Raw genomic sequence first — 288,358 nt, 5'->3', positions numbered from 1 at the left:
AAGAGCAGGGGGTGCCCTGTATTTCCTGGTAGATGGTGGTCGCTGGAGTCCTGGCTGGGATAGAGACATCCTTTGGAGACCTTGGGTGATGTGGAGTAAAGGGTCTGGTGAGGGGCAGGGCTGGGGGTTGTTTGCCTCTCTGCTGTGTCCTTCACCCTAATCTGTACACTCATGTTTGAGTTTGCCGTCCCAACTGCATGACGTAAGTGTGCACCAAGTAATCTTCATCCAGTTCGATTTGGATGCACACCATCAGGTCTAAAACGCTCCTGACAGTCCCAAAAGATATCAAAGTTATCAATGAACTTAATCCCATGGGCGATGCATGCATTTGAGAACCATGTATTCAGGCCAAGAAGTCTGCTGAAAAGTTCAATCCCTTTACCCACAGTAGGAATGGGGCCTGAAATGGAGACACGGTGTGCTCCATAGTGACAAAGTCTCTCCAACAGCAGAGAAGAGTCTTTCTTCAGGATCTCAGAGTCAGTCTTCCTTCTCAGAATATCTAAAGACCCGTGTGGATAATGATCCTCATGCCATCTGGATGTGTAGACAGAATGGTCGGCAAGATATCTATCAGTTCCCTGACTAATGTATCAGAAAAAGTTATATTTTCTGTCTTTGCCATTTTGACATCCTGTGTTACAGAGTCCCCAATAAGGATGGTATCTGTTCCATTTTGTGTGGTGTTGATTGCTTCTGTTGTCCTCACCTTGGTTGTGGCATTTGGGTTTCTCCTAATGTTCTGGTTAGCCCTTGGCTGAGTTTTGGGGCCATTTCTCTGGTTTTTATTGTTTTTTTGTATCACCTTCATCATCACATATTGTGTTTGGAATCAATGGATCGTGTCTATTATGCAATGGTACTTCAGGTGGTGGAGTGAGTGCTGGAGGTTTAGGTTTCATGCTGGGTTTACCTCTGCGATGGACAACATGAGACCAGGTCCTGGCTGGGGTTGATGACTTTGGTTTGGCACCAACACTGTTCCAGTAAGAGATATCTATCAGGAACTTGGAAAAGGTAGGACCCAGATGCAGTTCTCTTTAGCGCAAAATCAAAAGGTTTATTCCAAACAAAACATGAACAGGGAGCAAAGGCAAAAAACTAAGCGCGGCAGAGCCGGATCAAAAATACTTAACGATGAGAACAAAAATCAGAACTATGGAATACGAAGACTATGGTAACAAACTGTGGCTATGAGGCAGGCAATCAAACTTCTCTCTCTCTGTGGCATGAAGGGTTGGTGAGGATTCTGCAGTGAATGAAAGTAAACCAGGAAGCTAAATACTATGAAGGGAGTGATCAGTGACATGAGGTGCAGCTGTGAACAATGAGACAGGTGATGTGAGTGAACTGAACGTGACAGGGAAAAACATGGCTAGAACAAAACATGATTAAACATAAACTGTGACATGACAAACTATTGCAGAGCAGACTGTGACAATATCAGTCGGATCGGCCGGTTTGGGAGCTTCACCAGATATTTCAGTGTCATTTGGACACATCCAGGGAAGTGTGTCAGCCAGGTCTGCAGCGTGAAGCTCCACATCAGCTGTTACCCCGTGTAAAAAATCTGAGTTAGTCCTTTGGCACATGAAGGCTCCACAGCCTGCAAAGGAGCTATAATAGAGTCCTTCGCACGAATGTCTTGCAGCGTTTCAATCCTCTTCTCGAGCTGTGTTATCCTCACAGAGAGTCGCTCACACTCTGTGCAGCTCACTGATAATGCAGGGTTAGGAGACACTGTTCTGTCCGATTCTCTTTGCAAACAGGAGGGCTAATACCATTTAGAAATATACACTTAAAAGAAAAAGAATAAAAGAATAATATCATATCCAAGACTAGGGCTGCAACAGATAAAAAACTCACGGTTCGGATCGTTTCGCGGATCAGAGTCACGGAACGGATCATTTTTCGGATCAGCAAAAAAAAAGACAAGACAAATAAACATAAATTTGGTCTTTTTGTTTATTAACACTTTTAGATTATTAAATTAAAATATATAAAATCATCTTAATGTGCACAAGGCATAATATCTTCTTTTTAACATAATTAATGAAAAACATAAAAAGGCATATTTCCTTCCTTTAACCTAATTTGGCCTCATGTCTGCACCTATAAACACACCCATAGCGTTTGTGATGGTCGGATTGTGCAACAAGGGGCTGCATAATTGCTGCGGTGATATGCGGTTGTTGAGCAGCCTTCGTTTTCACTCGTTTCAGTGAAACACCGGGGTGATGTTGCTTCAAATGCGTGGCCATGCTTGATGTGTTTCCTGTCATTTCCTACACACCGTCACGCTTTTATCCTCTGACCTCTTTTCCCCATACAGGGGACTTAAATGACGCGGGGCGTTCAAGCTCCGTTCCTCCGCTCGCCATGACCACGCTGTGAGTAAACTGAACTTTTTTTTTTTTCACGTGCGTGCCGAACCGAAGATATTGATCCGAACGGATCACGGATCAATGATGATCCGTTGCACCATGGTGCAAAGCAGTAAACAGCAGGAGGAAGCAGAGACGCATCTGCACTCCTTATTTGACATTAATTCATGCAAATTTTCTGAAAAGGGGTATGAAGAAGCAAAACTTATTTATTCATATCCCTTCTCCCTCTAATTGCCCTTACAGTAACCTTCCTGTTTGATTTCTATGCTTTTATCCAAAATTCACAAAAAAATTAATTAAATAAATAAAGTGTTCTAAATAACAAGTCATTTGAATCGAGCTCTTCAACTATTTCAGGAAAAGAATAAAGTGTTAGAACCCTCACAAGGTTTAACTGTGGGACGTTGGCTCGAGTGTTGGAATAATGACTCTAAAGGCCCTCACTGACACCAGTTTCTTGTTTCTTTTCTTTTTTTTTCTGTCTTGACCATCTTCTTTCTGACAGAATTCCATCTGACGGGCTGCTATTAATCTAAATTTCTACATTGATGTTGCATGTTAACAACACCAAAATCATTTTTAAATCCGAGCACTTGTAAGAACATATTCAGCTGTTCTCTTGATGAAATTAGCACTCCAGTTTTTTGTTTTTTTTTGTATGTAATTTCTACGCATTTTAAGCTTTGTGTCCTCTTACATTATTAACACTATATGTAAAATGGTGAGTTTAGGGTCAAAGAATAAGATATGGTGACATCCCTGAACAGGATGGCACATAATGACGCACATGAAACAATAGATGCAGACCTGTAATGTGTTGATTCACTTCTCCTGTCATAGCTATGCTATAATCGTAAGATCAGGCTAACAATTTGTGTGTAATTTCATTGCATTTCAAACTTTCCACATCAGGTCACACCATGTTCAGTGCGGATGTGGGGAGGTAAAATAGTAAGAAAAAGGGGGAAAACTAGGATTCTTTCATCTTTATCTTAGCCAACCCTCAGCACGTAAATTAACTGATTGATCTCTGTTGTTGGTCCCGCCAGATAGCGAATTGATATTCTTTATTGGGAAGTCTCCCTATGACCGACTTCTTTGGATGTTGTTTTAGGCTGCATTTGGTGAACCAGCTCTTTTGTATCCACTGTAGTTTTTAAATTGATGAAAAGCAAAGTTTGTCTTTGGTTATAAATTAATAATAATAATAATAATAATAATAATAATAATGGTAAAAGTAAAATAAGATTGAAACACAGGACAACACAGTAGTAAATCAACGATGTGAAAATGATCGTTAGCAGCAGAATATTTAATATTTTGTGGCTAATTTAGACCTTTTGCCCCCTTTTAGTTACATGATAGAAAGTTTCTCTTTTTAATATCACCTTTACTGCAGCTGCATGAGACACCTGAGCTACGTATAGATGTCTGGTTTTCACTGTCTGCAGACTGCTGATTCTACAGAGGGGCATGTGTTGCCTGTTGTCATTGTCCTCATCCATCACCAAGATTTTTTCTGCCAAATTTATTTGTTTTTTTCTTTTGTCCGTAGCTATTCCTGAATAGAACCGAATGTGTGCCGGTAGTCTGTTTAAGATTAATACATAGTTGTCTTTGATAATCCATGGAGGGAGATGAGGTTAAAGAATCTGACCAGCACCTTCAGATTAAGTTGATTTAAGAACTACAAATCACTAGCATATAAGGTCAGGAAGATTTTCATGTTCAACATCTTTTACAAATCAAGCTTAAGAATAATGTCAGCAGTGGTCTTAAGTTAAATTCAGGTAAAATGTAAGAGCAGAAAGGAGTTTGGTGGGCATGAAGTGTACAATTTACACTTCATTTATAAGGTCTTTATGCAGAACAAAAGCATGGAGCTTTAATTTCAGCTTAATCAAATCTTTCGTGAGGCATAAACTATCAAACAAAAAAACACAAAACGGGGCTGAGGCAGTAACCAAGATGCTATAAACAATTCGGGAAAGATTAGATTTTGATAATTTGTATTATATTTAATCCTGAGTCCTCAGGAGATCAGGATGTTTCCTTTACACATACACTGTGCCTCTCTGACTAAACTGCTATTTCATGCAGGTGATGGTGATCATTTTCCAGCTGTGGAAAAATTCTGAAGGTTATTAAAAGCTGATTTTAATTGAATCATCTTATCACAGAGAAACATCTGTCTGGATACTTCTGATCACTTTGTGGGTAACTCGGTGTTCAGGTGTTGATTAAGTTTTGTTTGCTTTAGGAACATGTTTCACTGTTAGAAAACTTTATTTTGACCGCAGTTTATTCCTTTGCATGTTGCATTAGGAGGTTTTTACATTTTCTGTACAGTCTGCAGTCCTGAAAACTGAGCTGTTTGTCTTCGGCTGTGTTTGATTACCTTGATTAATAATAAATTGCAATGAAGATCACATTGAATAAAGCTAATTAAATGTTGAGTAAGTTATAAGGATCAGTAACAAGGCTCCTGAAATGTTCTTTACACTGGTCAACTGAAGGTAGATAAATCTTTTAGCAGCAAAGTAACAAAGTATGAGGAGCAACAACAGCCAGCTTATTGAGTTATTCTTGCCCGGTGCTGATGCAGATATACAGCTGGTGTGAGATTACATTAACAGCCCCCTGTGCATATGAACCTGATTCAGGGGTTTTCTTGAATAATCTTTCTTGACATTTTTGCATAATTACTTAGATTTCTGTAACAAACAGGGTGAAATGATCACATTATTCTGTCAGATCAGTGAGTTTTATTTTATTATGTTCCTTATCTCATATGAACTAATATCTCATAATTAGCTGGATGTTAAAAAATTCAAGTGAAAAATAAAAGTAGGCGTACTCTCAGTGTTTTATTAAACTGAATGTTTCTATATCGTTTGGTTTATTTGCTCGAGACCATTTCCCTCTTGTGGTTGTCTTGTCTCTTAGACCATGGGATGCCTGCAGTGTTTCACAGCAGGGCAGCTGGAGGTGTGCACGCCACCAACACACACACAGTCATGCACACACTGCTCTGTGATGTTGAGGCTGATAAACACACACGATGCAGAGAAAGGAAAGTGGAAGTGTAAAAACAGAACTCTGTGACCTTAACTGACAGCTTACCTTCACATCGCTAATCAAATCTGTAAGTAGCTATAATTGTTTATTGAATCAGTTCTTTTGTCAACGTCCAATTGTGGTAAAACAGAACCTCCCACTTCTGTGCAACGGGTTCAGAACAGTTAAAAATACATATATGTTCATTGTTAAGGCTATTTACTTAGTGCTGACTAATCCTGAGATATCCTCAGAATTGTTAAATGGAAGTCTGTGGACTTAGTATTGACACCTGTTTTTTTTTTTTTTTAAACAACAATTCTTCACACTTACTCTACACCCATCCTACGATTAGAAACAGATTTATTGAATCTGTTTACTTGTGAACTAAGACAAAGACCCTGGCTGTTCCCCACACAGTTTGGTGCATTCTTGTGACCCCCGGCAGTTCAGCCTCACGGTATGAGTTGGTCAGTCTGATATAACCAGATGTAAACCTAAACTAGGTGTCTGTTCTGTTACTGAACCAATGACAAAGCAGGATCGTTGACATGCTTATATTCATTATTAACTGTCTGCTCTCCCCCATCCCTCACAGTATACTGCATTCATGCGGCCCCTGGCCGTTTACCTTCACAGTATAAGTTGGCCAGTCAGATGCTGCCACAAGTAAACCCTAACAGAATGCCCTGTCTCTTACTGAAACAGTAACAAAGCATGATTGTCGAGACACGAGTGGTCATTATTAATTATCCGTTACCCCCACCCCACCCAAACCCAAATCTTGCAGTGCTGACAACTCCTAGGGTCGAACAGTACCCCCCACATCTAATTATTTTCTCATCTTTACCTTACAGGGACCGGTCTTTGAAGCTGTCAAAAAGGAGGACTTTCTAAAACTTAACCTTTCCTCTTAACCCTAACCCTTTCTCTTGTTTAAACATTAAACTAATATATTTCTCACAACCTCCTGACCTTAGCTGTAATCACCCTTAACCCTACCCATAACCTTCCCCTTCCTTAGATGTCAAAGGCCACCCGACCAGATGTGAGCAACCGGAAGTAGGTCAAAGGTCACCTGTCAAATTACTTTGATCCATTGATAAGAGGTCAAAGGCCACCCGACCAGATGTTCACGTGGGCAATGACAGTGAGACCTGGAGGGGTGTGATTGGGAGGAACGGCCCCCCCGATCTGAATCAGAGTGGTGTTATGTTGTTGGACTTCTGTGCTGGTCATGGACTGTCCATAACGAACACCATGTTCAGACATAAGGGTGTCCATATGTGCACTTGGCACCAGGACACCCTTGGCCGCAGTTCGATGATCGACTTTGTGGTTGTATCATCGGACTTGCGGCCGTATGTCCTGGACACTCGGGTGAAGAGAGGGGCGGAGCTGTCAACTGATCACCACCTGGTGGTGAGTTGGCTCCGCTGGTGGGGGAGGATGCCGATCAGACCTGGCAGGCCCAAACGTATTGTGAGGGTCTGCTGGGAGCGTTTGTCAGAATCCCCCGTCAGAAGGAGCTTTAACTCCCACCTCCGGCAGAGCTTCAACCATATCCCGGGGGAGGTGGGGGACATTGAGTCCGAATGGGCCATGTTCCGTGACTCCATTGCCGAGGCAGCTGATCGGAGTTGTGGCCGTAAGGTGGTCGGTGCCTGTCGTGGCGGCAACCCTCGAACCTGCTGGTGGACACCAGTGGTGAGGGAAGCCGTCAAGCTGAAGAAGGAGTCCTATCGGGCCTTTTTGGCCAGTGGGACCCTGGAAGCAGCTGATAGGTACCGACAGGCCAGACGGGCTGCGGCTTCGGCGGTTGCTGAGGCAAAAACTCGGGCCTGGGAGGAGTTCGGTGAGACCATGGAGAACGATTTCCGGACGGCCTCGAAGAGATTCTGGTCCACCATCCGGCGTCTCAGGGGGGGGAAGCGGCTCACAGTCAACACTGTTTACAGTGGGGACGGGGCTTTGCTGACCTCAACTAGGGATGTTGTGAGTCGGTGGGGGGAGTACTTCGAGGAACTCCTCAATCCTACCAACACGTGCTCGGAAGAGGCAGAGTCGGAGAGCTCGGAGACGGGGCCTCCCATTTCTGGGGCTGAGGTTGCCGAGGTGGTCAAAAAGCTCCTCGGTGGCAAGGCCCCGGGGGTGGATGAGGTCCGTCCTGAGTTTCTCAAGGCTCTGGATGTTGTAGGGCTGTCTTGGCTGACACGCCTCTGCAGCATCGCGTGGACATCGGGGACAGTGCCTCTGGACTGGCAGATTGGGGTGGTGGTCCCCCTCTTTAAAAAGGGGGACCGGAGGGTGTGTTCCAACTATAGGGGTATCACACTCCTCAGCCTCCCTGGTAAGGTCTATTCGGGGGTACTGGAGAGGAGGATCCGTCGGATAATCGAGCCTCGGATTCAGGAGATGCAGTGTGGCTTTCGTCCTGGCCGTGGAACAGTGGACCAGCTCTATACCCTCGGCAGGATCCTGGAGGGTGCATGGGAGTTCGCCCAACCAGTCTACATGTGTTTTGTGGACTTGGAGAAAGCGTTCGACCGTGTCCCTCGTGGAGTCCTGTGGGGGGTGCTCCGGGAATATGGAGTGCCGGACCCCTTGATAGGGTCCGTTCGGTCTCTGTATGACCGGTGCCAGAGTTTGGTCCGCATTGCCGGCAGTAAGTCGGATACGTTTCCGGTGAGAGTTGGACTCCGTCAGGGCTGCCCTTTGTCACCGATTCTGTTCCTAACTTTTATGGACAGAATTTCTAGGCGCAGCCAGGGCGTTGAGGGTGTCCGATTTGGCGACCTCAGAATCGGGTCTCTGCTTTTTGCAGATGATGTGGTTCTGTTAGCGTCGTCAGGCCGTGACCTTCAGCTCTCACTGGAGCGATTCGCAGCCGAGTGTGAAGCGGCTGGGATGAGAATCAGCACCTCCAAATCCGAGACTATGGTTCTCAGCCGGAAAAGGGTGGAATGCTCTCTCCGGGTCGGGAATGAGATCCTTCCCCAAGTGGAGGAGTTCAAGTATCTCGGGGTCTTGTTCACGAGTGAGGGACGAATGGAGCGGGAGATTGACGGGCGGATCGGTGCGGCGTCTGCAGTGTTGCGGGCTCTGCACCGACCCGTCGTTGTGAAGAGGGAGCTGAGCCAGAAGGCGAAGCTCTCTACTTACTGGTCAATCTACGTTCCCATCCTCACCTATGGTCACGAGTTGTGGGTAGTGACCGAAAGAACAAGATCGCGAATACAAGCGGCCGAAATGGGTTTCCTCCGCAGGGTGTCTGGGCTCTCCCTTAGAGATAGGGTGAGAAGCTCAGTCATCCGGGAGGGGCTCGGAGTAGAACCGCTGCTCCTCCGCATTGAGAGGAGTCAGATGAGGTGGCTCGGGCATCTGGTTAGGATGCCCCCTGGGCGCCTCCCTGGGGAGGTGTTCCGGGCACGTCCCACTGGGAGGAGACCCCGGGGAAGACCCAGGACACGCTGGAGAGACTATGTCTCTCGGCTGGCCTGGGAACGCCTCGGGGTCCCCCCGGAAGAGCTGGAGGAAGTGGCCGGGGACAGAGACGTCTGGGTTTCTCTGCTCAAGCTGCTGCCCCCGCGACCCGACCCCTGGATAAGCGGCAGATGATGGATGGATGGAAGTGTATAATACTTTCTCTTCTGTGTTAAAACTTCCGAGTGATTTTAATGGTACTTAATAATTTGCCTGTGCTAATTGAATTTCAGATCTTCCAATACACCTCCTGTCAAAACAGAGCCACAAATACACCAAAGACCAGAGGGAGTTTGCCATCACTCTCCACTTGCATGGTCCGAAGGCGTACATCTATCTAAGAGAGACTCTTCATATCAACCTCCCACATCCACATACATTGCAAAGGTATTGTTCGTATTATTTGAAACCTTTTTTCCATGTTAGCTGTGCATATTATTTTATCCTGTTATGACTGAACAGAGTGAAAGGTGGACATACCTACACCTAGCATTATTAACATCTGCCAATACTGCTTTCAGTGATTATTGATCTTGAAAAAATCCTGATCACGGCAGCCATATTAAATGACTACTTTTCTTTCTTACCAAGGTGGATGAGCTCTGTGGATGCCAAGCCTGGCCTGAACATGATGATGCTGGACATGTTGAAGGGAAGACAAGAGGAAGACCCAGCTAAATATGGTTGTGTGTGTCTCATGATGGATGCCATGGCCATTTAAAATCATATCCACTACAACCCCCATACCCAGAAAATGTCTGGATTTGGATATGGGGGATGGTTTGAATGAGACAGATGTTGCCACTGAGGCTCTTGTTTTTATGGTGGTAGGCCTACAAAGCCATTGGAAGGCCCCAATTGCCTACTACCTGACCAAGTGCCTATCGCCAGAGACTCAGGAGGTTCTGCTCTTATGCCACTCTTATGCCGCATAAGTGCGGCATAAGAGTGGCATGTGTCACAATGGATGGGTATGTCTCCAAGGTCCGCATGTGCAACCTGCTTGGGTGCCAGCTAAAGGGTAACCCTGTTGTGCCCTTAAAAACATTCTTTCCACATCCAGTAACTAGTGAGAGGGTGTTTGTGACGATGGATGCTTGCCATATGTTGAAGTTGGCACGGAATATGCTGCAGGCTTACAGGCCATTAACCAGCACCAGTGGCCAGTTCAACTGGAGATACATCATTCATCTGAATGATGTCCAAGCAAAAGATGGATTACATGCTGCTAACAGGGTAACAGAGAAGCATGTGAATTTTGATTCACAGAAGATGAAGGTGTCCCTGGCTGACACTGAGTCGCTCTGTGACAGTGGCTGTGCATGCACTGAGGGACCTTGGCTATTCACAGTTCCAACACTGTGAAGCAACAGCTGATTTCATGGAGGTGATGCTAATATAATAATACTACTAACATTCACACAAACTAGGACGGCAAGATTGTTGCCAAAATGTCTATCACAACCTTTCTCCCTAAGAATGGAGATCGATGAGTGAATCATTTTTATATTTTAGAAATTAGGCTAATGACTCATAGGAACATGTTATTGTTTATGGTGATGATTATTGAGCTTTCTGTTAATGCAGACATTTGCTTTTAGATAATTGACAGGCTCTTTGATATAATGAACAGCCGCAATCCCCATGCCAAAGGGTTCAAAGCTCCCCAGGGTTCTTTGAATTGGGCAGAGAGTGTAGAGTTCTTGGTGAGAGGCAGGGACTACTTGATGAGTTTGGTGATGAAAGATGGCAACACCCCTTCACCGATCAAAGAGGTTTTAGGAAATTGTGAAGCTTTCGTTTGCATGAAGAGTTCATAAGTTTATGACATCAAGTTCATATGATGTTCTGTTCTAGGCTGGACAATAAATTCAAATGTAATGTTGATCAAATATTGATATAGAGAGAATATTGAAGGGATGACTATTGGAGCTTTACAAAATATTGATATATTATGGATATATTGCCCAGTCCTATTCTATTCTCTTTTTCATAAGTTCCTATGATGCTTTGTCCTCTGGTTCCAATGTTTTTGCAGTCTCCTGTTTTGTTTCTGTTGGACTTCTATCTTCAGTGTTTTTCATTCGTTAGAAGTGTTATAATGGTATGTATAGCAGGGTCGATGTTATCAAGCTTTCCCATATCTGTTTCAATATTGTTTCTCTTTGCACTAACATCTTTAAATTAAGGAAATCTATGGAAGCGAATCGTAACCATAATTCAAACTAAAATGCATCTGCAGAAGTGCTTTTTCATTTTAAGAATGTGGCTGCATTATTTGACTCATAAATTAAATTAGTAATCAATCATTCTATTTGCATTTTAATTTTATTCAAGAGTGCTCAATCGTTCACTTAATTTAAATGAAAAAGAAGTAGACATTTGAGATTTAATTTTCAAAATATTCCTCAGCGAACAGATACCAAAATTCAATTTGAAAATTAAAATGCATTTTCAGAAATGCTTTTTCATTTTAAGAATGTAGCTGCATTATTGAACTCATAAATAGAATTAGTAATCAATCCTTCCATTTGCATTTTCTTCTTCAAGACTGCACATTATTGCTTTTTGGTTTTCATGGTCTGCCCACAAAGTGCTGCCCATGATTCGAAAAGGAAAAAGCATTCTGAGCGGCACAGCAGAGTGACGTCAGCTCTTCTTCAGCTCCCTGCTGACTGGGCTACCCATCTTGTTCGGTAGGGGGCGGTGTGCACATCTGCATTGCATTACATTGCAAATGTGCTGAGAAATTGATTGAATTGCCGGGTCTTTAGAGGACGCATCACAGATCATGGCGCTCCCTCAAATTGTGCAAACACTGTTAGAATTAGCTTAGCAGGTAGAATCTAATAATATATCTGAGTCTGATGCCTGTGGCCGAGTAGAACAAGTCAGAGAGCTTGGCTGCATACTCTGCCGTCACAGATTTACATATTAATGAGGCTGCCATAGTAAACCTCTGTTCAGTCCTGGAACAGCTGGATGTTGTGGAGCCTCAAATGGGACGAGGACGACCAACCATCAACATCCGTTCAGTCCATTGAAAGCTATTTATTAAATGGTTTAAAAATAAAGGAAATAGCGGAGCTGTTCGGTGTAGGCCACCAGACAATCAGTCGGATTGATGTAGCAGACTCATTACTACTATTATTTGTAAAGGGACCGTGTTCACAACTAAACTTAATTGTTGCCATTTCATGCTTTGAGCCAAAGTTCTAACCTGATCATTGTTGATTGACTGTCACTAAAAATAACTTTTATAACGTAGATCAGCGGCTCCCAAAGTAAACGATCAGCGGCTCCCTTCTATGTCCCAACCGGGTTGATGCACCCTCAATCTCTCAGACATTAAGAAACCGGGCGGGCGGTTACGTCCGCTCTTCATTCATGGAACAGGATTTTTTTCTGGGGGGGCACATTCAAGAAACACAGTTTGGAATTGACAACCACCATTTTGTGCTGATGTCACTAGTTGTGTCTGTCTTCCACAAACTGAGGCTGCACCACATTGCCAAACTGAACACCCTTAAGTTGCCGAGTGGCAACACACGGAAAAAGCTGTGCAAGACTATTATTTTCCAAGGTTTTTAACTTAGACTGACTGCAATTGTATAGCTGTATAGATGTAAGTGTGTATATATGTTTGTCAATGCCCCCGTGTAGATATAAGTGTGTATATATTATCATCAATGCCCCCATGTTCATTAATGCCCTTCTTATAGATATTCATATGAATATATGTTCATCAATGAACCCCCCCTTTATATATGTGTGTATCAATGTGAATATAAAAATGATGAATCAAAATCAGTTGAATGTAAATGTTAGTGCTCTTTATTCAGAAAACCTTCATCTACATTTCAGGATCTGGTTATAATAGACACAGATTACATGTCAGTTATAAATATTTCAATATTCATCACCACAGTAACAGTGTTACACACATTAGTAGCTGTAAACACACATAAAAACATTAGAAAAATACATATATTGGTTTGGTGCTTACCTATAGCCTAAAAATAAGGAATAAACATTTATAATCATCAATTAGTTACATATGTTGTTTCTGGTACGTACTTGTTTCCCAAGTATGTTGGTGTGTCTGTGTGAATAAGAGGCAATCACTTTTTGGCCCGATTCTTTCATTGGAAGTATTTATTAGTGGTCACATGTAAAGTATGGCAGCGCTGAACTCGGAGTGACAGAGTTCTCGCAGGAAGTCTGTCAGCTTGAGTCCCGATATACGCAAATATTTCATATACTGGCCAGTTATAAGTGACTAAAACAGGTCAACCACCTTTGGTTCGTGTTCGTAATGTTCTTTGGATGAGATAAACGACATGTGTGTGAGTGTTGTTTTAGGCGTGTATCTAATGTACCAGACCTATCTGACACGATAGAGAAGCTTTATCTGACCCAGTCATTTAGTCCCGTTATGGTATTTTAAAGTCTTGGACCATTTAAGGTCATCTATAACATAGTATGAGCAGAGTGGAAAAGTACAAAATATGAACATGGCTTAGTTACAAAATACAGAATATGAATACATAATGTCTAAGAACAAAGCCAATTCAAGTTCCAATCCAAGTTCAGTCCATTTCCTTTTAGTAGTTTATGGGCAGATCTGCCACATCCAATATGGCGGACGCGCTGACGTACCGCAGCAACGGACCAACTCACTCAATGAGGTGTCTACGTATATATGTCTATGACCGGATGTATGTCAAAGGTCACCTGTCAAATTAGTTTGATCGAAGGGTGCCTTTTTATTCTCTCCTGTGTGTTCTTCCCTCTAGTACAGCACTGCACATGCTGGTAAAAAGCTAGGAGTACTGATTTTAGTTCAGCCTGGATGAAGTCACCTGCTATGATATGAGCACCATCAGGATGACAACACTGCTGCTTGTTTATGATATTCAGCAGGAGTGTGAGAGCTGTGCTAACATTTCTGTTGGGTGGTAAATAAACATGTGTCCACATATATATATATATATATATATGTGTATTGGCAGCTGTAGCGCTCTTGTGCAGACATGTGTACACTGGACACATAAAACATACAAAAATGCACAATAAGGGAAAGCCTGGAGCCACTATCATTTGCGCTGCCACTGAATGCACTTTCTGCTATACATGCACCTGTGTGAAGGACACGAGTTGAAATAATGTGTTGTACCTGTTTAGGTTTACTCCATTCCCCACCACGTTAGTGTTTTCTTCTGGAATTTGGATGTCACTGTCAGCCACTCGTGGTTCATGCCCTTCCTCAGTTGATCCTGTGGCTACACACATGCTCCAGATACTATCCTACACACACATACACACAAGCACACACACAAAAAAGTTAAAAATTTTAAGGGATCTCTGCTCTAGGAGGTAGAAAGCAAGCTTTATGAGCATGGACCACAAAAAATTGGTCTAATGATAATATCTACATTTATTATTTTTGTCTACCTGTTTAATATTTTGAGACTGTATTATATGATTGAGCTTTTGATTCTCAGTCTGTCAAGTGTCAATGTTTTTCTTGAAGGCATATGTAAATGAAATGAAAGAACAGAAAAAATACTTTATTCATCCCTCAGTGGGGAAAATTGAAATTTGTCAAGTCGCTCAAAAAATTATTAAAAAAATTATAAATATTTCCAGTGATTGTATATTTAGACAACAACAACATTACTACTACTACTAATAATAGTAATAATAATAATAGTAATAATAATCAATGACTAGATAAATAAATTTTGAGAAGAACATGTCAGCAGTCACTGTTAAAAAGCCTTATGGCTGTGGGGACAAAGGACCTCCTGAACCTCTCAGTCCTGCAGCGCAGTGAGATGAGCCTCTCACTGCAGCTGCTCATCTGACCTGCCAGGATGCTGAGACAGAAAGAATAACAGAATACAGTTTCCTCCTCATCCGTTGCTCCACCACAGCACTAAGAGGGTCTAGCCTTCTGCCTACAACAGAACTGGCCTTTTTTACCAGTTTGTCCAGGTGCCTTAAGTCTTTGTCTGTAGTACAACTACCCCAGCAGACAGCAGCATAGAACAGTGCTCTCTTAATGATAGTGTGATAAAACATACATGCACACACACACTAACAGAATACTCAAGCCAATGATGATTCCTACAATAGAAGGTGGAAAAAGATCACTTTACACTGCCAAAACGTTTTGAGGGGAATTCGGACAAAGCAGGCTGCTTGGGAGAAGCTTGTTTTTCTCCTAGTTCATCTGTATTATCTCCTTGTCTTGCAGTACAATGGATTGGAGCTGCTTGAGAGCTGATCGAAGTTGGCTGAGAGCCAGCTGCTGCTGCTGCCTCTGTTACCCTGTCATCATGAGTGCTCGTTGTTGCAGTAGTTGAGCTGTTTTTCTCACTACCTGTATCCGTTGGAGCATCAGGACGTTTTAGAACCTCTTTATATCCACATTGTTTTATTTTCATAGTTAGTAGGTTTGTAGGTATATCACATTATGACGAGGCGAGCAGAATGGCTGCAGGAGAGATATATGAATGAAAGACGATAGTCACACCACTTGAGGGCCAAAAATTAATTTACATTTTACATTTTCAATGGTCAAATGAATTCTGATATATTTACTGTCACTGTGTGTGTGTTTTATGTCACATAAATATTTATTTATCTATTTTATATGGTTGGGAATGCCCTCCCTGCCCTCCCGCAAACTACAACAGAACTGGCCTTTTTCACCAGTTTGTCCAGGCGCCTACAGTTTTTGTCTGTAGTGCAACTCCCCCAGCAGACAACAGCATAGAACTGTGCACTCTCAGTGATAGTGTGATAAAACATGCACATCATGTCACTGCAGACATTCAATTAAATTCAATTAAATTAGATTTATATACAGGGTGTGTGGAGGTGTGGCTGAGTCTATAATTTTTTAAGGCTATTAACAGTATATTTTGATTTTCTAGGTAATGAAAGCAGATATCCTAAAATCCTTCTGTATTTTTTTTCATCTGGTGTGGAAACAAAATGAAAAAAGAATTTTGCACCTGGCTTTATCATATGTTCAGATCTATCTACTGGAAATATATGCAAATTTGCGCTTATTTAATGAGATAATGCCTAATTTGCATAATCAAACATACAAATTTAAAAAACTTGTAATACATTTTTTCTTCATACTTGTATAAGTAATCAACAGAGGAAGTTTTATGGTGATATCTATTATTTTAAAATGTTACCCTATTCACCTGTAGTGTCTCGCCTTAATTACAGCAACCTTAAAAGTCTGAGGTACATATCCTGTCAACAAAGACCGATCGATCAAATCCAATATGGAAGTGTCAGTTAAGGGGAAAACCTCCTTGAACAGTCTGGTTGGGATTGGGTCTAAAATACAAGTTGATGGTTTAGAAGAGACTATTGCTGTTGTTAGCTCAGAGAGATCAACTGGGCAGAAGCTGTCTAAATACAAATCAGGTTCTAAAGATACTTCTAAAGCTGCTCTACTTGATGATACATCAGTGATAATAGTGGGAAGGATTCCATTAATCTTCTCTCTGATAGAAACAATTTTATTGATAAAGAATCTCATGAAATCATCACTGCTGAGAGTTAAAGGAATACATGGCTCAACAGAGCTCGGACTCTTTGTCAGCCTGGCAACAGTGCTGAAAAGAAACCTGGGATTATTCTTATTCTCTTCTATCAATGATGAATAATAAGCAGTTCTAGCTTTACGAAGTGCTTTCTTATACGTTATTAAATTATCTTTCCAGACTAATTGAGACTCTTCTAAATTAGAGGAAAGCCACTGTCTCTCCAGCTTTATTGCAGTCTGCTTTAAAGCAGCTGTGAATTATACCAAGGAGCCAACCTCTTCTGACTGATTACCTTCCTTTTCAGAGGGGCAACATTGTCCAGTGTTGTACGCATTGAAGCTATAGTGCTGTCAACAAGAGAGTCAAGTTCTACTGAAGTAAAATTTAGGTAGCCGTCCTCTGTCATATCAGCACATGGCAGTGAAGAAAAGGATGATGAAATCAACTCTTTAAATCTGGTTACAGCATTCTCTGACAGACACCTTCTATATGTAGAATTCTTCTCAGAAACCGTGTAGTCAAGTAATGTAAATTCAAAAGTTATTAAAAATGGTCAGACAAGACAGGGTTATGAGGTAACACTGTTAACTGTTCACTCTCAATGCCATAAGTCAGCACAAGGTCAAGGGTATGATTAAGGCAGTGAGTAGGTCTGTGAACACTTTGAGAAAATCCAATAGAGTCTAATATAGAATTAAAGTTAATATTTAGGCTGTCATTTTCAACATCTACATGAATATTAAAGTCACCCACTACAATGACTTTATCTGTACTCAGCACTAACTGGGATAAAAACTGAGAATTCAGACAGAAACTCAGAATAAGGGCCAGGTGGACGATACACAACAACAAACACAAGAGGTTTTTGTGATTTCCACTTTGGGAAAAACTGAGAATCAGAGATTCAAAAGAGCTCAAACTAATCTTGGGTCTAGGACTGATTAGTAACCCTGATCTGAAGATAGCTGCCACTCCTCCTCCTCTACCTGTGGTTGGAGGAACATTTAAATAGTCAGAGGGAGTTGATTCATTAATGCTAACATGATCCTCCTGCTGCAGCCAGGTTTCTGTAAGACAAAATATATCAATATGATGATCACAGATCAAATCATTCACTAACAGAGACTTCAAAGGGAGAGATCTAATATTCAGAAAACCACATTTAATAGTTTCATGTTTTTGTTCAGTTAAAGTTTTTGTTTTAAATTTTTTTTGCACAAGAGGATTTGCTCCTTTTGTGTTTTTTGATTGGGGGGGGGGGGGGGCAGCATCAGGTGGGAAGCCGCAGAGAAGTGTGTAAGACTACAACTCTGCATCCTGGTCTCAACCCTGGGTTGTCATGTTTTTGGATGACTAATAAATTCGTCCATATTTCTAGAAATGAGAGCCGCTCCTCCCAAAGTGGGATGGATGCCGTCTCTCCTCATCAGACCAGGTCCAGAAAGATTGCCAATTATCTATGTAGCCCACGTTGTTTGCTGGACACCATCTAGACAACCAGCGATTGAATGAGGACATGCGGCTAAACATGTCATCACTGGTCAGATTTGGCAGGGGTCCAGAGAAAACTACGGAGTCCGACATTGTTTTGGCAAACAAGTATGTGATAGAGTTAACTATGCAAGATGTGTAAATTATAGGGAGAAATAAGGTGATTATTTGAAGGACCTGAGCCATCTCAGGAAGAAGAGACTGGTCTGGCCCGTCCTGTACACTGTTTCTATGTTGGCAGACCACTCCAGTTTATTGTCCAGCACCACCCCCAGGTATTTGCAGGTCTGAACAGTCTCTATCTCCCCTCCATCAATGCAGACTGACTGATATGGAGTTTTAGATCTCCTGAAGTCCACCACCATCTTTTTGGTCTTGGTAGTGTTCAGGAGCAAACAGTTATTTTTGGTCCTGCCATAGAAGGACTCCACAAGGTCCCTGTACTCCTTCTCCTGTCCACCGTGCACACATGTCACAACAGCTGTATCATCAGAATACTTCTGCATGTGGCAGGACTCTGAGTTGTACCTGAAGTCTGATGTGTACAGACTGAAAAGAAAAGGAGCCAAAACAGTACCCTGCGGAGCCCCAGTACTGCATTCCAGTGTTCCAGAAACACACCTCCCCATCCTGACATACTGTGGTCTGGCAGTCAGATAGTCTATAATCCAGGATTTCAGGGAGGGGGTCACATCCATAGTTAGAAGCTTATCTTTCAGTGGGAGGCCATATGGTGTTGAAGGCACTGGAGAAGTCAAAGAACATGATTCTCAAATATAAACCAGGCACATCCAGGTTCACACCCGGCGAACAAGAAGTCTCTCAAAGGTCTTCATGATATGAGATGTCAAAGCCTGTCTGTAGTCATTCAGCTCCACCGGTTATGAGACAAGAAGTTTTCCACAGCACCGGGACTTTTTCCATCTGAAGGCTCATATTGAAGAGCCTCTGAAGAAGGACTGCTAGTTGACAGCACAGTCCCTCAGAAGCCTTAGACAGACTCCATCTGGGCCTGCTGCCCTCCCTGACTGAAGTCTCCTGAGCTCAGCTCCAACCTCCTTAATAGTTAGACAAAGAGGTTGTAACTGAGGGTTGACGACAGGAGTGATGTTGCTATCAGTTATAGAGATGGGGGTAGGGGTGCAGCTGGACAGAGGAGGGGCTAGTGTTGGGTTGCTGCAGAGGTGGAGGTGCAGCTGAAGTGAGGAGGCCAAGTGGTGGGAGCAGCGACAGATGTGAAGATGCAGCTGGGCTCAGGAGGCCTGGATGCGGTAGCTGCCACAGATGTGGAGGTGCAGCTGGGCTCAGGATGCCTGGTGGTGGAAGCTGCCTCAGAGGTGGAGGTACAGCTGGACAGAAGAAGCCTGTTGGTGAGAGGTGCTGCAGAGGTGAAGGTGCAGTCAGGCGAAGGAGGAGGCTTGGTGATGCGAGTTGCCATTGAGATGGAAGTACAGCTGGGCAGTGGAAGCAGTATAGAGGAAGCAGCTGTAGGGGTGGAAAAAGCCACACTATGAAACCTGTTGTAATATTGGTTGAAAGTATTGGCTCTGTCATCATCACCTTCCACAGACTGAAAGTTCTTCAGTAATGGTCCTCATGCCCCTCCACACCTCCTTGGTGTTATTGTTCTCCAGCTGTCTCTTACTTTTTCTTGTACTCCACCTAAGCTCGACGTAGTATTTTTTTGCGCTCCTGTTGTACATTCCTCCATCCTACTCCAATCTACTCCATCCCCATTCTGGAACGCCATCTTTTTCTGGTTCAGGAGGTCTTTGATGTCACTGGTTATCCATGGTTTATTATTAGGATAGCACCTTACAGTCCTCACTGGAATCACAGTGTCCCTACAGAAGGTAATGTAGTCAGTGGTGGTGCTGACCCTCCATGTCCATTTCTTCTTCCTCCAGCAGTACAGCCCAGTCTGTGACATCAAAGCAGTCTCTCAATGCATCACTCGCCTCTGGTGACCACTTCCTGAAAGATCTGGTAGTAACAGGAAGTCTTTGTACACAAGGTCTGTATGTGGGTTGTAGATAGACCATGCTGTGATCAGATCTACCAGTGGTGGAAGAGACACTGCCCTGTGAGCCTCCTTCACATTAGCATAAAACAGATCTAATGTCTTTTCTCCACATGTTGGACAGTCCACATACTATACAAAGCCAGTCAGGCAGGAGGACAGAGAGACGTGGTTGAAATCCCCTATTCTCATGAACTGGAAAGGGAAGAACAATCTATGTATTAACCAGTTGAGAAATTTTCTTTTAGATTAGATTAGCATGGAAACAATGTCTGCCACCTCAAAACATCAATTGAATTTCATTGAATTTCATTCTCTGTGGTCCCCGCTGATTAGCTTTATCACATAGTGGTGGAGGTGGGATGCTGTCCCGTCACTCGAGGCGGTTGGGTGTGTGCTGGGGGGGACTGTGTGGCTTCGGGCCTCCGGTGGTCTCTCGGGTCATGGGGACCGGGTTGATCATTGCTGGGGGGGACTGTGTGTCGGGCTTGGAGGGGAGTTTTGCGGGCTTGCGGGTGGGGCTGTCTTGCGATGTGGGGCAGGGTCCCTTAGGGGCCTTAGGGTGGTGGTTGCTGGCCAACTGTGGCCAGACCGCTCTGGCTTGGATGGTGGTGGTGGGCCTGGGCCCTAGTGTCTGGGTGCTGCCTGTGCCTGGGGGGTCTGGGTTGCCCTGGGCACGCCACAGTATGGGTGGGCTGGTGCAGGTCCTGGTGCCAGGCTGGTTGCTCTGAATGGGCCTGGGTGATGGTGGGTCTCAGGCCCGGGCTGCTGCGACTGGTGTGACTGCATGGTTTGTTTGTTTGTTTGGCTGGGTTTTTTGTTTGTTGTTTGTTTTTTGTAGAGGTCCTCTGGGGTGAGGAGGGGTGGGGCAGATGGGTGCCTTCTGGGGGTACAGTAGCTCCCCGAATATGGTCGCTGCAGGCCCCGAGCCTGGTGGACATCAGGCCCTCCTGCCCTGTGGCGGGTCCCAGATAACAGGGGTGCCTTTTGCAGCCAGTCTCTGGCTGCCCTCTCTATATCCCCATACCCCTCTCCCTTCTGATTCCTGTACACAGCACACACTCACACATGCAGGGTTTTGGGGGCGTGTGTGTTCTGTGGGGTGTAGTGGATGGGGCCACGTAGATGGTCCCCTTGGCTGCACTCTGCAGTTCCCCGCCCCTGTTTTAATTATTAATTAATTACACACAAATTAGGTTTTGGGGGGTGGTTGCACTGAGTGGCATCTGGTGGGCGGGGCTGTAGGTGGGTATGTAGGCTGCCCAGAGGGCCGCGCTCCCAGTTCTACAAGGTTGGCTGCCCCTCAATTTTAATTATGTTTATGTTTATGTATTTATCAGACGCTTTTATCCAAAGCGACTTACAAATGAAGATATAACAGCTATATAAAAAGCTAACAATAAGCTACATAGAAGGAACCCACTAGTCAGACTGGGTTCTGTGCTCTGTGGGGGCTGCTGGTGGCCTGGGTCTTGTGGCTCTCTCTGCCTGCTTCTGATTGCTGGGGGGGGGGGCTGTGGATTGTGGCTCTGTACACTTATACACTCATAATTAAGCAGGGTTATCATGTAGGTCCTGTGCCATGCGTATTGCATGCACACACACACACACATTCATTAGTCCAGTAGCAGCTCGCTAAGCAGCTGATGTGTTATCCTGTGGTTTCAGGTCATCTGTATTCACAGTTGTGTTGTATGCGATTGCCCCAACTTGTGCTTGTTTTTGTTTGTCTGTTTGTTTTTTCTCTGCTTGTCTGCTTTCAGGTGCTCCTGGTGGCGCTAAGGCTGGATTCCCCACAGAGGTCTTGGATTGTCGTCTGTTTTGTTTTTACAGGTGTAGCAGCTGGTTGTCTGGCTTTTCTTTCTATTTTTGTTCTGTTTCCTCTTCTTTAGTCTTCTTCTCTCTTCTTCTTTCCCTGACCCCTGATGTTATATATTGTAAAGAAAAATAAATAAAATGGGCAGTTGATGGGCATCAAGGGGAGCTTTACATTTATAAAACTTCCCTTGGCAAAGCAAATCTGTTTGGCATCAAAGGTATTCAGACTACAATTTTGCTGCCATAATGCTGGACAGGACAAGGGAAAAAAATCCCTATGATTGCATTGAATGCCTCAGGATGCTGGGTCTGTATCCTGGCAACGACGTTATGGATGACATCACACACCATTGTAGGTGCTACCCTCGGTGGAATGTAAACAACGATGATGACTGTATTTGGGAACTCTCTGGGTGCATAGAAGGCACGGAAACCAACTGACAGCAGTTCAATGTCTGGACAACATATCCTCTCCTTAACGGTCACATTGCAGGGGTTAACCCATCTCTGATTAAAAACAGGAAAATACCTCCTCCTTTCCGCTTAACGCTCGTACTCCGGTCACGATCCACTCGTACGGCTGTGAAGCCGGGTATGTCCACACATGAGTCTGGTGTGTTGTCGTTCAGCCAGGACTCAGACAGACAGATCAAACTGCTCTCCTTATACAGCTGTTGGTTCCACACAAGAGCCTCTAGCTCATCACACTTGTTTGGTAGCGAGTTAGCATTTCCCATAATCACAGAGGGCAGATAAGACTTGTACCTCCACCTCCTGTTGTCCCTCTTTGCCTTTCGTTTTGCTCCATCTCTGCATCCGCTGTACAGCTTTTTTTTAGCTCAGTTGGAATTGGATGTTTAATTCTGTGTCTAATCCTTGACAGTGCCACTAAAAATGACATATAATTATATAAACAATGAAAAAACAAAATTGCGAGCTACACAGACTTTTTGCCGATGAGGCCGGCACATAGCAACCTAGAAAGGTATCATTATTATCGACCTATATCCAATCTCCCTTTTTTGTCTAAAGTTCTTGAAAAAATAGTTGCAGCTCAACTTTGTGATCATTTCCATAGAAATAATCTGTTTGAAGAGTTTCAGTCAGGATTCAGAGTGCATCATAGCACAGAAACAGCACTGGTGAAAGTTACCAATGATCTCCTCTTAGCCTCTGATAGCGGACTTGTTTCTGTGCTTGTCCTGTTGGATCTCAGTGCTGCATTTGATACGATCGATCACAGCATTCTGTTACAGAGACTTGAACATGTTATTGGGATTAAAGGAACTGCATTAGGCTGGTTTAAGTCATATTTATCTGATAGATTCCAGTTTGTTCTTGTAAATGAAGAATCTTCCTCACACATTGGAGTAAGTCATGGAGTTCCTCAGGGTTCTGTGCCTGGACCAATTATTTTTGCTTTATACATGCTTCCATTAGATAACATTATTAGACAGCATGGCATAAATTTCCATTGTTATGCTGATGATACTCAGCTGTACTTATCTATGAAACCAGATGAAACCAATAGGTTGGTCATACTACAAGCCTGTCTTAAAGACATAAAAACCTGGATGACTTCAGGGAGAAATAGTGTAGTTATATAGTTCATCAAGATGGTATTTCCTTGGCTTCTGGTTCTACAGTGAGGAACCCTGGAGTTATTTTTGACCAGAATTCATCATTTAAAGCTGGTTTCTAGCCTTCTTTCACCTTCGTAATATTGTTAAAATCAGGAACATCCTGTCTCAGGGTGATGCAGAGAAACTAGTTCATGCATTTGTTACTTCAAGATTGGACTACTGTAATTCCTTATTATTGGGCTGTCCCACATATTCTCTGAAAAGCCTCCAGCTGATCCAAAATGCTGCAGCCAGAGTTCTGATGAGAACTAACAGGAGAGATCATGTTTCTCCAGTTTTAGCTTCTCTTCATTGGCTCCCTGTTAAATTCAGAATATAATTTAAGATTCTTCTTCTCACTTATAAAGTTCTTAATGACCGAGCTCCATCATATCTTAAAGATCTCATTGTAAAATATTTTCCTAACAGAGCACTTTGCTCCCAAACTGCAGGTTTACTTGTTGTTCCCAGAGTTTCTAAAAGTAGAATGGGAGGCAGAGCCTTCAGTTATCAGGCCCCTCTCTTGTGGAATAAGCTGCCAGTAAATGTCCGGGAAGCAGACACCCTTTCCACTTTTAAGATTAGGCTGAAAACTTTCCTTTCTGATAAAGCTTATAGTTAGGGATGGCTCAGGTAATCCTGAAACATCCCATAGTTAAGCTGCTATAGGCTTAGACTGCTGGGGGACCTCATCTGTTACACCTTTCCTCACTTTGCTCTCTTTTTCCCCCTGTTTAATTTCTCAAATTATATTATGTACATGTGACATTATTGTGGTCATTAACTTGTGTTTCAATCTGTTGGTTTTCTTAGCTAAGATATTGTTTTTTGAATGGACTCTATGTGAATGAATTTGATTATTTTGAAATTAATTAATTTGATTTCATGGAATTATGATTACAATGAATTGAATTCCAATTGGCTTGAATTGGACTATATTATTTGAGTGCCTTGAGATGACAATTGTTGTAATTTGGTGCTATATAAATAAAACTGAACTGAATTGAATTGAATTGAATCCCCACCCAAAAAACTCCCCACACATTCACCATGGAGTAGAAGTTTACTGTTGAGAACAGTACCGTGAACAAACTACAACTCTGCTTTGATGAAGACATTCAGTTCACAAAACACTCTCGTAGTCTCATCAGAAAACAGCATTGCAGCCAAATCCAGTTTTCTGCTGAGATTCCAGAGGTCTGTTTCACAAAGCAGGTTTAGTGAAAACTATGAGTTTATTTACCCTGAAATGAGGGAAACTCTTAGTTTTCCCTTTCACAAAGGGAGGTAATTCAAACCAGAGAAAGAGGGGTAACTCTAGCCTGTTTCAGAGAGAGGTAACTTAAGCTCTCGGTCAGTTACCGTAGTAACAGACTCTATGAACCTAACCTGGTCGGGACCAGGTTTTTCTCAATAAACCTTGAGTTTCTCTCTGTCTCCGCCCTCTTTCAGCCACACATAACATTTGATTCCCTCATTCGTTCAGTCGGGAGGCGAGTTTTGGCGTAGCCCAGTTCTTCTAGAAGTTCTGGAAGTCCGTCAGACACAGCAGGAGGCGACTTTTTTCACAAACATGTCCTTTTGACAACGATCCCCTGGGTGAAGGTGCAGCATTACTGCGCAGAGAATTAAATATTCGTCGGGAGATGGTTATCAGACCATCATAGATGTTTTAGCATTTCCAGACAATTATCTTTTTTGAGCGGTACCATGCTCTCACATCCTAGCAGATATTGTGTGTTGCACCGCGTTTCTTTGCAAATGGAAGTTTTTTGTACAATGTTGGAGATGCAGAGCACTTGAGCATGGAAACTGTATGCAGGGCGGTCAGAGACAGCATATGCAATAATCACTTTAGAGTTTAAGTCACCATCTTCACCACCACCACAGTAGTCAAATAAAGAGATAATACAAATTTAATTTAGTCTTCTTTATTTCCTACAAATACAAGAGCTAGTTAGTTAATGTTCCAATAGTTAACATAATTCACCTGGGACCATGCACTCAGTTATGTTTTACCGTATTTATGTTTTACCATATTTCAATCTTATGTTTCAGTATTTCAATTTCCAGATCTGTCTTCCTTATGTGGTGGTCCAAGTAGAGCATTTACTTGTCTTTTTTAAAAAAAAAAATCAGTTTAAATAGGCTTAATTATTTAACAGAACATGATACAGATGAAGACAGTTATGTGTGTGAAAACAGCATTATGTTGGGATAAAACAAATAGCCACTTAATATTAACTTTACAGTGTAAAACATGATCAAAATGAGGCGCCTCCATGCTGAGGTCTGACCTGTTTCAACAATGTTTTTATATTTCATCTTAAGCTGCTGCCAAGTGCGCTTCTCCCCCGCCGGATTGCACCTAAATGAAATGAATGAATAGGCCACCATTCAAGCAGTTTTCCCTGTAATATTATTGTGATTGTAAAGGACTACATTTAAACTTCCGCACTGACCCGAGCAGCAACGTTCTCCCACGCCGTCTCCCTCTGTTGCAGCTGCAGCGTGTTGCACTTCTTTCTAAAAATGTGTTGAAACTCGCCGTATGAGCACATTAATGTTTCCAATTAGGTTGGTGAAAAACGTAGCTCTCCTCTTCCTTGTTGCCATGGTGACTCATCAAATCGGGGCTCCGTTGATGCTGGCTTTTTATAATTGTGGCGCACGCCCTTAACTCAAGGTGAAACTACTCAGAGTTGACTAAACTAAGTCAAATCAGCGTTTCTGGAACCGGAAACTCAGAGTTTTCTATGTCAGAGTAGATCAACTCAGAGTTCAGGATTAGACTCAGAGTTTGATGAACCTGCTTTGTGAAACGGACCCCAGGAGTGTTTTGTGAATTGAAGATCTTCACCCATTCACACATCAGCACAGGATGAGTAGATATTGAATAAGTTTTCACTCTACAGTATAGTGAACTATCCTTTTAAGAGGTTTATTACGATATGTACACATTTCTTTCAGGAATTTTAATTTCACTGCATTGTTGTTAATCAACAAATATAGAACATTAGTAGGGTTATAAGTTTAACATCATGTACATTTCTTTCATGCCCAAAGAAACTCGTTTGACTAACAGCTCGCTCAGGCAAGGCTGACGAACCTAAGGTTTAGTTAAGGCCACTTAACTAAACTTGCCAGAATAACAGATCAAACTTACCCAAACCATATTTGTTAGTCTGCCCCCTCTCCCAACAATCATCACCTCTAGTTTGGTTGTTTCCCTCTCACTTGTCAACCAAACTCAGCGCACTAATGGTCGGCTGTATTTCAATCATCGCTCATCGCATTAAACCGCAACCACTTCATCTAAACTGTATCTGGAATGAAAAAAAAGTTTGCTTACATACCTCAATGTGCTTTCTCAGGTTGGATGGGGAGTTCTTTAAATGCAGAAAAGTAGTTTGTTCCGCCGTGAACACAGAAGACATTTAAACTGATACAAACTATTTTTCATTTCCAAATTCTCAAACATCAAGCTGAGATATGGCCAAGGGTGCGTTGATCTTTCTGCTTGAGTTTCTCCTACATTGCCGAGCTCTGTTTGAACGAAACAGAACGAGGATGATGTATTTCCAAATCCATCCCAGGTGTGAGCGGCGACTTTGATTGGTTCCCTTCTTGTGAGGAGCACAGTGTGTGGCCAATTGCATTTTAGGAAAGAAAAACAGCGGATTACAAAGCCTAAAAGGAACAAGTAACGACAAGCTTCCTAGAAATATAGTGATGTCAAAAGTACAAATGTAGTAGAGTGAAAGTTTTCCAAAAAACCAAACACTCAAGTAAAGTACGGGTACTCAAAAAATTTACTTAAGTACAGTACTCAAGCAAATGTACTCTGTTACTGTCCATCACTGGTTGCAACCCCTTGCAGGGTTTACTTGATTGTGTGTGAGGGCTGTTTCCATTTAAAAAATGACAGAGTTTAAGTTTGGTCCGGGAGGGAGCGCACTCTTTGCATTTCAGGTTTTGGCTATTTTAGTTCCCACACTACCTCTCTTTGTCTTTCTGTGTTGGGTAGGTCCTTTAGCTTCTGTAATTTGACTTCATTCATTAAAAGTTTATCATTGTTACTCTTGGAAAACTGTTTATGTTACTCTACTCCCCTTTTCCTCCAGCAAGCTAGACTTGTAAAAATGACAAAGATGCGCCACATGGGTGAAAGAATGAAAACCTAAAGAGTAACCACAGTATTCCATACATTTTTGAGTATATTTACCAAACAGAGATGTTCTACTATAATTATCATTGTGATGGTTCATTGTGCTGCTCACTCATGCTTGAAAATGCAGTGTTTCTCAAAGTTTTTTCTCTTGTTTATGTGTCGTCATAGCTTCCTAGCGGGCAACTGTAGTTGTGTGCATCCACGAATCCCCATCATGCCTTTCCCTACCCCCTCGGCAAACCTTTAGGAATTCAACTAATCAGAGCCAGATTCTTTCTTTCTCAGGAGGAGGCTTCCCCATGTAAGTATTTGGAGCTGTGAAGTGTGAAAAGCTGATCTAGAGATTCCCAAAATGAAGAAATAAATAAATGAAAATGATCGTGCCATGTCCACTTTAAGATTCCACTCCTCAGACAAGACTAATGCTAATAATGTCATAATTGCAGTTGAAGATGGTGAATTATTTACATACAAAATTCAGAATAATGAACAAATATAAGAACTGATACCTTTTAGGATTTCTAAGATAAAATCATGAGGCAGATATGAATACAGCAGGAGACAGGGATGCAGTCAGCTCATATCATAAGGAGAATGAAGATGACTAGAACACGGAAAATCATGCAATAATGATCACGATTCTCTCAAATGATTGAGGCCTAAACACAACTAAATATATTTTGAGCTGAAATCTAATAAATGGGGCTTTATATATAATCTAAGTCAGTCTGACGTCCCCTTTCGTTATCTACAGAACAGTTGGCATTCACGAGCAGACTGAAGGATGCAAAAATGAACAATTAGGAAGTGGAAGAGGCAGCAACAGTGCAAGACTGCAGTGACTGAACACAGGTACGTAGTAAACATGTTAGTGCCATTCTTCTGAACCTGCCTATGGACGGCAATGGAGAAATAACAGTAGATAACAGTAGATCAATCACTTGAGAATGAGAAGCAGAATGCTTATTGGATTAGAGAAACTAACTGAAGCCACTTACATTTTTTATTCAACTGTTTGTCAAATGTTCTCATCAGATGGATTCCACTAGCTGATATATTTTGTCAAAAAAAATGAGTGGGGTGATTGTACATATTTTGTGATAATCTTGCATGATGATGAGGACAAGGAGTCAATGCGTTTGACCTGAAAATGCATCTTAATCATTGCCAGAATTATTGACTTTATCTTGCAGTATCTGGGAAGGAGCTGAAATGCAGTAGCAATATGCAGGATAGATAAGATATAATAGGATCTAAGGATTAGGAAAAGGAGGAGGTATCTGGAGAGCACACGCAATGGTAATAGATATATGCAAAATATTGCATAGTATCTTTCACTCAGTTGTGTATGGGTAAGAGATGAGTGACTAAATTGTACTCTTCCTGACATTAATGGAATGTGCTCTGAAGCCAAGCTGTAGAAAGAGCCCAGGAAAACAACTCCGTCTTTGTCTCAATGTTTCAGATTCAGGCCAGACACAGCTCACAACACACCAACACAGGGCATGTGATTATCATTTCATTGAGATTAAATTCTCCCCCCAGCATATATAGCACAGGTTTAGTATCAATTTAAAGATTGTTATTTAAAACAAGATATATTCCTTTCTTCATAAATGAAAATAGCTCATTAGTTTGATGTGTGGGTTTATTTTTAGGTAAATTAAGAGTCTGACAATAAAATATGTAAAACAGAGGAATGTTTAGTCAGTCACCAGAAAGGAGTGATTCCGCCATTCCTGGGAGGGTGCAGGGGTCACGTGTGCTTGAATATGTGTTGAGTATGTTAGATGAAAGGTAAGATGAATATGGAAACTTAGTTTTAGTATATGAATCTTAGTTTTCTCAGATCACCCTCTGTTGACTGTGTGATCCAAGAATAAAAATTTTAAAAAAGTGAACAAATAGGAAATTAAACATAAGTTTGTCAAAATTTTAATTAGATTAAGAGATAGAAAATCTAAAGGTTTATGTTAAAAATATAAGATATGTAAAATTATGCTGTGGAATGCACTCTGACTGGCCTACCTTAATGCTGAAGGACCTCCTTATACTCCTTTTATTTTCCCTGAGTGTGGAGGTGTGATACTGGGTATCTGTGTCACTGCCTCCTCCATTCTGTGTAGATAATTGCGGGGTCACCCTCCATTGTCTGTTATGTGTATCTCCATACTCTGTGTGATCCTTGACAGTCACCTCCCCCCGCCAGCTTTGACTCCGTGGCCTGCACACATCTAACACTATCCCAGCATGTCTGTCCTGGGAACAGTCATCATCAGTCTTAGAATGACACAGGATCAGGGACCTGGACAATCAGAAAGTAAATTTCAGTCATTAAATGACATTAAAAGCAAGTTCTGAATTAGCAAGCCACAAAAGCAATTTAAGTGAATTCCATACAGCAGAAAGGTAAACCTCATAAAGAGAGATGCGTCTTGTTGCTGCCAATAAAAAAGTGAGTGACCCATGTGTTGCAAGCTTCCTTTAAAGTTCTATCTCTAAGCCTTTGACTGGTAGCTATACCTGGAAAACATAGCCAGCTTCTTGGAGCAGTGTTTGTGGCTGCTCCTGCTGCTTTCCCCCTTGCCCCTGCGTCTTCTCTCCATCCTCCTAGCAGCTGCTGTGCTGGCTTTCCTCCTCTGGTGGGAGGATCTCTGAGGCATGGCTGTCAGAGTGTGTTTTTGTGTGTGTGCTGGAAGCTCAGAAATCGACACACTTCTCCCAGCCGGTCCAAAGCTTAATGGAGAGGAGGGAAGCTCTGGAGGGAAATGAGAAAATTCAGTTAGGACAGCCTTACTGCATCCATGTCGGTAAGTGTTATGAGAAACTGCAGAGGCAATTGTGGAAGCTAGTGGAGATGAAAGCCCTTTTCTTTTCTGTAACATGCCGTGTTCAGGCAGTCTGTATCTAGTTCCAGATGGGAGACATCTGTCGGTCTGCAGTCCTCTTTATTTACAGTATATTTACAGTTACAGTTTATTTATAGTATCTGCTCCACCTCCTGTATGTCCGTCCCCTTATATGTTCCCTACTCAACAGGTGCACATCTGCTCTCACTACATCTCCCCCCTTTAGTTAACTGTCAGACTCTCAAAAGAACTTATTTTGTTTTACCATATTTGTTAATAAACATGAACAGTAAACATAGGAAACCTGAGCACTAACTATTCAAGTAACCAGCATTACTTTTCCTTTCCTCTGTTTTTTTTTTCAGTAACGCACATTCACACCTATAAACATACGTCCTGGTTAACATCTGGCATAACATAAAATTTTGTTTGTTTGTTTTTCTATCTAGGGGTCGGGGTTGACTACTCGGGTCCCCAAGCTGTGCAGGGTTTATTCTGCCCTGTGAAACAACCCACAGCTTTCTATCTAGTTTACAAATCAATTCTGTATGGTGGTCTTATGGTCCGGCCTAATCTAGTCTCTCTGGCAGTCTCTGGAACGACCCTCATGCGAGATCGGTTTCTCCTGAGGCTTCCTGACGGCAGGTCTATGTTGTAAGACCTGGGTGTCTGAGCTGGACCACTGACAGTCCCTGTTCCCTTTGTGTTTTTCACCCAGACCCTTTGTCCTGGTCTGAGATCTTGTCTCGCCTTTGTGCTGTGTCGTTTGTTGAACCACGAGGTCTGTTTTTCTTTCAAGTCTTGACCCTTCTGTCTGAAAGCCTGGAGGTCAGGCCATGCTGGCTCTAGCTTCTCTTGGCTGACAGGCAGAGGCGTCCTGATGTTGCAGCCCATCAGCATCTGTGCAGGGGATTAGCCGTGTGACAAGGGAGTGGCTCTGTAAGCCACGAGAGACTTGTGTGGATAGTCTTCATCTTTCCTGTCACCTGAGCTGTGGTGGTGGATGTAAGGTTAGCTACTTCAGTATAGTGTGAATAATAGTCAACAACCACAAGGTACATGGCATTGTCCCACTGGAAAAGATCCGCTGCCACACGCTGCCATGGCCTGTCAGGCAACGGAGTCATCAGCAGCGGCTCTGGTGCACTGTGAGCTTCACGTGCACAGGTTGCACAGTTTTTCACTCTTTCTTTGATTTGTTTGGTCAGACCTAGCCACCATATGGACTGCTGCGCTCTGGCCACACACTTTGTTATACCTTGGTGACCTTCGTGTATTTTGTTGAGCATTTCATCTAGCATTGAGATAGGTATGACGAATCTTTCGCATTTCATCAGTAGTCAACCAGCAGGTCTTGGTGATTCTGCCAGTATGGCTGCAGTTGAGGCGGAAGAGCTTTTCTGCTCAGGGGCCAACCTGATTGCACCATGTTTTTCAGCCTTTTGCAGATATCATCTGTGTCCTGTGCTGTTCTGATCTGCACCAACCTCTGCTCTGACGCTGGCAAGTGCTCCATTATCAAGTTGAGGGACACACACACATCCTGTTCCAGCTGCATGTCCTCTGGTGTAGGTGGAGCTTGAATCAGTGCCCTGGACAGTGCATCTGCTGTGATCAATTTCTTTCCAGGCACGTGTTCAATCTTGTACATGAAGCGAAGTAGTCGCAGTCTAAATCTCAGAATGGCAGGGAGATGAGAGGCTTGTGGTCAGTTTGTATCAAAAAGTCTATCCCTATCAGGTAAGACTGAAAACGCTCACACGCCCAGGTAAGCGCGAGTGCCTCCTTTTCTGTCTGGGCGTACCTGCGCTCAGTGTCCGTCATGCTGCGTGATATAAAGGCGACTGGCCTCCATTCTCCAGACAGCTGCTTCTGAGCCACTCCTCCCAGCCCAAAGGAGGAAGCATCTGCTGCAACTGTTGTCTCTTTGTGCAGGCCGTACTGTGCCAGCACTATTGGTGAGCTCAGTTCTTTACGCAGCTCGTCGAACGCTTTCTGCTGCCCCACACCCACTCAGTGTCTGTCTTGAGCAGGTCTCGTAGCGGTTGTGTGAGCTCTGCTATGCGTGGAGAGAACTTTCCCACGTAGTTGACCATGCCCACAAAACCTTTTTACATCAGCAGCATCTTTGGTTGTCGGCATCTCTGTGATTGCCTTAATTTGGCCGGGTCTGTCTCAATGCTGCTTGAACTGACGATGTGACCCAGGAACATGACCTTGTCGACTGCAAACTGGCACTTGTAATTATTGAGCGTTAGGCCCTTTTCCTGGAGCCACACCAACACTCTGTGCAGTCTGTGGTCATGTTGTTCACGCGTTGATCCAAAGACAAGAATGTCGTCAGTATGACATACAGTCCCTTCTAGCCCTGTCAGCATCTGTGTTAGCCGCTTTTGCAAGTGTTCGGGTGCTGACGAAATCCCGAATGGCAGTCCTTTGTAACAGCATCGCCCGAAAGGGGTGATAAATGTGGTCAGCGGGACTGATTGTGGATCTAGGGGTATCTGCCAGAATCCGGCCGTGGCATCCAGCTTTGTAAAGACGGTTGCCCCTGCAAGCTTGGCCAGGGTTTCATAGACTGCCGGCAATATATGTCTTTCTCTGCAGATATACTCATTCAGTCATATCGGAGCAGATCCTGATCTTTCCTTTGGGGTTTGGTGCCACAACCATCCCTGCACACCAATCTGTAGCCTCTTCGATGGGCATGATCACCCCCATCTTCACCATTCTCTGAAGCTCCTCTTTAACCTTGTCACTTAACGGTAGCGGCACACGTCGTGGAAGTGACAATGCGTAGGGCTTGGCGTCTTCCTTCAACTTAATTCTGTACTCCTCTTTTAGGCAGCCCAGTCCTGTGAAAACCTTGGGGTACTGTTTTTTCATGTCTGCCTCTCGCTCTCTTACACTGTCAACTGGAAGCAGTAGCTTCAGGTCTGAGATAGCTGGCAAACCCAGCAGAGGAGTAACCAGCTTTTGTACCACATACACTGGTTGTGTTGTTGTTCTGTCTTTATATTCTATGATCCAGTTGACCTCTCACATTTAAAGGTTCATTGCTGGGGCCACACAATGGAATTGTTGCTTTGGTGAGTGGTCCTTGCCATTCTTTTGAGTAGACAGTACCTGGGGTGACTGTTGCGTCCGCCCCTGTATCCAACTTGAAGGTAATATCTTGACCATTCACTTTCAATGTCTTTTTCCATGTTTCAGGTTTCTTTCCTGTGGACAACGCTCCCAGAAAAAGAGCGTCCTCTTCCTCTGCCTCGAGAACTGCACCTACTCTGCCTGATCTACAAACAGCTGCAAAATGTCCTCTCTTCCGACATTTTCTGCATTCTGCATCCCGTGCAGCACAGTTGTTCAGGGAGTGTGCTGGTCCTTTTCCGCATCGTCCACAGTTTTTCTGTCCTGTCTGGAAATTTTTTTGTTCCCTTCCGTTGGTTGTTTTCCTTGTCTGGTACTCTTTGTGTGACTTTTTCTTGAATTTCAGTAAGTTCACATTTGCCTCTCTTTGTTCTGTACTTTTTGTTTCTCTCGCTACATGTTGCTGTTTTTTAATTTATTCATGTTGTCTTATTGTGGTAACTGCTTTTTCAAGTGTTAATTCACTGTCCATTTGCAGTCTTTCAGACAGGCCGTGATGCCTTATCCCTGCTCCCTACCACCAACCTGGCTCTGATCATTTCCTTCTGCAGAGGGCCGTATTGACAGTGCTCCACTCGTTTATAAACTGCAGAGATGAAGGCTTCAGCCGATTCACCTGGTTCTTGGCTTCTCTTATTGAAACGAGCTCTTTCATAAATTACATTATATTTGCATATGAAGTATGTATCAAAGGCTTCCTTTACTGCCTTGTACTTCGTTAAATCTGCATCACTTAAGCCTAGTGTGCCCAAAATATCGTCGGGTTTATCGCCCATAGCATAAACTAATGAGTTCACTTGATATTCTTCTTCCTTACTGGCCAGTCCGGCTGCCACCCGGAACCTGTCAAACCGCTGAATCCAGTTTGGCCAATTAGCAAAGTCCGAGAAGTCAAAGTTTTCTGGCGGGCTTATGGAGAAAAGTGAATCCATTGATCTGTCTCTTTATTGTTAAGTAGTTATAACTGGTTGCATGAACTGCCATGAAATTGTGTTGGGGAGAAAGTGTTTGTTCAAACTCAAAGTTGTGTTCCACATGGATCAATGGGTTCCATCTATTTGGGACAGCTACTGTTTACTAGAAATGAACCATTTCAAGTTGACTTTGAGTCTTGAAGCTCTTCCATGTATAGTAAAGCAGGTAGTTTATTGGTTTGTATCTATAATGATAGATACAGGGGAGACAGAGCCTTCTCAGTCGCCAACCCCCCTTCTCTGGAACTCTCTCCCAAAATACATCAGAGACTGCACCAATCTGTCCACTTTCAAAACTTCACTAAAAACCCACCTTTTCAAACCTGCTTTTATATAAATAACTCTGTACGCCCTATCATCTCCTCTTGCATATTTTAATCCTGCTATTGTCTTTTAACCTGATTTTAATATTTGTGTGTAAAGCGTCTTTGCGTACCCTTTTAAAAGCGCTCTATAATGTATAAAATGTATTATTATTATTATTATAGCCTGGATTATTGTGAAATAATAATAAAAGAAATATGCAATTTTGTATGTGTGAGAATATCTTCATGTCCTCATATAAATAATCCTTTTGCCAGTATTACTAGCAGAGAATCCTGCCTAACAGAACTTGTTTGAGAGGGCAGAGCGAGCTGGTCATGCACCTGAACAATGTGTTTGCTGTTTGGACATTTCACTGTGGATTTTTCCAGACTGTAAGGGGGAGTATGAGTGCTCCCAAAGAAAGAACCTCTTCATCATATTGTAAATGGAAAATCCACTGATTTTATGATGTACATGCCAAGAGAATATGAGTCTCAGTTTTGAACTTAGAAGTGCACAGTTGATGTTAAATTCTCATTTTGTAAATGATCTCACACTCTGTGGGGAGGCTGAGCTGGTCTAGCATCTGTTGTATCAGTATGGAATAACAAGAGCTGTGAAAAGTCATGTGGTTATATCTTAGTTTATGAGTGACTGTGACTAGCAGGGTTGTGCGTGCGCTAAAGGTTACCTTGGAATAGACATCTGTAATGTTATGCACAGCTGCATGGTGGTGTGGTGGTTAGGTGGGTATAGAGAAGGGATGGAATGTTATGTAATGAGTTATTACACTGAAACTCACTTACTGTTTTAATCAGTGAGTTCAGAAACATAAATACACAATTGTCAATATAGCGACAAACTATATTTAAATTAAATGAAAAATTAAACACATACAGTGGATGAAGTTTAGCCTTTTTTCTTTTATGTTACATATTCTCTTCAGTCACCACGGCTTGACGGTATAGAAAATGGATGGATGGACTCTCTTCAGTCTTGTGACTGTAAAGTCAAATATTGAAATTCAGATGTATATGTCTTTGTACAAAATTATTTCAGCATTGGCCATGAAGTCTTACTCACCGTAGTTGATCATGCTGTTTGAGATAGCATCCACACTTTTACTGAAGGTGCAAATGGGATCAAAATGATGATTTCAGTCCAGACAGAAATACAGAGTTGAAGTTTGAACAAAACAGCAAGTCCCAAACTGAAGTATCACTCAGAGCAGGGCTTCCTCACTGCAGTTCATCTAAGCTAATGTGACTTTACCTCTTCTCTTTTTGTCCTCTGCCTCTTTCTGGAGAACATAACAGTGTGTCTCAGAAAGGCATGGCTCTCCAAAATGACTGCCCCTTTCCTGTGAGCAAATTCCAGAGAGGAGACACACTGCACTTAACTGTGGCTGACCTCGCACCTACAGTGAGATACTCGTTGTAGTCTTTTAAAAGGCTCTGAGAGTGTGTGCTCACAGTGTATGTGGGTACAGAATGTATGGTGCAGTGGATGAATAGATTCCCTGTGGCCCTCTCCAGCTTACACATTAACACAGACTCCTTTTTTGAGTGTATGTGTGAATATGAATGTAGTTTTCTGTCTGGCTCAGTGCTGTTTGAACTGCAACATTAGGTAGTTTATATAGCAACTGAATTTATTTAGGTAAAAACTGTGGGAGAGAAGCCTTTTCCTGTGAGCTCAATAAGAGGATCTTGTGTGTGGTTGAGGATACAGAGGGTCATTGATGTGGTGTGTGTATGTGTGTGTGTGTGTGTGTGTGTGTGTCTGTGTGCCTTTTGGTCCAGATGTCATTTGTGTCAATGGTCACCATACATGTTGTTATACCTCCCTCTTGTGTTGATGCTGTGTCATTGTGGTGTAGAAGGTTGCACAAGGTCCACCTGTTATGAAGTTGGTGGTAAGATTTTATTCACAGGTATGTTTAGCAATAAAAAAACAATGACGTAATAGTGGCTTATTTTTCAATGACAGAATGTGAACAAATCTGCTTGTTGAAATACTACTTAGTACTAAAATGACTTAAGTTGCTTGCCAATGGAGCTGCTGCCCGCAGAGAGACAGACAAAGGGCCGTCATGTTATAGTCATATTGCAATATGACCAAGGTCTCCCTGTCAGTTGAACCCATATTGTGCCCACTTCTGTATTGGTAGGAGACATAACACAGTGGCTGGTGAGTAAGTGTGAGTAAGGGCATTTGTCTCGTTAGTGGCTGGCATGAACCTGTTAAGGCCCGGTTGATATGTTCAGAATAATGGGAAAATGGGAGTAAGTGTCCTGAGTGGCTGGCATGGACCTGTTATAGTAGGGCAGCCATCTTGGTTCTGCCCTCATAAGCAGTATAGACATCTATACATACGCCGCATCAGACAGTGGAAGGTCATGCCCAAAGCGCCGCCATATTGGTACAGGGCCAGAAGAGGCAGCGGTGCGTGAACTTACAAAAGAAAGAGGTACTCCTCAATCTTAAAGTAGAATTATTTTTAAAATTCTGGTTTTCTTCCAGTGGACTTGCCTCAACATTTCCCTGAAGCTGAACCTCATTTTAATGTGAGTATCTGCATGTAATATTTTTCAAACACATGAGAGCATCAAGGCCCTGGTCATATTAAAACCTGTGTCGCCTATGCTCTCTGCCACTCACTGTAGACACACTGAAATACACGAGTGCACAGAAAAACCTCATAAATGAAAAGCTGAAAGACAGGCTTGAATGCTACTTGGATAAAATGGAAATACTAATTTGAATATTTTATATAGGTTCTTTAAATAAAGTCCTGAATACACCTGAACGTTTTCTGGGTTCTTTTCGTTCTATCTATGTCTGTCTGTCATGTCTGATGTTGAACAAACCTTGTGAAAATAGCTTAACAACTGAGTGATTTATGATCACTTTTATTGTGTAGAAACACCATTCCTCCATAGATGTAATGTAGGAGCCAGTGGCACTGTACCAAGATGGCCGCCCTGTAGGCACACCCCTCTAGAGAGCGGCAGCAGTCAATGTGGCGTCTATGTATATATGTCTATGATAAGCAGTATTAGAACAGGGCAGCCATCTTGGCTCTGGCCTCATAATTAGGTGCTATGGGAGACAGCAGTGTAAGAAAGACAGGAGCCAACTGACAGAACTGCCATCACTTTGTGTCCTTATGACCTTGGGGTTTAATGCTGATGCATATGTCTCAAACAAACGTTTGCTGTTCGAAAAGTATAAGGCGTATCTGAAAAATTCTTGAACCATGAGTGCCAGAGGGGACGGCAGAAGCCAGCGGTATAATTTATATGCTGCTCCTATGTACAGTTTTTTTTTATGACAGTTTTAAAATGATTCCTTCACATTGATTTGAAGAGGTGATTTGTGAGAAATCCGTGGAGCCAACAATGAGTGTGACTTTGGGTGAACGAGGACAAAAATACCTATGTTTTGAAGTAAAATTAGTCTAGATCAGGCAGATACTTTGGGCGTGAGAGGCGTTGGTTCGAGTAATTTTTTTATCAATCAAAATTGAGGAGGAGACCGAGTGAGAGGGTTAGGGGTTAGAGGAGCTTGAGAGGCGTTTATGATTCTTCCTAAAACATAAACTGACATTGTGTAAAAGCTATATAATATATCAACAAACCCTTTAGTTCAGTTAAAGTTGAGTCTTTCCAGTCACATATAAAATTTGAATGATGTCTCAGTGATGCCGTATGGCTGAGTTATGAGGCCTCAAAACAGCCATCATTTTGTGCATTTCAATGCATTTCTCCATAGGGAAAATATGCCGGTTGGACCAACCGACCAACGGTGCGGGACTAGTAATGCGCCGAAATTCGTGACAGAAACGGAAAAATAACTAGAAAAGCTGTTCCTGTGAAACAGCAATAAGAATGCTGAAAGCTGATTGGGGATAGCTGGCCATGCTAACAAAAGCTGAAAATAGTGAAAGTTTAGCAGAAGTCAAGTGAGTAATAGTTAAAATGGCTGCAGTGTAATATACAGCAGGGAGTGGAAGAGTGATGTCATCACAGTGACAGGAACATGTGCAAGCAGCTGTGGCTTAGCGAGCTGACACCAAGTCGAACCAGCAGAAATGTCTGAATATGGATACTATGACCTGTGAGAAAACTGTGAGAGCGAGGAAAATAATTTGAGCACCGTAAGAACCAGAAGGCTTAGAGGAACGCCGCAATGTAGTTTTTATGTCAATGGAGTGAAAGATTTTTAAACAACAGCGAGTTGAACATAGTTGAACCTGTCTCTGGTGTCATAGCAAACTCTCCATTGGAGTTTGTGAGAGAAATTGAAAGGTTTCTCTCGCTTCAAGGCTTATAGCTGAACTTCTGTAAATGTGAGCTCTTTAGTAGTTACATCAGCTGAAAGAGGACAATTCTTCCTACATTTTAAGGAAAAATTTATTTCTGTAAGTTAAACTGTATGATAGTTAGAGGAATTTATTTGAATATCAGAAAAAGTTTAAAAATTATCAATTCAATTCAGTTTTATTTATATAGCGCCAAATTACAACAAATGTCATCTCAAGGCACTTGAATAATATAGTCCAATTCAAGCCAATTGGAATTCAATTCATTGTAATCATAATCCAATGAAATCCAGTTAATTAATTTCAAAATAATCCAATTCATTCATATAGAGCCAATTCAAAAGCAATATCCAAGATAAGGAAACCAACAGATTGCACAGAAACTTGTCTTCAGTCCAATCTCCCGTCCTGAGCCTGAGGGACTGTGGAAAGGAACGACTCCCTTTAAGAGGAAGAAACCTCTGGCAGAACCAGAACCAGGAAGAAACCTCTGGCAGAACCAGAACCAGGAAGAAACCTCTGGCAGAACCAGACTCAGGAAGAAACCTCTGGCAGAACCAGAACCGGGAAGAAACCTCTGGCAGAACCAGACTCAGGAAGGGTGGCCATCCGCCTCGACCAGCTGGGGTTTGAGAAGACAGAAAAGAGGGAAAAGAGGGGGGAAAAACACCATAACACCATTCAAAGGATACCTGTTGGAACAGGGAAACACAAGTTAATAACCACAATAATGTCACATGTACATAAAATCATCTGAGAAATTAAACAGGGGGAAAAGAGAGCAAAGTGAGGAAAGGTGTGACAGATGAGGTCCCCCAGCAGTCTAAGCCTATAGCAGCTTAACTATGGGATGTTTCAGGATTACCTGAGCCATCCCTAACTATAAGCTTTATCAAAAAGAAAAGTTTTAAGCCTAATCTTAAAAGTGGAAAGGGTGTCTGCTTCCCGGACATTTACTGGCAGCTTATTCCACAAGAGAGGGGCCTGATAACTGAAGGCTCTGCCTCCCATTCTACTTTTAGAAACTCTGGGAACAACAAGTAAACCTGCAGTTTGGGAGCAAAGTGCTCTGTTAGGGAAATATCTTACAATGAGATCTTTAAGATATGATGGAGCTCGGTCATTAAGAGCTTTATATGTGAGGAGAAGAATCTTAAATTCTATTCTGAATTTAACAGGGAGCCAATGAAGAGAAGCTAAAACTGGAGAAACATGATCTCTCCTGTTAGTTCTCATCAGAACTCTGGCTGCAGCATTTTGGATCAGCTGGAGGCTTTTCAGAGAATATGTGGGACAGCCCAATAATAAGGAATTACAGTAGTTCAATCTTGAAGTAATAAATGCATGAACTAGTTTCTCTGCAAGAAGGCAGTCCTAGAAACCAGTTTTATATGTGCGTCAAATGATAAATTCTGGTCAAAAATAACTCCAAGGTTCCTCACTGTAGAACTAGAAGCCAAGGAAATACCATCTAGAGTAACTATATAACTAGACAATTTCTCCCTGAAGCGCTCAGGTCCAAAGAGAACAACTTCAGTTTTGTCTGAATTTAAAAGCAGACAGTTCTGAGTCATCCAGGTCTTTATGTCTTTAAGACAGGCTTGTAGTCTGACCAACCTGTTGGTTTCATCTGGTTTCCAGCTGCAACTATTTTTTCAAGAACTTTAGATTCTTCACTGGTCTCTGCATCAGTGGGAGCAAGGTTTCTGAAAACAGCCAGTAGACTCAATGCAGAGGAAATAATCAGATGTACTAAACAGCTAGCCCTTATGGTGGAGGAGGCCAGCCTATATGCTGGGTCACTGTGGAAGAAAAAATGACTTCTGAATAAAGGTTTTCATTATCGCAGTTAGTGCTTGAGAGTATTAAATAATTCAAAAGTGATTTACCTGTAGCTGCTGCTTGCTAGATTTCATTGTGTCAAGTGTATCTGTTTCTCTAAAGTGTCAATAACCTCTACTAAGTGGTATGCCATTACATGTTTCAAAGTAAACACAAGAAAATTGTGCTACAAAAAAAGATGGACCAGACTTAGTGAATAATTCCCTAAATTCAACAATTAACCTTCTAATACTGGCTCAGTACCTAATGAAGAACCTCCTGATTCCTATAATCCCATAGACCAGTGAGCAGAGCTGACCAATATGTTCTCATGTTTGTCAGCCGTGTTCAAGGCTGACGGCTTTGCTTTGCTTTGCGGTAAGACGTATTGCATCACTTCCTGTTGCTTTGTGTGTGCACTGTGACATTTCTCGCTCCTCTTGAACTACTAATAATCACCTTATTTCTCCCTATAATTTACACATCTTGCATAGTTAACTCTATCCCATACTTGTTATATTCTAACACTCAATCTTACAGATCTTTAGTCTTTATTATTCACTTTTTAGCGGTGTGTCTTGGTTCTCTAGCTTAGCATGGCTACCAGTTCTCTTCCTCTATCTCCTGCTTTCACCTGCTCCGTGTGTCAGATGTTTAGTTACTCCTCTGCCTCCTTTAGCTATAATGGTACGTGTAACAAATGTAGTCTTTTTGTAGTTTTGGAGGCAAGGTTATCTGAATTGGAAGCTCGGCTCTGCACTGTTGAAAACCACCCGATAGTGAACCAGGCCCCTTCAGTCAGTGCGGAGCCACCTAGCGTAGCTAGCTCTGTTAGTCGTCCCCTAGCAGATCCCGAGCAGCTGGGACTTAAGAGTGGCTGGGTGACTGTCAGGAAGAGGAGTCATAGTCCTAAAGTCAAGCCACGGTTCACCATCAACCTGTCCACGTTTCAAATAGATTTTCCCCACTCAGCGACACACCCGCTGAGGAGAAAACCCTGGTAATTGGCAGCTCTATAGTCAGAAACGTGGCATTAGCGACACCAGCGACCATAGTCAAATGCATTCCAGGGGCCAGAGCGGGCGACATAGAATCCTATTTAAAACTGCTGGCTAAGGATAAGCGTAAATACGGTAAAATAGTTATTCACGTCGGCGGTAATGACACCCGGTTACGCCAATTGGAGGTCACTAAATTTAATGTTGCATCGGTGTGTAATTTTGCCAAAACAATGTCGGACTCCGTAGTTTTCTCTGGACCCCTGCCAAATCTGACCAGTGATGACATGTTTAGCCACATGTCCTCCTTCAATCGCTGGTTGTCTAGATGGTGTCCAGCAAACAACGTGGGCTACATAGATAATTGGCAATCTTTCTGGAGAAAACCTGGTCTGATGAGGAGAGACGGCATCCATCCCACTTTGGAAGGAGCGGCTCTCATTTCTAGAAATATGGACGAATTTATTAGTCATCCAAAAACATGACAACCCAGGGTTGAGACCAGGATGCAGAGTTGTAGTCTTACACACTTCTCTGCAGCTTCCCACCTGATGCTGCCCCCCCCCCCCCCCCCCCCCCAATCAAAAAACAGAAAAGGAGCAAATCCTTTTGCAAAAACAAAAACTTTAACTGAACAAAAACATCAAACTATTAAATGTGGTTTGCTGAATATTAGATCTCTCCTTTGAAGTCTCTGTTAGTGAATGATTTGATCTGTGATCATCATATTGATATATTTTGTTTTACAGAAACCTGGCTGCAGCAGGAGGATCATGTTAGCATTAATGAATCAACTCCCTCTGACTATTTAAATGTTGTCTGACCATTTTTTTATAACTTTTGAATTTACATATAGAAGGTGTCTGTCAGAGAATGCTGTAACCAGATTTAAAGAGTTTATTTCATCATCCTTTTCTTCACTGCCATGTGCAGATATGACAGAGGACGGCTACCTAAATTTTACTCCAGTAGAACTTGACTCTCTTGTTGACAGCACTATAGCTTCAATGCGTACAACACTGGACAATGTTGCCCCTCTGAAAAGGAAGGTAATCAGTCAGAAGAGGTTGGCTCCTTGGTATAATTCACAGCTGCTTTAAAGCAGACTGCAAGAAAGCTGGAGAGACAGTGGCGTTCCTCTGATTTAGAGGAGTTTCAATTAGTCTGGAAAGATAGTTTAATAACGTATAAGAAAGCCCTTCGTAAAGCTAGCACTGCTTATTATTTATCACTGATAGAAGAGAATAAGAATAATCCCAGGTTTCTTTTCAGCGCTGTTGCCAGGCTGACAAAGAGTCCAAGCTCTGTTGAGCCATGTATTCCTTTAACTCTCAGCAGTGATGATTTCATGAGATTCTTTATCAATAAAATTGTTTCTATCAGAGAGAAGATTGATGGAATCCTTCCCACTATTATCACTGATGTATCATCAAGTAGAGCAGCTTTAGAAGTATCTTTAGAACCTGATTTGTATTTAGACAGCTTCTGCCCAGTTGATCTCTCTGAGCTAACAACAGCAATAGTCTCTTCTAAAGTGTCAGTTACCAGGGGGTTAGGGTTAGGACACAGACACCTTTGGATTCCAAGATGGTTTTATTTTTGGAAGAAGCACACAGAGCACAGCAAGGCAGGGCGATCTCCAGGCAGAGCAAAGGAACTGGGCTGTAAAAAACCTGAGCGCTCTCCTCAGTAACTATGGCGTGGAGGACGAGCGCAGCTATGAAAGTTAACAAATCTCTCCAAACTGGGAGGAAAAAAGAAAAGCTATGAACACTTAAACAAAGACACGCTCTCCTAACAAGGTGGATTTAACAAAAGACGCACTCTTTACAAAACACAGGCACTATGAAACTTTAACGTTTAACTTAAACTCTCCTTTAACGGAGGCGACTATGAAATATTGCAAAAAAAAAATAAAAAATCTATCCTTGAAAACGGAGGAACAAACAAGGCTATGAAACTTATTTTATTGAATAAATAAACTAAGTCTATGAATAAGAATAAATCACAAATCAAGAAAGCTCTGCAGGAGAATCGCTCACTGCAGGCTCGTGGACTCTATGGGTCAAAGTAAGGCTGGTAATGAGGCTCATAAATGGAGGCAACATACTGGCACAAGACAAGGGAAACACAGACTATTAGAACACATGAGGGACCAAGGGGAACAGGTGGAAACACTTTGGGAATCAGGGAAGACAATCAGACGCTTGGCACGGGAGGAAGGGCAAGATACCTGAAACGAGAGGGGATGGTCAGTGATTTTTCTAAATAAAACAGGAAATAACGAGACAAGACATGGAACAGAACGTAAATCGTGACATAAACCATCAACTTGTATTTTAGACCCAATCCCAACCAGACTGTTCAAGGAGGTTTTCCCCTTAATTGACACTTCCATATTGGATTTGATCAATCGGTCTTTGTTGACAGGATATGTACCTCAGACTTTTAATGATTCAGAGTGCATCGTAGCACAGAAACAGCACTGGTGAAAGTTACCAATGATCTCCTCTTAGCCTCTGATAGCGGACTTGTTTCTGTGCTTGTCCTGTTGGATCTCAGTGCTGCATTTGATACGATCGATCACAGCAACAACAATTAATGTATTTCTAGAAAAAGTAAATTATTAATAATATACTTGTGCCTGCTGTTGGCGCTGTTTTTCTTTAAAAAAAAGGATGTCTGATACTGTTGACCATCAGACAACACTGTCCAAGTTAACAAAATTCAAGTTCTCTCAAGCCATCCTTTCCATGAAATCATCCTTTGCAAATAGAATTCACTGTGTGTCTGTTTCCCACTTTGATTGTCAAGTTGAAGTACCTCAAAGCACCATACTTGGACCATTTTTTTTTTAACTTTATATATTAATGACTTATCAAACATCACCGCTCAGCTGTGTGCAGACAATGCTGTTATTTGGATGCACCGGAGCTCTTCCCCCCGCGGCAGACTGAGTTGCTACCGTCAGCATTCGACACGTGCATTGCAACTACCACCCGATAAGACTCAACAGTTTATTGAGACTCTAAGTGTGCTCACTGCAAATTAAGTCTGTGTTTTAATGTACCCGAACACTGCTGGTGTTCTTCTTCTTGATTTTAGCAGCTTGCTCTCTCACCTGATTTTTTTCCCCCTACTTTATTTATTGGTTTTCACATTTGAAAATGAAACATCATATATACAGAAGTATATGTGCAAAAAAATCCTTACGGATACGAGGTGGCTTCTTATTCCAAATGAAGTCTGAGATGATCTTATTGAGATGCGGAAAAAAATCAAATTTGTTGATAAAGATTGGTATAGTTTGGAACAGATTTTGGGTAATTGTTCATTTTTATCAGGTTAATTCTGCCAGTTAATGAGATAGAAAGAGAAGACCATTTGTCGAAGGCCATCTAAGTCATACTTATCTGATAGATTCCAGTTTGTTCTTGTAAATGAAGAATCTTCCTCACACATTGGAGTAAGTCATGGAGTTCCTCAGGGTTCTGTGCTTGGACCAATTCTTTTTACTTTATACATGCTTCCATTAGGTAACATTATCAGACAGCATGGCATAAATTTCCATTGTTATGCTGATGATACTCAGCTGTACTTATCTATGAAAACAGATGAAACCTATAGGTTGGTCAGGCTACAAGCCTGTCTTAAAGACATAAAGACCTGGATGACTGATTTTAAATTCAGACAAAACTGAAGTTGTTCTCTTTGGACCTGAGCGCTTCAGGGAGAAATTGTCTAGTTATATAGTTACTTTAGATGGTATTTCCTTGGCTTCTAGTTCTACAGTGAGGAACCTTGGAGTTATTTTTGACCAGAATTTATCATTTGACGCACATATAAAACTGGTTTCTAGGACTGCCTTCTTTCATCTTCGTAATATTGCTAAAATCAGGAACATCCTGTCTCAGGGTGATGCAGAGAAACTAGTTCATGCATTTGTTACTTCAAGATTGGACTACTGTAATTCCTTATTATTGGGCTGTCCCACATATTCTCTGAAAAGCCTCCAGCTGATCCAAAATGCTGCAGCCAGAGTTCTGATGAGAACTAACAGGAGAGATCATGTTTCTCCAGTTTTAGCTTTTAGCTTCAATCTATAAACCTTGCCTTGCCTTTCCTCACTTTGCTCTCTTTTTCCTCCTGTTTAATTTCTCAATTGATTTTATGTCCATGTGACATTATTGTGGTTATTAACTTGTGTTTCCCTGTTCCAACAGGTATCCTTTGAATGGTGTTATGGTGTTTTTCCCCCTCTTCTCCCTCTTTTCTGTCTTCTCAAACCCCAGCTGGTCGAGGCGGATGGCCACCCTTCCTGGTTCTGGTTCTGCCAGAGGTTTCTTCCTGGTTCTGGTTCTGCCAGAGGTTTCTTCCTGTTAAAGGGAGTCGTTCCTTTCCACAGTCCCTCAGGCTCAGGACGGGAGATTGGACTGAAGACAAGTTTCGGTGCAATCTGTTGGTTTCCTTAGCTAGGATATTGTTTTTGAATTGGCTCTATATGAATGAATTGGATTATTTTGAAATTAATTAAATGGATTGTATTTGTTGTAATTTGGCGCTATATAAATAAAACTGAATTGAACTGAATTGCCTTACAGCCTGATAAAATATGTCTTAGAGTTGCTGTATCTGAACATAATAAACATAGCCGGTCTCCGTTTACCCAGAGTTTCTAAGGAAGATCTGCGGATGAATGTTTTAGACTTTAAAGAGAACATTTCTCCACCTGAAAAAATGTAATAGTTGTTACAGTAATATCCCGCGATGACAACAAATGTTAAATAGAGTGATGTCATATGGTGTTTTAGTGGCTGTTATTGTGTTTAATGAATCAGCCCCAAGTAATGTAAGCCCCAGAGAACACTATGAGGTTAATTTCAGTTTCATTTATACTGTATATGAAGAAACCAACTGTTTCATCTGAGCAAAAAGTACAAAAGGTTGGAGGACCGTCCATTATGGCCTAAGCATCTCGCCTTCCTTCTCTTCTGTGTGGCTACAGGCTGGGCCTACATCAGCTTAACTATGGGATGTTTCAGGATTACCTGAGCCATCCCTAACTATAAGCTTCATCAAAAAGGAAAGTTTTAAGCCTAGTCTTAAAGGTAGAGAGGGTGTTTGCCTACTCTACCCTCTCATGATCAACAATTCAAGTCAAGTCAAGTTTGATAAGAGGAGTATTACATTCTGTATTTCTGTTTGCACGTCCTCTTTGTTGAAGTGGAAGCATTGTCATTTAATGATGTCATAAATAATGCACTCTGTGTATCAGTTTGCTTCTCTCAAGTTACCACAACACACATAATGAGCTGCTGTACAAATGTGGGGGTGCAGACTTATTGTGTTTCTGCTCCCCCGCTTTTTTTGTTCGAAAACTAAAACTGAACTCCCCATGTAATTGATGTAATTTTGGCTGGATATATTGCTTATGTCTGAGGTGCGGGGGTTACTAAAGTTGTTATATTGTTTCACAGAAAATCAGCACCTATAAGAGCCAAGTTAACCGCAAATATACCTGTTCCTACCCCCTACAGATCTGAGTGGCTGGTCCTATAGGTCTTATTGAATAGTAGACCAAAGGAAAAAAGATAAAAACATAGAAAGTTTTTGTTTGTTTGTGTGTGCTATATGGAATAGCTTGTAGTTTATGATACTGTACGTGTGACCTATTGATATTAGATCATCTCATAATCATCTCTTGATGATTTTTTAATGTTCTTATTTTAAATGTAAGCTAATGCATTCATTTGACATGTTTTCATAAATTCTGACACACGGCATAAAATAATAAAGTTTATAACACATGTGCATATGGAGGTGAAATCCTTTTCATATTATATTATATTATATTATGCCCAAGCACACATGCACGCACATAATGCCCAGTAATCACCACTGCAGTATCTCACCAAGTTTGCTCCCCCATTTTACAACATACATGGGTCCCTTTGCGGCAGTTCATGTGTGTTTGTCTTCAGTATTCAGAGCACTCATTCTGATCCAAAATTAGCGCCCTGACTAACACACACTGCTCCCTCCCTCCTGCTTTCCTCTCACCCCACCCTCCATGACTCTGCTTCTACTTGTTCTACTTCTTTTAAAAAGAGAGTTTTTCTTCCCCCTGTCACCAGGTGCTGCTCCCACAGAACTCTTTTTATTTTATTTTTCTATGTAGAGCAGCCTCAAACTACTTTTTATTGCCAACTGGTGCCATAGTAACTTGAAGAAATTGAAATGAAAGCTTTAGACAGCTGGTAGCCAGAGCAGGTCAGCAGGGCTGTGTGAGATGTGTCTGTTGTGCTGTGGGATGGGAGCTTCCTTGGGGAAAGGATAGGCAAGTGTTTCCCTCCTGCAGCAGGAAATGGGCGAAACCTCCTTGCACAAAATTATAACTCCAGCAGTTTGTCGTGTGAAGGAAGCCACTCCTGATAGCAGCAGCTATAAATTTCCTGTTGTGGACCCACAGTTTTGACTTCACTGAGAGCTGTCGAGAGAGCTGAGAAATGTTGGATTGAGACCCACCAAGAACCCCATTATTTAACCAATAAAGCTGAAGCATGAAACTAACATGCCTGTTTACATGTATTAATAACTTTTTAAGATTAGTTGCTTAAATACAAGAAGTGCACAATAGTAAAAGGGTGGAGCGCAGAGTGTAACAGACAAATAATTTTACTATTGTGCACTTCTTGTCTGTTCAATAATTTATGACTCAGACATAAATACCACTTTTATTTGACTGTTTTGACTAAATTACTGTTGTGTTCCAAGTCACTTACAATCCATACTAGTGGAAAGAATATTTTTTTAACAAGAGTTTGTAGATTTGATTGTCATTTCAATCATAGACTTGAAAAGGGCCACCTTCTTTCACCTTCGTAATATTGCTAAAATCAGGAACATCCTGTCTCAGGGTGATGCAGAGAAACTAGTTCATGCATTTGTTACTTCAAGATTGAACTACTGTAATTCCTTATTATTGGGCTGTCCCACATATTCTCTGAAAAGCCTCCAGCTGATCCAAAATGCTGCAGCCAGAGTTCTGATGAGAACTAACAGGAGAGATCATGTTTCTCCAGTTTTAGCTTCTCTTCATTGGCTCCCTGTTAGATTCAGAATAGAATTTAAGATTCTTCTCCTCACATATAAAGCTCTTAATGACCGAGCTCCATCATATCTTAAAGATTTAATTGTAAGATATTTTCCTAACAGAGCACTTCGCTCCCAAACTGCAGGTTTACTTGTTGTTCCCAGAGTTTTTAAAAGTAGAATGGGAGGCAGAGCCTTCAGTTATCAGGCCCCTCTCTTGTGGAATAAGCTGCCAGTAAATGTCCAGGGAGCAGACACTCTTTCCACTTTTAAGATTAGGCTTAAAACTTTCCTTTTTGATAAAGCTTATAGTTAGGGATGGCTCAGGTAATCCTGAAACATCCCATAGTTAATCTGCTATAGGCCTATACTGCTGGGGGAGCTCCCATGATGCACCTCTCCTCCCTCCATGTTCTGCTGCTATAGGCCCAGCCTGCTGGGGGAGCTCCCATGATGCACCTCTCCTCCCTCCATGTACATATGACATCATTGCTGTCATTAACTTGTGTTTCTCTCTCTCAGCAGGTATCTCTGGCCTGGTGTTACGCTGCTTGTTGTCCCCTCTTTCCTGTCCTCTCAGCCCCAGCTGGTCCAGGCAGATGGACCCTTCCTGGTTCTGGTTCTGATGGAGGTTTCTTCCTCTTAAAAGGGAGTCTTTTTCTTTCCAACAACACGTGCACACTCCTGACGAGATTTGATGCAACTGCTTGATTTCTTTAACTCAGCAGATTGGACTAATTTGGAATTTTAAAAGAATGATTGGACTGTATTGAATTATCATTTGATTCTGAATGTTTAAAGTGTCTTGAAATAACTTTTGTTGTGAAATGGTGCAATATAAATAAAACTAGTTTAATTGTCAGAAAAACTTAATTCTCATTGTTCCAGAGCCGAAGAATCATATCTTTTTTTTTTATTATTATCTCATGGTCCATGGGCCACCTACAAGTTTTAGGCACACAAACATTTATTTGCTTCAGCTGTTTTTGTTTTAAGCAGTGTAACATCTGTCAGTGTCAGTGCTGTCCTCAGTCACTTTGGGCTTCTGTCCTGTCATGAATCCTACCGAGCAGATGGAATTCCTTCACATTTTTAGAAAGAAATGATTGAATTACATTCAATTCAATTTTATTTATATAGCGCCAGATTACAACAATTGTCATCTCAAGGCACTTAAATAATATAGTCCAATTCAAGCCAATTGGAATTCAATGAATTGTTTTTCCTTTACATTGAATTGAATTCCAATTAATCAAGGGTATGATTAAGGCAGTGAGTAGGTCTGTGAACACTTTGAGAAAATCCAATAGAGTCTAATATAGAATAAAAGTTAATATTTAGGCTGTCATTTCCAACATCTACATGAATATTAAAGTCACCCACTACAATGACTTTATCTGTACTCAGCACTAACTGGGATAAAAACTCTGAGAATTCAGACAGAAACTCAGAATAAGGGCCAGGTGGACGATACACAACAACAAACACAAGAGGTTTTTGTGATTTCCACTTTGGGAAAAACTGAGAATCAGAGATTCAAAAGAGCTAAAACTAATCTTGGGTCTAGGACTGATTAGTAACCCTGATCTGAAGATAGCTGCCACTCCTCCTCCTCTGCCTGTGGTTGGAGGAACGTGAACATTTAAATAGTCAGAGGGAGTTGATTCATTAATGCTAACATGATCCTCCTGCTGCAGCCAGGTTTCTGTAAGACAAAATATATCAATATGATGATCACAGATCAAATCATTCACTAACAGAGACTTCCAAAGGAGAGATCTAATATTCAGCAAACCACATTTAATAGTTTGATGCTTTTGTTCAGTTAAAGTTTTTGTTTTACATTTTTTTTGCACAGGAGGATTTGCTCCTTTTGTGTTTTTTGATGGGGGGGGGGGGGGGGGGGGGGGGGGGGGGGCAGCAGCATCAGGTGGGAAGCCGCAGAGAAGTGTGTAAGACTACAACTCAATTTAGAGTGTTGGAACGAATATTCAGTTAATTATTAACAGCAGTTTGAGCTCAGGTTCATGTAAACATGCAGCAGTGAAATCTTTACTCTAAGACACTGTCAACATTTTAGATCCATCTCTAAACTCTGTTTTCCCTTAAAAAAATTTGGATCGGTTGGTATTTGTGCAGTTCCAATAATTTCAGGATTCACATAACATTATCAGTCCTTGAAGTCGTGGAGCATTTTAGATAAGTAGTTTTTTTAACCCTCAGAAGGTTCATGCACTTGAAAGCATTCTGCCGCTCATAGACCTCCCAGCATCCGTGTGTCTCACCTGGAACACTGTCAGCAGTGACTTTTAGTGTTTTGTGTCTGACAGAAACTTTGCTGTCAGACTCTTCTTCAGCTCCCTTTCCTGTTGAGTCCTCCAGGGTTCTATTCTTTCCCCTACATGTTCCATTCTGAGAACATATAGCATTTCAGTTCATAGAATGCAGATGACATGCAGGTTTACTTGCCTTTGGTACAGTTCCAATTCTCTAAAAATCATTTGACCGTCTTTTTAAAAATGCAAGCTTGGATGGGCTTAAACTGATTTGATTTTAAGAATTACAATACTGAATTGTTGATCTTTGAACCCAGTAGTGCCTGCAGTGCCCCTCACATGTATCTGACTGGCCTGGGTGTAATATTAGGGTTAATATCTATACTGATTTTAAATGTGAGAAACAGATAAACTAAGTGGGTGAAAAGTTCCTTTAAACTAACCTTTTTATTCAAGGTCAAACTCTCTAACAAATTAAAAGGGTGAGACACACTTTCATCACATCCCAGCTGGACTGTGGTCATACTCTGGATGTTGGTGTTGGCCAGGCCTCCTTTGCACAGCTGCTGTTGGTCCAGAATGCTGCAGCTCACCTGTTAACATGAGCACGTTCCCCCGGTAGTTCCATCCCATCTCTGCCTCCCTCTGAATGAGTGTTTTTGGCAAAGAAAGCACTGTATGTGAGCTGTTCTGTATCATTCAACCTGTTACAACCATCAGAAGCTTCGAGACGACACAGATTTAATGATGATTTACTCTTAGCTGTCCTGTGGTCAAAGCTGTTGCACAGAGGATAGAGTGGGCCTTTGCTGTTGTGAGCACTACAGAATGATAGCAATGGCCTTACAAGTCAGGGAGTTTAAATCTTGTCTAAGAAGTCCTTTTTATTCCCTGGCTTGCTTTAAAGCTTGTCTGCCTCTGCTCCTTCACTTGGGTTAACAGCAGCTGGTTGAACTGTGGTTTATACATAAACTTCAATGTGTGCAGAAAATAATGTGAAAGCGTCCTGTGTTTATTCTGACCGAGTATCTAAATGAAGAACTGCATTTCCTGTATGCTACCTTCACACTGACTGTCCCACTGTGTTTGGTGACTCAGTAGTGACACTTTTCCTGTCAGAGGTAAGGATTCATTGAGGAACAATCAAAGATGGTTATTTAACATAACTTCTATATAAGACACTCTCAGCTATCAGAAGTTTAGTCAATCACCATATCTTAGCGTAAAGAAGAATATTCTCATGAAAAACAAGAGATCTTTTCTCACTATGTAAACAGAACTCTTTCTAATGTTTAACTTACGGTGCTCAATCAATCTCAAGCTTTACATCTTCTACACTTTGTATTGCGTATCTTGCTTTTTGAGTTATTTGTCTGTTTTGTCTCCTTATAAATAACTAATTGGGGTTACTAATTATGAATTGCGTTTTTAAGACAAAGGCTGGTGTGGGATTCCCTGCAACTGAATAACTTCAGATCAAAAACATTATGGGGTAATGTGCAGAGTAACCACAGCATAAATGTCCTTTGGTGTTGAAAAGAGGCCTGAAACCTCCGTGCTCCCGTCTGACAGAACTTAACACCTGGCGGTCCAGCTGTTACCTTCTTATCTGGAGTCTCTCTTTCTTTTGTGGCCAGAGCTATCCATCCATCCATCTTCACCCAGTTCAGAGTGGGGGGGGCTGAAGCCTACCCCAGCTCTACCAGTGAGTCTGGGCAGAACCTGCACAGCCACGCTCACACCGATGGTGTGAGAGGAAGCTGGAGAGCTGACACTGAAAATGCATCAGTATACAATTAAACAGTTAAACAGTTAGAGAACTGAATTGTATATGTTTAACTGTATGTGTTAACAGATCAGTGATTATCAATAAAAACTGTTTTATAATTTATAATTCAAGAAGTGTAGGGGTGGAACTCCCAAGTCAGATTACACTGAGTGTCGTTTGAAGAGGACTCTTAACACTGCTGGAAAAGCTTTTCATGAGCTTTCAAATGAAATGATATAGTTTTATTTCCCTGTGGATACGTTGCTTTCTGGATGTACAACAGCTGTCTATTATGACATAAGCAGTCTGTATCTGTATTCTGTAGTTATTCTAGAGGTGAAGTAGTCCTTCGGAAGAACAGCAGCTGCTCTCAGAAAGCTAATTATCATTATTATAAGCCATTATTAAACAACCAGAGTCCACAGAATGTTATTCATGTTTTTATCGCCTCCACAGTGGACAAAAAGTCCACCGCACACTACGGCAGAAATAAAACACTGCAGTCCTGTGACAAACACACCAGTTTCATAAGAAATGCAACATTTTCCTGTCCTCAGTCAGGTGTGCTAGCTCCCAGTGAGCCTGCCTCAGTTCTACAGAATCTTTGTGGGCGCAAATGGAAATTTGTAAATAAAACTCACTTTTATTGTAACTAATGCTGTGTTGGAATGATTTTTCCTGTCAGAATGCTATTGCACGTTTGATACTAGTATTCCTTATTGCTCCCATAGAGCCCTGTGAAAGAGGTGCTCTATCAGGTTAGTTTCAGTTCTTATTCGTCATACTTTATTTCGTTTGTTTCAAAGAGCCTCACAGCATGTGCACATCATTTTTTTAAATCTTTGCTTCACTTTAACATCAACAGCTGAGAAGAACGTTATTCTGGGGGCCCATTTCCCTGGGAGCAGACCAGTACAGCAGAGTTCTCCTTCACATGTTGGGACATCCTTCTACGGACTCATTTCCATACTTCATGGATGAGGAACACTTACCTGAGTCAGCTAACCTGGGTTTTTTTTTTAAAAAGACGCAACCCCAATCATCAAATGCAGTGGGGAGGACCCCATCAGGTGCAGTTTAGTTCAAAACGGACCTGGTTACTGCCACCAGCCAGATGTTGTCCAGAAGAGGGTGGGATGATGTCATGTGGACTGGGACACGGCTGAACATGTCATGGAGAACACTTTAGAACTTGATGGAGCTGTTTTTACCAAAGGACATGTTCAGAATGCTTATGAGGAAGGCCTGTTGTTCTTTTAATAATAAGAAACTCTGCTGTGGACACATTCCAACATCGTTAAGTGCTTCACTGACCCAACGAATAAAACTTATCTTCCAGCTGCATGTAATGTTGAACATGGACACATGGTCTCGGCTTTGCCAACACCTGCTCGTTAAAATGGACTAAATCCTAGTGGTAAGGGCGTCCTGACTGGCCCTTCATCAACAGAACTGTGTAGACGCCACTCGCTAAAGGCTTGATAAAATAAGAGTCAGCACACGGCGTGTTTGCTCATTACTTCTAAGCACTGATGAACTCCACAGCCGTACTGGACACATTTTTCCATCACTGTGAACACTTCAGAGTTCAGTGAGCGGTGTTGCCGTGGAAACCCAACTCACACCTCGACCAGAGACCTCTCAAAGTGTTTCCAAAGCACATCAGCCCAACAAGCATGTGAGAAACAACAGTTTTAATAGTTGAAATAAATACTCCATTACATGCAAAACACTTGAAAATACTATGGGAAGTCTGGTAAATAGTGTAAAACCCATGGCACACACTCACAGCAGCTTTTTAACCATTTAGAATTCACACTTGTTGAAAACAAACAAACAAACAAACAAACAAACAAGCACTGAGCCACTGGGGTCGCTACTTCCAATGTTATCTAACAGGTCAGCCAATCACAGGCTCACACAGCCAGGCTCCATCTGTGACGGAGGCCGCTGGCTTCACTGGCGATGAAACTGAGGTAACCCTTTCAGGGCTGAAGCTGCTGTCTGATGGCGACAGCGAGCTGTCAGCTGACCCTGCATCAGGCAGGAAGGCGTTCTCCGAACAAGGTTTCAGTCACATCCAGCGCAACACAAAACCCTGCGGCTGCTGTTCCAGAGACACGCCCAGCCTCCCCCCGATGAACAGGCAACAACAAAGGGACAGGACACCACCTTTCCTTTTCCTAAACTAATTCACAGAATGAGAGTTGACTGGCGGCAAAGTCCTTGGAGACGAGCGTTCTCTGAGAGCCTGAGTGAGCAGCGTGCAGCCGTCTGACACGGCGCACGCCGAGTTACGCAGGCGCTCCCGATAGTCTGCCATTTTGGAGCTGCTCTCGGGATGCTGGGCGACGTCTCGCAGGCCCTGAGTGAGGAGGACACAGGCAGACACCACACTCATGGCCCCCCCTAACACTGCAGTCTGCACCCCCTTCCCTTCGGCGGAGATACTCGCAGCTCTTCCCAGAAACTGCGGCTCTGTGGCAAAGCCAACCAGCGCGCTGACAGCCTGGACCAGGGCGGCACTGAAGAGGACGCAGCGGCTCCTGGTCAGCTCGCTGGGCTGGGTTTTCACCTCCTTCACACAGGCCAGGAACGCTGTGCCACTCGTGCTCATGCTCTTCACGCTCAGTTTGAACTGCTCCTTAGCAAAGCGGTCTCTGGACCTCTCGCTGGCCAGCGACGAGATGTCCGTAAGAGTCTTGAGGTTGGTGGAGATGTTCTGTGAGAGCTCGAGGAGGAGCTGGGGGGTGAGGTCTGGCAGGGGTGTGACTCGCAGGATGTTGCAGCTCTGTTCCACCTCATGTCGGCAGCGGGTCACCTTGTAGCGGTCCACCAAGCCTGGCAGACAGGGCTGAGAGCCGGGGCTCTCCACGGCTGCCAGGTAAGCTGCATGAGCCGAGCACTCAGTCAAAGACACCACCAGGTCAGCCATCTCCACAAGGCGGTCCCCCACCTCTGTGAAGCGGCCCATGTTCAGCTGGCTCTGAATGTCGTGCGTGAGGATGGAGAGCTCTTTGGTCCTGGCGATGACTGTGTCGCGGCACTGGTCAAAGGTGTCGGCCAGTGGAAGGCCCTCAGCCGTCAGCACCGGCCGGGTCTCGCTGGACAGCAGCAGGAGGTCGGCCACCAGCTGCACCTTCCCTTTACACGCATCGCACACCGACGACAGCCGCTTCCTCTGCTGGACGCTGCCGCTGAGCACGCTGCTCGATGCCTCACTGGTGGATTTACCAGAGCCACCACTAGCCATAATAAAGAAGGTGGCCAAGGAGAGGGTCAAACTGTGCTTCTGGAAGGGTTCACTTACTTATAGTTTCTGATGCTGCACACTGCATTTTCCTCTTTAGGTCATTTCTATAAAGAGCCTCAAATCACTGTGTTTTACTAAACTTTGAACATCAACTGGCCAATCAGTCGTCTTTAAATTCCTTCAGGTATAGATCATCAGCAGCGTGTCACACCGTAGCACACAGGACATGATTCTCAGGTACACATGCAGAAAGAGTTAGCATTCCCAGCTGTTAGCACAAGCTAGTTCTCCAAGTGAAAACTCATTCAAATGCCCTGACAACACAAACAATAAGTCAATATCCTGCTGGTGGTCCCAGGTCTTAGGGGAAGTGAATTCACAGCTTTCTGACTATGACTCAGCTACTGAGAGGCCGTGCACTCTGACTCCTTCTGACGGGAAACGACCACAGATGGAGCCGCCTCTGCTCAGCATCCTGTGTGTCTTAAATCAGTCTCTTTTTAACATTTCTGACAGAAAACTTCACCTCCACATTACGTAGTTGTTGTTTTTCAGTCTGTTGGAGTACAATCAGCAAAATGTCATTTTGTGCTCACACGCATCACACCAAGCATCCTGAAACAACAGAGAGATCTTGTCCGACTTGTTCCCAGCGACTGTGAGCTGCCCGCCGCACTCATGCTGCTTCCAAACAGGGCACCACCCGGACGGCTCTTCGGGACAGAGGGGAGCTTTCCCACCAGCACCATCATTTCATGAGTTCCCCAAAATAAACTCCACCGAGGGGCCGACGGTCCAATAAGAAAAACGACCCTTCAGTCCACTTTTAACCTCTTCCTTTTCAAACGGAGCCCTGGGTTAGAAGCTAGCAACTGCTCCGGCAGCTTCTGCATCGTCCGTCAGTCCGCCCTCCTCCTCCTCCTCCTCCTCCTCCTGGCGCGGCTCAACCCGGGACAGGAGAGTGTGGAGCTCCGCATATCCTCTGAAGAGTCTCACTTCTCAAATCCATCACAGACGGTGGTCTATGAATCTCGAACGCACTTGTTGTGGTACAAGGACTCCGGCTGTCTGGACTGAGGAAGTGGCCGTTATTCCCAGAAATTCAAAGTAATGCTGCGCGCTCCCGCTACATTACTATGAGGAAGCGGGGAGGGTGTGGTCCGCTGAGCGGCTGCTGGACCGGGCACAGCTGCAGCAACGGAACGAGTTCACAAATCCTTTGCTCACAAACAACTTCCCACCGAAACTGTGAATTACGTGTTGTCTCACTCTGAAGAATTCACGAAGGAAGTCTGTAGTCACGTAATGTGAGTTTGACGAGCGCTTCAACTTTGAGGACCGCTCGCGGCTCCTCTGCAATGAGACACCACTGAGGCGTCAAACGAACTGTTAGCCTAGCGGGCTAACGACACCGGAAGCTGGTGTTTTCAACAATAAGAGCAGAGCTCCGCTGGAACAGTTTACAGTCAGACGGATTACAGAAGGTTTAGGAAACTGGAAGGAGTTTAAATACTAAATTTGACAACACAGTGGAGAAAATATAAAAAGAGAGGGATTTACATTAAACACTGTTTTTTTTTGTGGTTTATGAATCAGTGTTTGATCATCAGGTTTTCATTGTTCCTGCCAGAAAAGCTTCTGAAGTAGTATTTGAAGCTTTTTATGTTTGGGAATAAAATTCAAAGAACACACTGTTGATCAATATCCATCCATCTATTTTCTATACCCTCTTAATTCAATTTAGGATGACAGGGAGCTGGAGCCTATCCCAGCTGGGCCGGAGGCATGGTACACCTGGAACAGGTGAACAGTCCATCATGGGGCCACACAGAGAAAAACAACCTTCCACACTCACTCCCAGCCCCAGAAAGGCTCCAGCCGGGATTAAAACCAGGAACCCTACACCACCGTGCTGCCCTAGTTGATCAATATGCATTTAGAAAATATTATGATTTAAAAAAAATGTAAAACCTTTGCATATCTAAAAATAATCCTTTATTTTTCAACAACCATATTTATTAAAAGTCAAGGCAAACATAGAAGAAAACCTTTATCAAATAATGAATAATAGAGAATATAATTTGTGGAAAGGAAACCTAATCCAAATGAAACTGTACATGACAAAAGGAAGCAGCTGTAGTTTAAATGTAGAGAAGGGCCACTGTTCACAATCACAATATTCTCTTAAATACCAGTAATGGAAAAAAGGGGATGTTAGCATCTTTTCCTGAAATGATCCGACTTTTTGGGCGTCCTTTAAAGAAAATTCTGTTTTTATTTTTCCAGTATGATGATCTTTCAGATGATAGACAGGGTGTATTAGCTTTCCACTAAAAGAGTTTATTAGAATATGTTTCAGCTGGTTATAAGCATTATAGAGTTTAAGAATGAACCCGAGACTACATTCAGATCAGAGAACAGCCAAATCATGGGACAGTGGCATGGTCGTCACTTTTCACGTAGGATCTAAGCATCAAAACCCACATAAAAGCAGAATATCATCAAAAAGTTATGATAAATAAATGATAATTATGAATGGTAAAGTGGTCATTTATATTGATATATTAACCAGCATTGAGGAACCTACTGTTGCAGGCAGCTGAGAGGTTATACACTGTTTAAAAGTTTATTTCCAGACAAACAAACCTAATGTTAAAGATGGTAACACATTCTTTCTTTAACCTTTCAGCTGGAAACGTAACAACTAAATAAAGCCCTGCTATCAATTTACTGTGATGTGTAATGTTGTGTAAAATTAATGTAATCTCTCTCTGAAAAGTTGTAGCATAAATTGGAACTCCATGGATCTATAGTAGCACGCCTGATCAAGGCCGTCACTGGAAACCGCTTCTTACAAAAAATGATACTTTGCCAGCTGGATGGCTTTTTTAAAATTGCTGAATTACATAGCATTCCAAATCCAAGTCTGGAAATGCTTATGAAATATTTAATCTCATTCTCAGTTTGGTTCTTGAAACCCATGGAATATAGTCTGTTGATTCTAGAAGGTTTCATGATGGAGTTACAGATTTTCAACCAAATGACAAAATAACTGGACTAAAAATCAGTGGCAGTGGGTCTTATGGAGTAAAGAATTGAAATGTAAAATGTTGGTTTAAATTACTGTCATAATACAGAGGTCAGGAGAGAGGGACAATGCTAAGTGGCTGCAGCCTTCTCTAATGGAAGGCACTGTCATAGTTTGGGGCTATATTTCAACCAGTGGTGTTGGAGACCTCTTCTAAATTGATCGAGGTGAGAATGCAGAAAAATACAGATTTGAATGCACCACATTTGTTTCAATTAACTTCATTTCACTTAAGAAGAATAAAGGTGCTCAGACCAAATTTAGACTTTAAAGCTCCTTAGAATTGTACAAACTTAGTTTCTGCCTCATATTCTTTATGTAGATTTGTGTTTGGCCATGTTTCATTCCATCACTTCACCTACTCCCTGTTTTCATGGAAATGAAGAGATCAGGGGAAGATGAAGGCATGTTCTGTTTATTTGCTCCACTCACTCACCTGTGTTAACTGTCTCAGCTGCTATTCATTCATCAGTCTCCCTCCTCAGTAGAAGCTCCCTGGCAGTTTCAGTCTTTGTCAGATCCATACGTCATTTCACTCATGGTTTCTGCTCAATAGTCACTCACGCTCATGTTTCCCCATTGAAGTCAGGTTTGTTGGTTCTTTGGTTTTTGTTTTATCAGTTTAATTGATTCATTTTCCTAACACTAACCCTTTTGATATTGTTCTAAACAAATGAACTTCAGTTACCTTGAACCTCCTGTCATCCATCTGTGTCTGCTTTTGGATCCTTTCACCAACACCCACCCTGAAGGTAACTACAGACCATAAGCACATGTAAGGTTTCTTTATTAGGCCTTTTCTGCATGAGACATGAACTAAGTTTGTCTATCGCTGACAGTTTGTTGGGGAATAAAAACGCATGTTGTTATCGGTTATTGCTATTGGTGGAGGGCTTGATTACACACAATCTTGATTTGACTTTGGGACTTAAAAAAATGTACTTTACCATCTACCACTGATGTCTTGTACAACTTCTACCAAGGCTGGTACAATTATAGTTTTAAACACCATAAAGTGTTTGTTGAGAATTATCAGCTGGTACCACCATTTAAAGTGTGAAGACTGTCTGTTATATCAAATGGAAGTAAAGGTAATGAGTAAATTAACTTAATTGCAGTGTTTTGGTGACAGTTTCAAACCTATTCCAGCCCAGCACTGGTGCTGATTACCAGAGTGATTTTCTGCTGCATCTGTATGGTCAACACTGTAATAAGGTAGCAGTAAACTATTTAATGATGTAAATATATGATCTGATTGGAAGGAAAATCCTGATTAAGGAGCAGAAATAATCTGATGATGTTTTATCTACCACCAAACTGTCACCAAGCCATGAACGTATAGCACTTAAATTGAAAAGCACAAAGGAAATATTATCATTTCTACATGTTGCTGCAATGTTAAGCTTTAAGCTTTAATGTCACTCAAAAAATTTTTTTTTGCTCTCTCTTTATTTTCTCTCTTTATGTTAACGCTGTTCTTAGATTTGCCCTGTGATGGCCTGGCGACTGGCCCAGGGTGCATTCTGTCTCTCAGCCACTTGCAGCTGGGAACAATCAGTTTCAAAATGTGTGAAATACTTTTAATTTTCAGTCTTAGGCTCTATGTATACATTTGTACAACAGAATTGGAGAAGCTCTTCCTCCCACTATCAGTGGGACCTGCAGCTGCACAGGGCACGGTGCCATTGGGTGGAGTCTGTCAGAGAGGAAACAGCTTTACACCTCATGTCAGCAAAGCTGATCTCTGAACTCTACAGCCACACAGTTTTCTAACGGTCGGCGTATCCAGACACAGCCTCATGCATTGGGTCCCATTCCTCTGTGCCATGGAGTCTTAAGTTGTCCACAGATTCTTAAAAACACCTTATTAAGCACTCATTGCAGTCAGTGGGGCTTCTCTTTATTACCGTGACCACACACTCTGGTATTTATTTTGACTCTGTACCTCACACTCCAGAATACTGCTGTTTCAGAATATCCCTGAGCCTTTTCTCCCAAAACATAGAATAGTATATTTGAGCTGTTTAGGTCTGAGCTACAGTCAGGGTGAAGGGCGTCAGAAACAGTGAGTGACAGACCAACACACTGCTGGAGCTGGTTGGGTTTTCTGACAGCACAGTAATAACACAGCTCACGCTCATGTCTGGGTGGTGTAAAAAGATATAAGGCCCTGCTAATGTCCGGGTGGTGTAATAAGATATCAGGCCCTGCTAATGTCCGGGTGGTGTAAAAAGATATAAGACCCTGCTAATGTCCGGGTGGTGTAAAAAGATATAAGGCCCTGCTAATGTCCGGGTGGTGTAATAAGATATAAGGCCTTGCTAATGTCCGGGTGGTGTAATAAGATATAAGGCCCTGCTAATGTCCGGGTGGTGTAATAAGATATAAGGCCCTGCTAATGTCTGGGTGGTGTAAAAAGATATCAGGCCCTGCTAATGTCTGGGTGGTGTAAAAAGATATAAGGCCCTGCTAATGTCCGGGTGGTGTAATAAGATATAAGGCCCTTCTAATGTCCGGGTGGTGTAATAAGATATCAGGCCCTGCTAATGTCCGGGTGGTGTAAAAAGATATAAGACCCTGCTAATGTCCGGGTGGTGTAAAAAGATATAAGGCCCTGCTAATGTCCGGGTGGTGTAATAAGATATCAGGCCCTGCTAATGTCCGGGTGGTGTAATAAGATATAAGGCCCTGCTAATGTCCGGGTGGTGTAATAAGATATCAGGCCCTGCTAATGTCCGGGTGGTGTAAAAAGATATAAGACCCTGCTAATGTCCGGGTGGTGTAATAAGATATCAGGCCCTGCTAATGTCCGGGTGGTGTAAAAAGATATAAGACCCTGCTAATGTCCGGGTGGTGTAAAAAGATATAAGGCCCTGCTAATGTCCGGGTGGTGTAATAAGATATAAGGCCTTGCTAATGTCCGGGTGGTGTAATAAGATATAAGGCCCTGCTAATGTCCGGGTGGTGTAATAAGATATCAGGCCCTGCTAATGTCCGGGTGGTGTAATAAGATATAAGGCCTTGCTAATGTCCGGGTGGTGTAATAAGATATAAGGCCCTGCTAATGTCCGGGTGGTGTAATAAGATATAAGGCCCTGCTAATGTCCGGGTGGTGTAAAAATATATAAGACCCTGCTAATGTCCGGGTGGTGTAATAAGATATCAGGCCCTGCTAATGTCCGGGTGGTGTAATAAGATATAAGGCCCTGCTAATGTCCGGGTGGTGTAAAAAGATATAAGACCCTGCTAATGTCCGGGTGGTGTAAAAAGATATAAGGCCCTGCTAATGTCCGGGTGGTGTAATAAGATATAAGGCCTTGCTAATGTCCGGGTGGTGTAATAAGATATAAGGCCCTGCTAATGTCCGGGTGGTGTAATAAGATATAAGGCCCTGCTAATGTCCGGGTGGTGTAAAAAGATATAAGGCCCTGCTAATGTCCGGGTGGTGTAATAAGATATAAGGCCTTGCTAATGTCCGGGTGGTGTAATAAGATATCAGGCCCTGCTAATGTCCGGGTGGTGTAAAAAGATATAAGACCCTGCTAATGTCCGGGTGGTGTAAAAAGATATAAGGCCCTGCTAATGTCCGGGTGGTGTAATAAGATATAAGGCCTTGCTAATGTCCGGGTGGTGTAATAAGATATAAGGCCCTGCTAATGTCCGGGTGGTGTAATAAGATATAAGGCCCTGCTAATGTCTGGGTGGTGTAAAAAGATATCAGGCCCTGCTAATGTCTGGGTGGTGTAAAAAGATATAAGGCCCTGCTAATGTCCGGGTGGTGTAATAAGATATAAGGCCCTTCTAATGTCCGGGTGGTGTAATAAGATATCAGGCCCTGCTAATGTCCGGGTGGTGTAAAAAGATATAAGACCCTGCTAATGTCCGGGTGGTGTAAAAAGATATAAGGCCCTGCTAATGTCCGGGTGGTGTAATAAGATATAAGGCCTTGCTAATGTCCGGGTGGTGTAATAAGATATAAGGCCCTGCTAATGTCCGGGTGGTGTAATAAGATATAAGGCCCTGCTAATGTCCGGGTGGTGTAAAAAGATATAAGGCCCTGCTAATGTCCGGGTGGTGTAATAAGATATAAGGCCCTGCTAATGTCTGGGTGGTGTAATAAGATATCAGGCCCTGCTAATGTCTGGGTGGTGTAAAAAGATATCAGGCCCTGCTAATGTCCGGGTGGTGTAAAAAGATATAAGGCCCTGCTAATGTCCGGGTGGTGTAAAAAGATATAAGGCCCTGCAAATGTCCGGGTGGTGTAAAAAGATATAAGGCCCTGCTAATGTCCGGGTGGTGTAAAAAGATATCAGGCCCTTCTAATGTCCGGGTGGTGTAAAAAGATATAAGGCCCTGCTAATGTCCGGGTGTAGTAATAAGATATAAGGCCCTGCTAATGTCCGGGTGGTGTAAAAAGATATAAGGCCCTGCTAATGTCCGGGTGGTGTAAAAAGATATAAGGCCCTGCTAATGTCCGGGTGGTGTAAAAAGATATAAGGCCTTGCTAATGTCCGGGTGGTGTAATAAGATATAAGGCCCTGCTAATGTCCGGGTGGTGTAATAAGATATAAGGCCCTGCTAATGTCTGGGTGGTGTAAAAAGATATCAGGCCCTGCTAATGTCCGGGTGGTGTAAAAAGATATAAGGCCCTGCTAATGTCCGGGTGGTGTAATAAGATATAAGGCCCTGCTAATGTCTGGGTGGTGTAATAAGATATCAGGCCCTGCTAATGTCTGGGTGGTGTAAAAAGATATCAGGCCCTGCTAATGTCCGGGTGGTGTAAAAAGATATAAGGCCCTGCTAATGTCCGGGTGGTGTAAAAAGATATAAGGCCCTGCAAATGTCCGGGTGGTGTAAAAAGATATAAGGCCCTGCTAATGTCCGGGTGGTGTAAAAAGATATCAGGCCCTCCTAATGTCCGGGTGGTGTAAAAAGATATAAGGCCCTGCTAATGTCCGGGTGTAGTAATAAGATATAAGGCCCTGCTAATGTCCGGGTGGTGTAAAAAGATATAAGGCCCTGCTAATGTCCGGGTGGTGTAAAAAGATATAAGGCCCTGCTAATGTCCGGGTGGTGTAAAAAGATATAAGGCCCTGCTAATGTCCGGGTGGTGTAAAAAGATATAAGGCCCTGCTAATGTCCGGGTGGTGTAAAAAGATATAAGGCCCTGCAAATGTCCGGGTGGTGTAATAAGATATAAGGCCCTGCTAATGTCCGGGTGGTGTAAAAAGATATAAGGCCCTGCAAATGTCCGGGTGGTGTAAAAAGATATAAGGCCCTGCTAATGTCCGGGTGGTGTAAAAAGATATCAGGCCCTTCTAATGTCCGGGTGGTGTAATAAGATATAAGGCCCTGCTAATTTACGGGTGGTGTAATAAGATATAAGGCCCTGCTAATGTCCGGGTGGTGTAAAAAGATATAAGGCCCTGCAAATGTCCGGGTGGTGTAAAAAGATATAAGGCCCTGCTAATGTCCGGGTGGTGTAATAAGATATAAGGCCCTGCTAATGTCCGGGTGGTGTAATAAGATATAAGGCCCTGCTAATGTCCGGGTGGTGTAAAAAGATATCAGGCCCTGCTAATGTCCGGGTGGTGTAAAAAGATATAAGGCCCTGCAAATGTCCGGGTGGTGTAAAAAGATATAAGGCCCTGCTAATGTCCGGGTGGTGTAATAAGATATAAGGCCCTGCTAATGTCCGGGTGGTGTAATAAGATATAAGGCCCTGCTAATGTCCGGGTGGTGTAAAAATATATAAGACCCTGCTAATGTCCGGGTGGTGTAATAAGATATCAGGCCCTGCTAATGTCCGGGTGGTGTAATAAGATATAAGGCCCTGCTAATGTCCGGGTGGTGTAATAAGATATCAGGCCCTGATAATATCCGGGTGGTGTAATAAGATATCAGGCCCTGCTAATGTCCAGTCCATTCTGACTTTACTTTGAAGTTCACCGAAAAGCTGCGCTACATCCTGACACGCCATATCCGGTCATGTGACCGGCAGACTTTTCAGCCAATCACAGCACACCATCTGTAACCATGGCGTCTGACTTGAAGTGGAGGTGTTTGGTGCTCGTGCTCTGCTCATGTTTGCTTTGTGTTGTAGCGGCGGAGAGCAAAGACAAACCCCAGAAAAAGAAGGACATCCGGGACTACAATGACGCGGACATGGCGCGGCTCCTGGAGCAGTGGGAGGTTTGGAAACCTGCACTCACACTGCAGTGTTAGCCAGCAGCTAGCTGTCCACAGTCCTCCCAGAAGCAGAAAGGGGCTCTGTAGCAGCCAGCTGCTTTTCAGCCCACTAGTCTAAAAGCATGTCTCCTCATTGTTTCACAGAAGGATGATGACATTGAAGAGGGGGACCTTCCCGAGCACAGACGGTCCCCTCCTCCCATCGATTTCTCCAAGGTGGACCCCTCCAACCCAGAGGAGCTTCTCAGGATGTCAAAGAAAGGCCGGACCCTGATGGTGTTTGCAACGGTGTCAGGAGATCCGACTGAGAAGGAGACAGAGGAGATCACAGGCCTGTGGCAGGGCAGCCTCTTCAATGCTAACTTCGACATTCAGAGGTACCGACTCAGTGACTGTGTTGGACACTAACTTTGTGTTGTTAATTAATAGAAATAAGGTTTGTGAAAAAGATGAAAGAAGACATCCTCTCTCTCCCTCAGCATGCAGTGTAGATGTAGAACCAGAGTCCTATGAACACGCTGAGCTCTTTCAGAGACAGGACAGGGCAGCTCAGTGCAGAGGCATCACCAGGCGGGCAGAAACTCCCAGCTCCTGCTGAAGGACAGAAGAAACAGGAAAGCAGAATAAAAAAGCACACCAGGAGTTAGCTTTAAGCATGTTTGACCAAAGAAGAAGAAGGTGGAAAAGGACTTTTCTATAGTCTGTAAACTCAGCTTTAATATCCACAGCAGCGTATTAAATCTGTTAAGCTTAAGTTAGCCTGCAGTAACAGCTGTTACTGATTAACACGAGATTCACACCCAGACAGTTATTTCTGCTGCTCCAGAATGAGTGAGGAGCTCCAGAAGAAAGTAGCAATGAATGCTAACCTTTGCTCTGCTAACAGTGGCTATGCTCTGAAAAGGCCCAGAACCTCACAGAAATGTGTGAGTGGACTCGTGGTTTTGCTGTGGCTCGCTGTGGCAGTGCTGAGACTCCCATCAGCACTATTAACGTGTCCCTGCTGCCTGAACCCAGCAGAGAAAGAATCTTTAAGTTAAGTTCTAGTTGCTGATGTTAGAAATGCAGCTTTAGAAAGCATTAGCTTGGCCTTAAAATGATTTGTGCATTTAGCTGTATGCAGTGACTGCTGTCAGGGGCCCCGTCATAGGAACCCTTTTCAGAGGATTCAGGGAGACCACCAGCCCCGCAGAGCCCTGCCACACAGACTGCGGCTCACTTTGATCTTTTAACTTATTAATGTTGGCACAACTCGATCATTTCTGTCGGAGCGTCCTGCTCAGGATAGACGGAGACGCTCAGGAGGCAGTTGCTGCTCATGTGATTGGATGCTTGAGAACAAAACCTAATTGTGATGGCTCAGCATAAAGATGCCGGGTGTAGCGCTTTGTGCTCCATTCAATAGGAAGAAGTGAAAAAGTGCCATGTGGCCTCAGAACACTCCTAATGTACCAGTGCTGAGTCACAGCTGGATCCCCGGCTGTAGCTCAGGAGGAAGAGCAGCTTCCCTGTACCACATGTCAAAGCATCCTTGGCCAAGAAAGTGAACCCCATGTTGCCTACGGATGCATCCATCGGTGTATGACGGTGTAGAAAGGTGCATGTGCTATGGTTAAAGCAGCTCCACTCACCCATTGTTACTGTGAAGACGATAGTAAAATCTCTGACTTATAAGAGGATGTTTTCACAGCTTGCTGACAACACTGTTGGGTTGATTTCTTCTTTCAGGTTTGTGGTGGGCTCAAACAGGGTGATCTTCATGCTGCGGGATGGTAGCATGGCCTGGGAAGTCAAAAATTTCCTTGTGGCCCAGGAGCGCTGCGCAGACGTTACTGTGGAGGGACAAGTGTTTCCAGGGAAGGCAGCCAATAAAGACGACTCCAAATACAAGCAGCATAATGAAGTCAACGCCAAGAAAAGAAGTAAGAAGGCAGGGAGCAAGAAGCCAGACTTGGAAGCAAACAGTGCTGGTCATCTGAAACAGGAGCTGTGACACAACTTAGGCGCTCTGCTGACCTTAGACACATCTGGTCTGTGAACACCAAGCACGTGAAGGGCTGCAGGATCCCAGGAAGAAGCCGTGGTTTCAGTCCTGTGACAGACCTCATGAGTGCTGTTTGATAAATGAACCTTGAACTCAGCCGGAATCATTGATCTGTTGTCTTTTCCCTCCTCCTCTGACATGGAACATCATCATCATCAGCAGCACACTCTTTAAAATCTCTTCTACTGTAACACTCCTCATTTCTGCTGCCAGATTTTCACCAATGAAAACCAATCAATCAGATATTTTTTGAAAAGTACCCAAGGTAAGCATTAAGGTCCAGGAGCGCAGCCCCCCTCTGTGTTCCTCATCATTTAAAGGAAAGGAGCACCTATATGTTTTGTTCAGTGTTTTTCTTTCACCAAATTTTGAAATAAATAGTTTTTTATGATCAACCAGATGCCTTTGATTGAATAAAATCCTCTGGAGCTCCATTTGAACTGAAGAGCTGCTGGTTATCAATATGATGAAGCCGCTGCAGTCAGAATTATTGGCTCTTAAGTTTGAGTATTTAAATCAAAATGGTAGAAATAAATGCAAAGGAACCTATTTAGCATAGTAGAAATTACTTTACAGTATTTTACTTTTATATTTCTAGTTATTGAATAACTACTTTATTAAAGTAATAATGTAATTGAAATACAATTAATTGGCACTCTTGAGTTCTTCAACCCCCACCTTCTACTTTTAACCTGAATAAAAGGCAAACCTGCAACAGAAGGAGCTCATTCGGTTGTGATGGTGGTGAAAGAAGACGAGAGCTGTTGAACTGAAAGCATCGGGTTTTTATTTGAACATTATCAAGTTTCTTGGTCTCTAAGACAAAATTCAGTGGACAGAGAAGTTGATGAAAGTCGGTCCAGTTTGTAGAAAAACTTGCAGGACCACTAGATGAGCTCCTCAGACTGCTATTGGTGGAAAGTACATAAATGAGTTAGTTCAGTAGTTTGAGGAACACCAGCTGGTGTTTCCCCTTAATGTTGGTTCATAGAGCGGAGCAGCTGTGGCTCAGGAGAGGCTCCACGAGTTTTTCCACCAAAATAGCTCAGAGCTGCAGAGACATGAATTCCACCAACCTCTGAAGGTCTGCTGTGGTACCGCCGCTGTGCCATCAGCAGCAGGTTCACCTGTGAAGTGTGGGCTTCACAGATCAGTATTTTTGTACAGAACATACCACAAATGGTTGACAGGACTGAGATGTGGAAATTTGTGGACCAAATCAACACCTCAAACCCTTCGTTATGTTTCTCAAACCATTTCTGCTGAGTGACAATATCCCACTGATACAGGCTGCTGCCATGAGGGACTACCACGGTCAGCAGGAACGCTTGGGTGCACATGAATGGCAGAACCTGACGTTTCCCACCTTCACGGCAGTTTTCACGCACAGTTCCACTTGCAGAGAAGTTAACACAGCGTGAGAATGTGCAGGAGGAACCACAAGCTCTGGTCTAGATTCTATTGGCAGCCAATTACAACGCTGTCTCTTCACAGAAGTCTCCAAAATAATGTTTCCACTCCAGTTACTGAACAACCATAGTTCTGTAAGCAGATACACGATTAGTCTGATAATTCAAGGATTAAGTTAAATATCAGAAAGTCCACCTTTCTGGCTGAGTACCCTGAAAACATGCTGGAACTGCTTAACTGCACATCTCTCCCTTTCATGTGAGATGGACATATGAGGAAGTGTCAGAACTGCACAGATCCATCTGTTCAGAGAGGGAAACCTGACAAATAGCATGCTAAAAAAGTACATGATTCATCCTTTTTAACTCATTCCAAATGTATGTTCATTCCAAAGTGTGACTCTGGTCCTCCAGACCCTGTGGGAGTCCTCCAGACCCTGTGGGGGTCCTCCAGAGCCTGTGGGAGTGCACGACCAGCTGCTGGGCACAGACTGAAGTTTGCCCCTTCCCCTTCTCTCCAGCTCAGCTTGACTCAAATGGGCTTGTGATGACAATGGATATGATTTCATTGTGCCAATGTGTCCAGCCTGCTTCCTGTATGTAAATCAGGATTTTGTACATGAACAACTGCAGCTGCACTCTCTTCTTTACATCCACTTTGATGTGATTTTTTTTATTTCAGCATCGGTTTATCTGAGCTGCCTTAACTCTCTGGTGGCACTCTGCCTCTCCCTCATTTCCCATCTGTTGGTGGTCCACTGAATAAACAAAAAAAAGATCATTTTTCTGACTTCCACCTCTGTAATCAGCACTTCGATCTCACCCTTTGTGAACTTCCTCTTGTTCTTTGCAGCCAGTTTTTGATTGGATAACACGTGACAGGATGATTGAACTCCATGGAAGGTAATTGTCTCGTATACTATGATTGAGATTTGTAAAGGTAAGCTGTGCAGTATCAAGTGTGTTCATGGTTTGATACATGTGGATGTTCACTGGTGTAAAGCTTCTCAAATTTTGTGTCTACACCCTCTTTCAGTCTAATACTGCACAGTCTTTAATACACGAGGCCCCAGAACATTACCCAAAGCATTGCAATGTCCCTGCTGACTTGCCTTCTTTCCATAGTTTATCCTGAAGTCATGTGTTCCCCGGGTAAGAGACCGACCATCCACATGATTTAAGACAAAACGTTATTATTCAGTCCAGGTTATCTTCTATTGCTATGGTCTTTTTCTGATATAGGACCAGTGTAGGGGCTTTTAATGGTGGGCATGGGTCAACATGGGCACCTTGACCAGTCTGCAGCTACACAGCTCCGTATGCAACAATCTGTGATACCCTGTGTGTTTCGATACCTTTCAATCTGAACTAGCATCAACTTTTAACAATATGAGCTACAGTAGTTCCTGTATTTGATCAGACTGCCATCACCTGCCTTTGCTCACTTGCATCAGTGAGCTTTGATTGCCCATGACCCTGTCTGTGCTTTACCGGTATTCCTTCCTTGGACCACCTTTGGAAAGGTCCTGACACCTGCCTCAGATTTGGACATACTGTGAGCCTACTAGACCCTACTTGCACCCATTATTTCTGCTTCCAACACATCAGTTCCAAGGACAGAATGTTGAGTCGTTGCCTGATATAACCCACCCAGGTGTATTGTATCAAAACAATAATTTTTGGCTGATCAATGTATCATTCTTTGTCTCATGAAACTGAAAAAAATACAATGAAAATACAATGATGTACCAGCTAGTGTGCTATGCTGAGAACATTGAGAAATTGAGGAAATTAGTGGGTAATTAATTGATGAAATCAACCCCTCAAAAATATTGGAGGCTCATCAGAGGACTTTTAGCAAGTATGGAATCAAGGCTGTAACACAAAATAAGTAATAAACCCTTTCACATCTGCTGACTTTGGTGACTACATCTAGACTCTACTGAAACCTTTTGTGGGCACTTGCTTCTAGTCTTGGGACATAAGGCTACATTGCTAAAGTCATTTAAATCTAAAGCTTCTACCTACCAGACAGGCTGGTTTCACATCAGGAACATAAGAGCTGCCTGTACAAATGTTTTCAGCACAGGGATGTCTCTCATAATAACCACTATAATAGTCTTGTGTAATCAAAAGTTGATATGACTTGAAAAGTGAAGACATGAAAGAATCCCAACTATAAGTAAAGAGCAGTCACATTGAGTCACAAAAATGAACTGAAATCATTAATTATCATCATCATAACAGGTAAGCTGTATTTTTACTGCTGTATGTGTTTCACCACATAAAAACCATCAATAATTACCAGCTATTGGTCAATAGTTCATCCAAAAAAGGGAATTCTGTAGTTATTGCTGCTGGCAAGACTGACCTTCTGTACCGTTCTTTGTTTTAGCAGAGCTGAAGAAGTCTCCAACTGAACACACTTGTTTTAGTACCGTGTTCTGTCGAGGTTGGTCAGTATGTATTGTCCATTCTGTTCATCAACTTATGCTGCAATCTCCTTTTAACAATCACTTCCAGGGGCTCCAGAGCAGTCCCCAGCACAGAGCCAGCCTTCTTTATCAGTTTTGTCAGTTTCTTTGAGTCTCTGGCACTGATGCTTTTGCTCCAACAGATGCCGCAAAGCAGGTTGCACTCTCCACCACAGACCTATAGAAGACATACAGCATCTTTGTACAGACATGGAATGACCTAAGTTTTCTTAAGAAGTACAGTCTGTTGTGTCCCTTCTTGTAGACAACCTCAGTGTTGCATTTCAAGTGGAGTCTGCTGTCCAGGTAAACCACCAGGTATCTGTAGCACTCCACTGCCTTAAAGCATGTGATCTTTTTCATGCTTGATCACGCATCTCTCTCATTGTTCTGCAGAAGTTTGTTTTCCAGCTGTTTTCTGTACACTTCCATGCTCTCTGTTATCTTCCTTTTCAACTGTTTCTGCTCCCTCCTTAATAACTTCCCATCTCTCATTGTCTCATTGTCTTGACTTAAAAAGACACTTCTCTATGGGAGCATATGTTTTTTCAGTTTCAGTTTTCCAGTTCCATAGGCACTAATGAACCACCATACCAACAGAAATGCAGGATTTTGAGCTGAGTGCTGATAACAAACTGGAAGGTCCCTCCTCTGTTTAGTCTAGAGAATGCAGTGTCCATAATTTCCAAAATGAATTTCAGATTTTGATTAATAAGATCAGCGGACAGATTCCACGTTGTCTCAATCATTTTTAAATTTGCTTTGGTCCAGAGAAAACGGCAGTGATTCTGGATCATGTTCACATATGGCCTCTGTCTTACATGGTACAGCTTGAACTGTTATGGTTTTATTAGATGCAGAACCCTTAAGCAGAAGCTGACTTCCAGGGGACTCAGACAGGACCAACAAGATGAATCTGTATTTTAACAGGTTTGACAAAAGGCCCTAACCCTGCCCACTGTTCAGCCCTAATTCAACCTCCACAGAGTACGACGCCCCCAACCAACCATCGGTGCCTCATCTTACTGGTTGTCCTCTTCTCACCTCAGAGTGGTGAGGGTGAATCCACATCCTATCCCAAGCCAACCTGCGATAACCTACGAATCCTCTGGGACTAAGGAATCCAATACCTGCAGGCCCCTCACCATCATCAAAACCATCATTGTGGACGTATGTAAGTGTGAACTTCGCAGGCTCAATTCAGCCAGGGCAGCTGGCCCTGATGGCATCAATCCAAAGTTAAGCACCTATGACCTGCACTGACCAGCTCTGTTAAGTACTCATAAGGATCTTCAACTTAAGCCTCAATGCTGAAAGGGTACCGGTGCAGTCGAAAACTTCATGCCTTGTTCCAGGGCCAAAGAAGACATGCCCCAGCTTCCATTCCGACAACGGGCCGGTGGCACTGCATGAAAGTCCTGGAGAGATTAGTGCTGAAGATCCTACGTCCCACGGTCAGGCCAGCACTAGATCCCCTGCAATCTGCTTCACAGGCCAAGATGGATATGAATAATGCCATCATCTATGTGCTACACTGTGTCCACAGCCATCTAGACAAACCTGGAGGGACTCTATGTTAATTGTTTTTCCAGCGCTTTCAATACTATTCAGCCAGCCCAGCTAGGGAGTTAGCTCTCTGCTATGCGTGTAGATGCTCCTCTGGTTTCGTGGATCATGGACCGAAAGGCCACAGTACATGAAGCTACAGGGTAGTGTGTCTGATATAGCATTGTGCACTTAGGAGCTCAAGAGCTCCACAAGTACAGTTCTGTCACCATTCCTCTTCATCCTATACACATCCCGACTTCAGGTACAATATAGACGGCTGCCATTTGCAGAAGTTCTCAGATGACTCTACAATAGTCAGAGGATGAAATAGAGTACAGGAGTTGAATCAGTTGCAGCTCAACATTAGTAAAACTAAAGAACTGGTGGTGGATCCAATGAGAAGATGGTCTCCAGTTACCCCCATGACTATCAGGGGGGTGGATGTGGAGATTGGGCAGGATTATAAGTATCTTGGTGTGTGCGTAAACAATAGACTGGACTGATCAAAGAACTCAAGAAGGGCCAAAGTAGGTTATATTTCATATGCAGACTCTGGCCCTTTGGAGTCTGCAGCACCATACTAAGGATGTTCTGAGACTGTGGTCAGCAGTGCCATAGTCTTAGTTGTGGTGTGTTGGAGATTCACACTGTTACAGATAAAAAAAAAGTTGTCCAGATTCAGATCTATCGTGGATATTGAATATTATCCACTCCAAGATGCAGTGGAGAACAGAGGATCACTTTTAGCCACAGGCTAACTAGTATTAAATGCTCCACTGAATGCCACAGAAAATTCTTCCTTCCCACAGTCAGCAGACTCTATAACTCCTCTACCAATCTGTCACACACACAGCTAACTGACCCCATAGACTGTTAGCTATGGTGACAATAGTAAAAATGCAATATCCATAACCCGATATAAGCGATCATGTGCAGTATCTTTATTCTGTTAAGTGCAATACTACTTTGTGTCAGTTTTTAACTATTGTTTTACTTCCTTCATAACTTGTATTTATCACCTCATGCAATATGTCAATTGATCGGGCACGTGAAATACGGGAATACTACAGTTATATACTTTATATACTTTTTTGGGTTTGACATATTTTATCTCATTTTATTTTTAATTTATTTAACATTTAATTTTTATTGAAATTCTTTTTATCTTTCTATTTTCATTGTAATTTGTTTCTCACATATTGTCCTTCGTATGTCTAGTTGTGCAGTTGTTATTTGAGCAATCAACCGTGATGGGGTAATCCAAACACAAGTTACAGATCCAAGGCGAAGGTACTTAATCCTGGGAAATAGGCAGAGGAAGAAACAGGGTTAAAAGACAGGCAATCGCTTCTTAGAACACGGGACTTGGAGTAGTTGGCTGTACAATAGTGCATGGAATGCAGGAAAACTGGAGATAAGAAGGTGGAGATAATCAATGCAGCCACAGGTGAATTGGATGAGCAGTTAGCCAACTCCAGTCGTCATGCCGACAGGAAGGCAGGAACAGGAACCATGGTGAATCAGGAGAAGTAAAAAGAGAAAAAAACCAAGAAGAATCAGGTCTGTTTTTAATGCAGAGCTGGCTGAGGCCTGAAGGTCACAGACATCCAGGACTGATGTTCAGCTGTGTCCCCTTTCACAGAGATGTCTCCACATTCTCTGAATATTTTGATGATATTATGTACATTAGATGATGAAATATTCACAGTCCTCACAGTGTTACATGGAGGAATCATTTTTGCAGATTGTTAAACCTCTGTCCATTCTTAGGAGACTCTGCCACTCTAAGGTGCTCTTTTAATGCCCAATCATGTTACTGACATGTTGCCATTTAACCTAATTAGTTGCAACATGTTCTATATTCGCTTACTTTTCAAGCCTTTGTTGCCCCTTTGCCAACTGCTTTTAGATGTGTTAAATTCAAGAAGAGCTGAAAGAGTAAAATGTCTCACTTTCAACATTTAAATGTTTTCCATGCTCTGTTCTGTTCTATTGAATAAAATATTGCTTTATGCGATTGCCATTCTGTTTTATTAACATTTCACGCAGCGTTCCATCTTTGTTGGAATTGGGGTTGTATTTCCCACGAAAGTCTAAAGTCCTTAATGGCTACAAACCCAGGATTCTTCTGACAATCTTGTGATTGATGTTTTGATATTGTATTACTTTATAGGTGATGATTGTCTGTAAAATGTCTTTGAGCGTCTTGACAGATGCCCATAAATAAAATGCATAACTATCATTATTGTTGTTTTTAATCATTATTCTTATATGTTAATTTCTGGTTTTAAAAAAATCCAAAGATAGTGACAGCTAAATGCAAAGCTCATTCAATTCATATAGCGCCTCATCACAACAAATGTCATCTCAAGGCACTTTAATGATACAGTCCAATTCAAGCCAATTGGAGTCCAATTCATTGTAATCATAATCCAATCAAATAACATTCAATACATTCAAAATTAGTCCAATTCATTCATATAGAGCCAATTCAAAAACAACATCCTAGCTAAGGAACCCAACAGATTGCACCGAAACTTGTGTTCAGTAGCCCACAAACCAGTGGTTGACATGATGATGGTATCCAAGTTCTCAAGAAAATGCTCTTTGTCACAGCAGAGGCATTCAGACAAAATATTCATCATTCTTTATTTCTGCACCAGAAAATTCCCCAAAAATTCAAAGTCAGTGTAATCACTTTGCAAGCACAAGTGAAATACATACACATCTTTTTTTGTAAAGTTAAAACAACACAAGTGTACCAGCAGTCACTTCTATGCGATGAGTGTGTGATACAAATGCTTTAAAATGGAGCTATAATGGTGTCGGTTTGTTACTTGCAGAATATATACAAGACAGTAATAACCTCACAATTCCAAACATGTCCCTTGTATTTTTTGATAAACTGTGCCTGTACAATAAATAAAGTATAAAATATTTCTCATAGTAATCTGAGGATATCTAGAAACACATTAAACAAACAAAACACTAAATTACACCTCTGAAAAAAGACCAGCAGAGGGGGTGGGACATGTTTTCAGATCAGAACAAAGATTACAGTCATTTTGAGATGGGAAATTGCACTTTTAAATGCTCCATTTAATGGTTCAGTAGACAGTTTGATTTATTCTTTAAAAGATGGATTCTTGTTGGTTCATTGTAAAATACAAAGAGATGGGTCACTAACACTGATATGAAAACAACGTCAAGTTATCATGAGACAGCAAATGAAAAGTCTCCAGTTATCAGAAATCCCAGATACTCGCAATAATAGTGATTTCAGTTTACTTCTAGTGTCCAATGTCAGTGCAGAGTATGATGAAGATCAACAGAGGGTGAAGTATCATACATACTGTGGTGTATTTCTTTCAAAAAAATCATTTACCTCTGGACCAAATGGTCAAACTAAAATATTGCTCTTCTTCTTCCTCATGCCCAGAGAGGGCCAGATGCATGAAGTATGTGCACACAAAGACAGAAATGAGCACATATTATTTTCTCCAGATTTATAAAACATGTATTTTTCATTTTTATAAATCTAAATAACTGTCAAACATGTGTCCAAACCTGATCTCCATGTTAAGCCATGAATAGAAGTGAAACACTCACGTCAGTAATTATTCGCAAATAAAACATTGTTTGCACCACAACTTATCAGGCATGACAGCAAAGAATCACTGAATGTTAAACTCAGACTCTTCTCAGAGAAGAGGGAGAATTAGATCGGTTTTATTTGGTGTCTCAGTTCTGGAATCAATCAGACAATGAAAAAAATGGTGAAAGAAATAAGAGAAGCATCAGCTGTTAAAGTTCAGAGCAAAGCATCCAGCAGTGCAAAAGAAACTTGAGAGAGATGAGAGCCTTATCTGCATGTGCAAAGGACACGATCTTTGAATGAGAAGCCCAGGAGGACGATGTACACAGATGTGCACAGATGTACACAGATGTACACAGATGTGCACAGATGTACACAGATGTGCACAGATGTACACAGATGTGCACAGATGTGCACAGATGTACACAGATGTGCACAGATGTGCACAGATGTGCACAGATGTGCACATGAATCATGGCAAAGCCTGAGTCAGCACATGAACCAGCTGTCATCCTGCAGCCTCTGAATACTTATTATCCTCTTTGATCTCACTTTGAGCATTAATAATGGATTAATGACTTGAATCATAGACTCAGGTATGTTTGATTCACAGCAGCAATGTATTATAGCAGCCTCATTTAAATATGAGTACATTAGAAAAATGACTGAGATGAAACAAAATCTCTTTTTTTTCTTTCATTTTTGTGAACATTTCTCCTTCAGAACTGCCAATGTTAGACCTCATTATGCATCTGGCTCCTGGTTGCCACAGTTTCTCTGTTCATTTGCATGTTTTGTGTGTCTTGTTGATCATTAATTGTTGTAATTTTCCATCTATTTGCTGTTTTTTTTTTAAACTTATTTTCTATTTAGCAATGTTCTTGTTTTCCTAAAAAAACAAGCAAACCCCCGAGCCTTTTGACGCCTGCATATTACCTTTCATAGAGGGTCACTAATCTGTCCATGACCATGTATATGTATCAGAGAGCCATCTTACTGAGAAACTCTGGAATGGAAATGTTCAGATTTGATGATTGTAACTTAATCGAGGCGTTTTCTTCACACAGTTTTCGCTTTACACTGAATATTTGCATTTTACTGCAAGTAGAAGGAGGCTGAATCAATTTCTGTGTCGTCACATAACAAACTTAACCACATGTTGGTCTGATTTTACACTTAGGAATCACGCAGGAGGACCTTAGTGTGTCACAATAGTTAGAGTCTTGACCAGCTATAAACACAAAACACTGCCAGCCTTCTTACACTACTGGTCACTGATAAAAGTCACATGTCTCTCAAGAAGTAGAAGCACCAAGATGCAGCTACATTGAAATGTGCAGACCACAAACTGGTTTGTCCAACACCCTGTCAGCAACACGCTAAGGCCGCATTCATTGGCATGCTAAACTCTGGGTACCCCAGGAAGAAATGTCTTAATTCTCTTAACAGCGACTAAAACTTGAACTGATTTCCAGAAGAAATTCAAGATAACATATCTCTACTCTGAAAGTATGACTTTTTTTGTGAAAACATAACACCCACAAATAAAAAGACCCAAAGTAAATGTTTCAGCACCTTGCATGGGCACTATCACAACTTTTTTAACAGCTAAACCTGTTCTCTCCTCTCTTCCTGACAGCTGCTATTAATGCAAATTTAAGACATGATTGTTGTTGGGATTAAATAATGGCAGTATCAGTGATTGACTTAAAAACTCTCAGCCCCAGAGTTTGTGCTTTGAAAGGGAAAAGCTCATAAATACATATGAAATCAGATATTACCGTACAAGAGTAGTTTTTTTAAAACACAAAAAAGGATTTATGGCAGGAGCAAACGATTTGTAAATCTGGCCCTGTGTCCTCCAGAGCCAAGCCTGACCTCCACTGACATTTCTGAACTGCACAACCAACTGAGGAAACACCTCACTGGAAATGTTTTTCTATCATCTCATAGCTTTGTCATGCTTTGTGGAAATCAGTCATTTTCATTTTCAGAGAGTCTATCAGCTGCTTTAAGGCCACTGATTGTTGGGAAAAGCTTTTAGGAGTCTTTGTAAAGCTTGACATCTTGGCCTTTTTCTAATGATCACTGTCGACACAGTTAAGGTCTGAGATGTTTGTAAGTTATGTTTAGCTCAAATCTTTTGGGTTGCCCAAATATTTGCCACCAATGGTGATCAAAAACTGGATGAAACAAAACTTTAGGCCTTTTGGAAATCAGTCCACCCTCTACTCACTTAACTATTCACAGCAACGGCCTGTAGTCTGATGCTCCAATTCCTACATTGTCACCTGTTTGGAGCAAATGATCAGATTGGCCCTAAATGGTTAATAGGGCCAGGAGTGGAAATGGAAATGTTAATGTTGCTCCAAACATAGCCTGACCTTACCTGCAGTATCGACTGGTCATGGCCCAGCAACACTATCCAACAGTGATACCAACCGAGCTTCAACATTCTTGCTGTGCAGAAGTTTTCCAACATAAAAGCCTCTTAGCACATAGGCTAAAGGTCTTAAAGAGTATCTAGAAATGAGTCAGTTACTATTTTTGATTGTACTGTATTATTAATGACGTCAGTAAACAGCCTAATGATAACATGCCAGTGAATTCATGCTCGTGTTAGCTGGTTTCACATCACAACAGTCACCTGACCACATCTACCATCAACTTAAACTAATAATCTAATGTAACACACCATTAGAATGCTGTTGCAGATGTAAGGGCAGTGTTCTGTCAGAAACATTTATCTATCACTATCAACCACATTTCTCACCATTGGTTCTTCTGAGCCAAAGTCATAAATACGTCCAACGTGGCCGGCGGATGAGCGGTGCTGGATCTTGCAGAGGTCCAGATCATATGGACCAGATCAGACCTGGACCAACGGAGCAGCTGAATTTGCAGTGCTGGCAGAGTGTGTGTGTCTGTGTGCTTGCATTTTTTCCCGGGTGTGTGTATTAGTATCTTGGGATGACATGGTCACATAGTTACTTGGCTGCATTCTCCACTCAGCCTTTGATTTATAGCTTCATCTTGTGGACAACAGGGACGGGTAAGACCTGATGGACCTTGGCTCGGTTGCTGCTCACCTCCAGATTGACCCAATCAGGGTGGAATGTGCCCTTGAATCCTACAAATACAAACTTATCTGCAGAAAGACCAGATTATATTTAAGAAACACATTTCAGTGTCATAAAACTGATTATTATTATTACTTTTACAATTTACATTTTCATTAATTAGCTCACAGAATGACTTTTGTTTAATTACTACCAGCAGGTGCTGCATATTCCACTGGTGGCACTACTTGGAAAGTTTGTATTAAGTACAATGATCAGAACCAGAAAATAATGAACACTGGTCATTATTTTTCACTGTACCCTAAAATCACTACTACAATAATAATGCCTGGTCTACTGGATCTGTAGACTTATTCAATCTCAGTGAGTTTAAACTTTTAACTGGTACGTGTGATACATAGACACTAAGGTCTAAATCACTATGTGTGGCATCTCCTGCTGTTTTCCATTCAGTTTTTTTTTAATGACACAATAATGACTTCAGTGTGGACAGGTTAGCTGGCCAGGTTCGCTGTTGTCACATTTGGAGAAATGATTGTTGACCCATTTTACAGGAAAAAGTCACACACTGAGCAACAAATCAGTTTGAACATAATAATACATGAAACCCTACTATCAGCCAATGATACATTCAACAGTTTAATGCGTCAAAAGTTTTTCTTGTTAAATCTCTCGTTTAGTAGTAAATGATGAGGAGATCATACCACGATACATCTGTGAGCACACCTGTGTCAGACCACAGTAGAACTATCATTTACCTCTTAGTTTGATGCTTTTGTTCGCTCCAAGTTTCTCCAGGACTTTGGTCCAGGGTCCTCTGGCAAGCAGACGGCCCTTAGATGTCATGAGGACAATGGAACTAATGAAAAAGTAAGAGACAGCCATCACTATTAGTCTTCCAATTAATCCCACAGTATGTGCATGCGTAGTGCAGGGGACACTTTCTTCTTCTATACATTTTTTTAAATGATTGGAAATGCATTTGGCTCATCTTAAAATTGTCATGTGACAATGTATTTCAATTTGTGTGAAAGCCTCCAAAAAGGAAAAAAAAATGATATGACCTGAGGAATGTGAGCTGGGCAGCAGAGGAGTAGATTCTTACCCATCTCTCAGTCCATTGACATAATTCTCTAACTGTGCTGGGATGCCCTGTAGGATGGAGCTCCTAAAGCCTTTGGTCTCCACCACTTTCCCATCAAGCCCATCAATTACTGTCAGTTGCACCCCATCTTCTGATTGGTACAACTTTCTGCCATTCACCTGACACAACAGAGGCAGCCAATCAGAATTGTTCAGGGATCTACCTTATGACAGCAATGTACACTTAACCAAATCACTTTGAAGAACTGACCATAAATAACACAGGCAAAAAATGACAGAGATACTGTAAGATTTGTTTTGTCATTTACACAGTAAATTGCAAATTTGATATCCTGTTATACAGAATACTTGCATAGCCCTTTTCCGCGCTTTTAACACTACATGCCACATTCACCCATACAGCACATCTTAGTCTATACAGCGACACAGTGCTTCCTACTACATTCACACAGATGGATGCATCGGTAGGCAACGTGGGGTTCAGTGTGTTGTCCAAGGTCACTTCGACAAGTGAAAAATTGAGAAAAATCTGACAATTTGTATGGTTTATGGATTAATGAAATACAGGGGTGGCATAATGAACCTAAAAACTCACCTACTGAGTCAACATCAGTCAATCCTTCCCACTATCATCACTGATGTATCATCAAGTAGAGCAGCTTTAGAAGTATCTTTAGAACCTGGTTTGTATTTAGACAGCTTCTGCCCAGTTGATCTCTCTGAGCTAACAACAGTAATAGTCTCTTCTAAACCATCAACTTGTATTTTAGACCCAATCCCAACCAGACTGTTCAAGGAGGTTTTCCCCTTAATCAATACTTCCATATTGGATCTGATCAATCTGTCTTTGTTGATAGGATATGTACCTCAGACTTTTAAGGTTGCTGTAATTAAACCTTTACTTAAAAAACCTACTCTTGATTCAGAAGTGTTGGCTAATTATCGACCTATATCCAATCTCCCTTTTATGTCTAAAGTCCTTGAAAAAATAGTTGCAGTTCAACTTTGTGATCATTTACATAGAAATAATCTGTTTGAAGAGTTTCAGTCAGGATTCAGAGTGCATCATAGCACAGAAACAGCACTGGTGAAAGTTACCAATGATCTCCTCTTAGCCTCTGATAGCGGACTTGTTTCTGTGCTTGTCCTGTTGGATCTCAGTGCTGCATTTGATACGATCGATCGCAGCATTCTGTTACAGAGACTTGAACATGTTATTGGGATTAAAGGAACTGCATTAGGCTGGTTTAAGTCATATTTTAAACTGAAGTTGTTGACCTGAGCGCTTCAGGAAGAAACGGTCTGGCTTTAGAGTTACTCGAGATTGCATTTCCTTTGCTTCTAGTACAACAGTGAAGAACCTTGGAGGTATTTCATATTTGTATATATATTAATTCACCAGGATCTGTCATTTGACGCACATATAAAACTGGTTTCTAGGACTGCCTTCTTTCACCTTCGTAACATTGCTAAAATCAGGAACATCCTGTCTCAGGGTGATGCAGAGAAACTGCTCCATCCAAAATACGAGTCAGAGCCTTCAGTTATCAGTTATCAAAGGAGATCATTATGAACTTCAGGAGGAACAGAACCGAGCCGCTTCCCCTCTACATCAACGGCGAGCGTATGGAGAGAGTCAACACGTTCAAGTTCCTGGGGGTCCAGATCTCCAACGACCTCTCCTGGTCACACAAAATCACAGCTGTCATAAAGAAGGCTCAACAGCGTCTACACGTCCTGAGAGTCCTCAGGAGGACTAACTGGACAGTAAGCTGTGTCTCCACCTGGTACAGGAGCTGCACCGAGGCAGACAGAGCGAGGCTTCAGAGGACAGTCAAAGCAGCACAGAGCATAGCTGGCTGTCCTCTGCCCTCCCTGATGGACATCCACTCCACCCGGTGCCTCAGGGGAGCTCACCAAGGACAGGTCACATCCTGGTTCTCAGCTGTTTGAGCTGTTGCCGTCTGGTAGGAGCTACAGATGCTTACAAGCAAGGACAAACCGTTTCTTTCCTAAAGCCATTAACACCCTGAACGCTCACATGTAAATAATATGTACAGTTACATGAAAACTGCTGCTACTGTTCTCCTTGGACACTGTGTGCAATACTTTTTACATGCTTTTTATACTTTTTACTCTTATATTATTATTGCACATTTTTTTCTTTTACTTGTTTTTACTTTAATTTTTGCACTGAGCACAGGAGAAGGTCTCCAACTGTGTTGTACGTATGTTGTATGATGACAATAAAGGGCATTCTATTCAGTTATCAGGCCCCTCTCTGTGGAACCAGCTGCCAGTTTGGCTTCAGGAAGCAGACACCCTCTCTACCTTTAAGATCAGGCTGAAACTTTCCTTTCTGATAAAGCTTATAGTTAGGGATGGCTCAGGTGAGCCTGAAACATCCCATAGTTCTGCTGCTATAGGCCCAGCCTGCTGGGGGAGCTCCCATGATGCACCTCTCCTCCCTCCATGTACAGATGACATCATTGCTGTCATTAACTTGTGTTTCTCTCTCTCAGCAGGTGTCTCTGGCCTGGTGTTACGCTGCTTGTTGTCCCCTCTTTCCTGTCCTCTCAGCCCCAGCTGGTCCAGGCAGATGGACCCTTCCTGGTTCTGGTTCTGATGGAGGTTTCTTTTTTTTTCCACTGTCACCTCATTCACGCTCAGGACGGGAGATTAACTTGAGGAATTTTGATGTTTCGATGCAATCTGTTGGTTTCCTTAGTTAGGGAACGGAATTGAATTGAGGGTCAGACCGTGCAATGCTCAGCTTACAAAGCACAAGACTTCTGGAACAATGTCCTTTGGACAGACCAGAGCAAAGTGGAGATGTTTGGTCCTAATGCACAGCAGCACGTTTGGAGGAAACCAAACACAGCATATCAGCACAAACACCTCATACCAGCTGTCAAGCACGGTGGTGGAGGGCTGATGATCTGGGCTGGTTCTGCAGCCACAGGACCTGGGCACCTTGCAGTCATTGAGTCCACCATGAACTCCTCTGGATACCAAAGTATTCTAGAGTCAAATGTGAGGCCATCTGTCCCACAGCTAAAGCTGGGCTGAAACTGGCTCATCAACAGGACAAAGATCCCAAACACAGCAGCAGATCTACAGCAGAATGTGGGAAAAAGAAAAGAATCAAGGTGTTGCAATGGTCCAGTCAGAGTCCAGACCTCAGCCTGACTGAAATGCTGTGGTGGGACCTTAAGAGAGCTGTGCAGAAACCAAAGCTGCAAACCTCAAGGAGCTGAAGCAGCGCTGGAGAGAAGAGTGGACCATTTTTTCTTGTGTTATCAAGTAGCAAAATGAGTGATTCCCTGGTCTCTCATCAAATGTATGAATATGAAGACAGCTAACGTTGTCTGGCTGTTTTAACAGTCATGCTCTCATAGCAGAGTTGACAGTATATTTAGTCTATCTTCTCAGAGAAGAAGCTATCATAAAATGGCCTGTGCACTGCAAGTTACTGAGAGAGACCTGCAGCCCGCGCAGTGTGTCAAACAGTCAGAAGATGGACTAATACGAGTCCACCTTTCTTATTAGCAACATGTAATCATTTTCTGTTTCAATCATCCCAGTTGGAAGCAGTAAAACTGTGTCTGAGTTAACCTGAGACACAGGTTACCTGCACATCATGAAGTCACCACATTGTGAAACTGTGCATGTCGTTTGTGCTCGTGATCAATAAAAGCAGGGCGGGTCGCATGAAGCATCTGGGACTCAGGTCAGTCAAGTCACTTAATGTCAGCTCCAGCATGGCCAGAGATCTGACGGCAGAGTGAGGACTGATAAGAACATCTCCCCTTCCTCTCAAATATGAAAGAGGCTGTTTCTCTGAGTTCTGGAGACTTCGCAGATGCAGATCAGTAAATGTTTGTGCTGAGAAGGTGACCCAGGATAAAGATGGCTGACTTTATTTCAGTTTCTTACTGTTTGGATTTGTTCACAGGAAACAAATCATGTATCATTTTATTTGTACTTCACACTTTGTGTTGGTCTTTCACATAAAATTCCAATAAAATATATTTATGTTTGTGGTCGTAACATGACAAAATGTGGAAAAGTTCAAGGGGTGTCAATACTTTTGTAAGCCACTGTACACTGGTTGTGGACGAGTGGTTATGTGTTGTTGAACTGCTGGAAATCTTTTTTTTCTTATTTAAAAAAACTCCTTACAAAATAGCTGGGTGATACATTCTGACAGCATTCGTTCACATTCACTCTCTGCAATGAGACCAACAAGCAAATCTAAAATCCTGAATCAAACATCATGCAGTGCAGCAGGCAAAACACTGAGTTGGCAGCAGATTAAATAGTTCAGCAGAACTGTGCATGTGTCTTTACTCACCTCAAAGTGCCAGTGCTGTCTGGGTTTAGGTTGTCTTTACTATAGTGCTAGTCGCTAACCAGTGGCACGTTTACATGAAGTGATTGTTGATGAATTGGCTATGATCAATAAATGTTAAGAGATGTGTCCACCTGAATGGAACTGCATCAGATGTAACCCAATCAGTCTGTATAAATGTGTTTTCTACCCCAGACAGTCGCCAGATAAATGATTAAAACCCCATTCCATTAGATTTATCATGCAGTGAAGCAGATTTGGAGAGCAGGTTAAATACTTGTTCTGGTGACTGAGTATTGGGTTGTCCGATATGGGAGAGGTCCACACATCAAGATGAATTTCACACATCAGACAGCAATGGACTTCTCCATATCAAGTGCAAAGCTTACGCAGATGTCTGTGAAGAGCCTTGCCTACAACCTCTGCTGATGACATCGATTTCATTCCCAATCAAGTTACTGCCTTTCTGCTATTTATCTGAGACTGAGAATACCTCAGTAAAAGCAAAGTCCTCCTTTATGTGAAAGAAACGACTGGTGTACGACTCCAGTTTGACCTCCAGGAAGTGCTCTGGTGAGTGCTGAGGGGACACAAGCAAAGGAACAAGGCTGTAATAAAAGACTATTAATCAAACATAATGTACCGAGCACCGAGTTAGATCTCTAATACTGTCGGGAAATCTAGATTCAGCAGAGTGAAGAAGAAAAAGGTGTAAATAAGGACACAGTATACTGCATATTTACAAGGGATACAACGTATGACTAATAAACCATACTAAAACAAACTGTTGCGATATAAAAAGGTATGTTTTGCTTTTTTTTTGTTTTTTCACCCTAAAACTCTATTGTGAATGTGGAGGGATCTAGATTTGTACAATTATGATATTCTTAGCTGATGTTTTTCATTGTTGTTTTCTGACCTACAAAATGGTGTTGCACATTAGAGGGTGTGCACGTGATGTCCTCTGACATTAGAGGTAATGCACGTGATGTCCTCTGACATTAGAGGTAATGCACGTGATGTCCTCTGACATTAGAGGTAATGCACGTGATGTCCTCTGACATTAGAGGTAATGCACGTGATGTCCTCTGACATTAGAGGTAATGCACGTGATGTCCTCAGACATGTGACTGTACTCAGGTCACACCCAATGCTGAAAGCTATATACAGGGTTTTAAAGCTCACATCCAAGTTATGTCTTTCGAGGATCAGGCTGATGCAGGCCTGGACAGAGCAAATGAGGTCAACATGTACTTCAGAAGGTTCAGCTCAGATCAACACTCAGCATGCTCCTCCCCTGCCTCCAGGAACACAGACCTCACACCTGTACCCACATCCTCCCTGTCACACCTCCATAATGTCATAATGTCAGTCAGAAGGTCTCCCCCTACATCAGGACACATAGAAACCTCCTCTGCCTCCCCATCCAGCCTGTTTGTCTCTGACATTCAGGTGAAGAAGCAGCAGGAGAGACTGAGCCAGAACAAGGCAGCAGTCCCAGGGTCCCGAAGACCTGTGCAGAACAGCCAAGTGGGATTCTACAGCACCTCTTCAACCTTAGCCTGAGTCGAGAGAAAGCTCCAGAGCTGTGGAAGACATCCTGCCTGGTTTCAGTACCTTCCTTCCTGGCTGCTCTTCCTCCCGACTGTAGCTAAGCAGGACCAGGACCTGACATTGCTTACCAATCTGTCCTTCGGTGTGTGAATGTGTGTGACAGAGAAAAAAACACTGTAGCCTGTAACTCTGTATAGACTGAGACATGCTCTATGAGTGTGTGTGAATGGCTGAATGTGACTTGTGGTGTAAAAGCGCTTTGAGTGGTCAGTTAGACTAGAAAAGCAATAAGTACAGTCCATTTAGAATTAAACATTTCTCACCCATCTGCCCTCAGTGACTACAGACCAATTTCTCTCAGACAAGTCCTAGATAGACTGTTATTGGTGTTGAAGATGCCTTTATCGAGCAGTTAGATGACATTTGAATATATTTGGAGATAATCTCAATTGTTCCCTCACCCGCTGTACAAATTTCAATTAAAGTATAGACCTGTTATGTCCCTCTAAGGTCATCTCGACTGTGTAGCATCTAACCCTCATCCACACTGCAGACCAAAATCTACCATCTAGTAAAAATCTAGCATACCAGACACAGAATTCTCTGCAAATCCATGTTTCTGATCCTGGACTCCTGTTTTCTCTATGAAAAGCAGACAACTAATTTTTATCATTTTGTAAAAAGAAAACCTGAATTCTTTCTGAATCTTAACATTTAAGATATATTTTCTGTGTTTTCTACTCGAGACAATATTTTACTCTAGATGGTATTTCCTTGGCTTCTAGTTCTACAGTGAGGAACCTTGGAGTTATTTTTGACCAGAATTTATCATTTGACGCACATATAAAACTGGTTTCTAGGACTGCCTTCTTTCACCTTCGTAATATTGCTAAAATCAGGAACATCCTTTCTCAGGGTGATGCAGAGAAACTAGTTCATGCATTTGTTACTTCAAGATTGGACTACTGTAATTCCTTATTATTGGGCTGTCCCACATATTCTCTGAAAAGCCTCCAGCTGATCCAAAATGCTGCAGCCAGAGTTCTGATGAGAACTAACAGGAGAGATCATGTTTCTCCAGGTTTAGCTTCTCTTCATTGGCTCCCTGTTAAATTCAGAATAGAATTTAAGATTCTTCTCCTCACATATAAAGCTCTTAATGACCGAGCTCCATCATATCTTAAAGATCTCATTGTAAGATATTTTCCTAACAGAGCACTTCGCTCCCAAACTGCAGGTTTACTTGTTGTTCCCAGAGTTTCTAAAAGTAGAATGGGAGGTAGAGCCTTCAGTTATCAGGCCCCTCTCTTGTGGAATAAGCTGCCAGTAAATGTCCAGGAAGCAGACACCCTTTCCACTTTTAAGATTAGGCTTAAAACTTTCCTTTTCGATAAAGCTTATAGTTAGGGATGGCTCAGGTAATCCTGAAACATCCCATAGTTAAGCTGCTATAGGCTTAGACTGCTGGGGGACCTCATCTGTCACACCTTTCCTCACTTTGCTCTCTTTTTCCCCCTGTTTAATTTCTCAAATGATTTTATGTCCATGTGACATTATTGTGGTTATTAACTTGTGTTTCCCTGTTCCAACAGGTATCCTTTGAATGGTGTTATGGTGTTTTTCCCCCCTCTTTTCCCTCTTTTCTGTCTTCTCAAACCCCAGCTGGTCGAGGCGGATGGCCACCCTTCCTGGTTCTGGTTCTGCTAGAGGTTTCTTCCTGGTTCTGGTTCTGCCAGAGGTTTCTTCCTGAGTCTGGTTCTGCCAGAGGTTTCTTCCTGGTTCTGGTTATGCCAGAGGTTTCTTCCTGAGTCTGGTTCTTCCAGAGGTTTCTTCCTGGTTCTGGTTCTGCCAGAGGTTTCTTCCTGGTTCTGGTTCTGCCAGAGGTTTCTTCCTGTTAAAAGGGAGTCGTTCCTTTCCACAGTCCCTCAGGCTCAGGACGGGAGATTGGACTGAAGACAAGTTTCGGTGCAATCTGTTGGTTTTCTTAGCTAGGATTTTTTTTTTTTTTAAATTGGCTCTATATGAATAAATTGGATTATTTTGAAATGAATTAATTGGATTTCATTGGATTATGATTACAATGAATTGAATTCCAATTGTCTTGAATTGGACTATATTATTTAAGTGCCTTGAGATGACAATTGTTGTAATTTGGCGCTATATAAAAAAAACTAAATTAAATTGAATTGTCTTTTTATAGTATAGCCACTTGTCTGATGACATCACATGCATTCTCTCATTATCATGCAAATAATTATAATTGCAAAAAACATTTTGACTTGAAATAAGAGAAGAGCAGGTGAATAACTGACGGCTGCTTTGCACTTAGAGAAAGTTCTGCTTATTTCCTTGTTCTACAACTAACCAGCATGCACAGGAACAGAAGTGGAACACAGCCCTTGTTAGGTTACTATATACTGGATCATTTTTCATTTATATAGCAAGACATTTCATCATGATATCGTGCATCCCTACTACAGAATCTTACCTTGGTGCTTATTTCTGTGCATCTGAGTACCTGAACATTGTCTGAACAACAGTAACTACTTGGAGAGCTTTGATTACAGTGCTCACCAGCCTGATGTTGGGTATTTTTCTTGGCATGGGGACATCTACAACAGGCAGCTCAGCATGTTTCGGGTAGGCCTGGGCCATGCAGTTGCTGGGTGGGCTTCCCTCTGGGATGATGGCTGTGATCTTCACCCTCTCACAGCCTTTGACAGAGCAGAAAGCAAACTGTTCCTTGCCATTATGGGCCTTTATCTTCAGGAAGAGCAGCCTGCAGTAAACACACACAAGACATCAGGTGTTGTACACACTGTGTGTCCCAAAGTTTAGTCTCTGGCCACAAGCTGGTTTGGTGAGAAAGGACTGTTCGTATCGAGGGGAGGGCATTCTGTTTAAAATTACGCTGACATGAATGGAGTGAACGGCCACTGATTCAGCTTCTCTATTTTGTGTCCTTTTGGGTCAGTTGTTACAGTGAAGTCTGAAATTCTCCACTGAAACACTGTGGAGGTAAATTTATGTGAAAAAGATATCTGTAGAAATAAGAAATATATAAGTTTTGCCCTTCAAACTTGACAGTTATTGTAATCTTACAAAATATTCTTTTCACATCTACAGGAATGTCTTGTGTTTTCACAAGAAAGAAGGGAAGTAAGTGTTTTAACCTGTGAAAAGCTTAACTGGTGGGGACAACGCACACACACACACACGCACACAGACAGACACACACAGACAGACACACACACAGACAGACACACGCACACTGTAGCAACCGGTGTGGGAGCACCTGGGATGTCGTCGTATAAGAGCAAACTGTTTCTATATTGATTATCTGCTCATGTAGAAACATCACTCTTGGTTATGAGGAGCTATACGTACATGTATCTGCTGTCTAAAACCAAGATGAGCTTTAATAAATGTGTTTATGAAACAAATTGACACAGTTCAATGATCTACTAAATGATTAGGTTTTGTTGAGTTTGTGTACCTCCTGCAGTTGGCTTACAGCAGAGTCAATATACACCTGTGTACCTCCTGCAGTTGGCTTACAGCAGAGCCAGCATACACCTGTGTACCTCCTGCAGTTGGCTTACAGCAGAGCCAGCATACACCTGTGTACCTCCTGCAGTTGGCTTACAGCAGAGCCAGCATACACCTGTGTACCTCCTGCAGTTGGCTTACAGCAGAGCCAGCATACATCTGTGTACCTCCTGCAGTTGGCTTACAGCAGAGTCAATATACACCTGTGTACCTCCTGCAGTTGGCTTACAGCAGAGCCAGCATACACCTGTGTACCTCCTGCAGTTGGCTTACAGCAGAGTCAGCATACACCTGTGTACCTCCTGCAGTTGGCTTACAGCAGAGCCAGCATACACCTGTGTACCTCCTGCAGTTGGCTTACAGCAGAGCAAGCATACACCTGTGTACCTCCTGCAGTTGGCTTACAGCAGAGTCAGCATACACCTGTGTACCTCCTGCAGTTGGCTTACAGCAGAGTCAGCATACACCTGTGTAGCTCCTGCAGTTGGCTTACAGCAGAGTCAGCATACACCTGTGTACCTCCTGCAGTTGGCTTACAGCAGAGCCAGCATACACCTGTGTACCTCCTGCAGTTGGCTTACAGCAGAGTCAATATACACCTGTGTACCTCCTGCAGTTGGCTTACAGCAGAGTCAGCATACACCTGTGTAGCTCCTGCAGTTGGCTTACAGCAGAGCCAGCATACACCTGTGTACCTCCTGCAGTTGGCTTACAGCAGAGCCAGCATACACCTGTGTACCTCCTGCAGTTGGCTTACAGCAGAGCCAGCATACACCTGTGTACCTCCTGCAGTTGGCTTACAGCAGAGCCAGCATACACCTGTGTACCTCCTGCAGTTGGCTTACAGCAGAGTCAATATACACCTGTGTACCTCCTGCAGTTGGCTTACAGCAGAGCCAGCATACACCTGTGTAGCTCCTGCAGTTGGCTTACAGCAGAGCCAGCATACACCTGTGTAGCTCCTGCAGTTGGCTTACAGCAGAGCCAGCATACACCTGTGTACCTCCTGCAGTTGGCTTACAGCAGAGCCAGCATACACCTGTGTACCTCCTGCAGTTGGCTTACAGCAGAGCCAGCATACACCTGTGTACCTCCTGCAGTTGGCTTACAGCAGAGCCAGCATACACCTGTGTACCTCCTGCAGTTGGCTTACAGCAGAGCCAGCATACACCTGTGTACCTCCTGCAGTTGGCTTACAGCAGAGCCAGCATACACCTGTGTACCTCCTGCAGTTGGCTTACAGCAGAGCCAGCATACACCTGTGTACCTCCTGCAGTTGGCTTACAGCAGAGCCAGCATACACCTGTGTACCTCCTGCAGTTGGCTTACAGCAGAGCCAGCATACACCTGTGTAGCTCCTGCAGTTGGCTTACAGCAGAGCCAGCATACACCTGTGTACCTCCTGCAGTTGGCTTACAGCAGAGCCAGCATACACCTGTGTACCTCCTGCAGTTGGCTTACAGCAGAGCCAGCATACACCTGTGTACCTCCTGCAGTTGGCTTACAGCAGAGTCAATATACACCTGTGTACCTCCTGCAGTTGGCTTACAGCAGAGCCAGCATACACCTGTGTAGCTCCTGCAGTTGGCTTACAGCAGAGCCAGCATACACCTGTGTACCTCCTGCAGTTGGCTTACAGCAGAGTCAATATACACCTGTGTAGCTCCTGCAGTTGGCTTACAGCAGAGCCAGCATACACCTGTGTACCTCCTGCAGTTGGCTTACAGCAGAGCCAGCATACACCTGTGTACCTCCTACAGTTGGCTTACAGCAGAGTCAGCATACACCTGTGTAGCTCCTGCAGCTGGCTTACAGCAGAGCCAGCATACACCTGTGTACCTCCTGCAGTTGGCTTACAGCAGAGTCAGCATACACCTGTGTACCTCCTGCAGTTGGCTTACAGCAGAGCCAGCATACACCTGTGTACCTCCTGCAGCTGGCTTACAGCAGAGCCAGCATACACCTGTGTAGCTCCTGCAGCTGGCTTACAGCAGAGTCAGCATACACCTGTGTACCTCCTGCAGTTGGCTTACAGCAGAGCCAGCATACACCTGTGTACCTCCTGCAGTTGGCTTACAGCAGAGTCAGCATACACCTGTGTACCTCCTGCAGTTGGCTTACAGCAGAGCCAGCATACACCTGTGTACCTCCTGCAGTTGGCTTACAGCAGAGCCAGCATACACCTGTGTACCTCCTGCAGTTGGCTTACAGCAGAGTCAGCATACACCTGTGTACCTCCTGCAGTTGGCTTACAGCAGAGCCAGCATACACCTGTGTACCTCCTGCAGTTGGCTTACAGCAGAGTCAGCATACACCTGTGTAGCTCCTGCAGTTGGCTTACAGCAGAGCCAGCATACACCTGTGTACCTCCTGCAGTTGGCTTACAGCAGAGCCAGCATACACCTGTGTACCTCCTGCAGTTGGCTTACAGCAGAGCCAGCATACACCTGTGTACCTCCTGCAGTTGGCTTACAGCAGAGTCAGCATACACCTGTGTACCTCCTGCAGTTGGCTTACAGCAGAGCCAGCATACACCTGTGTACCTCCTGCAGTTGGCTTACAGCAGAGCCAGCATACACCTGTGTACCTCCTGCAGTTGGCTTACAGCAGAGCCAGCATACACCTGTGTACCTCCTGCAGTTGGCTTACAGCAGAGCCAGCATACACCTGTGTACCTCCTGCAGTTGGCTTACAGCAGAGTCAATATACACCTGTGTACCTCCTGCAGTTGGCTTACAGCAGAGCCAGCATACACCTGTGTACCTCCTGCAGTTGGCTTACAGCAGAGTCAGCATACACCTGTGTACCTCCTGCAGTTGGCTTACAGCAGAGTCAGCATACACCTGTGTACCTCCTGCAGTTGGCTTACAGCAGAGTCAGCATACACCTGTGTACCTCCTGCAGTTGGCTTACAGCAGAGTCAGCATACACCTGTGTACCTCCTGCAGTTGGCTTACAGCAGAGTCAGCATACACCTGTGTACCTCCTGCAGTTGGCTTACAGCAGAGCCAGCATACACCTGTGTACCTCCTGCAGTTGGCTTACAGCAGAGTCAGCATACACCTGTGTACCTCCTGCAGTTGGCTGACAGCAGAGTTAGCATACACCTGTGTACCTCCTGCAGTTGGCTTACAGCAGAGTCAGCATACACCTGTGTACCTCCTGCAGTTGGCTTACAGCAGAGCCAGCATACACCTGTGTACCTCCTGCAGTTGGCTTACAGCAGAGTCAGCATACACCTGTGTACCTTTTTTACCTTGAGGATTTCAGGAACAGCTGTAAGTCGGCTCTCCTGCTTGCTAAAATTATCCTTTCTGTTTATATGCAAAGAGCATGGTGGCTCTGAATAATTTTGAAATAATTTAAAGGAGACATATACTGAGCTTTTTCTCCACACTGACATACTTTCCTGAGATCTTAATGAAATGTCTGTGACATGCTGTGGTAAATACCTCGGACTGTATTATTGGAGTGTGTAAGATGACATTTGTTGTGATTTGACGCTATATAAATAAACTGAAAATGAAATATATCAGCCTATAAAGAAGAAACTAATAGAGAAATCGTCTTTAAGGATTAGGCTAATTTATTTGTTTACATTTGAAGTAAACACAAGAAACTTAAAAAAAAAAATTAAAAATAAAAATGGACCAGACTCCGTCTTATGAGCTATCTCTCCTAATGGTGGCATATCGGGTGGAAGGCCTACTACTCTACCCTGCTCAAGATCTGAATATGGATTTCTTAGATACTCTTCCACCTCTGCCTTTGTTGCTTTAAGCCGCCTCCCTTTTCCTGTTTAAACAACCCTTTAACAAACTTGAACGGGTCCCTGTAAAACGCAGTCCTTACATATTCTATCTTCTTTCTCTTCTTCGTTAGATATTCAGCCCTGCTGAGTATTGCTAGCCTGCTTCTCTTCCTGCAACACATTAATTCCCTCCCTCTCTTCCTCTGTAGCTCTTTTCCACTGCTTTCTTAAGTTTCTTCTTTCCTTAACCAATTTCTCCATCTCTCTTTGCCATCTAGATTTAAAGGGCAACTCCGGGATTTTTAAACCTGGACTTTATTTCTGGCTGAAATAAGTTCATCTACTCACCGAGAAAAGTCGGCGTCCTTCGGAAGATATTTAGATAACACACACCTCTACTGGGACCACTTCATTGACAAATAGAAATCTAAATATCCTACTTCTGACTGGGGAAAAAACAACTGAAAAGCTTTAACAAGAACCTGGAAGCCAATTTCCATGTTGGAATAGATAACATCAGACTGTGTACTTGTAGAGTATTAATATATTATCTCTTTTTTAAGTTTAGTGAACTATATAACTGGTCATGTTAATTTACTGTCCATGTGAAAACAAAAAACAGGAGATTCAGGGTACAACGTACAAACTTCTAGGGTACAGTGAATGCAGCATGATGTGATGTTGTGGATGGACATAAAATTCTGCCCCCTCAAACATGTCCATGTTGTATTTGTTAAATACAGGCAGATTTGATCAATAAGTACATTCATAGAATATGTAACCTCAAGTGTTCCTGACTGCAACTGTATGTGAAGAGTAAAAATGGCGTCCATGACAGCATGGTCGTGTTGTATGTCTTCTAGCAGGATCTTTTAGTTATAACTTTGATTGATTTCTAAGACTATCCAAGTGATGTTATCTTTCAAAGCTTTTCAAAAATTCTACCAAATTCAGGGAACATTTCTGACAGTTCTTGTGCTGAGCTAATGCAGTGGTCTTTGTGTATGTCTGACCCTGTGTCCTCCTCTAAATAGTAGTATCCCCTGGCCAAGAGCGAGTGGTTAATCTTCTCCCTCTGGCTTGTCCTCATGAAGATGCCGGTTTTACGAGTCTGTTTGGTGAGGCGGTTGTGGATGTCAGAGATGATGGTGAAGGTGGTGCCATGTGGGTAGCAGAGGCCCACATTGATCCAGTCATTTCTGAGACAAACAAATGAATTAAGTAAATAGTAATTAAATACAAACAGCATTGTAGATATATTATGTGTGATTTCATCACAAAAATCAGAGCGCAAAACCAGTTCTCAAACCCAAAATGTATAAGAGCCTACACACCATGTCAGGCTTTGGAGAGCCTTGGTGACTTGTAATTCAAATGTATATATTTATTTTATTTTGTAATGCACCTGCAGTCAACAATCCAAATCGGTAAAATGAAGTTAAACAGAAATAGTGATGGAAAAATTTTAAAATAAAACTGAAAAGTAGCAAAAGTATTCACCCATTTCATTTTACTAATTGGACATAATTTACTGTGAAGCATGAACTAATTATTGATCTAAGGTGTGATCGTATTTCTCCATTTTTTGCTTTTGTTCATTGGCTCCGTGTTACATCTAGAAAATAATCTTTGAATTCTCAAATTGAATTCTTCTCCTCACATATAAAGCTCTTAATGACCGAGCTCCATCACATCTTAAAGATCTCACAGTTGGATATTTCCCCAACAGAGCACTTTGCTCTCAGGCTGCAGGTTCCCTTGTGGTTCCCAGAGTTTCTAAAAGCAGAATGGGACGCAGAGCCTTCAGTTATCAGGCCCCTAAAAGCAGAATGGGACGCAGAGCCTTCAGTTATCAGGCCCCTAAAAGCAGAATGGGAGGCAGAGCCTTCAGTTATCAGGCCCCTAAAAGTAGAATGGGAGGCAGAGCCTTCAGTTATCAGGCCCCTAAAAGCAGAATGGGAGGCAGAGCCTTCAGTTATCAGCCCCCTAAAAACAGAATGGGAGGCAGAGCCTTCAGTTATCAGGCCCCTCTCTGTGGAACCAGCTGCCAGTTTGGCTTCAGGAAGCAGACACCCTCTCTACCTTTAAGATCAGGCTGAAACTTTCCTTTCTGATAAAGCTTATAGTTAGGGATGGCTCAGGTGACCCTGAAACATCCCATAGTTCTGCTGCTATAGGCCCAGCCTGCTGGGGGAGCTCCCATGATGCACCGCTCCTCCCTCCATGTACAGATGACATCACTGTTGTCATTAACTTGTGTTTCTCTCTCTCAGCAGGTGTCTCTGGCCTGGTGTTACGCTGCTTGTTGTCCCCTGTTTCCTGTCCTCTCAGCCCCAGCTGGTCCAGGCAGATGGACCCTTCCTGGTTCTGGTTCTGATGGAGGTTTCTTCCTGTTGAAAGGGAGTTTTTTCTTTCCAACAATGCCTCGTACATGCTCAAGTTTTAATGTCGTCTGTTGGTTTCCTTAGCTTGGCAAATTTGAATCAATTGGCATTATATTAATTGGACTAATTTGTTTTTATATAACTTTATATGCATGGATTATAATTGGATCATATCGGTTGGTTTATTCTGCATCCCTTATCTGTTTTCAGGAGTTTTTGGGCTTTTTAGGCTTGATAGTATAATTCCTACAAATGAGGGTAATGGCACATAGTTCAGGACATGTTAAAAGCATTCGTGGCTCGGCTGTCTGGATTAAGCACAACCAGTTCCAGAAGTCAGCAGAATGATGAATATCTGTTGGAGTTTGTTGAATTTTTTGCCTAAAATTTTGATCAGCACTTCAACATTTTCTATACTTGAACATCCGGAAGATAGAATGGTAAATGGACTGTACTTGTAAAGCGCTTTTCTAGTCTAGCTGACCACTCAGAGTGCTTCTAACACTACTTGCCAATCACCCATTTGCACACACAGAATGTCTTATGTCTGTACATAACTACGTGATTTTATAACCACTCATACACCGACGGATGCATCTGTAGGCAAAGTGGGGTTCAGTGTCTTGCCCAAGGACACTTTGACATGTAGCCCGGGGAAGCCGGATTGGAACCATGACCTTCCGATTGGTGGGCGACTGCTCTTCATCCTGAGCTACAGAATGCCCTACATCATTTCTCTAACCCATATACAATTTCTCACACACAATTACAAAGGCACTGGCCTCTATCTGCTGAGTTCAAAGCACCCCTGAGATTACTTGATTTAGTGCTGGCACATTTGCATCATGGTCGCATGAAAATAGTATACTGTGAAACAAACGACATGGTCAACAATCCAAACAACACATGCATTTTGTGAAGGGGCTTTGCCTCATGGGTGTGCTGCAGGGCACATGTGGTCACATGTGTACTGACTTGTTGAAGTTGATGAGCCAGATGGTGACTTCTGCAGGCGCTGCCTGGTCCCAGTGGATGGTATAACCTTTTGCTAGTGTAATCACAGGCTGGAACTGCTGGTAGTGTTTCTTCTTCCCTAAGGCGCCCTCTAGTGTCAGGGGCCGGTCAGGATACTCATCTCTCACTATTTGCATGTTCAGGTTGGCAGGGTTCCGTGTCTGGATGTAGATCTGAAAAAAACAAAAGAAATAAACAAAAAAAAGGTCCCAGAAATAGAAAGTTGCTTAAAGGTATTTTTTCTCATTTAATCTTCTATGTTTAAAAAGTTATCCACGACATAAATGTTTAAAGTTAAGAAACAATTCAACTTGACCATGAAAACTTAAAATACATCCAAGCTAAAGGAAGAAATCATAAATCATCTTGTTCAGTTAACAAAATAGCATTCATGCTTTTGTATGTGATCTAATATTTACAAATAAATGATTAGATCACAATAGTTTTAAAATAGTTTAATAGTCTTAATAAGGACGTTACAAACAGTGCTCCAGTGACCAGTGAGTGGACCTCTAATGTTAAAGTATTCAGTTTTGTTAGTTTCTGAAAATCCCTTGATCATGTGAACATGGAATATCAGCATTAAAGACAAGTCCATAGTCAAGAACAATGAAGTCAATGAATGAGACCTAAACACATTGGGCCTCATGCAAGAACATTTTCGTATTCTCATTCTAAGTTTCTCTCACTTTTTTCATAAGAAGGTCTCGTACGAACACGCCACGTCAGGTTCAACAAACGCTCTTAACTTCGGAAAAAGTGTGTAAACGACCCGCGTAAATGATGAATGCCACCCGTGCGTATTTAAGTGCACGTGCACAAAGATAGTAAATGTGCATACTCCACGCCCCAAATAATACCATATAAGGCTACGCTTCCTCTCTCCTGTGCCAGGAAGTGTTGAGTCATGAGAATGGCATCAAGGCGCAAAGAGAACAACTTTACGGACTCTGAGACTGAAGTTCTGCTTTCAGAGATCCAAAAAGGAAAATCTGTCATTTTTAGCAGTGCCAGCAGTGGAATTACAGGAACTGCTAAAGTGAAGAAAGAAATTACGAGTGTTGCCTCATCATGATGGCACTTTGATGGGGCGGTCCATGGGGGGGTCTTCTGGCATGTTGTCTGCCTGAGCTGCTTCAGGTAGTGGGAGACCCTGTTCATGGCAATATGTTCTCGTTGTCATGATTTTAAAGGTACACGTTGTGTGATTTTCAGCTGTCTCAGATAAAAGATGATACATTTGAAAGAATGTTAGGGATACCTTTGATCGTGGCATGCAGCAAAAAAAAAAAAAAAACAATAAATGATGTGCCTCATACCATAAAAACACCAAGAAAAACACAGCATGGAAACAGTAAGCAGAGGAATTATAACTTCAAAGTTAGGTGCAAACCTCGGAACACATTTATACACTGTAGTAAACAGGGCAGTCATTTTTTGCTCTTGCAGGTCTTAAAATCTGCTTTATGTTCACATGATGCCTAGAATCTGTGCTGCTCTTCACAGTCCCAGTCCTCTACAATTCAACAAGTATCATCAATAGTCAGCATAAATCAAACATGATGTCATAGCCAAGATCATCTAAAGACTGGTCACATATGATCAACCAAAGCCAAACAAACAGCAGATCTAGGTTTTTATGATGAATGTGCGATTGGATAATGACCCACCTGTGCATAATGACCACTACAGATAGCAGCCTTCCAATCAGGTACATCAATACAGTCTGGGTGACGGAGCAGCCAGTTGTCCTCCTTAACCAGGAAGGCTCCAGGATACTCACTGACCGAGCCGTCAATGTCGTGGAAGATGGTTGTCTTGTCCCCATCCATCTGCATGTTACTGAACCAGGGACCTGGCTCCCCAAAAAACACCCGAGATGTTATCTGTAGTGAAGTGAAAAATCTGGTTACAGAGGGCTTTTTGTGCATTGATGCATAGCTCTTGATCATGTAGAAAATTCTAAACCCTCTTCTTTTACTTTTATTTCTCCTGTAGTTTTTCCACATTTTTTCCATTGTCTATTTTGGACAGACGCTCACTGATTAAAATCTTGAAAAGATGTAGGCTTCATAAAAAAAGTTTTTTTAAATCTTTTCATATGTATATAATGATGGTGCTACAGTACCAGTATGGATTTTAAAGTTCATACTTCTACAAAACTCTATGTTAAAGGGCAGTCATGTATTCAAACCTACTAAAATGACCGCAGGGTCTCAAATACATTCTGTTAAACTCAATCAAATTCAGTATCCTGATAGTTTGTTTTGAAATAAATGCAGACATGTGCATGCATATACTCAATGGCCCTGGTGCTAATGTACAAAACTGTGCCATTAAGGGGGATCATTCTTAGAAGTGAAGAATGAACATGAATTGGTTCATTTTGTGGCTGTAAAAACTTAACTTTGAAGTTCTTGTGAACTGTAAATACTGAACACAGATATTTTCATATGTGCACATGCATCTCATATTATGTTCAAGACTAATTCAAATACATTAAAATGTTTATTAACCTTGAGTAGGAATTTAAAGATGGGTCTTTTTTCCCCCACAGTTAAGGTGTGTAGTACACAGTTGTTGTGATGATTCCCAAAAAATATTCAAACCTGTCTTAAGTTAAAAACCTTTAGCAAATTAACTCAGCCTAATATAAACCAGAAACTCTTGTACACTAAACCACTTTAGATAGAAGCATCCAGTAAGACATGACTGAGTCACCCGTGCTACTCAGTTGTTGACTGAGTCAAAGAGTTCAACAAGGTTAAGAACCAGTCGAAGCACAGAACCCAGAGGAACTCCATGACTTACTCCAATGTGTGAGGAAGATTCTTCATTTACAAGAACAAACTGGAATCTATCAGATAAATATGACTTAAACCAGCCTAATGCAGTCCCTTTAATCCCAATAACATGTTCAAGTCTCTGTAACAGAATGCTGTGATCGATCGGATCAAATGCAGCACTGAGATCCAACAGGACAAGCACAGAAACAAGTCCGCTATCAGAGGCTAACAGGAGATCATTGGTAACTTTCACCAGTGCTGTTTCTGTGCTATGATGCACTCTGAATCCTGACTAAAACTCTTCAAACAGATTATTTCTGTGTAAATGATCACAAAGTTGAGCTGCAAATATTTTTTCAAGAACTTTGGACAAAAAAGGGAGATTGGATATAGGTCGATAATTAGCCAACACTTCTGAATCAAGAGTAGGTTTTTTAAGTAAAGGTTTAATTACAGCAACCTTAAAAGTCCGAGGTACATATCCTGTCAACAAAGACCGATTGATCAAATCCAATATGGAAGTGTCAATTAAGGGGAAAACTTCCTTGAACAGTCTGGTTGGGATTGGGTCTAAAATACAAGTTGATGGTTTAGAAGAGACTATTGCTGTTGTTAGCTCAGAAAGATCAACTGGGCAGAAGCTGCCTAAATACAAATCAGGTTCTAAAGATACTTCTAAAGCTGCTCTACTTGATGATACATCAGTGATAATAGTGGGAAGGATTCCATTAATCTTCTCTCTGATAGAAACAATTTTATTGATAAAGAATCTCATGAAATCATCACTGCTGAGAGTTAAAGGAATACATGGCTCAACAGAGCTCGGACTCTTTGTCAGCCTGGCAACAGTGTTGAAAAGAAACTTGGGAACATTGTCCGTCTGTACTCAGCACTAACTGTGATAAAAACTCTGAGAATTCAGACAGAAACTCAGAATAAGGGCCAGGTGGACGATACACAACAACAAACACAAGAGGTTTTTGTGATTTCCACTTTGGGAAAAACTGAGAATCAGAGATTGAAAAGACCTAAAACTAATCTTGGGTCTAGGACTGATTAGTAACCCTGATCTGAAGATAGCTGCCACTCCTCCTGAGGACAGGAGTCTCCTACTTGATTTATGCATAGTACTTGATTTGTACGTGTGTACTACTTGATTTATGCGAGGCCGTTCTTCTCACTGACGTCCCTCCAGGCCACTCCATCATTAACCGCATGAGCAATTAAGTCCTCCAGAAAAAGATTGGAATCCCCAGGTGGCACCCCCTCCAGGACACCACCCCGAGACTCCAAGAAGGCCGGGTAATCCTAAAAAAGCTGTTCAGTGCAAGTACACAAACCACACGTAAACCATCTCTCTCCTGCAACTCATAGCTGCAAGAAGTAAAAGCTCTATTTGCCACGGTTGGGAGTGGATGCGAGGAAGGAGGACCCAGGTGCAGACACGGAGCAGGAGCCAGGAGGTAACTTAAACTCAGTTTAGTTGGAAATAGAAATGAAAATCACAGCCACGCTGGAATATCATAAAACTAAACTGGTAAAAACAACAAATACCTAAGAAATAACAAAACCAGACTGTAAATTACGCAGAAGTAGGAATAAGACTGACAGGGAAAACCATGGGAACAACCACAAGGATCTGACAAAGAATGAAGACAACCAGGAGTTTAACTACTGTGGGCAGAGTGTTAGTGAATGACAGCAGCTGAGGATAAGTGAACACAGGTGAAGGAGAGGAGCTGATGAGCAGGTAGGAGGGAACCACCGGGAGTTTAACTACTGTGGGCAGAGTGTTAGTGAATGACAGCAGCTGAGGATAAGTGAACACAGGTGAAGGAGAGGAGCTGATGAGCAGGCAGGAGGGAACCACCGGGAGTTTAACTACTGTGAGCAGAGTGTTAGTGAATGACAGCAGCTGAGGATAAGTGAACACAGGTGAAGGAGAGGAGCTGATGAGCAGGCAGGAGGGAACCACCGGGAGTTTAACTACTGTGGGCAGAGTGTTAGTGAATGACAGCAGCTGAGGATAAGTGAACACAGGTGAAGGAGAGGAGCTGATGAGCAGGCAGGAGGGAACCACCGGGAGTTTAACTACTGTGGGCAGAGTGTTAGTGAATGATAGCAGCTGAGGATAAGTGAACACAGGTGAAGGAGAGGAGCTGATGAGCAGGTAGGAGGGAACCACCGGGAGTTTAACTACTGTGGGCAGAGTGTTAGTGAATGACAGCAGCTGAGGATAAGTGAACACAGGTGAAGGAGAGGAGCTGATGAGCAGGCAGGAGGGAACCACCGGGAGTTTAACTACTGTGGGCAGAGTGTTAGTGAATGACAGCAGCTGAGGATAAGTGAACACAGGTGAAGGAGAGGAGCTGATGAGCAGGTAGGAGGGAACCACCGGGAGTTTAACTACTGTGGGCAGAGTGTTAGTGAATGACAGCAGCTGAGGATAAGTGAACACAGGTGAAGGAGAGGAGCTGATGAGCAGGTAGGAGGGAACCACCGGGAGTTTAACTACTGTGGGCAGAGTGTTAGTGAATGACAGCAGCTGAGGATAAGTGAACACAGGTGAAGGAGAGGAGCTGATGAGCAGGCAGGAGGGAACTGAGGAGAAGGTGAGGAAATGACAAGACTGAAACTAGACACAAAATACAAAGATTGTGACACTGTTTGGTCCTGTGGTCTATAACTCGTATCACAATTTTTTTTGCCTACATCTCCGTACAAATTCATCTGGAATATTCTCTGCCTCAGTTCTCAAACACCTTTTTTCTCACTGACATTTCTGACAAGTTCAATGACCTAAGAGCACCTTGCAGCCCTTGTGAAATAAATTCTGTGGTATGATCAATCAGAAAAAAAGTTTGTTTAGAGACTTGTCAACTGCCAACGACCTATGTACTGTACTACGAAGTTGAGAAAAGCCTCCTTGATTCTGCTTGACCACAGATCTGTAGTCATGGAGAAGCAGGTCACATTTCCTAGTTGGTGGGCCACCTTTTTGTCATGTTGGCGTTTTCTCCGCAGGGTTTTTTCACAACACTAACTGGAGCCATGTCTTTGGTGATGTATTTTGTTACTGCCACTGTGATCCCTCTTTGCACCTGAGAGTGAACATGTGGAGATCTGTGGTACTGTTACGTTTTCTGGCATATTTGCAGGTAACGGCTTTTTGTTCAACATCTTCCTTGTGAAATTTGAACAACTAGATGCTTTTCTTAAGGATTAAGTTGTCGATCTCATCTTCATTTCCAGACTCTGAATGACTCACTTAGTCTTCGTTTCTTTCATTTTCTCCATGCGCTGTTCTATCTCTCCTGATACAAAAACATTTCACATGGGCTGCAGTGTGTGCTGTCTGCTGTGAGAAAAGAATTAGGAGAGAGCAAGAGAAGTGAAACTCCAAAGAGGATTACAAGCAAAAGGCTTAAAATATTGCAGTGACAATTTGCACTCAATGCTTGTGAAATAGCTTTTTGAATCTATTGTATCTCACAAGCCGAAAAGTATGTTCACTACATCACCCACACCTACTTCTGAGTAGCCCCAGTTCTTCTCCCACTAGACAACTCCTGAGTATGAGAGTGTTCAGCCCCTCTCCAGGAAGTTGGTTGTAGAGCCCATGCTGTCCATGAAGGTAAATCTTATTCGTGCCTCTCCATCTCTCACACAGCTCAGGCTTCTTCCCCACGAGTAAGGTGACATTACAAATCCAAAGAGCCAGTTTTGCAATGACGGGAATCATCACAAAATCTCCTTCCTCTCACCTGACATCATTCCGCGGCATTTAAGATTTCCTCCTTTACTTTCATCATTTCTGCTTTCCCACTCTGTCCAATTCACTTCATTTCTACCACTGGTGTGGCCCAGTCATCTTCTTGGATGTTGGCTAACTTTCACACATCCCCATCTCATCTGAGTCCCTGCTTTCTTGTCTCAGCTCATGCACCACCACTGTTTAGACTCCAGGGGCCTCATGTACAAAGGGTACATACGCACAAAAAAGTGGCGTACACACTTTTTCATGTCAACGATCAGATGTAGCAAGAGCGAAATGACCGTGGAAATGTGCGTACGCACTTTTCTACAGCTGTTGATTCTTTAGCGACACTTAGGTGATGTTGGGAAACTGTTATAATAAATAAATGTGAACATAATTTGTCCTCAGACTGAGTGATGTGCACATCTGAGACACATGAACAATTAACACTGATGAACAATTAACACACCCATGTGTCTGCAATTACACGAGTGGATATAAAAGCATGCAAAGTGGTGCAGTGCATACCATTAAAAACAATGGCTGCTTTAGCGGTGTTGGAAGACATTGTAAATGGTGCAATTGGAAGAGAGCGTGTGTTGTTAAGAGACTGAGAGGATTTGCTGGCTCATCAGCCGTTTTGAGGGCAATCCTCCTGGAACTGTGCAGAGCCGGCGTTGGAGCGCAACACAGCGAGGAGCCATGCGCTGCTTGTGCCACAGGTGATGTGCACACTGGGATTTAAGCAACTGGGGCATTCCAGAGGGAGCTGGCCAAGCGATTGGGCCAGTCGACCCTGAGCCGAGCCATGCCAGCCGAGTGGAATTATCTGCATCTCAGCAGGTATATCAAATTCCCACAATGCAGCTGAACAGGCCAAAATTAAAGTGCAATTTGAAGCGAAAGCGCCATCACATGATGAATTTGTATATCAACAGGAAACATTTTCATTCCATCAATTTACAGATCATATGTGATGCACAAATGCTTTGTGGGGGGGGCCTGGTTCAACGCAAGATTCATACATTCAGTAACAGAATTATTGGGAACAGACTACAAACTGGTTCTGTGCGTGATGGGTGGCTTCTTGGTGAGTAATTTTATTCGTATAATTGTCCTAATATTATTCCCTGTGACGTGACGTGGGCGCTCAGTTTCTATCCCACCTTCACAGCATTATAGTTGGTGGTTAAAGTTAGTAACTTGCCGTTTTTTGCTGGTTAAACATCAGCTTAAGATCTGTCTAAAAAGCCCCTGATCGTCTCTGTGTGCAAATGTTAATAACCCTGTGCTTGTGAAATGTCTTAATCAGCCTCACCTTTTCCCCGGCGCACTTCTGCACTATAGGTTACTGTATGAACACGTTTGTTGTAAATATAGGTATTTACCTTTAATCAGAGTCACCCACACTCCCACACCCACCACCCCTGAGAGAGCAGTGTCACCCATAGTTGTGCCGACTCTCTGTCTATCATAGGACAGTGTGCCAAAGAGCACATTTTTATGGGCCTCCACTTCAGAAAGTAGCACCTCACTTTCCGTTAAGTTATTCTTTTTTCCCGTCTTATGCATTCTTTATTCTTTATTTTCTGATCGTGCAGAGAGGGGAATCGCAGGTGCAGAGCTCATTTAAATATGATTTGCATATTCAAGTAGGGGCGTGGACAGGGAGGAGTCGGGTACTCCCACATGTGCGCTCAATTCCACGTTGATTGAGATGTACAAAGGAAATGTGCTTGGATTCATGCGTGCGCTCACATTGATACATCTGGATATTTTTGTACGTTGGAGGGCATTTTGGTATTGAGCGTACGCCATGTTTCAGTAGGAAATCCATGCAAGTTTTTGTACATGAGGCCCTTGGAGTCCAGTCCTCTCCTTACCTTCAGCAACACCTTACTCAGCATGATGTCCCATCAGAGTCTTAAAACCAAAAAATATTTTCTTACTCTCTCCTAATTGATCTGTCCTCATTGAACTAGTTCAGTTATAAAGCACTAACACTTCTACCTGGCTATTAAAGACTGTTGTGGCTCTGGTGTAGGAGCAACTGCCCACCTGTCGGAGGGTCGATGGATCATTTCTCACATGTTGAACAGATTTCAAGACACTTTCAGACCCTGTTGCTCCCAGTTTGCTCACTGGTGTGTCAGTGTCCGTGCTACATCTTTCTTTCTTCTTTTGTTGTTTATATATGAATAATTCCCTGCTTAGTCTGCCTTGAACAAAAAAAACTTAGCATTTTCATAATTATTCTAATTGTGTACAAGTCGCCACTGATTATGTGCACTGTAAAATGAGCATGTAGCAAATGCTACCAGGTAGCCCTCTGATTATCATTACTAATTTAATTATGAGTGCTTTAAAAAGTGTGGGGACAGGTAAACATTATGCATAACATAGGGGGCCTTGTGAAATGTTAAATGTGGCTAACCACCACACCACCATGCAGCCCTATTCAACCCTCACAGCAGAGGGTTCCTGGTTCAAATCCCAGCTGGGGCCTTTCTGTGTGGAGTTTGCATGTTCTCCTCATGTGGGTTCTCTCCGCCTTCTCTGGCTTCCTCCCACCATCCAATACATGCGTGTCAGGTTAATTGGTGACTCTAAATTGTCCCTAGGAGTGAGTGTGAGATGGTTGTTTGTCTCTGAGTGGCCCTGTGATAGACTGGCCTCTCACCCAATGACAGCTGGGTTCGGCTCCAGCCCCCCCACAACCCTGAGTAGGATTAAGTGGATATAGAAGATGGAAAATAGTGTTGTATTTCCATTTAGTCAGACCTGATACAATGTTTGCAAATGTTAATCTTTGCAGACTGATGTGATGTGAGCATTATATCATAATTTTCATGACAGGATAAATTCTTATTCTTAAATACTGATTAAATACAAAAGCTGAAGGTTTTTATCTATAAGGCTGAGAAGAAAAAGGTTTTAATGCATAGTTTAAACTTTTCCAGAAACCCTCAGGTTTTAGAAGTTTTTCTTTTCGGTAAAACAAAGGCTTGAGTCTGAGGTGCCTTTAATTCAGATTGTTTGTGTAGTCAGCTAGCTGCATGCATTTGGTTCCTGAAGTTTTTTCGATTTGACAGAGAGGCTGACTTACTGGGACACGATCAAAGCTGATGTCAGTGACATTATTATTAGGGCAGCTCTGCCATGAGTTGTTGAGCCTGAAGCCAAAGGCACTGGTGTGTCGACCATCCAGCGCTGTGTATTTCCGAAATGTACAGTTCTGCACATTGACTGGTCCATCATAGATCTGCATGCCTCGGATAGGAAAATCACTGCAGTAAAACAAATTTATACACAGCAACCCATCAGCAATTTGCACACAATATTTAGTAGCACATTTCCATCGTTATTTGTTTTGAAGCAGTTAGATACAGCAGACTACTTTTCCATAGAAGTATGCACCATGTGATCATTGTGTCTGACACTGACAGGATCAGACAGTGGCAGTAAAGTGAAAACAAGAACCGTCTTCCAGCTACAATTCCTATTCTGCTGTGGTGAAACTAACTGTCTTTGCTGTGGGAGCTATTGAAAATCTTCTTGACCCAGTGACCTCCATGAAATGTTCAGCACTGCACGATGTGAGAGAACTAGTGTAATGATGTTCCATTAAAGAACTTCAGGCTAAACATTAAGCATCCAGACAGCCAGGGCTTCTGTGAATTTGACTCTTTCCACACAAAAGAGGACTCAGTAAAAAGATGTTCTGTCCATCTGTATTCTGGACCCAGGACATGCCGAGTCTGGCTCTAAACTTACCCACCTCTTTTAAACTGGTTCTCCTACCTTTGGGTTATCTAACACTCTGAACGAATGAATAGCTGTCAAACGTTCTCAGTATGGGTCTTTATGAAAGTGACTGCAGTTGTAACAGATAAAATCAATAAAAAACTTTTAAGGCCATATAAATATCCACCACTGCTCATCAACACACAATCAGCATCTTCCAATACTGTGACACTGAAGCATTTTTCATATCCTACAGTTGAACTAAGATGAAAATATACAGTGCATTCAGAAAGTATTAACAGCGTTCCACTTTTTCTACAATATCCTATGTTACAGCCAAATAGATTAAATTAATCTTTTACCTCAAAATTCTGCATACAATACCCCATAATGACAAAGTGAAACAAGTTTGTTTGAAACATTTCACTTATTTGAGAAAGGCTTCTACTGACCTGACACAATGGCAGTTTATAGTATACTGTTAAACAAAATGATGAGCTGGAGGAGTTCAACTTACATGCCACGTGGCAGAGTCCTGACAGTGAGATCAGTACCTCCTGGGCCCCAGATCCTGTTGTCTGGGAGAGGCATTCCACGATTGTCACTTTCACCCACAAACAAAGAGTTCTTCACCTGCTGTCGGGAGCCATCATCATCTGGAAAGGTCCCTCCACTGCACACACACGAGAAGTTCTTTAACAGGACATCAACACCATAAAACTGTTTCATTGACCCCACATAAGATTCCCTTTAATCAGACATTTTCAAAACTATGAAAAAATGCATCTCCATAATGAGGAAAATGAAACCAACATCTGACACTGAATATATTTAAAAGCATCTAGCATAAAACATGTACATGAGTTATGGCTTTGCATATAGTTTCTGTGCCAATTCTGTGTTATGTCTACAGCTGTTTTCAAGCATGAACTCCATGTCCTGACTTTTTCCACAGTTTCTGTCCTCACATGCATATTAAATCAGTTCAGGGAAAGAAAGACAACAAGCACAAACAAACACCAGGCAGTAACTGCAGATCAGAGACCTGCAGCTCCAGAGCCACACGTACCTGCAGGGGGTAGAAGCTCCAACTACTGAGAAATGACACAAAGTTGGGCCCATAACATACGAACACACAAAGAGACAGAGGAAAGTAGGGGATGGGTGCTCAATCATGGGATGTCCCCTGCAGCTGGGCCCGAAACATCTCCATTAATTGATTTCTGTGTTTAATCATCTGACTGCACTAGCATTACTGTGGTGGGGAGCCATAACAATGAGGCTCTGCTGACGGGCGCCAACAGTGACAGCAGCATGACTAGTTGGATTGAAGCAGTAGCAGTGCACACATGCACATTTGTCCCAATTGTCAACTGCTCAAACTCCGCTCCTACTGAACATCTACCTGCTGGTCACCACTGTTCATGTTCTGCTTGTGATTTCAATCACATGATGGGGGATTTTGGCTTTTTAGGTTGGCCTACTACTTAGAGTAACTAACATGGAATTTCACAGGAACTACTCAGAACTCTTTGGGGGTGGCAGTAGCTCAGGAAGAAGAGCAGTTGCCTACCACTGGGAATATAGGTTCAACTGCCTGTTTCCCCAGCCTAAATGGACTAAGACTGAGTATGAGTGTGTGAGTGAGTGAAAGGGTGAACGTGGCATGTAAAATCCTTGGCTGTTAAAGCATTTTAATTGGCCAGCTTGACTCATTTAGTTAATTTATTCTGTTCAACAACTGCAGCCCCTTAAGCCCAATAATATTAGCTAGCAGAGCAAATGTTACCTGTTGCATCATGCTAAGCTTGGCTCTTTGAGATGACAAGCATGTAGCTTTCTATATAAAATATGAGCTGTTGGACAGGGGCACACTTTATAAAGTAAAGTGTTTTTGAATGTCTGTCCATACAATTATAAATAGGGTTTAATAGATGAGGAGTCTTACCTTGCAAGTGTGAGGCCAATACCATTATCAGCAAATCTATGAGAGATTGGAATAGCTAATATAAGTGTGGCAAGAGTTCAATGCCTCCAGAGAGCACATGCACATCATCAAGTAACCATGACTTCAGAGGACATTACATTGACTTGATTTCTTTTCTCAGAGAGTTCCCATAACAACTACTTACTTACTCTAAACTTTAACCTAAAACTTTACCTTATTCTATTCTTAAAACCCCCCTTAGATGTAATCATTTATGTTGTGATGACACGGTTTTTCAAGACACCTTCTCATATTGTGACTGTGTAACACTGCACAATAAGCTATTCTAATAAACATACAATGACTGATTTATGCAAATGGTCAACATATTGCTCAGGTTTGGATCCACTGATGTAGTACTCACTGGCAGTCATCCAGCCAGACATCTCCTCCTCTCAGCCAGGCTCCATGGTCCTGGTTTTTGTAGGCTACAAAGTGGTGAATGAGAGCAGGAACTCTGGGTTTGAAAGGGTCTGCATCCTGGTGTGGACCATATCTAAAAAATGGAGTGGAGTTAGACAGTTTTGGACAATTGAGTAAAACAAGTTTTTTCAGTTCAAAGGTTTTACTTAACGGGACTTATTAGAAAAAGCATCTGGTCCTGCCCAGGTCTTAAAATATGATGAATGCTACCTCAGATGAACAACACATTAAATGATCGCTAACAGTTTGATTCACAGCACCTATTTGCTACTTACCCTCTTAATTCACATAGAAATGCAAGGGTGGACTTAGTTTTCCACACACTGCTTCTGCATTTAGTAACGACACACTGTAATATGTCATGTGTTGTTGTTCATCTTAGGTTGGATTTACCTCATTTTAAGACCTGGGCAGGACCAGGTGATATTTCCACAAATCCAGTTCCAAACAAGTTGAGATGCTATGTAAAATGTAACTAAAAACAAAATGCAAGTGAGACATTTTACTATTTCAGAAAAAAAATATGAGCTGCTCTTGAATTTAATGGCAGCAACATGTCTCAAAGAAGTTGGGAAAGGGGCAACAAAAGGCTGGAAAAGTAAGTGGTACTGAAAAGAGACAATATGTTGCAACTACTGAGGTTAATTGGCAGCAGCTCAGTAACATGATTTGGTATTAAAAAAGAGCACCTTAGAGAGGCAAAGTCTATCAATAGTAAAGATAGGCAGATGTTTAAAAGTCTTCAAAAACAGCATCTACAAATTGTGAAATACTTTTAGAATGATGTTCCTGACACATAAAATTGGGAATGCTGATTATTCCATCTCACACAGTGCATAATATTCTCAAAAGATTCAGAATCTGTAGACATCTCTGTGAAAAGGGGACATAGCCCATGACCTTCAGGCCCTCAGGCAGCTCTGCATTAAAACAGACCTGATTCTGTCCTGGAAATCACTGTATCTGAACATAATCCAGAAACACAGCCGTCTTCTCTGAACCAAAGCACGTTTAAAATTGACTGAGACAAAGTGGGAAACTGTTCTGTGGTCAGATGGATCAGAACGTGAAATTCTGTTTGGAAATCATGGCCGCTGCGTCCTCCAGACTAAAGAGGAGAGGGACCATCCAGCTTGTTATCAGCTCTCAGTTCAAAAGCCTGCATCTCTGATGGTATTAGGGTAGGGGGGTTGGGACCTGCACATCTGGAAAGGTTCAATCAATGCTGAAAGATATATACAGGTTTTAGAGCAACATCTGCTCCCATCCAGATAAGGTCTTCTTCAGGGAAGGCCTTGCATATTTCAGCAGGACAAAGTTAAACCACATCCTGCATCTATTCCAACAGCATGGCTCTGTAGTGGAAGAGTCCAGCTGCTGGACTGACCTGCCTGCAGTCCAGAACTTTCACCACCTGAAAACATTTACAATACAACAGAGAAGACCCAGGAATCCTCTATCAGACAGGAATGGGACAACATTCCTCTCCCAAAGGTCCAGCAGCTGGTCTCCTCGGTTACAGATGTTTACAGATGTTGTTAAAAGAAGAGGGGATGCTACAAATTCAATTCAAGATATTAGCTAATATTAAGCCTATAATATATAGCTAATATTTTTTATGAAATAGTAAAATGTGTCACTTTCAACATTTGATATGTTTTCTGTGTTCTGTTGTGATAAAATGCTGGTTTATGAGATTATCTAATTGTTGCATTCTGTTTTTATTAATATTTTATATAGTCTCAGCTTTTTTCTTTTTTTTTTTTTGTATAAAACTACTAATGATAAACACTGTAGAAACTAACCTAGATTGTCGTTTGCTGACATGGATTGTGTCCTCATCACATTGAAACGGGGAGGTTAAGTTGACACATGGATCTTTTCACAGTGACCAGACTGGTCTTATAGTTAAACAGACTAGAATTATTTTAGTCTCCTTTCATTGAGCTGATAAAATATTTGTTAATAATAACACATCAAGAGGATACATGACCTTTTCAGAGTATTACTGATCAATTTTAGTAGATGTAAAGTGACTTCAGCTTGTCAGACAGTCTGATAGTTTGTTAAAGAAAGAAATCTGACCTAGCTCCAACAAGAGACAGGAATGGTCTCTTGTCCTTGTTATTTGCCTGAGTAGTCTTTACTCCATTGTCAAGGATCATCCCTGCCTAGAATAGAAAAAGGATAAAATCATAATTCAAGTACAACACAGTGGACACCAAAGAGTAAGAATAAATAAATTAGCAGTGAGTTGATTTATCAATATTTGGTTGCTGCCTTTAGATGTCAGGCTGTTTGTTCATATTTATTATTGAGTTGGAACAAACTCTATTCTCCCTTTTAGAAATACACTATATTGCCAAAGGTATTCAGTCACACATCCAAATAATTAAATTCAGGTCTTCCAGTCACTTCCATGGCCGCAGGTGTATAAATTCAAGCACCTAGGTGTGCAGAACCTCTGTGAAAGAATGGGTCGCTCTCAGGAGCTCAGTGAATTCCAGCGTGGTACCCTGATAGGATGCCACCTGTGCAACAAGTCCAGGTGTGAAATTTCCTCGCTACTAAATATTCCACAGTCTACTAGCAGTGGTATTATAACAAAGTGGAAGCGACTGGGAACGACAGCAGCTCAGCCAGGAAGTGGTCGGCCACGTAAAATGCCAACTTTCTGCAGAGTCAGTCACTACAGGCCTCCAAACTTCATGTGGCCTTCAGATTAGCTCAAGAACAGTGTGTAGAGAGCTTCATGGAATGGGTTTCCATGGTAACTGCATCCAAGCCATACATCACCAAGTGCCATGCAACGCGTCGGATGCAGTGGTGTGAAGCACGCCGCCACTGGACTCTGGAGCAGTGGAGACATGTTCTCTGGAGTGACCAATCACGCTTCTCCATCTGACAATCTGATGGAGGAGTCTGGGTTTGGCGGTTGCCAGGGGAACGGTACTTGTCTGACTTCTTTGTGCAGAGTGTAAAGTTTGGTGGAGGGGGGGTTATGGTGTGGGGTTGTTCTTCAGGAGCTGGGCTTGGCCCCTTAGTTCCAGTTAAAGGAACTCTGAATGCCTCAGAATACCAAGAGATTTTGGACCATTTCATGCTCCCAACATTGTGGAAACAGTTTGGGGATGGACCCTTCCTGTTCCAACATGACTGCTCACCAGAGCACAAAGCAAGGTCCATAAAAACATGGATGAGCCAGTTTGGTGTGGAAGAACTTGACTGGTCTGCACAGAGTCCTGACCTTAACCTGATAGAACACCTTTGGGATGAATTAGAGCAGAGACTGAGAACCAGGCCTTCTGTCCAACATCAGTGTCTGACCTCACAAATGAGCTTCTGGAAGAATGGTCAAAAACTCCCATAAACACACTCCTAAGCCTTGTGGAAAGCTTGTCCAGAAGAGTTGAAGCTGTTATAGCTGCAAAGGGTGGGCTGACGTCATATTAAACTCTATGGATTAAGATGTCACTGAAGTTCATATGCATGTAAAGAAAGATGAGCCAATACTTTTGGCCAGTGGTGGGCCATCAGGGTCTCTGCTGGCCTAACCACTATCAGAATCACTAACTTATGTCTACAACCTAAATTATAATATTTATACAATGAAATTGTATTAATTTGCTTCCAATAGTCTATTCTCTCTTTTTTTGTAACGTTTCTCTTGGCTACGCTGCTTCCCCTGGATGTCTGTGGATTATCAATGTTTCGTCCAATCAGATTTCAGTCTTTATGTATTGCCAGATTTAATCTAATCTGCAGAGGGCCTTCAGAATCAGTCGTGCTGGCCTAACTTAATTAAATTATATAGCAATGGAACTGTTTTTTTAACCAATCAGATTTTACATTTGCCTCACTGGACCAGCTAGCTGCCCCTAAATGACTCCAGAAGTTGGATGATCAGAGCGAAGCTATCACAGGCAAGTTTTGCTAGCAAAACACCTCCTAAGGTTCTGAGTGACATTAATACATTGGATTTTTTATTTACTTTTGCCCACAATGGATGACGGAGAATGAGAAACAGATTTGGTATCAAAACTTATCAAAATTCCTTTTTCGAGAAAAGCTGGATATTGTGCAGAGAGGTCAGCCAAACCCATCGCTAGCCAGCTTTTCTCAGCCGGGAAAGGGTTTGTTTATTTACATATATAAATATTAAATTATAAATATAAATGATTAAATATTCTGAACTGCTGATATATACGTGATAATAATAACAATAACAATGGTAGTTGCTCTCAGTATGTGAAAGGCCCCTCATAATTCATTATTAGTAAGCTAATTGATGAATAAACATCCTGCCGCTGCATATGTGTTAAAAAAACTAAATCTGAAGGAAACCTGCAGAAGGAAGTCTTCTAACAGCTGTCTCTCTGTGTTTATTTGCACACAGCACAGTTAGTGAGTCATGTGGTCACTCAAGATGCATTTAAATAGCGACTCTGAATGGATGGTAAACCTGCACTGACGGCCCAGTGACCCAAACCATGGTCAGCCACTGCTTTTGGCAATATAGTGTATTTGAAATAACTACTGGCAAAACATGAAAACACTGAACAAGCCTACAATTAAAACTAATGATTTTAATTAAATAGCTACACTTTTCATTCAGCTGAAGTAACTATCTTGAAATGATTTTCCTAACTGTTGTGCATAGGAAGACCGCATGGATGTAATTATGAAACTAGATATAGCTCAGTCACAAAAGACTTTTTTATAGTTCCTGTTTCCAAGCATAGGTTGAAATGTTCTGTTACTGGAAATTAGCTGCTGCCGCTGCTCTTTTTCTATATCATTTGGTAAGTTGCTATCCTGCTGAATCTAGTGGCATTGGTAATGTTTGTGGGTTAATAAAACTGACTGTTAACCCTGAACTGCCCATCATTCAAAGGGATGAACTTACTTTGTTGTTGTGGTTTGGTTTCCAAGAGTTACTAAAAATCTGTTCCTCATTAGTTGCTAGGGATATGACTTGCTTCATCTGCAACTATATTGCTCTTACTTAATGATTAGCAAGTAATGTACACATGGCTTATCTCTTATACATGACATTGGTGGGGCGGCTGTAGCTCAGGAGGAAGAGCAGTCGCCTCCCAATTAGAAAAATGGTGGTTTGACTCCCTGCTTCCAAGTGTCATTGGGCAAGATACTGAACCCCACGTTGCCTACAAATGAGGCCATTGGTGCATGACTGTGTGTGAATGAGTGAAAGAAAGCACTGTGTAACCTATATGAACTAAAAAAATGCTATATGACTCTTTCAATGAATGGGTGAATTTGGCATGTTGTGTGAAAGCGCTTTGAGTGGTCAGGTAGGTGACCAAAGAGCTACTGTAGAGCAAAATTACTCTCAATTGCTTCGGGCACCATCGACTTTAAGCACAAGCTGGCTGCAAACACCTTACTTGAATGGCCACTTAGCTCATGAAAGTGGATATTAATCTATCTGAGCTTAACTATCAGCCACTAAAGCTAGAGTTATGTGGGTTTGCTGGACATTCTTCCAGCATCCTGATCCAGTTCCAAATCAGCTGGCCTTGTGACTGTTTGTATTCGTGTTTTGGCTAATTTCCTGCTTGGGTCTACGTTCTCTATTGACCTACCTCTGTGCCACCTGCAGGATGAATAAAGATCTCATCTTATCCTATCTTATACAACCTACTGTGTAACTTTTCCTAGCTCTGTTTCTCGTCCAAGAGCTGAGTGAAGTCTGTCAGACTCACCCTGTAGTTAGAATGGGCTCTGTTGTTTGTAAACTGTCCCATAGGTGTGTGCTCAGTGCGTCCAGCAGGGTAGAGGCCCTCTGAGGGGCCTGTGGGCACATGGTGGAAAATGAACCAAAAACCTGTTTCCTGCAGATCCACACACACATGCACACAAACAGTCCATTCAGTGTTTTTCAGAGTGAGTACAAATGTATAACAAAGAACTCTTTCACAAGAGTGATTTATCTATGTATATGTGTATGTTTTCATGTTCACACATGACAGCCTCAGTACTCTAAACTGTGTGTAGGAATGAGAGACAGTGGATAGGAACTCACCTCTGATCCTGCAGCAGCACAGTTAATGAGGTTGTTATTGGGATTTGCTATCCAGAAAGTAGAAGATGCACTATTAAGAGGAAAAAATGTTGAAAAAAAGTTAAAACAAAGACAGTTTAGTTTGTATTTCACACCATCAATCCATTTTCTACACCCGCTTAATCCAATTTAGGGTCGCGGGGGGGCTAGAGCCTATCCCAGCTTCATTGGGTGAGAGGTGGGGTACACCCTGGACAGGTCACCAGTCCATCACAGGGCCACACAGAGACAAACAAGACACAACCATGCACGCTCACACTCACTCCTAAGGACAGTTTTAGAATCACCAGGTAACCTGACATGCATGTTTTTGGACGGTGGGAGGAAGCCGCAGTCCCTGGAGGGAACCCACGCTTACATGGGGAGGACATGTAAACTCCACACAGAAAGATCCCAGCCGGGAGTTGAACCTGGAACCCTCTGCTGTGAGGTGACGGTGCTAACCACCACACCACCGTGCTGCAACTTGTATTTCACATGTCAATGGAAAAACAGAAAGCGAGAATGCTGTGCCTCGCAAGCAGTATATTATGTACACAAAGGGATTCTGTTCAGTTTTGTAATTCTGCCTTGTAGAAGAACGTCTTATTATATGACTATTGAAGTAGATTCAGTTCAAGAAACCAATATAAAATAATTCTGAACTCCGAGTTCAGAATTCTGAGAGGGACCTTGATCAGAGTACTTTGGTTTGGCTAATTTGCTCGAAGTCAAGGCAATGCATGGGAAATGATAAACGTCATCCCATGTGGAACTTAGATACTAATGCATAAATGAATAGCAGAGATTCCATTTTAGATATACGAACGCATGCAACGCAGATCATAATATATACCAGAATGAAAAAAACAAAAAACAAATAATCACTTGAACAAAGCCAAGGAACTGAGTTAGTACGTTCACAATATTCTATTACAGAGACATTGGGTTAAAGGAACAGAATTAGACTGATTTAAGTCATTTTTATTAAACAGATTCCAGGATGTTCATGTGAAAGAGTATTTTCCTTACACAATAGAATAAGTATGATGTGCCTCTTGGTTCTGTGCTTGGACTGAATCTTTTCACTTTCCAATATACTTCCGTTAGGTAGCATTGTAGATGACACCCAGACTTACTTATCCATGTATCCAGATGAATCCAGTTGGACTACAAGCATATGTTAAAGACATTAAAGTCCCTTATGAAGACATTCTGGCTATACATTTACTCTAGATGGCATTACCTTGATTTCCAGTACTATTGTGAGGAACTTCTTTTTAACCTGTATTTGTCTTTTGACTGTTTTGACTTGTTTTGTAAAAAAAAAAAAAGTATCTTGGAACATTTTCATTTCATCAATCACAAAGAGGGATATTATTTTGTAGCATAAATAATAACATTTAGTAACAACAGTCATAAGTCATAATCTAAATGCCTTTGTACAGAGTTTTTGGTGTGGGTAGGATTGACCTCTTGTACCGTTCTTTGTTGCAGCCGTGCTAAAGAAACCTTTTACTGGACACGCTGTGCTGTTGGATCACTATGTTATTTACAAGGTGCGTATAGGTGTATAGGTCCCTACATTCAGCCTCCTCTCCATCGCTGACACTCCCAACAACTTCAGAATCATCTGAGTATTTCTGAAGATGAGAGGAATCAAGTTGAACTTGATGTCTAAAGTGTACAGAGTAAAGAGAAATGGTGAGAGCTTCTCAAAGTAATAGACAACAGTGTGGTGCTCCTGAGCTGCTGTCCACTTTCTCAACACACAACCCTTCAATCTCACAAACTGTGGTTTGTTTGTGAGGTATTCAATAAGGTGATTGTGGAGACATCCACCACTACTATCTCTCCTAAACTGTAGACAGTAAAAAACATTATCCTCATAGTGCTGACTGTTTTGTCAAAATCATAATGGGCAGATGGAGGACTCTTTAACCTGATAAGTCAGCGAGGGCAGTGTATGGGATTTTTTTAGGTACTGGAATGAGACAGGGTGTCTTCCACAGCACTGGAACATTCTCTTGATTCAAGCTAAGGTCAAAGAGGTGCTGCAGAATCCCAGATAGCTGTACTGCACAGGTCTTCAGGGCCCTTGATCAGCTTCTCGACATGCAGCCTTGTTCTGGTTTGGCGCCTTAAGCTTTTCACCTGCTGGAGACAAACAGGCTGAAGGGGGCGACAGAGGAGGTCTCAGTGTGTCCTACTGTGAGGGAAGATGCAGGTTCTTCTTCATGGTCAGCGGTTTTTTCAGGTTACTGGTGATCCAGGGCTTGCTATTAGGTTTCTGCTGAAAAACAAGTGTATAGTTGGAGGTGAGAAAAAGCAAAAACTGCAATCTGATACCCCTCATGGAGAATGGGCAAGGAAGCTATACGCATCTCTGACATTTGCATAGAACAAATCCAACTATTTCTTTTCTTTAGTGGAGCAGTTGAAAAACTGTTGAAAAGTGGGACGAGCAGCTTGATGATGTGGTTGAAATCTCAGCTGTGTCACTGAGTGTCACGGCTAGGTGCCTAGCCGACTCACAAAAAAGACCCAAGAACAGATGCAGAACACTGGGAGATTTAAAGATAGAACAGAGTTTGTTTACAGGTGTGTGGTGTTGGAAGCCAGTGGGAGGAGCCAGGTGAACGTGGAACTCTGAGAGAGGAGGAAGCCGGTTAGTGAAGAGCTGCTAAGGTAATTTGTCCAGACAAAGGTAATGGTCAGTTCATACTAGGTACAGGTGGGAATCGAGAATGGAAGGGTATGGTACTGGCTATGGTGCTGTGGTTCTGAGTAGGTCAAGCAATCCTCCTGTAGAGCGTATCCTTTGTTTTGTTGTAAGTTTTTCCATAGCCATAGTTTATTATAACAGTAAGTTTCATAGCCGGTTTCTGTTCCTTCCTTTATGTTTTGTTTTAGAGATCTTTGTGCCGCCGGTAAAGGTGTGCTTATTGATAATTGTTAAGGTTTCATAGTGTCTCGGTTTTTGTTTAAGCCCACCTCAGTAGGAGAGTGTGAGTTTATTTTGTTATCTTTAATAGCCTTTCAGTTTTCCTCCTAGAATGGAGAGTACTTTGTTTGTTAATGTTCATAGCCGCACTCTCCACAAGCGTAGTTATTGAGGAGAGCGCGTTAGGAGTTTCACATCCTTTTGATTTTCTCTGTGTGGAGATCCTCAACCTGCTGTTTATATTAATAAACACTTTTGCCTTGAAAAGACACTGCATCTGTGTCCCGTGTCCTGAGGTCCTGACAACAGCGGAGCGGGCTGCGGAGGAAACAAACCGGAGACTGGGGGGTCCAGTGCCTGGATCTTGGTCCAAAATGAACCCTTTACGAATCTGGTTCTCAATTTACCATGACATACCACCCAGCAGGCAGTTTGAGGGGAGAATCCGGGCCGGTTCTGCTGATTCCTCTTCGGAAGCAAATTACCTGGACAAGGAGTCTGGTTTGACATTGCGGGAGCCTGGACGGTAAGTAATAGAAAAGGCGAAATGACTAAAAAACAGGGACCAACGGGCTTGGCGGAAGTTTAACCTTTTAGCATTCTGAAGGTATGAGAGGTTCTTATGATCTGTTTACATCATGGAGGGCTGTTTGGCTCCCTACAACAATGCCTCCATTCTTCAAGAGCGAGTTTGATTGCTAAAAGTTCTTGATTGCCTACATCATAGTTTTGCTCAGCAACGGCTGTCGGCAGAAGAAAGCGTAGGGATGAAGCTTAAACTCAGAATTTGTCTTTGAGATGTTGGAACATCAAGTCATCTTCAGGGGTCCAGAGAAAGGTGGTTTTAACAGAGGTTAATTTGGTTAGGGGAGGTGCAATAAAGCTATAGCTGCGTATGAATCTGCGATAAAAGTTGGCGAAAACCAAGAAATCTTGCGAGTTGCTTACGGTTGATGCGAGTGGGCCACTCTGCCACCACCTTAATTTAGTCTGGGTCCGTCTTCACCTGCCTGCCTTGGAAGATGTAGCCGAGAAAGGAGACAGAAAGTGCGTGGTATTCACATTTTTCAGCTTTGATGTAGAGACGGTTCTCCAGTAGTCTCTGGAGTACACCACAGACATGCCAGTCTGTGTTCTGTGGGAGAGTTAGAAAAGATCAAGATGTCATCAAGGCATTCAAACACGAATAGGTTTAAATAGTCTCTCAGAATGTCATTAATGAGGGCTTGGAATACTGCTGGAGCATTTGTGAGGCCGAAAGGCATGATCAGGTACTCAAAGTGGCAAAGGGCGTGTTAAAGGCCGTCTTACACTCATCTCCCTCACAAATTCGGACCAGGTGGTAAGTGTTGTGGAGATCGAGAGTGAAGATGGTGGCCCCCAGGATGGGTTCAAAGGTGGACGTAATAAGTGGCACAGGATATCTAATTCTTACAGGGATTTGATTTAATCCTAATGATACCAGCTGCACGAGCTCCATGGCTTTACGTTCGGTATGGGACAAGTTGTACAGTCTGCTAGAAGGTAGGGGTCAAGGTAATTGATCTATGGTGTAGTCATAAGGGTGGTGAGGAGGTCTTTGCTAAAACCAGTGCCATGGTCATGGTACTCGGTAAGAACCAAAGACAAGTCCACCGGGGAAAAAGGGGTACTCGATGGTGGTGAACTGGAGGTGATAGTGGTTAAGATACCTCCATCCAGAGCCGAGGCCATGATGGGCGAAGGAAGAGGTTCCAGGATGAGATGAAGCCGAGGGGCCACACCAGGATCCAGGTGGTTTTGTTCGGCTCCTGAATCAACTAGTGCTAAAAGTTCTTTAGTGGAGTAACCGAGCTGGATGGTGGTGAACTGAAGGTGATAGTGCTTAAGATACCTCCATCCAGAGCCAAGGCCATGATGGGCGAAGGCAGAGGTTCCAGGATAAAATGAAGCCGAGGGGCCACACTAGGATCCAGGTGGTTTTGTTCGGCTCCTGAATCAACTAGTGCTAAAAGTTCTTTAGTGGAGTTACCGAGCTGGATGGTTACAGGTACTGTTAAGTAAGGAGGATTATCATTCTTAGTACCACCAGGCAGCAAAGAAATGATTCTTGGAACAAGTAGAATAACCAGCGAAGTCGTTCCTCAGGAGTGAGTGTCGCCTGATCCACCTGCATGGGCAATGATTCAAGTTTCCCAAAAGTAACAATTATCCTTTAATGAACAAAGAAAATCAAGTGACAGTAACCCGTAACACAAAAAAACAAGGTACTGAAGCTAAAGGATACTACTCTACATCGAAAGTCAAATAGAAAAAGTAAAGGAAACTAATCTAGGTTAAACCCACAATGTAGAGTGATTTACAATCAAACAAAGAATAAGGATTATGTTTTCACTTAGTGCCCTCTCACACACAAACACAATGGGCCAGCTGCTTACGCAAAGCCTATCAGCTGCCCCCTGAAAGACAGGAAACCAATGGTTTAAATGTGATTACATGACTTTCTAACACGCTCCTTGAGGACTGAAATGCACGACTCAGACAGAACGGATTTCCGAAATCAGTATTGATTTAATCAGGCAAAGGTCTGATACACGGGCAGGCAAGAATAGAGAAGGCGAAGGTACAAAACTCGGCTGGCAAAATCTCTGGTCGTAAAACATGCAAAGGGGTCAAAGAACGGGAAAACTAGACTTGGTATAAATGCTTGAATGACTGACAAATGACAAGACGAACATGCAACGAACAAGACAAAGGGTGGAGTATAAATACACTAAACAGGGGAATACGATGAGGCATGGGTGAAAACAATTAGGATGATGACAGAGAAAAGCAAAACTGACAACAATAAAACAGTGAGAGGAAGAAACTGCCAATATAAAGCAGGAACAAAGAACACACACATAGACCTGGCATGACACTTTTTGATTGGTGCGGAAAACAGGACCAGTTCAAAGGTAGCAAAAGTTCAGCTAATACTGAATGGGGAACTGTACACCTGAAGAGGACCAGCCAAACCTGAACAGGGAACTGTCTGGCTGACAATAATACTAAAAGGACTACATTCGAACATGGGTCGTAACACATACATTTACATATTCAATGTGTTATGACGAGCTCAGATGCTAAGTAGCTCAGTGGTCACGGGAGTAGTCCAGCTCCAAGAATAGCAGCAAGAGGAAGCAAGAAGCTGTGGCACTGTGTGAGCCATCTGGAGGCTGGCTCGCTGTGAAAGCCACTGGGAACAGGAACTTCAGAGAGGAGCCCTAAACTCTCCAACATTATGTCTATTTCATCCATATCATTGTATGCTATGATTTTCAAATAAAACGGTATTCATTACTGTGGTTCAAGTCTAAATCAATTATCAAATCAAAATTAAAAAATCCCCATTATAGTTGTAAATGTGCTAGATACAAATGCTCAGCTGAGAACAACACATCTTGTCAAGTTCGCCAGGAGCAGAAAACATTAAGTGGATGAGAAATGTCATTGAAATCAATCCAGAATATTTGGATTGGCTGACAGCTGTTCTTCTTTAATGACTGTGTGTGTGAAACAGAAAGTGCATTTCTGTTACTTATATTGTGGAGGAACCAAATGTATTGGTACTGTCACATTGTGGAAACGTGAAAGCATCTTGAAGATAAAAAGCATCTTTCCTATCTAGCTTGAAGATTTGGTGAGGGTTCATTTTAGGTTAGAATTAAGTAAGCGGTAATGGGGTTACAGTAAGTCTGATTAAACCAATATGATATTCTCATGAAGGACAGAAGTGTGACAAGCAAGAGCAAGAGACAGTTACAACTAACAAAAAAAAGAAAAGAAATTATTTGGCTTTGGCCCTTTAACAGTAAAACAAATACTTTGTCAGATTATTCAGGTACTTTTTTTAATTTTCATACCTTTAAGAAAATGTATGTAGTAATTACATATGAATACATTTTCTTTTTCATTGAAAGAGAGTATGGGTTAAGGGTGTTGGCTTGGTGTCATAGGGTGTCTGTTATGGTTTGAAGTTGTCTTGATCACCACTGGTATCTTTGTTCACTTTATAACTTTAGAGTCAAGAAACATGAAAATGTGCAGGATTTTACAGAATTTTTTATAGACCACCACAAGAAGTGTAGTAATCATATCAGTTTGAGATGAATTTGTGCTGGTACAGTGACTATCAATGGGGCTGTGTTCTTTCTGTCTTGGGTTTGCACGTTCTCCCTGTGCCTATGTAGGTTTACTCCAGGTGCTCCTGTTTGCTCTCACAGTCAAAATTAACTGTAGATGTGAGTTTTGCTGTGCATGGTTGTCTGTCTCAGTGACCCTAAAATCATATCCAGTTTGAATATTAGCTTCAAAATGTCTTTGTGCAGAAAGTTGCATTGCTAAGAGTGTTATCTAAACCCATTTAAATGTACCCCAAGAACTTTGAATGTCTATGTTCCACTTTGTCAAAGGGGGGTGGGGGGAAATAATTTGAGCTGGCTCAGTGCAGCAATAAAAAATAAATAAATGGAGAGATACAGGTTTGTTTCCAAGTTCAGCAAGGCATCCAGTATTCAGTATCTTTGGAATGCTTTAATCTGGACTATGAGGTGGAGATCCTCCAATGGTTTGACAAGACAGAAAAAAAACTGGCTGTAGTTTATGCATGTGCCTTACCTGCAGTCTTGACGCGGGTTGGCTATATATCCTGGATAAGCTCCATCAGTGATAATGCGGCACATTATGCTGTCTCTGTCTGAAGGTAGCAGGGTCCCTGCTCTCACCATTAGACCCAGACAGTGCTCAAACGTGTTCCTCTCCTCTGCACCATCCTCCGTAAAGAAACAGTGGCCAAGTGTATCATAGCCAACCACATCCTTCACCTGGGAGGCAATTGAATTGGATGATATCAGCATACACTTTGAGACAATCCTGTGAATGAGTTTCCAGTTTCATGTGCCTTTCAAGTTTATTTGGTATATGTCGGGCACTGTGTAATTTGTTCAGCATTTTGGTTAATGTAGCATGTTCTGAGTATATAAGTTAAAAAATGAGCTCTGAGCTAACTGAACAAACGTGACGTGAAATCACAACATATTGTTTACTTTTAAAGAACCATTTGCCATGTTGGGAAATTGTCAGCTAACATCTAGTTCTTTCTGCACTTTCGAAATACATGAAATGAAAAACAGATGAACTAAATTTTATGAATAATTCTCAACTGACCAGTAGTCCATTGGTGCCATGGATGGTTACACAGCGGGAAAAAGAGTGGTGAATGGATAGATCACTGACAGATGTTGGGGTGCGGTAGCCTCCCCTCTCATCCACGTCTCCATTCATGTGAAAATGGACTGGATAGTGACCCATTGTTTGCTGGCCCATGTGCTGGAGTTCCATGCCAGATATATGAACAGCGCTGAAGCCCCGCTCCACCTGATAATGATGGCAGATAAAGTCAACTTATTGCATCACTCAGAGAAATTCAATTAAATCTTTATTTTAAACATGTTAAAAGAGACACAAAAGAAAAGAGCATGTATACAAGTATATATGCATATACACATACACACACACATATGTATATATACACACATACTGGCCCTCAGTGCAACAACAATTAACACAGAGGATTCAACAAAACTGCAAAATGCAATAATATGCTTCCACAGTAAAACTGTAGAAAATCCTCCTCTGCAAGATATAAACTCATTTTTAGAGCTATGAATGAAGCTGTTGCACAGTTCCACAGTTTGTGAGAGCTAAATATTATATTGAGGCAGAGAGAGCACTCCTAATACAAGCTCAGCAGCAAAGCTTTGTCCGAAGAGTGCAGTCTCCTGAGTTCTGGTTAGCCAGTATCAGCCATCAGCAGGCTGCTCTCTCTGGCACTGGAGTATGATGAGACAGTGAGACGCATCCAGGTGTGGAGGGCTCCGCCACGGAGGCCATCTGTGCTGCCCATCCTCTCAGTTATTCTAGTCTCTTGTCATAAAGTGATGCAGCTAATCATTCAGGACACAGACGAGAGCCTTCATCATGGAGTCTCTGCTGAACTGGACACCAAATACTGGGTACTGCATTACTGCAAACTTATTAAGAATCATCAATATTCCTGTCCAGACTGTCAGAGGTAGAGAGCAAGTCCTGCTGTACCCAGGATGGCAGATCAGTCTGTCCAGCCAAGACCGACTGATTTTTAATGGTGTTAGAGCTTTACTGCAAGACTAAGTGAACGAGCAAAGCTCCGGTCTGATCAGGGTAACAATTTTAATGGAAGTGAAAAGGAGCTACAAGAAGCCTTCAAGGCCAAGCACCCCACACTTCAGGCTCAAGAGAGATGTTGAGGACAGTCGCAGTATAAATTCTCAACTCAAAACTACTAATATGTCAACAGAAATAGCTGATGCAGACCCAGCACGCAGCCAGTAAAGTTAAAAAGTCTTTATACAATACAATCTGCCTTGAGCTGTTGTGGGCTGAAAGGCAGAGGTACAAACAGAAAGCAGAATTATTCGGACATCACACAGACACAATCAGTGCAGACGTGAAAGGGGCTTCACAGAGTCTAAATGATGTGGCACAGGCCACTAACTACTAAAGCCCAATATTTTGCATTTTAACAAAATGATGCATGTACTGTTGTCAGTATAATAAGATCAGTATCTGTTCTTTAACTATTAAACCCAGATAAAATAATTATTCCTACATCATTGCATAAAGGAAGGTTTTCTCACTCACCCAAGCCTGCTGTTATTACACCTCTATCAAAAGGTCATTTGACCTTTAAATGGCCCATTTAGCAATTTTAAAAATTGCCAATATTTGAGTAATAGTATCATCAGGACATGTTGCATGATTATGGTAGCCAGGAGACAGTGAATGTCTTTGTGACGTCCAGCACTGACATGCTCAGAATTCTTACTTTCTCTACGTTTTTACTGATTGTACTACGAATGAGTAAGGTTTGTAAGTTTGTGATCACAGTAAGCAAATGGACTAGTAGTAAAATGCTGATTCCACGTCTCATAAGAGCAACTGGACTTCTTTTTGGATCTTGAAGACGTTTCAGCTCTCATCCTAAAGGCTTCTTCAGTTCTGAACTAGATGGTGGGGAATATCAGCTTCTACGCAGAGAGGGTTGTTACAGTCACATGTGTCACTGAGCCCCCTGAGCAGTATGCATGATGTTAGAGTCAGTATCACCTTACTGAACGACAGAACCAACCTCACTCCTGATCAGATCTGTGTCCTGTTGAACCTCTGCCTCTCCACCACCTATTGAAAATATAATGACTGTTTCCAGTGTTCCCTATTGTGGCTAATCTTTATATGGAGGAAGTGGAGAGCAAAGCACTGAGCTCATACAAAGGAACAACACCAAGCCACTGGTTCAGATATGTGGACGGCACCTGGGTCAAGATCAAAACTCAAGCTGTGGAGGCTTTCATGGAGCACATCGACTTGGTGGACAGCGACATCAAGTTCACGAGGGAGGATGCAAAAGATCACAAGCTGCCCTCTCCGGACTGTGCTGTAGACATTGAAGAGGACAGAAGTCTAAACACTGAGGTTTACAGGAAACCCACACATACTGACCAGAACCTGCTTTTAGACTTGCATCATCTACTAAAACACAAGCTGGCTGTCATCAGAACCCAGCTACACCAGCGGGCAGAGAGCGTACCTAAGACTGAGGGAAAACTAAAGGAACATCAGCACTCCAAGGAAGCTTTTCAAACCTGTGGATATACAAACTGGGCATTTGTCAACTCAGCGAAGATAAATGGACCAAACCACACTGTTAGAGAAGCTAAGAAGAAGAGACGCAAACATACTGAAATTCCATATGTGGCAGGAGTCTCACAGAAACTTAGAAGGATCTTCTCTAAACATGACATTCCAGTGCACTTCAAACCCAAGAACACCCTCAGCCAGAGACTGCTTCACCCAAGACACCCAAACACAAACTGAGTGGTGTCGTGTATGCAGTGCAGTGCAGTGAGGACCTTCATATAGGACAGACCAGATCACAGACTCATGTGACTGTAACGACCCTCTCTGCTTATAAGCTCATACTCCCCACCATCAAGCTCAGAACTGAAGAAGCCTTTCAGATGAGAGGTGAAACGTCTTCAAGATCCAAGAAGAAGTCCAGTTGCTTATTCAAGCTCTTGTGACTACCATGATCTGGATGACTGAGAATCTTCATCAACATGCTGATTCCAGTTCACTGGAGTAATATTGCGAGGCTGACTGCTCATTTCTGATTGGAAAATTGAATAATACTTTATTAATTCTAAAAAGGAAACTATATTGTTACGGTGAAGAGGCCACTGGCACATTATACTCTGTTGTTTGATACTGTTGTTTAACGTTCTCAAAAGAGTAAGTTAAATCTTATCATGTACATTCATGGGAAAATGTAAACTCACTGACTACTTCTGGAAATGTTCATTTTTTCATTTCTCTTCAATTGCCCTTTAGGTTAGGTGGAGCTGGAACTGCGATTCTTTCATTGCTGACACAATAAGTGCACATCAGCCTATGACAAAGAACAACTCACTGTTCATCCATATGTGGTTTTTTTGATTGATCAGGTTAACAACTGAGTACCTTTAAGTGTCCTCCGAAAGTGTCAAAGTCGAAGAATTTGCAGGCCTCCTGGCCATAACAGCTGGGCTCAGTCTCACCATGGAGCAGGATATTACGAGTCAGCAGACCCACCTCCGCTCTCATATCCACCCCATCCACCTCTTCACCCATGTGGATGAACTGGGTCTTACCTATGCTGACACACACACACACACAGCACTCTTTAGTCTATTCAGTGTAACAGGCTTCTTTATCTCATGATAGAAGCACCCAGCCTCCGAGTGGCAGATGGCCACTCTTCTGCCTCAGCTTCAGCTGGCCCTTAATAAGCTTAACAATTAATTATATATCAGAATAAATTACATATTATTAATCTTATAATCAAATATAGTTTATCAATATTTTTAGCAGTTCAATTCAATATAGTTTTGTTAATACAGCACCAACTCACAACAAAAGTTATCTCAAGGCACTTTTAAAATATTCAATTCAGTCTAATTAAAAACAATCAAACCTGGAACCCTCTTCCTGTGAGGCAACAGTGCTAATCACCACATTAAAATCCAAATTAGCCCAACTTATATAGTACCAATTCATGAAAAGGCAAAACACATCATTGAATTTTGTCATTGATTCAATCCCCTTTAACATTCAATTCAATTCAATTAATTTTTTATATAGCGCCAAATTACAACAATTGTCATCTCCAGGCACTTAAATAATATAGTCCAATTCAAGCCAATTGGAATTAATTGTAATCATAATCCAATGAAATCAAATTAATTAATTTAAAAATAATCCAATTCATTCATATAGAGCAGGGGTGGGCAATTAATTTATACAAGGGTCCTCATGAGAAACCTGAATTGTGTCAGAGGGCCACACCGACGATAACTTGAACTTAATTCTGCTCAACTTTATTCCATTGTAAAATGCACTAAAATACAGTATCTGAACAAGTTTATAGAAATACAGCAATACAACAAACAATAACTTGTGATGTTTTCCACCTCATTTAACTCTTCAGTGAGAATAATCCAGTCTGGATGTTCTGGGCTTGAACAAGGGCATTGAAATCCGGCTGAATGTCTGAGGTGGCTATGCGAAGGACAGCTGAGAGGTGGTCATCTGTGATAGAGGATCTGTGTTTGGATTTGTTGAACTTCATCACTGAGAATGTCTGTTCACATACATTGTAGATCCAAAGAGGACTAGAATCCTCTGAGCATGCCTCCTCAGGTGTGGAAAGTTCTCCTCTTTGAGGGAGGAGTAAAAGTCCAGCAGTGAGACTGACCTGAAGTGCTCTGCCAGAAGCATGTCAGCCTGCAGGTCAGTGAGTTCCATCTGAACATCACTTGGTGCATTATCCACACTGCAGTTGAAGGGAGAAGAAACCATGTGCATTTCACTTTCAAGAGTTTTGAAATCTTGAAATCGCCTCAAACTCTCCATGCAGTGCTTCCAACATGGATGAGTACTTGTGGAGGTGATCGGCTGATCTTGTGGCTTCCTTTAGTGTTGGCAGGTGGGTCAGAATGTTGTCCTTCACTTGGCTTGAGAGAAGCTGCAACTTTCTCATGAAAGCCTTCACTGCACTGTACATCTCATGTACAAGGATCTCATGTCCTTAGGCAAGACCCCCTTACCCTTACCCTACCTACCCCCCTTACCCTATTTGCCTACCTGTAAGTTGCTTTGGATAAAAGTGTCTGCTAAATGCATAAACATGTACAAAAAGGCCCTTGCACTGCAGTTTGACGTTTAGTTCATTCATGAGTGCAGTCACATCCACAGTGAATCCAAGGTCTGCCACCCAGTCTTCATCTGAAAGCTCTGGGATGTCATGTCCTTTCTTCACACAGAACTCCTGAATCTGGTCTCTCAGGTCCCAGAAAATAACCTCTGGCTTACCATAAGTAAATTTAAGTATATTTTGGACTATCCAAGATTTAATGTCAGAAAGAAAAAAAACATGAGATTAACAAGGCTGCTGGGATGACACAGTGGAGTGAAAATAGTACATTATGGTCGAGAAGTAGCCTGTAAATAGAGAACAGAGGGGGCCCAGAAACTGAGCCCTGTGGCACACCACAAGTCGCCTGAGCCCAGTCCTGATTGTAGGACTGTTTAGGTGAGTTTTTCTGCTGTATCTGCTCGTATGTCTTGTCCTGCCTCCACCTCTGGCACCCTCTTTACTTTCATTACCCCCTATCCAAACCAGGGTCTGTATCCCACCCCGCTATGACTGGTGTGCAGTTGGTGAGAGGCTGGGGCAGGTTGTGGTTGTGGAAAAAAAGCTGGTTGTTGTGGTGTGAGGAGCACTGGATGGCATTAGGGGAGTGACTCTGGGATCCCTGTGTAGCCTCCTGCAGGTGTCATAGGTCCAACTAGATGAAACACCGATGAGGTTCCCACCTGATTACCCCAATGACATGTTGGTCAGCACTGGTCACTGGTCTATAGGGATTATAGGGAGTTATTCACTGAGCCTGGTCCATTTTTTCTTCAGCACAAGTTTCTTGTGTTTTCCTTGAATTCCACTTGGCTTCTTGACATCCACGAGCACATTCTATCCCTTGTCTCTACAAACACTGCACATAGTGTGGCTGATGTGTGCATCTCTGGCACTGCATGTTCTCAGTTTCAATGCACGGCACTTGGAATGGCCCTGTGGTACACCACAAGTCGCCTGAGCCCCTGAGGAGGTAAAATTATTCAGACTGACTGAAAAGGTTGTGTTATAACGATAGGAGACTAATAGTAACGAATCATTCATTTCAACCCAGGAGTCTAAATAATGGAGGAGGATGTTGGGATCCACTTCAATGTAAAAGAACTCAGAGTGAGGATTATTCTCTATCTGCACTCAGCAGGAAGTCATTGGTCACTTGAACAAGCACTGTCTCTGTACTATGAAGTGTTCTGAAAGCAGACAGGAAGCTGCTAAAAACACTCATCATTCACAAATTATATCAAGACGACTTTCCACTGAATGTCAGATTGGTCTGTAGTTACTTGAAGATAAGGCGTCCAGATTATGTTACTTTAGCAGTGGATGAAAACAACATATTTAAAATGTGTGGAAAAGAACCAGCGTACAGAAACATGTAAAATATTTGAGATAACAGGACTGACTGCAGGGAATACTTCTTTAAGCAGCGGAGTGGGTACAACATCTACAGTGCAGGAAAAAGAGGCCATATGGGATATGGTACACTCTGACTCCGGAGAGGAAATCTGTTCAAACTCTGTAGAAGAGTTTCTACAGGTTTCTATGACTGCCTTCTTTCACCTTCGTAATATTGCTAAAATCAGGAACATCCTGTCTCAGGGTGATGCAGAGAAACTAGTCCATGCATTTGTTACTTCAAGATTGGACTATTGTAATTCTTTATTATAGGGCTGTCCCACATATTCTCTGAAAAGCCTCCAGCTGATCCAAAATGCTGCAGCCAGAGTTCTGATGAGAACTAACAGGAGAGATCATGTTTCTCCAGTTTTAGCTTCTCTTCATTGGCTCCCTGTTAAATTCAGAATAGAATTTAAGATTCTTCTCCTCACATATAAAGCTCTTAATGACCGAGCTCCATCATATCTTAAAGATCTCATTGTAAGGTATTTTCCTAACAGAGCACTTCGCTCCCAAACTGCAGGTTTCCTTGTTGTTCCCAGAGTTTCTAAAAGCAGAATGGGAGGCAGAGCCTTCAGTTATCAGGCCCCTCTCTGTGGAACCAGCTGCCAGTTTGGCTTCAGGAAGCAGACACCCTCTCTACCTTTAAGATCAGGCTGAAACTTTCCTTTCTGATAAAGCTTATAGTTAGGGATGGCTCAGGTGACCCTGAAACATCCCATAGTTCTGCTGCTATAGGCCCAGACTGCTGGGGGAGCTCCCATGATGCACCTCTCCTCCCTCCATGTGCAGATGACATCACTGTTGTCATTAACTTGTGTTTCTCTCTCTCAGCAGGTATCTCTGGCCTGGTGTTACGGTGCTTGTTGTCCCCTCTTTCCTGTCCTCTCAGCCCCAGCTGGTCCAGGCAGATGGACCCTTCCTGGTTCTGGTTCTGATGGAGGTTTCTTCCTGTTGAAAGGGAGTCTTTTTCTTTCCAACAATGCCTCGTACATGCTCAAGTTTTAATGTCGTCTGTTGGTTTCCTTAGCTTGGCAAATTTGAATCAATTGGCATTATATTAATCGGACTAATTTGTTTTTATATAACTTTATATGCATGGATTATAATTGGATCATATTGGTTGGTTTATTCTGCATCCCTTATCTGTTTTCAGGAGTTTTTGGGCTTTTTAGGCTTGATAGTATAATTCCTACAAATGAGGGTAATGGCACATAGTTCAGGACATGTTAAAAGCATTCGTGGCTCGGCTGTCTGGATTAAGCACAACCAGTTCCAGAAGTCAGCAGAATGATGAATATCTGTTGGAGTTTGTTGAATTTTTTGCCTAAAATTTTGGGTTAGGGTTACTCTCCATGTACATATGACATCATTGCTGTCATTAACTTGTGTTTGTCTCTCTCAACAGGTAGCCCTGGTCTGGTGTTATGGTGCTTGTTGTCCCCTCTTTCCTGTCCTCTCCACCCCCAGCTGATCGAGGTATATGGCTGCCCTTCCTGATTCTGGTTCGGATGTGTGTTTTAATGGAGTTTAAGGCAGTTTTTTCTTTCCACATTCACCTTGTGTATGTTCAGGATGTTGTTTCAGTGCAATCTGTTGGTTTCCTTAGCTAGGTAACGTTTTTTTAATTGGCTCCGTATAAATCAGCGCCTCCAAATTCGAGACTATGGTTCTCAGCCGGAAGAGGGTGAAATGCTCTCTCCGGGTCGGGAATGAGATCCTTCCCCAAGTGGAGGAGTTCAAGTATCTCGGAGTCTTGTTCACAGTGAGGGACGAATGGAGCGTGAGATTGACGGGCGGATCGGTGCAGCGTCTGCAGTGTTGCTCTGCTCCGACCCGTCACTGTGAAGAAGGAGCTGAGCCAGAAGGTGAAGCTCTCTATTTACTAGTCAGTCTACGTTCCCATCCTCACCTACGGTCACGAGTTGTGGGTAGTGACCGAAAGAACGAGATCGCGAATACAAGCGGCTGAAATGGGTTTCCTCCGCAGGGTGTCTGGGCCTCCCTTAGAGATAGGGTGAGAAGCTCGGTCATCCGGGAGGGGCTTGGAGTAGAACCGCTGCTCCTCTGCATTGAGAGGAGTCAGAAGAGGTGACATCTGGTTAGGATGCCCCCTGGACGCCTCCCTGGTGAGGTGTTCCAGGCACGTCCCACTGGGAGGAGACCCAGGATACGTTGGAGAGACTATGTCTCTCGGCTGGCCTGGGAACGCCTCGGGGTCCCCCCGGAAGAGCTGGAGGAAGTGGCCGGGGACAGGGACGTCTGGGTTTCTCTGTTAAAGCTGCTGCCCCCGCGACCCGACCCCTGGATAAGCGGTAGATGATGGATGGATGGATAGATCAATTGGACAAATTTGGAATTTAATTCATTTCATTGGATTATGACTATATTACAGTGAATTGGACTGTATGTCTGAAGTGCCTTGAGATGACATTTGTCATGATTTGGTGCTATATAAATAAAACTGAACTAAATTGAAACTCATTGAATCCCAAGTTTTTTAGAAGCATGGTTGCACTATTGTCTTATTCTTACCTAAAAGACACCTAACTACTTTTAGATAATATTCATATCTCATGGTCATATGTCATATGTCATGGTTTAGGTTAAGGGGACTTTATTTTTCTCTCCAAAAAGAAATCCCTGTCTGACTGATAATGTTAAACTGCTAATTTCCAGTGAGCTGGAATCAGGTTCATACAAGAAACATACTTTACTCCAAATAATTTATATATTTAATAATTTTAAAAATTATTATTATGCATTAGCTCTGTAAATGTTTTCGGCAACAGTTCTTCTTTTGGGGAAAATCTCTGAGAAGATTTTGTGATGTAGTATTAAAAAAACAGCATTTTATGCAGAAATTAGACTTTTAAAATCACCAGAATAGCTAATGTGTTGATATGAGTACTGCATGTATCTGTATGTATCAATAATAGTGAGGCGTGAGTGGGAAGCAGCATGGAGGCCAGTGGAAAGTAGAATGCAGTAGAAACGCTCACTCTCACACTGAGAGCAACTGCACAGAAATATTCATGATACATTCATATGATGTTCCAGAGATTCCACTAGTGGGCTTGGTGAATAATCTTTGCAGGGATTCCAGAGCATTGTTGCAGACATTTGCATTCACTCATACCAAACTCCAGAGCATCTATAAAACATTTCAAGATTCCAGTGTGTGTGCTGTGGTCGGCTGTTGTTCTTACCTTTGACTTTTACCTGGTTGGATGTGCACGTAGGACAAGGCAGCAAGGTAAACTCTTCAGCTTGGTGCATTGAGTAGTCTGTGCTGGCCACAACCACCCGATCACCAGACCCCCATCCTGTTGGCTGATCAGCAAGCTCCAGGATGCTGTTGCCTGACAATATGTCAATTGAAATGGAAGCCTGAGGATGAACTAAAAGGTGAGATGAACACAGTTAAAAATCTCACTATATGCTGCCATATTCACAAGCAAAGTCCAACAAGTCTGCCCTGAAATTGAATAATTTTCATACCCACACACAGCATACATTACATTATATATATTGTTACCTAGAACTTTTTTCCAGTGCAGTTTTGTGTGGCATGGCTCAGATTGACCCAGAGAAATTTTGAACTTGAACTGTATGCTTCTGATTAGTTTTGAAGTACACCAATCTTTGTTATGCACATTCCCGGGCATGAAACTGCCCTACAGCACCCAAAACCTGAGATGCAGCAGTTTACAGCATAAACTAGCAAATGAGAAAATTTCACATCAAAATCTTGCAGCCTTTCAAAAATGTTCCAGCTATTCTACTGTAGTGAACTCAAGCATAGAATTTAATGCAAACGTAAGACTTCAAATGACTGCAACATTCTTTTGTGGGGATGGTCAGTGTGGAAATACCAGATGGGGGATTTCTACATCAAAGAAGAGAAATTTACAACAACCTTCGGCCTATGAAAGCATTTTGGGGGAGTTTTCTCAGCCCCTCTTTCCACAGACCTGTGCCATGAATTTAGGTAAATGCATTAATAGCTTAGTGCTAACTAAGCTGAACAAACAACGGACCCTCTCAGGAGAGTATTGGGGAAAACCAGAACAGGACACTTCTGACCCAATCTGGGTCAAAGTAAATGAAAGGTGACATTTGCCCTGACTGTAAACCAGAAGCAGATGCCTCATGGAACCTTTGAATTAACCTCACCCAGATTCACTTTCAGCTGCATCTTTAAACTGTATTAAATGTGCTTTGCATCTTTGTACAAGTTCTTTCATGTTCTCAGTGATATCACAAGCTGCATTTTAATACCTTTTTCATGATCGTACGTGGAACGATACGGAAGAAGTAATTAATTTGGAAAATGACTAATCAGCTTATGGAGCCACATTGCCCCCGAGTGGTTCGTAGTACTGAATAGTTAAACCCAAAACTAAGTCAACAACTTGCATATGACATGTGACATTTATATGAAATAATGCAACTGTAAACCAATGTTTTCCTGCTGTTTCTCCTTGTATTCCATGTTTAACACAGGAAAATAACATCGTTTGGCTCCTTATTCATACGTCATAACTTTACAGATATCCATCTGAATTTTGAGACTCATAATCATCATGTTATGTTATGTTGTTTTTGATGTCTTTATATCCTACGTTTATGCTATATCTTTCCCCTTTATAACTTAACAAGTTATGGTGTTTTTAGAATCCTCTGAACAAATGTTTATGAGACGGAGGAATGCAGGGAGTCGAGTTGCTTTGAGGCGCCCTCGTTGCAGTTTGCCTTACAAAATACGCCCAGGCAGACGTCACAACAGTTTCAGGCATACCATTGGCTGAAAGTGTAGCGTAGGCCTACGTCATGCCCCGCCTCTGCGAATCAAACGCCGGAAACCGCGAGGAAAAGTCAGAATATTGAAAGTCCACATGAATCCAGATCAGATGAGAAGATGAAAAGCAGATAGTTTTAAGATTGATGGAATGAGAGTCTGGCGGAGAGTCTTTGGAAATGGCAGGAGAGGAAGATGAGATGGAAGAAGAAGGTCCGAACAAAGACAGAAAGAGAAGAATGTAGTAGAAAGATACATTTTGCGTTTTTGTTCGTCCGTCATCCTGTCTCCTCTCTATAGCACGTTTTAAACTCTGCTGCTGCAGCATCCTCACCTATTTTTGATCACCAAAAGGAGCCAGCGTTCAGCTTGTCAACCTTTTTGTCAATCTTTGGTGAATTTAAGTTCACCTCATCAGAGTTGGTCAGCAACCAAAACCAACTCGACCCTTGGACAGTTTTATCATTATTTGTGGTGAATTCCGACACACCACCCCGTTCATCTTCTGAGCTACCAGAAGCCCTCCGGTGCAGGAAAGCGACCGGTCCAGTCCCTGAAAGTCAACCACATCGAAGGCCGCGAGACGCGGAACCGAGAGACCCAGTTGGACCCACTGGCGATTACCTGTGGTTCGGAGCTGACCTAACGATAAGATCTGCCCTGTTCTTACATTTCAGACGGTATGCGGTGGGTGTGGAGAGAATTCACTGTTAAAATAATAGATTAACCCAAGTTGTTAGCCTTTAAATTCAAATAGTAACAAAGCTCGACTATTTGAATGATTCCGGTATCCATCCATCCCCTCCCTTTAGTTCTTTTCAATTCACTAAGTGTTTCTTATATAATCATCCATATTCAAAGCATTTCTCCTGTTGTCTTAAGGTTCATGTCTTTGGTCATATCATTTTAATAAATGGTTCATACATATACATATATAAAATCAACCGGTTTTTGTGTATGTGTTCTTTACGTATGTGTGAGTCCAACAAAACGAGAATTCACGAGTAGCGACTATATGAGACTGGAATTTATTAGTTATTAATTAAAAATTGATTATTAATTTAACATACCAGAATTGTAAGATTCTGTCTTTTTCCTTCGATTGAAGGTGGTGCCCAAAAACGAGGTAAAAGAAGGCTTATTCAGATAGTGAGAACTTTCGGATAAATCCTTATATCTTATCACGTCACGCTATGTGTGTCCACTATAAATATATATTGTTGGTGCCCCGTGTGCCGGCGATATATAATTTTGGCTACACATGGCACTGTAATATATAGGATGCACATGTGTTATTTGCAGACATGCTCCACATTCAAATACTTTATAATATAAATCAAAAGCAAATTATATTAAAGATAAATTAGAATATTTAATACTTCATTTTGTCTTTCTGTGAGCATATTTTTCATAACTTATATCATTGTGAATAAAAACATGCAGTCCTATTCTTGTTAGGTCCTGTAACATTACATCACACTGTCTCTTGACATATTTGGTGGCTCCTGGAGATGTCTTTTGTCAGCCTCTGAAGTATGACAACAAACGTGTGTATGTTGTCATACTGTGCATTTGCGTAACTGTGCATGTGCAGGGCTCAGGAGGAGGTCTGTTTTTATGGAAATACATCCCACAACTGAAGGGAAAGCCACATATTTTACTTCTGAAAGGACAAATGATGTCAATAAACATACACAACATAGAAGAGCTACTGGTTCTCCTTGTAGGGGTCAAGGGAACCATCGAACCATGGAAGCCTGCCCAAATACAATATACTCCTTGAGGCCCAGCCAGACTGTTTGTTAATCTGTACATACCTTCAATGTTTAGCTATACTCCTCAGTATACCTTTCAAAATTCACATCATATTTTTAGAGCTACAATGAGACAGCAACATGGTGTACCACAGAGAAAAGCCTAGAAATATGAAAACATACTCATACACTTACTGTGCTAATAAACATGCAGACAGACACTATGAGTGAATGTACCCAGTTTTCCGCAAAGGAAGCGGACTCTGTAATTGTGACACAGGCCATGAGCCTGGTCCTTGTTGAGGCAGACAAAACCAAAGTGCTTGTCATTCCTGTAGATCACATCTCCTGTCTGGTTGGATGATATACCATCATGAGTTTCAGCCTGGACAAGGAAGAGAAAATGGAATTAATACATTTATTTTTGCAAAGATGTGATTCTTACAGATTAGTGGTATTGAATGTGACAAAGTTTCCACAAAAATAACTTCAAAATGTTTGGAAATACTTTTGAATAGAGTTTGACAGAAAATCAGAGAGATGTCTGGTCTCTTGACATCAGGATAGCCCCTTGTTTGCAAGACTATTTTGTTTTTTTCTTTTTCTGAAACGGCAGAAATGCCAACGCAGAGTGTTTAAGCTAAAAGCATTGATGGGTGTAGTGATATCATTGCCATTCTTGGAACAGAATATTAGAGGGGTGGAGTAAGGGTGCTGATATGGAATTAATATTTGCGAGAGACAGAAAATGGAGCTATGCCAGCTCAGACATTGCCTGGACAAGGAATAGGTCTTCGTCAGATGTTGGGGGATAAGGACACATGAGAACTAGACATTAGTTGACAAATGTGAAATATATCACATTGTTGGAATGCTACTATTCAAGTGAGAGGGGATATATACAAATGATGTGGGACAAGTGAATACTTTGAAATAGGGCTGCAACTAACTATTTTTATAGTCAACTATTCATCGATTATTGAAATGATTAATCGACTAATCAGATAATAAATCATACAATTAAAGGCTCTATTTCGTAACCATCTTTTAAATTTAGCTTGAGGTTGTTTAAGGTATATGTTAACTAACAATAAAGACAAATAGAACTAGAGAAAAAGCTGTTTCTGCGAAAGAGCAGTGAGAAAAACTTTCAATAGCTGAAAAACCAGTTGCTGAAATCTTGGTGGAAGGAACTTGAAGTTTTGAAATTGAAGTTTTTGAAGCTGTCATATTTCAAAATTGGCTTAATATTTGAAAAAGCTGAACCATTTGGTAATAGCTGAATGTCTTGTGACCTGTTTAAAATTTGAAATGTGTCTCTAGCTGAAAGTATGTTGAAGTAGTTAGGTTGAAAAGAGGAGAAATAAATTGAAATTTGCATAAAATTTGAGTAAAATGTTGGTTAGTGTGCAGAATTAGTTCGTTTGAAAAGTGGAGAAAAACAATAAAATTTGAATAAAATGTTAAATATTTCAAAAAGTATAAAAGTTAGAAACACCAAAAGTCTGGAATCTCCTGAAGGAGCTGAACGTTTTGATACCAAAATTGTAGAAATTGGTGAAAGTATGCAGGAGTAGTTAAATGGCAAAAAATGTATGGAATAATAATAATAATAAAGAGAAACAGGAAAACAATAGTGAGAATGCTTAATCAGCATTCTCACAGTAAAAAATAACAAAAATGTTTGAAAACTTTCCCTCAACTAAAAGAAAATAAAAGTGCATTTGCCACAAACAAACAGCCACAGCATTCTGTGGTATTGCAGTGACTATTCAAGTAAAAAAAAAATAAAGCGTTATTGTAACTTATGGAAGCGAATCATGACCATAATTCAAATTAAAATGCATTTGCAGAAATGCTTTTTCATTTTAACAATGTGGCTGCATTATTGGACTCATAAATAAAATTAGTAATCAATCCTTCCATTTGCATTTGCATTTTCTTTTTCAAGACTGCACATTATTGCTTTTTCGTTTTCATGGTCTGCCCACAAAGTACTGCCCATGATTCGAAAAGGAAAAAGCAGCGCAGCAGAGTGACGTCAGCTCTTCCTCAGCTCCCTGCTGACTGGGCTACCCATCTTGTTCGGTAGGGGGCGGTGTGCACATCTGCATTGCATTACATTGCAAATGTGCCGGGAAATTGATTGAATTGCCGGGTCTTTAGAGGACATCAGGATATCGACTGTCGGACGTGCACATATGCACACTTCTTCGGCATATTGCTTTCTGCCGAAAGCATGACTGGTTGCTTGTTCATAGTTACGGTTGCTAACATAGAGTTGGACAGAAGCCGTTTGTGGGAGGAGTTTAGCGAAGGGTCAATTTTAATGTTGCACTTTAATGTTAAAATCCAAGACAACTTCGCTTATTTATAGCTAGCAGGCTACGCTAACAAGCTAAATATCTTACCATTGTGAGTCCGTGTCTCCCAGAGCTCCAACCTGCTTCCTCTTCAAATGTTCGTGGATGATAACATGCTCCTGTGATACCCGAGGTCGGCTTTACAAAACTTGCAGGTAATCTTTTTTTTCTGGGTGTCGAGGGTGAAATGCTCCCAGACCCTGGACACTTTTGGACGAGAGGACGATAATTCAGCCGCAGCCATTTCACTATGTTTATACGGTTATCTCTCGCTATTATTTACTGTAACGCGCATGCATCTCTAAGCAGAGATAGGTAGGCAGTGAATTGGCTCACTGCGTACGAAAAATTATGTTCAGCTCGACAGCGTGACGTGTGATGACGTAACCGACCAGTCGGCGACTAATTATGTAATCGATTTTTGTCAACAACATCAACTAATCATTGCACCCTTACTTTGAAACCCCACATCGAAATTAAAAAAGCTTCTAAGTTTTTTTTATGTATTTATTCATTATCTGCTGTTACAGTTTGAGATGAAGCAAAACAAAGCTGGCTACCGACTAGAGAAGGTGCATTAGAGAAGCCGAAGCCAGAAGAATAAAACAGAATGTTCTCAATTGAAATGCCGAAAGTGCATTCTCAGTGGTAGAATAATAAGTGTTGCTCTCTTTTAATATTCCAGTAGCATATGGGAGAAAGACGCATCACATAACACCAATGCTCCATGGCTTGTGGTGATTTCAAGGCCATTTCTGATAATCACAATTTTGAGATAATTAGGTTAGTCACAGCAGGTGAAATCCATCCAGTTGTATGTTGGTGTCCAGAGTGGTTTGCTAAGTCTCCATAAACAGCATAATGCTGCACTGTCACCCATATGTAAACATCAAGTGATCTTGACACACATCCATATCATAGAAAACAAGAGACATTTATGCCTTATTCAGTCTGGTTGGCTCTGGAAGGTTCTCTGGAAGGTCTTGTGTGTAAATCTATTAACTTCCTCATCACAAAAGATTTTCAAGAAAGGTGGAATTTTCATGTTTTAACAGTATCTCTCTCTGGTATGCAAGCTGAGGAGGTGAGAAAAAGACTCACCGAGAGACAAGTCAAGGGAACAAGCTTTTAATGAAATGAGACATCCTTACCTCAGCTAATTTAAATATGTGGTAAAAGGATATTGTCTGTCCTTGTTCCATATTTTCTGCCAGATGATCATAAAAGTTCTCAAAACAACTTGTTTATTATTAGATTGTATTCATAGAGTGACTTAATGTTACAAGCCCCTTTATACATGTCACATGTAAACCTGCAAAGGACACATTGAGTATCCTCCTGAATAGCTCATTCAACACACCTCCTCAATCCACATTCTTCTCTCATTCAGGTGCATTTGAATTGAGACATCCTTTAGTTTCTTGTGCTGAGATAGAAGTCTGGGTTATAGGCAGGAGGACAGAGGAGAAAGGAAACTGCTCCTGTGGCGTATCTTCATCCCCCTGCAGTATATCAGCCCCACCACTCCAATCTTTGCCAGTTCATCGGTCTACTAAACTGTTTAATCTTTGATCTCTGTGTGCCGCAGGATTCACCTTGTACCATTTAGTCTGCTCATTTAAGCCCTCTGCTCAGCCCTATGTCATGTAAGCCAAGCAGTAATACTGGAGAGATGAGTTTACTTCTCTCACCTGACCCGTTAAACTCTTTCCTACTTTCTGGTTGAGGGCCCTAAGTGAAACTCTAACAAAGTATCGCATCTGAGCATAACCTTAAGCCTTATGCTTAAGCAATCATACCATAAGTTGTCCAATACAAATACATGTTTATGCGTGTGATAGAAAAGATTTACCTGGATGTCCAATGGGCTGCTACATAGTCGGTCTGGATAGGCCTTGTGCAGGTCGTAGAGTTTCTCCCAGTCTCCTGAGCCCCTCTCATCATCCCTGTCAAACCAATCAGACCATTCTGCAACTGTGGGACACAGACATACAGACACAGCAGTGCCTCTCAGTTCACTGGTCCAGGTGGTTTTAGAATAAGTGACATCAAGGCTTTGACTTGCTGCCATTTATGTTTAGGCAATTAATGCATGGAGGGGGCAGATGGGGGAAAGTGAAGAGGAAGAGGAGCTGGTAGGCCATCCTGAAGGCAATAATTGGCTGACTTTTTCTTTATACACCTGTAACAGACCAACAAGAATGTTTTTTTTTTCTTGCATTTCATGCAAATCTAGGGATAGCTGTTGGGATGTTGAGAAAATGCCAACACATCTGCCAAAAATTTAAATTAAATAGGATCAGGAACTGCTGAATCTTTGCTGAACTTTTGTTCACCAGCTGAGATGCTGGTGTTGAGGAAGAAGTCAATGGCAACAAGAGATTGGACCTTTCCTTAGTTAGGAAATTGTTTTTGAACTGGCTCTGTATGTTTGAATTTGACTAATTTTTAATTTAATTAGTTGGAATCAGAATAGGTTGGCTCCTTGGTATAATCCACAGCTGCTTTAAAGCAGACTGCAAGAAAGCTGGAGAGACAGTGGCGTTCCTCTAATTTAGAAGAGTCTCAATTAGTCTGGAAAGATAGTTTAATAACGTATAAGAAAGCACTTTGTAAAGCTAGAACTGCTTATTATTCATCATTGATAGAAGAGAATAAGAACAATCCCAGGTTTCTTTTCAGCGCTGTTGCCAGGCTGACAAAGAGTCCGAGCTCTGCTGAGCCATGTATTCCTTTAACTCTCAGCAGTGATGATTTCATGAGATTCTTCATCAATAAAATTGTTTCTATCAGAGAGAAGATTAATGGAATCCTTCCTACTATTATCACTGATGTATCATCAAGTTGAGCAGCTTTAGAAGTATCTTTAGAACCTGATTTGTATTTAGACGGCTTCTTCCCAGTTGATCTCTCTGAGCTAACAACAGCAATAGTCTCTTCTAAACCATCAACTTGTATTTTAGACCCAATCCCAACCAGACTGTTCAAGGAGGTTTTCCCCTTAATCAACACTTCCATATTGGATTTGATCAATCGGTCTTTGTTGACAGGATATGTACCTCAGACTTTTAAGGTTGCTGTAATTAAACCTTTACTTAAAAAACCTAGTCTTGATTCAGAAGTGTTGGCTAATCATTGACCTATATCCAATCTCCCTTTTTTGTCTAAAGTTCTTGAAAAAATAGTTGCAGCTCAACTTTGTGATCATTTACACAGAAATAATCTGTTTGAAGAGTTTCAGTCAGGATTCAGAGTGCATCATAGCACAGAAACAGCACTGGTAAAAGTTACCAATGATCTCCTCTTAGCCTCTGATAGCGGACTTGTTTCTGTGCTTGTCCTGTTGGATCTCAGTGCTGCATTTGATACGATCGATCACAGCATTCTGTTACAGAGACTTGAACATGTTATTGGGATTAAAGGAACTGCATTAGGCTGGTTTAAGTCATATTTATCTGATAGATTCCAGTGTGTTCTTGTAAATGAAGAATCTTCCTCACACATTGGAGTAAGTCATGGAGTTCCTCAGGGTTCTGTGTTTGGACCAATTCTTTTTACTTTATACATGCTTCCATTAGGTAACATTATCAGACAGCATGGCATAAATTTCCATTGCTATGCTGATGATACTCAGAGCTTTGAGATGACAATTGTTGTAATTTGGCGCAATATAAATAAAACTGAACTGAATTGGATTTGATTGGATTATGACTACCGTATTTTCTGGACTATAAATCACATCAGTGACAAACAATGCGCCATGAAGAGGAAAACAACATCAGTTGCACCAGTATATATATACATCTATTTTTAAATTTGTTTCACAAAATCCAAAATCTGCTTTTAAAAAAACAGTTTCTGACACACCGTTTTCCGTGCTCTGATAGAGAGGCGATTGCGTTGCATGAAGCAGTAACACCAAGAAAGCCCGCCTGCAAAGTCATTTATATTCATCTCCTTGGCAAGTAGCAGGGCGCTGAGACATAACTGCACCGTTGACGAGCCTCTCCCGGCAGTACGTCGTTCCAGCACCCACCTGTGGACTCGTTCCTCCAGCTCTGGCCGTCTTGCTTTTAGCCCGCGATTAGCTTTCTTTGTTTTCTCCACTGCAGTAAGATTAACCTCTGCTTTTCGCCAGACCCTCACAAGTTTCTCACTCCCTCCAAACTTTCTTTCTGCTGCTTGATCACCCTTTTCGGCTGCATATTTTACTACCTGCAGTTTGTAATCTGCAGAATAGGATTTTCTTTCTCAGCTGTTTTTAATTTAATGTTTCAGTGATACAGGAGCAGCAGATAGTTGTCACAAGCCTAGAGCGTCTTCTCGCGGCTGTAGATGGCAATGTTTACTCCTTGGTTCATGTCAGTCAGTATGCATTGACATTTAAAAACATGTTAAATTCTATATATTTTCATATAAAAGTTTCAACTGACTATAAGTCGCAGGATCAGCCAAACTATGAAAAAAAGCACAACTTATAGTCCGGAATGTACATGTTCTGCAGAAGAACATGTACATTTTTATGACTACTGCTCCACTGTCCCACATTATAGCTCTACTTTTTTCTCCACAGTTGCAAATTGTGCAATCCCAGCAAATTAACTGGTGCACAACATCTAAATGTTAACACATTTCTCCAGATATCTGCACAATCTTGCATTAACTGTGTGTTATGAGGAAAGAGATCCAGTATGCAAAAAATCCTGCACAAGTGACACCAAATAGTTTTTTTCAACCTGGTGGGGCTCCTGGAAAAGTGGAGCAAATATGGTAGAGTCTTAGTAAATCTGAACACAAGTGAAGGACCCCTGCACTCTAAGACTGGGTTACCTTGGATCCACTGGCTGCTGATGGTGATGATGAAATGATCCCCAGAACTTGACTGAAACACACCAGAACTCTGTGCCTTTGATGAGGCCTTAGTGCCTGTAAAAGCACAAAGAGAACATAAAGAGGGGCTGTTAGACCAATCAACAGCAAAGGTCTTCTCTTGCAGGGCTTTTTGCATGACTTCAATGATATTCCATTAAAATGCAATGCTGTGGTACATCTCTACAGACAGGAGTTTACTGAAGGGACACTGGACTTATACCTTGATAGGCAGTGTGATCCTCCACAACAGAAGAAGCATCACCTTTTTTCACTATAAAGGTCCAAAGGTGCCTGTAAGGAAAATAAAAAGCAAAGAGAGATGAAGAAACAAGTGTTAGATTAAACAGTATTACAGCAGAGTGGTGAAAAAAGTTAACAGAAAGTCAGGGAGCGATAGATAGAGGGAATAAGTAACAAGTCCCTATACCGAAACATTCATTTAAGCCATGTGTTCATACCGCTAAATACAGCCACCTGTTAAGTACCGCCCCTACGAGTGTCAGAAGGAAAAAACATACTCATGAGTGTGACACTCAAAGCTGACACCATGATCAAATGATCTGTTTAAGAAGGCACAAAGTCCTGGATGGAACAAAGCTGGATGGAGCAGCTATGAGTCTAAAGGGGTTGCACCTCGCCGGAACATGGAGGTGTGACAGTTCAGCAAATTTATCACAGTCTTCCTCCTTTGTGACAGTGAAAGTTTATGTACTGATATTAGCCACTCAAACACAAAGAACAGAACATGCGTTGGGTCCAATATAATCCTGTGAGCACCTGTCACATAGTGCAGATAAAGCTTGAACAAGTTGCCTAAAATTTTGTCTGTTACATTCATCAGTTTAGACTGCTTCTGCATGCTGATTGAGTGGAACCAACAGATAAAAGAAAATGCTAATACACTCAGTAAATTGTGAGAAACAGTCACCAGGATGTTTATTGACCCTAAGAGATCTCAGCATCCTGTGCAGAAACTGTCTGATATTTCTTTAGGATCTCCTCGGTGTTGGTTGAGGACCTCAGGATGCTGTCGAAGGTGATGCCTAGATATTTGTAATATCTCCACTGGCTCCCCCTGAATGATATTAGGAGCTGTCTCAGCAAGCTGTCACTGTTTGGTGGAGAATTGTTCCTATGAGCTCCTTTGTTTTGCTGACATTAAGTTAACGGCAGGAGTTTTCACTTCATGCCACAAACTCCTGCAGAACAGAGTTGTGGTGCAGAGTAGAACCTGAGAGCAGAGAAAGCAGGACTGAGTCATCAGCAAATTTCACCAGATGGCAATCAGACTGAGAGAACCTGCAGTCATCAGCGTAGAGAATGTAAAGCAGGGGAGGGAGGATACAGCCCTACAGGTAGCCAGTGAAGGTGAAAAGTGTTGACCAACACTCTCTGTGATCTGTTGCTGAGAAAGTCAATTATTCACAGAGTGAGCTGATGGTCCAAGTGAGAACAGGCTATCAGTTTATCACCGAGGATGTGCAGCTGTATGGTGTTGAATGCTGAGGATAAGTCTGCAAACAGAAGTCTGGCCATGGAGTTGGGGGTTTCCAGATGCTTATTAATGGTGTCCATGATAAATATCTTGGCATCATCAAACCCTCTACTAGCCCTGCAAGCAAACTGGAGCAAACATTAGTGACTCAGTAATCCTGACAATGTGAATTTCTACAGTCCTGTCCATAGCTTTTATCACTGGAGAAAAGCCATAGGCCTCAAATCATTCAGGACCTTTGCTGGACTCCTCTTAGGTATAGGAATGACTTTGGAGAGTTTCCTAATTTTGGGCACTGTGCTGCAGTTGATAGAACCTTGGAATAAGTGCTGAAATACACATCCTGTGTTTACTTTAGTCCTTTTGAGGCCCTTCACCACCTCCTCAGTGTTGAACGTGAGGTGAGGACAGATTCACTAGGCCTAAGGAGATAATAGTCCAGAGCTAAGTGCTGCTGTCCTTCTCAAATCTGATGAAGAATGTGTTGAGGTCACTTGGGCGTGAAGCCGAGCTGGTGCCATCCACCTGGATGGGCTTACGGCTGCATGAGCAAGGTTCACAGCTGCCATGTTCTTAAGGCCCTGCAAAACAGATGGGAGGTTCCCTTGAGTGAAGGTTAGAGCCACTTTGTCCTTAAATTTTTGCTTGTTTTTTTAATGACATGCTTCACCTGCAATGTCAACCTCTTTTTTCATCCTTAGAGCCAGCAAAGCAATTTTTTTTTTCCTTTTTAGTAGATGCTTCAGTTCTTGTTTCAACGTTTGTCATTTAACAACACAATCCAACTTTCATTTCAAAATTACGTCCATTCTTAAGTTGACCTCTGCTAAGCCTCGCCCAGTCACATCCACCCTCGTAGACAGATTCTGTTGCCAGCTGAACTGAGGAGCATGCATCTTCCAGCAGCCTCAGAGGATACAGGAGCCTAGAGTTACTTTATTCGATTTTTGCTAAGAGTTCAAAAGGCAGCAACAGAGGTAAATGGACTCTACTTATATAGCACTCTACTAGTCTTGTTGAACACTCAAAGTGCTGAGTGCACACACACTCAGAGAGCATACAAAACACATAAGAGTCTTGGTCTAGAGAGTGCTTTTTCTCTATCACACACATTGACACACCAATAGACACACTGGAGGCATCATGGGTGTCTTGCCAAAGAAAACTTCGACATGTGGGCTAGGGAAACTGGGAATCGAACCGCCAACCTTCCAGTTGACTGACAACTTCTCCTCCTGAACTACAGCCATGGTGTGTGTGTGAGGTTGTTTCTGCAATCAGCATTGCTGTGTTTACTACACTGACACTAGGAAATGACACCACTGAAAATGAATGGCAGAGTCATAAATTCCAGCTTATTAAAATGTCCCTTGATTCACAGCAGCGACTCAGCCTCTCTAGCCTGCTGACACCAATGAGGAGAGCAGGCGACAGGAGTCATTATGCAAGAATCCCTTTGTCACCTCATTATTGCTCCCATCCATTTTTTTTGTATTCCACAGCATCCAGTCATAGAGCAACACTGGGGGAATGATGGAATGATAACTTAACTGTGTCCTCAAGTCATTTATGAAATCATCTCAGTTTTTACTAAATTTTAAAACCACCAAATGGTTCTGACTAACCACAGGGTCCTTCTGCCAAAACTCAACAGCATCTTTTCTTACGCCACAACCCAGCTGCTGATACTGTAAATGAACTGCAATTGAAGCTGGAGTAAAGTTGAATGGTTTTTACTGTTGTCTTCTTTCTCATGATAACTTCTAAATAATGTAAATAGTTGTAGTTCACTGTTAATTTAGCATTACCAACAGTTACCTGCAACTAAACTAAACATTTATGTAACATATCAGAATGCAATACACAAACACTTGTGTAACAACAAATTGACAGAAAATGTGAATATAACTCACAAGCGACACTTTTCCTCTGCACACACAGCAGGAGGAAATTATGAAAGCTGGAGCTACAAGCTGACCGCATGGCATGTAGAAGCTAATGTCTTTTGATCAGACTCTCTGCACTATGATCTGCAGTGTCATGTGACCTAATATACCTATCAGAACAAAGGCTGGAGGAAAAAAATGAAAATAATGAATTACTCTTAAACGCCAGTAGGGGGAGGAAAGGCAATACAAATACAGGTAAAGCTTTTTACAGGTAAAGTTTATTTGACTTCTCAAAACACTTCAACACTACATTCCACATTCACCTATTAAGCACACACTCATACAACACATATTAGTCAGTGCTTTATACACCCTTCTTCCAGGTACCTCACTTCCAAGGCCCTTACAGCAGGGGTCTCAAACTCTGGTCCCCGAGGGCCACTGTCCTGCAGGTTTTAGATGTTTCCCTGCTTCAACATACCTGATTCAGATTAAAAGGATCTCTTCAAAAGATTGTTAAAGTCTGCGCAAACCAGCTAATGAGGCATCGACCTCTGCAGGTTCAGAGGTCTGAAACTATCATCATAGCTTTGTCACAACACATTTCGCCTGACATCTGCGTGCTTCAGGGGACTGACTCTGTTGTTCGGAAAGACCATTCTGGAAGCAGAAGCAGCGCCCCAACCATGAGGAGCGCAGGCAGTTGTCTCGACCTGCTTTGGGACTGCTCCGACAGTGGGACCGCTTGGTTGACCGGAGTGCTGTGCTATATATCGCCACGTCTTTCGACCTGATGGTACCAAGGCAGTATTACAGTTACTGTTGCCTTGAAGGAGGAAGTTCTCGCTGAAGTCCATCAGGGAGTTGAGAGAACCCTGGAGCTGCTGTGCCAGTGGTGTTATTGGCCAGATATATCCACTGACGTGGCACACTGGTGCTATACTTGTGAGACGTGCCAGATTGCCAAAGACACTCACCCAGCCTCTCGTAGTTCCATGGGACATCTGTTGGCTTCTCGACCCAATGAGATTCTTGCCATGGACTTCACTGTGGTAGAATGCACCCATAGTGGGGTGGAAAATGTTTTCAATAAGTACATGTTGGCCATTGGCACCTGTGATCAATGAGCCTTGACTGTGGCTCAGGTTGTGGTGAACAAATGGTTCTCAAAGTTTGGCGTCCCAGCCCGTATCGATTCAGACCAGGCCAGAACTGATTCAGCAGCTGTGCACCCTATATGGGATAAGGAAGTCATGACTCTCACTATACCATTCAGCTGGGAATGGGCAGTGTGAGCGGTTCAATTGGACCCTACACAACCTGCTGCACACCCTATTGGTCTCTCAGAAGCTAAACTGGAATGCTTGCCTGCTGCAACTCCTGTATTCAGACAACACAACTCCCTATTAAGTGACTGGAGATGTTTGGGCAGTTGATGTTGTGTTGGGTCGAGTCAAGGAACCTGTTGGTGGTGCAGTCCATGATTGGATCCAGGAGCACCAAACTCGCTTGCAGATCACCTTTTAAGGCAACTCCAACGGCAGCAACGGTTGCAGCTTCCACCAACTGACCCAGTCCTGACTGGGGTAGGCCCTGCCGAGTCCTCCACTTCTCCAGGAGCGGCCGTCTCATTGGTTGTTCCATCAGCCACCTCCCCTGGTGTCAGTGGATTGATGGTACGATGGAAGAATTATGGTCCACTGCGGGGCATCACTCAAATGTCCATCATCTACCAAGACCTGTGGGAGAAGAGGCCCAGGTGGCTAGGGATCCATCTGGCCTGGTTTCTGATGCAGTTATTGCTCTCTTTAGGCCATGGAACTAGCTTGACCTGATTGATCCATCGTCGGGGTGACGATGCAGTTGGGAGGATGGATTGTACCAGGATGAATCTCATTCTTGCTCCCAAAATGAGTGAGATTGCTACCTCACTGCAGTTCATTATATAGCCAATCACCATCTGGGACATGCTATAAGGCATGGATCCTATCTTGATCTCCTTTTGCTCTTGGGTCCCGTGTTCCTGGCTTCCTGTGTTACCGATGCAGCCATGTGTTGCGGGTCTCATGCTGGTGGATTTGTGTCACAAGCCATCCTTCTAATTGGGGCATTTGGATCCTCCCACTGATGGAGGTGGAGCGCGCACCTCACCTCCCCGACAGGTGATACACGCTACCGATTGGCCCTGAATTAAAGAGCTGCTCTGTGCAGAGAAACATTGCTGCCTTGCTTGGATCCTGTTCTGCTTTGCTGAACTACTTTGCACTCCTGCATCGCTGGGTCGCTGCTGCGGACACCGAACTTACCCTACAATGGGCGTGTGAAATTTTAATCATGTGTCTGAGTGTTTGAGGTTCCAGCTTGGATTTTCTTTTCTTAAGAATGCACATTTTGATTTGAGTGCAACCCCACTAACCCTAACCCTAACCCCCACTAATCCTTTCAGTTGCTGTTAGCCAAAGGTGGTGGCTCCACTTCTCCTGTGTTCTGTCCCCCCCCCAGTTTTTTGTTTCTCCTCACTGAGTATGTCTGCCACATGTGACAGGGGTGACCTATATTTTGCATTTGTTTGGGACTTCTCATCCCCCTTTCGACCCATTTCTCCCACTGGTAATCTTCAGCACTGATTAGGTTTCCCAATTTCACCATATTGCATAGTGTGCAGCAGTGTGGCAGAACTGGGTCACAAGTTTATAAGATGGCGTCTGTGACTGGCAGTGCCACAGCTCGTCTCTTGCTGTACAGCTTTTTAATGGTCATCTTTACAACATATTTGATATCAGCCTTTATTTCAAATGGATGTGTCTCAGCTTTACGGACCTATGATTGGGACTCTCTGTTTCGTATCAGAGAGTGGGTGGAGAGCCTGTCTGATACACGGGACAAGTATAAACAGGCTTTCCCTCTTCCCTTTATCATCGACCCTGACTCACCTGAGTACTTGCTGCTTTGGCGGCAAAGGCCGCAGAAAACTGAGGAAAAGAGGTTCACGTTCCAGAGTCCAGGTCAAACGAAGACGTAGACGCTGCAGCACGTCGGGGCTCTGCCATCCTCGGCCATGGAGAATGCACAAGATGTCTGCGCCGGATCCCTCTCCTCAATGTGTGTGACATCACATTCACGCTGCCACATTCACTGCCTCTGTGACGTCATCAACTTTGCATATCGGCCTGTTGAATGCCAGATCTATTGCAAATAAATCCTTCTCTCTGAACGATCTTTTCACACGAGAAAAGCTGGATTTAATGTGTCTTGCGGAGACATGGCAGAAAGAGGAAGAGTTTTTTCATCTTAATTAACTTTGTCCAGCTGGCTGCTCTGCTGTCGGGAAGCCCCACCGCTGTCGTCGTGGGGGGGTCTGGCCGTTGTATACAGGGTCAGCTGTGCATGCAAAGTGACTCAGACCCTGGAATTCCCTTCATTTGAGTCTCAGATGGTCAAGGTGGGTTCTTCAAATCCATTCCATTGTGTGTCAATCTACCGTCCTACTGGGCCTGCTGCTGTGTTTTTGAAGGATTTTAGTGACTTTTTATCCTCCATAATAAAGTTGGAACCTGTTCTAATCCTTGGAGATTTTAACCTTCATGTTGATGACAGCTCATCTTGCTCCACAAAGGAACTCTTAACACTGACTGAAGCTTTTAACTTTGAGCAACATGTTTCTGACCCCCCCACACCAAAAAGGCCACGTTATCGACTTAGTTTTTACCCTTGGCCTAGACATTTCAAATGTGTCTGTACAGGACGTCCACCTGAGCGATCAGTGTCTTGTTTCATTTGATCTGCACTTTATCCACGAGCCTAAGTCCTTAGGAGTTAGGTCTCAGAGGCGTGTTATCTCTGCTAATACTGCAGACAGTTTTTCTGCTATGTTTGACCCTCTTTTGTTCTCGGATTGTCTCGATGTGGACAATTTCTTGCACTGTTTTTCCAATCACTGTGTAAAAATTCTGGATCAGGTGGCACCTATTAAATCAAACTTGTCAATACAGAAAAAAGTGTGTCCTTGGGTAAATTAAGATACCCTGAGTCTGAAGAGACTATGTTGAAAAACTGAACGTCTGTTGAAATCCACTAACCTTGAGGTGCACAGACTTTATCTCAGGGATCTTGTGTCCTCATACAATGAGATGATGGAAAATGCCAGATCTGACTATATTCGTCAACTGGTAACAGTAAATAAGAAAAAAAAAGTGTTGTTTGACACGATTAATTCTCTTGTATGTCCTGCTGCGCCAGTTACTCCTGTTTCTTGTAAAGCTGACAGCAATGCATTGTTGAGATTTTTTATTGACAAAATTAAGATGATAAAGGAGAAAATCCCTCCTCCTTTGTGTGGAACCCCTGCTGTCATTGAGCCTGTCTCCAGCTTGTGGTCCTCATTTAAGTCTGTGACTCTTGCTGATATCGCAGCACTGGTGACCAAGATGAAACCCTCCACCTGCTCATCCGACGTCCTTCCCTTTAGGCTTTTTGTGAAAGTGTTTGATGTAATTGGCCCCTGGGTTACCGAAATGGTAAACCTCTCTCTTTCTTCAGGTGTGTTTCCCAATACATTTAAGCATGCCATAGTGGAGCCTTTACTTAAAAAGACAGGCTTAGACCCAACTGTCCTCAGTAATTTCAGGCCTATTTCAAAGCTACCACTCTTTTCCAAAATCCTGGAGAAGGTGGTCTCTGAACAGCTGTCATTATTCCTGGGAGTAACATCCATGAGACATTTCAGTCTGGTTTCCACAAACATCACTCTACGGAGACAGCCCTGCTGAAAGTGTCCAGTGACATTATGTCTGCTGATTCAGGAAAATGCACTGTTCTAGCTCTCTTAGATTTGTCCTCAGCCTTTGACACCGTCGACCACTAAATCCTGCTGAAAAGACTGAGGGATGAAGTAGGACTGTCAGGTTCAGTTCTGCACTGGTTCTCGTACCTTTCTGGGCGGAGCTTTAGTGTTTCAGCTAACCAAATAAGGTCTGAGTCAGCAGAATTGTTGTGTGGAGTTCCTCAAGGTTCTGTTTTGGGTCCGGTATTATTTTTGTTGTATTTGATTCCTTTGGAAAAAAATCATCCAGAGATTTTCAGATGTTTCCTACCACATGTTTGCTGATGACATCCAGCTTTACTGCTCTTTCAAGCCAATTGAGCTCCAGAGACTAAAATCCTTAGTTAATTGCTTGGTGGAGATAAAACAATGGCTAACACCTTACAGTTAAATGTGGACAAAACAGAAACACTGGTTATTGCCCCTGATGACTCTATTCTGGGAATAAGCCAATACTTGGGTGACTTGGGCTAGTCTGTGAAGCCGAGCCTTAGAAACCTGGGTGTTGTGTTTGACAAAGATATGTCATTAGTACAACACTGTAAACAGCTCATCAAAAACTGCTTTTTTCAACTGAGGAAAATCTCCAAACTCAGAAAAATGGTGTCATAAAATGATTTAGAGCTGATAATCCATGTCTTTGTGTCTTCATGTTTAGACGATTACAATAGTTTGTTTTTATGTCTAAACAAGAAGGAATTGTCTCGCCTGCAGTTAGTGTAAAACTCTGCAGCGAAAATTCTGACCCGCTCTGATAGGAGGACTCACATATCCCCTATTCTGAAAGCCCTTCATTGGCTGCCAGTTTCCTCTAGGATAAATTTTAAAATTCTGGTTTTAACCTTCAGAGCATTACATGGTCAGGCTCCACCCTACATCAGTGATCTGATCCAGCCTTACACCCCAGCTCGGGATCTTAGGTCTGTGGATCAGAATTTACTTATGGTGCCACGCACTCACTTCCAGATCAGAGGAGACGATCCTTCCAAGCTGTTGCTCCCAGGCTTTGGAACGACCTTCCGCTCTCTCTGCGTTCGATGGAGTCTGTCGACTCCTTTAAAAGACAACTTAATACCTATTTATTTGTTTATGGTTTGTTTAGTTGATTTTGGGCTGATATGATTGTTAATAAGTTGTCTTGGCCTTTTTAAAATTGTATGTATTTCCTGTTTTATTGTTCTGCTGTAAAGCGCTCTGTGACCCTGGTCTGTGAAGGGCGCTGTACAAATAAAGCTTACTTACATTCATATCTCTGTGTGCATGTCAGCTCTCATGGTTTTTAAACTATGCATCTTAATAAAATTGATCTTTTCTTTTAACTGAAACCACGTCTCCTGCCTTCTGTAAACAAGCTTCAGTGCCTTGTGGTTAGTGTAATCACTGAATTATTTACCTGGGTGAAATTCCCAGGGTGGTGTTGTCACCTCACACATCTACTCTTCCTTAACCACTGTATCTAGATTCTCCCTCAGTTAATGACACATTATAGATAAAACTGAATTGAATTAAATTGAAATGGCAGACATTGATAAAGAGTCAATGGTTTTTGGAAATCAAACCAAACTTCTATAAATCAGGTTTTTACTTATTCGCAACTCCAAATTCTTGTCCATGTAGATCTGTGTGTGCTGGATATGTAAGAGACAACTTCATTATAACTATACAATTTTTATTGGCTGCTAATAGATTGTCATGCCATCATTGAGTCCATCCTCGCCTCCTCCATCACCGTGTGGTACGCTGCTACCACGGCCAGGGACAAGGCCAGACTGCAGCGTATCATTCACTCTGCTGAGAAGGTGTTTGGCTGCAACCTTCCAAGTCTCCAGGATCTGTACTCCTCCAGGACCTTGAGGCGTGCAGACAAGGTTGCAGCTGACCCCTCCCATCCTGGACACAAACTCTTTGACCCACTCCTCTGTGGCAGGAGGCTGCAGTCCATTAAGACCAAAACCTCATGCCACAAGAACAGTTGCTTCTCCTCTGCAGCTGGCCACATAAACAAGAACATAGAACAACTAACCCTAACCCACTGACACTGCCCCTAAGGTTTCTATTGAATGTTGCATTTGAGGATGTTACTGAAATTAAAGACATAAAGCTGCAGGCATTAAATAGAACAAGAGAGCTCTCCTTCATCAATGGGAGCTGCCCGACACATCTCTACGATTATGGAGCAGCCAGTTGCAAATCTTTCAAATTGGATTTCTTTTGAGAAATGATTATTAGCATTAGCATGTTCTTCTTTCCACAAATTGCCAGAGGTTAACATAAACATATCAAGCAGCATTTTAGTAGCTTACCGAAATCCGAGTCTGTTGATGTGGTGGCTGCCTAGCCTGGACAGACTCTTCTTTGCTGTGTCCTCCAAGTTGTTTGAACCCTCATCATTGACCACCATAGCAAGAATGAGTCCTTCCTCTACTGCATCCACATAGTTTGCAAGACGATGACTCTCATTCTTACTACGGTACGTGTCAAACCTGTGAGAGTGAGGGGGCATTAAAAGAGACAGTCCTATGTACTGATCTGCTGATTTATGCAGGCACAGTGAAGCTAATTTTGAAATGTTATATTTAAGTTATCGTAAAGGACACTAAACAAGTGGTTGAAACTTCTGAAATAATACCTTATAACTATTTATATAAATAAACACACATTATGTCCAAATCAAAGTGAAATCTCACTAACAGCCATCAAATGTTAAGCTCACTCACAAACGTTCAAATGTTCCAATAAACTGTAAATCTGACCAACAAATACACACAAACAGAAACAACAGCAGAGATGTGAAGTGCTGTGATGATACAGACTAACTCACAGCCCAGCTTTTGTAACTTTTCTGATTAATCTCCAAAGGTCTTTTCATTTCTTATTCACAAAAGTAATACATTTGAAAATTAGAAAAATAATGGAAAATGATTCTGTGTTTTAAGTTGATCTTAATGGTCTAACAGTGCTGTTTAATTTCAGCTATTATGAGGGTTGTGAATAACCTTATCGTGTACCTAAAGGAAAAGTAGCATCCAACATTTATTTGAACATTCAGGGATAGCCACTGTTAAGGCATTACACTTCTTTTTCTGAGAAAAAAAACCTTGCACATTTCAATACTCTTGTGTATATCAGTGTATCTAACCTCTATAGATAAAGGACAATGAAAGGAAATTAAGTGCGTATTAATTTCTGAAAGTAAAACAGTAACCTGTATGAAACAAGGTCAAAGCTCCAAAATACCTCCTTCAGCACAGCTCTTTATTGCAAGCATATGAGATGTCAGCTAAAAGATAATCTCGACTGTTGAGAAGTCTCACACTGTTGGAGTGCACTCTCCTCACCTATCAGTGTGCAGCACCTCCCCGGTGTTGGGGTGGATGATGTGGACAATGATGCCTCGGTTACCCCAGCTTCTCTGGAACAGGTAGTTGTTTTGGTTGCTCTCTCCAGGATGGAGGGTCTTGTTGAGGAAAGTCCACGATAACTTATTTTGTCCATGAATCTCAAGGGTTCCGCCTGTTCCCACGCCAATGTACTTCCTCCCAAAGTAGCTGTGTTCTTCATCTCTGTCATCCAGTCTAATCAACAATGTGTACAATTGTAAACATCTTAATTAAGTCTTAAGTGGTATTTGTAGCATGGACTTCGCAACTGCTTGTTAAACATTGCATATCACGGATCTTTGAGATTCATAACTGGTTGTAAACCCCTTACACATCACTGCACTTTGTACTCTCTCACTGACTGCTCTTCACTTTCCATGCTCAGAACCACCCACTGGTATCTATTTATCTACAAATCCATCATTGGACAACTCCCCTCCTATTTGTCCACATACTTGACACGGAAACAGTCTGATTGTAGCCTCCGGTCCCTGGACTACATCACATTTGCCCTCAGTCCGTACTGAACTTGACAAAAAGGCGTTCTCTAATTAAACTAGCTGCAAGTAGCCACATAACAGCAGCTATGAGCTAACAGAGCTATAGTACACGTTCATTCATTCATTCTTCTTAAAGTATTGGTGAAATAAAGACAGATAATGCCTTATTTAGAGGCTGCATCGTCCCTGCCCTGTTCTCGCCGATCGCGAGTTTTCTAAATAGCTCCCAAAGGACGCCGACTTTTGCCAAACTGTTCTCGATGAGTACAGATCGAGGCTGGAAGAGCACACAGCGAAAGTCAGGAGACGAACAATCGAGCAGCGGGCGATACTTCTTCGTTTCATGAAGGAAAGAAGGAGGGCAGAGCGCCACAGACAAAGGAGACGACGTGTAAGTTTAACTTATTAAACATGCTCCGGTTTTGTCCGTGTCGTATGAGGAAACATTTCAGACAAGGGGCGGAGCTAGAAAAGACCCTGCCTTGGAGAAGGAGCTAAAATGGTTATAGGAACTGAGGGCCGTGGTCCCTAGTTCCTGTATGTCTGAATGCGTGAAAAAACGGCTCTATTCCTGAAAAGGTTATAGGAACTGCAAAAGGTCCGGCAGTGGAAATGCGCCTAATGACTCCCAGCTCCCTTATAAGTCTACCAACTACCAACGTAGTAACAAGATGGGCCTGGTGACCAATCCAGGGTGTACCCTGCCGTGATGTTTCATTACTGAGGGGCTCATGATATGCTCCACGTCACATGTTGGAAATAAGAATTCATTCAGAACAAATAAGCAAGATTTTTACAGTGATATATAACATGATCCCTGAACATGAAAGGTTTCTTACTGTGATGCGAGTATATTGCAGCTGGTTGTCACTACAAAGACAGTGAGAGCCTTGAACCTCCCATTTGACATCTTGCATGGTTTCATTTCACCACTGGCACCTGTCTTGCCCATAATAATTTTTTTGTGATTTTGCAGTGGCACAACTATTGTTTTAAGAGTGACTCAAACTATTTCCTGGATGTCCTTATATACAGTTGACATGAGCTTCCATGAAAAAAAAAGCACGCTAGTGCACTCTTTAGGCACAGAACCAATTTAAACAGGCTGCTTGTTTAGTATAAACCAAACAGACATCAGAGCTCAGAACTGTACTAATTGTCTGCAATTAAGCCTATCAACGTCAAATTTAGCCTTTTCCTTAGCAATAAACACTTTTTCACAATTACACAAAGTAGTTTATTCTATTTTTCTTTTTTTAGCCTTATGACTGTCTTAAATAGAGTAAAAACAAGATTTGTTTGTATCAGTTCTCTGTACGTTTTGGCCACAGTTGACCCGGATATCCAATAGTAACTGTTTTATAGTCACTATTTTATATTAATCAGATATAGTTCTACAACTATCTCATCAAACTAAATCAGTGATCATATCAGAGTACTACAACACAGACCCGATGTAGGTAGAATATATCCGGTGCAACTATCATTCTGATTTGATTTGTTAAACTGATTTTAACTTACAATCATGGTGATTTGTAGTGCTATGACTTTATACTCAGTCTAGTAGAGTTGTACCTTCCAAATAGGGAGATGGTGAGGTTGCCTTTATAGGGACAGTCTGCACTTCCAATGTGTAGCTCCCCTTTGTTCCCGATGAGAATATGTTTTGTCCGTAGAACTATGGGTCGGTTTGTGTCTGCAATCACCAGCTTCCCTGAAGGGGAGAAAAGAGTGGAGAGTTGGGGGGCGGGGTGTTAAAGAGTGATGAAGCCTCCGAGATGCTCTTTCAGGCCCCAGTGCCTTCTGCCTTCCTACCATTTATGGCCCTGGTCTCTTGCAGTTCACACACAGACAAACACATTTCTCTTAGCAGTAATGCAATCCAATGACTCTAGTTCAGCAGTGAGATTGTGACTCTCGGTTGAACAAACTCTTTGTGTATTATGTCAAACTATGTCAACTATATCATAATAGCTTGAATAAGGGCAACTGGACTTCTTCTTGGATCTTGAAGATGCTTCACCTCTCATCCGAAAGGCTTCTTCAGTTCTGAGCTAGATGGTGGGGAATATCGGCTTATAGGCAGAGAGGGTTGTTACAGTCAACTTTAAGACACTTTCATCATCAAGTCTACTCTACTTCTACTCTGTATTGCAGAAAAGGTCATTTGAGGGAGCTAGAATATCAAAGAGTGAGGGATGTGTGCACTAATTGGGAGTCTGCTGAAAAACACTGATAACATATAATGCACATACATCGCAGTAACTGGTGAGAAACACAAGAATGCAACTTTGCTATATCAAACAAGCCCAACAGCAGTCCCTTACAATGTCACATGCTTGTACTGAAAACCTAAAGTGATGTTGATCCTGTAGCTTGACTCTAAATTCAAACTAAAAGTGTGTCTTCCAACCAATGTCAGATCGGACTATGCAGTGTTTCTGATGACACAAAACTGCCAACTTCCAACAAAAGTGCTGTTTTGGGATTTCTCTGGAGCCTGATGATGACGTTCCAGATACAAGTATGTCTCAGAGTAAGTGTGACATCACCAAAGCCTGGACTTCAGGTGGAGCTGCCCCACCATTTCCCTAAGCTTCCAGATGAGCCCCTGTGTGAATAGAGCTGGTAGAACACTCACAATAAGAGTGTGTTATCATAGACTTTTCTGCTTACTTTGTTCTCATCATCATCATTACTTTTGTGTCTGTAGTCTTTTTTTCACTACCCTCAATTAAAAAATTGTTAATGGTCTCCTGCATCCTAAACTATTCTGAAGTATTCCTAGAAGTGAGAATATGGGCTCGTCCACACGAGTACGTTTTTGTCGAATCCGCATAAATACTTTATCATTTGGGTACTTTTTTTGAGGTGTGAAACCGGTATATTTTGAAAACAGGTCCTAGAGTGGGAAAATTATAAAACGCCGGATAGCCCGGAGTCGTCTGGACGGATTTTTTCAGAAACAATGACATATAAGCCCCACCTCTCGAACCTTTACCCTCAGCCGCCGTCGCTGGACGCGTCATAACAACAACAATGGCGGACTACAGTCTATCACGGCTGCTACAACAAAACCTTCTGCTTCTACATTACTGATCGTCCTCTTCTCGTGTTATGGGGCTTGTTTGCAAACAGCGCATGACCTTTATACGCATGCTCCATGGCTTCTCTTCCTGTTTTAATGTATTGGTGTGGCAGCGTCACAGCACCACACACATGCCTGGCATATGTACTACAGCGTTTTGGGTTGTGTGGACACACATATTTCTGGTAACGACGCCGTGTTTACGGAGATTTTTTTCAAAACGACAGCGTATTGGGTGAAGCTGCATACTCGTGTGGACAGGCCATAAGTCTTTCTCTGAGACTCCTGTTTCTGGTGTTCATGTGTCTGTCCTCACCCCCACCCAAGCTTGTGAGCACTGGAGATAACGAGGGGAAGAAAATCATAATGGACACAAATATCTAAAACAATCGATTTAGTAGAAAAAAGTGACCCAGATTTGTCAAGCATACCTCCATTAAGAATCTCAATGGAGTGGACTGTAGCCGAAGTTGTGAGAAGGACATTCTGGCCATAACCAATTGTAACACGGTGGTCTTCACTGTGTCCTGGCACCCATGACTGAAGTCCTGGCTCTTTATCTGGACACACTACAAAAAACAAAAACAATTCAAGCATTTCACATTTCACTGGAAAGTGATTTGAAGTACATTTACTGGATTACAGTGCTCACACAGTTGACCCTACACTTCTTAAAATCAGTATAGCATCAAGTGAACAGGATGGCATATCGCAGTCTGATGCTGCCGCAAGCAGTCATTTGTATTCAGATTTCTTTCAGTAATTACTCAAGAGAAAGTGATAGTTTTTTTCTTGCATTGTCTGGGTCCTTACATGAGTTTGAATCTTTGTTGCCTTTTAATGAGTTTAACATCCGCTGAACCATGGAGTCACATCACAGCAGCCATGCCCCGTAGCCTTGACCCCCATCGGTTTGTTTACAGAGCGAACCGATCCACAGAGGATGCCATAGGCACAGCACTCCATACTGCACTATCACACCTGGAGCAGCAGGGGAACTATGTGCGGATGCTCTTTGTGGATTATAGCTCTGCTTTCAACACCATTCTCCCTCACAAGCTAGTGGACAGCTAGCTGGGGGACCTGGGGCTTCCACACACCACCTGCATGTGGATTAATAGCTTCATCTTCATCGCAGACAGAGGGTTAGAGTGGGCCATCACACATCCATGGCCCTAAGTTTCCCTGTCCATCACAGTAACACCATCGTGAATATTGCTGATGACACCACAGGGATGGGGCTCATCTCCGGGGGTGGGTGGGGGGATACAGAGATGAGGTGGAATGGCTGTCAACATGGGGCAGGGCCAACAACGTGCTCCTCAGTACCTCAAAGTTCAAAGAAGTCATCATAGACTACAGGAGAAAGAAAACAGATATCCCATCATTAATCATCAGCGGGGACTGTGTGGAGAAGGTGGTAGACTTCCTGGGAGTTTACATCGAGGAGAGCCTATCCTGGAACGTGAACACCTCTGAGCTACTGAAAAAGGCTGCAGAGACTGTACTTCCTGAGAATGCTCAAGAGGAATAACATCTCACAAAGACTACTGGTGTCCCTTTACGTTGCCTCCATTGAGAGCATACTAACATACTGCATGTGCGTACGGTACACCAGCCGCACAGTGGCTCAGAGGAAAGCGCTCCATGGGGGTCATCAACACCGCCCAAAGAAAAAGCCCAGAATATTATAAAGGACACCCACCATCCTCGTCACTCTTTGAACTGTTGCCTTCAGACGGTACGGATCAATTAACACAAGGACAAACAGACTCAAACACAATTTTTATCCAACTGCAATAACCACCCTCAATGCTACAAAAAAATAATAATAATGTGCCATATGGAATGTGAATGTGATAGATATTATGCATGTCTGTTGATTGTTTTTATAAAATGACTGTGTGTTCATACTGTTTGTGTTTATGTACGCTGCCAATGTTGTTTTATGTTTCTATTTATTCTTTATTTATTTTAGATTTTATATTCCTATGCACACACAATAAATGATGAACTGACTGGAGAACACTTCATTTTGTTGAACCTGTGACAATGACAATAAAGACGTATTTTATTCTGTTCAACTTTATTTTATTCTATTCTATAGTCTGCTTATTGTCCAGGGGTTGGTGTTAAAGCAGCTCTCATTTACCTGCTTCAGCAAGCTCACTCTCATCTGATTAAAGCAGGCTGTACAGTGAGGATTGTGTTCTTTGATTTCCCCAGTGCTTTTAATACAATCAAGCCTGTGATGTATGAAGTGGCAGAAAACTACCTGGATTATTGACTCCCTGACAAACAGACCGCAGTTTGTGAGAGTAAAGGGTCATGTGTCTGAGAGGGTGGTCAGAAACACAGGAACAACCCCAGGGGACTGTACTCTCATCATTTCTCTTCACTCCATACACCTCAGATTTTAAGTACAATTTATTGTCCTGTCATCTCCATAAGCCAAACACTTTTCCAATCCTGGGAGGAAAGGTGGAGGTGGTGTAGGGCGACACATTACTGGTTGTTCACCAAGATAACACACTGAACTGTCAGAAATAGAGCAGACTCTACTTCTTGAAGAAGCTTAGGACCCTTAATAGTTGTTGGAAGATTTATATTTTCAAAGGGTGATGGAGAGGGTATTCTCTAGTAATAAGTAAAGAAGTATAGAAATACTCAATCTACAACCCAAAACAGGATGTAGGGGGTATAGAAAATTAATGAATGATTCTCATTCTGCATTTAGCAGATGCTTTTATCCAAAGCAACTTACAAGGAAAAAGGAGAAATAACAATTGCATATACATTATATTGCCAAACGTATTCACTCACCCATCCAAATCATTAAATTCAGGTGTTCCAGTCACTTCCTTGGCCGCAGGTGTATAAATTCAAGCACCTCGACATGCAGATTGCTTCTACAAACATCTGTGAAAGAATGGGTGGCTCTCAGGAGCTCAGTGAATTCCAGCGTGGTACCATGATAGGATGCCACCTGTGCAACAAGTTCAGTTGGGAAATTTCCTCGCTTTTAAATATTCCACAGTCTACTAGCAGTGGTGTTATACCAAGTGGAAGCGATTGGGAAAAACAGCAACTCAGCCACGAAGCGGTAGGCCACATAAAATGACAGCGGATGCACTCCCAAATGCGCTTCTGGAAGAATGGTCAAACTTTCCCATTTGATCCCATTTAAACCTGGCAAAACGTTGCATACTTCAGGGCAAATTTGGAGTTTTCCTCAGCCCCGCTTTAGCCCCCAAACTACATATGTTATATACCATTGGAAAGCGAAGGGCCTTGCGATTTCAATGATGTATGAAGGATACAAGGATACAACAGAAGGATACAAGGATACAATCAGAACTGTGGACACAGTACAAACTTATGTAAAACCAGTCGCAAATACAAAAAAAGTGTCAAAGTCACATATAAAGCCTCACAGTGTTCTAAGAAAAGATACAACTCCAACAAAAACGGTCCTGTTACGTTGGCAAGGGTCCAGTCAATGCACTCCAGTAAAATAGTTAGTCTACAACAAGTCTTACGCCCACAAACCTTGCTCTTTAACCTTCTGAGTGACATCTTACTTGTTCCAATAGATGATTGTTTACCCTGTCTGCTGGGGCACAATAGTCACAATTACTCACTGATGTGGGTTTTCTTCCATATATGGCAAATGTAACGTGTAAAAAGCGTCACAGAGAAGTAATCTAGCTTCATGAGTTGCAAATTACACATCGTTGTGTGTAATTTCAGATTCTGCAGTTTATTTGTTTATTGTTTTAAACATGGCTGAACGGACGTCAAAAACAAATACAGCAAGGAGGAAGCCTCGGAGGTTTGTTCACGACGGGACAGTGATGCTTCTGACGTCAGAGGGCAACAGTAATAATGACTGGACCAAGCATCTGAAGAGGGAAACATTGCTGTCGACAAGTGAGTATTATTTATATCTTATTGTTATTTTACTTAATATTATTATAGTTATAGATAGATGGATAGATACATACTTTATAGTTCGATACTTTATTGTTCCCAAAGCAAAATGTGGGCTCAGCGTTATCTCTCAGCAGCATTCTCATCAATGAAAATCGAAAAAAAAGAGCAAAAAGTAGTGTTAATTACTATATACACAGCTCAGTCGTTCTTGTATGATAATATATTTTCTGCCTTCTGAAATACAATAATTTGAGTGCTGGACATATTTGGATATGATTTTTGTTTTTGTTTTTCCAACTGGGGGGGAGGTGTGTTGACCTATCAGATGAAATGATAAGATACAAAAAGGTCTTACACAAAACACAGAAGTAGACTTTCTTCTACCACTTCATGGATATTGCTTTTGTGAATGCATTTTGCACAAAGAACATGGCAGAAACAGAGGTGAGGTTCCTTTGCACCAGAAGATATTCAGGGAGATCTTAGCCTTGGAGTTGGCAGAGAGGGGTCTACCACCACAGTTGAGCCTGGTCCTTTTCTTGCCAGACATCACAAACCTGTGCACATATCAGGACACAGCACAGCTGGAGGTGCAGACACTGCCAGACCAACACTCCTGTGAAGTGTGCCACATGTGATGTGCCCCTGTGCTGCCAACAGCAAATAATGTTGATACAAATTGTGAATTGTGTTCAGTGTTGTTTGCCATGTCATTATTTCTGTATATAAACTAAATCCATTTAGACCATACAATTTGTTTGGACTTTTATTGTATGCACTAAGCTCTGGTTATAGACAAAATGTGTCTGTGCTTCTGTTACTCTTTGTCAGTAATGCTGACAGAGGATCTGGATGTGGTATAAGACAGTCCCAAGTGTAACCTTTCATTAGAGCCCAAGATCATGACTGTATGTTGAAGCGTACAGGAATCGAAGCCTTTTTTTCCCAAGGCTCTCCAAATGGCACACTTTTGGCACAGCTTTGGCTGGTCCTATCCTTAGAATAACCTGTACAAAATACAGGTTTTTGTTGTGTTACTATCAAATTTGAAGTGGGCTAGGTGAGACTTCAGGCTGTAGTCCCCATTGTGTTTTTCAGTCCGCAGCTCTATGCAAAAGTCACTTTTAAGACATATTTGGGAAGAACAATTTGGTAGACATAAAATTCCATCTCTTTCACTCTATTCAAGCTCATATTACTCTGTGACAGTAGCACTTAGAGAGATTCTGACTGTTGTGGGTGAAGATTCAGGGTGTTTTCTTTAAAAAGAGATCTCAAACAGCCCTTTAACTCCAAGGCGTTCAAGAACAGCTCTCAATTTACTTTGGGTATGCTGTTTTTAGGAGTTAAGGGGTTAAGAATGGGATGTCACTTAAGTTCATACAGTATCTACAAGAATAATTTACAATAAACTTTATCTAGTGGAATTCTGCCTCCGAATTACCATTACTCTTTCAAACTGATTTTTTCTTAATTAGATGATGAGAACACTGTAAATGGTAGGACGACCAGCAACATTTTGTTTCTTTGCTATAGGTCATGTCTTACCAAGCCTTTGTACAGCAAGCATTTGCTGTACAAAGGCTTCCAGTAAGTCTTAACACCAAGTTACAGACATCCGCAATGATCAGAGAATAAATTGTTGCATCATTGGGCCTCATGCAAGAACATTTTCGTATTCTCATTCTAAGTTTCTCTCACTTTTTTCATAAGAAGGTCTCGTACGAACACGCCACGTCAGGTTCAACAAACGCTCTTAACTTCAGAAAAAGTGTGTAAACGACCTGCGTAAATGATGAATGCCACCCGTGCGTATTTAAGGGCACGTGCACAAAGATAGTAAATGTACATACTCCACGCCCCAAATAATACCATATAAGGCTACGCTTCCTCTCTCCTGTGCCAGGAAGTGTTGAGTCATGAGAATGGCATCAAGGCGCAAAGAGAACAACTTTACGGGCTCTGAGATTAAAGTTCTGCTTTCAGAGATCCAAAAAGGAAAATCTGTCATTTTTAGCAGTGTCAGCAGTGGAATTATGGAACCTGCTAAAGCGAAGAAAGAAATTACGAGTGCTGTTAATTCTGTTTGACCTGTAGTTTGTGACATCACAGAAATAAAGAAGAAAAGGTTTGATATGAAAATGGCTTAGAAAAAGGTCTCGCCATGGCCAGGCACTCGATGACTGCAACTAAAGTCGTGCAATCAGCTGTTGCCTCATCATGATGGCACTTTGATGGGGCGGTCCATGGGGGGGTCTTCTGGCATGTCGTCTGCCTGGGCTGCTTCAGATAGTAGGAGACCCATTGCAATATTGTGCAATATTGTGCAAAACGCAGCATGCCTACTATAGAGCAGCCCCCCCCTCCAATGTCGAGACACACCAGGACCTTCAGCTCACTAGTGCGCTCCACAACAGCACGGGTGCTTTGACGCGCATATGTGTGCAGTCTATTCCTCCGATTATGTTTGGCAGTCCAGCCAAGGCATTGGCCTTGTTATATACAGAGTCAAATTAAATTATTAACAGTACCACGATAAACCTGATTGAAATGCTGTGGTGGAATCTGAAGAACCTGAATACAGACTGATGATATTTACTGTATCTTTATTTCATGTTACTGTCAAGGGCCTTAACTCACCGGCATGGATCCTAGGAAACAGCAAGGTTGCAAGAAACATCAAATACGTCTTCATCTCTTTCAGCCTGACACTGACCAACTTCACACCGTAGGCCTTCAAAGGCTGCTTCAGATGTCCTGGTGGCCTCAGAGAGCTTTTTGGAGAGTGAAGAGTCCCGCTGACAGCGTGATGCCACCAAAAGAACCTACAATACACATGGAATTTAAAAAGATTCAGTAAGACATGAAGATGAGAATGACTCCCTGGTGTAAAAAAACAGGAAGTCTATAAAATTACTGGACATCTCCACCATTACATAAAGAAGTCTTTCACAATGTCCGTTTTAAATTGCTCATTTTAAAGGAGATTATGATCTTGGTTTTTCTATTGTATGTAATGGTGTCAGCAACTATGAGAATTTACTGATATACTGTAATTGCGCGTCAGGCCTGGTGCATCATCACATTTTTCAGTTCCGTCAAAATGGCTCTGTAGCACCCCCAACAAATGTACTAAATACCCCTGCCATTGGGGTTACTTTTTTGTCAGCGGACGAAATTCAGTACACACCTTCATCATGCCCAGCTGCACAGAAAAGCCTCGGACGTCTTGGCACCAGGGCCACAGGACGTCGGCCATTTTGTTTCCACACCTCGCATATCATCAAACTCCTCCTTCACATTTCATGATAACTGCTTCAAACTTGGTCAGGTTACTCTTCACCCATGGAGAATTAAAAGTTAGGAGACTCTTTTCCAAAGTCTGAAGGGTGTGTCCGTGGCACACCCTCAAACTTTGACGAGTCGCTACTGCTCGCCACAAAACACAAAGTCACTCATAACCTTTGCATACATTATCCGATCTTCACCAAACTTCATAGGCTTCCCTGGGACTCTGCCCTGAATGCGTACATATGCACATACTGACACTCTCCAATAGTGCCACCTACTGAATCAGGGTATCATTCGTTCTTTCCATTTTCAATTGCCAATCAAAAAACAAATAATGAAAAATTGACTGTTTATTTTGTTTTTTGCTTTTCATTACAACACCAAAAACGAAAAGATGCCTGGTTTTTCATATTTCACTTTTAGGAAGTCTTCGTCGTGTCGGACTGTTCACGCCTTCGCGTCCTCCATTAATTTCTGATAATGGACACCTCCTCGGGCATTATCCCTTATATATTTCCATCCCTCTTTCCACTAGGACCACATTTATGCTTTGCCTGCTTGTCCCACTGTTCTAAAGGCCAGACTTAGTGAAGGTCTTGTTAGAGTGGAGAGTCTGGAGCGCAAGAAGAGGAATAGCATGCTCCGGGAGCAAAGGGCGCAGGGAAATGTGCACGCTCTTCTGAGGATCTGAGGGAGGAAAACCTCATAAATGAAGAGCTGAAAGACAGGCTTGAATGGAAATACTAATTTGAATATTTTATATAGGTTCTTTAAATAAAGACCTGAATACACCTGAACGTTTTCTGGGTTCTTTTCGTTCTATCTATGTCTGTCTGTCATGTCTGATGTTGAACAAACCTTGTGAAAATAGCTTAACAACTGAGTGATTTATGATCACTTTTATTGTATAGAAACACCATTCCTCCATAGATGTAATGTAGGAGCAAGTGGCACTGTACCAAGATGGCCGCCCTGTAGGCACACCCCTCTAGAGAGCGGCAGCAGTCAATGTGGCGTCTATGTATAGATGTCCAGAGTGGTGTAAAAATGTGCAATATGAAATCATCATTATCCTAATAATTAGCCTGCAAGGCACTAATTTCTCCAGTCACCCTTGAAAGTAACAAACAAAATACTGAAAAAATATGCCTTTTGTACTAGGTAAGCAGTAACTTAAAAATTTCAAGCAGCTCAACTAAACAGTTTATTTCCAAAAATACACAGTGCATTGCGCTCAATGGGTGCCGCGTGAGCTGATTGATTGTGCTGTAGCTCGCGAGCTGATTGGTTGTTGTTGAGGGTGGCGCAGCCTCCCAGGCTGTGCAGCCTGACCAAACTTCTGGGTCACGTAAACCCGACCAAATAAATATTAAAATCAAATTCTGTCCTGGTGCCCATTTTTCCATTTAATTATTTTTTTTATCTTATCCTAAAATTGAAATATGGAAAAAAAACAGGCATTTTTTTGGTTTTTTTGTTATAATGAAATTCAAAAAACAAAATAACCAGTAAATTTTTCATTATTTGTTTTTTGATTGGCAATTAAAAATGGAAAGAACGAATGATACCCTGATTCTGCTGTGGGTTTGGAAACGTCACTTTGTTTCCACACTTCTACAGATGTCATGGTCACGCCTTCTAACTTGGCCAGGGTCTGTGCACGTGCTCGGGCTCGATCATCACTGCTTGCAGCTTTAATTGTATTTGTACTTTGCTGGAAGTACAGGGACAGGCAAGACAGATGGTCTGAGAGAGGTATAAAAATAGCCATGGATGTTAAACTGGAAAAACTAACATTAAACACAGGAGGTCTTGAGGCTTTTCTGTTGGCACTGCACATGCTGGGCTGTGGGCCAGATTTATCTTTGTTAAGAAGTCCTTCTCTTTCTTTTACACAAAGTGCAATGGTAAGTGGTAATATTACATTATAGGACTAGTTCACTTAGTTATATTGTTATACTGAATGATAGTACTTAATTCTAAGTATCAATTCAATTCAGTTTATTTATATATAAATTACAACAAATGTCATCTCGAGGCACTTAAATAATATAGTCCAATTCAAGCCAATTGGAATTCAATTAATTGTAATTATAATCCAATGAAAAACAATTAATTAATTTCAAAATAATCCAATTCATTCATATAGAGCCAATTCAAAAACAATATCCTAGCTAAGGAAACCAACAGATTGCACAGAAACTTGTCTGCAGTCCAATCTCCCGTCCTGAGCCTGAGGGACTGTGGAAAGGAACGACTCCCTTTAACAGGAAGAAACCTCTGGCAGAACCAGAACCAGGAAGAAACCTCTGGCAGAACCAGAACCAGGAAGAAACCTCTGGCAGAACCAGAACCAGGAAGAAACATCTGGCAGAACCAGACTCAGGAAGGGTGGCCATCCACCTCGGGCCAACTGGGGTTTGAGAAGACAGAAAAGAGGGGGGAAAAACACCATAGTCTGTCTGACCAACTGATTGGTTTCATCTGGTTTCATAGATAGATATAGCTTATTATCATCTTATCTTCTGGTTTAACTAACCGTACCAATGGAGCAGCATTACAGCACAGGTTATCAGCTCTGTAAGTTAACCAGATATTCTGCCTCTGGACATGGGCACATTCATGTAAAACAGGAGGAAATGTCCAGTCAAAGTCATGGATATTTTGCAGCATATTTCTACAGAAAGAGCTAAATAATCCTAAACTGATATGAGCATTTAATAAGCAGGAAGGAAAGATGACTGTGTGAATGTTTGAATTAGTCATGTAAATAATATGGTAAATAGTAAATATACTGTAGCTTTGTAGCGCTTTTCTAGTCTGGCTGACCGCTCAAGGCGTTTTAATGCTACATGCCACATTCACTCACTCACTCATACATCACATCATACTGCTAAGTACTACACAGAGCTTTCTTCTATGCATTTGCACACATTTATACACCGATGGACACATCGGTAGGCAATGTGAATGTCAGTGTCTTGCCCAAGGATGCTTTGATATATGGTCAAAGGTCGAACCACCGACCTTCCAAATAGTAGGCGACTGCTCTTCCCCCAGAGCAACTGTCCAATATCACTAGCACATCATTAGAGTAGATGTGATGGTGTATGATTGTATATCATATTAAATTAATGTGCTGCAGGTGGATTATTGTGAGGAAGTTTTAGTCTGCCTCTGTCAGATGAAATACTGGCTGCAATACTGTCCCAGAAAAAGTTGTGATTCATGGTTGGAGAGGTAGAGGCAGACCTAAATACAGACAGGCCAGAGGTAAACCAATGACGAACCAAAGTAGTCATTATCAAATCAAACAAAGGGTGCTGTAGGAAAAAACTAACAAAAATTAGAAAAACAAAAACCAAAACCAAAACTCAGAACAGAGACTTAACCAAGATACTAAGAATAAACTAAACCAGTGCATAGAGAAAACTAACCAAGGCAATGAAGAGACGCAGATAAATAAAGTTAAAATAACGTGTAACCAAGAGAATAAAAGGCAAAGAATAAACTAGAATACATAACTAAAACCACAGAAAAATACCAAAACCCACAAACCCTAATACATTAAAGGATTATAGTTGTCTACTGATGTGAGTTCAGACATTTTCTGAGCTGATAGTTTCGGGTAACCGTCTTGTGTGTGTTTTGGTGTTGCATGCAGTCCTGCAATATTTCAATGCATTATGGACAATTTCTTGTAGAACATCTCTCATGTGGTAGTTTGCTTGGTTGACATCCTAGGCACTGGTGGGATAGAGAGGGAGCACTTGAAAATCTTAACCAGGTGTTGAAGAGAATGGCAGAAGCTAGACTTTGTTTGAAACGCAGCAAGTGCATTTTCCAACCTCCTACATGAGCCACAGGATTTCAGCTCAGAGTCTATCACCAGAGAGAAGGTGAGGGCTATAAAGGAATGTGGCAGAGCTCAGGTCGTTCTTGGTACTTTAGCAAATTCTTAGTTAACCTCTCCACAATACTGATTCAACTGTAGTAACTTCACAAAAACAGCTTGTGGAAGTGGCAGCAGGCCCAAGAGAGAGCAGAACTGCTACATTCCGATCGACTGCTTGTCCACTTTGTCACAGATAAAACGCTTGTCCTATCCTGCGATGTCTCACCTTTACAAAGTGGGAGCTGTCTGTTTAGGGGTCACATGTTCCTTGTTCTGGTTGACTCAGATTCCAAGTGGCTAGAAGCCTACATCATGTCAAAAATCACAGCCCCAGCCACCACAGACTACACATGGCTTACCAGCCACAGTTTTGACAACAGGCCCACTTTGATGAATGAGGTTTTCAGGAGTTTATGGGGAAGAATGGAATCTACTATGTTCACACAGCGGCGAGACTCTAAAGGATAGTTTGAGAAAAATGTCAGGACCTTGACTGGAAACCAAGCTTTCACCTTTCTTGTTCCAGTACCAGATTACTCCTCATACCACCACAAGAGTGTGTCCAGCAGAGATATTATTGTAGAGATGAGACCCAAGACGTCTGAGACGTCCCAGAGAAGCAGATAATTGATGGATGGATGGATGGATGGATGGATGGATGGATGGATGGATGGATGGATGGATGGATGGATGGATGGATGGATGGATGGATGGATGGATGGAGACCCAAATCTCATCTGAATCTTTTTAACTCTTTCTTTTTTAAAAAGTAGCTGCCAAGAGTAATTTGCCAACAGATAAGGCCAGTGTATTTATGAGACGGTCGGCAGATCCACAGGCACCAAGATCACCTGTGTGTCCATAGGCCTGGAGAGGCTGACCCTCAGAGGGCCACACACCAGGACAGGAGACACAATGCGACAGACTGTGGTTATATGCCAGAACCACAGCAAAGCAACGGACGGGCTGTGTCAAATGATGGACAAACAGTACAAGATGAGGGACTATGTAAACAGGGGGCCCAGCCTATTAGCATCCATCTTGGCTGAGTATGCACAATTTGCCCCAGGGCGGGTAGATCCCAGTTACATTTATTCAGTAACACATAAACCCTTCAGTAAAACACTTTTGTCACTTCCTGATTGGGTAATAGCAATTTTTGTTTGGTGACAGAAAAGGACTAAAATACATTCTTTTCACATTGCCACCTTCCCCTTAACATTCACCATTTTGACACTTCATATGCAGTTGCTCTCACAGACATTAAGGGTTGTGTGTTCTTTTAAGGTTGTTTCTGCCTGCGTGAGCAAATGACTGCTTTGGGGAGGAAGATGGTTTCAATGCATCTGAGATGTCAGTTTTCTCTATTGTAGAGGACAAAACATCATCGTTTAGGCTGCATGTGTTTGTCCTGGTCCATGAAATATATGGCTCGAGCGGGTATAGAGAATGGACGAATATCCAATTCCACAGAGATTGGAAAAACTTAAAAGAGGTCTGGGAGAGAAAGAAGACCAGAACAGGCTGCAAGAAGAGTCACAGCACCACAACACCACAGAGGTGGACACAGAGAGAGCAAACCAGTTTAACCACTTCCTCAACTGTGAAGAGGCCTGTGAAGCAGTGGTGTGAGGAGACCAGTGCTAGGCTCAGAGAGTGCTTCGAGACAACGGACTGGGAAGCACTCAGCAGCCCCCACGGCAGCAACATCAGGTGAGCAGTCAACTTAAAAAGACCAAGGTAAGGAAGGCCCCGGGCCTGGACAAAAATCAGAAATCTGACTTCTCACCTGATGAAGACCATGGAGACACCTGCGACACCTGCGACCGCTAGTAAGCACACAACTAGACCCCCTGCAGTTTTCTTACCAGCCTGGGATTGGGGTGGATGACGCAGTGATCTACATACTGCACAGATCACTGCTACACCTGGAGGACAGCGGGAGCACTAAGGGTCATGTTTTTTGACTTCTCCAGTGTTTGAACAACATCCAGCCTTCACTGCTCAGAGTGAAGATGGAGAACGTGGGAGTGAACCAACACCTGGTCGCATGGACTACCTAAGTTTGTGAGGCTCCACCACTGTGTGTCTGACGTGGTGCTCTGCAACACAGGTGCCCCTCAGGGTATGGTGCTCTCCCCCTTCTTCCTCACCCTTCCTCTTCACCTTTGACACCTCAGACTTCACCCACAACACCACCCACTGCCACATCCAGAAGTTCTCTGATGACACAGCCATTGTTGGATGTGTCTCTGAGGGGAATGACCTGGAATACAGGACGGTCATCAGGGACTTTGTCAGGTGGAGTGAGCTTCAGCTAAACATCAGCAAGACAAAGGAGATGATAGTAAACTTTAAGAGGAAAACATCTCACTTCACAACGGTGAACATCCAGGGATCGGACATTGAGGTGGTGGAGAGCTACAAATTCCTGGGTGTTCACCTAAACAGCAAAATGGATTGGACTGACAGCACCAATGGTCTCTTCAAGAAGGGCCAGGGTCGCCTCCACCTGCTGAGGAGACTGAGGTCCTTCAGAGTGAGCAGGGCTCTCCTCAGGACCTTTTATGACTCTGAGGTGGCCTCAGCCATCTTCTTAGCTGTGGTCTGCTGGAGGGGGGGCAGCATGGACAGGGACAGTACCAGGCTCAACAGACTGATTAGAAGAGCGAACTCTGTCCTGGACTGTCCTCTGGACTCCACAGAGGAAGTGGGTGAGAGGAGGATGTTAGTTAAGCTGACATCCATCATGGACTCTCACATGACACTGTGGGGTCCCTGAGCAGCTCCTTCAGCTGCAGACTGTTACACCCACGGTGTATGAAGGAGAGGTTCCGCAGGTCCTCCATCCCAGCTGCTGCCAGGCTCTACAACACCTACACCACCTGATAATCTTGTAGTTTTCCGGTTTATATTCATGTCTCAACTACTACTCACCATGGCTGTATTTTTATCTTTATTTATTCTGTATTTATTTTCTAATATTTTTAATATTATATATTTCCACTTACAACATTGCAATATTTTTATTTACTGCCTTGCAGTATTATTTATGTCATGGTCACTTACTTTTGCAATATTATTTATATTATGGTCATTTTACATTACAATACTTTAAGAGCAGGCAGGTTAGAGCAGTTCAGAAGGAGCCCTCTGTGAGAAATTTATGAACTGAATATACAGAAAGGAAACAGCTGATCCATCAGCTGATGTGGGCTGCTGTTGAGATCAGCTTATAAACTAATATACAGTATATAGGCCATGCAGCACGATGTGGATTTCTGAAACTAACACAATGCTTAAATCTGTTACGTATTGTGTGTCTTCTTTAACTTTGAGCCATTCAGTAACTAACAGTGAGAAATGTCAATGAATATGTACATATTTATCTAGAATAAAACTGATATTCTAACTTGGGATTTTTGTGGGAGGCAACATGCAGAGTTTAAGCCATCTAGTGGCTTCTGTGCCCTCGGTCTATCTGAACTGTGCCATTTTAAACACAAGCTGGCACTTCTCTCACACAGTCACACACACGTCCTACAAAATTAGCTTCTGGGGGAAATCACTACTTTGCCTGTTGAACACAGTTATCCGCCACACAATGCTGTGACACAGTGCACACTCAAGTAAGTTTGTTAAAAAAGGTAAATGCATTTCTACACATATTGTTGTGACTTCTACAGTAACAAAACCCTACTATAAATTTCTTGCAGTATCTAGCATTAAGTCCATGAATAGTTTATAATAATATGCTGTACCTCTGGAGAAGTACAAAGTATTGGGTGGAACTCTGCAAGCAGCATTACAAGCAGTTCTGTTTGAGGTTTATCTAAACACAGGCCAGATGGAGGGGAACGAAACCTGCTGACTTAACTCTCATGCACTTTTTCCAAGTACATTTTTGTCTGAGTGAATGTTTTGCTCCCTGCCTTGTCTAAAGGAAACTAATCTTATTACATCTCTAGGAAGGAAACGTTTTGATAAGCCTGTGCTGCATTCCATTTAACACACCAAAGTCAGCTTCCCCTGCTGAGTAATTTCAGTTACCATTCCTGGTGTTTCGCTTGACCACTCTAACCTGACACAGAATTGGAAAGAAGTAATTAAAAAAAACACGGGAGGATATTAGTTTATCACTAAATAACACAGATTAACTGAATGGAATGAACTGGATCAGAGTCAGAGGAGCAAAAAGATGTGCCTTTAAACGCCATTTTAAAACAGGACAACGACAGATTGCCACTACATAAAGGAATTCACAGTTATTATATGTGAATAATTTTCTTAATTACTTTAATCGGTAGCTTTTTTAGGGTGCTGGTGGCCTTTGTTTGACAGTGGAAAGAAGACAGGAGAGGGGGATGACATGAAGCAGAGGGCCAGGGGATGAGACGCAAACCTAAGCCTGCTGCAACAACAACTTTCAGCCTCCATTCATGAAGCACCTACTCAACGAGCTGAGCTGTCTGGCTCCTCCATCTTCAAATTTTATTGCATTTAGTTTGTATTTTTGTTTGGCAAATTGATTATATTCAAAATAATCAGTCCCCTGCTACTTCCAGGCCAGAGACTGAATCCTGGATCTGCTGCAGGTCTCTCTTGCAGTAAACTTGCTATTGAAAACATACCATCTTTACCATTTAGTCCATAACATTTTTAAAGTGTTTCCAAACTGTTCGATGAAACAAATCTTTCCTTAAAATGAAAAGCATTCATACTTGATGGCTTTTCCATCAACAACCTACAGCTGAACAATCTGTTGTTCTGTTAGCCTCAACTGACTATTTAAGACAACATCAGCAAATTAAATGGTAGATGGGCAGTACTTCGATAGGAATTTTCTAGTCTAGTTAACCACTGAAAGCTCTTCTACATTATAAGTCACATTCACCCGTTCACAAACACATTCACACTGCATTTCTTAGTCTGCACAGTGCTTTTTCTCTATCACACACAGACCAACGGATCAGAGGCAACATGAATTTCAGCTTCCACTTTGGCACGTGATCTGGGAAAGTTCCTCTCGAGCCACAGTTGCCCCATCACTAATTCAAGCATCATCCATCTATCCAGCCACTTTATGTGCTGCACTGGTATCCTACAGTTTGAATCCAGCTGTCTACAAAGATGGGATAAGGTAGTCAGATAATGCACTTAAAAGACACAACGGCATATTGTTACACTTGAAGAGTATTTTCATAAAAGGATGCTTAAAGTTATCAGTTAAAAGTTGTAGATATAAATGCAAAGCTCTGCTGTACGAGGTGTGGTTGAAGGACTGTATCTGTAAAGGGGATTTCCAGAAGGCTTAATAATGCCTAAGTTCACATCCAATTACTCTTATTTTTTAAAAAACCCAAGAAGATTGCTGTCAAAGTGCTGCTATCATTTACTTTATGGGTGGTATTAGATTCTGCTTATTTGCGCACATGCAAAGCAATTTTGTCCCCACTGCTAAAAATATGTATAACATTGGCAACATCCTGAGGCCTACAGTGACAATGGGTAATATGATTCACTTAGTCTGCCAGTTCTACCAACAGATCTGCCTCAGCACACTTCAGATGGGTGGAGAGAGGGGGGGGGGGGGGGGGGGGGGGGGGGGGTACAAGCATGTTTCAGGGGGTGTTTTTCCTAAAAAGCATTCCAGATTTAGTTGCAGTAAAATCACATTTGGTCACATTCCGAACATGCTGTCCTCAATGTGATCAAGGCATACTTAACAAGGTTAGCATGAGCATGGAAACATGCAGAGAGAGACAGATGAATGCACCCTGCCATACAAAAATGCACACGCAGAGTTTTGAATGGAGGAAGGTAACTAGAACAAACACAAAACATGTGTGGTCTAGCCTTGAGCCAAAAGAAAACATCAGACTACAGTGCACCCAGAATACATTCGACCCCCCCTCCCAAACCCCCCCACAAAACTCCATAACCAGCCAATACACAGAGGAGGGACAGATAGTTCCCAAAATCTTGATATACAAATTTTGTTAAAAGATTCACTATCGCTCAAGTTCCCATATTCTCTGAATGTAATGACAGGCAGCTACTGCAGCTTGAATAAACAAGCTATGGGCTTGTTTTGGGTGGGTCACCTCTCCCAGCTTCAGTAGCAACAAGAAGCTCCATCACAGGACAGTAAACAGATGTCATTTTGTGCTTCTCTGACAGTCTGTAGGGAGATCAAAGACTGAGGCACTAACATGATTCTTTTTCAGCTGTTTGTCTCTCTCTTCATTCCCTTAATGACAAAAATGTTTAATGAGTTACATTCAAGAGCAGAGGAAGAAGACAAACTTCCTCATCAAAGCTGACATGCAGAATCATCAGCAGCAGCATGTGTGAACCCTGCAGCCACACTGGCTGTCTGCACAGCCCAGAGAACACAGCAGCTGAGCGCAGAGGTGCCATGAAACTGAAACACACGCTGCAGATGATGAAACTTTAACTTTAAGTGCCTTCATTATCAGAGTTTCTGCCAAAATATAGTGTGTGATGTAAATCAGGCAATCAAAAGTACTGCATGTGAGAATACGCATCACTGGTGATCAAAGAAAATATATAACTACAGCTAAAATTTGAGTGTGTGTGTGTGTGTGTGTTTATGTTTGTAAGACATGACTTTTATTAAACAGAGAATCAGTAAACATGACGAGGAATAACTTCAAAACGTGTCGTGTCCTCGCTGCAGATTCAGTGGAGAGACAAAACATAACTACCACATAGAGGGGGCAACGCTCCTGGACAGTATGTGGGTCATTATGAAGCCATTTCTAGCCACACCAGTACATGTTGATAAGACCCCTGTGACTGGGAAATGAGACGACATGTTCCCTGTCTTACAGCTAGAGAGCCTTGTTTTAATTCTATAAAAAAGTCTTGTTTTGATGCACAGCTACCCTGCTGAGAGGAAGAGCTGAGGAAGAAGAGGGAGACAGTTCCAAAAAGAGGCCTGCTGTACCACCGCAGGCAGACCTGCATACATATACAATGTATGTGTACGTTTAAAATATACTCTGAAAGACTGAATTACAGCCCGACTTTGAGGAACTACAGCTGGATCAGACCTGAATGAAAAAGTTTCTCTGCACACACTGGGACACCCCTAATGTCAGACATGAAAAAAATCTCCATATCTTCATAGGTGACAAGGTCCTAGCTTGTTGTTAACAAATTTGCAGACCTGCATTCCCCGACACCTGAGCCCATTGTTTCCTAAAGTAAGAAAAAACTAAATCATTAAAATATCCAAATAATGTTACAAAAGGGTTGTCACAGCCACAGGATGCATACTGCATATCGAAAAATCTTTTTTGTTGTTTGTTTGTATTTGCAACAGATGCAAAGCAAAAAGACTAGATGGAGTCAGACGGGATCATGTGACCCCTGCATTCAATAAAAACAAGCTATGTACTCACCTAACAACTATTGGAATTTGAATGTGCATATTACCTCTAAAAGACTAAAAGTAGTTGATGCCTCTAAATTGAAGATTAAATTGAAATTGAAATCTAAGTTGAATTGAGTGTTAGCGTGGATGTCTGTCTCCTTTGTATCTGTGTGTCCCTATTTTTCAAACAATAGCTCTAAGCTTCCATTTTGTTTGGTTAATTCTGCTGACAGAAATGACTTCCTGTATCTCTCTGTATTACAGTGGAGATGAAGAAGCCTCACACTGACCACACTCCATTGTTTCAACTTTGTGCTATGCAGAGAGTGGTCAGTGTGGTTCTTTGTGTTCATTAGCTTGAGCAGCATTCTTCTTTTTACAATCAGCTCCACAGTATTCCCCAGCACAGAGCCAGCCTTCTTTATCAGTTTGTTCAGTTTTCTGAGTCTCTGGCTCTGATGCTGCTGCAACAGATGCTGCAAATTGCAGATTGTACTCTCCACAATAGACTGATAGAAGATATGAAGCATCTTGGTGCAGTCACTGAAGGATCATAGCAACCTTTAAAAGTACAGTATGTTATGTTCTTCCTTTTAGACAGCCTCATTGTTTCATCTCTAGTCCAGACTGCTGTCCAGGTAAACTCCCAAGTATCTGTATTCCTTCAACATCTCCACCTCTTCTCCCAGGAGAAGTCTTTGGCTTGGTTCTCCTAAAATCCCCAATCATGTCTTTTATTTTTTTGCATTCAAGAAGAGGTGATTGTTCCCACACCATACCACAAAGTGATTAACCTGTTCCCTCAGCCTCTTGTCATCACTGAAACCCAACAACTGCAGTCATCATCATCATCATCATCAGAGTATTCTGAAGATGACAGGAATCTGAGTTGTACTGGAAGGTGTACATAGGGGAGAGAAACAGAGAGAGTCCCGTGGTGCTCCCATGCTGCTGACCACCTTCTCAGAAACACAACCCTTCAGTCTCTCAAACTGGACCTGAAGCCATGTTCTGGTTCAGTCTTTTCTGACTTCACCTGACTGCTGGAGATCGACAGGCTGGAAGAGGGAGGCAGAAGAGGTCTAAATGGGCTTGATGTGTGGGGAAGCTGTGTTAAGATCCATAACTGAGGTACAGGGTGATATTATGGGGGTATGACAGGGAGGATGTGGATACAGGTAGAATGTGAAGTCTGTGCTGCTTTAGGCAGGGAGGGGCGTGCAGAGTGTTGATATGAACCAAACGCATTACTCAGTACATTGACTCTGTCCAGGTTTCTTTCAGTCTGATCCTCTTTAATCAAGGTAAATGCTAAATGCACTGTACTTGTGTCGCATTCTTCTGTCTAGCTGACCACTCAAAGTACTTTTACACTACATGTCACATTCACTTATTCACTCAAATACTCATACAGCATATCCATATAGAGGCTACACAGTTCTACGTATTCACATACATTCATACATTGATGCATCAGTAGGCAGCATGGGGTTCAGTGTCTTGCCCAAGAACGCTTTAACATGTGTCCAGGATTCAAACCGCTGGTTGGTAGGCAACTGCTTTTCCTTCTGAGCTGCAACCACCCCACAACCGCAAAGCCTGTGATCTTTTTCATCCTTGATCACACCTCGCTTACATTGTTTTGCTGAGACTTTCTTTCCATCTATTACATCTTACCTTCTTCTCAGCTGTTTTTGAACAGTCCTCAATAACTCCCTGTCTCCTGCCCTGAAGACTTTATTTTTTATGTTCAGCAACCACTATTCAATTGATTGTTTTAACAACTTCATTCGGTTTGATGCTGGACTGAAGAAACCGAGCCAAAAAGAGGGATCGGTTCCAACTCTTAGAGCCTGAACTTGAGACGAGGGAAATAGAAGTATTTGAGAAAGAATTTGAAGAAGCTAACTGAAGCTTTCTAGTTGAACAATTAGATTCTGTCAAACAGGCAACCTTCAGTGGTGTGGATGAGGTGTTTTCAGCATAACAGTGGTCCTCCTCATTGTCATTGCTACATTAAACGCCATGTACCACTTTCTGTGTGCTAACATTACATTATTGGGCTTGCTGGCGGGTAGTGTCAGAGATGCTGAGTGTCAGAGATTGGCAGAATCAAACATGGCGCGCTTCTTATCCAGCAAACAATTCTGTAAGTTAATAACCGCCAATAACTGTAGTTTAAATAAATATATTTTCGGGGGGAAAAAAACAGCGAAGAAAATCTGGACAGCCTGAAGAATTACATTGATGAGTGTTTTGACGTAGGGAAAATCAACCAAACCTCATCTGCCAGTAAAACAACTTGAAACTCCAAAAGAAAAAGAGTAAAGGCGACAAAAAGAGTTACCTGGAGTGACATATCCAACTGGGAATGATTCAATGGACATTTTAATATCAATCGATAAGAAATCATCAAGTTTCAATGCCCGTTTGATTGCCCGAGATTCTACATAGAGAGTTTCAGGCATTAGAGTTGTTGGAGTTCAGCCAACAGGTGCAGGCACTGGCTTCAGAGAACGCAACCCTCAGAGAGTCTATGAAATCCCTCACCGAAGGAATGAGCTGAGTTTCCAGTGAAAACAAGAGAATTAAAGAATCAATTATTGATCTCCAGCCTTGCAGTATGAGGGACAACCTGGTGTTTTCTGGAATCCCAGAGCAGCCGTATGAGGATCCTAAACTAACAAAAAAAAACATCCAAACACACCATAAACTTCTGGGAGATACAGTGAACAATATCACCTTTCACCAAGTTCACCGCCTGAGAGGGAAGAGACCTGATCGAGATGTATTGTGGCCGAATTTGAGCGTCATAAACAGAAAGAACCGGTGAGGGGCCGCAGCAGGGAGCTGAGAGGAACAGACTACAGCGTGAACGACCAGTTTCCCAAAGAAACCCTGGAAAGATGCAGGGTCCTGTTCCCCATCCGGAGAACGTTCATGGAAGGAGGCTCCCGAGCTGTCATCGCGGTGGATAAATTATTGGGCAGCTGTACTGTGACCAGAAGACAACTCCTTGGCTCTATCAATTCCAGATGATCTGAAAATAACTTCTGTAAATAATATCACGACAGCTGGTACATACGTCACCCTGAAATATTCTATTTACTTCACAGTCAACTGTTAAGGCAAAGTAGAAAAATCCCTGCTAGGCACCAAGCACAGAATATTTGGTTATGCAGGTGATATTGTTTTATTTGGGTTTGTTCTGGGCTTTTTTTTCTATCTCACACTTCTACTCTTTTGCACTGTTTTTCTCTTCTGTCTTTCTTCCCCAACTTGCTGCGTTTCCACCTTAGTAGTTATGTTAATGTTAACATGGACGGCACATATAGAGATTTGCACAGCACACGCCATCAAATACCACACTAACACAGCACTGACAGCGTGCGTACACATAGTAGCAAACGGCGCCCGCACTCACGAACAGAGGCGCTCAATCAACCGCATGTTCACACATGCACGCCCTTTTTTTTTTTAGCAAGCATCCAGCACTCACTGCGTTAGTCTGAGCATGTCCACGCTGAGGTTTATTTCATGGAATGTGCATGGAGCTGGATCCAGAGAGAAGAGATTAAAAATCTCCAACAAGTTGAAGGATCTACAGGCGGACATTGTTTTATTACAGGAGATTCATTCATCAAAGACTGTAGCTGATGTTCTCACCACAGCACAGTTTCCTCATGTGTACTCAGCCTGTTACAAAGAGGTGTAGCCATTCTGATAAACAGAAGAGTAAATTTCACCGTAAACAACACAGTTATAGATCCAGAAGGTAGATTTCTAATAGTTAACTTATGTTTCTCAGTTTTTCACTCCTTTTTCACTCCACTCTCTGATCACTCAGATAACACACTCATCATAGGAGGGGACTTTAACATGGTATCTGACTCAGAAGTAGACAGAACTTCAGTACTTCAGGAAGTCAGCGGAACTGGCAGTCCACGAATATTGTTAAACAGTATATGAATGATTTTGGTTGTTGTGATGCTTGGCGCTCCCACCACCCCACTCTTAGAGAATACACCTTCTTCTCACCGGTACACCACTCATATTCAAGAATAGATTATTTCTTAGTTAGCAGTTCCTTGATGAGGGATATTTCAGACACCAAAATCCACCCCATCACTATCAGTGATCACGCTCCAGTTTCTGTCACACTGAAGAATAACGGAGTTACACCACCAGCGAGGAATTGGAGATTTAATACATTATTACTAAAAGACCCTGATTTTATTCATTATTTCAAAAGGGAATGGTATATTTAGAAAATAATGACCTGCCAGGAATGTCAGCTTGTGTTCTCTGGGAAGCAGGAAAAGCAGTAATTTCAGGCAAAATAATCTTTTTCATCAAATAAGAAAAAGAGGGAAAGTTCAAGGATATCAGATTTAGAACTCAGAATTAAATCATTAGAAGTTGTCTACAGTACCTCTAAAGAGGAACACATACTGAATGAATTAAGAAAAGTTAAACTGAAAACAAGTAACTAAATGAAATTATTAACAAACAAACACAGTTCCTGATAAAAAGACTTCGCTTGGAGAACTTTGAGCATGGAAATAAATCTGGAAGCTAATAGCTTCACTAGCTAATCAATTAAAGATAAACAAAGAGAAAACAACAATCACTTCTGTTAAGGACTCAGAAGGAAATATCATCCAGTACCCTGATGTAATCAACAACACTTTTAGGGACTGCTATGAAACCTGATAATCTTCACAAAATTATCAACCAGACAGTAACATTGGTCAGTTTTTTAGTAACATCAACCTTCCAAACTTGAACATGGCTTTGGATTCACTTCTCTGAAGTCCTTCAATGTGATAAAGCCCCAGGAACAAATGGTTTTCCAGCAGAGAAATTTATATTATACTTTTTTTTCAGCGTGAGAAATACCATGTGTGGCATGTTAGCGTGAGAACTTGTTGAAATGCGTATGCCTCATGCTCATTGCGTGAGAACTGAGAGCCCTGGTATTACAAGTCAAGGAGAATGGCAGATTATCCCCAAACATGAACTCTGCTAACATCATCCTACTACAGAAAGCAGGAAAAGACCCCGTACTTCCATCCAGCTACTGTCCAATATCATTAATAAATGTAGACCTCAAAATCATTTGGAAAGCCCTCGCCAAAAGAATAGAAAAAAAGAACTCCACTTATAATCCTGACCAGAAAGGTTTTATAAAGGGTAGACACTCATCCATTAGCACACGCAGGCTAACTAATCTCATAAACTATTCTACCATCAACAACTTGGAAACCACAATAGTCTTTCTCGATGCAGAAAAAGCATTTGATTGAGTTAACTGAAAACTCTTATTTACAACCTTAAACAAATTCGGGTGTGGGTCACACTTCATCAACTGGATACGGATATTATATAGTTCTCCAGGAACATACCATCATATTCTCATACTAATCAACCAACTAGAGATGTTTGGCTTTTGTTCTGGATACAAGCTTGATTTGACCAAAACACAGATTTTAACATTTAATTACTCCCCATCCAAAGTCCTAAAACAAAAACATAATCTGAACTGGAGAGCTACAAAAATTAAATATCTTGGGGTCACTTTAACACACACTGGTTGATTTATATGAAGCTAATTACGTCAAACTGGAAAAGGAAGTCTTATTTCAGACAGAGAAGAAGCAATGAATGTAATTAAATAGGTGAGTCACTGAGTTTACACAAAAATTATGGTTTAATCTGGTACGAAAATATAAACTACAGAAAGAGCTTGGATTGCTTCAGTGGATAGCTTATGATTAGGGTTTTATCCCTGGTTCTCTTGACCAAAGATTCAAACAATGGATTCCTAATGGATTAACAGCTATATGTACAGCAATTAAAAATGGGAACTTAATGAGTTTCCAGGAGATTAAACAAAAATATGATTTAAGTAACCAAGACCATTTCAGATATTTGCAGATAAGGAACTTTTTCAATAAAAAAGTAAAACACAGTGTTAATCAAGACAAAAACTCAATAATCAGAACCATAACTGAAGTCTGCAACGCTAAGAAATTCAGAATAATCTCTTTATGGGCAAATAATGGAGGCAAGAGGGAATACAGCGACATATGTAAAACTGAAGTGGCGGAAAGAGCTGGGTGTGAACATAACTGATGATGAATGGTCACACATTTGGAAAACACAGCAGTCAACGACATCATCACGTGTTTGGAGATTACATTGCTGGAAAAATTTAATTAGATTTTTCATAACACCCAAAATTAGGAATAAACACACCATTACCACAGCCATGTTGGAGAGGCTGTGGAGATGTAAATGTGAACCATTCACATGTGTTCTGTCCTAAGATCGCAAAATTTTGAGAAGATGTTCATTTAATAATAGGCAGGATTTAATCTGGATTATGGTATATCGTCATTATGGGAAATGTGTTGAAAGATGATAGATACATTTTGAAAATTATGTTAGTAGCCTGTAAAAAGGCAATTACAAGAAAACGGTACAAGACAGACCCACCATCACAGGAAGATTGGATGAAAATTATGGACGAGATGTATACTGTGGAACAACTGACACTTAAAAAAAGGATTCAAGAGGATCAATGCTGCCAGAAATGGAAGAAATGGGCCGAATACATAGAAACGACAGGACAAGGAGCATCACACTGACATTAAAAAAAAAAGATCAATCTGTAGAAGCATGGTGATCCAACATGCTCTTTTTTCAGAACTTTGTTTTTTTATTTGTTCCCCCTCACCCCCTTGTAAAGTATCAAAAAAAAAAAATCCGGATGTATCAATGTGAGCGCACGCATGAATCTAAGCAAATTTAGTTTGTACATCCCAATCAACGTGGAATTGAGCGCACATGTCGGATACCCGACTCCTCCCTGTCCACGTCCCTACTTAAATATGCTAATCTTTTTTAAATGAGCCCTGCACCTGCAATTCCTCTCTTTGCACGATCAGACAATAAAGAAAAAAGAATGAGTAAGACGGGAAAAAAGAATAACTTAACAGAAAGCGAGATGGAGGTGCTACTTTGTGGCCCATCTGGCATGGGCATCACAGGGAGAACACACTCCTGGTTCGAATCATACCTCACTGGTCGGTCATTCAAAGTATCCTGGCTTGGTCACACTTCTGCAGCTCACCACCTCGCCACAGGGGTCCCCCAAGGCTCACTACTGGGACCTCTTCTCTTTGCCATATACACCAACTCACTGGGACAGATCATCAGATCACATGGCTTCTCATACCAATGTTATGCTGATGATACCCAGCTCTATCTGTCATTCCCACCTGACGACCACGCGGTCTCAGCACGAATCTCAGACTGTCTCTGACATATCAACATGGATGAAAGCCCATCACCTCCAACTTGACCTCCCAAAAACTGCTTGTCTTCCCAGCCAAACCAACCATACACCACAGCATCTGGATCCAAACTGAATCCCTATCTCTTGCTCCATCAAATGCAGCTAGAAACTTGGGTGTCATGATTGATGACCAACTAACCTTCAAAGATCACGTTACCTCGGTTGCTCGTTCGTGCCGCTTTGCATTACTAAACATAAGAAAGATCAGACCATACCTGACCCAACATGCCCCCCAGCTCCTGGTGCAGGCCATGGTCATCTCCCGCCTTGACTACTGCAGTGCTCTCCTAACTGGTCTCCCAGCCTGTGCTGTGAAACCTCTGCAGATGATCCAGAACGCGGCGGCGCGTCTGGTCTTCGATCAGCCTAAAAGAACACGTCCCCCCTCTGTTCATTGAACTCCACTGGCTGCCCTTAGCTGCCTGCATCAAATTCAAGTCACTGATGTTAGCTACAAAGAGCTTATTGGAACGGCTCCCATCTACTTGAATGCTCTTGCAAAGGCTTACGTCACAACTCGGTCCCTCCGTTCGTCACAGGATTGTCGTCTAGCAGCTCCTACACCACGCCTAAGACAATCCAAACTCTGTTCATGTGTCGTCCCACGATGGTGGAAGGACCTACCGAGCACTACCAGAACAGGGGCGTCCCAGTCTATCTTCAAGAAGCTCCTGAAAACCCAGCTCTTCAGAGAACATCTCCTATCCTAGCACTTACCTTGTACTTCCCTACCCCCTCTATCTTTGCATTTTATCTTTCTGTACTTTCCTCTATGCCTGCACTCTATCTCTACTCTGTCACCTCTGACAGAGTCGGACTAGTGGTTTCCCTCTATGTAGTTTATTGTTAGCTTTTTATATAGCTTGTTTTATCTTCATTTGTAAGTCGCTTTGGATAAAAGCGTCTGCTAAATGCATAAACATAAACATAATTCCGTCCCACTCGGCTGGCATGGCTCGGCTCGGGGTCGACTGGCACAGTCCCAATCGGTTGGCCAACTCCCTCTGGAATGCCCCGGTTGCTTAAACCCCAGTGTGCACATCACCTGTGGCACAAGCAGCGCATGGTTCCTCGTTGTTGCGCTCCAACGCCGGCCGCAGCTCTGCCACAGTTCCAGGAGGATTGCCCTCAAAACGTCTGATGAGCCAATTGTCATCATATGCCAGCAAATCCTCTCTGTCTCTGAACACACGCTCTCTTCCAATTGCACCATTTACAATGTCTTCTAATACCGCTAAAGCAGCCATTGTTTTCAATGGTATGCACTGCACCACTTTGCGCATGCTTTAATATCCACTCGTGTAATTGCAGACACATGAGTATGTTAATTATTCATGTGTCTCAAATGTGCACATCACTCAGTCTGAGGAAAAATTATGTTCACATTTATTTATTATAACAGTTTCCCAACATCACCTCTAAGTGTCGCCAAAGAATTAACAGCTGTAGAAAAGTGCGTACGCCAGCCCTGAAGTTGGCGTGAGGCACCGCACATTTCCACGGTCATTTCGCTCTTGATACATTTGATTGTTGACCTCGAAAAGTGCGTACGCACCCTTTGTACATGAGGCCCAAGGTCCAGAGTGTGACGTCGAAGGTGGGTCGGTTCTGTTACATGTTGCCACAAACCAAACATGTCTAGCACAGAAGAAATTCTTTGGCATTACCATCCGTCATATTATCTATGTGAATGTTAAAATCCCCGGTCAAGATAAAATGGTTAAAATCAGTCAAAATCGATAAAACTTGCACAGTATCCTGCAGATCTGTAAATGATTAAGAACAGAATCTTAGGAACATCCTTTAAAATAAAACTAAGATATTCAAAACAAGTGAAATCACAGAATGAGATCTCTTTACACTGGAATGTATCTTTAAATAAGGCAGCTTCTCCCCCACCTTTCCTCCCATTTCAGCATTTATCCATAAAACTAAAATTTGGGGGTCCTGTTTCATTAAGAACAGCAGCACTTGTGCTCTCTGTTAACCATGTTTCTGTCAGAAAAAGAAAATCTAATTTGAGTGAAATGATGAAGTCATTAACTAACAGTGACTTATTGGACAGAGATCTAATATTAAGTAGAGCTAGCTCTGTGGAGTTTACTCTGGTCTCTGTTGTATTCTGAGTTGTACGTGGCACCGTTAACAGATTAGATAGATTCACCCAGCAAGTTGGCTGTTTTCGATTCCTTCTTTTACTAATACAGGAATCCTACTGGGTCCCAGCTTGTTCTCAGAACAGCTGTCAGTAGTCTGACTACTATAGCAGGGACTCTGAATGCATCATGGTATGTAATCTTTGTTTTGAACTCTGCTGCTGTTCCTTGAACATCCGTGACAACGCAAATCGTCCAATCATCATCCAGTTCACAATGAGAAATTTCAGAAATAAAATCTGGAAGGTCTCTAATGAAAATGTCATCTTGAAAGAGAAGAAGCTGATGCTCAAGAAGGAGACACATGCTGACAGGATGGAAAGACACCGGTTGTGGCCACTTGTGGAAGCAGCTAGAAAGCTGGTCTATGGTCCCGCCGCTTACATAAATGGAAAAAGAGTAACTCGTTAAATTACTAATTCTCAGAGGTTTAGTCAGGTGAGACACAGTGGCACCAAATAGCCCTAACAGTTTAAAATGATAAATGGTTTAAAATCCATAAACAAGGGAAATAGTAGTCATATTTCAGGTTCGAGGTTTGTAAGTATCTATTTCAGTGTTTGTTCACTGATATAGCATAGTGTTTTTCTGACATCAGATATCTTTTGTTAATAATGGCATGTTTTAGTTTTAAGACACTGAATTTGTGTTCTATTAATGTAAGGGGTTGATGTGATCACATAAAAAGAAAGGCAGTATTAAGTTTCAGTCTGGTTTCCGGTCTGAAACACCCTTGGTCAGGGTCACCAATGACCTGATGGCAGCAGATACCGATTCCCCATCTCTACTTATCCTCCTGGACCTAACAGCTGCTTTTGACACAGTTGACCACAACATCCACGTTCACCGTCTGAAATACACCATTGGATTCTCTGATAACATACATAACTGGTTCACCTCATATCTGACCGACAGAACGGAATACATTGCTCTGGACAAAGCAAAGTCACACACCTACAACATCACTTGTGGTGTCCCTCGGGGATCAGTGCTCAAAAACAGAAGCCATCCTAGTTGGCACACCACATCAGCTCCGCTCTTCCACCATCACCTGTATCACATTGTCTGACCAAAACAACCCCCTTTCCACATCTGTCACCAACCTAGGTGTTAAAATGGACCCCCAACTCACTTTTGACACCCACATCAAACACCTCTGTAAGACAGCTTTCTATCACCTCAGGAATATTGCCAAACTCCGTGCAACACTCGCCCTGACAGATGCAAAGAAACTCATTCACACCTGTCATGCTCTCCTCATCAGAATCTCTAACAAGAACATCCAGAGACTGAAGCACATCCAAAACAGCGCTGCCAGGCTCCTGTTTAGAGTCCGCAAATATGACCACATCCCCCCCGTTCTAAAATCACTACACTGGCTCCCCGTCCCACTCAGAATCGAGTACAAGGTCTCCCTCTTCACTCATCAGTGCATTCACGGTAATGCCCCCAATACTTAAAAGGACTATTCACCCTCCAGACCTCCTCATGCACCCTCCGTTTCACCCTCCGTTCTGCAATCAAGAACGCCCTCCAAGCGCCCAGAACTAAACAGATTAGATAGATTCACCCAGCAAGTTGACTGTTTTCGATTCCTTCTTTTACTAACTAATACAGGAATCCTACTGGATCCCAGCTTGTTCTCAGAACAGCTGTCAGTATTTTGTTTGCTGGAGTCTCAATATATATGTGAGTCTTTCCATACTGATTATCTCTTCGACTGTGTTCCTCTGAGTGGGAGGGTCCACTGTATACCATTTCCTGGTGATTACCTTCTTGGCCGCAACCAGCAGAATTTTTACCAGATATTCGTCATCATGTTGTACATTTTCCCATGTCAGATTACACAGGTATAACATTTAGCATGTCTTTGGTAGCTCATATCCCAGTGTTATTTTCAATTCTACCCGTACATCGTTCCAATAATTTCTCATTTGAGTAATTCCCAAAAAATCATTCCCAAAAAACATGACTGTGGTCTGCATTCTGCTCTCCACACCGTCTCCAGCATGTTTGTTGTGTAGTTGAGTAATATAAAACCTGATTATATTTTTCCAGCAAAACTCTTTCCACATCCTGGAGCTGATGGTAGTTTGCTGTACATCACATATGTTAAACCAGCCCTCTTTAGTTAATGGTATTTTACTTTTTTTTTACCCATCTGTCTCTTATATACAGTGTAAAAGTTCCTCTGTTCTTCTCTAGACCCTGGTACAGTGTTGAAACCACTCTTCTAGTATTATGTCTAAATGCATTACACAGTGTTATAGTTACTTTATTCAGCTCCTGGGGTAAATCTGGTTTTATTTCTTTCTCAAAAAAGTCTCTAACTTGGTAATATCTAAACTGATCGCAGCCCTCCGGGCCATATTCCCTCTTCAGTTTTTGAAAGCTTTTAATTTTCCCCATATCAATTATTGTGCAAATTGCTGTAATTCCCCGGTTTGTCCTGTCAGGAACTTGTGATATGTTTTGTTCTGAAGTCTGTTTTTGTCTTGTCATTTCCTGCTTTATTTTGAAATATTAACTTCCCTCTCGTGTCAGATAACTTGCCCTTCCTCGTGTAAAACGTCTGATTGTCTGCCCTGATTCTCAAGTGTTTCCACCTGTTCCCCATGCTCCCTCATGTGTTCAAATAGTCTGCGTCTCCCTCTGTCCTGAGCCAGTGTGTTGCAACTCTTGTGTTCTTGACCCTCACGCCTTGAATCCCAGAGCCTGTAGTCGAGTCACCCTCCTGCAGAGCCTTTTGTTTGTAATCTTTTCCATAGTTGTACTACTAGTTTAAGTCATTTTCATAGCCTGATTTTCGTTCCTCTGTTTTTGGAGAGATTTTTGGTTGTTAAACTTTCATAGAAACCTCTGCTAGTGGAGCGCTTTGATTGAAGAGATTCTTTTGTTTATGCCCGCCTCACCAGGAGAGCGAGAGAGTTCATTTGTAATCTTCAATAGCCTTTCTGTTTTCCTCCTAGAGTGGAGAGAGCTTTGTTTGATAATTTTCATAGCCGCACTCTCCTCATGTGTAGTTATTGAGGAGAGCGCTTCAGGATTTTCACAGCCATTGTTTTGCTCTGTTCAGGAACTTCTCCAGTGGTTGTGTTCCAATAAAACACCTTGTTCTGAAACTCCCTGCATCTGTGTCCTGTGTTCATCTGGACCTTGTCATGTCCATTGTTCATTGCTACTATCCATTGCCCCTGGTTTAAATTTGGAATCACAAGTCAGCCAGCTCAGAATTTAGATTTCCCTCTCTAGTTTTTATTTCCTAATCACTATAAACCATGTTTTCAGAGTGAATCTAGTAATAGGATCAAGCATATTCTTTTATCTCATAAACATGGGGTTCCTGTTTACAATCATACTTTGGATATGGTATCCCTCTCCTTTTCATTCAATACCTTTCCACTTTGCAGTATACTCAGGATCACACCAATACACCAGAGGATGAGTCTGTGCAGCATAATAATATTGTAAGAGGTTTGGTAGGGCTAGATCTGAAAAGTTCTTTGTACTTATAATTCTTTATAAGAGTACTTTATCCTTGGTCTTTTTTGTCCCCCTAATGAAACGTGATATTTTTTTGTTCCATTCTTTGAATTGTGATATGGGGATTTCTATTGGTAATGATTGAAATAAATATAAAATTCTCGGGAACACATTCATCTTTATGATTTCTATTCTGGAACTGAAATCCAATGTTAGCGCAGACCATCTTTCCATATCTTTTTTAATTTTGTGATTTAGGGTCCCATAATTAATTTTGTAGAGTTTTGTTAAGTTTCTACTAATACTTACACCTATGTATTTTATTGTTTTTGCTTTCCATTTGAATTAATATGCTTTTTGAATGACTTGAGGTGGGGCATAATTCATGGGTAGTACCTGTGTTTTTGTCACATTGAGTTTATAACCTGACAAGTAATAAAATGAATCCAGTCTTTCCATAAGTCTTAGAAGACAGGTATCTGGTTGTTTTAGACTGATCACAACATCATCTGCAAATAGTCCGATTTTACGTTCTGTGCCCTTCACCTCTATCCCTGCTATACCTTCATCTTCTCTCATTGTGTGGGTCAAAGGCTCTATGAAAATTGCAAAGAGAGTTGGTGATATGCAACAGCCCTGTCTAGTGGATCTTTCTTGCTTGATCCAGTTAGTAAGACTGCCATTTATTTTGATTCTAGCCTTCGGGTCTTGATAAAGTGTTTTAATAATGTTTACTGAGTCTGTATTAAAACCGAATCTTTATGATATGAAAATTTCCAGCTGACGCTATCGAAAGCTTTTTCTGCATCCAAGCTCAGCAGCAGTGCACTTTGTCCCTTTTTTGTACTTCTTTAATTATATGTAAAGTCCTACTGATATTATTGTGTTTGGCGTCCCTTGATAAAGGCACATTGATCGTCATCTATCAGTTCTGTCATAAAAGTTTCAAGTCTCTTAGCTAGGATGGTTGTATATATCATATAGTCACAATTTAAAATTTATATTGGCCAATAATTTTCACAGAATTCCTTGTCTTTCCCTTTCTTGGGAATCACTGTGATTATGGCTTCGTTCCAGGAGGGAAAGTTTCTCAGCAGGAAAGATTCAATAAAGTTTCATTGAATGTTCCTAATAACATTGGACTCAATTCCTTTTTAAACATATTGTACCATTCGGCATGGAAGCCGTTGCTCCCTGGGGCTTTATTTGATTTTAAATTATTCATGGCTTCCAGTTCCAGTTCCTTTGCTGAGACATATTAATTTAAACATTTGTTTTGTGTCTCTCCTATTATTGGTAGATCTAGTAAACTTAAAAAGTTTCTTATTGATTCCTCATCTGCTGAGTGCGGTTGTGTATACAGCTTTTTGTAGTACTTTTCAAAAACGTTTTCTATTTTTCCCGGTTCTAATTCTAGTGAATTGGTTGTGGGGTCTCTGATTTTATGGATTGTATTCATGAGTTGCTGTTTCCTTATTCGTTTAGCTAACAGTTTTGTAGCTTTGGGGCCCTGATTCATAATAAGTCTGCTTCTTTAGTCTAGATTTCTTTTCCACTTCCTCTCATAGTATCTCATTCTCTTTTGTCCTAACTTCCTTGATTTGCTGAAGTAAACCTGCATCATTTGAGTCTTTATGTTGTTGCTCAATTTTTCTAAGCTCTTCAATCTATATTTGATATAATCTCTATTTAGTTTTCCCCGCATAACTGCTTTCATGGCATCCCATAGAGTGTTATGATCTACGTCCCCATTGTCGTTGTCTTCCCTGTATGTATTTATTTCTGTTTTGATCTCTTCAACAAATTCTGGATTATTTAGTGCACCAACATTCATTCTGCATACTGTATTCTTTTCCTGCTGTTCATATTCAGTGTTAGGTAGAGAACGCAATGATCTGAAATGTCTGCTACCCCAATCTTACACTCTTCAATTCTAAAGTTATCTCCTGTATTCATGAAAAAGTAATCGATCCTTGTATGGACTGAGTGAGGCAGTGTAGTGCGTGAAGTCTCTTTCGAATGGATCTAGTTCCCTCCAGACATCTGAAATGACCAATTCTGTTAATACAGTATTTACGTATCGAGAGACTTGAATTTTGCTACTTTTCTTTGCACTAGTTGTGTCCAAATCCTGATTCAGTGTAATGTTAAAATCCCCTCCACATATCAGTATCCCTTCTATTTCTTGAACAACTTCAAATAATTTCTTGAAGAAATTCTTATCACTGTCCAGAGGTGCGCAGACATTGATGAGTGTAACTAATTGATTTTCAATTTTCCCCTTAACCAGAATGTATCTTCCTTCTTTATCTTTCATTTCCTTTAAAGTCTGGAATTTTATTGCATTTGGAATTAAAATCATTACCCCTCTTTTCCTCCCATTTTTGTATGAGCTATAGTATGTTTTTATATCCCATTTTTTTATATTTGTCATGCTCCTGGTTCGACAAATGTGTTTCTTGTAGAAAACTAACCTGTGATCTTTCTTTTTTAAGTTTTGCTATGACCTTCCCTCTTTTCATTGGGTTATTTAACCAATTCAGAGACTTTAAATTGGCTATGTTGCATCACTTCTGATCTTGGTTTTCCCACTGACACCTGTAACTCGAACAACAATATGAACTCTTGAGTCCAGAACAATCACGCCCGTATCCCGTTGGAAGGAGAAGGGCAGGTCCCCCAGTAATGGTGGGGCCCCTCACTAGAGGTGGACAGAGGGCATGCATAGAGTCCCCTTGCCTTCTAGTAGTGGCCAACATTTCTCTGCATTCCCACTCTACCAGTCTAATTCGAACGTATGAAAAGCCTAGGGAGGCAAGCCGTAGCCTAGCATATAAAATCTGTTTTTAACTATATGTAAATGAATAAACAAATGTGATCTCCTGCACAAATGTGCAATGACTTAGTCCCACCCCCTTTTTCTATCTCTTATTCTCGGATATTACCTGGCCTGTTCATTATCTTGCCATACCACACAGCTTGAATATGATGGTGATTCAGACTTTTTTATGATTGAAAATCTGCATCTCCCATTTCAATCAGACCATTTCTCCATCTTCGGCTCTCCTAAACTCCTGCAGCCTTCCTCTCGCATGTTAAGTTAATCCACCGTGCACCCCTGGTTCACAGACGCGTTGCCACGGCGATGCCACCTGTATCTGCTCCTCCATCGTGCGCTCCTCATCCTTCATCTGTACATCCATTACCCTTTTCCTCATCACTTTCGCTGCTTCTTGCGCACTGTTCTGATCCTGGTCAGGGGTGTTTGGAACTGAATGCCTTTGGTCTTGAGGCTTCTTTTGATCTCCATATAGGCTCTGCATTTCTGTACCACCTCGGCCGCGTAACCGTTGTCAAAGAACAGAGGTAAATGGTAAATGGACTTGTACTTGTACTTGTATAGCTTGTATAGCGCTTTTCTAGTCTAGCTGACCACTCAAAGCGCTTCACTACATGCCGCATTCACCCCACTCACACACATTCATATAGCACGTCTTAAAATATAACTACGTGCTTTCTAAGCATTCACACACATTCATACCCCCAATGATACACTGGGGGAGCAACTTGGGGTTCAGTGTCTTGCCCAAGGATGCTTCGACATGTAGCCCGGGGAAGCCAGAGTCGAACCACCAACTTTCCGCTTGGTGGGCGACTGCTCTTCCTCCTGAGCTGCAGCCGCCCTTGGTGAGGTGAGGTGAGTTGCCAAGTTTAACCAGCTTATTAACCTTCGTGTCCCCCCACCTCATTAACCCTCCCTGACTGATCATTCTTCCATTATTAATTTCCCTCTGACATAGACAATGATTTAGCTCCAATTCACAGAAAGAGAGCAGGAAAAGAAGGCGAAAACTACACTTTCAGTGGAGTGGAAAAACAAGTATAAAAGAGATGTTTTAAATCTCCAAAGACACATTTAATTCATCATCAGATGATGTCCTCATAGGATTTTTTTATGCCGCACAAAACAAAGCAAAACCCCAAATTTGTGGAAATGTGATTGATTTTGATAAAAAACAATCTTTGAAAATAATCTTTAGGGTATCGTGCTTGTTCAAGAACAAATTTCAACCAATCCAAAAGGAAAACCTGTTAGCTTTCAGATTTCACCAACACAAACCTTCTATGCTGTCTGCTGTGCAAAAACAAATTTCCCCTGGTGGTCATCAGCCACACCTGGAAGTTCTGGTTCTTTCAGCAGCCATTGCAAACCGCCATCTTAACAGCAGAATGAAAGTAGAGGTGTCCTGTTAATCCAAGCATGACTATATGTGCACTGATTTCTGTACCGCCATCGCTCTGACCCATAGAAGGTAGCAGAGAGGGACATCTGACTATGACATGCTCCTTCATCAGGTTCAGTATCTGTCTCTAACTGATGTCAATGTCAGCACTACAGCACACACACAAACAAATATAATATCAAACCAGGCAAGCAGGCGTACACACTGTGTCAGAGCTTCACCAGTTCATGCAAAACCAATTCAAAATCTATTCATTTTCTCACCAAATCTATCAATAAGAAATGGGCCACAAACAGAAAGGCCAAGCTACAGGATAGAATCATTTTTACTTTTTCTATGTTTAATCAAAGCATGAGATGAGATGCGGCTGATGATTTACTGAAAGCATTTCTTGTTAATTCATGTCTTGAAACTGCATTAACATACATTGCCTCTGCAGATAATCACTGAGACTTCTGAAACAACCGACATCTCTCTTTCCACCAGGCAAGTCTGCTGTGCCTCTTTGCTACTACATGGCCAACAGTAAAGCAGTAAAAAAGTTCCAGGCTGAAAGCATAAATACCTGTATGTTCAGCCCTGCAAACTCGTCCAACACACCTGGTGCTTTCCATCTGTAGACCAGCTTCCAGATGTTCTACTTCAAAAACAGATAATTATGTTACTGCGCCTCCACTCTGACCTGCAAATATGCAGCAGCATCCACTGAACACCTTCTACTGCATTGTTGTCATTTCATTCGGCAAATCATCTGTTTCACTGGCCTGTCGACACTTGTACCACCACCACCACCACACACACAACCACACACACACACACACACACACAGCACTTTAGCACACGAAGTGAGTCTCAACGTGATAACATTAACATTTTTTCTTAACACGATTTCAGTCCTCACAAGTTGGCTCATGCTGAAATACATCATAAAAAAAAAGTTGAAACAAAAAACACTGAAAGAGCTCCGTTAACACTCAATCTGTTCTATTTTATTTCAAGCAAAACAAAAACGTCTTGTTACCTTAGTGAGACTCCCTTAGAGACTTACACTGCTCTGACAAACAAGACAAAGGGTTTCTGGTACTGTCTTTCTACTGAGAGACTGTCAGAGATAAGATCAACAGATCAACCAGTCGTCCAGCCTCTATGACCTTATGTTGTCAGTTCATATGTGACACACAACCAGAGTCCTCCAAATCAACGCCTCCCTACATACAGTGTGTCACATTCCTCCAGTAGAAACAAGCACACAGTCTTCTGTCTGAACTTCACTTAGAATGAAAGTGAATTTTTATTGAAATAAAAACCATTTGGAGCACACAAAAAAAAAGACAGTTGATTAATCAGCTAATAATAACTGTTGGAATTAAGTAATCATAAATTTCATCAGAAAACAGCTTCGAACAGAGCAGCAGTTATCTTCATGCGATGCATGATGACAGCCTTATCATTCTCATTTAATAATATGGCCTCTTTGTTGACTTTCATCTCAAGAATAGCACATCAAATTAAACTTAATTACTGATAAATGGACTGTGCTTGTATAGCGCTTTTCTAGTCTAGGTGACCACTCAAAGCACTTTCACACTAAATGCCACATTCACTCTACACAGAGCTTTCTTCTGAGCATTCACACACATTCATACACCAAAGGACACTTCTAGATGAGGCCAGGGGAAGCCTGGCGTCAAACCACCAACCTTCCAATTGGTACGTGACTGCTCTTCCTCCTCAGCTACAGCTGTCCCTATCATGTTTACATTTTTTGCTGTAAAACAACAAAAAAACCACTTAGAATCATACTGGTTGCTAGGCAACAGGGGAGGGAAGGCAGCTGGGAGACTATATGAGCAGTTTTACATCATGTGAGAAATCTGTAAAAACATCCCAGAAATAGCGGTTTACTCAAAGAGAATTGGAATTCCGCAGAGCAGTGCATGTGACCTGAACACAGACCTAATCAGGATTACATAACATGTCATTCATTCAGGAGTTCAGAGTGCCTTTTGAACTTTGGAGGATCACATAACAGCTACAACAGGGGAGACGCAAAGACACTGTGGAGTTCAGGCTTTGTTTCAGTTATGGCTTTATTAACAACATATTTTCAGTTCAATTCAGTTTTATTTATATAGCGCCAAATCACTACAAATGTCATCTCAAGGCACTTAAGTAATACAGTCAAATTCAAGCCAATTGGAGTTCAATTCATTGTAATCATAATCCAATGAAATCCAATTAATTAATTTCAAAATAATCCAATATGGAGCCAATTCAAAACAATATCCTAGCTAAGGAAACCAACAAATTGTACCGAAACTTTATACGTCGAAGAAGCTCATTGACATTTGAAATGATCTAAAGTGCATTTGTTCATCCAGGTTGTAAATTCACTCCAGTGAATTCCCACCAGTGTTGAAAATTCACCCGTTCAGCCTCGACTGGTCGTACAGACCACCCCCGTGAACGTCTTTTCTGTCGCCTGCGCTTCAACATTTGTCTTTGTTGACAGGATATGTACCTCAGACTTTTAAGGTTGCTGTAATTAAACCTTTACTTAAAAAACCTACTCTTGATTCAGAAGTGTTGGCTAATTATCGACCTATATCCAATCTCCCTTTTTTGTCTAAAGTTCTTGAAAAAATAGTTGCAGTTCAACTTTGTGATCATTTCCATAGAAATAATCTGTTTGAAGAGTTTCAGTCAGGATTCAGAGTGCATCATAGCACAGAAACAGCACTGGTGAAAGTTACCAATGATCTCCTCTTAGCCTCTGATAGCGGACTTGTTTCTGTGCTTGTCCTGTTGGATCTCAGTGCTGCATTTGATACGATCGATCACAGCATTCTGTTACAGAGACTTGAACATGTTATTGGGATTAAAGGAACTGCATTAGGCTGGTTTAAGTCATATTTATCTGATAGATTCCAGTTTGTTCTTGTAAATGAAGAATCTTCCTCACACACCAGACTAAGTCATGGAGTTCCTCAGGGTTCTGTGCTTGGACCGATTCTTTTTACTTTATACATGCTTCCATTAGGTAACATTATTAGACAGCATGGCATAAATTTCCATTGTTATGCTGATGATACTCAGCTGTACTTATCTATGAAACCAGATGAAACCAACAGGTTGGTCAGACTACAAGCCTGTCTTAAAGACATAAAGACCTGGATGACTCAGAACTGTCTGCTTTTAAATTCAGACAAAACTGAAGTTGTTCTCTTTGGACCTGAGCGCTTCAGGGAGAAATTGTCTAGTTATATAGTTACTCTAGATGGTATTTCCTTGGCTTCTAGTCCTACAGTGAGGAACCTTGGAGTTATTTTTTACCAGAATTTATCATTTGACGCACATATAAAACTGGTTTCTAGGACTGCCTTCTTTCACCTTCGTAATATTGCTAAAATCAGGAACATCCTGTCTCAAGGTGATGCAGAGAAACTAGTTCATGCATTTGTTACTTCAGGACTGGACTACTGTAATTCTTTATTATTGGGCTGTCCCACATTAATGACCGAGCTCCATCATATCTTAAAGATCTCATTGTAAGATATTTTCCTAACAGAGCACTTTGCTCCCAAACTGCAGGTTTACTTGTTGTTCCCAGAGTTTCTAAAAGTAGAATGGGAGGTAGAGCCTTCAGTTATCAGGCCCCTCTCTTGTGGAATAAGCTGCCTGTAAATGTCCAGGAAGCAGACACCCTTTCCACTTTTAAGATTAGGCTTAAAACTTTCCTTTTTGATAAAGCTTATAGTTAGGGATGGCTCAGGTAATCCTGAAACATCCCATAGTTATGCTGCTATAGGCTTAGACTGCTGGGGGACCTCATCTGTCACACCTTTCCTCACTTTGCTCTCTTTTTCCTCCTGTTTAATTTCTCAAATGATATTATGTACATGTGACATTATTGTGGTTATTAACTTGTGTTTCCCTGTTCCAACAGGTATCCTTTGAATGGTGTTATGGTGTTTTTCCCCCCTCTTTTCCCTCTTTTCTGTCTTCTCAAACCCCAGCTGGTCGAGGCGGATGGCCACCCTTCCTGAGTCTGGTTCTGCCAGAGGTTTCTTCCTGGTTCTGGTTCTGCCAGAGGTTTCTTCCTGTTAAAGGGAGTCGTTCCTTTCCACAGTCCCTCAGGCTCAGGACGGGAGATTGAAGACAAGTTTCGGTGCAATCTGTTGGTTTCCTTAGCTAGGATATTAATTTTTGAATTGGCTCCATATGAATTAATTGGATTATGATTACAATGAATTGAATTCCAATTGGCTTGAATTGGACTATATTACTTAAGTGCCTTGAGATGACAAATTGTTGTAATCTGGCGCTATATAAATAAAATTGAATTGAATGACGGAGGAACAGAGGAGGATTGAAACCCATTGTCACAGTTTGTTCTGTTTCATGTCGTGTCTCATCATTTCCTGTTTTATTTTGAAAGCACTGACCTTCTCCTCTCGTTTCAGGTTTCTTGCCCTTCCTCCCGTGTCAAGCGTCTGATTGTCTTCCCTGATTCCCAAGTGTTTCCACCTGTTCCCCTTGGTCCCTCATGTGTTCAGATGGTCTGCGTTTCCCTTGTCTTGTGTCAGTATGTTGTCTCCATTCGAGCATCATTACCAGCCCTTTGTCTTATTCCTTGATCCATAGAGTCCTCGAGCCTGCAGTGAGCAATCCTCCTGCAGTGCTTTCTTGTGTTGTAGATTATTCTTATCCATAGCCTTAGTTTATTTATTAACACGGTAAGTTTCATAGCCTTGTTTTTCCTCCGTTTTCAAGAAGGGATTTTTGTTGTAACCTTTCATAGTCGCCTCCGTTAAAGGAGAGTTTTAAGTTTATCGGTAAAGTTCATAAAGCCTCTTTTTTGTAAAGAGTGCATCTTTTGTTTCAATCCGCCTCGTTAGGAGAGTGTGTCTTTATTTTGTGAAAGTGTTCATAGCCTTTTTGTTTTCCTCCCAGTTTAGAGAGTTTTAAGTTTAACTTTCATAGCTGCGCTCCTCCGCTTAGTTACTGAGGAGAGCGCTCAGGTTTTTCAAAGCCTTTTCTTTTGTGCTTCCAGGAGATCACCCTGCCTAGCTGTGCCGTGTGTGCTGCATTTAAATAATAAAAACCCTCTTGAAACCCATACGACCCTGCATCTGTGTCCTGAGTCCCCTGGTAAACTGACACCCAGCAGGTTCACAAAATGTCCTGTCCGTCAGACAGGATCTGAACCACTCCAGAGCAGTTCCACAAAGTCCCACTTGGTGTTATAAATGTGACATCTGAACTACTTTAGGTTTCCATAGGGCTCTTTAAAAAAAATCTGTGAACACACAGTGTATACGTGAGCGTCTGTCACCTGATCTGCTCACGCATACAGCACAGGTTCTGTGTTCATCCATTTCAGATGAAACAGGACTTACAAGCCTCTACCTATAGCTCTTATGCTGTCTTTGTGAGCAGATGTGTGTTTTCTTTCGTTTGTAATACAACCATTTCTCTCAACCTCTGCTGGATCTTTTGGTCTGATATGACAGAGCTAAAACTTCTGTTACTTGTTTCACTCAGTAGTTTTCCTCTGATTGTAATTACAGAACTGAGACAACAAATAAAACAGATCTAATTCTCTCTTACTCTCTGAGGAGAGTCTGAGGTTAACATTCAAAGAGATCAGTTGCTGTCATGCCTGTTAAGTTGTGGTGCAAATCATTACTGACACGAGTGTTTCACTTCTATTCATGGCTTAACATGGGAGTGGAAATCAGGCTTATGTACGCGTGTGTAGTTTCACACCTATTTAGATTTATAAAAATGAAACAAATGTTTTATAAATCTGGTGAAAAGACAGTTTTAGATTTTAATTTTTTTGTGTCATGGTTTATTTTTTGGATTTTACTCTGGGAGCCATCCATTGAAAGGCTGTTGCTGTCGTAATCTATGGCTTTTTGTGTTTTACTCTCTTTTGGTGCCTTAGTTTTCCTGTGTTCTGGTTTTCCTTTTCATTCGTGTCTTGCTATTTCCTGTTTTATTTGGGTAGATCCCAATGTTTTGTTAACTTCTGTTAGTTTTACTGCTGCCTTGTCACACCTGGTTTCAGTTGCTGATTACCCTCACCTGTCATTCAGTCTATAATGTATCCCTCGGTGTACATTATCCTGGTTTTCCTGGTTTGGGAGATCATTGTTGTTATCCTGTGCCTCTCTGTCATTTCCTTGTTGTTCGTCAGGCTATCAGTTCGTATTTTTGTGAAGCCACAACAATAGAATCTGAAAAAATGGTCTCAGGAGGCTTAAGATGATCTGTGGAAATGCTTTGAGTCCACAGACTGGAATACTCTCTGTGAGCCACATGGAGATGATATCAATGACATCAACTTCTGTTTGGAGAGTATTATTCCCACAAGGACAGTGAGGTGCTTCCTAAATAACAAACCACCAGTGACCTGAAAAAGCTGCTGAAAATCAAAAAGAAAATCACTGTCAACCTCAGTCATAGATTCTAACACAGCCTCACCAAAATCTCCCCCTTTGTCAGGACACACTGAGACCTCCCCTGCCTCCACTCCAGGCTGTTTGCCTCCAGTACCTAAAAAGCCTCACTCATCTACCCTCGGTGACTACAGAACAGAAGCGCTAACATCCCATATACGAAAGTCTTGATGTTTATGCATTTGGCAGACACTTTTATCCAAAGCAACTTTGCTCATATCCTAGGTAGCGTAAGGGGGTCTTGCTTAAGGACCCATACTGGAGGTAGTACCTTTTTTTTCATGTGGGTTAGGTTCAGGATTCAAACCCCGGTCAGCCACATGAAAAGTGACAATAGCACCACTACACTATCCAGTTATTGGCTTACCTAAGTAGGCAAGCAAACCCCTTTCAGGACCCACTACAGTTTTCTTATCATCCTGGGGTTGACGTTGAAGATACCATCATCTATCTGTGTGTCTGAGAAGGCGGTCAACAGCACAGCAGCACCACAGGAGACTGTACTTCCATCATTTCTCTTCCCTCTGAACACTTTAACCTTAATAAGATCAAATCAAATCAAATTTTATTTATTTGGCACCCTTCATACTTTAAAAGCAACACAAAGTGCTTCACAGAGGCTAAAAACAACGATGATAAAACATACCAACCCTTCCACCCCCATAAATACCCGGGGACAAACAGACACGCACATGCACGCACACACAAACACGCAAGCTCAGACCCACTGCACCTATCGGACAGAGACACAGCCGGGCATCCAGATCTAAGGCAAGGAAAGAGCCACCTTGGGTGACCGACCACACTGAGAGGTCTCCTGGCCCACGACCACAGGGAGCACCGCCACAGAGACAGTCCCGACCCGGGCAGACAAGAGGCCCCACACCAAGGTGCAGAGTCCTCCAGCCACCTGGGCCAGAGCAGTCCACAGGACAGCACCCCGTCAGTGGACCAAAAGCAGCTCCCAGTGTGGTAGGCCCCCATGAGGAAACACTGGAGCTAAAAACTGAGAGACTAAAACAGTAAAATAAGATAAAAAGGTGTAAAATTAATCATCTATACTCTTTTTTGGAAGACCAGAGAGCAGGGCATTACAGTAATCTAAACGAGAAGAGATAAAAGCATGCATCAGCACCTCCGTGCTGGCCTGAGAGAGAAACGGGCCAAGATGGTAAAAACCTATCTTTGTTATGTTTTTGATATGTGGAATAAAACTAAGCTCAGAGTCAAAAATCACGCCCAGGTTTTTTACAGTTTTTGATGGTTTAAGATCTTGTAAATTTGTTAAAAGTTTCATTCTCTGGCCTTCAGGACCAATGATTAAAACCTCAGTTTTGTCCTGGTAGAGCTATAGGAAGTTTGCTGCCATCCATGACTTGATATCTAAAATGCAGTTAAAAAGGGCATCAAGTGGCCCTGTGTCATCAGGAGACACTGCAATGTACAGTTGAGTATCGTCAGCATAGTTATGAAAGCTGATGCTGTGCCTCCTGATGACATCCCCGAGGGGAAGCATGTACAGATTAAAAAGAATTGGACCTAAAATTAAGCCCTGGGGAACTCCACACTTGATCTCATGGGTGAGGGTCCGTGAGGAACATGTATCCATTCGTACAAAGAAGTATCGATCTGTGAGGTTGGAAGCAAACCATTTAAAACCAGTACCAGAGAGGCCGACCAGGTTCCTCAGTCTGTTTCATAAAGTGTGATGGTCTACTGTATCGAAGGTGGCGGTAAGATCCAGTAGTACCAGGACTGTAAATTTATGGTTATCTAAGTTGCACCTGGTATCATTTAAAATCTTTAAGAGGGCTGCCTCGGTACTGTGGTTCCTCCTAAAACCAGACTGATACTTCTCTAAAATATTGTTCATGTTTAAAAAATCATTCACTTGGTTAAAAAACTGTTTTTCTAAGATTTTACTTAAAAATGGTAAATTGGACACAGGCCGGTAATTGTTGATAATGTTTGGGTCTAAATTGCTCTTCTTCAGAAGCGGCTTCACCACCGCTGTTTTAAAAGAGGTGGGGAGGACACCCGTCTGGAGACAGTGTGGGAGAGCAAAGTCTTTACTCTGCCCCACATATTGTACCTTGACTGTCGATCCACATATTGCGTGAATAACATGTTGTTGAGGTCAGAATGAACCCTGTCTAGATAATGACGAAGACGCAGAGGCGTCCTCAGACAGCAGCCGCCAAATAGAGCTTGGGTTTGAGCCACGTACACACTGAATGGTATAGAAGGTATAAAGAGTTGTCCCAAAACTGAGGTCATTGGAAATTTCCGTGTATGCTGAAATATACGTGTGTCTGTGACGGTCTGTTCAATACATTTCCCATAAGGGGCTGACCACGACGAGTCCGACTACTCTTTTCTCAACAACAAGAGCAATTCACAATGTTTAAAAGCTGCTCCTCAAAGAATCCATAAAATGTTTTAAAAAACAATGTGGGAATTAGGCCTAAAAGGCTGGTTGTAGGGTTTATCTCGACCAAGTGTCCAAGTGTAAAACGTAAAGCCTTTATATACTGTGTTCTGGCGCTAACCTCTTGTGGTAGAGTGGGGAATTGCATGCTCATGCACTGTTCACATGCTCATTAAGTGGGGAGTCATTCGGGATGAGAGAAGAAACTCTAGCATGAGACCGCATGTACACAGAGAAATATCCCGAATGGAAAATACTGTGAAAATGGACTAACCACTCCTGAATGTTTGGTCAGAAGGCGCACGCAGTAATTGTGTTTTATTTTATGGAATATTTTGTTTTCATACGTATTTGTTTTACTGATAAAATGTATGTTTTTCTTTAGTTTTTCACGGTGTTTTGTTGTTCATGTCCAGTGACAAGAAGATTTTCTGATTGCTGTGACAAAAAATAAACTCTAATCAAAGCATCAGTTGGAGCGTGGCTTTCTCTGGTCCAAACGAAAACCTTTGGGAGCAGTTAAAGTGAAAAACGCCACCTGTCGGTGCCACGTGTGGGTCGTTAACGAGAGAGTCATCGTCTGTCGCTGTTGTCGAGAGAAAGGAGGGCAGTCAGCGCGGGTGCAACGTAACGTCGGCGTAACCATGCTTTGAGGGACCTCACCCCACATCCAAGTCCACATATGTCTGCCTCCATGTGTCCTGCAGCAGCTGGGTGTCCAAACAGCCGCAGCCTCATCAGTTGCATTGAAAACAGACTGCTACAGAAACATCTCACCAAAGTGCAAATCAGGTGTATCAGGTCAGACTGTTTCATCAGAGTTTGGTAAAAGAGAGAAATAACAGTTACATGAAAAATGTTTTCTCAAATGTTTTAAGTTTGCTCCATCAACCTGATATTGTGTCATCGCTAAATATTTAAACGATACAGTGAATATTACCAATAATACTCTGAAAATAGCCACTGAAGTTTGTGATTTAGAGGTCATAGTTGATGCTTTAAATGCTGAGAAAGCTCAATTAGAAGACAAGTTAGACAGTGGAAGAGAACAACTTGAAGCAAGTTTAGGGGAGATTTGTGCAGATTTTGAAATGCACAAAATCAGAATACCCAAACCAGGTCCTTCTGGTGAACCAGAAGTTAGATGCTCTGAGAGACAGAAACATCTGACTGAAAAGATGTTTGAGCTTAAGAAAGATGACTTGATAAACAAAGAGAGAACTTCAGCTGACTAGGTCAAAACTCAAACTACAATGCTCCAAAGCAGAGTTAGGTGACAGGATTCATTCAGTTCAACAATGTGAATCAGATTTGAAACATGATTATGAGTCTATACGTGCATTAACAGCACCATCTCAAGACATTAGAAGGAAAATGAACAGTTGTACTTCAGTCTCTGCGGAAATCATTCTACTATTGAAAAGGCATTATGCAGATGTAGAAAATGAGTTTGATACTGAAGCTTTAAAAGAATCACTCCAGAAGTTACTACAAAGAGAGGATGCAAAGTCAATATACGGATCAACAGTATCGAGAGCTGAAAAGAGTCAGTACAATACAAGTCGTCAAAGCAGTCAAGTAACTGCAAAAAAGGCAGAGGCAGCTGCACGTTTAGCCTCAAAAAGGGCTGAAATTAACAGAGAAACTGAAATCTCTGCCCAAAGACAAGAGATTGTGGCTCAACAGGAACAGTTAAGAATGTTGGAAAGTCAAAGAGATCTTGAGGCAATAGAGGCAGAATATAACACGTATGCTGAAGAGGACTCAAAGGTGAATGCTGAAATAAGAGAGAGTGAAATAAAAGTCAGTTTGTCAAATCAGCCCTCAGTGCAGCTGTACAGTGCCCCCAAGTTCTTCAGAGTTCAACTGCACCTCCTTTTCCTGCTACAAGAAGCACTCAGATGTCTAAAAGGGTTCTATTTCCCCGAACTAGTGACAGTAAGATAGCCGCAAAAGATACCGAAGTGTCCCTAGCTGAAGTACTAAAAGAATCCCTGACAATGACAAGACTTCCAGCTCCAGAGCCGTTTGTATTCATTGGAGATCCACTGAAGTTCATAGAGTGGAGCACTTGTTTTAAGGCTCTTATTGAAACAAGCTGTGTAGATTCAGCACATAGCCCGTTCTGTCTGAAAAAATACATAAGTGGAGAAGCTCTTAGTGTATTAGAGGGAACATTTTACCGTAGCGACGAGGGGAAGCCTACACACAGGCTTGGGAGCCTTTGAATAAACGTTACGGCCATCCTTTTGCAGTGCAGAGAGCATTCAGGGGAAAACTGAGTAATTGGCCAAAGATTGGGTCAAAAGAGTCATTCAGGTTAAAAGAGTGATTTTTTATTTTCTCATTTCTTGTAAAAATGCAATTCCCTATGTGCCAGGTCTTAGGGTCTTTGACGATTGTGAAGAAAATCAAAAAAATACTCCTGAAACTTCCTGACTGGGCAACAACTCGATGGAACACATATGTGACAAAAATGTTGGATGAAGGAAAAGAATATCCAGGTTTGCGGAGTTTGTGGCTCAGGAAGCGCGAATAGCATGCAACCCAGTCTCCTCTCTGTTTGCATTAAAAACATTTGAAAAACCATACAAAGAACAAAACCGTGCTAAAGCGAGAGTCCTAGCCTCTAACACAACACAGAACAACAAAACTAAAACCAACCCTTCTGCAGTTCAGAGTAAAAAACAGATGGAATGCATTTGCTGTAATGAAAGTCACTTCATCTACAAATGTGAAACATTTGCAGCAATGCCACATGAAGAAAAGAAAAAGTTTGTCACTGAAAACAACATGTGTTTTGGCTGCCTCAGAGTTGTCGTCAAAGAGTTAGCTGTAATATCTGCAGGAAAAGCCATCCTACTCCACTTCATGAAGATCATCCACAAGTGGACAAATCTGGAACACCACCACCAGAAGAGAATGCTTCTCCTGTGTCAAACAATGTGAGAGTGGACAATAGTGACCGTACTTCAATGATTGTTCCTGTCTTTCACAAAGGGTAATGCACAGGAAACCTTGGTTTATGCTCTGCTAGACACTCAAAGCGGCAATACATTCATTGATGAAGAAGTTTGTGAAAAGATTCAAGCAGATACCGAACCTGTCAAGTTAAAACTTATAACAATGACAGATATAGGTTCGATCGTGCCAAGTCACAGGGTGAATGGACTTAGAGTAAGAAGGTACCACTCACAAGAATACATAGAGCTACCACCAACTTATTGGAGTGTTATAAGTATTGCAAAAGAAATGCCCAGTCTGTTAGACTGTCCTGCAGCACTTCTGATTGGTTATGATTGCACAAGAGCCCTAAAATCAAGAAATGTAATACCAGGGAATGACTACGACCCCTATGCAGTGAAAAGAGACTTAGGTTGGCGTATAGTGGGATCCTTTAAGCCTTGGTCAAATACTATGGATTTAAAAGGAGCATGTCATCGTATTACTGTGACAGAGTTGCCATCCATCACACCCTCTTCTGTCATAAAAGTGTTGGAAAAGGATTTTAATGACACAAACCTCAAAGAAGGAAACATGTCTCAAGAGGACATTCAGTTTTTGCAGTACCTGAATGAAAATGTTCACTACAACCCTGAAGGTCATCTGGAAATGCCTTTACCTTTCAGAGAGCGACCGCAACTTCTAAATAATAAGCAGTTAGCAACAGTTCGTCTGAAACATTTGAAAGGAAAAATGGAAAGGAATCCGAAATACAAAGATGATTATGTGAGATTCATGAACAGCGTCTTTAAAGATGGTGATGCAGAAGAAGCAGATAGCACTTCCCAGGATGGCAACACATGGTGTTTACCTCACCACGGGGTGTACCATCCAAGATAGCCTGAGAAAATAAGAGTTGTGTTTGACTGCACTGCTAAAAGTGAGCACACACCTTTAAATGACCACCTTCTCACTGGTCCAGACTTGACCAATACTCTCATGGGAGTTCTTTGCAGATTCCGCCAACACCAGATCGCCATCACATGTGATGTGGAAAAAATGTTCCACCGCTTTCATGTCAGTCCTGAAGACCGAGACTTCTTAAGGTGCCTGTGGTGGCAGGAAGAGCAAACAGACCCTGAGCCCAAAGAATATCGCATGCAAGTACATGGTTTTGGAGCAGCTTCCTCGCCAGGATGTGCGAACTACAGCATGAAGTTTCTTGTTCATGAATATGAAAAGGACTACCCCGAAGCAGCCAGCTTCATTCACAAAAACGTTCACGTGGATGACGGGCTAATCAGCGTTGATTCAGTTCAAAAGGCAAAACAGCTGGTCAGTCAAGCACAAGAAATCTGTGCTAAGGGGAAAATTGCACTTACACAAATTTGTGTGGAACAAAAGAGAGGTCTTGGATGTCATACCATAGTCAGAGCGTGCCTGTAATGGCAAAGATGTAAATCTGAACTACTCTAACATTCCAATGCAAAGTGTTCTGGGAATAAAATGGGATGTAGAAAAGGATGTGCTCTCATTCAATGTCGATCTCAAAGAAAAACCAGCCACTCGGAGAGGGATCTTAGCAACTGTTGCAAGTGTGTATGATCCATTAGGATTTCTTTCTCCCTACATACAAATTGGAAAACAAGACCTTCAGGAAATGTGTAAGCGTCGCATTGGATGGGATGAACCGGTTCCACCTGCATTGGAAACTAAATGGAAAGCATGGCTCTGTGATCTGGAAAATCTCCCAAAGGTTCAAATGCAAAGATGCTTCATTCCTGAAAACATAGGTGTAATCCGGAAAATAGAGCTGCATCATTTCTTGGATGCTAGCAGTAGTGGTTACGGGCAGTGTTCATATCTGAGAGTTGTGGCAAATGATAAAATACACTGTGCCCTGGTCATGGCAAAGGCCAGAGTAGCACCCACGAAGGTAGTCACTGGACCCCGCCTTGAGCTCACTGCGGCTGCAGTTTCTGCAGGAGTAAGCAACCTCCTCAGAAAAGAGTTAGAACTCAAGATAGATGAGGAATTTTTCTGGACTGATTCCCAAGTGGTGCTCGGATACATAAAAAATTAAACACGTCGCTTTCATGTTTTCGTGGCCTCACTGACCCAAAACAATGGTTCTACATTGAAACAGACCAAAATCCAGCAGTTCACGCATCTAGAGGACTCAAGGTGGCAGAGCTTACAGAATCAAACTGGCTCACCAGACCAAGATTTCTATGGGAGCAAAGGCTTGTCACAAAACTGCATTCTCCAGAGCTTTTAGTGGGAGACCCTGAAGTGAAAGTTTTGAAAAGCAAGCTCTAGAAAGAGATGGTTTTCTGGATTGGTTTTCTAGATTCAGCACTTAATGTTTTTGCAAGTATAAAAAGACTCACGAAAGGAGACAAAAATACTGGACTAACCACTCCTGAATGTTTGGTCAGAAGGTAATTGTGTTTTATTTTATTGAATATTTTGGTTTGTTTTACTGATAAAATGTATATTTGTTTTTCTTTAGTTTTTCATGTTGTTCATGTCCAGTGACAAGAAGATTTTCTGATTGCTGTGCCAAAAAATAAACACCAATCAGAGCATCAGTTTGAGCGTGGCTTTCTCTGGTCCAAACAAAAACCTTTGGGAGCAGTTAAAAGATGAAATCCTGTTTGAGGGCCTCCGACTGCTGATTTTTGATGTTGATAATACCGAGCTGTGCTGTGCACACAGTTTGAGGGCGGAGGATGTGACCTCCTAGATGCGGGCTCCAGGGTAGCAGAAGGTCTGGCCGCCGTGCACTGCCACGTGCCTGACCATGGAGGTCCCAGTAACCAGCACAGATGGGGTGCACGTTCCATTGGCTGCCTGGAGGCGCAGCGGGGGCGGGATGGAGCCTTAGGTTGAGGTTGGTGGCGCCGGCTCGCGATTTCTCCTGGCAGAGATGGAGTTGGGGGGTCAGGCTGGACGAGTGGACCCCGGCTCCTGGACTGGTGAGAGCCACGACCAGTTGGGTGGACAGGTCCCGCGGGCGAGCTGGGCAAAGCACCCACGGGAGGGAAATCCTGCAAGCTCAGGATGTCAAACCTGTTATCCACAGGCAGATCCGGAGGTGGAGGAGGAGGAGATGGACCATATATAGGGTACCATCAACTATAAAGAGCATTCTGATCCTAGCTAAACTCTATATAGATATTTATATTGTGTATCTATTATTGTGTACACTTATGATATAGAACTCACACACAAATTACGTTATGTTTTTAGTCTCCATGACAACGGTTGTTGTCATGAAAACTGAAATGTGAGTTATGTAAGTTGATGTCAGTTATTGTCAGTTATGTTAGTTTTCTACTGACGGGGAGTAAGGAGAAGAATAAAGTAGCAGAGAATCCAGACATTTTCATCTCTTTTTCTTCCAAACTCTACAATACTTTAATTTCAACATCATGTCCTACTGGAGTGTCACTGCATCTGATGACACGTGCTGCTGCTTTATAACACATCCTCAAGGGTCAAGCAGAGTCAGTGTAGAAGAAGATGGCTGCACGAAAAATATAAAGACACACTTTTTGGCCAAGAGAAAAGCCTGGGTAATGTTCCCTGTTTTTACGGGTGTAATGAAGTCTTTGGATAGGCACAAATGGTGTGTGTCACATGGTGTAGAAAATCAAGGCATCCCTCTCCCCAGCAAGACTTTCCAGCTCCTCTAAGGATTGTGAGGCATTTCCAGGCCAGAATGTATAAATAATCCCTTCAAGATGTCCTGGATCCGGGCGCCTCCTCCAAAGGAAGGTGACCAGGAGGCTTCCTGATCAGATGCTTGAACCACCTCAGCTGATTCCTTTTCATGCAGAGGAGCAGCAGCTCTACTGTGAGCTCCTGCTGAATGTACAAGCTTTGACAAAAATGTAGGTGACTGATTTTCCAGTTAAGAGCGTCTAATGGAAGCAGTTTTGAAGTTAGCCTCCTACTGAGAACTAAGTCAACTGAATCAACTTCTTCAATGTACTCAGGGGAAATTTGATATCAGTGTTTCACCCACTTTTGTAATCAGTCAAGCTCTATGTTTTGATCAGTGCACCTGCAACAGTCACATTCATGATGTATTGTTCTCTCTCTGGAGCAGAAAAGGAATGAATTTATCGTTTTAAAAAAACTATGAAAGATCTTTGGCTTTTGCTTTGTTTCTGACAAATGACCAGTATTAACATACACTAAATGTGAGCTGTAGGTATGTGCTGAAGAAGCTGGGGGTGATGGACAGTACTCCTCGCCCCTTATTATGAGACCCTGCAGAGTGGCAGTTTGCTTTAACTGAACGTTTTTCTTTCTTCTATTCCTCCCACTTGATGATCATCTGTTATAAGAACAGTAAGTGTTCTTCTGTTGCTTACAGAGTTGAGCAAGTGCAGAGAGGCACAGGATTTAGTCACTGATGTGATCTCTGACCAGTAATGTTACTTCAGGAAGCTTTCTGGGATTGTGAGACCAACAGTACATGAGCCTCACTGGTGTTCAGCAGATACATTTCATACCAGCCTTAAAGTTTAAACAACAACATATACAGCATACATATGGGTAGACTACTGTCCCTGTCAACCAGTCTTTACATTACCTCGTACATCTCATCAGCTGCTGTAGGGCAATATCAACAAACTGGTCCCACTCAGAGAGCATTATGTCTGATACCTGCCAGTGACTTTTGCAACTCATGACACATGGAAGAAATTTCTAAAATATCTCAGCTATTTTCCTCACTGCTCTGGTATTAATTCCTCTGTCTGACACACAGCACATCTGTGTAGTGGCTGGAGACTCAGACTGCAGTGCTGCATGTGTTAATACAGATGAAGGTTTGAAGTCAGTGCTTCCGATAACTTGGTCTGTCAGTTATTTTGTGGCGTGTCAGGCTTGTGTTCATGTTCATTGCCTGTTTAAGTAAACGTATAGAAGAAAACATAGCTTGAACCGAAGCATCAGAGTGATATAGTTTTTCTGTCACCTAATTACACCTTGCAGTTGTTTAATTAATCTGTAAAGTGCCTTGTCGTGAATTTGGCTGTAAATTGGTGCTATTTACAGTGTAAACCAAATTGAATTGAATTCCTTTATAATATCTGTTGGGTTATTTTGCTGCATATTCTGACAAATTGAAAGTACAACATACTAACAACTACAAGCCATTAAACTAATTTAACTTTACTGGAAGAATATACAAAAGGTGTTTTACTGGAAAATGTAGTTATGGTCAAGATTTATAATCATAGAAAAGTACAGAAAACATGTCCAAGTTGTAAATGCAACTCTGAAAAATGTTGCAGTCTAACTGTTGATTTCACAATAAATTAATCAGAAAGTGGCATCAACGCTTAGTCAAATGCTGAGAGAAGTGGGCCAGTTGTGGAAGTAATTTCTGTTTTACGTATTTAGACTTTTCTTATGTAGCACTTTTGTAGTCTGCGTGACCACTAAGTTTTACACAACAAGTCACATTCACTCATTTACACTCATACAATATGTCTTAGTATGTACTGTGTTGCACAATACACTGCCTTAATCATACCCTTGACCTTGTGCTGATTTATGGCATTGAGAGTGAACAGTTAACAGTGTTCCCTCATAATCCTGTCTTGTCTGACCATTTTTTGGATAAATTTTGAGTTTACATTACTTGACTACACGGCTTCTGAAAAGAATTTTACATATGGTAAATGGACTTGTACTTGTATAGCGCTTTTCTAGTCTAGCTGACCACTCAAAGTGCTTCACTACATGCCGCATTCACCCCACTCACACACATTCAAACAGCATGTCTTAAGATATAACTACGTGCTTTCTAAGCATTCACACACATTCATACCCCCAATGATACACTGGGGGAGCAACGTGGGGTTCAGTGTCTTGCCCAAGGACGCTTCGACATGTATCCTGGGGAAGCCAGAGTCAAACCACCGACCTTCTGATTGGTGGGTGACTGCTCTTCCTCCTGAGCTACAGCCGCCCCTTATCTCTGATATAGAAGGTGTCTGTCAGAGAATGCTGTAACCAGATTTAAAGAGTTGATTTCATCATCCTTTTCTTCACTGCCATGTGCTGATATGACAGAGGACAGCTACCTAAATTTTACTCCAGTAGAACTTGACTCTCTTGTTGACAGCACTACAGCTTCAATGCTTACAACACTGGACAATGTTGCCCCTCTGAAAAGGAAGGTAATCAGTCAGAAGAGGTTGGCTCCTTGGTATAATTCACAGCTGCGTGCGTTAAAGCAGACTGCAAGAAAGCTGGAGAGACAGTGGCGTTCCTCTAATTTAGAAGAGTCTCAATTAGTCTGGAAAGATAGTTTAATAACGTATAAGAAAGCACTTCGTAAAGCTAGAACTGCTTATTATTAATTATTGATAGAAGAGAATAAGAATAATCCCCGGTTTCTTTTCAGCACTGTTGCCAGGCTGACAAAGAGTCCGAGCTCTGTTGAGTCATGTATTCCTTTAACTCTCAGCAGTGATGATTTCATGAGATTCTTTATCAATAAAATTCTTTCTATCAGAGAAAAGATTAATGGAATCCTTCCCACTATTATCACTGATGTATCATCAAGTAGAGCAGCTTTAGAAGTATCTTTAGAACCTGATTTGTATTTAGACAACTTCAAGTAGATGGGAGCCGTTCCATTAAGCTCTTTGTAGCTAACATCAGTGACTTGAATTTGATGCGGGCGGCTAAGGGCAGCCAGTGGAGTTCAATGAACAGAGGGGTGACGTGTGCTCTTTTAGAAGACCAGACGCGCCGCCACGTTCTGGACCATCTGCAGAGGTTTCATAGTACAGGCTGGGAGATCAGTTAGGAGAGCGTTGCAGTAGTCAAGGCAGGAGATGACCATGGCCTGCACCAGGAGTTGGGTAGCATGTTGGGTCAGGTATGGTCTGATCTTTCTTATGTTTAGTAATGCAAAGCGGCATGAACGAGCAACCGAGGTAACGTGTTCTTTGAAGGTTAGTTGGTCATCAATCATGACACCCAAGTTTCTAGCTACCTTTGATGGAGCAAGAGATAGGGATTCAGTTTGGATGCAGATGCTGTGGTGTATGGTTGGTTTGGCTGGGAAGACCAGCAGTTCAGTTTTTGGGAGGTTAAGTTAGAGGTGATGGGCTTTCATCCATGTTGATATGTCAGAGAGACAGTCTGAGATTCGTGCTGAGACCGTGTGGTCGTCAGGTGGGAATGACAGATAGAGCTGGGTATCATCAGCATAACATTAATATGAGAAGCCATGTGATCGGATGATCTGTCCCAGTGAGTTGGTGTGTATGGCAAAGAGAAGAGGTCCCAGTACTGAGCCTTGGGGGACCCCTGTGGCAAGGTGGTGCGCTGCAGAAGTGTGACCAAGCCAGGATACTTTGAAGGACCGACCAGTGAGGTATGATTCAAACCAGGAGTGTGCTCTCCCTGTGATGCCCATGCTGGAGAGTATGAACAAAAGGATGCTGTGGTGTCTAATGCAGCTGATAAGTCGAGCAGGATAAGTACAGAGGACTTAGCTGTCGCTCTGGCTTCTTTTAAGGCTTCTGTCACAGCCAACAGAGCTGTTTCGGTGGAGTGTCCACTTTTAAACCCAGATTGGTTTGGGTCAAGTAGGTTGTTATGTGAGAGGTAATTAGTTGATCTCTCTGAGCTAACAACACAATAGTCTCTTCTAAACCATCAACTTGTATTTTAGACCCAATCCCAACCAGGAGGTTTTCCCCTTAATTGACACTTCCATATTGGATTTGATCAATTGGTCCTTGTTGACAGGATATGTACCTCAGACTTTTAAGGTTGCTGTAATTAAACCTTTACTTAAAAAACCTACTCTTGATTCAGAAGTGTTGGCTAATTATCGACCTATATCCAATCTACCTTTTTGTCTGAAGTTCTTGTTGAAGTTGCAGTTCAACTTTGTGATCATTTACATAGAAATAATCTGTTTGAAGAGTTTCAGTCAGGATTCAGAGTGCATCATAGCACAGAAACAGCACTGGTGAAAGTTACCAATGATCTCCTGTTAGCTTCTGATAGCGGACTTGTTTCTGTGCTTGTCCTGTTGGATCTCAGTGCTGCATTTGATACGATCGATCACAGCATTCTGTTACAGACACATGAACATGTTATTGGGATTAAAGGAACTGCATTAGGCTGGTTTAAGTCATATTTATCTGATAGATTCCAGTTTGTTCTTGTAAATGAAGAATCTTCCTCACACGTTGGAGTAAGTCATGGAGTTCCACAGGGTTCTGTGCTTGGACCGATTCTTTTTACTTTATACATGCTTCCATTAGGTAACATTATTAGACAGCATGGCATAAATTTCCATTGTTATGCTGATGATACTCAGCTGTACTTATCTATGAAACCAGATGAAACCAATAGGTTGGTCAGACTACAAGCCTGTCTTAAAGACATAAAGACCTGGATGACTCAGAACTTTCTGCTTCTAAATTCAGACAAAACTGAAGTTGTTCTCTTTGGACCTGAGCGCTTCAGGAAGAAGCTATCTAGCTATATCGTTACTCTAGATGGCAGTTCTTTGGCTTCTTGTACTACAGTGAGGAACCTTGGAGTTATTTTAGACCGGGATCTGTCCTTTGAATTATATATGAAACAGGTTTCTAGGACTGCCTTCCTTAATCTATGTAATTTTTATTACTTCAAGATTGGACTACTGTAATTCTTTATCATTGGGCCAAATATTCTTTACCCTTTCTGTCAAAGGTACTGGAAAAAGTTGTTTTTAACCAGTTACAGTCTTTCTTAGAGAAAAATTATATTCTCGAAAAGTTCCAGTCCGGTTTTAGATCCCGACACAGCACAGAGTCAGCACTTTTGAAGGTGCATAATGACATTGCCCGGTTAGTGGATGCAGGGAGTCCCGCTGTGTTGGTGCTCCTGGACCTCACAGCCGCCTTTGACACAGTCGACCATGCAGTACTTATTACCCGCTTGGAGTAGTACGCTGGTGTCCGAGGCACCGTCCTCCAGTGGTTCAGGTCATACCTGACAAATCGGACCTTTTCTGTGATGTTTGGTGACCACTGCTCTTCTCAAGCTCCTCTTACCTGTGGGGTCCCTCAAGGATCGATTCTTGGCCCTATCCTGTTCTCCCTGTATTTGCTGCCCTTGAGTACGATTATAAAAAAGCACGACTTGTCCTTTCACTTTTACACTGATGATGTGCAATTATATCTGCCATTGAGACACAACGAAAGCTCCGCACTCACCAAGTTACTGGACTGTCTAAATGACGTAAAGCAGTGGCTACGAAAGAATTTCCTGGACCTTAACGACAGCAAAACAGAATGTATTCGGTACATCTCCACTGTCCAGCACTTTTGCTGAAAACTCGGGCATCCCGGCACCTTCTTTTAAAACACAAAAAATCTTGGTGTGATCTTCGACTGCAGGCTAAAATTTGACAAACAGCTTCTTCCAACTCTGTCTCTTGGCCAAAGCCTTTTCTTAATCGTCAGGACCTTGAGAAAGCAATCCATGCTTTTATCAGCTCTGGACTGGACTATTGCAATGCCCTGTATGTTGGCCTCTCCCGTGTAGTGAAGCGCTTTGAGTGGTCAGTTAGACTAGAAAAGTGCTATACAAGTACAAGTCCATTTACCATTCTATTGGACGTCTTCAAGTGGTACAAAACGCTGCTGCCCGATTTTTAACCAGCACGTCCAGACGTGAGCATATTTCCCCTGTCCTTTCGTCGCTCCACTGGCTTCCAGTCCGTTTTAGAATTGATTTTAAACTTTTGATGTTTGTTTTTAAGGCCATTAACGGCCTGGCACCTATCTGTCCAAAATTGTAACCATCCAGCCCTGCGCTCCTCAGGCCAGCTGGATGTCCCCAGATCTAAATGTAAACAGTGGGGTGACCGCTCTTTCGCTGTTGCGGAATAAACTGCCCCCCGACATTCGCACTGCTACAGGCCTCAACCTTTTTAAGTCAAAGCTGAGGACCCACGTCTTTAGTCTAGCTCTTAACGGCAACTAGAGAAGTCCTTTCCTCAGGTCATTTAATACACTTGCTTATACTGGTTTTATGTTTGGGGTTGTTTTTATGTGCCATTTTATACACTATTTTATTAACTATTTCTATGTCTTTGTTTTAATTATTCATTTTATGTCGGTTACTGTTTTATGACTTGCGTGTAAAGCACTTTGGGATATATAAATAAATAAACTTGAAACTAAACTGAACTATCAATATGTCCTGCTTCCCCAACACAGACCTTGTTAAACCAGGCCACATCTGAGCACTTCTATGTATCTTGCTCATATTCGTATTAAGATTGTCGGAGGCATGCCCTGACTGGGTATCAGACCACTTATCTTATAGAAGAGAATAGAATGGAAAAATACTTTATTCATCCCTCAGTGGGGGAAATTCAACTGACCAACTCTGATGAGGTGAACTTAAATTCACCAAAGATTGAAAAAAAGGTTGACAAGCTGAACGCTGGCTCCTTTTGGTGATCAAAAATAGGTGAGGATGCTGCAGCAGCAGAGTTTAAAACGTGCTATAGAGAGGAGACAGGATAATGTATCTTTCTACTACATTCTTCTCTTTCTGTCTTTGTTCGGACCTTCTTCTTCCATCTCATCTTCCTCTCCTGCCATTTCCAAAGACTCTCCGCCAGACTCTCATTCCATCAATCTTAAAACTATCTGCTTTTCATCTTCTCATCTGATCTGGACTCATGTGGACTTTCAATATTCTGACTTTTCCTCACGGTTTCCGGAGTTTGATTCGTGGAGGCGGGGCATGACGTAGGCCTACGCTACACTTTCAGCCAATGGTATGCCTGAAACTGTTGTGATGTCTGCCTGGGCGTATTTTGTAAGGCGACCTGACATGGGGAGAGTTGTTAGCATTAAAATGATGATACTACCAAAAGTAAACTACTTGTTTTCAATGATCCCCATAAAACCATCTGATACTTGGATTAAGTCACTAGATTCATGCATCTCCAAATTTCTGTGGAAAAACAAACCACCACGTATTAGTTTAAAAACCCTACAGAAGACCAAGGACTGTGGTGGATTAGATTTACCTAATTTTCAGCATTTCTTAACCAATAGGTTACAGTATATATCAAAATGGTTTAAACCTAGCCCAATAGATGAACCATGGATAAATATAGAACAAGCATTGTGTGATAATCTGGAAATCTCTGATCTGCCACTTATTAGTTCAAACATGAAGCATCACAAATGTTTCAAAAGCATTAACATCGGCACCTCTCTGACAGCCTGGTGGGAATTTCTTAAAATAACAAAGTCCTCACTTGTCCCGTGTAAGCTTACACCCATCTGGAACAATCATGACATACTGCAAAACAAAAAAAATGCTAAACTATGAAGGAATAAAGGAATAAAACATCTGGAACATATAATCCAAAATGGAAATTTTATTTCACTTGATGCATTCATATCACAACATGAGATAGGCAGCAATCATAACTGTCAGGAACAGTGGAGAGGTAGGACCCAGATGCAGTTCTTTAAGTTCGAAAGGTTTATTCCAAACACAAGACAAGGCAAAAAAACAAAGCGCGGCTGATCAAAATACTTAGTGTTAGGGAAACAAGACAAGACTATGGATAAATAACAAAAGAACTATGGTTAACAAGACCATGAAATTACTGTGTCTATGGTGGCAAAAACCTGAATTGGCAATCGTGGCTGTGGCATGAAAGGTTAGTGAGGATTCTGCAATGAGTGAAAGGAAACCAGGAGACTAAATGCTGTGGAGGGAGTGATCAGTGAATGAGGTGCAGCTGTGAACAATGAAGCAGGTGATGTGAGTGAACCTAACGTGACAGGTGAGAAACATGACAAGAACATAACCTGAAAACATGAGAAACGGAAAACAAGACTATTAAAACATAAACTGTGACATGAAAAACATAAACTGTGACAGAAAAAACCTAAACCGTGACAATAACTAAGAAATATATCTTCCACCAACCAGACCTACAACTCCCTATTAGGGTAGCAGAATTTCTAAGCATCTGCACCCCAAAACTGCTGTCAAAAATATATCAATTATTGTCTAAGATAGATGACACAATGTCTCTACCATCCTCAAAATGGGAGGCAGATTTATCCATCAGTTCTAATCATAACTTCTGGCCACAAATATGTTTGAACACCTTCAGAATGACTCAGAATTCTAATTTCTATCTAATACAATACAATATTCTTCACAGAACACATTATACAGGACAAAGGATGTTCAGGATGGGTCTAACACACTCAAACATCTGCTCACATTGCACAGATAAGACACCTGATGATTATGCACACACTTTGTGGTTTTGTGCGCCTGTCCAGAAGTTCTGGCTTGAGGTTTGTGAGGACCTATCAACATGGCTAAAGTGTAGCATCCCTGCATGCCCCACACTGTGCCTACTGGGTGACTTAGACAACATCAACATGGAAATGAACTCAGCACACATGGTTCTCACAGTGTTATGTATTGCAAAGAAAACTATTCTCATGGACTGGAAAGTGAAAAACAAGCTGATTGCAGCCCTCTGCACTCATAACTGAACACAATTCATGTTCATGCACACACACACATGCACACATTCATTCAGTCACATGCTTATCACACGGATGCTGTGTCGTCATGTGGTTTCAAACTCTCCGTATCGAAAGTTATGTTATATGTACTTGCTGCTGGTGTTGTTGCAGCTTGAATCTTTTATTTATTCATTTATTTTCTCTCTGTTTGTCTATGTGCTGCTGATGGTTCTCCGCCTGGTTCTCCGCAGAGGCTCGTTTCCCTTTTCTTTTTCTTTGCTCTCTTTCTATCCCCCCCCCCCCCCCCCCAGTCAGGTTTGGGATTATTATATATAAAGTATTGCAACAAAAATAAATGAATAACCAGGAATCAAGGGGAGCTTTACTTGCATAAAGCTTCCCTTGGCAAAGTGTTTGGTATAACATGGTATTCAGATTCCAATTCTGTTGCTATGATGCCAGAAAAGAAAATACTGTAAGATCAGACATACAAATTTCTGTACCGTGTGGACCTGTACCACAAGAATCAATTCCACACGCATCAATACTGGAATACTTGGAAATCTACAACATCAACAGGACACTAAGAGCCTTGATCAAGAACCCAATGGGACTAAGGAAGACAACCCCGGAGGCCAATTCAAAGTCAACTGCACAAGTGAATATCAACTGCAGTATCTACCAAGAATATGCTCTTTCCCCGCTGTTGTTCTGCATAGGCCTGAACCCCCTCAGTTACATCATCACAAAGAGTGGCTATGGATACCGCTTCCAAAGTTGAGTAACCATCAGCAACCTCCTCTACATGTATGACATCAAGCTGTATGCCAAGGCTGAGAAAGACATTGACTCACTGATACCCTACTGGGATATAGTCAAGTCAAGTCAAATTTATTTGTAGCACATTTCATGTAGAAAACAATTCAAAGTGCTTTACATAAAATAAAAGCATTGCAGCAGGAAGTGGTAGATGCATTAGAAATACATAAAATAATATAAAGATAAACAAATAAAATTATTAAAATGAATAAAAACAAGCAACAGTCTCGATAAATTAAAATATACCGTGCACAGAAACATGAGAAATGCAATGTTTTTAACCTGGATTTAAAAATGTCTCCATTTGGTGACAGTTTAATCTCCTCTGGCAGTTTGTTCCACTTGTTTGCAGCATAGCAGCTAAATGCTGCTTCTCCAGGTTTAGTCTGGACTCTGGACTGGACCAGCTGACCGGAGTCCTTGGATCTAAGGGCTCTGCTGGGTTTATATTCTCTGAACATATCACAGATTCTGGGATTTGTAAACCATCAGTAGGCTTTTAAATTCTATTCTGTGACTGACTGGAAGCCAGGGTAAAGATTTTAAAACTGATGTGATGTGTTCAGATCTCTGAGTCCTGGTTAAAACTCCAGCAGCAGCGTTCTGGATGAGCTGCAGATGTTTAATGCTCTTTTTGGGAAGTCCAGATAAAAGACCATTACAGTAATGGAGTCTACTGGAGATGAATGCATGGATGAGTTTCTCCTGGTCTTTTTGGGAGAGAAAACCTTTAATTCTGATGTTTCTGAGTTGGTAAAAAGCTGCCTTGGTGACAGCTTTGATGTGGCTGCTGAAAGTCAGATCTGAGTCTATCAACACTCCAAGGTTAAGAACTTGGTCAGTGATTGTAAGGGCCCGAGTCTCAAGATATTTACAGATGCTGACCCTCTTCTCTTTGCTACCAAACAGAATGATCTCAGTTTTGTCTTCATTTAATTGTAGAAAATTCTCTCTCATCCAGGAGTTTATTTCCTCCAGACACTGACACAGTACATCTGCTGGGCTGCAGTCGTCTGGTGACAGAGACACATAAAGTTGTGTATCTAACTATCATAACTGTGATAATTTATGTTAAAGTTCTGTAATGTCTGACCCAAAGTAATTACTCCGGCCTTCTAAGTAGGACCTGAACCAGTTAAGGAAAGTCCCAGAAAGTCCAACCCAGTTTTCCAGCCTGTGCAACAGGATTCTGTGATCTACAGTATCAAATGCAGCGCTGAGATCCAACAGAACCAGGACTGAAACATAACCAGAATCAGTATTCAACCTGACGTCGTTTAACACTTTGACCAGAGCTGTTTCAGTGCTGTGATGACGTCGGAAGCCTGATTGAAAGTTATCAAGACTTCAACTTTCATTCAGAAAGTCGTTGAGCTGGTTAAATACAACTTTCTCAATAATCTTGGATATAAAGAGAGGTTAGAGACAGGTCTGTAGTTGTTTAGGAGTGGCTTAATGGCAGCGGTCTGTAGTTGTTCATCACAGAGGTTTAATGGCAGCTGTCTTTAGTGACTTGGGAAAAATGCCTGATGCCAGTGAGCTGTTAACTATTTGTAGGAGATCACTTTCTACTGAGGTAAAAACAGTTTTTAAAAAGTCAGATGGTATTATGTCCACAGTGCAAGTTGTTGATTTCAGATGCTGAACTGACTCTTCTAGGATTTTTAAATCAACAATATTAAATTGTGACATAACGTCAGTTATTTCTAGGTTTTAGACACAGATTAGTTTTCTTGTTGGGCTGTGAGGTGTGAATGTTTTTGTTTAATTGTTTCGATTTTTTGGTTAAAAAAGGTAGAGAGGAGGTCTGGGTTTAACTGTTTTGGAGGATTTGTGAGTTTTTCAACCATAGCAAACAGAGTTGGAGAATTGTTGGTATTCTTATTAATCATTTCAGATAAATGCAGCTCTCTGGCCTTGTACAGCTCTTATGTACAAGAACACAGAAAGAATAGCATATATATTAAATATGATAAATCAAATTATAATAATTATTAATATTATCATTCTTATTATTATGGTGGACAACATAGTAAAGGGATCATAGTGGGTCGCTGTGATTGGCTGCCCACCGCTCCAGTGTATGGCATCTGTCCATAGATGTGTGACTCTGTGCATGTGTGCTGGTGCACATGTGTGTCAACAGGTGCCAACCCGGATGGGTTAAAAGCAGAGGAGAAATTTTGTGTGTATTCCTGTATACATGACAATAAATCTGATCTTAATCTTATTCATTTCAATCACCACCTGCTTTACATTTATTGTCCACTTGATGGTGCAGTAGAGCAAATGAAGCGCTGTGAAGCTTCGGCCCATTTTTGAACTACTCAGATGGGAAGCTTCAGTGCTTCATGAGGCTTCATCTCATCATCACTAGTTAGCGCTGACAAAAGAAGGGTGAGTGAGGAGTTTGTACATATATACAGACTGATGAACTGCTGATGGCTAACCAACCAGGCATTGTATGTATTATTGTTATATATGGACTTTTTTTTAATGCTGAGAGATTTTTCTTATTATAGACCTGCACCACTTTAAATGGAGCTACTCTCCAATCTGCTGTGACTGCTCTGAGTTCAGTGTATGCATAACATTTCAGCGTGCTTGCTATTAGACTTTAGAAACAAACAGTCCCCCCTCTAACGGTCCAGTGTTTTGTATGTACACCATTCACCCAAACCTCCCCCAAAAGACCTTGTGGTTGTGTAATACCTGACTTCCTCTTTTGCTCTCAGTGTAATTACTATGTTATGGACACTTTGGAGCCAAATGGAGCCCGTCTTTCAGGAGCAGCCCTGGTCTCAGGTCAATATAAAGGCCTTTTGAACAAGATGAGAGATGAGGACAAGGTGAGACTCAGAAGGCTGGAGATCCCTGCAGGACTGGTACAAAACTTGCAGGAGTGGGTGGTAATGTTGCTCCTTTATTTCTGTATTTTTTTTCAGTATAACACCTTGTACTTACTATTATTACCAATTACTGTTAATTGCATTTGATTTAGTAAACTAACTAAACATATATTTATATCAAACTGACTTCATTATTTTAGCTAGGGTGTCGGTTCACCTAATTATGCGACTATTTGTCATATAAAATATTTGGAATATTAGTAAACATATGTAATACATGATCAAATTAATAAATATTATCAGAACTGTTATTACTACAGTATTTCTAAATTCAATTATCTAATAAACATTTAATATTAATTTTGTTATTTCAATGTTGAGGCACACATACATGAGGACAGACACAAGTGTGTGTGTGTTAACTGATATGTTTACACACTCTCTCTCAGCAAATTGTGAATGGACTGTACTTCGATAGCACATTTCTAGTTTAGCTGACCACTCAGAGCTTTTTTAGACTACAAACCACATTCACTCATTCACACACATACTCATACAGCACATCTAAGACTGTAAAATGTTCCATGTTACGCACAGCTGTTTTTCCCTTATCACACACTTTCACACACCGATGGACACATCTGAAGCAAGGACACTTCCAATTGTGGTCTGAGGAAGTCAAGATCAAACTAGGGGTGGGCGATATGGCAAAAAATATCATATCACGATTTTTTAAAAGTAAAATCACGATTTCGATTTGATCACAATCTTAAATTGAAAGATGAAAAACAGACAGAGTTGCAGAAGTATTTTCGGCAGGGCAGCTTGTTCCTTGGGTCAACTGCTTGAAGCAGGCGTTCGAACCCCTCCTTTAATACCATCTTGAACGGTACCATATCTTTTGCAAGATAAAAGGTAACTGCTTCTGTTACCTCTGTCTATCACTTGCTTGACTTGTCTTACGGAGTGCTTTTGTCAAATGCCTGTGTTAATGTTGTCTGTTTTGGTCTTAGCTAGCTGCTGCTTATGCTAGCTGCTGCTTATGCTAGCTGCTGCCTCCCCTGCGGTGCCGGTGCCGCCGGGCCCCTCGCTGTTTGGCTCTCAGCATACTGTTTGGGATGCTTCCTCTTCAAGCGATTGAACAGGTTTCGTCGTGTTGCCACCCGACATGCGAACAGTTTCTGTGCAAACTTAGCAAATTCCATTTGCTTACGCTTGATCAGTTGCCGAAAATCCAAACCAATTCCATATCATGGAGGTGGATTTTTTTAGGACCTCCTCCGTTTGGCTTTCAGCCATGGCTCTCCATGCGGCTACACACACATACAAGGAAGCAGGTAAGAAAGCGCGTCACTGCCCGTAATTCGCTGTGATTGGTCGGTCAGGTTGACGACGTAATACGTCCGGTGCGTCGGTGCATCAGCATAGAGCTGCAATTTATAGAATGTGCCCGAGACGATCCCACGATCTCTGCAGTGTGACAGATCGTTACGGATCGTCTTCATGCTGCAATCGTTCACGATTTAATATCGTCATATCGCCCACCCCTAGATCAAACCACCAACCTTCCTATTGGTTGGCTCTTCTCCCTGAGCTATAGCTATTGATTAGAAAATATCAATTTGGTATAGTACTGAAATGCAACAAGCTAAACAAAATGATGGTACTAAAGAGTGCGTCGCCTCACAGCGAGAGGGTCCCGGGTTCAACTCCCGACTGGTTCTTTCTGTGTGGAGTCTGCATGTCCTCCCTGTGTATGTGTGGGTTCTCTCCAGTACTCCGGCTTCCTCCCACCGTCCAAAAACATGCATGTTAGGTTAATTGGTAAAATTGTCCTCACCTTAGGAGTGAGTGTGAGCATGTGTGGTTGTGTGTCTCTGTGTGGCCCTGTGATGGACTGGCAACCTGTCCAGGGTGTACCCCACCTCTTGCCCAATGACCACTGGGATAGGCCCCATGACTGGGGAGGCTGGATATAGATATAGAAACAGATATAGAAAATAGATGGATGGATGGAAGTTAGAGTGCTAATTTCACAGAATATTAGTGCTTGTTTGCTCATCTCCGATCTGAAGTAACATTGGAAAAGTCAGTAGGAGACCATTGATTTGACCAATGCTAGACACACTAACTCATAGCTGGTTGCAAACATTAGTTTTAATAAGACCTTGAGCTTGACAAATAGTGGTGCCCCCTTAAATATGATACCATACCTTAAATATTGCCTCCTGCTGCTCTTCACAACCACGTCTTGCCTGTCTGATCACCTACCTCCTCCCAGTCATAGCTGCATGTGTTTGTCTTTTTGGACAGCAGAGTGAGCTAAGGGTGCTGACTACCTGCAGCTGACTGACTGCTCACACCAACCAGGTAGTGATGCAGTCCACCACCTGAGTCTTTGACATGTCCTGAAGAACAGCTCACAATGGAGGAACAGTTCGCTAGAAAATATCAGCGGTTTTCAAACCGTGACTCTTTGAAATTGTGATACACCCTGAAACCAGAAACCAGCCAATGTCTATAGAACATACAGATGCATTTACCATGAAGATTTTCAGTGCTGTAGATTATATTTCTGAATCAGCACACTACTGCTTGAGAATACTGGAAAATTGGAATCGGACAAGAGAATTGCAGCAAATGGATCTCTAATTTTTTCTCTTTTTGCTTCCTTTTTATTATTCGCTTAGTTTTGTTGTTTCATTTTAACTTGATGTTTGGTTAAGTTTAGGAATCTAAACTGTTGAGTTCAGGAAACGATCACTGTCAGGTGTAAAATACATATGTAATGTGATGTGATGGACAATTACACAGAAACACACTGAAAGCTGACACAGGACACCCTGTGTATTGGTATGAAATTTCAAAGGAAGTGAGAACAGATGACTCAGACAGATGTTTTTAACACAATAATGGATCTATCTTATCATTGTCACACCATCAGCAGCAGTCTTGTCCTACTGCTTCCTTTTGTTACAACATCATTCAACCATAATCAGAATTATGTCATGCTCTCCAGAGGACACTGAAGGTGATAAAGAAATGCAATACGGTAGAAGTCAGAGATCAATAACTGAAGCACGAATTCCACCTCAGTTACTGAACAACAAAAGAGTGCTGATAAAGATAAGACACCGGTGTTGGGGATAGTTGCTATATAATTTATTATATAATATTGATAGTTTAGTATAAGATATGCTTTCAGATCAAACCAAGTTCCACACGTTAGTGTGTACAAAATATTCTACAGCAGCTATGAGCACCAGCACACAAACAGCTACAGATTCATATTCACCTTATATGCGTTTTCTAAAGATCTGTGAACAACCACCAAAAAATGAAACATCAACGGGATTTTAAAGGTGATATTGATATCTTAGGTACTGGCGTAATTGTTCACTTTGACGGTGTTAGTCCGGTTAAATAATAGAAATATAATAGAAATACAGGTTGCATTACAGGAGTGGAGCAGGCCATTTTAACGCAGCAGTTGGCATCTGCCCTGCAGATAATACAGAGAGGAGCGTGCTCTGACCTGTTGGCAGGAGGGCGCCGTGCACTTGTTTCCTCTGGAAGTCAATACGAGCACAACAACGCGCCTCTTTCACGGAGAAAACAGAAACTGGGGTCTGGGGTCACGAATTCAGATTGTATCCTGATATCAAGATCACAATATTTTGCTTAGCTTCTTCGGTCCACCCGCCCAGATGTGGACGTGGTGTCCAGCTGTGCGGTGATGTGGCAGCAGCTGGCTCACCACAGCACCGGTGCCCCCTGCAGACCGCACTCTGTTTCCAGCTGTGGAGCGGTCCATCTCCAGCTGCAGCGACGGTGAGATGAACCGTGCGTGTCGGACAGCCCAGCGGGGACAGCCCCCTTACCTTTCACTCGGACTGCTTCCAGAACAGCTGCTCCGACGCTCAGTCCTCCGTGGAGCACGCTGTGAGGCGCGCTTCTTTCCTCAGCAGGGCTTCACGCGCACATTCCCGAAACGATCTGTTTCCAGCACACCTGTGGCTCGCAGCGGCCAAATCTGATTTAAGAACTTGAACGCGCACGGTGTTAGTGAGCCCACATGGACTTGGAGATCTGCAGTATCTGATCAGTCTGGGAGGCAGCAGCGGTCCTGTCAGCGGACACGCGGCGCAGCGCCGCCCCATCTGCTCCAGCTGGAAGAAAGACACGCCCGCTGAGCGTGCTCGTCGTTGCACTCGTGCATAAGAGTGGTGGCGGTGATGGGTGTGTGGGGGAATGTGTCCTCAGTCCAATGTCTTTTAGGGACAGTATCCTCAACAAGACTCTGTTCAACCAGTCTGTGGGACCCGTTTTCATTTTTTATCAAAAGAAAAATGATGCAATTTCAAACTCAGACTCATTGTCCTTAGCTCATCTTCAGTGATATATCAGAACATATTTCCACACACTTACATTAGATTCTGGACATGGGCCTGATAAAAGTGGAAACTGTAGGTCACGTGTGCTTCTCCTGCTGTGAGTGTGTGTGAGTGTGTGTGAGTGTGTGTGAGAGTGTGTGAGTGTGTGTGAGAGTGTGTGAGAGTGAAAGTGGGTTTTTGTGTTTCTGCACAAGGTTGCAACATTGTTGCAGAATTCAAGCACCAACATCTCTGCTCTCACATTCCCTCTTACAATCTTTAATTTCTCATCCAGGATTCTGACAGTCATGACTTTTCCCAGGACAAGCTGGGGCCCTGTTTATTAGAAGGTTTTAAAATTTAAAAAGGTGACAGAAGGAGAAATGTGGCCCAGTCAAAACACAGAGAGTTGCACTCTAAAAGATCTTTAAATAAAGTAAACATACCTTGTGTGGCACAGACTGCTGCCAAACACGAGGGGGGCAAATAATACCTCTAAAACACTTAAGTTGGCTTTATTAAATGTTAGGTTTTTAGCTGGGAAAACATTCTTAATTAATGATTTTATCACTGAGCACACCCTGGATTTGATGTTTTTAACTGAAACTTGGTTGGAACAAAATAACAGTGCTGCTGTTCTCATTGAGTCGACCCCTCCTGGTTACAGTTTTATCAGCGAGGCCAGAGTGAGCAGGAGAGGAGGAGGGGGGGTCGCAGTCTTATTCAATGAATCATTTCACTGTAAGCAGTTATCTCCTGGAAGTTTTCAGTCCTTTGAATATATGGCTATACAGCTGAAGGCCTCCCCCAGAGTCCTGTTTCTGAATGTTTACAGGCCCCCTAAATACTGTGCAGATTTTTCTGAAGACCTCAGTGAACTGCTGTCTATGATCTGTGTTGATTTTGACTGTATAATTATTGTTGGTGATTTTAACATCCATATGGACAATCCTCAGGACAGAGGGACTAAAGACCTGAGTAACACTCTGGACAACTTTGGGCTGACTCAGCATATAACAGAGCCCACGCACAATAGGGGGCACACTCTAGACTTACTGATCTCTAAGGGTCTGAGCATTTCAAAGATTACTGTGTCTGATGTGGGCCTGTCTGACCATTCCTGTGTTTTCTTTGAGAGAACGATTTCAGTGCACACAAATGTCTCAACAGCAGTGATCTCAAAACGGTGTATAACTGAAAACAGTAGTGAGACCTTTAACCAGGTCTTCTCTTTAACACCTGCCCTGTCCGGGGGTTCAGTCAGTGAGCTCGTCAGTAGCTTCAATGCTAAAATGTTAAATGTTATGGATACTATTGCTCCCATTAAGGTGAAGGTTATCTCTGGAAGGAAGAAGTCTCCATGGTGAAATTCCACACTGGTGAAAAATGGGAAAAGAGAGTGTCGGAAAGCTGAGCGCAGATGGAGAAAAACAAATCTCCAGGTTCATTATGACATCTATAAAGAGAAACTTCACTCTTATAATTTACAACTGAGGAATGCAAGGAAATCCTACTTCTCTGACATCATCACCAAAAACAGTCATAATGCTCGGGCCTTATTTGCTACAGTTGACAGGCTAACAAACCCTCCTGTGTCAGTGGCAACTGAACTTCATTCCACCATCAGCAGCTGGTTCAGCAGATGTACCGTGTCCACCGAAAACCGGTTTAAACTCCAAAGGGGTCTCAAAGACTTTGGAGTCAGACCTGTTACTGATTGTGAACTTGTCCTTAACGTCAGGTGTGTTTCCAGAGCCACTAAAAACAGCTGTAATTAAACCTCTGCTGAAAAAGGACAATCTTGACAAGACGCAAATGAACAACTACAGGCCCATCTCAAATCTCCCATTTATAAGTAAGATCATTGAAAAAGTGGCTTTCCAACAGCTTAATTACTTTTTAACACAAAATAACTGCTATGATACCTTCCAGTCAGGTTTTGGACAGCACCACAGCACTGAGACTGCTCTGACCAAAGTGTTTAATGACATATGCCTGAATACAGATGGTGGAAAAATGTCAGTCTTAGTTTTACTGGATCTCAGTGCTGCTTTTGATACAGTTGACCACAATATATTACTCAAACGACTGGAGAACTGGGCGGGTCTTTCTAGAACTGTAGTAAACTGGTTAAAAAATGCTTAGAGAACAGGAAGTACTTTGTGTCAATAGGTAACTTTACATCTGAGCAGACAAGAATCACATGTGGAGTTCCCCAAGGTTCCATCCTGGGACCTCTTCTGTTTAACATCTACATGCTCCCACTGGCACAGATTATAAAAAACAACTAAATAAACTACCATAGCTATGCAGATGACACACAGATATATATTACAATGTCACCAGGAGACCGAGGCCCTTTACAGGCCCTTGGAAAATGCATTGAGGAGATTAATGACTGGATGTGCCACAACTTCCTCCAGCTAAACAAAAACAAAACTGAGGTAATTATCTTTGGAGCCAAAGATAAACGATTGCAGGTCACCACAGAGCTTCAATCTATACCTAAAAAACTACCTAAAAACTACCAACCAGGCCAGAAATTCACTTTCAGACCTAAAGTTGAAATAACACATTGTTTTTCCAACAGTCACCCGGGAGGGGCTCAGAGTAGAACCGCTGCTCCTCCGCATTGAGAGGAGTCAGATGAGGTGGTATCTGGTTAGGATGCCCCCTGGACGCCTCCCTGGTGAGGTGTTCCGGGCCCGTCCCACTGGGAGGAGACCCAGGATACGTTGGAGAGACTATGTCTCTCGGCTGGCCTGGGAACGCCTCGGGGTCCCCCCGGAAGAGCTGGAGGAAGTGGCCGGGGACAGGGACATCTGGGTTTCTCTGTTAAAGCTGCTGCCCCCGCGACCCGACCTCCGGAGAAGCAGCAGATAATGGATGAATGGATGGATGGACATTAAGACAATAACAAAGTCAGCCTACTATCACCTTAAGAATATATCAAGGTTAAAAGATCTGATGTCTCAGCAGGACTTGGAAAAAAGTCAGCTAGACACCTGCAGCTCATCCAGAACTCAGCTGCTGGAGTCCTCACTAAGACCAAAAAAGTGGATCACATCAGTCCAGCTCTGAGGTCTTTACACTGGCCGCCTGTCCATCAGAGGATAGACTTTAAAGTTCTGATGCTGGACTATAAAGCTCTGAATGGTCCAAAATACATCAGTGACCTCCTGACCCACTATGAACCTCCCAGACCCCTCAGGTCATCTGGATCCGGTTCTTTATCAGTTCCCAGAGTCAGAACCAGACATGGAGAAGCTGCATTCAGCTTCTATGCTCCACATGTCTGGAACAAACTCCCAGAAAGCCTCAGATCAGCTGAAACACTCAGTGTATTTAAGTCCAGGTTGAAGAAACATCTATTCTCAGCTGCATTTGAATAAAGCAGAGTGGAACAGGGGGAAGGGGAGACAGCTCTTTCTCGAGATACCAGGAAAGGCATTTGTGAAAAATCAAGAGGAGACAACATTTTCCAAGAACCCTCTGCAGCCATCATGAGGAGAATTCAGGTGGAAAATGGTGCCCCATCCACCCAACCTACAGAACCATGTTAGAAAAATTCTCTCAAAATTAGACTCAGAGTCGCTGGATACGATTAACACAAAACATTTATTTCTTGCAAGAAAGAGACAAGTCCGCACAACCTGTCAGGAAGCTGCTCAGAGTTGTCTGACAACAAAATGGTGCTCTTACTATTTATATTGTTTATGCTTGCTGGCCACACAATGTTATGGGAAAGGGACATTCAATGTTATAGGAAAAGGCATTACTAGCCATTTGATGTTATGGGAAGACGAGTTCAGACAGTCAGAACACTTTTGCTTGCTACATAGTATTATGAGAACCAAAAGACAGGAGGAGGCCCCCCCCCATCACAGAAACTCTTATTCATGCAGCTTTTCTCATAGTATAACTATGTAATTCTATAATGTTTCTAACAATTCCCTCCTGTTTATGCTATGAAGAAAAAGGGATTAAACACTGTAAAAACTCTGCATCTTGTACAATTAACATTACATTAACATTGAATCATTTTGAATCATTAACATTGAAAATGTCCCACTGTTCGCAGTTCATAGGAGCGAAAAACCCATTTGCTTTATTTACGGGAAAATTCTCCTATGGCCCCATTCTCCTCCTGGCGACCGACCGCTTAATCACTCGCTCAGTATCAAAGGGCGCACTCCGAACAGTTGATTCTAATGAATGGCGATGGACATACGTGTGATTAGCAAACACAAAATGAATACACAAACAAAAAATGAATTAAATGAAAATAAGAATAATGAATAATAAATGCAAATATGATTAAATTAATTCAATTAATAATATGAAATGGATATTAAATGGAAAAAAAATAATAAAATGAAAAATAATAATAAATGAAAATCAGGAAAAGTCAAACAATAATAATAATAATAATGCAATGCAGTTTATTCAGTCCACTCTGCGATCGTCTGCTTCTGGCCGAACATCAGTCCGGCTGGGTCTGGAACTGCTAAGCTATCTTGGAAGGAGAGGTTACTAGCACTTCACTTCCAGGAAGAGGTCTTTTCCACCTCTTATTCCCTAACTAATCCTCTTTTAGGACACTTCGGGATATAATTCAGCCATACAATGGTTGCAGGCTGTAGACTGTTAAACGTTACTTGGTGGAATGAACTCTTCAAATCAGCTTTTCATTCAGTTGGGGTGGAGCACTTAGCTTCGCCGTCCACCCTTTTGTACACATGTGGATAAAAATCTGTGATTGTTCCACCATCATCTTGGCATGATGGGCCCCCTCCAGAATTCCATAAACCTGGTCAGTTACCTGACTTTGAGTCCTGTAGTGGTTCTGCTGCTGATGCAGTTCATCAAACTGTGGACAAATGTTAGCAGGAAGAAGCAACATATCATCTTTACAATGCTCTACATTCAGGAATTGTCTTTTAATAGGTCCAATTCCCATGTTCATTGGTAAAGAAATCATTGAGAATTCACTCTGGGTCATTCAAAGTACTTTGAACTTTGAACTTTAAATGTTATCTGTATCATCGTCTCCATCATCCACGTGTCGCTCGTTGTCATCATCTCCCTCTATCTGTTGATACATTATGCGGGTACGGATGGTTTCAATCAGTCTTTGGGACAGTCCTCTCAAGCATGTGATACAACATCAAGCACAGGTGACTACTATGGCTCTTACAACAGACAGAGACCAACCCACTTCTCCATCATGTCAGTGAAGGGATCTTTGATTTTCTATCAGCTCTGCAGAGAGTGAGGCGAGTCCCTCTTTGTGATTCTGCCATCTGCGGAAGTATTGTTAGGAATAAAGGAACAGGATAAAGTTCCAAACATTTTAATTGTTCAGCAATGCCTTGTAGATGTCATTTATCAAATAAACATTTTTATTTATTGTTGCCCATCAGAAAAGAAAAGATTGAAAGTCTGAAGTTACTTGTTTTCTAGCTTTAAATTCATCTGGGACTCAGAACTCCAATGCTATCCAGGTTGTTGTCAAATGAACCTCCAGACACAGTTAAATGCTTGAGACGTTGCAGCTTCTCACCCAAGGCCTTAAAGTCCCCCACAGGGAACAGATGGAAAGGCATCAGTAGTTGGGCTATCGTGCAGCTGCCAGTTAGGCAGAAGGACGGACCTCAGTTTCATCTCCCCACACAGCCACCAGAGGTCTGCTCTCATGGAAGTTTGGTTCTGAAACCAAGATGCTGAGTAGTTACCTGAGTCCTGAGTGACAACAGATGGATTCTTGACAATAATCTGACAGGAGTGTACCCACCTTCTTACCTGTACCCCTGTGGATGAAACATATATAATTACCCTTATAAGCCAACGCTGAGGGCAGTTGTCTCTTTTCTTAACTGCTGGGAACAACAAAGAGAGAGTTTTACAGTGTGTTGGTACAAAAGATTCATTATGCAATTGTAATGCACATTGTAAACCATCTGGGTCAGAGTTATTGCTTAATTTCTAAATGTGATCTGGCTTTAGCACATTCAATACAATTAGATAGATTACTCTGACATGCTGTGTACATCATCCATTCCAGCCATTCATTCTGATCACTATAACCTGTTGTGGACTATTCGTTCTAACAAAATTCCAACTGATACACCGACGATTCTTCAGAAATCTTGTATTAACATACATTTCACATATGTACTTTTCAGAATACACATGGGCTTTTTGGTTGTCTTTACATAAAATAATTGAGCATAAGTCAATGTCAGCCACCCCATCTATTCCTGCAACAAAAAATAGGCTGACAAGTTGTCTGTTGGACCTGAGGGACCTCCTATCTCTGTGGTCAGTCTGGGTCTGTGTGATTCATTGTAGTGCATTATCTTTTAGTTTTTAATCTGTGCTTAATCCCATAGAATTAGGAATATGATGATAAGAATGATTAACTGTTAGCTGTTTCCTTTTAACCTACAAAATCCTGGTAATCTGAATGGATGCCACGGCTGCTGTCTGTCTGTCTTATTTTATCCACACCCTATGTTCTCGTTTTAGCCGTTGTTTTCTTCACTGAGGTTGAGACGAACCCCCTCCTGCTGAGAGAATTCCCCTTTGTAGTCAGACTCATGCCTCAGAGAACGGTGGTGGGTAACTAATCTTTCCCTACTTCTGCAGGTCGTGGCCTTACTAGTTTACAGTGTGATAAGTGAATCCAGGATATATTAGTTTAGCTGCTGTGGGTGCTGTAAACAGTACTTGATATGGACCTTCCCACCTTGGGCTGGACCAGTCTCTTTCTTTATCACTTTGATGAGGATCCAGTCTCCAGGTATTAGAGATTCCTCCACAGGGTCACCTGGAACAGACACTAGACAGAAGAGATCTCTGCTTGTTAACATTTTAACCATGTATCCTGCTGAGGTTTCTTCTCTGTCTTCATCATGTCTGGTGAACAGTTCTAACTGTGGTAGTAAAAATGGGTTCTGTGCTATACCACCACATGTAGAGCCTCACTCGTGCCTTGGATAGAGAAGTGTTAGTAAAATTCCTGATCTTATCATTTAGCTTTCATTACCACACATATTGCTTGGAGCTCATCTTTTGAATGCATGATGTTAAACCTCGACCTGAGTAACTGCAACAACCCAGATCTGACACAGCCCCCACAGACACAGCGTGATGGGGGCAGCACTGCATCTGTGCTCCATTTACCCTGATTACACTCATCAGACCGCATCACCATGACCATCCTTATGCTCCCTGGACAGCTGAAGCCTTTCGTTCTCGGTGTCTGTATTCCTCAGCCACCTCTTCCCCTAGCATGGAGACATTACTCCTGGTCCTCCTAAAATCCACAATGACCCATCTGTTGGTGTTAAGGTGAGGCGACTGCCACAAACTGATTGACCAGGCCCCTGATCTCAGCCTCTTGTCAGTCACTGACACACCCAACAACTGCTGAGTCATCCCAGTATCTCCGGAGTTTGCAGTGGAGTCTGAGGCGTACAGTGAAGAGAAACCGGGGGAGTCCAGTCCCCTGTGGTGTTCCTGAGTGGCTTGGTTCACGTCCGTGGGTTATGCAGAATGGTGTGGGGGCTTCTCCCTCTGACCATGCTCAAACCTTGCAATGAGCTTCATGCAATTCAGCTGGTAGTTTGTCTCTGTGATGGACTGTCCAGGGTGCACCCTGCCTCTCACCCAATGGCAGCTGGGATAGGCTCCAGCCCCCCCACGGCCGTGCATTGGATTAAGTGAGTGTTGAAAATGGCTGGATGGTTTTTGTCTGCTCTTCTCAATAAAAACCTTCAGTTTAGCAGGAGTGAGACTGCTAAAGCATACCAACACAGAGCAGACACACACTTCCATGCATCCTTTATTCCAATAAAAGTAGTAAAGCAGCCATTATGCTGCCTTGTTGCATGTATGATACATCAGTTTCACAGCATTTAAGGCATTTCTCATTCAGGTTTTACACTCTCACCAGTCTGATTCTATCAGCTTTATTTGCATATTGTAAATCCAGTGTTCAAGTCACTGCCCTGGATGTGGGCTAATATATATATAAGTGAGAGAGAGACAATGAAGTATACCATTACACATTATAGAACAACCTTTCAGACTGTCAACAGGTACTGAAAAACCTGGTAAAAATGTCAGTGTGGAAAGAACGATCAGGTTCACAACACAGTCCTTTAAGAACTGGAACTACACAGGACTGGGGCTTTATTTCAATGATCAAAAACACTTAACCAAACGTCTCAGCAATACACAGATCAAATGATCGTCACAGTCCTCCTGTTTTTAAGCGTTAAGCGACAGTTTTACTGACTTACCTCACTGATCACCTTCAATTTTACAGTTTCTCTTCATTTTCTCCATTTGAAGGACAAACAACATGATTGAGATAGAAATTATGCAAGCTGAAGTATGAGAGATGATCTGCATGTGCTGCTGATGTTCACAGCCCTCCCAGTTGTGGCTCTGTAGGATGTCTTTGGAGCCTGAAGCAGCAGAGGCGGGAAGGCTTCTGTCCTCCTGCAGGCACATGCAGATCAAACAGGAGGAACTTTGTACTTTGCTGTTTCAGTCCTCCTGACTTTACAGTAACGGACAGACATTTACCTCCGGTGAATAGCAGCAGTAATCAGTCCCCCTGAAGACCACACGAGCCCCTCTGTAGAGTGCAGGGGAGTCTGGTTCAAACATGTACAAAATAAGGCTTCAGGTTAGTGTCAGATGAAATGCACGATGACAGCAGGTTCCCCTCCGTCGCCAAGCAGAGCGGACTGTTGCCATCGCACCTCCAACACCCCTCCTCCACCGAGGTAAGAGTTTGGTTCCATGTAGACAGAGGTGTGTGCACGTGGTGCCAGTGTGCTCACATGCAGCATGTGAGCAGAATCCCATTCAGAATAAAAAGCACTGATCCCACTGCAGTGTCTGTTCAGCTGTGGTCAGGTGGTCCAGCGGTAGTTCAGCTGTGGTCAGGTGGTCTGGCGTTAGTTCAGCATCAGCACTGCACACACTCTGACCTCAGCCTGTTACAGTGTCAGCGGGGTAAGCGCAACTATTGGAAGTGTTGGCATTTTATCAAAACAAGCACAGAGTGAGAGCTGAAAATGGCCCTCTGCTAACCACAGCCTCGGAGCCCACCTGCCGCTCAGGCTCAGGCTCACACGCACACACACACACGCACACACACACACACGCAAAGAAAAAATGGAATGTCATCCAAAAGAAAAGCATGCATCCTGGAAGAGGGAACAGACGACAGAAATAGCGGCACATTACAGGCGCAGTGGTTCTACGGACCCTGAACTGGACTAAAAACAACAAAAAACTTCAAGTGCAATCTGATACTTCTTAACCGCACAGAAAACAATCCAGGAACCTGATGAAGGAGCGTGGGGCTGAGGACAGGGACGAGGAGAAGGAGGGACGCTCACATGGTTGGGGGTAGAGTCTGGGCAGCAAGTAGAAACAGTGCTTAGTGGTAAACTGGGGTGGCCTGTAGGAGCACCAGCCAGGTTCTGGTTCCAGCACTCCATGTTCAACACCTCAACAGTGGCAAAGCTTCTCCTCCTCAGAGACATTCCGCCCCCGACGTGGGACACGTGTGGGACTGGTTGACAGCAGCCACGCCTCTGAAAAGCAGGGAGATTATGAGGAAGAGGCTTCTTGAGCGTGTTGAGATGACCTGAGAGCTGAGCCCCCCTCAGGAGGTAGGGAGTTCAAAGGAGATGAACAGCTTGAGTCTCTCCAGGTACTGGGCGTATAGTTCAATGTCATTGTGACCAGCACCCTCCACCCAAAGAGGCTCCACAGCACGGGGGCAGCGCTCGTACATGGCCAGGCCGTGGGAGAAGTCGATCACCTCGTCCTCCGTACCATGGATAACCAGCACGGGGGACGCTACCTTGGACACCTTGTCGATGCTGTGGAGGAGACAGACAGAAAGATGTGAGAGGAATCTGCCCCCAGCTAAGGCTGGGCCGTGTACCGACCTTTCACCTGTAGCAGGAGTTCTGAAATGGGACAACACTGTGCACGCAGACCTAATCTCACACTGTAAAGCTGCCAGTGTGCAGCGCTCCTGGTGGAGCCGCCTCGCCCCCCCACACCGTTCTCTTTGTGCTGGTCAGCAACAAGCTGAGCTGCTCTAATAGAAAAAATCTCCTCAATATCACCAACTGAATGGCTCCATTTTTCAAAAAGGTACCCACTGATGTAAGGAAATGACTTCATTTCACTGTAGGTACAAAAGAGGGCGCTGTGCACCTAAACAATGAGAGTTTGGTCTCAAAAGACAAAGGCGCAACTACGCTGTTGCACAGCAGTAACATTAAGCAAGAGTGACTTTGACTGCATAAAAGCTGATTCAAAGCAAAGTTGATGAGTCATTTGGTTTATTGGACTGGTAAACCAAAGACTGTAGCTCAGGAGGAAGAGCAGTCGCCACCAATCAGAAGGTCGGTGGTTCCACTCTGGCTTCCCCGGCTGTATGTCGAAGAGTCCTTGGGCAAGACACTGAACCCCCCGTTGCCCCCCCAGTGTATCATTGGGGGTATGAATGTGTGTGAATGATTAGAAAAAGCGCGTAGTTAAGCATCTTAAGACGTGCTGTATGAGTGGGGTGAATGCAGCATGTCGTGAAGCGCTTTGAGTGGTCAGTTAGACTAGAAAAGCACAAGTCCATTTACCATAAAGCAAACCAAAGTTCTGACGAGTCCGGTTTTTTATTCTGCTAGCATAAAAGATGATGATAGCTCCTGCTAATGCGGAATGATTGTGATCGTAGAGGGAAAAAAACTATTTGTGGGTTTGCAACAAACTTAGCTAGGAGAGGCAGCTGATTTTCTGAGGTTTGGTGTGTTTTCAGTCGTAGCCGTGTCTACTTGTGTGAGTCTACTTATTTTTCAGTTACGGCTCGTAAACTGGAGGTGAAGCATCTGCAAGCCCCACAAACATGCTGCAACACGAGTGAGGTGGCTAATACAGGGCTGGTGAAGCGTATCTCCCATTATAACGCCATCTGGAGTCCCACAGGGCTTTTCACCTTTCTTTGTTCTGATGCGTCTGAATATTCTTGACAAATGTTCACTGAAACAAAACATCTTTTACGAAGTTGGTGAGTTTGGAAATTAAAATCAAGTAGGCGAAATAGGGGCTGCGTTCCTCTTGTCCTGTCCTCAGCTGTTCCTGCAACAACACAGATGTGACTGGATATTTCTTGGATGAGACTCTGGCCACATACACAAACGTTAGGCTGTCCATGTGACACAAAACGGCATGAAACAGGACCGCTCCTCTGGTTTTCCAACAGCTGCCGCAGCTCCAGCAACCACCGATGCTTTGAGCTGAAGGTCGCCTGTTGACATGGACGCAGGTTAAACTGGAACGTCGGTCACTGCCACTGCGGTCTCAGGCAGAAGCTACGGACACTCGGGAAGCTTTCGGGGAAGCTTGATCTTGCAGTCCAGACAAGCTTAAGCAAAGAAAATTAACTAATGCCTGACCAAACTGGACTTCATTCAAATGGTAACAGATTTCTTTTGAATTTGAGGCGGCAGCACAGGGACCATATGAAGAACACCACCCTGATACGGAGACAAATTTGAGTCCAGTGTTATGTGAGCGGACAGGTTTGCTGTTTTTGTAAAAACTACATTTCTGTTACACTTTACTGGTTTGCTCATCATCCTCCCTTCAGAACCTACACCACAGATAATGGTGCATTACTACTCCATTAGGCTCCACTCCTTCACACCTACATGGAGTGACAGCTCTGGAAGCATGCACATGCCTTCCTTCAGGTTTGCTGCTCTCTGTTCGCCACGAAGATCCCAGACTAAAAGTTTTCCTGGTCAACTAAGTAGTTGATGCACAAAAACATTTTGCAAACTCCTTGCGTTTTGATTTTCTACAAGCTGAAATAGAACAGGTTAACTCTGCTGTTCACAGGCTCATGCTACAGGTGCTGTGGTGGTTAGCTCCGCCCCCTTACAGCAGGAAGGCTCCAGTGTCTCATCTCAGCCGCTTATTTCTGTTTGCAAGTTTTCCGCGTGCACCTATGGGTTCACACCCGAGTATTTAACTAGCCTGACTAGATGGCTGAAAATACATAAAAGGGGGGGGGGGGGGCTGATACAAAGACGACTACGATGGTAATCAACCCTGAAACATCCCATAGTTCTGCTGCTATAGGCCCAGCCTGCTGGGGGAGCTCCCATGATGCACCTCTCCTCCCTCCGTGTCCAGATGACATCATTGCTGTCATTAACTTGTGTTTCTCTCTCTCAGCAGGTGTCTCTGGCCCGGTGTTGAAGTGTTTTCCCCCTCTTTTCTGTCCTCTTGAGGCGGATGGCCACCCTTCCTGGTTCTGCCAAGGAAGGGTTTAACAGGTTTCTTCCTATCAAACGCGAGTCGTTTCTCTCCACAGTCGCCTCAGGGACGCTCAGGATGGGGAATTGGATCAAAGAGAAGTTTGGGTGCAATCTGTTATTTATTTTTTTTTTTTTTAATTGACTATATGAATGAATTGGATTATTTTTAAATGAATTAATTGGATTTGACTGAATATGATTACAATGAATTGAATTCCAATTACCTTGAATTGAACTACATCATTTAAGTGCCTTGAGATGACATTTGTTGTAAAAATATAAATGCTATATAAATAAAACTGAATTGAATCCATAAAATAAATAAACAAATAAAAAAAATAAACAACATAAACCACCAGTCTTTTCTGTAACCTCGCCATGAATGAGGACTTGTGTAACCATGACAACTGTGCTCAGCACCATGGTTCTGTGACGCTGCTGTGTGTTAGTGGCTCACCTGGGGAAGGCATCAAAGCAGTAGGTCTTGCGTGTGTCAGGGAAGGCCACCCGCAGCCCTGACATCAGAGGCGAGTGCAGGATGACAGCAGCGCACTCATAGCGAGCAGCCAGGTCAATGGTGGGCACGGTGCCGATGCTCTGACCATACAGGATGATACTCTCAGGCGTTACACCATACCTTTACAAGGAAACAGATGGGACACAATCCATCAATGTCCACTTCACATTGTGAAGGCTTGGTGACACTTTTCATCTGCTAACAAAAGACTGAAAGAGCTGTTGTGGGGTGGGATTAACCTCAAATTCATTCATCGGCTACCAAACAGAAATACTGAGCCTTTAACTTATTATTTACTTCATTTCTGTAAGAAAAGCTAAAGCTTTGAGAGCATGCAACATGTGGTGCAGTGAGGTGGTGGCAGTTAAGAAAGCTATGCAGCACTGTGGCATTTCTGCAGTAACAGCTGAAGGACAGGGGCTGAAGCCATGTGAAGGAAAGCTTCGGGTTAACGTGTTTCAGGTTAACGTGTGAAGGAAAGCTTCGGGTTAACGTGTGAAGGAAAGCTTCGGGTTAACGTGTTTCAGGTTAACGTGTGAAGGAAAGCTTCGGGTTAACGTGTGAAGGAAAGCTTCGGGTTAACGTGTGAAGGGGAAAGCTTCGGGTTAACGTGTGAAGGAAAGCTTGGGGTTAACGTGTGAAGGAAAGCTTCGGCTTAACGTGTGAAGGAAAGCTTCGGCTTAACGTGTGAAGGAAAGCTTCGGGTTAACGTGTGAAGGAAAGCTTCGGGTTAACGTGTGAAGGAAAGCTTCGGGTTAACGTGTGAAGGAAAGCTTCGGGTTAACGTGTGAAGGAAAGCTTCGGCTTAACGTGTGAAGGAAAGCTTCGGGTTAACGTGTGAAGGAAAGCTTCGGGTTAACGTGTGAAGGAAAGCTTCGGCTTAACGTGTGAAGGAAAGCTTCGGGTTAACGTGTGAAGATAAGCTTCGGGTTAACGTGTGAAGGAAAGCTTCGGGTTAACGTGTGAAGGAAAGCTTCGGGTTAACGTGTGAAGGAAAGCGTCGGGTTAACGTGTGAAGGAAAGCTTCGGGTTAACGTGTGAAGGAAAGCTTCGGGTTAACGTGTGAAGGAAAGCTTGGGGTTAACGTGTGAAGGAAAGCTTGGGGTTAACGTGTGAAGGAAAGCTTGGGGTTAACGTGTGAAGGAAAGCTTCGGGTTAACGTGTGAAGGAAAGCTTCGGGTTAACGTGTGAAGGAAAGCTTCGGGTTAACGTGTGAAGGAAAGCTTCGGGTTAACGTGTGAAGGAAAGCTTCGGGTTAACGTGTGAAGGAAAGCTTCGGGTTAACGTGTGAAGGAAAGCTTCGGGTTAACGTGTGAAGGAAAGCTTCGGGCTAACGTGTGAAGGAAAGCTTCGGGCTAACGTGTGAAGGAAAGCTTCGGGCTAACGTGTGAAGGAAAGCTTCGGGTTAACGTGTGAAGATAAGCTTCGGGTTAACGTGTGAAGGAAAGCTTCGGGTTAACGTGTGAAGGAAAGCTTCGGGTTAACGTGTGAAGGAAAGCTTCGGGTTAACGTGTGAAGGAAAGCTTGGGGTTAACGTGTGAAGGAAAGCTTCGGGCTAACGTGTGAAGGAAAGCTTGGGGTTAACGTGTGAAGGAAAGCTTCGGGTTAACGTGTGAAGGAAAGCTTCGGGTTAACGTGTGAAGGAAAGCTTGGGGTTAACGTGTGAAGGAAAGCTTGGGGTTAACGTGTGAAGGAAAGCTTGGGGTTAACGTGTGAAGGAAAGCTTCGGGTTAACGTGTGAAGGAAAGCTTCGGGTTAACGTGTGAAGGAAAGCTTCGGGCTAACGTGTGAAGGAAAGCTTGGGGTTAACGTGTGAAGGAAAGCTTCGGGCTAACGTGTGAAGGAACGCTTCGGGTTAACGTGTGAAGGAAAGCTTGGGGTTAACGTGTGAAGGAAAGCTTCGGGTTAACGTGTGAAGGAAAGCTTCGGGTTAACGTGTGAAGGAAAGCTTCGGGTTAACGTGTGAAGGAAAGCTTCGGGTTAACGTGTGAAGGAAAGCTTCGGGTTAACGTGTGAAGATAAGCTTCGGGTTAACGTGTGAAGGAAAGCTTCGGGTTAACGTGTGAAGGAAAGCGTCGGGTTAACGTGTGAAGGAAAGCGTCGGGTTAACGTGTGAAGGAAAGCGTCGGGTTAACGTGTGAAGGAAAGCGTCGGGTTAACGTGTGAAGGAAAGCGTCGGGTTAACGTGTGAAGGAAAGCGTCGGGTTAACGTGTGAAGGAAAGCTTGGGGTTAACGTGTGAAGGAAAGCTTCGGGTTAACGTGTGAAGGAAAGCTTCGGGTTAACGTGTGAAGGAAAGCTTCGGGTTAACGTGTGAAGGAAAGCTTCGGGCTAACGTGTGAAGGAAAGCTTCGGGCTAACGTGTGAAGGAAAGCTTCGGGTTAACGTGTGAAGGAAAGCTTCGGGTTAACGTGTGAAGATAAGCTTCGGGTTAACGTGTGAAGGAAAGCTTCGGGTTAACGTGTGAAGGAAAGCTTCGGGTTAACGTGTGAAGGAAAGCTTCGGGTTAACGTGTGAAGGAAAGCTTGGGGTTAACGTGTGAAGGAAAGCTTCGGGCTAACGTGTGAAGGAAAGCTTCGGGTTAACGTGTGAAGGAAAGCTTCGGGTTAACGTGTGAAGGAAAGCTTGGGGTTAACGTGTGAAGGAAAGCTTCGGGTTAACGTGTGAAGGAAAGCTTGGGGTTAACGTGTGAAGGAAAGCGTCGGGTTAACGTGTGAAGGAAAGCTTGGGGTTAACGTGTGAAGGAAAGCTTCGGGTTAACGTGTGAAGGAAAGCTTCGGGTTAACGTGTGAAGGAAAGCTTCGGGTTAACGTGTGAAGGAAAGCTTCGGGCTAACGTGTGAAGGAAAGCTTCGGGCTAACGTGTGAAGGAAAGCTTCGGGTTAACGTGTGAAGGAAAGCTTCGGGTTAACGTGTGAAGATAAGCTTCGGGTTAACGTGTGAAGGAAAGCTTCGGGTTAACGTGTGAAGGAAAGCTTCGGGTTAACGTGTGAAGGAAAGCTTCGGGTTAACGTGTGAAGGAAAGCTTCGGGTTAACGTGTGAAGGAAAGCTTCGGGTTAACGTGTGAAGGAAAGCTTCGGGTTAACGTGTGAAGGAAAGCTTGGGGTTAACGTGTGAAGGAAAGCTTCGGGTTAACGTGTGAAGGAAAGCTTCGGGTTAACGTGTGAAGGAAAGCTTCGGGTTAACGTGTGAAGGAAAGCTTCGGGTTAACGTGTGAAGGAAAGCTTCGGGTTAACGTGTGAAGGAAAGCTTCGGGTTAACGTGTGAAGGAAAGCTTGGGGTTAACGTGTGAAGGAAAGCTTGGGGTTAACGTGTGAAGGAAAGCTTCGGGTTAACGTGTGAAGGAAAGCTTCGGGTTAACGTGTGAAGGAAAGCTTCGGGTTAACGTGTGAAGATAAGCTTCGGGTTAACGTGTGAAGGAAAGCTTCGGGTTAACGTGTGAAGGAAAGCTTCGGGTTAACGTGTGAAGGAAAGCGTCGGGTTAACGTGTGAAGGAAAGCGTCGGGTTAACGTGTGAAGGAAAGCGTCGGGTTAACGTGTGAAGGAAAGCTTGGGGTTAACGTGTGAAGGAAAGCTTGGGGTTAACGTGTGAAGGAAAGCTTGGGGTTAACGTGTGAAGGAAAGCTTCGGGTTAACGTGTGAAGGAAAGCTTGGGGTTAACGTGTGAAGGAAAGCTTCGGGTTAACGTGTGAAGGAAAGCGTCGGGTTAACGTGTGAAGGAAAGCGTCGGGTTAACGTGTGAAGGAAAGCTTCGGGTTAACGTGTGAAGGAAAGCTTGGGGTTAACGTGTGAAGGAAAGCTTGGGGTTAACGTGTGAAGGAAAGCTTCGGGTTAACGTGTGAAGGAAAGCTTCGGGTTAACGTGTGAAGGAAAGCTTCGGGTTAACGTGTGAAGGAAAGCTTCGGGTTAACGTGTGAAGGAAAGCTTCGGGTTAACGTGTGAAGGAAAGCTTCGGGTTAACGTGTGAAGGAAAGCTTGGGGTTAACGTGTGAAGGAAAGCTTCGGGCTAACGTGTGAAGGAAAGCTTCGGGCTAACGTGTGAAGGAAAGCTTGGGGTTAACGTGTGAAGGAAAGCTTCGGGTTAACGTGTGAAGGAAAGCTTCGGGTTAACGTGTGAAGGAAAGCTTCGGGTTAACGTGTGAAGGAAAGCTTGGGGTTAACGTGTGAAGGAAAGCTTCGGGTTAACGTGTGAAGGAAAGCTTCGGGTTAACGTGTGAAGGAAAGCTTCGGGTTAACGTGTGAAGGAAAGCTTGGGGTTAACGTGTGAAGGAAAGCTTCGGGTTAACGTGTGAAGGAAAGCTTCGGGTTAACGTGTGAAGGAAAGCTTCGGGTTAACGTGTGAAGGAAAGCGTCGGGTTAACGTGTGAAGGAAAGCGTCGGGTTAACGTGTGAAGGAAAGCTTGGGGTTAACGTGTGAAGGAAAGCTTGGGGTTAACGTGTGAAGGAAAGCTTCGGGTTAACGTGTGAAGGAAAGCTTCGGGTTAACGTGTGAAGGAAAGCTTCGGGTTAACGTGTGAAGGAAAGCTTCGGGTTAACGTGTGAAGGAAAGCTTCGGGTTAACGTGTGAAGGAAAGCTTCGGGTTAACGTGTGAAGGAAAGCTTCGGGTTAACGTGTGAAGGAAAGCTTCGGGTTAACGTGTGAAGGAAAGCGTCGGGTTAACGTGTGAAGGAAAGCTTGGGGTTAACGTGTGAAGGAAAGCTTGGGGTTAACGTGTGAAGGAAAGCTTCGGGTTAACGTGTGAAGGAAAGCTTGGGGTTAACGTGTGAAGGAAAGCTTCGGGTTAACGTGTGAAGGAAAGCTTGGGGTTAACGTGTGAAGGAAAGCTTGGGGTTAACGTGTGAAGGAAAGCTTCGGGTTAACGTGTGAAGGAAAGCTTCGGGTTAACGTGTGAAGGAAAGCTTCGGGTTAACGTGTGAAGGAAAGCTTCGGGTTAACGTGTGAAGGAAAGCTTCGGGTTAACGTGTGAAGGAAAGCTTGGGGTTAACGTGTGAAGGAAAGCTTCGGGCTAACGTGTGAAGGAAAGCTTCGGGTTAACGTGTGAAGGAAAGCTTCGGGTTAACGTGTGAAGGAAAGCTTCGGGTTAACGTGTGAAGGAAAGCTTGGGGTTAACGTGTGAAGGAAAGCTTCGGGTTAACGTGTGAAGGAAAGCTTGGGGTTAACGTGTGAAGGAAAGCTTGGGGTTAACGTGTGAAGGAAAGCTTGGGGTTAACGTGTGAAGGAAAGCTTGGGGTTAACGTGTGAAGGAAAGCTTGGGGTTAACGTGTGAAGGAAAGCTTCGGCTTAACGTGTGAAGGAAAGCTTCGGCTTAACGTGTGAAGGAAAGCTTCGGCTTAACGTGTGAAGGAAAGCTTCGGGTTAACGTGTGAAGGAAAGCTTCGGGTTAACGTGTGAAGGAAAGCTTCGGGTTAACGTGTGAAGGAAAGCTTCGGGTTAACGTGTGAAGGAAAGCTTCGGGTTAACGTGTGAAGGAAAGCTTCGGGTTAACGTGTGAAGGAAAGCTTCGGGTTAACGTGTGAAGGAAAGCTTCGGCTTAACGTGTGAAGGAAAGCTTCGGGTTAACGTGTGAAGGAAAGCTTCGGGTTAACGTGTGAAGGAAAGCTTCGGGTTAACGTGTGAAGGAAAGCTTCGGCTTAACGTGTGAAGGAAAGCTTCGGGTTAACGTGTGAAGATAAGCTTCGGGTTAACGTGTGAAGGAAAGCTTCGGGTTAACGTGTGAAGGAAAGCTTCGGGTTAACGTGTGAAGGAAAGCTTCGGGTTAACGTGTGAAGGAAAGCTTCGGGTTAACGTGTGAAGGAAAGCTTGGGGTTAACGTGTGAAGGAAAGCTTGGGGTTAACGTGTGAAGGAAAGCTTCGGGTTAACGTGTGAAGGAAAGCTTCGGGTTAACGTGTGAAGGAAAGCTTCGGGTTAACGTGTGAAGGAAAGCTTCGGGTTAACGTGTGAAGGAAAGCTTGGGGTTAACGTGTGAAGGAAAGCTTCGGGTTAACGTGTGAAGGAAAGCTTCGGGCTAACGTGTGAAGGAAAGCTTCGGGCTAACGTGTGAAGGAAAGCTTCGGGTTAACGTGTGAAGATAAGCTTCGGGTTAACGTGTGAAGGAAAGCTTCGGGTTAACGTGTGAAGATAAGCTTCGGGTTAACGTGTGAAGGAAAGCTTCGGGTTAACGTGTGAAGATAAGCTTCGGGTTAACGTGTGAAGATAAGCTTCGGGTTAACGTGTGAAGGAAAGCTTCGGGTTAACGTGTGAAGGAAAGCTTCGGGTTAACGTGTGAAGGAAAGCTTCGGGTTAACGTGTGAAGGAAAGCTTCGGGTTAACGTGTGAAGGAAAGCTTCGGGTTAACGTGTGAAGGAAAGCTTCGGGTTAACGTGTGAAGGAAAGCTTCGGGTTAACGTGTGAAGGAAAGCTTCGGGTTAACGTGTGAAGGAAAGCTTCGGGTTAACGTGTGAAGGAAAGCTTCGGGTTAACGTGTGAAGGAAAGCTTGGGGTTAACGTGTGAAGGAAAGCTTCGGGTTAACGTGTGAAGGAAAGCTTGGGGTTAACGTGTGAAGGAAAGCTTCGGGTTAACGTGTGAAGGAAAGCTTCGGGTTAACGTGTGAAGGAAAGCTTCGGGTTAACGTGTGAAGGAAAGCTTCGGGTTAACGTGTGAAGGAAAGCTTCGGGTTAACGTGTGAAGGAAAGCTTGGGGTTAACGTGTGAAGGAAAGCTTCGGGTTAACGTGTGAAGGAAAGCTTCGGGTTAACGTGTGAAGGAAAGCTTGGGGTTAACGTGTGAAGGAAAGCTTCGGGTTAACGTGTGAAGGAAAGCTTCGGGTTAACGTGTGAAGGGGAAAGCTTCGGGTTAACGTGTGAAGGAAAGCTTCGGGTTAACGTGTGAAGGAAAGCTTCGGCTTAACGTGTGAAGGAAAGCTTCGGGTTAACGTGTGAAGGAAAGCTTGGGGTTAACGTGTGAAGGAAAGCTTCGGGTTAACGTGTGAAGGAAAGCTTCGGGTTAACGTGTGAAGGAAAGCTTCGGGTTAACGTGTGAAGGAAAGCTTCGGGTTAACGTGTGAAGGAAAGCTTCGGGTTAACGTGTGAAGGAAAGCTTCGGGTTAACGTGTGAAGGAAAGCTTCGGGTTAACGTGTGAAGGAAAGCTTCGGGTTAACGTGTGAAGGGGAAAGCTTCGGGTTAACGTGTGAAGGAAAGCTTCGGGTTAACGTGTGAAGGAAAGCTTCGGGTTAACGTGTGAAGGAAAGCTTCGGGTTAACGTGTGAAGGAAAGCTTCGGGTTAACGTGTGAAGGAAAGCTTCAGTCCATGGTTGCATAATGTTCCAATAAAGTTCCAACAGTTCCCATCCTCAGAGGGTGTGGTTTCAGGGTACAAGTCATCCAGCTCTGCCTGATCACTTTACAAGCTGAACCCTGCGTTTCCAAACAGTGCTTCAAACCCGTCGGAGCCACAGTCAGTGATGGCATGCTGAGCAGCTCACAGTGTGGGGAGGACAGGGCTGAGAAAGCAGACGTGTTGATGCAGTACACAGAACAGACAGCCTTGGATGAGTGCTGCTGGCCTGTATGTGTCCCACTGCAGCAGTGGCTGCCAGCTGACTCATAAAGCCGTGGACTCAGCGTCTGACAACACGCCGAAGATCATCAGGTTTCTACAGTTGTATTCACAACCATCTCTGTTGTTCTGATCACATGAGGGTTCTCAGTTCTCATAATCCTTGAAACACCGCTAGAAAATAGGTTTTCAAATAAACAGATCATTAATTCATCTATTTTACTGAACCCTTGTTCAGTAATGACACACAGTGTCAACTTAAAATCAATTTGCAGATGGCAGAGAAGTTGTTGTTCATTTTATTCAGTTCACTTCAGTTTGGTTTCAGTCAGTTTCCAGTGTCTCTTTCCTTGTTTCAGTTTAGTTTGTGCTTATCGGGAAATGGTCACATGATATTGTGTGAAATTGTTAAAAAGGACACCTTTAAAGATGTGGCTGATGTGAAGATTAAAGAATGGTGCTGAACTGCATCAACCGCAGCTGCCTGATTCATGAACAGAAGTCTCACATTTATAGAGGTGCGCTGCAGTTTTATTGAACAGGAGGCTAGCTGAGGCACCTGGCTCAGTGTTCTGACCAATCTTAGCTGAAGTCTGTCATTTTCTTGCACGTTCAGCACAGAGTTGATGTGCACATGTGGTGCTCAGACATGCAGACAGTCTGTGTGCATTCATCCCACAGCTGGGTGCTCACAATGACTAATACTATGTGTCCAGTGGGAACAACAGCTCATTCTGCACCTAATAACAGTGATGTTGCAGCTTATGGTCTCCCTCCCTGCAGGAGCAGGGCACAGTTGCTTCTGTTCTGAGCTGCTGAAGCAACAACGGGGTCTCAGAGAGAGGCTGTTATCCAGCAAGTAGCACGTGTCCAAACTAATCACGTCCTTCAGTCCGAGTGCAGGTGTGCATGTGGCTGCAAAGTTACACGAACCCTCACCCAGCCCTGCAGCAGGTGTTCACAGCATCAGACTGTCACCCGTCATCAACTTCTGTCCTCTGACAGCGTCACAACCCACCAACAGGAACATGTGAGTAACATGCATGTGTTACTGGGACCCTGAAACCTCTTCAACAGGCCCACATTACATGTCTCATCTCTACTGTCCGAGTCTGGAAGTGTGCACAACGAGTAACAGCACAGCTGCTTTATTCTTCACAAATCATTTCCTGGTTCAATGCACAACAAATGAGAGACTGAGTCCACAGCACTACGGTCACATGGCCCTGGAGCCCTTTAAAAGGAAAACAGCTGCTTCACCTGTTTGATCACTGATAATTATGGCCTTAGTTTCAGCACATTCAAAGTTCAAAGTTCAAAGAGCGGCTTCTTGTTAACTGAAAGGAAGCGGCAGCAGTGAAAAGGCTTGTCCCAACACTACATCCAAAAAAAGAACTCGGTTTGTCTGTGGACACGGTACACCGAGGACAATCTGTTTATCACGCTTAAACTGGAAGTTTCAGAGCCTGTAAGATGTTTCTGTCAATAACTGAAGTGTTCCTTCAGTGCTGAAACCACTGCAGAGCCGTCCAGTGCTGGACTCAGACCCTGCACTCTGGAGCTTAGAACCCGACGAAGGTTAGCAAGTAAAACACCACCGGTTCCATACCAGCTCACTCGCCAGAACATCCCGTACATATTTATGGCTCCACACATTTTAGCCGGAGCGTAATAATCTAATTGTGATTTTTGAACAAATATTGCGATTTAAGAGATTATTTTTCAAGTTCCTCGTCTTTTGTATTTTTCTACAAATATAGGGATTATATCTTTCTGTTCTCAGCTGTTTGCAGCTCTGTACTCACTCTTTGCTTCTTTTACACAGCTCTGGTATAGCAGCCTGGTTAAAAAACGTGGGTGAAATGTCTTCATTAAGGCTGGTAACCCAGGCTTGGTCACCGTGGTGATGGGCATCATGTCCCTTGCCAAAAGCTCCGTTATTGCTGGAGTCATTTCTGCGTGCCGCTCTGATGAAGCTTCATGTGGAGTCACGCTTTCCCAGATGTCGGTTAAGGAGCCCTGTCGGGTGCTGTGCCGGTGGTGTGAGTCGCTGCTAATCTCCATTTGAGCCGTGCAGTTCTCTGGTGTTTTTTTAAATGTTGAAACAAGTTTCTTGCGTTGCCTCACAAGGTAAAAAACACATAATTTACCTCAATACCTGACGCCGTGCAGCATCCTCTCTTTTAGGTCCAACATACTTCCACCCAACTGAAGTGGTACTCTTAAGCGTAGTTAATGCTTCGCCGTAATACACGTGGACCGATACGTCGTAGCCTAACGTGCACCTCCAACAAACGTTTAACTACACGTCGCGTCGATGATTGATCCGCTCACAGCAGAATTTGCCTTTTCCGGTCTTAATGGCTGAACACGGCGAAGAAGCTGGTCAAATCGGCCCGTCGACATTCCAAAGCATCAAAGTGCATTTGTTCATCCAGGTCCTCAGAGGGTGAACCGTGCTGTTCAGCCTCGAGCTGAGACCGGAAGAAAGAGCAAGGATTGGGCTAGAACCCCTGAAACCACACAGCCCCCCCCAGAGGCACGTGAACTGCAGAGCAACGCGTTCCCGTGACGCAGAGCTTTGAATGCTCAATGATGGCGTCTCGTGGTCAGCGGCGGGACGCAGAAGCAGAAGCTGTCATGGTTGGCCTGAGGCCATCCTCGTCCAATCAGTTTTGCGGGTTTTTTGGCCCTTTGCGTGTTGAAAGTCACATGACTTATGTGATTACACAATCTAATTTTTTCACATTGCGATTTGATTGCAAATGCAATGAATGGTCCAGCCCCCCCCGAGAGTAAGGACTCTCCCCCTCTGCTCCACAGATACACTTCACCATCTCCTCATCACAACCGTGGGCCTGCCATCTTGAGACTAAAAGCTGAGTTTGCTTTTGGAACAGTGGGCTGCAGTTTCTTTAGGAGCAGCTCTCTCATAGCTCCGATGCTGCGCTGTCTTGACGAAAAGATGCTTAACTCTTGATGAGTTTTTCTGGTTCATTTAGAGCAGCCTCTCTCTGAAACGTTGCACCTGCTCCACTTTCCCCTTCACTCACTCATATGTAGAAGGCAGATTAAGGAGCTGGACAGACCCCAGATGACAAAAAGTACCGTTGGTCTGGAAGAACTGCCAGCAATCAGTGCTGTTACATGAGCGCCATCGGATCGGATTCATGGCTAAATTACAATAAGACTGACTTATTCAGCTCATGTAGACGCCTTAATCTGACAAGAAATCCAATTGGATCGGGTTACTCGTGATCGGATTAAGACCCTGGGATAAATTGATCCAAACGTGCACTGAACGTGCACGTAGACGACAGTGGATCGGATCGAGCTTTCTGCACATGCTCCAGATTTGTTCCTGGGATCGTCACCCGGAAGTGGAAGGAGACGATATTCCTGTTGTTGTCGTCAGAAAGAAAGAAACAAGGCGATGGAGAATGCTCCGTTGTGCATCGTCTGTTCCATAACCAGCTCATCACAGATGGAGAGGGACGCAGCTTCATCTCGCTCTGCGTTCTCCATCTTTCTGAATGCCTGAGTTTGTTGTTGTTGGCGGTGAAGACGTCAACAGGAAGTGGCTCTATTAGCGATGGCTTAAATGGGGACAGCGCCACCTATCTACTGTGGTATTGCATGCTTTGTGCCAGTGATTCCATTCATTCACCGCCATATATCCAAGGATAATTACCCTCAGATAAGGAGCAGAACCCAACTGTAGCTGTAATCCAGTTCATCTTATAATGTGGACCCTCTGAGACAAGTGCACAAGACCCCCCCCCCACAGGGGGCACAGCTCACAGGAGCTGAAGGGGGTGCAGTGGAGTCGGTTCACTTTAAAAATGTCTGCTGAACTATTCCCGTTTGGGTGTTTCTGTATGAATGTCTGTGTAGAATAATTCAATCCCACAACAACATAAATTAAATCAAATGAAAACATACTTCTGATGTGGAATTCCAGTCATTGCATTCTGATGACATGTTAGCAGGAGGAAAGGACTGTTTCAGGCACAGAAAACCAGACGCTACATGGAATAAAGCCTATAGCTACCATATGCAGCCCATAATAATCTCATGGATATACTCACTTGTTCCTCAGGACCTGCCAGGCCGCCTCGATGTCCGCATACAGGTTCTTCTCAGACGGCTTCCCGGTACTGACTCCGTACCCTGAGTAATCGTATGAGAACACGTTGCAGTTTATCCTGGAGCCGAGGCCGATGTAAAAGCTGCACATCTGACCCAGGTCCACGGCGTTACCGTGGGAGAAGAGCAGCGTGTAGCGACTGCTGGGAGCGCAGCGCACGAACATGCACCCGATCCGGTTACCTCGGCTGCTCCGGGTGCTCAAAACCTCCACTGCATCGAGCTCTCGCTGAGAATACTGCCAGTCCGCCCGTTCCGTTAAATGCAAGCTGCTGACTCCGTTAGCATCGGTGAGCACGGAGTACGTGGGCTCCGGGGGGAGGAAAGCTAGCTTTGCCGCGATGCGACTGGGACAGGGCGGGCAGCAGAACAGCCAGCACAGCTCGCCGAAAGAAAACCCGTTCATCCTGGGGCCTTGTTCTGGCATTTAGAGGCGGGGTTCCCCGTTTCACACTTTTCTACAGAAATAAAAGAAGTACCTGAAATCCAATTAACCCCCCAGCCAGAAATACAGGAGGAAGCGGTGCTGGACGATAAGTTGGTCGCTGAGCTAACACGAAGCTAACAGATCAGCTCTGACTTCACGGAAGTTGCAAGATTTAAAAAGGCCTCATTTAAGTTCACATTGTCTTTCAGCACAAAGCTGACCTCGATGGAACAATTGCAACATTACAACACATTATTTCATCAATGTAGAGTTCTGTTGCTAACGTGATGTAGCAAAGAAAGCAGCCATTTCTTTGGAACGCTGACAAGCCGGTGCGCTGCTACGACCGGATATCCTGTTTGGCACCGATTGTTACAATGACAAAGGTTACCTCTTCAGTAGATTAACAGATAGGCAGCTAGATAACCAAAGCACCCTGCTAAGGATTTCCCTTTAGCTCCATAAACCACATACCATCTGTCCTCTGGAGTTCTGAATAAAATTATCAACAGAATACATCAATCAGTTCATCTTCAAACTGACAAAAAACTGCTTTACCATTAAAGTTAAAGCAGTTTTGGTCCCCCTCTTTAAATATTGTTTGTAAGAATATTAGAAGAATTACAGTTCTTGATTGTAAAAGGGATAATATATATTAAGTGCAAGAACAACAGCGTACATAAATGCAATAATTCCAAACCCTCAACACTGCTCCAAAACAGTGGCTCACACCACATATTATTTGGGGTCAGAATATTTTCTGTCAAGGTGATAGTGAAAGTGTTGTAGCAGTCTCAGACACCGTGGTGACACAGAGATATTGGGTTTTGGGCATGTACACACAGAATGTTATCAGGAAGTATCAGAGGATCTCACAAGCTGCTGTCGTCAGGAATCGTTTGTTTGCTGCCATGCAATATGTTTCTATGTTGTTCCCGTTCATTAAATCCCCATTAGAGGCTGCAGAGGTGAGGCAGAGTATTCTTTTCTACACAACCAGGCATTTACTGTATCGACAGCAAAATGAGGGGGGTGGCTTGTCTTAGTGTGGACAAAGAAAGAGCAACACAGAAAAATGGGGTTCTTCAAGGTCAGATCAGGTTTTAACAAGGTTGAAATGTAAAGGACACACACCACAGCCAAATTAAACTTTTGTTGATGGCTCAAGAAGAAAGTGGAGAATATTTTATAAAAAAACATGAACATTGATGAACACATTGTCTTAAGAACATAATTGAAATGAAAAGAATAATGTAAAAAATGTGTGTGTTAGGGTATGTGTGTAAGAAAGAAAGAGCGATGCATCTCTAAACTACATTACTTGTACTGATATTTTGCTGGTAACTTTTAAAAGCAGCAAAGGAATCTTTAACCCTCTCATTAAAATCAGGCAAGTTCTTTAGCACGTCCCCCTCCATGGAAAGCATGACCTGTCAATTAATTTCAGTTCAATTCAATTTACATTCAGTTTTATTTATAAAGCACCAAATCAAAACAGATGTAATCTCGAGGCACTTTAAAGATACAGTCCAGTTCAAACTAATTAGAATCCAATTCATTGTAATCCAAATAAATCCAATTCACTAAATTTCCAATTTCCAATTCAGAGCCAATTAAAACCAAAGTTGCCTCACTAAGGAAGCCAACAGATTGCACCGAAACTTCAGTTCAATCCAATCTCCCATCCTGAGCATGCATGAGGCAACTGTAGAAAGAAAAAAGCTACTTTTAACAGAAAGAAGAAACCTCCATCAGAACCAGACTCGGGGAGGGCGGCCATCTGCCTCGACCAGCTGGGGGTTGCTTTGCATTTCACAGGAATGTCTTCATTCTCTTTAGCGTTGAGAAACACCTCTCAACTTCAGGTGTTCTCATGGGAGTGGTTGTGAGGCTATTCAGCAGAGCCGCAGTCTAAGAAAATGTATCTTATAGGTTGTATTTCATTAGCATCGGATACAGTACCAGTGCACCAAAGCAGCCCCTGAATTCAGGATTCTGGTAGATAAGAGATAGTTCTGTCTTGAGCTTTGGCTTGTACAGCATGAGTGCCCTTACAGTGGCATTCAGCACCTCAGTGGAAAATGTAAGTCAGTGCTGCTCAAACATGTCTGCTTGTGGCAGTGTGGAACTCACAAGGTGGTCAGTAAAGGAGAGCCTTTCTCTGGTGTGAGTTAGGATTGTGTCACAGACATCTTTATACATCTTCTGCTTCTCCCTACACACTTCTTGGTCTGGTGGTTGTTGTCGCTTCTTGCTGTTGAGATTAGTCCCTGAGGGCAGACCAACAATGTCTGTTTGTGCATCAAAATCAATATCAAAAAGTGTTTGGTAAAATGAAGAAATTCGAAGAAAATCCATTTGCAAAACACTAATATAGCGGCTGTAGCTCAGGAGGAAGAGCAGTCGCCCACCAATCGGAAGGTCAGTGGAATACATGTCGAAGTGTCCTTGGGCAAGACACTGAACCCCACGTTGCCCCCCCAGTGTATCATTGGGGGTATGAATGTGTGTGAATGCTTAGAAAGCACGTAGTTATCCCCTAAGACGTGCTGTATGAATGTGTGTGAGTGGGGTGAATGCAGCATGTAGTGAAGCACTTTGAGTGGTCAGCTAGACTAGAAAAGCGCTAGAAAAGTACAAGTCCATTTACCATTTAATACAGTTGTTATAATTGGCTTTGTTCTTAGACATTATAAATTCATATTCTGTATTTTCCTAAATAACCTAAGTTCCTAGCTGGTACTTTTCCACTCTGCTGCACAATCGATGACCTTAAATGGTCCAAGACCTTAGAATGACATAAACAACTGGGTCAGACAAAACATCTCTATTAGGGCAGATAGGTCTGGTACATTAGATCCACACCTAAAACAGTTTATCACATCCAAAGAACACAACAAGGACATCAGCTGGCCTGATCATGCCACTAAAAACTGGCCAATTATACTCTGACACTTATACTCTACAACTTCTGTGAGATAAAGCTGAATATAAATATGAAATGGTTCCGGATAACGGGGCTCGGCCTGACGGATTTCCTGCGGGAGCTCTGGCACTCCGAGTCCAGCTGCAATATACTTTACTTGTGACCACTAATAAATACTTTGTTTAATAAACGATTTCTCCAGCTTATTCTTGGGGTTCCAATGAAAGAATTGGAAGAACATGCAGACAGGCAGGGATCAAACCTGCAACCCTCTTGCTGTGAGATGACGGTGCTAACCACCACACCACCGTGCAGCCTTTCTTTCTTTAATCACTTCAATTCTAATTGTTTCTCTTTTCTTCTCTTTCAGCTCGCACACCATGCATCGTTCATGGGGACTTCCCGAGATCTTCACCAAAGTAAGATGCACACTCCTGTCAACTTTTTGCTCACCAAAAATAGCGCTAAACCATTGCCACCTCTATATAAATAAATGGACAATAACATATGTACACCTTTGGGTTTTTTTAGAAGATGTTTTTACTGCTCCGCACTTGTGAGATAAACAGTCATTAACTTACATTTTAAAGAACATTTAGAACAAAAAACGTATCGTATAAAGATCACATTCAAAACAACTACAAATAACCTGGAGTTTAATTAACCCTGGTCACACCTGCACACTGCCTGTGAAGCTCTAGGTTTTTACCTTCTTAAGAATATAGCCAGAGTCTGCTGCCCGTTTCTCTCTCAGGCCAGCACGGAGGTTTGGTCCATGTTTATAAGCCTCTTTTTCCTGGATTCAATTTTCGGAACTTGAAACAAGTGGCATCAGAGTGTGTGATTGAAAACCACCGCGGTCTGCTTCCCGTTCAAGGCTTCTCCTCCTCCAGTTGCCGAGACTTTGTGTCTTTAATAACGTTTATCTGTAAACGTGTTAAGAAGGGACTCACCTGTTGAGTAGCTTTCCTTATACAGAAAGCCTTATACAGAAAGCCTTGTCGGAATGGTGGGACTTTTGCATGTCGGAATAGCGGGATGTCGGTCTGGTGGGATGTCGGAGTAGCCAACCCTCACGGACCCTGAGGTCTTCCGGCACCGGCCTTTTAACCATACCACGTGTTCGATTGAAAACACACGGGTAAGCGGCTTTTAGTTATTATGGCCCCCGACTGTGGAACAGCCTGCCGGAGAACCTCAGGGCCGCAGAGACTGTTGATGTTTTTAAAAAGAGGTTCAAGACTCACCTTTTTAATCAAGCTTTAATTGAATTTTTATTGATTTCCTTTATTAATTTTAATCAAACTTTTTATCATATTTGATTTTTGTTCTAGCCCTGATGGACTGGGACCTGTCCAGGGTGCACCCAGCCTCTCGCCCGAAGACTGCTGGGATAGGCTCCAGCCGCCCCGCGACCCGACCAACGGATTATGCAGGTATAGAAAATGGATGGATGGATTTTTGTTCAATACTATTTTAGTTATATACTTTAACTACATGTTTTAATTTCACAAGCTGAAAAGCATTTGATCTATTTTGTTCATTTTACACCTTTTTATCTTATTTTACTGCTTTAGTGTTTCCGTTTTTAGCTCCAGTGTTTCCTCATGGGGGCCTACCACACTGGGAGCTGCTTTTGGTCCACTGACGGGGTGCTGTCCTGTGGACTGCTCTGGCCCAGGTGGCTGGAGGTGCTCCTTGGTGTGGGGCCTCTTGTCTGCCTGGGTAGGGGCTGCCTCTGTGGCAGCGCTCCCTATAGTCATAGCGCCCAAGGGTGGCTTTTTCCTTGCCTTAGATTTCGGCCTGGCCATGTCTCTGTCTGATAGGTGCAGTGGGTCTGAGCTTGTGTGTATCTGTATGTCTCTGTGTCTCTCTGAGTATTTATGGGGATGGGACGGTTGTTTTTAAAAAAATTTTATTCATTTTTTTGTTTTGTTTTGTCATTGTTGTTTTTAGCCTTTGAGGCACTTTGTGTTGTGTTTTAAGCATGACAAGTGCCCTATAGATAAAATTTCATTTGATTTGATCAGACTGCACTGATGTTCTTCTTCTGCAGCTGCTGGTACAGCATGACACCATGAGGAATGATTTTCTAAAACAGCTGCAGAAAAAAATGGAAGTCAAATCATTTATCAACATCCTCAGGAAAGCAGAGACCTCCCTCAGTGTGGTGCTGTCAAAAGAACCAGATGACCTGATGGTTTCAAAACTTTGTATGAGCTCATCTAGGTTCTCATACACAGTGTTGGCAGTCCTGCTGACGAAGTTCTGCCTTGTGGGTGAAGCTCTTGGCAACCTTCATGTCACAGCCTTGTCAAGAATGCTGGTGCATTTGGGTGACCAGCTAAATAAATTGGCAAAATAGCCCAGCTCGGAAAAAAAACCTAACAGCTGGGATGTGAGAAGTGGCTCCCTGCAATTCAGCTGATGTGCACAGCAGTGCACGTTTTACTGCACACCAGTCTGCTCTCCTCTCATCACACTAGCTCCATCATATTCTTGCACTATGAGTTTCTTATTGTCACTGTCAGAAAAAAGACTGTTCAGTCTTTCCAAAAGCACAGTGGCAATCAAATTGGACATCCACAACAGACAGAAACTAAAAAAATATATTCCCTGCACTGCATGCTGTGCGTCAATATTCCTCTCCACAAGTACCAGCTGTGTCTGTGGTCTCATCAGCTTGGATGGCTACAAACTTAGTAGACTTGACCTCTGTTAGATGACCTGATGAGCACTAGCATGCTCTCCAGAAACTTGTTCAGAACGGTCTTTGATGTGCCCTTGAAAAGTGGTTTCCAGTTGCTCATCAAATATGTCATCCAAGCCACCAAGTCAGCCAAGCCATGAAAAATGCTTAGGTTGTTTGAGAACTCTCATTCATCTTTGCCCCTCAAGGTTAACTCAAATACTCCACTAAACTTCACATAGTCGATGAGGTGAGCTAGGATGTGTCGGTTTCTTCTCACTTCATTGTGATGGTGCAGTGCCTGTAGTGCTTATCCAGTTGAGTGGCAATGTTCGCCCAGACAAACGCTGAAAATGTCAAACAACTCTCCATATGGGTCTTGAATGACATGTTTCTATACTTTTTCAGACATAGTGGTGTGTTGGTGTTACTTCCACTTGGTGAAACCAGACAATAACACGACAACCAGTAAATCAAATGAGTCTCAGTTGAAGTGAACAAATGAGCTTGATTGTAACAAAAAAAAAAAAGACACTTCAAGGTGGGGGAGAGAATGGGACAAAGTGATTGTGCCAAATAAAATGAAATTAATATAACAAAAGAAGGCCTGTCTGAGCTATCTCTCAAGAGAGAAATTAAACAAAATACCTAACTGGCTTGTCTAACAAAAGACCCTCCAAAACAGTACAGTGGCGGCACAACCAATAAACCCAGTGGAACAACAATTACATGCTATGTGAGTGCAAAAGAAATGTAAAGGGTACCCCAACTTACCTTGTCCCAAAACCTCCCACACCTACCCGATCAAATATGTCTCTGAAAGAGCACCAAACAGAGACGAGCCCACGAAGGCCCGAGACTTCCTCCATTTTAAAGTGGCTCCTCAGTTGTGATAGGTCAGCGGTAATTATCCAACCAGCCACACCGCCTGCTCACACAGGTGAGCAGCATCCCTGCAGCAAATACCTAAAGACAACACGACACACAGGGAAGGGGGGAGGAGACACAAAACCACAGAATACCTGGTGACTTGTGACGTTGTCCGGGCTGTGGTGTCCACCGTGCTGCCATCAGGGTGGTAAAGAATGCATGGGTAGCAGAACAACGCACTGATTATCTCAAAGCCTGCAAGCCAGCTTTTCTGGTCATATCAACTCCTCAAAAATTCTCGATTATATGATTTTCTGTCTGTGGTAGAAACTTATTCAGATTTGGTCTAATAGGTTTATATTGTTTTTTTGCCAGTTCATCTTCGTGAGTACGACAACTAAAATATACACGTCCCTGAGTATATTTTGCTGTTTTCTGTGGTTTTGTGTGCATTTCTTCGATGTGTGCTGCCTCAGATAGAGCAGTGTACACTAGGGAAGAACTGCTGGCTTTGTCAAATACTAGACACGGGGAAAAACATCCAATTTTGATCGAGCTGAGTTAGTCATACCATGGATGTAGAGCCGGGGTTAAGCTAAAGGCTAAAATAAACAATAGGAAGTGGAGATACAAGCATTTTTTGCCCTCAGTACTTATGGGGAATATTAACTTGCTGCCAAACAAGTGTGATGAGCTGGAGGCACTTGTTAGGAATCAGTGTATCTCTTCTACCATTGGGAAGATCTGACCACAGCATGGTCTATCTCCAGCCCACTTGTGTACAGAAGTTTTTTATGGACAGGAAGGTCAACACCATAACAGACTACATTAACTTCTGTGGGGAAACTGATTCTAGTTAGGACTGTATGGTACTGAGTACCGTACGGATGAGAAAAAAAGGTGGAAGCACAGCTGCAGAATAATAACACTTGGGAGGTATGGGGGTGAATGTGGACTATCACTGGCTACAAACTGAAGAACTCCCAGCCTGTGGAAGGTGATATAAACAGAGCCAATACCTTCAACCATTATTACAACAGGTTTGACTGTTGACTCTGTTGCTGCTCCCTCCACACTGCCCCTTCCACCTAACTGCACCGTAACCTCTGTGGTTTCTCCTCCCAACCCCACCTCTGCCGATGCCCCCTCCACATCTGTGGCTGCTTCCTCCACCGAGCTGTGCCTCCACCTCAGTGGCTGCCACCTCTCCCCTGCCTCCCCTGTTCAGCTATACCACCACCTCTGTGACAGACACTAGCATCACTTCTGATGCCACCCATGGATCGAGCAGGGCCTTGACACTGCTCAAACCATATGTTGTTTAAGATCAGTGTGAACTCTATCTAGACAATGATGAAGATGTAGTAGCATTCTCAGACAGCAGGTGCCGGACAGAGATTGGGTTTGGGCCACATACACACAGAATGATATGGAAAGGTACAAGAAGATCTCACAAACTATGGTCAATGGGACTTTCCGTGTATGATGCTGTGTACATATCTCTGTGTCGCTCTCATCAATAAATTCACCATGAGAGGCTAACAAGGACGAGTCCAACTACTCTTTTCTCCACAACATAATGGTGACCCGGACTTCATGAGTTTGGCATCTGAAGCGACTCCTCTGCCCCACGGCAGCTGAGATCAGTCGTCAAAGCCAGCAGGTAGGAATCTTTTTCCTAACCATTAAAAGTGGCAGATGTTTGCTGGTTGGTGTACAGTGTGATAGCCCTCGGGGTTTTCCCCCAAATTAAAGAATACAGGAGAGAGTGGTGGGCTTGCCTCATAGTCTCTTATTTTTGCTCTGCGCAGGGGGATTTCTGAAATTATTTAGAAAAACTGTTGTGCAGAAAAGAGCTGAGTGTTTGAGTTAGGACAATAATTGGGCAAACACCAGCTTGTGAGATGTGTCTGTGAAGCAGGTGGCTGTGAAGGAAAGCAGCTGTGCTGAAATGTGAGCTTTTGTGAGTGCACTGTGAATTGTGAAGGACTAGTTGCTTGGCCCCAGCCGGATGTTAAGTCGATGAGCTTAAACTGGAATTGTGGAATAAGTAGAATTTCCTCTACTCCCTCCTCCCCCCCGACTGCAGAACTGTACATGGATCCAATTCCATCATCAAGTTCGCATCCAACACCACAGTGATTGGCCTAATGAGCAACAATGATGAGGGAGCCTACAGGGAAGAGGTAAAGCACCTGGCCACATGGTACGCAGACAATAACCTGCTCCTTAGCACCAGCAAAACCAAGGAGCTCATTGGGGACTTCAGGAAGAAGAGAAGAGGCACGCATAATCCCATCCACATAAACGGCATGGGCGTCAAGTGAGTCTCCAGCTTCAAGTTCCTGGAGACCCACATCTCAAAGGACCTGTCCTGGACCACCAACACCTCCAGCCTGGTAAAGACAGCTCACCAGTGCCATCCTGGTGAATTTTTACCACTGTGTGATCGAGAGCATCCAAACCAATTGTGTCACAATATGGTGTGGGAGCTGCTCTGTTGTGGAGCGCAAAGGACTGCAGCGGGTGGTGAAAACTGCCCAGCGCATCATAGGAACTTCACTGCCCGCCATCGAGGACATTCAGAGGAAACGCTGTCTGCGTCAAGCTCACAGCACTCTGAAGGACTTCTCCCACCCTGTACATAGACTGTTTTCCCTCCTGCCAGGCGCTTCAGAACCCTCCGGACAAGGAACAGCAGACAAAGGAACAGCTTTTTCCCCAGAGCTGTCACCTTACTGAACTCCGACCCCGCTGACCCCTACACACCAATTCATCCACACTTCTCAACTCCTCACTGACCAAAAACCATCACTCACTGTAATACTGGACTGTTCTGCACATGCACACGTTAAACAAGCTGTTTACACAACACTATGTACAGAATATTGCACTAGTTTAGTTAGAAGGCAGCTACTGTTTATTATTTTTATGTTTATTATTCATTTGTAAGTCGCTTTGGATAAAAGCGTCTGCTAAATACATAAACATATTTATGCACTATTTAATCCTCACCCCTGTCACAACCTGGCTCTTTGGGCAATGACAAGATTGGAGTTGCACTGTTTTAAGAGGTTTAACATGTTTTTTATTTAACATAAGACAATGGAAATTCAACAAACATTACAGATGGGATGTGAACGTCTGTATTATCAGTAGTGCAGGATGTGCAGGAGTGTAAGAGATGTGTGTTGTCAAGTGCATCTAACTATGAAAAAGAAGAGTCAACACGGAGGCTGCCCTACCACACCACAGGAGGAGGTCTACTGGAGAGAGAAGAGGGAGAGAATGAATGAACAATGGGTTTTGGAATCTCAGAGCTGCCTCAACAGCAGGGGTCACCAACACCCCCCCCCCCCCCCCCCCCCCTTAAGAATATCTGCATTCATATCCGAGACTATGGTTCTCAGCCGGAAGAGGGTGGAATGCTCTCCCCAGGTTGAGAATGAGATCCTTCCCCAAGTGGAGGAGTTCAAGTATCTCGGGATCTTGTTCACAGTGAGGGACGAATGGAGCGTGAGATTGACGGCGGATCGGTGCGGCGTCTGCAGTGTTGCTCTGCACCGACCCGTCATTGTGAAGAAGGAGCTGAGCCAGAAGGCGAAGCTCTCTATTTACTGGTCAGTCTACGTTCCCATCCTCTCCTATGGTCCCGAGCTGTGGGTAGTGACCGAAAGAACGAGATCGCGAATACAAGCAGCCGAGATGGGTTTCCTCCGCAGGGTGTCTGGGCCTCCCTTAGAGATAGGGTGAGAAGCTCAGTCATTCAGGAGGGGCTCGGAGTAGAACCGCTGCTCCTCCGCATTGAGAGGACTCAGATGAGGTGGCATCTGGTTAGGATGCCCCCTGGACGCCTCCCTGGGGAGGTGTTCCGGGCCCGTCCCACTGGGAGGAGACCCCGGGGAAGACCCAGGACACATTGGAGAGACTATGTCTCTCGGCTGGCCTGGGAACGCCTCGGGGTCCCCCCGGAAGAGATGGAGGAAGTGGCCGGGGACAGGGACGTCTGGGTTTCTCTGTTAAAGCTGCTGCCCCCGCGACCCGACCCCCGGATAAGGGTGGATGATGGATGGATGAATGGATGCATTCATATCACCAAAGTATCATCTGCCTATTTCCTTTATTGTAAATCATGCTATAGTTCCTGTGAATAGTTTATCCATCTGTATAATATGTTTTCAACACCTCAGTCAATCATTGTGTATGTTTTGCTCAATCACCTGTATATACGGTCTCACCTGGACATAGATTTTCATCTGCAAATGCTGTCCATATGCAATATGCTATGTACATACCTCTATATACCACACTATTTATGCACTCACTGCTTATTGCACTTCTGGTTAGATGCTAAACTGCATTTTGTGGCTCTGTACCTGTACATGTGTAATGACAATAAAGTTCAATTCAATTTTATTTATATAGCGCCAGATTACAACAATTGTCATCTCAAGGCACTTAAATAATATAGTCCAATTCAAGCCAATTGGAATTCAATTCATTGTAATCATAATCCAATTAATTCATATGGAGCCAATTCAAAAATAATATCCTAGCTAAGGAAACCAACAGATTGGACCGAAACTTGTCTTCAGTCCAATCTCCCGTCCTGAGCCTGAGGGACTGTGGAAAGGAACGACTCCCTTTAACAGGAAGAAACCTCTGGCAGAACCAGAACCAGGAAGAAACCTCTGGCAGAACCAGACTCAGGAAGAAACCTTTGGCAGAACCAGAACCAGGAAGAAACCTCTGGCAGAACCAGACTCAGGAAGAAACCTCTGGCAGAACCAGAACCAGGAAGAAACCTCTGGCAGAACCAGAACCAGGAAGAAACCTCTGGCAGAACCAGACTTAGGAAGGATGGACATCCGCCTCGACCAGCTGGGGTTGAGAAGACAGAAAAGAGGGAAAAGAGGGGGGAAAAACACCATAACACCATTCAAAGGATACCTGTTGGAACAGGGAAACAAGTTAATAACCACAATAATGTCACATGGACATAATATCATTTGAGAAATTAAACAGGGGGAAAAAGAGAGCAAAGTGAGGAAAGGTGTGACAGATGAGGTCCCTTCGCATTCTAAGCCTATAGCAGCTTAACTATGGGATGTTTCAGGATCACCTGAGCTGTTATAATTGGCTTTGTTCTTAGACATTATAAATTCATATTCTGTATTTTCCTAAATAACTTATGTTCCTAGCTGGTACTTTTCCACTCTGCTCATACTGCACAACAGATGACCTTAAATGGTCCAAGACCTTAGAATGACATAAACAACTGGGTCAGACAGAACATCTCTATTAGGGCAGATAGGTCTGGTACATTAGATCCACGCCTAAAACAGTTTATCACATCCAAAGAACACAACAAGGACAGCAGCTGGCCTGATCATGCCACTAAAAACTGGCCAATTATACTCTGACAAGTGTGAATACAACTTCTGTGAGATGGTTCCGGATATCGGGGCTCGGCCTGACAGATTTCCTGCGGGAGCTCTGGCACTCCGAGTCCAGCTGCAATATACTTCACTTGTGACCACTAATAAATACTTTGTTTAATAAAAGATTTCTCCAGCTTGTTCTTGGGCTTCCAATGAAAAAATTGGGCTAACAATTACATAAGGGCTTCTGACTGCATAAGGCAGTTTGTGTAAGAATGTGACCACATCAATAATATCATTTGAGAAATTAAACAGGGGGTTACGAGAGCAAAGTGAGGAAAGGTGTGACAGATTAGGTCCCTTCGCATTCTAAGCCTATAGCATCTTAAGTATGGGATGTTTCAGGATCACCTGAGCCATCCCTAACTATAAGTTTTATCAAAAAGGACTAGAAGCCAAGGAAATACCATCTAGAGTAACTATATAACTAGACAGTTTCTCCCTGAAGCGCTCAGGTCCAAAGAGAACAACTTCAGTTTGGCTGAATTTAAAAGCAGACAGTTCTGAGTCATCCAGGTCTTTATGTCTTTAAGACAGGCTTGTAGTCTGACCAACCTGTAGGTTTCATCTGGTTTCATAGATAAGTACAGCTGAGTATCATCAACATAACAATGGAAATTTATGCCATGCTGTCTAATAATGTTACCTAATGGAAGCATGTATAAAGTAAAAAGAATTGTTCCAAGCACAGAACCCTGAGGAACTCCATGACTTACTCCAATGTGTGAGGAAGATTCTTAATTTACAAGAACAAACTGGAATCTATCAGATAAATATGACTTAAACCAGCCTAATGCAGTTCCTTTAATCCCAATAACATGTTCAAGTCTCTGTAACAGAATGCTGTGATCGATCGGATCAAATGCAGCACTGAGATCCAACAGGACAAGCACAGAAACAAGTCCGCTATCAGAGGCCAAGAGGAGATCATTGGTAACTTTCACCAGTGCTGCTTCTGTGCTTTGAATCTAATCTAATCTATTCTAATAAATCTCCTACAGTAACATAAGCTAACATTAACATTAGCACAGACAATAGCCTAGCCTATCCATTAGCATAGTTGGCAGCATCTAAGTTAACTTAGCCTAGTATTGAACTAGCATTAGTTTGACTAGGTGAAGCAATTAATTTAAAACCAATAATAATCATCAGTGCTAAGCACCCAGAACATTTTAAAGATATTCAGAAGATATCTCAAAAATGGGAAAAATGAACAAAAAATGCCCTCGCCCTGGCCAAAAGAAGGCACTTTTGATGTGGTTGGCTATGAAGATATGGAACGAAGAATCAAAGATCACAACCAAGTTATAAAAGCATAAAGAGACCAGAAAAGAGAGAGCTTGAATTACAAGTTTTAAAGTTGTTTGAAAGTGAAGGTCTTCGCCACAGAAGAAATTTGAGAGAGGGTGTAGCAATACTGAGGAGGGAACAGGTAGAAGTGGATAAGATCAATCGGCATGACCCTGCAGGACTATATCCAGCACAGACAGGGGTAGTAAACGTTCAAGGAGATTTTGAAATGACAGATCACAAGACACCACAGGAACATCCAAAGACACAAGTAGCTCCATCAAGTAGACGTGAACATCCTGGTACCCCAGTGGTTGTATTGATTTACAACAAGAAATAAACCAAAGAGAGTTGCAGGGTCTGAAACAGAAAACAGTTTGTTCCCAGGGGAGCGCAGGTAACTTAGGAAGAGCGCAGGCAGAAATGATGAGAGATAGTGATGAGTCAGCCTGAAGATGGTAGCACCAGTAAAGTTAAAGGTTATGACCTGAGATATAGACCCAATATTTACGCACTGGACAGATATCCTGATCCAGGACAGTACCAAAAAGGAACTCAGGGACATTATGTGCCATGGCAGACGCACGACCTTGCAGGGCTGGTTGCTAGATTGCCTGCTGTTCACGAAGGTGCAAATAAATGGGTCCCATAGGTACATACTCCTCACTTGAACTGCAATTGTTTGCGGTAGAGTTCGCAATTCCTGTGTTGTGTGCAGTTGTCTATCGCCCTCTGAAATATAATAAGGGCTTTATTCATGAGTTCTCTGAGTTTCTGGCTGACATTCTCCCAAAATATGACAAGATCCTGATCTGTGGGGATTTCAGTGTTCACGTTTGTTGCCCATCTGACCAATTCGCCACAGACTTCATAAGCCTGTTGGCAACTTTTAATTTGATTCAATCCGTGGATAAACTAACGCACCATCTGGGCCACACATTGGACCTTGTTATTTCTTCTGGGCTTTCAGTTTCCCTTAAAGACATTTCTGAGACTGCAATCTCAGATCATCTCCCTATTGTTTTTGAATGGATAGCCCCCCAACCAGTGAACAAACCTCTTGCCCCATCCCATCAGCGGCGTATCATCACTCCCTCCACAGCCGATGAATTTACTGCTGCTTTCAATGACTCAGTTTTTTCCCTTGAATGGCTTGGCTTCCCCTATCTGTCCTGATCATTTTCTCTCCTCCTTTCACTCCACCTGTACTGCGATTCTGGACTCTATTGCCCCTTTTAGGCAAAAATCTCTCAAGCCAAGAACAGACCCCTGGTTGAACGACACCACCTGCGCTATCAGGCAACGTTTCAGGCAGATTGAAGAAGGACAAACTGCATGTGTCTCTGGAAATGTTAAGGGACTGTCTCACTGATTATCAGAGAGCCGTACGTGAAGCAAAATCTCAGTATCCCTCTAATATTATATCTAGCAGCAGTCATTGTCCTAAGGTGTTATTGGATACAATTAACGCTGTTGTTAACCCATGTACTTCTGCTGTGACTGATGTATCGACAGCCATTTGTGAGAATTTTCCTCTTTATTTTGTTGACAAAGTTTATTCTGTCAGAACAGACACTAATGGGAATGTAAATGTAAATGTAATTTATTTATACAGCCCTTTACAACAATCCATTTAGGTGTACCAAAGTGCTTTACAGCAGATAATAAATAAAGAAAAGAATAAGTACAAAACAATATAATAACAGTAAACGCAATAAAATACAGCAAAATTGAATAAGATAATATAAAAGAGTCACCATACTACTGGGTATTAAAAGCCATCTGAAATAAGTAGGTTTTTAGCCCTGATTTAAAGAGGCCCAGGTCAGAAATAAGACGCATCTCGGCGGGGAGCTTATTCCAGAGCCTGGGGGCAGCAACAGAAAAGGCTCGGTCACCACAGTGCTTGTATTTTGACCTGAACACTTCCAACAAAAGTTGATTTTTTGACCTCAGAGCTCTACCAGGATTACGGACAGTTGAAAGCTCAGATAAATACGATGAGGCGAGGCCGTTAAGAGCTTTAAAAACAAACATGAAAAGTTTCAAATCAATTCTATAAAGGACAGGAAGCCAATGAAGGGAGTTAAGAACAGGAGTGATGTGCACACGTCTGTTAGTGTTGGTTAAAAGACGGGAAGCAGCAGCATTTTGCACAAGTGACTGAGAGAAGTCTGGGACACGCCGACATAAAGTCCATTGCAGTAGTCTAACCTTGAACTTATTAGGGCATGGATGGCTTTCTCAAGATCGTGACGGCTTAAAAACATTTTAACTTTAGCCAGGAGACGCAGCTGGAAAAAACTAGTCCTGACAGCATTGTTAATTTGTCTGTCAAACCTCAGATGACTGTCAAAGGTCAAAGGCCACCCCCAGATTTCTGACGGTTGAACTGAGCTTTGAAGTCAAGGTGCTAAAGTCAGTGAAAAGAAAGGTTGTGCCTGGCTATAAATGACCCAATTGGTAACATGTTTAATGAGAAGAAGATAGGGCCAAGAATAGATCCGTGTGGGACTCCACAGGAGAGAGGAGCAACCATAACGGAGAAGGTTCTACTGGATGAGTAAGATGTAAACCACTTCAATGCAGTGCCGTGGATGCCAACATAATTACTTAGATGTAATAGGAGGACTGCTTGGTCCACCACGTCAAAGGCTGCTGTGAGATCAAGCAGCACTAAGGCAACAGGGCACTTGGCATCCACAGACAGTACAGTATCATTGTGCACCTTTAACAGTGCAGACTCAGTGCTGTGACCAGACCTAAATCCAGATTGGAACTGGATTTTTGAGAAATTCAGCCTCAAAGTTCATTATTTTATTTGAAAAAGTAATTGTGAGCGATATTTCTTCTACTGTAAAATCTCTTTGATCCATATTTTCTGACAAATGTTGATACACTTGATCTCAGGACTGTCCTGACTATTCACTCGCTCAGTATCAAGCATATTGACTGTATCATTTTCAAGAAATTCAGCCTCAAAGTTCCATCTTTTGCATTGAAAATGCATTATGTGAAACATTTACTAGACTGTAAAATCCCTTTCATCCATAATTTATGTCAAATGTTGATACACTTGATCTCAGGACCATCCCGACTGTTCTCTCACTCAGTATCAAGCATATTCACTGTATCATTGTTGAGAAATTCAGCCTCAAAGTTCCTTCTTTTGAATTGAAAAAAGGCATTATTTGCGATAAAATAACATCATTTACTTGTAAAATGTGGATGTGTGAGCAAGAAGTAAATATAGACTGTAGATATTGTCTGACATCATTGCTTAAGTTGTTTAATCATTGTTCACAAATAACACATTTCCATTCACTCCTCTCTGCCTGCTGAAGTGTTTCCGAGTCCATGTGGATGCACTCAACGTGGAACCACCTGCAGCAAGTGTCACACAGAATCTGTAAAAGGGCAAATTAAGCACATGCAAGAATAAACTTTCATATTTAGCCATGATGGACACCAGATAACCATGATCTCCAAAGTAATATTTTGAGTTAATATTTGCTTCTTTGAAACACTTATACAGTTAATACAGTTTTTAAAGTTGTACAGATATGGTGATGGCTTCACAGTGTGACATTTTGGTTGATGTGGTCCAAATATAATATTCACTCTGTAGAAATGCATGTAAAACAGGACATTATGAATGTTAATGACATGAAATTACAAGGTTGACTTAGCCGTTGTTTTTGCTTTCTTCATGGAAATCACTGTAATTACGTATTGTTCTACAACCTTTTGATGACTATCTTCATTTGATTATTCGCCAGATCAAAATTTTGTCATTGTTGAAATCTCAATCACACATTTTCTTTTTCTTGATAGGAAAACCTGCATATCCCTATGGCTGATGACTGAACCTCAGGTTGTCCTAGCACAGATGACTGTCTGTTGTCATTTCTCATCCTTTTCGGCTCTTACTTGCTGTCATCTGCTTTAAAACAAGGCATACAAAATGTGCCGAGAAAACATTTTAAACAACTTACCCTGTTTGTTAAGTCTGGCCCTTTAAATGGTGGTTTGACTGCTGAGCACATGGCACAGCTGGTCAGAATTTTGAAAATATTAGATTTACCACTACTTCCACTTCTAACAATTGTACTAATAATAAATAATTAGAACGATTTACTTGTTTTAGTGTATAGAAAATATGTTTACAAAGTGTTTTCTTTAATACCGTGTCATTGCAGATTTAAGATAAATTGTTACACACCTGAGGCTTCCAGGAGCTCGAGAGCCAGGTGTTTTCTGCCATCAGTCTTGGATTTGTCCCAAATGACATTTCTGCTTTCTTTGGAAAAGCCTCCATGACTGCCTTTGTCATCTAAACAGTAAAAAACACAAAAGAAAGCATTGTTTGCATACATTTCCTAGTCAGCAAAATAAAGGAAGTGGAACTGCAATAAAACAGAAACTGATCCAAATTCTAAACTTGAATGTAGATCATTTAGATAAAGCTGGTGTTTCAAGAAATCTTATTACTTTGATGACAATGACACCACAGTTACTCCCGTCTCTCTGAAACGGGTGTTCCAGGACACCGCCTTTCCCAGTCAGTCTTTCCCAGACAGATCCTCCTCATGTTGAAGTATTCACTGTGAGAGGACATTTTAAAAGTGGTTAATGTAAGGAATGTGTGCACATTATTCACCCAAGAAAACAATGTATGTCACATGTTAGAGTTTTTAGTTGTTATCTCATGATATACCATGAGCTATAATTGCACTCTTTTGCTATACTATAAATTCTTTGCCATATATGTATCATACGTTGTATTAGTTCCAATCATTTGATATGAAATGTGTGTGCGTATAGACAAAGGGAGATGCCTCAGGACAGAGTGTTCCAGAGGTCAGAGTTTAACTGAGTTCAACTACAACGCCTGATTCAAACCAGTTTACAGATGTATCTCTTTATATGATTTTCTACAAGGTCTCACACTCTGAATCTGCAGATGTGTCTCCATATCTAAACATTAGACAGAGTCACACGCTCTGAACTTTCTATGCAACCTTTTGTTTTGTAAAGCTCTTCCACTTTTCTTATCTCTGAATAAAACCAGGCTGCTGCAGGGAGGGAGTCGGAGATTGTTGTAGGTTTCTTAGACACTTACAAACCTGTGGCTGAAGCAGCGACGGCTCTCCCCTTTTGCAAAAGCTGAACTTAATATTGGTCTCTTGTGTGGTTCTTTCTGTTTAAGGTGGGACTTTGTTAATGAGAACGAAAACCCTATCAGAGAGAAAGGGGGTTGTCTGGCCGAGAGAGTTCGACAGAGTTGATATTTTGGGCTCAGAATTACAAATAATGTAACACTTCGGCTAATGGTGTTCACAAGTTTTAACGATAAAAAATTACAATGTCCATAATAATGTCTTTAAGTGGTCACAAGTATGTTCTAAGTTTCGCCTGCCTGCTCTGTAGCACTGCTTGCAGGATCAACAATATAGACAGTACTATCAGCTATATATCAGCTATTCTATATAAGAGAAAATATGAAATATCTTTTAAAAACTTAGTAATGATATACACAGAACTGAAGGCAGTTGTGATGTATTAAATGACTTACCAGAAACTTCCAGTGTTGATAAAGGACACGATGGCCTTATAGTTGACAAAGTCGATCTGTAACAAAACCCAAAATGAGTTATTTCATTTTAATAGTGCTTTGACTGTTTTGCATGGGTTTTTACTACAAGTCAGACATCCAAACTCTCCCACATATTGATAGTGGCTCCTTGACGTCAGGAAATGAGATCCAATCTCCCAGAATGTGGAGCGTGCAAGCAAGAGCGCGTGTATGTTCCTGTCATTTATAGATTGATATGTTATTGCAACTAGAATTTTGGCCAAAGTTCTCTAAAACAGACAGACACAGTAAATTATTCTTAGACTTAGACTGCACTTTATTGATCACTTTGCGATGACTCCCTCAAGGAAATTGAATTTCCAGTAGCAAACAGACACTTGTACACAAAATAAAGGAGGTATAAAAAATACAATATAAGATAAACAATAGACTCTTAACTAAATATATAAAGTAAAACAATAAACTCTCAACAGTAAGCAGCAAACTCTAGCTAGATATAGAAAGTAAGATTCAAGTAGAATAGGATCAGATCAAATAAATGTAGAGAACTGTGTGAAGCATGAATATAGATAAATATAGAGGACTGTGTACGGCATTGTGTTATTGTACAGTGGAATATGACCATATTCTGCTTCCACTGCATACAAAAGGCTTCAGAGACACATACACCCCTCGTTTTCTCTGTTTCCTGCTCTTCCAGTCCACCCAATGTGTCTAAAGTAAATCTAATTTTTTTTGGCAACATCATTATCAATTACCTTGATTTTGATTATTGTAGCCATAGTGTAAGCATTCCATTTTGTGGATTGTACTTTTTGTGTGGTTGTTTGGGATGAGGGTGGGGTTACTATAATTAGAAATTGGGCACAATCACAAATTTCTAAAATACAAGTAATTGGTTCAAGGTTTTTATTTGCCATTTGTGCTTTAACCACAGTTCACACACATTTTGTGCAGGGCACCCCGAGTCAGTTAAAAAGAACAATTACAACAATATAAAACAATACAAAAATATAAATGAACAAAGTTATAAAAAGGGGGTAGTGTACATGTGCGAGTTCAATATAAAAGAAGACGGGGGGATTTATTAAAGGAAGTAAATAAGTTAGTCACAGGCAGAGGGGATGGAGTTCAGTGGGTTTGTTTTGCCATCAGTCTGACTGACTGTGGCGGGGAAGAGGCTGTGGTGAACCGTGTTGTGTGTGTGATAATGCTGTCGCAGATTGTATCTGCACTGTTTGTGTCTGAGCAGAGTGAGCTGGGTGGAGTGGATCTATGATCCTCTCGGCAGTCCTTATGACTCTTTGCAGAGCCTTCCTCTCTGCCTGTGTGGTGTTGCCATACCAGACAGTGACGCCTGCGCTGAGGATGCTCTCCATCAGGCCTCTGTAGGCCTGGGTGAGAGGGCGACAGCTCAGCCTGATGAAGTAGAGCCTTTGCTGGGCTTTCTTCACCGTGGCTGTGGTGTTACTGGTCCAGCTCAGGTCAGATGTGATGTGCATTCCCAGGAATCTGCAGCTGTCTGCCCTCTCCACCTCAGACCCTTTGATAATTGAAGTATTTATGATCAGCATATGCATTTATTACCTTCTTCTTTCTCCTCTGGGAGTCAGCACACTCCCTCAATAGGGCCTTGAGTGAGACTTTGTAGGTGTCCACGAAGTCATCGAGTCTGGTCATTTTTTTACGCTGGAAACGGATCTGTTTCAGGTCCCAGTGGCTTTTTTCCAGTATTCCCTGCATTTTGTTGTCCAGAGTGTAATTCTAGGGTTCAACATAAACATTACATCAAATTAAAATGTCTTCATTCATTATGTTTATTTAATCATGTGTAACATCCAGCATGAAAAAGTAATATCAGGTTCATTGACAATGTTCAGCTTTATTGTACCTGGTGTGATTTACAGGCAGCTTTAGTGTACTTATTTCTCAAACTGTCATATACTGGGCCTGATCCATGACGACCTAGATCACCTGGCAGAAGATAGAACATTTATTTTTTATCTAATTTACTTAAATAGATTAGATTAGTTTAATAACAACTATTAAACAGGACTAACCCAGGAGTAATCCAGACTCTATATAGGGCAGTCTGAGGTAGAAAGTACTTCATCAATGTCGGGATGAAGGTTGGACAGAAGCAGATGTTCGAATCACCTTCCTGGTCACATTCTTCCATCTCAATGACTTTTTCAAAGTGCTGCATGAATGGTGGTGTTCCCACACAAATGAACTAATCTGTTTTAAAAAGAGTGTGTGCAGGGCAGGTGGCACACTGCAGTGGCAGAGTGTGTGCAAACGGGATGTTTCTCACACATCACAGATGAAACATGTCTGCACAAGACTTTAGTTTATCAGAGAAGTAAAAAAAGAACAAGGCTTTAAAGGGATAGTTAAGTTTTTAACCATGGTTGTATGAGGCCCTAATGACCCCCTAAGTATATATCTGTAGTTGACAGCTCTCTCCTCTCCACAAGTCAGACATAACGCTGCAAGAGTCTGACACAAACAGCTGATGAATGCAGTGTTCAATTCAATTCAATTAAATTTTATTTATAAAGCGCCAGATTACAACAATTGTCATCTCAAGGCACTTAAGTAATATAGTCCAATTCAAGCCAATTGGAATTCAATTCATTGTAATCATAATCCAATTAATTCATATGGAGCCAATTCAAAAATTAATATCCTAGCTAAGGAAACCAACAGATTGCACCGAAACTTGTCTTCAGTCCAATCTCCCGTCCTGAGCCTGAGGGACTGTGGAAAGGAACGACTCCCTTTTAACAGGAAGAAACCTCTGGCAGAACCAGAACCAGGAAGAAACCTCTGGCAGAACCAGGACCAGGAAGAAACCTCTGGCAGAACCAGAACCAGGAAGAAACCTCTGGCAGAACCAGGACCAGGAAGAAACCTCTGGCAGAACCAGAACCAGGAAGAAACCTCTGGCAGAACCAGGACCAGGAAGAAACCTCTGGCAGAACCAGAACCAGGAAGAAACCTCTGGCAGAACCAGAACCAGGAAGAAACCTCTGACAGAACCAGAACCAGGAAGAAACCTCTGGCAGAACCAGAACCAGGAAGGGTGGCCATCCGTCTCGACCAGCTGAGGTTTGAGAAGACAGAAAAGAGGGAAAAGAGGGGGGAAAAACACCATAACACCATTCAAAGGATACCTGCTGGAACAGGGAAACACAAGTTAATAACCAAAATAATGTCACATGTACATAATATCATTTGAGAAATTAAACAGGGGGAAAAAGAGAGCAAAGTGAGGAAAGGTGTGACAGATGAGGTCCCCCAGCAGTCTAAACCTATAGCAGCTTAACTATGGGATGTTTCAGGAACCCGTGTAATGTTGTGGAGCATGTTTTTTACAACCAGCTGTGTAGACATTTGAGTTATGCTGTTTATTACCTGTATCTATGCCCCTTAGAGCTTGAATTTAAAAACCCAAAAATGTGTTTGAACTGACAAATTTCTTAGTCAGATACAGCAAAAACCTAAATCCAAAGCAAGAATGTAATAGTTCCAGTTTAGAAAAAGATACCTGATAGTCTTGCTCTTTGATAAAAGTATCCTCAGCACATGGTCCTACTTTGGTCAGAAGCATTTGCAGATTTTTTAAACGTTTCTCAACATTTTGACCACTGGAGAAGACCATACTGGCACTGATGACAATTTCATCCAGTTCCTTAAGGGTTGACGCTCGGGTCATGAGTCCAAACACATGCATTGTTAAATGGTAATGTTTGGAGGCACTACAAAGGACAATTGAAAAAAGAACATTATCAGAGATTTCATGATGCTGTTATGTCTGAAATCTTAAGCATATTTATATATAGACACCACATACTGTTTTCTACAAAGCTCCTTAGCATTTTTCATGATGTGGCTCAAGCATCGGAGGAGTATAGGTAGACCTATCGCTTCATATGTTGCTTCTCCAGTCACAATTGCAAGATATCTGCCGAGCAGTTCCTGCAGACTCACTCCACAGAAAGTGACTGCAGCAGAACCACTGAGCTGTCACAAATGAACATCACCGGCCATGATTTGGCTGGTCAACCATGATGTTTTACCAAGTCTGTGACCACTGACCCTAAGAAATGTGAGATTTGTGCTGTGGTGTGGTCACTGGTGATGTATGTTGCCACAGGGAAGATCCTTTAGTTGGGTGTCTCACGACCAGCTCATAGACGTAGAAGGGTGACGTCTGCGTTGATTTTGTGTCCTCTCCCCTCCTGCAGGCTGTTAATAAAGAGATTCAGGACAATTGAGAAACTTCTCCAGATGTCAGACTTGCCTTGCTTTGTCTTTGTGCTGTAAAGACCTTCTTTGAGCTTCCTTTCCACATCATTTATTGACATCCTGTCGCTAGGCAACATCCCGATCCCGCAGTGGGGTTTTTTAGCCGCCTGCAGCAGCGTTCAGACCGCCTGCTCCTGTGAGATTTGAGTTGGGTCCGGAGGGACCCAGTGGGTCACACAGGGAGCATAAATGTAAAAAAATAAAAAACATCCACATAGACTATTACGCACAATCCGTGTCATTTTTCCACTTTCTGGTTTCTTTCCCGACATTTGTCTTTTTCCTTTACTCACAAGTTCCACTTCAGCAGAGTTTAAAGACCACAACTCATTCATTGGACTGGCACATCACAAGTTGACAGCCATAATCATTAACCAATCACAGTGGCTTGAATGTATTTGATACATTAATCTTCCCGCCCTCCCTCCCCTCTCCAGCTCACAGCTGTACACAGACAGTAGTCAGAGCAATGTGCATCCTTTTTTTCTCTCTCGAGCCTTGCGTTGGGCCCCCTACGACGTCGGGCCCTGGGGCTTGAGCCCTATTAAGCCTGTGCATTAATACCTCCACAGGTGGTGTGGTCTCTTTTACAGGACTCTGGACATTTGGCTCAGGTGTGGGCAGGGTCACGCTACTGGATACATTTAATACATTTAATTGGAGAGAAATTAAACAGTCAGTCATAACACATTACACTGCCTTCGAAAACAGCTAATACAGTCAAGTAGGATTATTACTGGCAAATTTAATTTGTGGTGCCAAATATTAGAGCCTCTGGAAACTCACATGCAACATGTGCCTGTACCATGTAAATTAGGCGTTCATGTATACACTGTCAAACATTTTAAAATGATTGGAAATCCATTGAATCTATCCAAATTTGACAAATCCTAAGTTATATTTCATTCAACACACAAATTATGCAGTGAATTACAAAAAGGTCATAAATAAGTAATGTTACTTGCTGAGTGGGACTGTAAAGACAATTGTTCTGTTGTAACAATCTATGTTCTATGAATCTATGTTCTATTCCTACTCACTCTGCCTACAGAGTCTGGACCAAGCAACACAGCTTTTATACCTGGAGTCTTGTAACAAAAGATCATTTCCCCCTGGGATTATTAAAGTATTTCTGATTGTCAACATAGTTTCTCATTTTATAAAATATTTTCTTTCTCTAAGAAATGGAGACAAATAATGACAATACAACATTCTGACACAATATGAACTATGAACTTTACTATTTAAAGGTTCATGTCCACAGGCTTTTAGAAATGACAAAGTTAGAACATGAAACCATTACCTTTTTATATCAAAGATAGCCATATTTTAGCCTTGTCCTGTTAATCTTGGAATTTGGAATACCAAGGTCATGGCAGATTTCACCCCAAAAAGTTTCATCACGGCACAACGCTTGTCAATGACAGTCACTATATCCTCAATATTCTTTTCAAGTTTTCTGAACTGTAAAGCAAAAGACAATGTCGTGTAAAATATGAGTTTGTCATGTTGAACATTTTTGGAACCAGAGCTGGCGTTTTCCAAAACTTAGGATTGTACTTAAGGACTTAAGAGAACTCTGAAGAATGTTTTTGGATTACTTTTAGCTTACTTCAAAACTGTGTAGTTGGACATGTTTATCTGGGACACTGATTTTAGTTAATATTTGATTTAGAGAGCAATATTATTACTGTCTTCAGAGAAAAAGTTACGCAAATACACAAAACACAATGTGGTATGTTTTGTCCTGCAACTGATATCATTTAAAGAAAAATGACATCCAAGTCTATTTATTGAGTATCTTTACGCACCAGGTGGTCTCGCACAGGAGAGAAAAACATAAATGATTGCAACAACACAAATGGGCCTATAGTCTGACAAACATCTGGGTGCAGCACCTTGGGGTGAAGGAGGTAAAGGTCAAGATCAGCAGCAGGAGTTATGTGTTTGTCCTTCACTGCAGGAGCAGACTGTGACCAACCATTTAATGTGTGCATAATAATAACCTTTTACATTGTAATCACGTTTGTTTGTAATCGGTTGCATGTGTGTGTTGTGCTCTGTGTGTGTCTAAGCAGAGTGTGTGTGCGTTGTGCACCTGTCAAAATCTGCACTTCGGACAGGCATAGTTGCGTTATCTACACCCGTCTACATCACGTTGCACGGTAAAGCGTTTGAACCCAATGCATGATGTATGTATGTAAAAAAATCATTTAATCTGTGAAAGTATTGTTTTCATGTCAACCTTCTGGGAGACAAAGAAGGAGATCAAGCGAGTAAAAAAGCCAAAATGGTGAAATAAAACCACATGCTGCAAAAGAAAAGAAGGAGAGTAGAGATGAGGGGATGCCACTGATGAATTCAGCATCAGATAATCATAAAATGATGCAGCGAAAGAACTTGAAAATCATAACAAAGGTAGCTGGGGACATGTAGAACAACAATCTGGTGGAGTCTGCAGAAGGCAAGTTTATCTGTACAATTCAACAACAAAGTGCTTTACAGAGACATTAAAACAGAAGAAATAAAAAGCAGGATTTAAAATTTAAACAAAAGAAGGAAAAAAAAACAATAGATAAAATCAGAAAAAATTATAAATATGAAAGATAAAATCAGTAGTTAAAACATGATTCCGTTTTGAAACTCAAGCTTATTCAAATGTGTCTTCAACCTGGACTTAAATACTGAGTGTTTCAGCTGATCTGAGGCTTTCTGGGAGTTTGTTCCAGACATGTAGAGCATAGAAGCTGAATGCAGCTTCTCCAGGTCTGGTTCTGACTCTGGGAACTGATAAAAAACCGGATCCAGATGACCTGAGGGGTCTGGAAGGTTCATAGTGGGTCAGGAGGTCACTGATGTATTTTGGTCCATTCAGAGCTTTATAGACCAGCATCAGAACTTTAAAGTCTATCCTCTGATGGACCGGCAGCCAGTGTAAAGACTTCAGAGCTGGACTGATGTGCTCCACTTTTTTGGTCTTAGTGAGGACTCGAGCAGCTGAGTTCTGGATGAGCTGCAGTTGTCTAACTGACTTTTTAGGTAGACCTGTAAAGATGCTGTTACAATAATCAAGACATCAGATCTTTTAGCCTTGATATATTCTTAAGGTGATAGTTGGCTGACTTTGTTATTGCCTTAATGTGTTTGTCCAAATTTAGGTCTGAGTCCATCACTGCAAGCAGATTTCTGGCCTGGTTGGTAGTTTTTAGGTTGTTTTTAGATTTATAGATTGAAGCTCTGTGGTGACTTTCAATCGTTTATCTTTGGCTCCAAAGACAATTACCTCAGTTTTATTTTTGTTTAGCTGGAGAACGTTGTGGCACATCCAGTCATTAATCTCCTCAATGCATTTTCCAAGGGCCTGTACAGGCCCTCTGTCTCCTGGTGACATTGTAATATACATCTGTGTGTCATCTGCATAGCTACGGTAGTTTATTTGGTTGTTTTTTATAATCTGTGCCAGTGGGAGCATGTAGATGTTAAACAGAAGAGGTCCCAGGATGGAACCTTGGGGAACTCCACATGTGATTCTTGTCTGCTCAGATATAAAGTTACCTATTGACACAAAGTACTTCCTGTTCTCTAAGCATTTTTTAACCAGTTTACTACAGTTCTAGAAAGACCTGCCCAGTTCTCCAGTCGTTTGAGTAATATATTGTGGTCAACTGTATCAAAAGCAGCACTGAGACCCAGTAAAACTAAGACTGACATTTTTCCACCATCTGTATTCAGACATATGTCATTAAACACTTTGGTCAGAGCAGTCTCAGTGCTGTGGTGCTGTCCAAAACCTGACTGGAAGGTATCATAGCAGTTATTTTGTGTTAAAAAGTAATTAAGCTGTTGAAAAACCACTTTTTCAATGATCTTACTTATAAATGGGAGATTTGAGATGGGCCTGTAGTTGTTCATTTGCGTCTTGTCAAGATTGTCCTTTTTCAGCAGAGGTTTAATTACAGCTGTTTTTAGTGGCTCTGGAAACACACCTGACGTTAAGGACAAGTTCAGGATCAGTAACAGGTCTGACTCCAAAGTCTTTGAGACCCCTTTGAAAAAACCTGTTGGCAGGATGTCTGAACAGCAAGATGCTTTACTGTTAATGGGTTGAAACAGTGTCATGGTGTTTAAACCAGTTTTCGGTGGACACGGTACATATGCTGAACCTGCTGCTGATGGTGGAATGAAGTTCAGTTGCACTGAACAGGAGGGTTTGTTAGCCTGTCAACTGTAGCAAATAAGGCCCGAGCATTATGACTGTTTTTGGTGATGATGTCAGAGAAGTAGGACTTCCTTGCATTCCTCAGTTGTAAATAATAAGAGTGAAGTTTCTCTTTATAGATGTCATAATGAACCTGGAGATTTGTTTTTCTCCATCTGCGCTCAGCTTTCCGACACTCTTGTTTCCCATTTTTCACCAGTGTGGAATTTCGCCATGAAGACTTCTTCCTTCCAGAGATAACCTTCACCTTAATGGGAGCAATAGTATCCATAACATTTAACATTTTAGCATTGAAGATACTGATAAACTCACTGACTGAACCCCCGGACAGGGCAGGTGTTAAAGAGAAGACCTGGTTAAAGGTCTCACTACTGTTTTCAGTTATCCACCGTTTTGAGATCACTGCTGTTGAGACATTTGTGTGCACTGAAATCGTTCTCTCAAAGAAATTCAAATTAGTCGAGTAGCTCAAAAAATTATAAATATTTACAGTGATTGCATACTAGACAGCAACAATTATAATAATAATAACAATAATAATCAATGACGAAATAAATAAATGAATAACTTTGAGAAGAACATGTCAGCAGTCACTATTGAAAAGTCTTAAGGCTGTGGGGACAAAGGACCTCCTGAACCTCTCAGTCCTGCAGCCTCTCACTGCAGCTGCTCCTCTGTCCTGCCAGGATGCTGTGGAGAGGATGTCTGTTATTCTCCAAAACAGAGTACGGTTTCCTCCTCATCCGTTGCTCCACCACAGCACTGAGAGGGTCTAGCCTTCTACCTACAACAGAACTGGCCTTTTTTACCAGTTTGTCCAGGTGCCTACAGTCTTTGTCTGATGAGATTAACTGGATTACAGCTCCAGTTGGGTTCTGCTCCTTATCTGAGGGTAATTATCCTTGGATATATGACGGTGAATGAATGGAATCACTGGCACAAAGCAGGTCATACCCCGGTACCATAGGTGGCGCTGTCCCCATTTCAGCTATCGCTAATAGAGCCACTTCCTGTTGACGTCTTCACCGCCAACAACAACAAACTCAGGCATTCAGAAAGATGGAGAACGCAGAGCGAGATGAAGCTGCGTCCCTCTCCATCTGTGATGAGCTGGTTATGGAACAGACGATGCACAACGGAGCATTCTCCATCGCGTTGTTTCTTTCTTTCTGACGACAACAACAGGAATAACGTCTCCTTCCACTTCCGGGTGACGATCCTAGGAAAAAATCTGGAGCATGTGCAGAACGCTCAATCCTATTGGGCCATTAAGCCATTGGGATTGAGTTATCTCGGAGTCTTAATTCGATCGCAACTAACCTGATCCGATTAGTTTTTTTTGTCAGATTCAGGTGTTTACATGAACTGAATAACTCAATCTTATTGTAATTTAGCCATTAATTCGATCTGATGGCACTCGTATAACCGTATTGACTGTTCCTCAGGTCTTTAGTCCCTCTGTCCTGAGGGTTGTCCATATGGATGTTAAAATCACCAACAATAATTATACAGTCAAAATCAACACAGATCATAGACAGCAGTTCACTGAGGTCATCAGAAAAGTCTGCACAGTATTTAGGGGGCCTGTAAACATTCAGAAACAGGACTCAGCTGTATAGCCATATATTCAAAGGACTGAAAACTTCCAGGAGGGGTCGAATCAATGAGAACGATATTGTTTGTTTATCTGATGCCTGTTCCCAGGGGCTTTTGATTCTTTGACCTTTTAACTTTTTAACTCTGTTGTTGTGTTTATATTGTCTGCCTGTGTTTTTCTGTCTCAGTTAGTTGTTCTGTCTTTTTAATTGTCCACTGTATGATTTGTAGCTGTGAGGTTTTAGAGTCTTACTGTGTCTGTACCTGCCAGATGGAATTTAGCATCTTTGCTAAGTCCGGCAAATTACATTGATGTGTTATGCATTAATGTTGATCAATGTCCACTGTCCACAACTAAATGAATAAATAAAATAAAAAATGATGGTAAAGAACAAATTCCCCCTTCTGTTACTCAGCTCTGCATTTGAAGTTCTCAGTGAGACCCAGATCGTCACCAAGCTGGAGCTCAGGAATGCCTATCACCTTGAGTGGAAGACAGCATTTAACTCTCCCCTCAGGGAATTTGAATATTCAGTCATGCCCTTTGGTTTGACTAATGCACCTGCTGTCTTTGAGGCTCTCATTAACGATGTTTTGAGGGATTTCTTGGATCATTTTGTTTTTGTCTATTTGGAAGATATTTTTCTGGGACTCCAAAAGCCACCATACTCATGTACGTAGAGTATGTCAGAGATGGCTGGAGAACAGACTTTTTTTAAGGCTGAAAAGTGTGCGTTTCATGTTGACACAGTGAACTTTCTATGATTCATAATCCAGAAGGGCAGACCCTAGCAAAGCGCCGGCAGTGGCAGAGTGGCCGGTTCCAGGAAATGGAAAGTAGTTAGAGATTCTTGGACTTCCCGAACTTCTACAGGAAGTTCATGTGCCTTTTTCTTTCACCAGCTTTCACAAGCAGAAAGAAATGCTGATGTCAGCAATCGTGAAATGCTTGCTATCAAACTAGCCCTGGAGGAGTGGCGTCACTGGCTTGAAGGAGCAAACTTTCCTTTAATAGTTTGGACTTACAATAAAATCCAATCCAATGAATACAGAATACCAAGAGGTTAAATTCTCCCCGGGCACAGATTTCACATCACAATCTCCTACAGACCAGGTTCCCGTAACATCAAGCCAGACGCCCTCTCCTGTCCGTTCACTCCTTCAGATTCAGCTGACCCTGAAACAATCCTCCCTCCTTCCTGCACAGTGGCCACCCTCACTTGGGATATTGAAGGTAGGGTTAGACAGACACAACTGGAACTGGGCACTGGCCATCGTAATCGTATGTTCGTCCCTGTGGCTGTCAGATCTTAAGCACTGCAGTGGGCTCACTCACCTGGTTAAACATGTCATCCCGGAATTAATCACACTTTATCTCTTTTGCAGAGAACCTTCTGCGGGCCTATAATTCACGCTGAAAGTCTCTCATCAGCACCCCGCAGGAAAGCTCCAATCTTTGCCGTTCCACATCACCCTCAGCCTCATATTACCATAGACTTTGTGAATGGATTACCCTCTACTCGGGGTAACTAAATTATTCTAACTACAGTAGACCAGGTTTGAAATTGAGGTAAATCCAATTTAAGACGAACAACACATGACATATTACACTGTGTGTCATTGGAATTTCAATAAAAGATACAGTCAAATGCAAGCCAATATAAAGATGAGATGAAACGCTGCCTCGTTAAAGAAACCGCTTTGATTCAGTCCTTTGTCCTGAGCCTCTATGAGGCGATTGTGGAGATTGCAGAATGGGACAGTGACAAGGACATTCTTCATCCCCTGAGAAACTCTGAATTGCGATGACTTACAGGCACGACCCAAATTCAAACAGCAATATCTGCTGAAAAGTGAGGTAACTGCATAAAATGTAACATGAAAGTTCATGCTGACGTTTAGCATATGAGCTCCACACAAGGTAAGTTATTCTACAGCATGTCTAATATGTATGAAACCCCAAAATTGAGATTTGTTCTGGTAAACCCAAACTGGCAGCTCTTATAAGTTACATTTTTAAATCTTAGGTCTTCTTTCAAACTGAAGGATGATTTGAAAGAAATTGTTTTCCCACATTCCTTCCTGATACCACGTGAACTCCTTCATCCCCTCTGACATTTAGTAAACAGTGCAGCAGATGGATTAGTGAGAAAAGAACATTTCATTCTCAGGATGTCATTGATTTACATCCACTGGCTCCATTTCATATCTCACACTTCATTGGCTGATAACTAAGCTGAGATCCTATTTTTTTTGAGAGTCCCAACCGAAGTGTTGTTAATGGCACAAAAATCGTATGTAGGTTGTTTACTGCACTTTGCCTCAATCACAAACACAGTCAGCACTGTTGTGTCTGTGTGTTTTGATATGAGTGATCTGAGATGATATGAGGAGTGTGTATATTGTGGTTGGCAGTGCATAGCTGCATTCTTGTCTACAGTCAGTATGTCTCCATGCTGACAGGTCTGTCTTAAATCATAATGCCATGAATCTACTCCAAACACACTGACAAACCACATTGAGGAAAAACATCAGCACTGCTCTCTGTGCACTTGTAGTTCTGCACTCAACATCATTTCTCTAAGTCCCACCTTTTTACTCATCATGTTTGCACTGTAATGCTCCATCAGGCCTCTGGAGATGGACACACTTTCACGTGTAATCACGTGAATTTTCTTTGAATCATAACAAAATAAAGACTTGCTTTTGAATGACAATTAGAGAATAGATACTTTTTTTTTTTAAAGATTTTAGATACAGTTCAAAATGTGCCACAGAAAATGCATCTGAATGTGATGCCAGTGATCTAACAATGCTTATATTTTCTTTTATTATCATGTTATTATCTTGAAACTGAACATTTTTATTGATATATTAAGAAAAACTAATTGTAAAAACAACTTCCTCACATCATCATCAACTGTGAATAAACTACCAAGAACATTTCACATCATTTTTAAACAGCTATAAAATAGATGACAGAGAAACTTTGTACACTTATCCATTTCTGGATCACAGAAAGTATCCTTGGGGGCCTTCCACTTGGCCTGAGATCAGTTTCCAGGCCTCTTATTAACTGCTAGGGGCTCACAAGGAGGTCGGGGATTGGATGTGCTGTGAAACATCATAATTTGATTCTAGCGTGTCTAGACACATTTTGTACCAAAAAGAGATGACAAAATAACCTGAGGTGCAAATCTGTGTTTAATCTCCAAGGCTCTGAATAGGGAAGACCTCCACCTCGTCTTCATCATTCAATTATGCTGCAGGCCTTAGGGTGATAATAAATGATTGTCCATTTACCAGAATATTTTGAAGTGTGAATAGTCAAATAGTCAGGAGTAGCCTCCATCACCCAGAAGGATGTAACCTGGGGGAAGATAGCATCTTGTAAAAACTACAGTTCTTCATGGTCATTGTGTCATGAAGTGATCCTGCCACCTATTACACCCACAGCGGATCTGCCTGCATGAAGATCTCCTATAGTTTAGAAAGAGAGGCCCACTTCAGGGTGATCTATGTATTTTGTGCAGCTTTGGGGATTATGCAGTGAACTGTGGCTACAACATAATGGGCCAGTAAATGATGAAATATGGATCAGGACTCCCAGCTCATTACAATAATCCGTCCATCCATTTTCTATACCTGCTTAATCCATCGGTCGGGTCGCAGGGGGGCTGGAGCCTATCCCAGTGGTGAGAGGCCTGGGCGGGTTGCCAGTCCATCACAGAGCCACACAGAGACGAACGAGATATACAACCTCATGCACGCTCACACTCACTCCTAAGGACAATTTTAGAGACACCAATTATCCTAACATGCATGTTTTTGGGCGGTGGGAGGAGGCCGGAGTACCCGGAGAGAACCCACGCATACATGGGGAGAACATGCAGACTCCACACAGAAATGCCCCAGCCCGGAGTTGTATTACATTACTTTCTATTCAAAATATTGAAAATATAATGTGTTGATCATAATTAGATTAATAAATGCATCATGAACAGAAGGAATTAACACCACACATAGATTCAAACCTGGAACCTTCTTGCTTTGAGGTTACAGAGCTAACTACCACACCACTGTGCAGCTCTGACAAAATCAACATTCTAGTAACTTGATTGCAATCCCACTGCCAGGGTAGAAAAGAGTTGAGGTCACCATGACCAGAAGGAAATTTTGACTATAACGTATACTATAACATGTAGATGTGCAGAGTGTACGGAGATCTACACTTTATTGTCAAAGTATTCACTCACTCATCCAAATCATTCAATTCAGGTATTCCAATCACTTCCATGGTCACAGGTGTATAAATTCAAGCAGCTCGGCATGCAGACTGCTTCTACAAACATCTGTGAAAGAATGGGTGGCTCTCAGGAGCTCAGTGAATTCCAGCATGGTACCCTGATAGGATGCCACCTGTGCAACAAGTCCAGTCCTGAAATGTCCTCGCTACTAAATATTCCACAGTCAGCTATAATTGGTGTTATAACAAAGTGATTGGCAACTCAGCCACAAAGTGGTAGGCCATGTAAAATGCTGAGGCACATAGAGAGGGGCCTGATAACTGAAGGCTCTGCCTCCCATTCTACTTTTAGAAACTCTGGGAACAACAAGTAAACCTGCAGTTTGGGAGCAAAGTGCTCTGTTAGGAAAACATCTTACAATGAGATCTTTAAGATATGATGGAGCTCGGTCATTAAGAACTTTATAAGTGAGAAGAAGAATCTTAAATTCTATTCTGAATTTAACAGGGAGCCAATGAAGAGAAGCTAAAACTGGAGAAACATGATCTCTCCTGTTAGTTCTCATCAGAACTCTGGCTGCAGCATTTTGGATCAGCTGGAGGCTTTTCAGAGAATATGTGGGACAGCCCAATAATAAAGAATTACAGTAGTCCAATCCTGAAGTAACAAATGCATGAACTAGTTTCTCTGCATCACCCTGAGACAGGATGTTCCTGATTTTAGCAATATTACGAAGGTGAAAGAAGGCAGTCCTAGAAACCAGTTTTATATGTGCGTCAAATGATAAATTCTGGTCAAAAATAACTCCAAGGTTCCTCACTGTAGAACTAGAAGCCAAGGAAATACCATCTAGAGTGTGGGCATACTAGGCATTGTGCAGAGTGTAAAGTTTGGTGGAGGGGGGATTATGGTGTGGGGCTGTTCTTCAGGAGCTGGGCTTGGCCCCTTAGTTCCAGTGAAAGGAACTCTGAATGCTTCAGCATACCAAGAGATTTTGGACAATTTCATGCTCCCAACTCTGTGTAAACAGTTTGGGGATGGACCCTTCCTGTTCCAACATGACTGCGCACCAGTGCACAAAGCAAGGTCCATAAAGACATGGATGAGCCAGTTTGGTGTGGAAGAACTTGACTGGCCTGGACAGTCCTGACCTCAACCCGACAGAACACCTTTGGGATGAATTAGAGCAGAGACTGAGAGCCTTCTGTCCAACATCAGTGTCTGACCTCACAAATTAGCTTCTGGAAGAATGGTAAAAAATTCCCATAAACACACTCCTAAACTGTGTGGAAAGCTTGTCCAGAAGAGTTGAAGCTGTTATAGCTGCAAAGGGTGGGCCGACATCATATTAAACCCTATGGATTAAGAATGAGATGTCACTTAAGTTCATATGTTTGTAAAGGCAGATGTTGGATAGCCCTAGATTTTCTCTGCACCATCTCGAAATAAGTATCAACTCGAAATAGTTTGTAATAATTTCAAAACAAGGGAGAACTTTCTTGAGGAGGAAGCCTCTTACTGAGAACAAGAGCATTTGATGCTGGTCAAATCCATGGATTTTGCCAAGGGGGCGGGGGAGAGGATATTGGTGATTCATGAACACGCACAATTTGTGATTACACAGGAGGCTACTTGACATCTTGTAATTAAAGGAGACCAATACAACACTATATGTAAAGTGTGTGGGGGGGGGGGGGGGGGAATACAAACAGTTGTTGCTTGTGACAGTAACTCAGTCTTTCTGAACAACTGTAGAGGCAACAAATGGATCCTTTTGGTTGCCCTGTGAGAAAATTATGAATTATTGTCATTATTATTATTTGTCATGATTTATCCAAATGTTTGACCCACATACACAGAAGCTCTGGGAGGAAGTGATAATTCAAAGGTTTAGTGAAAGAACTATGGATGTCAATCTGTCGACGGAAACCAGGTACTAGGGAACCGAGGCTTCATGTGCAGCTGACTGAACTTTGTCCAGGGGAGGAGAGAGGAATCCAGGATGAATATCCAGCATGAGTGGGTCAGGGGACAGCCCTTTGTTGTGTGGGAACCAGTACAGCTGGAGGGTGTTGGAG

General features: G+C 42.4%; 5 protein-coding genes and 1 long non-coding RNA gene across 6 annotated transcripts in view; 1 reads left to right on the top strand and 5 right to left on the bottom strand.

Annotated features, from left to right (window-relative positions):
* Positions 1 to 31,776, bottom strand: part of il16 (interleukin 16) — a 113,946-nt gene extending 82,170 nt beyond the window's left edge. Inside the window, exons 1-6 of the mRNA XM_072381322.1 lie at positions 31,734 to 31,776; positions 31,462 to 31,628; positions 31,226 to 31,375; positions 30,150 to 30,382; positions 29,647 to 29,931; positions 14,107 to 14,232 (exon numbers count right to left, since the gene is read on the bottom strand). Coding sequence (XP_072237423.1) covers positions 14,107 to 14,232; positions 29,647 to 29,931; positions 30,150 to 30,382; positions 31,226 to 31,375; positions 31,462 to 31,628; positions 31,734 to 31,776 — 1,004 coding nt within the window. The remainder of the gene's footprint in view (positions 1 to 14,106; positions 14,233 to 29,646; positions 29,932 to 30,149; positions 30,383 to 31,225; positions 31,376 to 31,461; positions 31,629 to 31,733) is intronic.
* Positions 31,777 to 54,860: 23,084 nt separating this feature from the next.
* On the bottom strand, positions 54,861 to 57,836 carry tlnrd1 (talin rod domain containing 1). Its single transcript, XM_072381126.1, has one exon. It carries the CDS (start codon positions 56,432 to 56,434, stop codon positions 55,370 to 55,372), a length of 1,065 nt encoding a protein of 354 aa, XP_072237227.1. The 5' UTR covers positions 56,435 to 57,836; the 3' UTR covers positions 54,861 to 55,369.
* Positions 57,837 to 65,536: 7,700 nt separating this feature from the next.
* mesd (mesoderm development LRP chaperone) lies at positions 65,537 to 68,142 on the top strand. Its single transcript, XM_072381125.1, has 3 exons — positions 65,537 to 65,714; positions 65,856 to 66,088; positions 67,440 to 68,142. Exons 1-3 carry the CDS (start codon positions 65,559 to 65,561, stop codon positions 67,702 to 67,704), a joined length of 654 nt encoding a protein of 217 aa, XP_072237226.1. The 5' UTR covers positions 65,537 to 65,558; the 3' UTR covers positions 67,705 to 68,142.
* Positions 68,143 to 77,260: 9,118 nt separating this feature from the next.
* cemip (cell migration inducing hyaluronidase 1) lies at positions 77,261 to 227,700 on the bottom strand. The gene is made up of 29 exons (XM_072381128.1): positions 227,623 to 227,700; positions 166,497 to 166,681; positions 160,355 to 160,492; positions 158,411 to 158,549; positions 156,294 to 156,530; positions 155,259 to 155,438; positions 144,970 to 145,040; positions 144,708 to 144,803; positions 141,730 to 141,851; positions 137,752 to 137,899; positions 134,169 to 134,360; positions 127,851 to 128,020; positions 124,461 to 124,670; positions 123,912 to 124,117; positions 116,312 to 116,381; positions 115,992 to 116,120; positions 112,351 to 112,436; positions 110,207 to 110,338; positions 109,804 to 109,839; positions 108,373 to 108,528; positions 107,218 to 107,398; positions 99,239 to 99,454; positions 97,530 to 97,741; positions 95,184 to 95,369; positions 89,445 to 89,649; positions 85,810 to 85,896; positions 80,967 to 81,124; positions 80,620 to 80,720; positions 77,261 to 79,929 (listed from the first exon to the last, which is right to left on the bottom strand). Exons 2-29 carry the CDS (start codon positions 166,549 to 166,551, stop codon positions 79,802 to 79,804), a joined length of 4,047 nt encoding a protein of 1,348 aa, XP_072237229.1. The 5' UTR covers positions 166,552 to 166,681; positions 227,623 to 227,700; the 3' UTR covers positions 77,261 to 79,801.
* On the bottom strand, positions 165,570 to 165,903 carry LOC140302291 (uncharacterized). Its single transcript, XR_011914956.1, has 2 exons — positions 165,706 to 165,903; positions 165,570 to 165,640 (listed from the first exon to the last, which is right to left on the bottom strand). It is a non-coding gene; the product is annotated as an uncharacterized lncRNA (long non-coding RNA).
* Positions 227,701 to 235,961: 8,261 nt separating the features above from the next.
* abhd17c (abhydrolase domain containing 17C, depalmitoylase) lies at positions 235,962 to 253,437 on the bottom strand. Its single transcript, XM_072381124.1, has 3 exons — positions 252,611 to 253,437; positions 240,928 to 241,107; positions 235,962 to 238,022 (listed from the first exon to the last, which is right to left on the bottom strand). The coding sequence occupies exons 1-3, from the start codon at positions 253,093 to 253,095 to the stop codon at positions 237,803 to 237,805; spliced, it is 885 nt and encodes a 294-aa protein (XP_072237225.1). The 5' UTR covers positions 253,096 to 253,437; the 3' UTR covers positions 235,962 to 237,802.
* Positions 253,438 to 288,358: the final 34,921 nt, after the last annotated feature.

The sequence above is a fragment of the Leuresthes tenuis genome, unplaced genomic scaffold (assembly GCF_036924035.1).
Source record: "Leuresthes tenuis unplaced genomic scaffold, fLeuTen1.0.hap1 SCAF_2, whole genome shotgun sequence".
Classification (NCBI taxonomy): domain Eukaryota; kingdom Metazoa; phylum Chordata; class Actinopteri; order Atheriniformes; family Atherinopsidae; genus Leuresthes; species Leuresthes tenuis.
The sequence above is the reverse complement of the archived record's forward strand: the minus strand, read 5'-3'. Positions and strand labels throughout refer to the sequence as shown.

Bases quoted from the DNA above. Each gene is read 5' to 3' on its own strand.
- tlnrd1 (XM_072381126.1), bottom strand. From the start codon at position 56,434: ATGGCTAGTGGTGGCTCTGGTAAATCCACCAGTGAGGCATCGAGCAGC.
- mesd (XM_072381125.1), top strand. From the start codon at position 65,559: ATGGCGTCTGACTTGAAGTGGAGGTGTTTGGTGCTCGTGCTCTGCTCA. The intron at 65,715-65,855 runs GTTTGGAAACCT...ATTGTTTCACAG, and splicing joins GGCTCCTGGAGCAGTGGGAG to AAGGATGATGACATTGAAGA. The intron at 66,089-67,439 runs GTACCGACTCAG...TTCTTCTTTCAG, and splicing joins GCTAACTTCGACATTCAGAG to GTTTGTGGTGGGCTCAAACA.
- cemip (XM_072381128.1), bottom strand. From the start codon at position 166,551: ATGAAGACGTATTTGATGTTTCTTGCAACCTTGCTGTTTCCTAGGATC. The intron at 107,399-108,372 runs GTAAGTTGAACT...GTTTTACTGCAG, and splicing joins AGGACTCTGCCACGTGGCAT to TGATTTTCCTATCCGAGGCA. The intron at 80,721-80,966 runs GTAAGAATCTAC...CTTTTTCATTAG, and splicing joins GTCAATGGACTGAGAGATGG to TTCCATTGTCCTCATGACAT.
- abhd17c (XM_072381124.1), bottom strand. From the start codon at position 253,095: ATGCCAGAACAAGGCCCCAGGATGAACGGGTTTTCTTTCGGCGAGCTG. The intron at 241,108-252,610 runs GTGAGTATATCC...TTCCTTGTAAAG, and splicing joins TGGCAGGTCCTGAGGAACAA to GTATGGTGTAACGCCTGAGA. The intron at 238,023-240,927 runs GTGAGCCACTAA...TCTCCTCCACAG, and splicing joins TGCTTTGATGCCTTCCCCAG to CATCGACAAGGTGTCCAAGG.